We start from the raw sequence: 288358 nt of genomic DNA, 5'->3' as shown, positions 1-288358 counted from the left end.
GTGGCCATGAGAAACTGGAAATTAGAGGCCCTTCTCCCATTTTTCTGGAAACCTGCCTAAGCCTCCTTGGGAGGTGGCAATAATGTCTTACATAGGGGTGAGCAAGTAGGGTATTCCACATAGACCTGAATTTGTGCCTGAGAGTCATAACTAATGCAAATGCTTCCCCCATTCCAATGTCTCCTCCTTGTTTCACCACTTGACCTTTTGATTAGGATCTCTCCAACCTGCTTCTTGACATTTTCACCCTTGTGTCTCTACCCCTCCAGCCTTACATCTCAGTCAAGCTATTTCCCACTACCGTCTGAAAGAAGCAATACCATGTAGTGGTTAAGAGCTCCACTTCTGAAGTCCAACTGTTTGGGTACAAATAATGCCTCCCCTATTTCCTAGTTAAAGTAGCCTTGGGCAAGTCATTTAACCTTTATGTGCCTTAGTTTCCCATCTGTAAATAAGGTTACAATATTACCTACTTCATAGGGTTATTGTCTGGATTAAATGAGTTAATGTATAAAGTACCTGACACATAGTAGGTTCTCAATAAATGTTAGCTATTAAAATTCAGCCATGGGATTTTGATATGGTAGTCCCTCTGCTTGGGACACTCTTTCCTATTTCTGTCAGCAAACTCTCTTTTGTCCTTACAAAATTACTGAAAAATTATCTCCTTTGTGAAATGTTGCTTGAAACCCCTAAGCAAAATAAGGCATTCACATATATTTACTCAACACTTTGTACCTAACCCTGATCTGCCATGGATCACTGTATATTATAACATTGTCACACCTGCTCCTACTAATCTGGGGACTCCTGGAGGATAACGGTCTGTGCCTTATTTCTTTATCCCCAGCATCTCACACATAGCCTGACCCACAATAGACACTTGGTGACTGTTAAGGAATGAATGAATTATTGACAAGTGAATGAATAAAAAATGCAGCTATGGGAATCATATTCTCTGTGTGCCCTAGACTTTCCAATAACAGAGTTTATAAGTCCCTCTTTCACGTTGTCCTAAAATGTATTGCCAGGCCTCCTGTTTTATGAAGATATATGGTGCTAGAATGCACTAGGCTACCTGTCAGCAGAGGGAACTAGTGTTGAGGGTGGGTTCTGGAGAGAACAGGAGTTGGAATGGAAGAGGACTAAGTCATCAAGATTTCCAGAGTTGAAAGATTCCATTCCATTCTCTTCCTTCTATGGAACATGCTCTTAGAGGTGTTTCTTAGGGAGAGACGGAGATTTCAGGCCTACAGCAGCTCCTGTCTGTGGGAAGGATGGGGCAGCTGTCCTTGATTATGGATAAAGAGGCTGGGAACTCAGCCAGAACAGTCATTAAAAAAATACCAGGGGCTCGTAATAGGCTTATGCTGTCAGATAACCAAGGTCCCAAGCAGAATCAGATGTGGCTGGTAAATGCTTTGAGCCAGACTGTAGGAAGGTGTAGGTCCCACTCTCTGATAGTTTCCCTTGCATCCAAAAATTGGGTACTCACACAAAACCAAAAACTGACAAGGATGATTTAGACTAGAGCACTGGGTGATAAATGGGAAAGAATGAGGTAGGGAGAATTGCAAAAATCAAACTACTATGTGGTTGCTGCTCTTCCACAGGCTGAGAAGACTCTGGTTGGTTTTGCCACTGACTGATCCTGTGACCTTGGGCAAGTCCTTTTTTTTTCTCTCTAAGCCTCAGTCTCCCCAGAGACTGAGAGAACTGCCTCTCTTCAACAAGGCAGTTAGATCTGATGATCTTTAAGAATCCATATGGATCTTTAAATTGTGGCATGAATAGTAATGAGACATCCAAAGATCTTTACAAACAGGAGCGATCTCAACTGTCTGGCTTGGAAGAAAGGCTGCCCAGCTTGAGGGCAGGGAGCTGTCTAGGATGATACCCTTGAGGGCTCAATGGACCCTGAATGTCTGTGTCCCCCAGGAGGGCTGGGACTAGTTGTGAGCTCACTCCAGTCCAACAGCATTTGCATTTCTCTGAGTGTCACCCCCAGGGTGAGGTCTTTGCCTTGAAGAGTCTGGGAGAGGCCCTGGTTAATGAAAGCATTTCTTCCCTGGAGAGATTGGAGTGGTTTTCTCAGCCTAAGAGGGTGATAATTTTTTCACTTAAATCACATTTATTATAAACCTAAGTGGAGTTTATTTGGAGAATAATTTAGTTTCTCAAGACAACTGGAAAAAAAAAACCTATTAGCAGTGGGAGACAGCTCCAAGCAGCTGGCATTTTCATAGTTCTTTGGAGCTGAGAGTAGTGTGGCCAGAGGAGAACATGGCTCCCTAGATCTAGGGCAGGGCCTAGAAATATTCATGTTTCTTTCTGGGAGTTGCAAGAAGGGAAGCATCCTTGAGCTACAGAGAAAATGGATAGGAGGATAATAAAGATACGAAAAAAGAAAATCTGACTTAGAGGAAAGGGCTTGGACTGCAGAATTGTGGAATTATGGATACTTATAAACTTGAAGGACCTTAAGAGATCTGGATCAAATATACCCATTTTATAAGTTAACTGAAGCCCAAGGGGCAGAGGCATGTCCAAATTCATATACATACCTATACACTCACACTCACAAACACACCTTATAGTTATGGAATCATAGAGACATAGTATCCTTGAGTCAAATCCTTGTAAAACATTTTATCAACCCCCCACTCATGCTATAAGTGGGGACCCAGAAGCCTAAAGAGTAGAAAGGATCAACCCAAGGTCACACAGGGAGTCAGTGGCAAACTAGGGAATTGAGATACAGAGCAAGAAGTATTTGGAAACTCCTTGAAGCATAAAGTTGGGCATGGAAGCAAAGGCTGAGGATATTTGGCACCAGGGGCTTAGTAGGCAGACCACCCACAAAGTGTGTGTTTACGCTCTCCAACGCAGTTCTGTCCTGGATCATGGTCTTCATGTTCTAAGATTGCTGCAGAATAAAGGCTCACAGACTAGAGGCACATGGAAAAATTGCTATAGCCTCCAGACTTTCTTTTTTTATCACTTCTCTCGTTGTCTCATCTCTCTTCACTTATCCTCTCCTCTCTTGGCCTCCTCAGTACTCTCTGGTTACTCTCTCTCCTATTCCCTGTTTCAGAGTCACTATACTTAGCCCCCACTCCTCATCCCTACCCCGAACCTATCTGAATGGCACCATTTAGAGTTGGAATGTGCATCCTGTACAGCTCTACAGAGCATCCTTGTTCCGCTCCTGTATACAACAAAATGCTTATTACCTTATCTCAGGTAGACATATGAGAGGAAAGACCTAGGCTACACACTAATGAAGACTTTCCCCCTCCTTGGTGTTATATAACTTTCAAAGGGAGAGTTTGTTACCCCAATGACTTTCTTATTAATAGATAATTATGGTTGGAAATGTGAAGGCAGGGAAAGGAAGATAATTTGATGGGATATAACTGCCCCTAATATAACACCTTAAAGATATATCTAGATCTATCTATCTAAATCTAAGGGTTTAAAATTAGAGATTTCTTCCTTTGCAACACACGTTACTTACTTTGTTCCAGGTTCCATGTTAGATATGGGGAAGTTGTGGAAGCAAGGAAGGGGACTGGGATAAAAATAACAAAGGGAAGTTCACAGGGGGTGGGACAGGTGACTGCTTAAGGAACTAATTATAACTCAAGGCTAAAGGAAGTGTGAGCTAAACAGCTCCTCATGGAAGCACAAAGGAGAGGCATGATATTTTCCATCTGAGGGGAAGTGAAGGGAATCAGGGAAGGCTGCACAGAAGAGCTGGTATTTGAGTTCACCTAGAAAGCTGAAAATGAATTTTACGCAAATGAGGGGAGGGAAGGGAACAGAGGGAAGAGTAGAGGTCTACAGGCTTTAAAGTACAGAGCACATTTGAGCCTTGTGATTGGAGGATGCCAGGGAGGACAGAGCAGATGAGATTTTAAAGGTAAAAGTAACTTAGAAAGGAAGCCTGCAATGCAAGGCTTAGGGGTTTGGATCTTATCCTGAAGGCAATGGAGAGACATCAAAGAATTTTAAGCAGGAGAGTAACATGATAATTTTTTGTTTTGTTTTGTTTTGAATGATAATTATGGAAGCAGTGTGGAGGATTGGCTGGAGGAGGGAAGGCCTAGAAATAGGGAGACCAGTTAGAACATTTTAAAGGTCAGAACAGAGTCAGTGGGATGACAGGCAGTTGAATGAACAGAATTTGGTGATATTGGATTGAGGTGTTTATCAGTCAGCTTCTGCCACAGTAATGCTGCATAACAATCACAGAATCTCAATGCCATATAACAATAAGCATTTATTTCATACTCAAATATCTGCAGGTCATCTGAGGTTCTACTGATCTTGTCTGGGCTTGTCCTGGATTGACTACAGGGATGAGAAGGCACAAAATGTTTCTCAGTGCCTAGCTTCAGAATCAGCACCCTGTCACTTATGTCAACTTTCCACTGACTGAAGCAAATCACATAGGCAGGTCTAGTCAGAGTGGAAGGATACTACAATATTACACACCAGTGGGCATGGATAGAGGGAAGGGTGAATAATTGAGACCACTAATGCTATCAATCTACTGAAGTTGGATCTGAAAGATGAAGCAAAGGAGAGTTGGGAAAGACTATAACACATTTGAGAAACTGAAAGAAAAGGCCAGTATAGCTGGACCACAGAGAGCAAGGGGAGAGTGGTATGTTACAAAGCTGGTAGGGCCCAGATAATGTAGGTTCTCTCAGGTCATATTAAGTGTTTTGTCTTTATCCTGACAGCAATGAGAAGCCACTGTAGAGTTTTAAGCCAAGGAAGGACAATCCCCAGGATTTTAGCCTGGATAGCTGGATAGATTATTTACCATTCACTGACATACGGAAAGCTAGAGAAGCCTGGGCTTTTCTCCAGGTCAAGAGCCAAAGGTAAGTATGTGGTAGATCTTGATAAGTCTAAGCCAGAGTTTCTAAACTCCCAGCCTTATTCACATTTTAGGCTAAGTAATTCTTTGATGTGGGGGCCTGTCTTGCGCTTTGCAGGATGTTTAGCAGCTTCCTGGGCTTCTACCCACCAGGTACTAGTAGCAACACTTCCCCCAAGTTGTGATAACTAAAAATGTCTCCAGACATTGTCAAATGTTTCCTGGAGGACAAAATCACCCCTGACTGGGAGTCACTGGTGTGAACTAATAATGGAAATTTTATTTACTTTGCCAGTGATTAATTTAAAAGGATTATGTTCTTCAGAGTGCTGGTCAGCCCCAAGTATCCATTTTCCATTTCATTCTTAGCAATAGAGTGCCAATTTTTAGCCTGGCACATTACTGCCAGATTTTCTTGCAGCTGGGTGTGATGATGACACTAAGTTTTGGCCAGTGAGATTTAATGGGAAGACTTTTTAAAATGGAGAGGATACACCTTCTCATTTATTTGTACCATATTCCTTCCTGAACATGGATGTGATGACTGGATCTTCAACAGCCTTCTAGGATCATGTAGATATGGGCAATTCCCTGAGGATGACAAAATAGAAGACTGGAAGGATCCTGGGTTTCTGATGAGTTCATGAAGTTACCTTACCAACCCTGGACTGCATGCCTCTGTTCTCCTGTATAAAATTGTACCATATTTAGGTCATCTGTTTTGATTTGTTTGTTTGTTTTTCTGCCGTGTTGCTGCTGAGTCTAAGCCTAACTTGTAAAGCATAAGGCATGTGGTACAATTCTTACCAATGACAACTGAAGAGAAATCTGTTGCAGAGCTTCTAGGAAAGATTTTCTCTCTCTAAAAAGGGTCAAAAGGAAGGATCACCCTGTCTTTCAGTGTTTGGACATTACTGTATGAAAACAATGTCTGGAACTACTGTGGCCATTTTTTGACCATAAGAGGAGTAGTTGACATGCTGATGATAATACAGAAAACAGATGGAAAGGACCTGGATCCTTGATACTACTGAGCCACTGAATTGGCCAACATATGTGACCATCTCCAGTGTGTCTGTTAAAGACAACAAATTGTTATAATTTTATCATAATTTAATTTACTTAATTTCTGGTATTTGTACCTTAAAGCCTCCTAACTGAAACAACTAGGTTAGGAAAGGGAAGTGATGAGTTAAGTTGGGATATGGTGAGTTTAGAAAAATGTCTGTGGCACATCTAGGCTTGTGATGCCCAACAAGCAGTTGGCTATATAGGTGTGAGCCCAAAAGAATATATGAGCGAGGAGACCTTCAAGAAGGTGGAGGAGTAAGACATGGAGATCAACTTCCTCCCCCCCACAAATACATCAAAAATACATCTACATGTGGAACAACTCTTATAGAACACCTAATGAGTGCTGGCAGAAGACCTCAGACTTCCCAAAAGGCAAGAAACTCCCCACGTACCTGAGTAGGGCACAAGAAAAAAGAAAAAACAGAGACAAAAGAATAGGGATGAGACCTGCACCTCTGGGAGGGAGATGTAAAGGAGGAAAAGTTACCACACACTAGGGAGCCCCTTCACTGGCAGGAACAGGGGGTGGGCAGTGGAGAAGGCTTGGAGCCACAGAGGAGAGCACAGCAACAGGTGTGCAGAGGGCAAAGTGGAGAGATTCCTGCACAGTGGATCAGTGCCAACCAGAACTCACCAATCTGAGTTGCTTGTCTGCACACCTACCGGGATGGGTGGGGGCTGGGAGCTGAAGCTCAGGCTTTAGAGGTCAGATCCCAGGGAGAGGACTGGGGTTGGCTCAGTGAAGACAGCCTGAAGGAGGGTAGTGCGCCACAACTAGCCAGGAGGGAGTCAGGGAAAAAGACTGGACCTGCTGAAAAGGCAAGAGACCATAGTTTCGGGGTGCACGAAGAGAGGGGGTTGCTTCCCCATGTGCCAACAGAAGGCAGAGCACTGCCTAAGTGAGCTCCAGAGTCGGGCTTGAGCCACGGCTATCAGCTCAGACGCCAGAGACAGGCAGGAAACGCTAAGGCTGCTGCCACCAAGAATTCTGTGCGCAAACACAGGTCACTACCCACACCCCCCAGGGAGCCTGTGCAGCATCGCACTGCTAAGGTCATGATATCCAGGGACAACTTCCCTGGGAGAACACACGGCATGCTTCAAGTTGCTGCAATGTCATGCCGGCCTCTGCCACCACAGGCTCACCCCGCATTCCAATTATGACTATTGTACACCTCCCTCTCCCCGACTTGAGTGACCAAGAGAGCCCTAATCAGCTGCTGCTTTAACCCCCCCTCCTGTCTGGGTGGGGAACAGACACCTGAGGGTGACCTACACACAGAGGCGGGGCCAAAACCAAAGCTGAACCCAAGGAGCTGGGCGAACAAGGAAGAGAAAGGGAAATCTCTCTTTGCAGCCTCAGGAGCAACAGATTAAATCCCCACAATCAATTTGATGAACGCTGTATCCCTGAAATACCTGAATAGACAATGAATGTTCCCAAAATTGAGGTGGTGGAATTTGGGAGCAACTGCAGACTTAGGGTTTTCTTTCTGCGACTGATTTGTTTCTGATTGTTATGTTTATCTTAGTTTAGTGTTTAGTGCTTGCTATCATTGGTGGATTTGTTTATTGGTTTGGTTGCTCTCTTCTTTTTTTGTTTTCTAATTTTTTAAATTTCATTTAATTTTTTATTTTATTATTTTTATTCTTCCTTTTTTTTTCTTCCTTCTGAGCCTTGTGGCTGGCAGGGTCGTGGTGCTCTTGCTGGGTGTCAGGCCTGAGATGCAGAGGTGGGAGAGCTGAGTCCAGGATATTGGACCACCAGAGACCTCCTGGTCCCACATAATATCAATTGGTGAGAGGTCTCCCAGAGATCTCCGTCTGAACACTAAAACCCAGCTCCACCCAATGACCAGCAAGCTTCAGCGCTGGATGCCTCATGCCAAACAACTAGCAAGACAGGAACACAACCCCACCCATTAGCAGAGAGGCTGCGCAGTCATACTAAGTTCACAGACACACCAAAACACAACAGCAGACATGACAGTGCCCACCAGAAAGACAAGATCCAGCCCCACCCACCAGAACACAGACACCAGGAAGCCTACAAAAGGCACTGAATCAACCTCACCCACCAGGGGGCAGAAACCAAAAACAACAGGAACTATGAACCTGCAGCCTGCAAAAAGTAGACTCCAAACACAGTAAGTTAGAAAAAAAAGAGAAGACAGAAATATGCAACAGATGAAGGAGCAAGGTAAAAACCCATCAGACCTAACAAATGAAGATGAAGAAGGCTGTCTACCTGAAAAAGAATTCATAGTAATGATAGTAAAGATGATCCAAAATCTTGGAACTGGAATGGAGAAAATACAAGAAATGTTTAACAAGAACCTAGAAGAACTAAAGAGCAAACAAACAATGATAAACAACACAATAAATGAAATTAAAAATTCTCTAGAAGGAATCAATAGCAGAATAAATGAGGCAGAAGAACGGATAAGTGACCTGGAAAATAAAATAGTGGAAATAACTGCCGCAAAACAGAATAAAGAATGAAAAGATTTGAGGACAGTCTCAGAGACCACTGGGACAACATTAACTGCACCAACATTAGAATTATAGGGGTCCCAGAAGAAGAAGAGAAAAAGAAAGGGTCTGAGAAAATATTTGAAGAGATTACAGTTGAAAACTTCCCTAAAATGGGAAAGGAAACAGTCAATCAAATCCAGGAGTGCAGAGAGTCCCATGCAGTATAAATCCAAGGAGAAACATGCAAAGACACATGTTAATCAAACTATCAAAAGTTAAATACAAAGAAAAAATATTAAAAGCAGCAAGAGAATGCAACAATTAACATACAAGGGAAGCCCCATAATGTTAACAGCTGATCTTTCATCAGAAACTCTGCAAGCCAGAAGGGAGTGGCAGGACATACTTAAAGTGATGAAAGGGAAAACCCTACAACCAAGATTACTCTACCCAGCAAGGACCTCATTTGGGTTCAACAGAGAAATTAAAACCTTTAAAGACAAGCAAAAGCTAAGAGAATTCAGCACCACCAAACCAGCTTTACACAAATGTTAAAGGAACTTCTCTAGGCAGGAAACACAAGAAAAGAAAAAGACTGACAAAAACAAACCCAAAACAATTAAGAAAATGGTAATAGGAACAAACATAATTGATAATTACCTTAAATGTAAATGGATTAAACGCTCCAACAAAAAGACAGAGAATGGCCAAAAGGATACAAAAACAAGTACTGTATATATGCTGTCTACAAGAGACCCACTTCAGACCTAGGGACACATACAGGCTGAAAGTGAGGGGATGGAAAAAGATATTCCATGCAAATGGAGATCAAAAGAAAGCTGCAGGAGCAATTCTCATATCAGACAAAATAGGCTTTAAAATAAAGACTATTACAAGAGACAAAGAAGGACACGACATAATGATCAAGGGATCAAACCAAGAAGAAGATATAACAATTGTAAATATGTATGCACCCATCATAGGAGCACATCAATACATAAGGCAAATGCTAACAACCATAAAAGGGGAAATCGACAGTAACACAATCAGAGTAGGGGAATTTAACACCCTACTTTCACCAAAGGACAGATCATCCAAAATGAAAATAAATAAGGAAACACAAGCTTTAAATGACACATGAGTCCTGATGAATTTAATTGATATTTACAAGACATTCCATCCAAGAACAACAGAATACACTTTATTCTCAAGTGCTCATGGAATATTCTGCAGGATAGGTCATATCTTGGGTCACAAGTGAAGCCTTGGTAAATTTAAGGAAAGTGAAATCGTATCAAGTATATTTTCTGGCCACAATGCTGTGAGACTAGAATTCAATTATAGGAAAAATTTGTAAAAGATACAAACATATGGAGACTAAACAATATGCTACTAAATAACCAAGAGATCGCTGAAGAAATCAAAGAGGAAATCAAAAACTACCTAGAAACAAATGACAATGAAAACACCATGATCCAAAACCTACGGGATGCAGCAAATCAGTTCTAAGAGGAATGTTTATAACAAAACAAACCTACTTCAAGAAACAAGAAAAATTTCAAATAAAACACCTAACCTTACACCTAAAGCAATTAAAGAAAGAACCAAAAAAACCCAAAGTTAGCAGAAAAAAGAAATCATAAAGTTCAGATCAGAAATAAATTAAAAAGAAATGAAGGAAACAATAGCAAAGATCAATAAAACTAAAAGCTGGTTCTTTGAGAAGATAAACAAAATTGATAAACCATTATTCAGACTCATCAAGAAAAAAAGAGAGAAGATCAAATCAACAGAATCGGAAATGAAAAAGGAGAAGTAACAACTGACACTGCAGAAATACAAAGGATCATGAGAGATTACTACAAGCAACTGTAGACCAATAAAATGGATAACCTGGAAGAAATGGACAAATTCTTAGAAATGCACAACCTGCCGAGACTGAACCAGGAAGAAATAAAAAATATGAACAGACCAATCACAAGCACTGAAATTGAAACTGTGATTAAAAATCTTCCAACAAATAAAAGCCCAGGACCAGATGGCTTCACAGGCGAATTCTATCAAACATTTAGAGAAGAGCTAACACCTATCCTTCTCAAACTCTTCCAAAATATAGCAGAGAGAGGAACACTGCCAAACTCATTCTACGAGGCCAATATCACCCTGATACCTAAACCAGGCAAAGATGTCACAAAAAAAGAAAACTAGAGGCCAATATCACTGATGAACATAGATGCAAAAATCCTCAACAAAATACTAGCAAACAGAATCCAACAGCACATTAAAAGGATCATACACCATGATCAAGTGGGGTTTATTCCAGGAATGCAAGGATTCTTCACAATATGCAAATCAATCATCATGATATACCATATTAAAAAATCGAAGTATAAAAACCATGTGATAATCTCTATAGATAGAGTAAAAGGTTTCAACAAAATTCATCACCCATTTATGATAAAAACTCTCGAGAATGTAGGCAGAGGGAACCTACCTCAACACAATAAAGGCCATATATGACAAATCCACAGACAACATCATTCTCAAAGGTGAAAAACTAAAACGCTTCCCTCTAAGATCAGGAACAAGACAAGGTTACCCACTTACACCACTATCATCCAACATAGTTTTGGAAATTTTAGCCACTGCTATCAGAGAAGAAAAAGAAATAAAAGGAATCCAAATTGGAAAAGAAGAAGTAAAACTGTCACTGTTTGCAGATGGCATGATACTATACACAGAGTATCCTAACTATGCTACCAGAAAATTACTAGAGCTAATCAATGAATTTGGTAAAGTAGCAGGATACAAAAGTCATGCACAGAAATCTCTTGCATTCCTATACACTAACAATGAAAAATCTGAAAGAGGAATTAAGGAAACACTCCTATTTACACTGCAACAAAAAGAATAAAATACCTAGGAATAAACCTACCTAAGAAGACAAAGACCTGTATGCAGAAAACTGTAAGACTGATGAAAGAAATCAAAGATGATACAAATAGATGGAAAGATATACCATGTTTTTGGATTGGAGGAATCAACATTGTAAAAATGACTATAATACCCAAAGCAATCTACCAATTCAATGCAATCCCTATCAAACTACCACTGGCATTTTTCACAGAACTAGAACAAAAAATTTCACAATTTGTATGGAAACACAAAAGACACCGAATATCCAATCTTGAGAAAAAAAGGAGCTGGAGGAATCAGGCTTCCTGACTTCAGACTATACTACAAAGCTACAGTCATCAAGACAGTATGGTACTGGCAGTAAAACAGAAATATAGATCAATGGAACAGGATAGAAAGCCCATGGATAAACCCACACACATATGGTCCACTTATCTTTGAAAAAGGAGGCAAGAATATACAATGGAGAAAAGAGAGCCTCTTCAATAAGTGATGCTGGGAAAACTGTACAGCTACATGTAAAAGAATGAAATTAGAAAACTCCCTAACACCATACACAAAAATAAACTCAAAATGGATTAAAGACCTAAATGTAAGGCCAGACACTATCAACTCTTAGAGGAAAACATAGGTAGAACACTCTATGACATACATCACAGCAAGATCCGTTTTGACGCAGCTCCTAGAGAAATGGAAATAAAAACAAAAATAAACAAATGGGACCTAATGAAACTTAAACGCTTTTGCACAGCAATGGAAGCCATAAACAAGACGAAAAGACAGCCCTCAGAATGGGAGAAAATATTTGCAAATGAAGCAGCTGACAAAGGATTAATCTCCAAAATTTACAAGCAGCTCATGCAGCTCAATATCAAAAAACAAACAAGCCAATCCAAAAATGGGCAGAAGACCTAAATAGACATTTCTCCAAAGAAGATATACTGATTGCCAACAAACACATGAAAGGATGCTCAACATCATTAATCATGAGAGAAATGCAAATCAAAACTACAATGAGATATCACCTCACACCGGTCAGAATGGCCATCATCAAAAAATCTACAAACAATAAATGTTGGAGAGGGTGTGGAGAAAAGAGAACCCTCTTGAACTGTTGGTGGGAATGTAAATTGATACAGCCACTATGGAGAACAGTAGGGAGGTTCCTTAAAAAACTAAATGTAGAACTACCATACGATGCAGCAATCCCACTACAGGGTATATACCCTGAGAAACCATAATTCAAAAAGTGTCATGTACCACAATGTTCATTGCAGTTCTATTTACAATAGCCAGGACATGGAAGCAACCTAAGTGTCCATTGACAGATGAATAGATAAAGAAGATGTGGGACATGTATACAATGGAATATTAGCCATAAACAGAAACGAAATTGAGTTTTTTGTAGTGATGTGGAAAAACCTAGAGTGTGTCATACAGAGTGAAGTAAGTCAGAAAGAGAAAAACAAATACCGTATGCTAACACATATATATATAGAATCTAAAAAAATAATAAAAATGGTTCTGATGAACATAGCGGCAGGTCAGGAAAAAAGATGCAGAGGTAGAGAATGGACCTGAGGGTACAGGGAGGCAGAAGGGTGAGCTGGGATGAAGTTAGAGAGTAGCACTGACATATATACACTCCCAAATATAAAATAGATAACTAATGGGAAGCAGCTGCAACGCACAGGGTGATCAGATCTGTGCTTTGTGAACACCTAGAGGGGTAGTATAGGGAGGGTGGGAGGGAGACGCAAGAGGGAGGGGATATGGGGATATATGTTTAAATATAGCTGATTCACTTTCTTATACAGCAGAAACTAACACAACATTGTAAAACAATTATACTCCAATAAAGATGTTAAAATAAAAAGGAGAAGATATGAGATTTTCCTTGATCCCGGGGAAGGAGCACTGGTCCTCATTGTTGCTGGAGGCCTGGCTATCCATTGTGACCTCCCTCTCCTTACTCATGCGTAATATATTGGCAAAGTCATAATAAGGGAGCTCTACTTCAGGGTCCCAGGGTAAGAATGACAAGGAGCTTCAAAAGAGGAGGTTCCCTAGAATCAGTGATGATGCCTCCAGGGCTGAAAGTCAGTAGTTGCTCCGGCTAACCTCAGAATGTGCTGGTAGTACAGCCTCCATCTCTCATTCCCCACAGCCCAAATTCTGAGCTTGGTTTATAACAGTAGCTATGGACTAAATCCAGACACCTTGTGGAACTTCCCTTAGATTTGCTACCAGCTGGTTCCTATCCCTATACTGCTATTAATGCTTGTGTATTTTAGCTAAATTCCGTTACATGTTCACAGCCACCAGAGGACTCTACGGTCTGGAAAAGCCTTGCCACCAGGCAGTGCAAGCCAGTCTTCCTGGAGAGTCATTTATTGTCTACACCAGAGGCCCTCCTACTCTTGCCATTAGTTTTAGGCTGGGAACTAAGAGGCCCTAAGAAGGGACCTCAGAGGCATGGGGTTTTGAAGGGTACTCTAGCACCCTGGCTTTATCTTTGTTACTCAGTTTCAGGCCTTGTGGGAGAAGCAAGAAATCCCCGTAGCCCCAGAGTGTCATGCGTTAAAGCCAAAAGCAGCTGGAAACACAGGCCAAGAGATATATTTGGAAGGTGGATTCCTCCTCCTCTTCCTCCGGAAGGGGCAGGCAGACCTTGGCCTCATGCCCAGATCACAGAACCACAGACTTAGAGCTGAAAAAGCCCTTAGCTATCAGGCAGGAATTCTTAGCCTAGGGGTCCATGTGTCACCTAAAATTATATTCAAAATTGTGGCATCTGCATTCACAGATTTCATCAGATTCTCAGAAGTCTATGATCCCACAAAAAGTTAAGAAACATTCCAAACCCTTAAAGTTACAAATGAGTCCCTGAGAAGGACTCATTACTTTACACTATGTAATAATCTATTAAACCTTTCTCTTCAAACTGCAGTTTCCTGGGCACATAGAGCGACAAAAGGCGATGACAGTGCTAAGCTAGAGCTGGGCAGCAAGTTCAGCCCAGACTGTATTTGCAAGTGGTAGGACGGGCTGGAAAGGAGAGTGTGAGGAGAATATGGTCAGGAAATCTAGGAGTCTGCTGGGGAAGTTACCAGCATGCCTTATCCTTGTCTGTCTGAGGCCTCCCCTTCCTACTTTCCTCTGACTCCAGGATCTGCTTACTTCTCTCGACATTATGACTGACTTAGCTTCCTTGGGTTCTACCCCATATGCCCATTTGGACTTTACCTGTGAATTTGAACACAATCTCCTCATCTCCTTCCTTTTTGTTTGCCTTCCCTAAAAGTGAGCATCAAGGAACTTTGGGTGTTAGTGCTACTCACTTCTGGGTCGTGGGAGAACCATACTAACAAAAGAATCTTACAGAATTTTCTGAGTAACTGGCTCTCTTCTATTACTAAGTTTAGTGGCCCATGAAACATCAGAGGGGGAAGAGATCTTAGAAAATTCATCAAGTCTAACTCCTTGATGACACAAATGAGGTTCTATGACCCAGAAAGGAAGAGGGATAGACCTGTCATCACAAGAACAGCACCCCAAGTACATATGAATCCTAGTTCTCTCTAGCATGCTACGCTTCTCCTGACTGTCTTTTGGCCTCTCTGGGGTAATGCTGGAAGTCTCATTTTGAAGCTCTGGCCAGCAGGCAAAACTGTTAGACAAGTGGGTTTCTTAGGCCCCACCGGAGTCTTCTTCCTAATCTCTTGCCTAATATAGGACACTCTCACCCCTGGCACCAGGTCAACCCTCTAGCTTTCAACTACTTAGCTATGTGTCCTTGGAGGCAGTATGGCAAAAAAGGAAGAGTCCCACAAACTTGGTTTCAGTACCAGATGCAGCACTTGCCAGCGTGATGACTTTAGGCAAGTCACGTCTCAATGCTCAGATATTTTATATCTGGGCACTGGGCACTCTTAATTCCTTTTTTCAAGCTTTACATTTCTTTCATAGCATTTCTCACTCTTGCATATTTTATAATTCCTTTGCTTATTATTTTCCCAATTTTCTATTGGAATGTTGGCTCCATGAGGACAGGGATCTTTGGCTGCTTCATTCCTTTCTGTATGCCCAGCACCTAGAACAGTGTTTGATTTTTGTGTGTTTTCAGTGAAAAGCTATTGAATAAATGAATGAGGATTAAATACGAGAATAAATAGGAGTGCCCAATTTATAGGAAATTCTCACCTTGAGAATTCTCTTGGGCTTTTCATGTGCTGAGCCTGGCAAATAGGTGGGATAGCTGAATACCTGTCCGTCTCCTTGGCCTGCCTTCATAGCTACTACTCATTATCCCCACCCCATGCCAAGGTGAGGTTGTGGCATTCCTGGTTGCAAGGTTGGTGACCATGTACAAGGGCCAGGCTGGGAGCTGGTGAAGGAAGTCAGGAGGTTATGTCAGTCTAGACCTGTATCTGCCTCCCCTGGATGGTAAGATCCTTGCATGGGTGGAAGTGGGGGGTGCTGTGTTTTCTCCTCATGTAAAACAAAGATCTAACCCCAAGGAGCATACATGGCAGATTTATTGGCAATTGAGCCCCCTTTGGTAGAATGAATTCAGAAGTAATTGGTACTTGTGAAGCTCTGGGAAATTCAAAGGCTAACTGCTAAGCACGAGACTGAGAGCTTTGTCACTGTAATGAGAGTCAAATGAATGTTCAGTTTAAGCATCCTGGCCCCTTCTGTTCACTCCCCACTCCCCTCCTTATCTGCCTCACCCTCTGTGCAAGTTGTGCTTGTCTTACTTGTCTGTCTGCCTGTCTCCCAGCCCATCCCATGTGTCTCCTCTCAGTCTGCCCTTTCTGGGTGACCTAATCAAAACATTTCTCTATTTTTCTCTCTGTCTTTCTCTGGTTCCCAGCTCTCATCCCGAGAAACATTTTGTAGAAGATATTTTGGTAATTCCGAATAGCAAAGCAACTTCATCAGTATGTAAGTCAGCACATAAACTTCTGAACTCCCAGAGGAAAGCCTGTGGATCATTCCACAGAAACCTCTGAGACAGAAGTTGGTATCTCAGCCTCTATGAACTGCTAGACAGACTATGTCTGGGTCTGTACATGGGAAATTCGCAGCTGCACAGTACACAGAAAACTAGGCACACAGTTGGGGGAAGGCTAAGAAGCCACCTAGACTATGTCTATGCCCCTTAACTGATACGTGGTTCTCCTCTGCAACATCCTAAAGAAGCAATTGTCTAGACCTTTCCTGAAATCTCCCATGACAAGGAGCTCACTCCATATAATGACAAGTTGTTACATACATAGCCCACTCAGAAAGTTCTTCCTTCTGTTGAGCTGAAATTGGTCTCCTTATGGCTTCCACCCATGGGTCTTAACTCTGCCTTCTGGGGCTTCCTGAACCCATCTTCTCTCTCTGCCCTTGACAGCTCCTTAGAGGTATGAAGGCAGAGACCACTTCCCTTAAGTGTTCTCTTCTCCAGCATGAAAAGCCACAGCCCTATGTCTTTTGGCTCCCTCTCCTGACTGCTCAGTTTCTTCTGGACACATTTCACATATGACCCCTTAAATGTATGATATTCAGAGCTGGATACAGTCCTTTAGTAAGGGGCTAACCAGGGCAGAGTGGAAAGGGATTGTTACTTACCTTGATCCAACACTATATTTATATTAATACAGCCTGAGTTCCCATTAGAGATTTTTTGCATTGCACTGGTGATGCTTACTAGGCAAAGTCTCTAGTCCTTTTCCTGTGAACTGTGTACAGGGCAGTATCTTCCATCCTGTGTATAGCCGGTGGTTTTTTGCACCCAAGAGCAGGATTCTCCATTTGTAACTGTCAATCATATGGTTAGGTTCAACCTCTTATTGCAGCCTATAGACATCTTTTTGGAGCCTAACTCTGCAGCTTGAAAAATACCCCCTCTCCTTCTCAGTTTTCAAATTTTAGCAGTGATCTTCTTTCCTCTCTCTGTGTAAGCTTGTTTTGCTATTTGTTGAGACATCAAGTTCCTCATTCACTCCTTTAGGAGAGTGGGGGCTATATTCTCCAGTTATTCCAGGGGACAGTTCTCAAGGCCTGTGTTATGAAAATGACCTTGATCAGTGAGCATCTACACAACCTTAGCTGAGAAAGCAGCTCCAATGGCTACCTCTCCCCCAGCATAGTCTCTGTCAGGGAGAACCCCATGCATTAGCTGACTCATTCAGCAGTGGACAGAGTAAGATTTCCAGTTGGCTGCCAGGGATCAGGCTGTAGGATGTCAGGCCAAGCTAGGGCAGACCAGCGTACTAACATAACTCTTCCGATGGCTCAGGAGTTGTCAGGTTTAATGTGCCTCCAGTTGGCTAAGTCTAGTGCCCCTTTTCTACCACAGAAGGGCTGGCCTGAGCACTCAGCTTGTTTTTTTCCTCTTTAAAAACAGCCTCATCTATGACACACTTGGACAAAAGACTGATTGCAGTAAGGGATGTGTTATTCCTATCACTATCTTTTTATCAGCCCCCTAAACAGCTTATTTCCTTTTATGTTAATACCTTATTTTAACTTTTAAAAAATATATTTACTAGGAATAAACCTACCTAAGGAGACAAAAGACCTGTATGCAGAAAATTATAAGACACTGATGAAAGAAATTAAAGATGATACAAATAGATTGAGAGATATACCATGTTCCTGGATTGGAAGAATCAACATTGTGAAAATGACTCTACTACACAAAGCAATCTACAGATTCAATGCAATCCCTATCAAACTACCACTGGCATTTTTCACAGAACTAGAACAAAAAATTTCACAATTTGTATGGAAACACAAAAGACCCCGAATAGCCAAAGCAATCTTGAGAACGAAAAATGGAGCTGGGGGAATCAGGCTCCCTGACTTCAGACTATATTACAAAGCTACAGTAATCAAGACAGTTTGGTACTGGCACAAAAACAGAAATATAGATCAATGGAACAGGATAGAAAGCCCAGAGATAAACCCACACACATATGGTCACCGTATCTTTGATAAAGGAGGCAAGCATATACAGTGGAGAAAAGACAGCCTCTTCAATAAGTGGTGCTGGGAAAATCGGACAGATACATGTAAAAGTATGAAATTAGAACACTCTCTGACACCATGCACAAAAATAAACTCAAAATGGATTAAAGACCTAAGTGTAAGGCCAGACACTATCAAACTCTTAGAGGAAAACATAGGCAGAACACTCTATGACATACATCACAGCAAGATTCTTTTTGACCCAGCTCCCAGAGAAATGGAAATAAGAACACAAATAAACAAATGGGACGTAATGAAACTTAAAAGCTTTTGCACAGCAAAGGAAACCATAAACAAGACCAAAAGACAACCGTCAGAATGGGAGAAAATATTTGCAAATGAAGCAACTGACAAAGGATTAATCTCCAAGATTTACAAGCAGCTCATGCAGCTCAATAACAAAAAAACGAACAACCCAATCCAAAAATGGGCAGAAGACCTAAATAGACATTTCTCCAAAGAAGATATACAGATTGCCAACAGACACATGAAAGAATGCTCAACGTCATTAATCATTAGAGAAATGCAAATCAAAACTACAATGAGATATCATCTCACACCGGTCAGAATGGCCATCATCAAAAAATCTAGAAACAATAAATGCTGGAGAGGGTGTGAAGGAAAGGGAACACTCTTGCACTGTTGGTGGGAATGTAAATTGATACAGCCACTATGGAGAACAGTATGGAGGTTCCTTAAAAAACTACAAATAGAACTACCATACGACCCAGCAATCCCACTACTGGGCATATACCCTGAGAAAACCATAGTTCAAAAAGAGTCATGTACCAAAATGTTCATTGCAGCTCTATTTACAATAGCCAGGACATGGAAGCAACCTAAATGTCCATCGACAGATGAATGGATAAAGAAGATGTGGCACATATATACAATGGAATATTACTCAGCCATAAAAAGAAATGAAATGGAGGTATTTTTAATGAGGTGGATGGAGTTAGAGTCTGTCATACAGAGTGAAGTAAGTCAGAAAGAGAAAAACAAATACAGTATGCTAACACATATATATGGAATTTAAGGAACAACAAAAAAAAAGGTCATGAAGAACCTAGTGGCAAGATGGGAATAAAGACACAGACCTACTAGAGAATGGACTTGAGGATATGGGGAGGGGGAGGGGTGAGATGTGACAGGGTGAGAGAGTGTCATGGACATATATACACTACCAAATGTAAAATAGATAGCTAGTGGGAAGCAGCCGCATAGCACCGGGAGATCAGCTCGGTGCTTTGTGACCACCTAGAGGGGTGGGATGGGGAGGGTGGGAGGGAGGGAGATGCAAGAGGGAAGAGATATGGGAACATATGTATATGTATAACTGATTCACTTTGTTATAAAGCAGAAAGTAACACACCATTGTAAAGCAATTATACTTCAATAAAGATGTTTAAAAAAAAAAAAAGAAATAGTCCAAAAAACATTATCCTTTTAGCAAATGAAAGGAAATTAACTTATTGTTTTACGCAAGTACATTACTGATATTAAAGCTTAATTTATTATTATTTTTTTAAATTGAAGTGTAGTTAATTCACAATGTTGTGTTAGATTCTGAAGTATGGCAAAGTGATTCAGTTATACATATATATATTCTTTTTAAAAATATTTATTTATTTATTTATTTATTTATTTATCAGCTTCACTGGATCTTAGTTGTGGCATGCAGGATCTTTTGTTGTGGCGTGTGGGCTCTTCATTGCAGTGCATGGGCTTCTCTCTAGTTGTGGCATGCAGGCTCCAGAGCGCATGAGCTCAGTAGTTGTGGCACACATTCTTTAGTTGCCCCACGGCATGTGGGATCTTAGTTACCTGACCAGGGATTGAACCAGTATCCTCTGCATTGCTAGATGGATTCTTAACCACGGGACCACCAGGGAAGTTCCTATATATATTCTTTTGCCTTACAGGTTATTACAGGATATTGAATATAGGTCTCTGTGCTATACACTAGGACCTTGTTGTTCTATTTTATATATAGTAGTTTGTATGTGCTAATCCCAAACTCCTAATTTATCTCTCAACCACCCCCCTTCTCCTTTGGTAACCATAAGTTTGTTTTCTATGTCTGTGAGACTGTTTCTCTTTTGTAAATGAGAAAGCTTAATTTTTGTAACCCTTACAATAACAATTCAATTTAGACAGCTTTATTACACAAGTTAAAATTCTCTTTCTCTCTTTTTTTCTACATACATTTAGTTTGTCCTTCATTTTCTTGCTTTCCATTCTGAAATAACCAGAAGTTCTAGCTTAGACAAAATTACTCTCATTTTCCTTAACAAAAACACATCTTCATTTCTTGTACCTTTTGTAAATCCAAAAACACATCCTAATTTCCTTGTATATATTATTTTCCAGTAGCTTCTATTACATATGTTAGAATTTTTAACCCTTAGAAGCCTTAATTTCTAGTGAAAACCACATAACTATGAGCCATATGTCATACTAGTATTTAATTAATTAATTATTTTTGCAACAAAGATAAAATGAATTTATTTGACTAATAAACCCGTGTAGAATAAAAGTTGTTTATCTACATTTCAATCAATGTTGATAACTTTAAAGACATGTCTGTTTTAATCAAACCAACAAACTTAAACTAACTTTTATTTACTGAAGATTATTCCAGAACATGTGAACTTGAAAAGCATTTGGGTTAGTTTCTGTATATATATATATACAAACAGCATAAGGACAGATGCAACACAGAGATCTTACTAATGTTTGTAGAGAAAACACTTAAGATTTCTCATTTGCTCAATTTCAAAATATTTCTCTCTCTCTTTTTTCTTTCTAAGGAGAAGCTTCTGCCTAAAGTTTGCATTTTCAAAGAAAGGATCTTAGGTCCTAGGGAAGATGGGTGTAGAAAATCTACATTACAAAGGCACATATTAAGTGCAGGACCATTCTGTTTCCAGTATCTTGAATTTTTAAAGCATTTTGAGATGAAGAGGAGAGGTTTGGAGGATTGGCAAAAAGGGCAGGTGAACTTTAAATTTCTAGAGCCACACTTTGGCCCTGAAGACTTTTGCAAGACAAAGACAGTTTTCCCAATTCCCCCAAGGAACTTACAGTCTGAATGACAAAAAGGCTGATCTGCCCTTCCAACTTCATTTTCTCCAATTTTATTTTCTCTAGGTACATAGTTTTATTTTAGCCTAGGGAGAAGGCCTAAAAAATTCCTATCACGTTCTGAATATCAGCTTCCATTTTGCCCAAATTTCTGGTCATAAAGTTATTAAATCCTTTCAAATATCTTGTCAAGGTTCAGCTGGGACAAACAGTAATATTTCTGACAGTATCGAGTAACCCCATTAATTTTAATTTTAGTTTCCTCTTGTTTGTTTAAAGGAATAACATAGCAGTTTACCAAAAACATCAAAAATCCCTCAGAATTTCATCCACTTTGGAAGAGGCCCATATGGGGGCATTTAAACTGATGTTGAAGAATTTCCAAAGTGCCTTTGAGGACAATCTCTTTTCTAGTGTCCCAGCTGATTACTTTGGTAATCAACTTTTGCGCCAGTGTTTTGATAATGGACCCTTAGGAGGGTGAAATAGGGAGGCCTAGGTGTTGTTTTAAATCCTATTTGTATATTTAATTTTTCAGTAGCTTTTTGCAATGACTGTTTCAATGAGGTTATTTTAGAACTTTAAAAACTTTTGTAGGCTTCCATATACTAATTATAATAGGTATTCCATTTTGTTTGTTAGATTTCGGAGCCCTTGCTTTTAGGTGTACTTTTAAAATTATCTTTGGAACATAACTCATAATGGCCATTGTAATTCTAGGTTGTCTTTGGTAAAATCTTACCATCTTCTTAGATACTGCTGCTTTTAGGGCGGTAATTGTTAAACATAAAATAAGCAGGTGTGCTGAAAGGTGGTGAACTCAACACTTTGGATATCAATGATCCCATTTCTTTGACCTAGGGCTTTGGGTTTCTCAGAGCCAAACAAATACCTAAGAGAGATATGCCACAGGGTTGGGAACTGTGGGGTGTTTTACAGTGTGCCTCATTGCATGGAAATTTTCTTGAGGTTGGTGGGTGACGTGGTGTCAATCTAACTCATTTTGTGACCAACTTATCCAATCACAGGAGTCTTCTTGAGATGGCTAGCATTCTAATAACTTTTAAATGCTTGACTCATGCCCACCAATTTTTGCAGCTTTTTCACTTCTGAGATTCCCATTTAGCAATAGCTTTTACCTTATGTGCACATTAACAGAAAGCAGCAGGAACCAAAAAATCTAGAGATTGGGGAAAAGATTTAATCAGCAGACCTCAAAGAATGGATATTGATTCCACACAAATGGAGAAGTGCAGCGGCCACAGACAATTCCCCAACATGGAATCCGAGGAAAGATTCCAAACAAATGCAGAACTGCAGACTAAAGTGTCAGAAGTTCCCAATATGGAATTGAGGAACAAAACCAAGGACTGGGATTTAAATAATTACTGTGGCCTAAACTGGACCCAGTCCATCCAAGGCATATTCTGGTTTTTAGGTTGGACCCAGTCCAAACCAGGCCAGCAACCATCAACAGTTCCCTATGTGGAATCTGGGGATTGGGAAGAGGAATAAACCAGCTGGCTACAAAGAATAGGGGCTGCAAACTGATTCCAAGAAAATGGAGAACTGCAGCTGTCACCAGCAGTTCTCAACATCAAATCTGGGGAACGATTCCAAGCAAATGGGGAGCTGCAAACATGATACCAAAACCAGAAAAAGATGTCACAAAAAAAGAAAACTACAGGCCAATATCACTGAGGAACATAGATGCAAAAATCTTCAACAAAATATTAGCAAACAGAAAACAGAATCCAACAGCACACTAAAAGGATCATACACCATGATCAAGTGGGGTTTATCCCAGGAATGCAAGGATTCTTCAATACATACAAATCAATCAATGTGATACACCATATTAACAAACTGAAGGATAAAAACCATATGATAATCTCAGTAGATGCAGAAAAAACTTTCGACAATATTCAACACCCATTTATGATAAAAACTCTCCAGAAAGTGGGCATAGAGGGAACCTACCTCAACATAATAAAGGCCATATATGACAAACTCACAGCCAACATCATTCTCAATTGTGAAAAACAGAAAACCATTCCCTCTAAGATCAGGAACAAGACAAGGGTGCCCACTCTCACCACTATTATTCAACATAGTTTTGGAAGTTTTAGTCACAACAATCAGAGAAGAAAAAGAAATAAAAGGAATCCAAATCGGAAAAGAAGAAGTAAAACTGTCACTGTTTGCAGATGACATGATACTATACATAGAGTATCCTAAAGATGCTACCAGAAAACTACTAGAGCTAATCAATGAATTTGGTAAAGTAGCAGGATACAAAGTTAATGCACAGAAAGCTCTTGCATTCCTATACACTAACAATGAAAAATCTGAAAGAGGAATTAAGGAAACACTCCCATTTACCATTGCAACAAAAAGAATAAAATACCTAGGAATAAACCTACCTAACGAGACAAAAGACCTATATGCAGAAACTATAAGACACTGATGAAAGAAATTAAAGATCATACAAATAGATGGAGAGATATACCATGTTCTTGGACTGGAAGAATCAACGTTGTGAAAGTGACTATACTACCCAAAGCAATCTACAGATTCAGTGCAATCCCTATCAATCAAGCTGCCAATGACATTTTTCACAAAAGTGGAACAAAAAATTTTATAATTTGTATAAAAACACAAAAGACCCCAAATAGCCAAAGCAAGCTTGAGAAAGAAAAACGGAGCTGGAGGAATCAGGCTCCCTGACTTCAGACTATATTACAAAGCTACAGTAATCAAGACAGTATGGTACTGGCACAAAAGCAGAAATTTAGATCAAAAGAACAGGATAGAAAGCCCAGAGATAATCTCACGCACATATGGTCACCTTATGTTTGATAAAGGGGGCAAGCATATACAATGGAGAAAAGACAGACTCTTCAATTAGTGGTGCTGGGAAAACAGGACAGCTCCATGTAAAAGAATGAAATTGGAACACTCCCTAACACCATACACAAAAATAAACTCAAAATGGATTAAAGACCTAAATGTAAGGCCAGACACTATCAAACTCCTAGCAGAAAACATAGGCAGAACACTCTATGACATAAACCACAGCAAGATCCTTTTTGACCCACCTCCTAGAGAAATGGAAATAAAAACAAAAATAAACAAATGGGACCTAATGAAACTTAAAAGCTTTTGCACAGCAAAGGAAACCATAAACAAAACTAAAAGACATCCCTCAGAATGGGAGAAAATATTTGCAAATGAAGCAACTGACAAAGGATTAACCTCCAAAATATACAAGCAGCTCATGCAGCTCAATATCAAAAAAACAAACAACCCAATCCAAAAATGGGCAAAGATGTAGATAGATTTCTCCAGAGATGATGTACAGATTGCTAATGTATAAAAGGATGCTCAACATCACTAAACATTAGAGAAATGCAAATCAAAACCACAGTGAGGTATCACCTCACACTGGTCAGAATTGCCATAATTAAAATCTATAAACAATAAATGCTGGAGAGGGTGTGAAGAAAAGGGAACCCTCTTGCACTGTTGGTGGGAATGTATATTGATACAGCCACTATGGATAACAGTATGGGGGTTCCTTAAAAAACTAAAAATAAAACTACCATATGACCCAGCAATTGCATTATTGGGCATACACCCTGAGAAAACCATAATTCAAAACGAGTCATGTACTGCAATGTTCATTGAAGCACTATTTACAATAGCCAGGACATGGAAGCAACCTATGTGTCCATCGACAGATGAATGGATAAAGATGTGGCACATATATACAATGGAATATTACTCAGCCATAAAAATAAATGAAATTGAGTTATTTGTAGTGAGGTGGATGGACCTAGAGTCTGTCATACAGAGTGAAGCAAGTGAGAAAGAGGAAAACAAATACTGTATGCTAACACATATATATGGAATCTAAAAAAAATGTTCTGATAAACCTAGGGGCAGGACAGGAATAAAGGCGCAGACCTAGAGAATGGAGTTGAGGACAGAGGGAGGGAGAAGGGTAAGCTGGGAGGAAGTGAGAGAGTAGCATTGACATATATACACTACCAAATGTAAAATAGATAGCTAGTGGGTAGCAGCTGCATAGCACAGGGAGATCAGCTCCAGGCTTTGTGACCACCTAGGGGTGTGGGATCGGGAGGGTGGGAGGGAGATACAAGAGGGAGGAGATATGGGGGTATATGTATATGTATAGCTGATTCACTTTGTTATACAGCAGAAAGTAACACACCATTGTAAAGCAATTATATTCCAATAAAGATGTTAAAAACAAACAAACAAAAAAAGAAACAGCAGTTCCTAAAGTGGAATCCAGGGACAGATTCAAGGTACTGGGGTTTTCCACTGAAAATAGAGAACTGTAGAAGCCAATTAGATTGGGAATTCGACACAAAGAAAGCAGAACTCAAACTGATAGGAACTCACCCATGGCCATGGGAAACAGTGAGAAAGACAGTAAACTCAAAAGCGTTCACAGGGCACCACACCTGTGTTTTCTCCATCACTGCCACCAATTGGTTAAAAAACAAAAGTCAACCAGGTAAATGTAAAGATATAATTGGCTTTATTAGTCAATTCATGAATCAGGCAGCATCCCCTCTAGCAACTAGAAGCGCACCTTGAATAGTAGTACAAATGGAAGGCTATTATGAAAAGGAGGATAGGTCAAAGAAGTCATTAGCAAAAGAAAAGAAGGGGTTATTTTTGGCCAGGAAATCTTCTTTTGGGGGAAGGGAACAGTATGTGGGTTTTTTTGTGCAGATTGACTTTTCTTCTTCTGGAGGATAGAGAGGGCTCTTGTGATAGGTTACCTCCATTGGTGCTGACAACAAAATTCCAGACTGGTTGATTAAGATCACATTTCTAGGGAAGGTTGAAACTGCAATTAGGTAAGTATTAAATCTGGTTCGGTATCATAGGCTTTAGCACAATTGATGACATTCTGGGCCTGTGTTTTTTTTTTTTTTTTAACACTGGGAAGTTTCTATTGACATATTTTCAAGCTCACTGATTCTTTCCTTGACTGTGTCCATTCTATTGATTCTTAATTTCTGTTACAGTGTTTTTAATTCCTAGCATTTCCTTTTGATTCTTTCTTAGAGTTCCATCTCTCTACCTCCAACACATCTGTTTTTGACTGTTGACTACTTTTTCCATTAGAGTCTTTTACATATTAATCATAATTATTTTAAACTCATTGCCTAATAATTCTAAAATCTGTGTCAAGAGTCTGTCTGGTTCTGTTGTTTGCTTTGTCTCTTCAAAACATGTTTATATTTTTCCTGCCTTTTATTAGTACACCTTGGAATATTTTGTTGAAAGCTGGAAATTATGTGTCAGGTAGTAACACCTGAGGTAAATAGGTCTTTGGGGAAAGGTTTTTTTTTTGGTCTGGCTAGAAGTAGGGCTGTGTTTACTCTTTGCTATGGTACTAGGCTTCAGAGGCTGTACTAGAGATTTCAAATTCCTCTTTTCCCTGTTTATCCCTCCCCTGCTGTCTTTATATTTCCCTAAGACCTCCTCCTTAATTACATTCAGTGCCTTGCAGCTCTTTCTGTTTTAATCCATAGTCATTATACTGAGGCCCTGTTGGTGTAGGACTAAGGTATGGATAAGGGGAAGTGTTCTTCGGTTTTATGATTAAATTTCAGTCTTGTAGTGGGCTTGGGTTACTGAGTTATGACCATCTCAAATATATTTTTTACTTTTTTTCCCCAATCCTTAATGTGAAACTGGAAGGGTTGAGGGGACTGAAGTTAAGTAAATGCCCTTCCCTGCCTGAGGGATAAGGTAAATTCTTTTCCCAAAGAGAGTAGGCCTTTGTTATATAAAATAATCTAGGTGCATTTAAAAATCGTTACCTTTCCTCTACCTGCCAGAGCCACAAGGTATTTTTGTTAACTCTTCACCATGAGAAAGTGATGAGATTCTTGGTGATAAACTCCATAAATTTGTGGGCCCTCCAATTAAAACGGAGGACCCAGCTTACTTTAATCCACACTCAGTCTCCAGCTATTTGTCAAATTTACAATTTAAGTGTTATTACCAGTTTATGGTTCCAGTGACTTTTTTTTTTAACATCTTTATTGGAGTATAATTGCTTTACAATGGTGTGTTAGTTTCTGCTTTATAACAAAGTGAATCAGGTATACATATACATATATCCCCATATCTCCTCCCTCTTGCGTCTCCCTCCCACCCTCCCTATCCCACCCCTCTAGGTGGTCACAGAGCACCGAGCTGATCTCCCTGTGCTATGCGGCTGCTTCCCACTAGCTATCTATTTTACGTTTGGTAGTGTATATATGTCCATGCCACTGTCTCACTTTGTCACAGCTTACCCTTCCACCTCCCCATATCCTCAAGTCCATTCTCTAGTAGGTCTGTGTCTTTATTCCTGGCTTGCCCTTAGGTTCTTCATGACCTTTTTTTTTTTTCATAGATTCCATATATGTGTGTTAGCATACGGTATTTGTTTTTCTCTTTCTGACTTACTTCACTCTGTATGACACATTCTAGATCCAGCGACCTCACTACAAATAACTCAATTTCGTTTCTTTTTATGGCTGAGTAATATTCCATTGTATATATGTGCCACATCTTCTTTATTTATTCATCTGTTGATGGACACTTAGGTTGCTTCCATGTCCTGGCTATTGTAAACAGAGCTGCAATGAACATTTTGGTACATGACTCTCTTTGAATTACGGTTTGCTCAGGGTATATGCCCAGTGTGGGATTGCTGGGTCACATGGTAGTTCTATTTTTAATTTTTTAAGGAGCCTCCATGCTGTTCTCCATAGTGGCTGTATCAGTTTACATTCCCACCAAGAGCGCAAGAGAGTTCCCTTTTCTCCAAACCCTCTAAAGCATTTATTGTTTGTAGATTTTTTGATGATGGCCATTCTGACCGGAGTGAGAAGATATCTCATTGTAGTTTTGATTTGCATTTCTCTCATGATTAATGATGTTGAGCATGCTTACATGTGTTTGTTGGCAATCTGTATATCTTCTTTGGAGAAATGTCTATTTAGGTCTTCTGCCCATTTTTGGATTGGGTTGTTTGTTTTTTGATATTGAGCTGCATGAGCTGCTTGTAAATTTTGGAGATTAATTGTTTGTCAGTTGCTTCATTTGCAAATATTTTCTCCCATTCTGAGGGTTGTCTTTTGGTCTTGTTTATGGTTTCCTTTGCTGTGCAAAAGCGTTTAAGTTTCATTAGGTCCCATTTGTTTATTTCCGTTTTTATTTCCGTTTCTCTAGGAGGTAGGTCAAAAAGGATCTTGCTATGATTTATGTCAAAGAGTTTTCTGCCTATGTTTTCTCTAAGAGTTTGATAGAGTCTGGCCTTATATTTACGTCTTTAATCCATTTTGAGTTTATTTTTGTGTATGGTGTTAGGGAGTGTTCTAATTTCATACTTTTATATGTAGCTGCCCAGTTTTCCGAACACCACTTATTGAAGAGGCTGTCTTTTCTCCACTATATATTCTTGCCTCCTTTTTCAAACATAAGGTGACCATATGCGCGTGGGTTTATCTCTGGGCTTTCTATCCTGTTCCATTCATCTATATTTCTGTTTTTGTGCCAGTACCATACTGTCTTGATTACTGTAGCTTTGTAGTATAGTCTGAAATCATGGTGCCTATTCCTCCAGATCCATTTTTCTTTCTCAAGATTGCTTTGGCTATTTGGGGTCTTTTGCGTTTCCATACAAATTGTGAAATTTTTTATTCTAGTTCTGTGAAAAATGCCAGTGGTAGTTTGATAGGGATTGCATTTAATCTGTAGATTGCTTTGGGTAGTAGAGTCATTTTCACAATGTTGATTCTTCCAATCCAAGAACATGTTATATCTCTCCATCTGTTTGTATCATCTTTAAGTTCTTTCAACACTGTCCTATAATTTTCTGCATACAGGTCTTTTGTCTCCTTAGGTAGGTTTATTCCTAGATATTTTATTCTTTTTGTTGCAATGATAAATAGTGTTTTCTTAATTTCACTTTCAGATTTTTCATCATTCGTGTATAGGAATGCAAGAGATTTCTGTGCATTAATTTTGTATCCTGCTACTTTACCAAATTCATTGATTAGCTCTAGTAATTTTCTGGTAGCATCTTTAGGATTCTCTATGTATAGTATTATGTCATCTTCAAACAGTGGCAGCTTTACTTCTCCTTTTCCGATTTGGATTCCTTTTATTTCTTTTTCTTCTCTGATTGCTGTGGCTAAACCTTCCAGAACTATGTTGAATAATAGTGGTGAGAGTGGGCATCCTTGTCTTGTTCCTGATCTTAGTGGAAATGGTTTCAGTTTTTCACTACTGAGGACAATGTTGGCTGTGGGTTTGTCATATATGGCCTTTATTATGTTGAGGTAAGTTCCCTCTATGCCTGCTTTCTGTAGGGTTTTTATCATAAATCGGTGTTGAATTTTGTCAAAAGTTTTCTCTGCATCGACTGAGATGATCATATGGTTTTTCTCCTTCAGTTTGTTAATATCATGTATCACATTGATGGATTTGCGTATGTTGAAGATTCCTTGCATTCCTGGGATAAACCCCACTTGATCATGGTGTATGATCCTTTTAATGTGCTGTTGGATTCTGTTTGCTAGTATTTTGTTGAAGATTTTTGCATCTATGTTCATCAGTGATATTGGCCTGTAGTTTTCTTTCTTTGTGGCATCTTTGTCTGGTTTTGGTATCACGGTGATGGTGGCATTGTAGAATGAGTTTGGGAGTGTTCCTCCCTCTGCTATAGTTTGGAAGGGTTTGAGAAGGATAGGTGTTAGCTCTTCTCTAAATGTTTGATAGAATTCGCCTGTGCAGCCATCTGGTCCCTGGCTTTTGTTTGTTGGAAGATTTTTAATCACAGTTTCAATTTCAGTGCTTGTGATTGGTCTGTTCATATTTTCTATTTCTTCCTGGTTCAGTCTAGGAAGTTTGTGAATTTCTAAGAATTTGTCCATTTCTTCCAGGTTGTCCATTTTATTGGCATAGAGTTGCTTGTAGTAATCTCTCATGATCCTTTGTATTTCTGCATGTTAGTTGTTACTTCTTCTTTTTCATTTCTAATTCTATTGATTTGAGTCTTCTCCCTTTTTTTCTTGATGAGTCTGGCTAATGGTTTATCAATTTGTTTTTCTTATCAAAGAACCAACTTTTAGTTTTATTGATCTTTGCTATCGTTTCCTTCATTCCTTTTTCATTTATTTCTGATCTGATCTTTATGATTTCTTTCCTTCTGCTAACTTTGGGGGTTTTCTTGTTCTTCTTTCTCTAATTGCTTTAGGTTAGGTTGTTTATTTGAGATGTTTCTTAAGGTAGGATTGTATTGCTATAAACTTCCCTCTTAGAACTGCTTTTGCTGCATCCCATTATCTTTGGACGTTCGTGTTTTCATTTTCATTTTTTTCTAGGTATTTTTTGATTTCCTTTTTGATTTCTTCAGTGATCTCTTGGTTATTAAGTAGAGTATTGTTTAGCCTCCATGTGTTTGTATTTTTTACAGATATTTTCCTGTAATTGATATCTAGTCTCATAGTGTTCTGGTCAGAAAAGATACTTGATACGATTTCAATTTTCTTAAATTTACCAAGGCTTGATTTGTGACCCAAGATATGATCTATCCTGGATAATGTTCCATTAGTAGTTGAGAAGAATGTGTATTCTGTTGTTTTTGGATGGAATGTCCTATAAATATCAATTAAGTCCATCTTCTTTAATGTATCATTTAAAGCTTTTGCTTCCTTATTTATTTTCATTTCGGATGATCTGTCCATTGGTGAAAGTGGGGTGTTAAAGTCCCCTACGATGATTGTGTTATTGCCGATTTCCCCTTTTATGGCTGTGATCATTTGCCTTATGTATTGATGTCCTCCTATGTTGGGTGCATAAATATTTACAACTGTTATATCTTCTCCTTGGAAATATCTCCTGAGCATTATGTAGGCTGTGTTCACGCTGCCAACCCCAGTCCTCTCCCTGGGATCCGACCAAAGCCCGAGCCTCAGCTCCCAACCCCCACCCACCCCAGCGGGTGAGCAGATAAGACTCTCGGACTGGTGAGTGCTGGTCGGCACCTTTCCTCTGTGGGGGAATCTCTCCGCTTTGCCCTCTGCAACCCTGTGGCTGCACTCTCCTCCGTGGCTCCAAAGCTCCCCCCTCCGCCACCCACAGTCTCTGCCTGTGAAGGGGCTTCTTAGTATGTGGAATCCTTTCCTCCTTCACAGCTCCCTCCCACTGGTGCAGGTCCCGTCCCTATTCTTTTGTCTCTGTTTTTTCTTTTTTCTTTTGCCCTACCCAGGTACGTGGGGAGTTTCTTGCCTTTTGGGAGGTCTGAGGTCTTCTGCCAGTGTTTAGTAGGTGTTCTATAGGAGCTGTTCTATATGTAGATGTATTTCTGATGTATTTGTGGAGAGGAAGGTGATCTCCGCATCTTACTCTTTCACCATCTTGAAGTTCCTCCCTGGTTCCAGTAACTTCTGCTGTAGGTTTGGACTGTGATTCTGCGGATTTACCTGTTTCTCAAGATTTTGGTGTAGTGGTGTGCCTTGCAACATCAGTTCTCTGATGAATCCAAGAAAAGTCATTGATGTTAAGTTTGTTCAGCCTTTTTCTTGTTTTAGGATGGGAGTAATGTTGTATCTAAAACTGGAAGTCTGAGGAAGCATTTATATATGCCTTTTTGTTCCATACAACAGCCTTATGAGGTGGATATATTGCCCTGCTAATTTTCCAGATGAAGAAGTTGAAGCTCAGAGATGCTAAAGAATTTGCCCAAGATCATTCAGTAAGTAGTGGATCTTGGATTTGAACTCAGCTCTTTGTGACTTTGATGGCTAGGACATGTATGCATATAACTAATATATGAGCCAGAAATTGATGAGAATCATAAGAGGGTAGAAAAGTAGTATGGTGCTATGGTGAATGTTGATGTCACTTCAGGATGAGGAAAATTAATCAGAAGAGGTAGCAGCTAGGTGGGCCTTGAAGGATTTAAACCCAGGGGACACCAGGGAAGAAGCCTGGAAACTTGGGGGCAGGGAATAAAGATATCTGGATGTTAAGATTCCTTTATATGAATATCCCATGATTCCAAGCCCAGACATTGCTAATCCTTCTCTACTGTAATGAGAAACAAGTAAGGTCATTCAGAGCCTGACAGGAGTCAACACCTATTAGGGCATACTTTTTCTCTGGACTAACATTACAAGTCAGATATCTGGGATTTGATTAGTTTTATTCTCTTCATGGGCTCCACCTTGGGAAACTGTTAGGGAGAGTGGTAGTCTCAGTGCGAGAAGGGCCCTGTCTTCCAAACTGTAACCAATGTCCTATCCACATGGGGAGGCCAAGAAGGAGAAATGGCTGCCAGTGAATCAGGTCTTGAGAGAATTAGGAACTACAACAACTGGTTGGCACTTTTACCCACTCCCCTCAGGATAGACATGTATGTCAAAACATTCTTCATTCTGCTTTCTAACCATGACCTTGGCAACCCCTGACCTGTAAAGGAGCTAATGACAATCTCATTGCATATAATCCTGGGAACAGAGTTGATGCTTTATCCTCTCCTGGGACTGTAAGATCTCCTCTTCCTGTCCAAAAATGAATTAATCAAACACCTGTACACTGAAAACTATAAGGCATTGATGAAAGAAATTGAAGAAGACACAAATAAATGGAAAGAGCTTCTTGTGCTCATGGATGGAAGAATTCATATTGTTAAAATGTCCACATGACTGAAGCAATCTACAGATTCAATGTAATCCTTAACAAAATTTCAATGACATTTTTCACAGAAATAAAATAAACAATCCCAAAATTTGTATGGAACCACAAATGATTCCAGGTAGCCAAAGCAATCTTTAGAAAGAAGAACAAAGCCAGGAGCAACACACTCCAAATTTTAAAGTATATTCCAAAGCCATAGTTAAAAAAAGAGTATGATATTGGCAAACAAACAGACACAAAGGTCAATGGAACAGAGTAGAGATCCCAGAAATAAACACACACATATATGTCAATTAATTTATGACAAAGGAGGGGAAAATATACAATGGGGAAAGGACAGTCTCTTCAACAAGTGGTGTTGGGAAAACTGGACAGTCACATGCAAAAGTATGAAACTGGATCACTATCTTACACCATACACAAATATTAAATCAAAATGGGTTAAAGACTTGAATTTAAGAGTTGAAACCATGAAACTCCTAGAAGAAAACATAGGCAGTATGCTCCTTGACTTTGGTCTCGGTGATGATTTTAAAAGTCTGATTCCAAAAGCAAAGGCAACAAAAGCAAAAATAAACAAATGTGACTACATCAAACCAAAAAGCTTCTGCATAGCAAAGGAAATCATCAACAAAATGAAAAGGCAACCTACTGAATGGGAGAAAATTTTGCAAATCATATACCTGATAAGAGGTTAATATACAAAATATACAAAGAATCATACAACTCAATAGCAAACGAAAAGCAATCCAATTTAAAAGTAAGCAGATTTCATTCTTTTATGCTCTCTCCACCTGTTTGTGTCATCTTTGATTTCTTTCATCAGAGTCTTAGAGTTTTCTGAGTACAAGATGAAATTAGAACACTCCCTAACACCGTACAAAAAAATAAACTCAAGATGGATTAAATACCTAGATGTAAGACTGGACACTATAAAACTCTTAGTGGAAAACATAGGAAAAACACTCTTTGACATAAATCACAGCAAGATCTTTTATGACCCACCTCCTAGAGTAATGGAAATAAAAACAAAAATAAACAAATGGGACTAATGAAACTTAAAAGCTTTTGCACAGCAAAGGAAACTATAAACAAGACAAAATGACAACCCTCAGAATGGGAGAAAATATTTGCAAATGAAGCAACGGACAAAGGATTAATCTCCAAAATATATAAACAGCTCATGCAGCTCAATATTAAAAAAGCAAACAACCAAATCAAAAAATGGGCAGAAGACCTAAATAGATATTTCTCCAAAGAAGCATACAGATGGCCAAGATGCACATGAAAAGCTGCTCAACTTCACTACTTATTAGAGAAATGCAAACCAAAACTACAATGAGGTATCACCTCATGCCAGTTAGAATGGCCATCATCAGAAAATCTACAAACAGCAAATGCTGGAGAGGGTGTGGAGAAGAGGGAACTGTCTTGCACTGTTGGTGGGAATGTAAATTGATACAGCCACTATGGAGAACAGTATGGAGGTTCTTTAAAAAAACTAAAAATAGAATTACCATATGACCCAGCACTCCCACTACTGGGCATATACCCAGAGAAATCCATAATTCAAAAAGACACATGTATCCCAATGTTCATTGCAGCACTATTTACAACAGCCAGGTCATGGGAGCAACCTAAATGCCCATTGACAGACGAATGGATAAAGAAGATGTGGTACATATATACAAGGGAATATTAGCCATGAAAAGGAATGCAGTTGGGTCATTTGTAGAGACGTGGATGGGCCTAGAGACTGTCATACAGAGTGAAGTAATTCAGAAAAAGAAAAACAAATATCATATATTAACATACGCATATATGTGGAATCTAGAAAAATGGTACAGATGAACCGGTTTGCAAGGCAGAAATGGAGACACAGATGTAGAGAATAAACGTGTGGACACCAATGGGGGAAAGTAGGGGGGTGTGTGGCAGTGGGATGAATTGGGAGATTGGGATTGACATATATACACTAAAATGTATAAAATGGGTAACTAATAAAAACGTGCTGTATTAAAAAAAAAAGTAAGCAGAAGGTAGCCATTCTGACAGATGTGAGGTGATGTTTCATTGTGGTTTTGATTTGCATTTCCGTGGTGATTAGCGATGTTGAGCATCTTTCTATGTGCTTGTTGGCCATCTCCAGTTCATCTTTGGAAAAATGTCTGTACATTTCTTCTTTCCATTTTTTAATTGAGTTTTTGTGTTTTTTTATATTGAGTAGTATGAGCCATTTATACAGTTTGGATATTAACCTCTTATCAGTCACATTATTTGCAAATATTTTCTCGCATTCAGTAGGTTGTCTTTATGTTTTTCGATGGTTTCCTTCACTGTGAACAAGCTTTTTAGTTTTATTAGGTCCCACTTGTTTATTTTTTATTTTATTTGCTTTAGGAGACAGATCAAAAACATATTGCTATGATTTATGTCAAAGAGTGTTCCACTTATGTTCTCTTTTAGGAGTTTTATGGTTTCAGGTCTTACACTTAGGTCTTTAATCCATTTTTGTATATGGTGTTAGAGAATGTTCTAATTTCATTCTTTTACATGTAATTGTGCCCTTTTCCCAGCACTACTGATTGGGGAGACTGTCTTTTCTCCACAGTATCTTCTTGCCTCCTTTGTCATAGATTAATTGACCATAAATGCAAAGGTTTATTTCTGGGCTCTCTATTCTGTTCCATTGATCTATGTGTCTGTATTTGTATCAATACCATACTGTTTTGATTACTGTAGCTTTGCTGTATAGTCTGAAGTCTGGGAGGTTTATATATCTAGCTTTCTTCTCCAGTTTTGTTCTTCTTTCTCAAGATGGTTTTGGCTATTTGGGGTCTTTTGTGTTCCCATACAAATTTTAAAATTATTTGTTCTATTTCTGTGGAAAATGCCATTGGTATTTTGGTAGAGATTGCACTGAATCTGTAGATTGCCATGGGTAGTGTGGTCATTTTATCAATATTGTTTCTTCTAATCCAAGAACATGGTATATCTTTCCTTCTGTCTTGTCTTCAATTTCTTTCATCAGTATCTTAAGTTTTCTGAGTACAGGTCTTTTATATCCTTAGGTAGGTTTATTCCTAGATATTTTATTCTGTTTGATGTGACAGTGAATGGTACTGTTTCCTTAATTTCTCTTTCTGATAGTTCATTGTTAGTTTATGAAATGCAACAGATTTCTGTATATTAATTTTCAAAAAGACCACAAATAAAAGTTGGCAAGGAGGTGGAGAAAAGGAAACTCTCATACATTGTTGGTGGGAATATAAATTGGTGCAGCCACTGTGGAAAACAGTATGGAGGTTTTTCAAAAAACTGAAAATAGAATGAAATATACCAACTCTTGGGTAAATATCTGAAAAAAACAAAAATACTAATTTGAAAAGATACATGCACCCCAATGTTCATAGCAGCATTATTTATAATTGCCAAGATATGGAAGCAACCTAAGTATTCATCAACAGATGAATGGATAAAGAAGATGGGGTATATCTATACAATGGAATACTACTTGGCCATAAAAAAAAAGAATGAAATTTTGCCATTTGCAGCAACATGGATGCACTTGGAGAGTATTATGCTAAGTGAAATAAGTCAAACAGAGAAAGGCAAATATTGTATGATATCACTTATATGTGGAATCTAAAAAATACAACAAACTAGTGAATATAACAGAAAGAAGAAGATTCACAGATATAGAGAACATGTTACTGGTAACCAGTGGGGAGAGGGAAGGAGGTAAGGGCAATATAGGGGCATAAGATTAAGAGATACAAACTATTATGTATAAAATAAGCTACAAGGCTATACTGTACAACACGGGGAATATAGCTACTATTTTATAAGAACTATACCTGGAATATAAACTTTAAAAATTGTGAATCACTACATTGTACACATGTGACATATAACATTGTACATCAACTACACTTCAATTAAAATAAATAAATAAATAAATAACAAAAATAAAAACAAACAAAAACAAAGAAGACAAATGGGCAGAAGATCCGAATAGATATTTTTCCAAAGTAGACATACAGGTGGCCAACTGGCACATGAGAAGACACTCAACATCACTAATCATCATGGAAATACAAATCAAAACTGCAGTGAGATATCACCTCACACCTGTTAGAGTGCTTAGTATCAGAAAGAGAAGAAATAACAAATTTTGTCAAGGATGTGGAGAAAAGGGAACACTTGTGCATTGTTGGTGGGAATGTAAATTGGTGCAGCCACTATGGAAAACAATTTGGAGGTTCCTCAGAAAACTAAAAATAGAGCTAACATATGATCAAGCAATTCCACTTCTGGGTATTTAACCAAAGAAAACAAAAACATTCATTTAAAAAGGCATATGCACCCCCATGTTCATTGTAGCATTATTTACAATAGCCAAGATACAGAAACAACATAAGTGTCCATTGATGGATGAATGAATAATGAAAATGTAGCATATATATACAATAGAATATTATCAAGCCATAAAAAAGAATGAAATCTTGCCATTTCTGACAACATGGATGGACCTTGAAGGCATTATGCTAAGTGAAATAAGTCAGACATAGAAATACAACTACTGTATGATCTCACTTACATGTGGAATCTAAAAGTGAGCAAATTCATAGATACAGAGAACCAATTGGTGGTTGCTAGAGGAAGTGGGTGCAGCTTGGGCAAAATGGGTGAAGGTGGTCAAGAGGTACAAACTTCCATTTATAAAATAAGTCATGGGGATATAATGTACAGAATGCTGACTATAGTTAACAATACTGTATTGCATACTGGAAAGTTGTTTAGACAATACATCTTCAAATCCTCATCACAAGAAAAACAATTTTTGTAACTACATGGTGATGAATGTTAACTAGATTTATTGTGATCATTTTGCAATATACACAAATATCAAATCATTACGTTGTATATCTGAGAGTAATATAATTGTATATGTCAATTATACCTTACAAAATCAGAATCCATGCTTTGGGAACCAGGAAGACACAAGCAGTGCCGGAATGCCCTGTTTGTTATTCCCACTTGTAGGGAGCACACCAGGGTGAATGGGGCCTTGTGGCCCAGCAAATACTGAGGACCAAAGATAGAAGCCCCATTTCACCAATCCTGGAAGGCCTAGTTGCTCTTTTCCTTTCCAAGATATGATTCTACAGGAGAGGTCCCCTGAATACACTCCATTTTCTTGACAGGGAGGTTAGGACTACCTAAAATGTACCAGAAGTAGTGTATTGTATAAAGAGAATTGGAAAATTCTACAGATAACAGAGAAGGTTGCTGCCTTTATTTGAGAAATGCTGAATCCCAAAAGACCTATGCCCAAAATTGCTTCCCCAGTGATGTACTTATAGCTCACCTCTAGCCATCTCCTCTGTTTAAGGCTGTATCTTTAAACATTTTTAACTTTAACCCACAGTAAAGAATTCATTTTATACTGTGAACCAGTAATTGCTTTTACTTGTGTGTCTATGTGGGTGCATCTTCATATATATTTTCATGTACATGTAGATTGCAGTTTTTATATATCAAAAATTGCTGAATATTGGCAGTTTTATATTTTGTTTGACCAAATATAAAAACAAAAGTTTCACTAAACATTACTTACCTTTAGTATGTGCAATCACTGTGATATTTTCTATTTATTCTATTTCATTTTTAAGAAGTGCCAGTTGTTGACCACTAAGTTGATTTCATAATCATAATCATAATTACTAGTTTGTTGTGACCCACAGTTTGAAAAACACTGGGTTAAATTATTACCTCCTAAAGACTCTTCTTAAAATACAAGAATTTTGCCTGGGATAGATAATGCCACAAGTTAAGGCCAGAGGTTCCTCCAGAGAATGTGCAGATAAGAGGAATAAGGAGAGAGGGAGAAAAGAAAGGGAAAGGCCTGACATTAATAGAATGATAGGCCAAGTCAGAGTCTCTGGGAAGCCACAAAATAATAGAACTAGAAGGGTCCAAATCTGTCATGTTATTCATGGAGAAACTGAGATACAGATAAGGAAAGGACTTGCTAAAGGCCATTTTTATTTTAAATGGCCATATTTTAAATGTGTGGCAGAGCCAGAGCTAGAACCTGAGGCTCTGGACCTGTAGTCTGGGGTATCGTACTGCAAAGTGGAATTGTGGCAACACAGGGCTTATTCCCACATAGGAAGCCCCATAGACCACAGCTGGCACAAAGTACTCACCAGCATTTGGGGCCTAGCACATAAGCCAGTGGACAAGATTTAATCAGCCTCTGGCTGGATTCTGTACACAAGGATCAGCACTAGCATATTTGACATGCCTTGTCATCAGCAACATATTCTGCTGCTGACAGCTCCTGTTGGCAGAGCCAGTGTCCAGTTACATGCTCATCCTAGATAAGACAAAGGTGAGGAAGAGGAATGTGGCCCACATGCATAGCTGTTTCTTAAGCCAGCTCTCTGGTTTGGTCAGGGAAGAAGTGGCTCATGGCTCATAGACTGATGGGAGCAGCTATAGACAGCAAGGAACCCTAGACTTTTCTTGTTGGAATGCTTGTATTCTAGCCTCTGCCTCCCTTCTCTAAGAACAACTAGGACACATTGACCTGACCTGTAAGCCCAGCCTGACCTTGAACTGGGGCTTACCACTAGCCTCAAACAAGTGCTACTTGTCTCCTTTTTACTACTGTTGTGGTACTATCTTGGGTGCCCAACTCTGGCATTCAGTTTCTTGCCTGGGTCACCTACCTTGGGCCTCCAGTCCAGGGGGTGTCACTCAGTGATTATGAGCCTGACCAGGTAGCATGTGATTCAGTGATTATGAACCTGACCAGACAGCATTTTTATAAGGCCTGGATCCAGGGAATCTGAATTCATCTTTGAGTAGTTGGTCTCTTGGTATGCTATGAAGTCCTCTCACCCAGCCACAAGGTTGAGGGAGACAGATGAATATCTCTTGGGGGCTTGGTACTGGGACCTTCACAGAAGAACTACAGATCAATCAGGGTTCTTCTACTGAATGGTTCTTAGAACAATACTAAGAATCTAACATTTTTCATTGAACTATTCTACAGGTACCTCAGGAAAACTTTTCCCTGGTGAAGTACCTCAAATGCCAAAGCCTGTGGCCTTTGGATAAGAACCATGAAATTCTGAGGAAATCTTCAAATTTTTTTCCCAGCAGAAGCAAAGGACTTGAAGCCATGCTCCTTGTGTGACAGTCTAGGTAGCTGTCTCCCAGGGAAAGCCAGACTGGCACCTGATGACATTTTTCACCTACATCCACCTTCCTGGTGGTGGTATACTCAAAGATACATTGTAGGGTTGCACTATTTATGTATTAGACAACAAAGGTGCTCAGCTGAGAGGGCAAGGAGAGACTGCCTGGCTTGTCAAGTAGCTGTTCACTTATAGTGCTGCACCCACCCAAAAGGGACACCTTTGTATAATGTGTCTGCCCAAAGAGGATGTTTTTTTTCTAATTCATACTGTATAGGCTAGGGCAGCACTGATGAGACATAAAGAACTCCTCTTCAAAGAAATGTTCAAGAAGCTTCTCTGGGCTGATCAGAGTTCTGAAAAGAGAGACCTCTGAAAACTAGGCCTTTCCCTGCCCACTCATTTTAACCATCTGGCATTTTCTATTTCAAGGCTTCAAGTCTTATCTACATGTTGATCTGTCCTTAATCCAGCTCTTCAGCCTTACTTCACTCTTGAACTTCAGACAGATATTATCTAACTATCTACCTACCATCTCTATCTGGAGAGCACACAGGTACCTCATACTCAGGGTACTTTCCAAACCACTTCCCCTGCCAATATTCCCCAACTGTGCTGAACATTTTCTACTTGACCTGCAGATGCACTCTCCACTCTTCACACACTGCTCGGTTCCTTGCAACTCTGACCTGTACCTCCTTACCGCCTTCCCTGATTCTCTTTCTTTCTCACATGCAGGTCAGAATCCATGATCCCTCTCTCTCAGCTCCCATAGCATTCTAGGTATGGGATGAACAGGCTGTATATGTCAATGTCTCCTGTGCTGGCAAGTGATCCTTTTGATGGTAGAGACCATGCTGTGTTCATCTATGTAGCTCCAGTGCCTATCAGAGGGTTTGCCACATAGTAAGTACTCAAATAATTCTCAATTGAGGTTGAGTTTTTCCTATTCTTTTTCTTTAATTTTTGGTGTGTGTGTGTGTGTGTGTGCGCGCGCGCATACCTGTGCTAATAAAGGTAGGGGAGTCAGGAATCAGTGCACTGGAGATCATGACAAATGAAGAGAAGGAGTTTAAAACCAAGGGTCCAGAATGGAAAAGACCACTAAGGAAGGAAGTAAAAAGCAGAAAGGGATTGAGATCTAAGGAACACCATTTATATGTCAGGCTTCTTAGCCTCAGAGAAATTAAGTAACTTGCCCAAGGTCACAAGACTAACTAAGCATCTGGGAGAAAGTTTAAGGGAAAAGTAAAGGTTTGGTGAGCTATGGAAACACAGATAGGAAGGAGAAAAGTCAGTGGTTGGAATGGCAAAATGGTGCAGGTTCTGGGGTACAAATAAGCCCCTAAAGTGGGTAGGAGCTAGCCAAGGAATTTGGTAAACATTCAGATTCCTTGATACCATTCTCCAATGACTCAGATTCAGTAGGCATAGGGTGGGGCCTGGGAACAGGTGCTTCACATGATGCTGATGCAGAGGATCTATAAACCACACTTTGAGAAACACTGAGGTAGGCAGTGGGATCTACTGAAAGATTTTTTTAAGTTTTTAAAAAACGTATGAAATAATTGAATCTCACAGATGGAAGAGACAAGAATCCCCTCTCCAACATCCCTGCCAAAGGGGCTTCCAGCCTCTGTCCCCATACCACTAATTGAGCCCACCCCCACATTACAAGGCAATCTACCCAGTCTATTGCTATACTGATGACCCAAATTATTAGAAAATTCTTCTTTAAACTGAATCTAAATTGGCCTCTCCATAGCTGTCACTCATTTGTCCTAGCTCTGACTTCTGGAGTAGCACAGGTCAGGTTTCTCTGTCACATGCTACACAGGCAGGCAGCCCCAACAAACAGGAAGTGAGGGTGCACTGAGAATATCTTCAGAGTGAAACTGAAATTCTCTGTAGGACTGAGTTACCACAGCTAGGAAGCGGCAGAGCCGAGGCTTAAACTCATAATGTCTGGGTTTTCTCTAGCACAAAGAGCCCTTGTCTGAGGATCTAAAGGATTAAAATTTAGCCCTAGTTCTTCTCCTAAGTCATTGTGTAACCTTCCCCTTTCCAGATCCCAGGTTCCATATTTGTAATACAATGTGTAATAAAATATGGACCAAGGGCTTCAACTAGATGACCCTTAAAATTTCTTCCAGCTCATTCGTTCATTCAGTCCCAATATGGTCACTCAATAATCACCTCCTCAACCCGGGACTATGTGAGCAAGACACCATCTCTACCTCATAAAACTCCCACTTTAATGAGGGCAGGGAGACCGTACTAACTTGCCCTGAGTCTCAGGCAAGAGGGGAATAATCACTTGACATCTGCAAACCATAAGTGTTCTTGAATCAAGGCTCATAAGAAGACCCAGGGTGGGAAAGGTAGCTGAAGACACATCCTGATGGTACTAGAGGAGACACAGATAAGGATTTTGGAAGGAAGCAGCATAAAAAGAAGTCAGGGAGACAACTGGGGACAGCAGAGAAGAGGTGATAAAAGAGAGAAGAAAGGAAGGAGTGAGGTAAGGGGTAAGGGAGAGAGGGAGGGCAGTCTTCCTAGCCAGTATGTAGAAACTAGGTTGTCTATACATTCTTTTCTACAGTCTTTTGGTCTTTGAGGCCCACAGGCATCAGATGACTTGCCTTAGAACCTGACATGATTTAAAGGACCAAGGTGAGAGCATCAGCTCTATCACCTCTGTGTAGTGGCTTCTAAAGACTTTGGGTACACCAGGAGGTCAAGAGAAGCAATGAACATAGTCTGCAGATAAGAAACTTCATTTCTCTTCCATGCCATGAACTTTTAGCAGCCAGGTCTCAGCAGGCTGTCAATGAGTTGTTGCTCTGAGGCCTACTAATAAGCCTCAGGTTGTTCACTTGGCCCCTCCCAGAGGTATGAAACACCAATGATGGAATTTCAGGCTTTGGGTCAGGTGGTGGGGAGACATATTACAAGATCTGAAATGATAATCATGCAGTAAATATGCCACCATTACCCCATTCTGTGCCTGTGTACAAATCACTAATTGATCATACCACTTTTTTCTACAGAACTTAGATACTGTCTCAGAATCATCCTCTGTAAATGGATAAACATTGGAATGAAAAATTATATCCATTTGCAACCCTGCTTAGGCTTATCAGATCATACTAAGCAGGCAACTATCTGCTCCATGTTTGCAAAAGCCTGCGGTTGAAAGCTGCAGTAAGTCTACAGGGGCTCGTTCAGCAATACTCTTCTTTTATACTGAGCACTATCCTGAAAAGAACCAGAAAAGACAGCCCTGAAAGTGTCCTTAGAGATAATCTAGTGTAACTGAGGCACTTATCCTACTTGCACTGAGAGGTTGAGTACTTGAGCTTCCTAGAGGCTAGAGAAAAAAGAGATATATAGTGGGCTATGTAATTTCTATATTTGATAAAAGAAAATGAGTTGTTTAGGAATAACAAAGTTTCTCCTGGATTAAATAGAAAGGGAATTTATGCAGGAAAAGATTTTTTGCACGCATTGTTTCAACATTATGATAGGCATCCTGACATAAAATACTGCTTTTTGCCGCTCAACATCACTAATTATTAGAGAAATACAAATCAAAACCACCTCATGCCAGTTAGAATGGGCATCATCAGAAAATCTACAAACAACAAATGCTGGAGAGGGTGTGGAGAAAAGGGAACCCTCTTGCACTGTTGGTGGGAATGTAAATTGATACAGCCACTATGGAGAACAGTATGGAGGTTCCTTAAAAAACTAAAAATAGAATTACCATATGACTCAGCAATCTCACTACTAGGCATATGCCCAGAGGAAACCATAATTCAAAAAGGCACATGCACCCCAATATTCATTGCAGCACTATTTACAATAGCCAGGCCATGGAAGCAACCTAAATGCCCATCGACAGATGAATGGATAAAGAAGATATGGTACATATATACAATGGAATATTACTCAGCTATAAAAAGGAACGAAATTGGGTCATTTGTAGAGACGTGGATGAATCTAGAGACTGTCATACAGAGTGAAGTAAGTCAGAAAGAGAAAAACAAATATCGTATATTAACGCATATATGTGGAACTTAGTAAAATGGTACAGATGAACCAGTTTGCAGGGCAGAAATTGAGACACATGTAGAGAACAAATGTATGGACACCAAGGGGGAAAAGTGGCGGGGTGGGGAGTGTGATGAATTGGGAGATTTGGATTGACATATATACACTAATGTGTATAAAATGCATAACTAATAAGAACCTGCTGTATAAAAAAAAATAAATAAAATAAAATTCAAAAATAAAATAAAATACTGCTTTTCAATTTTGTAACAATCCTATTAGATAAGAATTATTAGTTTTATTTTGAAAATGATGAAATTAAGGATCAGAGAGGTAAATAATCCTGCCTTAGGTCAATAGCTAGTAAGTGATAGACTCAATATTTGACCAAGATTTGATAAATTTGATTCTAAAGAATCTTTCCAACATAGCATGTTACCTCCAAAAGTAACACAAAATGACATAATGAAATTTTATTCCGCTTATTCCACAAATATATATTGAGTATATCCTATGTGCCAGGCACTGTTCTAGGCACTGTAAGAAACAAGGTAAATTGGGTTCTTGTACTCGTGGAGTTTATGGCTTGGAGGCCAAGGGGTTAAGGAGGACACAGGCAGTACTCAAAATATTATTTAGAATAAATTATTATAAATTATGAAAGTGTTAATAAGGGGAAAAAGGCATATCACTGAGTTTGATATAGTCTGGGAGTTTGTGTTAAATCTGTAGATAAAGGATAGGGAGAGTGCTAAAACATTCTCCAAGCCGATGGAAAAGTTCGTGCAAAAATCCTGTGGTGGGAAGACCTGAAAAAACTCCAATATGTCAGGAGCCCAGAACATAAGGAGGAAAATGATTGGTGAAGAAGGCCCCATAGACCTTGTTGAGGAGTTTGGATTTTATCTTATGCACAAAGGAAACCATTGGAGAATTTTAAGCAAGTGAATGAAAATGATCCAATGTATATTTTAAGTAATTTTTTACCATTATAATATATAGCATGTATGTAGAAAGCTACATAAAAAGTATTTGTATAATAAGTGACAATTTATAAAATGAAATGCATATAACCATCACCGAAGTCAATAAATAACACATTGCCAAGACCACAGAAACACTTCCATGTGACCTTCCTTGATCATAATCCTCTCCTTTCCCTTAGAGGTAATTGCTATACTGACTTTTGTGATACCTATGTCTTTTTTTTTTTTTTTGTAAAATTAAACTTTTCATTTGATAGTAATTGTAGATTCAGATGCAGTTGAAGAAATGATATAGGAGAGATTCTTGTACCAAGTTTTCCTCAACAATAACAACTTGCAAAACTATAGTACTACATCACAACCAGGATATTGATATTGATACAGTCAAGATAGAGAACAGTTCTATCACTGCAAGCGTCCCTCTTGTTGCAGTTTTAAAGCCACACTCACCTCCTTGCCCCTCCGCCCTACCCATTCCTGAACCCTGGAAACCACTAATCTGTTCTATATGTTCCCCATTTCTATAACTGTTTCCATTTCAAGAATGTTATATAAATAGAATCCTACATGTGACCCTTTTGGAATGGCTATTTTCACTCAGCATAATTCCCTGAAGATTCTTCCAAATTGCTGAGTGTATCAATAGTTCAATCCATTTTATTGTATTCCATAGTATGGATGTAGTACAGTTTGCTTAATCATTCACCTGTTGAAGGACGTGGGTTGTATCCAGTTTGGGTTGGGCTATTGAGAATAAAGCTGCTATACACATCAGTGTACAAGTTTTAGTGTGAACATACATTTAATTTCTTTGGGATAAATGTCCATAAGTGCAATTTCTGGGCTTTCTGGTAATTATGTGTTTAATTTTGTAAGATATTGCCAAAATCTTTTCCAGGGTGGTTGTATCATTTCCATTCTCACCAGAAATGCACGAGTTATACAGTTTGTCCATATGCTCCCCAGCATCTGGTGTTGCCATTGTTTAGTTTAGCCATTCTGATAGATGTGCAGTGATGTTTCATTGTAGTTTCAGTTTGCATTTCCCAAATGTCTAATTATGTTAAACATCTTTTCATGTGCTTATTTGCCATCTGTATACCCTCTTCATTGAAATGCCACCTCATGTCTTTTACCCATTTTCTAATGGATTGTTTGTTTACTATTGAGGTTTGAGAGTTCTTTATAGATGCTTTTCTTTATCAGATATATATATATATATATATATATATATATATATATATATATATAAAATATAATATATATTTTAAATGTATATATAAAGTCATTTGGGTTGATTGTATTGTTCAGTTTTTCTGTCTAGTGGTTCTATAAATCTCTGAGAGAAGGGTACTAGGTCTACTACTACAGTTATGGATTTGTCTATTTCTCCTTTCAGCTCTATCGATTTTTTGCATCTTGTGTTTTGATGCACAGTTGTTTGATGCATACCAATTTAGGAGTATGTGTCTTCCTAGTGGACTAATCCTTTTATCATTGTGCAACGTGCTTTTTGGTCTCTAGTAATTTTTTGCTCTGAAATATACTTCATCTTATATTAATATTAGCTATTCTTGCTTTTTAAATTAATGTTTGAATGACATATCTTTTCCATCCTTTTACTTTCAACTTAGTGATGTCATTGTATTTAAAGAGAGTTTCTTATAGAAAATATTTTGTTGGATAAGTTATTTTTTCACTCTGTGAATATCTGTATTTTAATTATATTTGGACCATTTACATTTAAAGTAATTATTGATATGTTAGTCTGTCATTTTTTTTTTCCTGTTTGCTCTGTTTCCTATTCCCATTCTCTTTTTTTACATTGTTCTGGGTTATTTGAACATTTTTTTAGTATTCCATCTGGATTTATTTGTAGTATTTTTTAGTATACCACTTTGTATCATTTTCTTAGTGGTTGCTCTAGATAGTAAATATACCTACATAACTTAAAGTTTTCTGGTATTGCCATTTTATTATTTTGATTTAAATGCAGAAACTTCACTTTCTTTAGGTCCTTTTACCCTCCCCACATAAAAAAAAAATAATTTGTTAAGCATTTCTTCTGCCTACATTGGGCACTACATCAGATTTTAGAATTTTTGGTTCACTTATTAATTTGGATTTAAGAAATTCATGAGAAGTAAGATAGTCTACTGTATTCATCCCTAACTTTACCCATTTCAATGTTCTACTTTCCTTTACATGGTTCTAAGCTTTCTTATGTCATCATTTATATGTAGAGAACTTCTTTTAGCCATTCTTTTAGATAGGTCTACTGATGACAAATTCTCTCAATTTTTCTTCCTTTTAGAATGTCTTTATTTTCCCAGCATCATGTAGTATAATTTAACTGGATATAGAAAACTAGATTGACAGTTATTTCCTTTCAGTACTCGAAAAATATATCACTTTCTCTTGTTCTCCACTTCTCAGATTCCAATGATACAAATGTTGGATCTTTTGTTATTGTCCCACAGGTCTCCACAGATTCATTTTCCTTAGTCTATTTCCTCTCTGTTATACATATTGTGTGAGTTCTATTGTTTTGTCCTCAAGTTTACTGATTTGATCCTCTGTCTTCTCCACTCTACTGTTGAGCTCAACTAGTGAGGTTTTTTTTTTCCTGCTGCTATTGTATTTTTAAATTCTATAATTTCTAATTAGTGCTTTTTATGACTTCTTTTTCTTTGCTGATATTTTATAATTTTTTTCACTTGATTCAAGGGCAATTCTAATTGATTGTTGAAACATTTTTTGATGGCTGCTTTAAAATCCTTGTTAGATAATTCTAATATCAATATTAATGTAATCTGATTATTTTTTCTCAATCAAGTTGTGATTTTCTTGGGTTGGTATGGTGTATGATTTTTTTATTGGATTCTGGATGTTTGGGACATTATAAGATGATATTCTGAGACCTATTGATTTATTTTATTTTATTTTATTTTTATTGGAGTATAGTTGATTTACAATGTTGTGTTAATTTCAGGTGTACAGCAAAGTGAATCAGTTATACATATACATATATCCACTCTTTTTTAAGATTCTTTTCCCATACAGGCCATTACAGAGTATTGAGTTGAGTTCCCTGTGCTCTACAGTAGGTTCTTATTAGTTATCTGTTTTATATATAGTAGTGTGTATATGTCAATCCCAATCTCACAATTTATCCCTCCCGCCTCTGAGACCTATTTAAATATTTTATTTCATGTTATCTTCTTTTTCTTAAGCAGGCAGTCCCCTTATTGTGGTATAGTGCAAGGACCAGATGGGTGTGTATGTTCAGCTTCTTACTGGGCACTGCTGACACCACCTTTGCAAAAGCAATGCACTTACTCATACTGCTTCATTGCAGATGGATGGTGTAGAAGTTTAGCTTCCCCCTCTACCCCTTTGATATGTGAAAGCAGGGCACCCTTTTGCTGCCTCCAAGTGAGGTGTAAAATCAACACTTCTCTGGTTCCACTGCCCTCATGGAGGACTGATTCAAATTGCTCTGTTGCTGCAGGGTGGAGGTAGAAGCTCAGCTTCCACTGGAATCCACTAACTTAGTGGGGAGAGGGAGCAGGAGTGCCCTCTAGCTCTGTTTCACACTTCCTCTTACGGAGTCATTGCTGCTAGGTGTGTGTGGAGGCTGAGGTTCAGCCCCAGCCCCAGGCCCACTGAGGCTACTCTATTTTGGCAGAACCAGAGTAATGTCTTTTGTAAATGTAATTTTACCATCGGCACATAAATCCATTAAAATACAGCTAGATTTCCCTTTTGATAAACTATAATAATGGAATCATATAGTGTGTATTCTTCTTTGATTTCTTTTGTTCAACATTATGCTTATGAAATCCATACATGTTGTTGTATATAACTATGATTCCTTTGCTAATATTGCTGTATAGTATTCCATTGTACAAATGTACTACAATCTATCCATTCTACTCTACATCAACACTTAGGTTGTTTCAAAGGTGCTACAGTGAACAATATTATCATGACCATTCTGGTATTTGTATCATGGTACACAGGTACATTAACTTTCAGGTTATACCAGTTGTTGTGGTTATACCAGTTGTTGTGGAATATCTGGGCCATAGGATATGCATATGTCCATCTCTAGTAAATAATTCAAAATATCTTCACAAAGTGTTTATACCAATTTATATTGCCACCAGCAATATATGAGAGCTCCCATTACTCTATTTTCTCACCACCACTTCTTATTGTCAGGTTTTTAAATATTTTCCAATCTGATGGGCATGCCAGATGTGCAATTTTAAAAAGATCTCCCCAGCTCAATGTGATGCATGCAGTGGAAGGGGCAAGTAGAACACATCTTCAACAGCAATTTTATGGATGATGTAGACATACTTTTATTTTATTTCAGATTGTATTTACAACAAAGGACATGTTGTGGATATAGAACTAAGGAAAGACATTTCAGCCAGTGGAGGGAAAAAAGAATCAGTTACAACTAAGAATGTCCAAGAATGTATAACCATGTGGTTCCTAAATTATGAGTTGAGGTTCTTCAGGGTACCGCAGTGAACTCAGACGAGTATGTGACACATTTTAATTTTTGAGGGAAACACAGTAGTACTTGACATCTGTCAGACATCCTGCAAACTACTAGCTTGAGGTAGTTCAAAGTTTCAACACTTGATTGTGCTACATTCCTTTTGATGGCTGCTGTGATAAAAATCAAGTACTGTGTTAAAATCCATATGGAACAAGAAATGAGACTAGTGATGTCCAATATGATTCAAAGATCTGAGAAGTTTTACACTGCCTGAAATATGACTATTTAAGGTGACATAAAATAATATTTTACTGTATATTAATATACATATTAATATTTTTTCTTTCAATGTATATGTATTATTTTTAAGCAGCTACTAAGTTATTAGGGCATAAATACTTTTTGACTTGTTTGGACGTAACTGTCTAATAAATGGAACTATTGGATGTTTCTTTTGGCTTAGAGACACTATGAAAAAAAATAATGAGATGCTAAGGGCGTCAGTAACCAAGAAGAGTTTAGGAACTTCTGATATAACCTGATAAATGAAGAGAAATAGATGGGAAGGTGACCTAAATGCTTTCTCTCTTGCCTATCTCCCTGCTCTGTGTTAGAGGCCACAACACGACCTGGAGCTTCCTTCCACTTTCTCTTTTCCTGTCTCTAACTTCTCAATGCTGGGGGCGGGGAGAGAGGACTTGAACGAGAATTTCTATATTATCTGACTTCTCTGCAGAAGAAATATTACCTCTGACTGGCTCTACAAGCATCTATTATAGTTTCTGAATGGGGAGGGCTCATGGGCCCTAACATAATAATTTTATCTACTCTATATTAATAATACTTTCTCATCTGAAGGAGAGAGATGTTATTTATATATTCCCATTATCAATGGACAAAATGAACTGATTAACCTACATTTTGAGCTTATTTTATGAGAAAAAAGGCCCACAAAAAACAGATTACAATCCAAAGAGGAATTGTCATCCAGTTAATTGATAAGGAACCCATGTAGTAAATGCTGTTTAACAGAGATAGGTATATAGGTAGGTAGATCAGTAGATAGATAGGTGACAGATAGATAGATAGATAGACAGATAAAGATAGAAGTTCTATAAATATACAGATTCATAATTATCCACAGAGGAAAATATTAAACTATTAAATAGTCTCATCAAGGACAGGGAAAAAAAACTCAGAGGCTAGATAATAATAGAATGTTAAGGTAGTAAGGTATCTAGAGACCTTCTGTCCACATTATAGATGAGGACACCAAAGATTTAGCCAGAATCTAATGGGGTAGGGGGTCACAACAACAGGGCCAAAGCCCTTGTTTGCTGAGGGAGCAAGCACATAACAAAAGTTCTAGAATTGCCTTCCCTTTGTCACATGGTCTTGCTTTACATTGCTACCTCTAAAATTTCTTCATCAAAGTCTTAGCAAGCAAAATGTCAACATCTTATCTATTTTAAAAAGTTAGAAACATTCCACTTCAGGAGAATATGTTCAGAGGAAGTTGCTATGTTTCTGGGAGATTCTGAGACCAAGAGAGGAAAAGGACTTTTCAAAGATACACACTCAGGAGTAGAACCCATGGCTCTTGACTAAAAGGCCAAGGCTCTGTCCAGTCAGTCCTAGAGTCCTACCTTTAATCCCAGCACCAGGGGTCAGGAAAGCTATAATACGAACTGGTTTTCTGATTTTCTCTAGGCTGGGGAACTCCTTCAACACAGGCAGCTTGGATTCTGCATCTGATTTCAGGCCCAGTGCCGAGCTTGCTGTGCTGGGAAACTTCCCAGACCTGTCTGTGGCTCTTGGCTTCAATACCTAAGAACTCAAGGAAAGAGACTGGTGAATCCCTTGGGGTGGCTGGGATTTGCAGCCCATCTGGGAGGCCTGCTAGAATGCTTGTTCCTAGCTAGCCTGGAAAGAAATAAGAAAGGAAAGAGGAAGAAAAGCAAGGAAGGAGGCAGAGAGGCAGGAGGTTGATTTCTCCAACCGTCCCTCCTAGTAGGCACTGGCCAGGACCATTAAGCCCAGCACTCATGGCCTCAGGGAGGCTGATATCTGAGAATTACTTGCTGGCTGGGTTTTCTCCCCACCCCCTTTTCCCTCCTTCTGCTCTTTGGGTTATGGTGACCCGAAACTGTCTCTCACAGTGAGTTCTGAGGCAGCAGTGTCTGAGAATAGCTCGCAGAGCAGCGACACCCACCCTCTGAAAAGATAGGCAGGGGGAAAACTGTGGCACATTCTGCCCACCCTGCTTCAAAGTGACTTGGGGGGCTGAGCACTAGGGGTTGGGGGAATCATGAACTTGTGTTCCTTGAAGTTATTTGATGTTGGTTTTGGCTGCATTCAGGAAATTAAAAGGCATATTAAAAAAAATGAAGCTAATAAAACTGCAGGGCTAGAGAATGGGCCAGGCACAAGCTGTGGGCTCCCAGAGCAGCTGTGGCTGAGCTCTCAGGCATGACTGGCTCACTGTTCTTCCAAGGTGCAGGTTTGGGCCAGGCCAGAGCCAAATGGCAGAAATTAGTCAACTTTGGTGGCCTACCTTATTAGAAACACTGACTAACTTCATACACACAGGAGGTGGACCTTTAGGCTCCATTTCTGGCATCCATGGGTACAAGACCAAGGTTTCTTTCCTTCCAGGCAGCATTTCCTCCATCCAGGCTGGAACAATCAGGGTGCTTCTGCCAGTCTGACTACCTGGGGACTCTAGATGAAGAATAAGGGTGAGAGCTGGTCCTACCAAGGGTAGTGGCATCAGGATGGGAATAAGAAAGAGGGGAGTCTGCTACCTAGCATCTGGTCCAGACCAGGGAAGACAGCTTATTCAGGCAGATACTGAGAGGCTGAGATGTATGGAGTAACAGTGAAAACAGGAGTCATCAGTACCTGCTCCCTGATTACCTGGGGTGAGGCATGATAACTAAAAGAATGCCTAGTGTGAGTGTGAGTGAAACTTACCTGTAAATGTCTCCTCATCTCCACCATAAGTGGTGGTCTATGTATATATGAAACCAGAAGGGGACTTTTTGCTACATAGGCCTGACTGAAGTGGAGACAGAGGATTAGGCTTTCCCAGAGGTGCTCATAGTTTCAAGGGCATTGGATTTGGAGTCAGAACGCCAAAGTCCTGACTCTGTTGCTTCTTAACTATGCGACTTTTCATAAGTGTATCACCTTCTTATCAGCCTTAATTTTCTCATCTGTAAAGTGATTATAGGACACTTTAAATGAGATAACAAAATGTTATGTATTTGGCTGTGTTTAGAATATGCTCTGCATTCAACAAATTCTAGTGCTCCTCTTATTTACTAAAGTATAGGCTAAAAGGACAACTGGGGAGATCTGAAGTCATGCACCCTGCCTAACATAGCCACAAATGTTGGTAAAGAGAGTGTAAATCTGGAGGCCTGGCAGAGCCCCACAAAGGATGGTTCCCATAGCTATTCCAAAGAGTGGAGTAGAGGCAGGGAAGAGGAAGGGAGGGAGAAGGATTTGAGCCAGGTGTCAGAAAACTTAACTGACTTAGAGCAGGACAGCTCCCACATGATGGAGATCAAGGACACTTTCTATTTCACTGTAGGAAGTAGTAAAGATGCCGAGTGGGAGATAGGTGACCTCTCAGCTGCATTGGGCATTCTTATAGCTGCCATCTCCTCTCCGCTTCCACTTGAGAATAGCCTTAACTCTGGTAATTTTTCCATTACCCTGACATCCATCCTATCTTCAACCTGGCAGGGGTTATCAGACCCTTGCTCCAATTGTCCAGTAGAAGAACCAGTTGGCCCAAGGCCCAGACCATTCAGCAACAAAGGGCAAGTGGTGCTATAATCTTGGGATTTACTGTACTGCCCTCTCTTGGTCAGCAGGAGAGAGAGCTGCATTACATTCACTTAACACTAAGAAACCTCAATGAGAATATTGTGATATTATCTTCAGTTTGCATAAATGTCATCTAGTGATGGAACCAGGACTGGAACTTGGGTATGTATGACTATGATGAAGACTTCTGGGGGAGAAGAAAAGAAGGGGAGCCAAAGAGAAAGTTCCATATGGAATTAAAATGTAAGAAAGACCTCCCCAACCCATTTTTCTTCAACACCTGACTCCTTAAGCCATTATTCACAACCTCCCCTTTGGCCAGAATTTTGGCAGGCAAAGCCAGGGCCTCTTGCACTACAAGGACAAATTCTGTCCCTGTAGTGACCCACATGTATGCACTCTGATAGAAATTTCAAGCCAAACTTCTGGCTATAAAAACTAACCTCTAGTCCATTGTTGAGTTTGGCTCACTCTTTCCCTTTCATCTTCAAAGAAACATGGTTCCTTATGGTAGGTTTGGATGCCACCACCACAGTTTTGGCTACAACTGCCCCTCAGGCAGCTCTTCCAACTCTGATTTGTATTCTATCCTTTCCAGTCTGCAGGTCCAGTGTTTCTCCCAAATCATGTTTTACCCAGGCATCTTCTCCACTATTTCCCATTCCATTCTCATTTCATTCCTGCTTAAACCAGCATAGTCTTTGCCCCTAAGCTCACTTTTCAGCCTTTCTCACTGGAGCTTTTTGTCCAGTGGCCCTCTTGGGATTCCAAGTTCTGTCTCCTCAGCTTTCTTGGTACCAAACTCTGTGTGCCCCTCTGCTTGTTTGTTTCTCTTTCTTCTTTTCCTTCTAGGCAACATTTACTCCATCTAGGCTGGAATGATCAAGGTGCTTCTGCCAGCTAGCCTACCAGGGGACTCTAGCACTGGAAAAAGTTTCAATGGCTCCATTATATTTGGAAAGATAATCCAGTTAACACTTAATATACTGAAATATTAAACTTGCATCAGAAGGGATTTCCCCACCCCAATCTATGTGTACACAGGGAAGATGATATTCTGCAAACTATCATGGGGGAAGAGGAAGCCCACTTTTGTTGCTCTAAGACACCAACAAAAGACATAGATAGCAGGGAGTTGGGCCCTTTTGTAACTGACTATCAAATTATGATGCAGGTGAGTGGGTGGCAATTACTGCAGTAAGGGGTGTGTGTTGGAATCATTATGCTTCAAAATGAAATATTTGTATGACATTTTTTCTCCCATTTCCAATAAAATTAAGAGCTTTAGGGTCTAAATGCTATAACCTTCAAATGATACAGTCTGAGCGTGGCAGTGTTTGCCTATGCACTGGAATAAAGCTTATAAATTAGAATCTGTCAGTCAGAGTTCCCCATGGAAAGGTTATGCTGTACCTGAAAAACGTGTACTACCTAATTAATTCCAGTCTGGATTGTGGCCGTAGAAGCAAGATAATGTGGTGGGGGAGGAGATCAGGCTCAGACCTTCATTTAAGGCTAAACTCTGATTTCTTCATGACTCAGTCACAAGAGTTCCAGGGTCCCCAAGACCTTGGTAATGTGGGCCTGGTAGGAAGAAGATACCCCAGGAGAAGACTATCCTGACTGCAATTTTGGGGCCCAGTAGATACAGGTAGCCTGGTCTGGGCAAGAGCAAGCAGGGAAGAATTGCAGGCTACTACACATCCTTCATGATATGTGATGCAAGATCTGTCTGTGGGTAACAGATGGGAGGAATGGAAGGTACAGAAGTGGAACCTGCCCTAAGAGGAGGAAGGCTAAAGTGGGAGGTAGACATGAGCATGTGTTCAGAGCCCCAGGCCTAGAGATGCATGAAGCAGGATAACCAGGCAGGAGGCCAAGATTATGCACTGGACAAGCATGAGGTGAGGGGACAGAATACTGAAACTTAAGGGTTACACGGATGTTTATGTCTGACTCCTCACCCACCAAGTGTCAAATTCAATTAGCACCAAAAACAACTGGTGGAAGTGGTAGATACAATATAGCAAACCAATGTCAGGTCCCTGGTTTGAGGAGTGTAACTTGTTTCCAGGGTGCATTGACTGAAGGGAATAAAAATTCTAAGATTCTTTCTATCTTGATCAAGACTGGCTCAGGACCTGGGGCAGGAAGAGGTCTGAGAATGAAGTCAAGACTGTGGCAAATTTGGGTTGGAAAATTGGGCAGGGTGGGAGCTGGGACTTATACCACCTGGCCATTCCTCTCCCTTCCAACTTCTCCTTACACCTATTCTACACTTCTACTCTCAGTTTTAGCTCTAGGGGGTAGGTATTAATCATTCCCAGCCCAGTAGAGTGAAAATAGCATGGACCTGACACAAATCTTAATGCTTACATGCAGTTGTAGTCATGCCTCTTTTCCTCACTGAACTTTAACACTCAGTTCAGTTTCTTTGTCTGTAAAATGGGAATAATAGCTCCTTATTTCTTTGCAAAGTTGTTGTGAAGAGTCAATGAAATTATGCATAATGAAACTGAGCATAATGTCTGATATATGTGGTTTCTCTATAAATATTTGTTGAATTGAAATATTTGAAGCAACGTTTGAGATCCCTTTAATATAGAGATTGGCCCTAGTACAATTCAAAGCTAACTACATTCTTTGGATAGTTTTGCACAGGCACCTAGCAGGAATTGGCAAGATCTTAAAAGACAGGACCTGGGAGAGCTCACAGCTGAAGACTAGGGGAAGAGAGAGAGAGAGAGAGACTGAGATTGTAGAGAGAGTGAGACTGAACTGGGAGAGTGGAAAGGGGCAGTAAAAACGAAAAAGAACATAAAGAGAAGGGAAGACAATAGAGAGAGAAAGAAAAGATAGAAAGTATGAAAGGAAAAGGAAGAAAAAGAGAAGAAAGAGAAAGGTTGGGCAACTGAGAGGGAAGGGGACAGATAGGATAAAGAGACAAAAAAAGACAGATTGAGAGAAAAAACAAGAGAGAAGGAAAGATAGTGAAAATGAATGAGGGCTTAGAACTAACCAAATTAAGTTGCCACTTGGACATATCTTACCCTGAGACCTAGAGAAGAGTTGGGTGGAAAGAGAGTCATAAAGGGGATTTTGGCAGAAGGCATGTTGTAGGATTTCTGTCCGTATGGTGACATAATGGGATGGCAGTAATCAAGAGAAAGTAGTACTTGCATAAGGACAGACATATAGAGCAATGGAATAGAATTGAGAGTCAAGAAATAAACCTTTATATTTACTGTCAACTGATTTTTGACAAGGGTGCTAAGTAAATTCAGTGGGGAAGGAATAGCCTTTTCAGGAAATGGTGTTGGGTCAACCAGATATCCACATGAAAAATAATGAAGTTGGACTCCCACCTATCACTATATATAAAAATTAACTCAAAATGGATCAAAGACTTAAATGTAACTGCTCAAACTGTAAAATTCTTAGAAGAAAATATAATCATAAATCTTTGTGACGATGGATTAGGTAATGATTCCTTAGGTATGATGCCAAAGGCAAAAGCAACAAAAGAAGTAATAGATAAATTAGCCTTATCAAAATGAAGAACTTTTGCACTTCAAAGGACACTACCAAGAAAGTGAAAAGACATTCTACAGAATAAGGGGAAAATTTTGTAAATCATATTTTGATAAGGGCCTTATATCTAGAATATATAAAGGATGTTACAACTCAATAATAAAAAGACAAATAAGCCAATTTGAAGTGGGCAAATGATCTGAATGGATATTTCTCAAAAGAATATATACAAATGGCCAACAAGCACATGAAAAGATGGTCAATACCATTAGCTATCGAGGAAATGCAAATCAAAACCACAATGAGATACTACTCCATACCCACCAAAATGGCAATGATCCAAAAAAAAAAAAAAAAGGTAACAGGTGCTGGTGAGGATATGGAGAAATTGGAACCCTCATACACTGTTGGTGGTAATGCAAACTGTTGCAGCAACTATGGAAAATAGGCTGGCACTTCCTTAAAATGTTAAACACACAGTTGCCATTATACTTAGCAATTTCACATCTAGGTATATACCCAAGAGAAATGAAAACAAATGTCCACACAAAATCTTGTACATGAATGTTGTTAGCATTAATCATAGTAGCCAAAAAGTATAAACAACCCAATTGCCCATCAACTGATGAATGGATAAACCAAAAAAAAAACTTACCTGTAAATGTCTCCTCATCACCACCATAAGTGGTGGTCTATGTATATATGAAACCAGAAGGGGACTTTTTGCTACATAGGCCTGACTGAAGTGGAGACAGAGGATTAGGCTTTCCCAGAGGTGCTCATAGTTGCACAGGCATTGGATTTGGAGTCAGAAAGCCAAAGTCCTGACTCTGTTCCTTCTTAACTATGCGACTTTTTATAAGTGTATCACCTTCTTATCATTCATTGTGTTGTTCATCATTCTTTATTTGCTCTTTAGTTCTTCTAGGTGCTTGTTAAACGTTTCTTGTATTTTCTCTGTTCTATTTCCAAGGTTTTGGATCATCTTTACTATCATTACTCTGAATTCTTTTTCCTGTAGACTGCCTATTTCCTCTTCATTTGTATGGTCTGGTGGGTTTTTACCTTGCTCCTTCACCTGCTGTGTGTTTCTCTGTCTTCTCATTTTGCTTAGCTTACTGTGTTTGGAGTCTCCTTTTCGCAGGCTGCAGGTTCGTAGGTCCCGTTGTTTTTGGTGTCTGCCCCCAGTGGCTAATATTTGTTCAGTGGGTTGTGTAGGCTTCCTGGTGGAGGGAACTGGTGCCTGTGTTCTGGTGGATGAAGCTGGATCTTGTCTTTCTGGTGGGCAGGACTGCATCCGGTGGTGTGTATTGGGGTGTCTGTGACCTTATTATGATTTTAGGTAGCCTCTCTGCTAATGGGTGGGGTTGTGTTGCTGTCTTGCTAGTTGTCTGGTATAGGGTGTCCAGCACTGGAGTTTGGTGGTCATTGAGTGGAGCTGGGTCTTAGCATTGAGACGAAGATCTCTGGAAGAGCTCTCACCGATTGATATTATGTGGGGATGGGAGGTCTCTGGTGGTCCAGTGTCCTGAACTCGGCTCTCCCACCTCAGAGAGCCTGAGCACCCGGCCGGAGCACCAAGACCCTGTCAGCCACACAGCTTACATCCATGCCGGGCAGCTGGTCCGTGCTGTCCTGGACCCTGCCAGGAACTGGTCCTCCTTTTCATTTTTTAGTCTCCTTAATCTATCAGTTCCTGAGTGAAATATGCTAAAATCTCCCACTATAATATCAAGACTGTTAACTTTTTCATATGTTTTCACATTTTGCTTTATACATTTTCAGGCTTTTTTATGAGAGGCATATAAATTTTAAATGATGTTATCTTCCTGGTAAACTGGACTTTTTATCAATACAAGCATCTATTTGTAGTAATGCTTTTGTCATATAGTTTATTTTGTCTGCCAATAATATAAATTAATAAGATTTCTTTGGTTGGTATTTGCCTAGTATATATTTTCTATTCTTTGACATTCAAACTTTCTGATTATTTTTAACAATATTATGTAGACATTTAATTTAATAAAGTCTAAAGTTAATGAGTAAAGTTCAATATCCATTCATGATAAAAACTCTTAACAAATTAGGTGTACAAGAAACATACCTCAACATAATAAAGATCATATATGACAAGCCCACAGCTAAGATCATACTCAGTGGTGAAAGGTTGAAAAGTTTTCCTCTAAGATCAGGAACAAGACAAACGTACCCACTCTCACCACTCCTATTCAACATAGTACTGGAAGTTCTAGCCAGAGCTGTCAGGCAACCAAAAGAGAGAAGAGGCATCTGAATTGGAAATGAAGAAGTAAAATTGTCTCTATTTGTAGATAACATGATTTCATATATAGAAAAATCCTAAATACTGCACTAGAAAACCATTATATTTAAGCAACTTCAGTAAATTTGCAGGATATAAAATTAACTTATAAAAATCAAAGTTTCTATACATTAACAACAAATTATCTGAAAAGGAAATAAAGAAAACAATCCCATCTGCAAAGCATTAGAAACAATATAGGTTCCTCAAAAAATTAAAGGTAGAACTACCATAATATCCAGCAATTCCACTTGTGGGGATATATCCAAAATCACTATGTTGAAGAGATATCTGCACCCTTAGATTTATAGAAGCATTATTTATGATAGCTAAGAAATGGAGAAATGTAAGTGTTTATCGACAAATGAATGGATAAAGAAGTTGTAGTATATATATACAATGGAATATAATGCAGCTACAAAAAGTAAAAAAATCCTGCCTTTTGTGACAACTGGAATGGACCTTGAGGGCATTATACTAAGGGAAATAAGTCAGACAGAGAAAGACAAATACATCTCACTTATATGTGGAATGTAAACAAAACAAAGCAACAACAAAAAATCCCAATAAAACAAACAAAAAAACAACTCATAGAAACCTCATAGAAACTCACAGAAAAAGAAATCAGATTTGTGGTTACCAGAGGCAGGGAGTGAGGGGCAGGGAAATTGGATGGAGGTGTTCAAAATGTACAAACTTCCAGTTATAAAATAAGTACTGGGGATGTAATGTACAACATGATGACTATAGTAACATTGTTGTATGGTATATTTGAAAACTGTTAAGAGAGTAGACCTTAAGAGTTCTCACCACAAAGGAAAAAAAAAATCTTTTTAGTATCTATATGAGATGATGGATGTTAACTAAACTTACTGTGATAACCACTTCACAGTATATGAAAGTCAAGTCATTATGCTGTACACCTTAATCTTACACAGTGCTGTATGTCAATTATCAATATATCTCAATAAAACTGGAAAAATAAAAGAACTGGATAAAAAATAAAGTTAATGAGTATCTTTATCTTCTTTCTCAGCAAATTAAGGACTTCAGTTTTATAACTGTAATAATCCCCTCTCAAAATATAAGCAGTTTTCAGATTCTTTAATTCTATCTTGTAATTTTCCCACAAGATTAGACATCACTATATTTTTTGCATATAGTTAATGTATGTTTAGATTTATTCACATGTTTATGAATAGCTTTGCTCACTATTACCTCTTGCATCTCAGACCTTCCATCCAAGATCTTTTCCCAAATATCTGAAGTACATCACTTAGAATTTCCTTTACTGAGGATCTGGTTAAAAATATCTTTATTTTAACTTGAAAGATAGTTCTGCTGGGTAGAGAATTCTCTCAGTATATCAAAGTTCATTTTCCACTCTGTTCCGCTACCATTATTATTATTGATAAGTTAATCTTAAGTGTAGTGGCTATTTCTTTGTAAATAATGTTTTGTTCTAGTTTTCCCCTCCTCACTGACTGCTTTTGTAATATTCTTTTTCTTTAGCATTCTGTAAAATCACTGTGATGTGTCTAGTGTGGATTTCTTTTAATTGTCTAGCTTGGGATTTGTCAGGAATGTAGGTCTTAAAGATGAATGTCTTTCAACAATGTTGAAAAATTCTCAGTTATTATGTCTTTGAATATTGCCTTTTTCCTACTCCATGACTATGCTCTGGAAGTCTAGTTAGATATATATTAGATCTATCTGCACTACCTTCTTGTCTCTTAACCTTTCATGTTTTCCATTTTATTTCATTTCTGTTCTATATTATGGATAATTTGTTTGCATCCATCTTTCATTTCCCTAATTTTTTCTTTAGTTGCATATATTATGTGTTCTAATCAATCAATATAGATTTAATTCTACTATTCTACTTTTTTAGTTCGAGAGATTCTATTTTATACTTTTTCTAATATGTTTGGTTGTTCTTTATAGTCTCTTGTTCCTTGTATCTATTTCAAGCATTTTATAAATATACTTAATCACTTTAAGTAAAGTTAATTTTATATTCTAAATGTGATGGTTTTATATTCTATAGTCTGTGGGTCTGATTATGTTGTTTGTTATTTCTGAAGACTTTTACTCAGGGTGTCTTGTTTCTTTGTGTGTTTTGTAAATTTTGACTGTGAGATGCTCATTTTCTTTGGACCTTTATGTATAGAAATTTTTGAGGCCTAGATGAAAGTTACATTCTTCTACAGAGGATTTGCTTTTGCCAGTCTCCTGTGAGAACTGCCAATCTGGGATGTCATCTTTTAGTTTTTCAGACCTCATTAGTATCTTGAATTAGGACTAAAAACTATATGAAGGCCACTTATGGTTATAAATTCTCATGAGAGGTTTGTTTTTCTCCTCCACCCAGTGCCAAGGTGAAGCCAGGCAGGTTTCCTTGCTATCTCCTTCTGTGAAACAGATTTAATTCTTCTTCACTCTTACATTGACTTCACTCTAGTCTTTATCTCATATTCCTTCACCTCTTGCAGTCATCAATGTAGAAATTCAGTCTTCCAGGTCTGGTAAAACCCCTAGGACAAAATTTGGATTTGATACTCATTTACCTCAGAGTTCCTACTTTGACTTCCTTTTTGGCTGTGGATTTTTTTTTTACTATCATACTAATTCAGCAATGAAATTTAAAATATTATTTTTATATTTTACATTATATTTTAATTGTTTTCATTGGGAGGGTCGTTCAGGCTATCTAGTAAAACACACTGCTAAAAATAGAAGTTTCTAGCCAACTTCTAAAATAACAATGCTTCCTTCCTGTCACATATTTAACTGGGATATTAATAATTCCTGCTGTGCTTTCCTTATAGGGTTCATGTGAGTCTCCAATGAGATAGTTGATATCAAAGTGCTATATGGTATAAAGCACTATTTAAAAGACAATAAATTGCTATTATAACTAAGTGCAAGCCAAAGCAGTGGTGTGGGCTTAGGGGAAGGAGATTCAAAGTTTAAAGGAGAGAAAGCTGATTTCCAGCTGAGGAAATAGGGAAAACATACTGGAGTTGGCTTTTGAGCTGAGCCTTAATGTGTAGGAAGGATTTACCTAGGCAGAACTGGAGGTGGTCATTTCTAATGAAGGGCACCACATGAATGAAGGCTAATAGAATGTATTGCTCTATTCCCAAAGGGAGGTCTTTGGTCTGGTCTCTTGTCCACTAGTGCTTATCTACTGGCACTTCCTGTACTCTGGTTCCTGACCTAGACCATTTATAAAGTCCATACCACGTCCACTTCAGAGATTCCTCAAGCAGTCACAGTTGCCCATGTTTATTCTGTATAAGAGATATATCTAGCAGGGTCTTTGGTCCATATCAAAATTGTCCAGGTACAGAATGACCCAAGAAGCATTAGTAGAAATATACTCTCTCCAAGAATGATGGGTGTCTTAGGCAAGATGGCATGCTGTATGGGGTAGGCTGTTGTGGAACAACAAGCAATGAAATACTGGCTAGGTTGTCAAGGATGCTGGTGACTGGACATTTGCAAGTACAGCAAAAACTATCATTAGTCTTTTCCATGGTACAGATTCTAAAATAGAGGTATAAGATTACAGGCATGGGAGTGAGATAAAGTTGGAAATTCCCAGATTGACAAAATTCTGGTTTTAGGCAAAAGTTTCACAGAATCTAAGAAAGCATATAAGAGCTAGAAGAAACTAGCCTAGTTCTTATCTCCTTTGCTCTACAGTTGGGGAGACTGAGGTCCAGAAAGTGGAAAGAGCCTGCTAAACTTCACCTGATGGTTAGTGGCAGAAGCTGGTACTCTGATTTCTGATCCAATGCTCTTTCCCCTGCATGCCTTTATAGACAAATATGTTCATAGGTTTTTTGGACACCCAGTGAACTGCTGTACCCCAGGCACCTCTAGCCAGAGACAGGAAGGGAAAGCAAGAGGCTTGGAAAGACACTTGAGAGATGGTAGGGCTGGAACAGACAATTTTTCCTCCTAAAAGTACTCATCTGAAGTTTGGGGAGTAGATGGCTGCTCTGAGGAAATCATGGGCTCATGTACACCAGACATCACTTTCACTCCTGGAATGAGTAGTTGTAAAGACAATTCCATTGTGATATCATTCCTTCCTTATTTCTATTTGTAATGCTGCCTGTTTTGAGTTCCTTGGGCCTCTTTGCAAAAGACTGAGAAAATCAACCAGCCTTTCAAAAAAGAAACTATACCGCAGTGATCAAAATCGTAGGCTTTGACAACAGACGTACTTTAGTTTGAGTTCAGGCTTTATTACTTAGAAGTAACCTTGGGTCTGAGACAGAAATAATTTGGGTCAGGAACTCAGTTTCTTTCTATTATGGGAGTAATTGTGCTCAACTCATAGGGTTAATATAAGGATTATGTAAGATACAATATAAAGAGCTTTGCTTTAGCATATCTTGGCACATAGTAAGTGCTCAATACATTTAATACTATTATTATTATTACTATTATTACTTTGAGTCAACCTCTGTGTTACCCTCTACTGTATTCTTTCTTATACATGTTTTAATATAGCTTTCAACTCCCCAAACTAATTATGTTACAGCTTTGTTCAAAAATCCTTAGTTATCTCAACTGGTGTTCTGTAATTACTTGTTAGGTGTGGCAAATAATATGTTGATAGTATCTTAAACATTGAAATTGGTGGATAATTTTCTTAATATTATACTATAGGAGGTTCAAGTTTTTCCCTTCAATATTGTCAGTCTCACTTGTATTCATATTTTCTCTCTTAAGTGGGAGAGAAAGGGCCTAAGTGACAGTTGTGTGTCAGGAATTGCATATAACACTGGAGGCTCCCTTGAGGGCATGTCACATATGTGGCCATTAGCTTTCCCCTGTTGCAACTGAGAATGACTGGCCTACAGAAGAAATTTCATTTCTTTGTGGCACACGCAGGCTTTTCTCAATGGACCTTAGCCCAGATTCATCTCCAACTATTACTTCCTACTAGTTCCTATTTGCTTTGTCCCAAAGCAGTAGCCATATACTCTTTCCTGCCTGCTCAGCTACCTTTCCCTCCTGTGGAATTTCATCTCACTGTTCAAGGCCTGAGTCAGATATCATCACCTCTAGGAAGGTGGAATGTTGTATATTCTTCTCCAGCGTTTTTTCTGACTTCCTGTTTTGATGAATGAATGAGGCCCCACATCCATAGAGCACCAATTTGGCTGGCTTCCCATAGCCTCCACTACCCCTTATGGGGTATGAAGCTGCTGGTGATCCTCTCTGGGATGCCCTGTCTGTCATCCAGGAACATCATGCCAGTAAGTGTCACTGAGGAAGACCATAGCAGGTATAGGTGGCATAGTAAACAGTATATACTGTCATGACAGAGACCCTTGAACACATTCCAAGAATTATACCATGTCCAGGTTTTTGATAGATTGTTCTAATATGAGGAGCCTAAAACTGGAAATCAGGAGATTCAGGGCTTCCGGTTCAGACTTAGGTCCATTAATTATTCAGGAGCAGCCTTTGGGCCAATCACTTCACTGTGCTGAGCCTCAATTTCCCTATCTGCAAAATGGACTTGATCCCTGTTCTGCCTGATTTCAGGACGTTATGAGGTTCAGATGAGATCATGTGTCTGGGAACTGCAATGGTGGCAACGATTTCTATAGCTCCCTTTAACCTTGGAATAGAGGCTCAACTCTTTAGTGTGACACATGGGCACTCACTGGCTTTTGCTTGTGCTTCTTTCTTTACTCTTTTCTCTCACACCCATACCGTTTTTCAAACTTTTCACTCAGACTAAACTAAACAATTTGTCTTTTCCCTTACAAGGTTGCTGTCTCTTGCCTCAGAAAGAATGCCCCTTTCTCTACCTTCAACCCCATCTTCACTGAACTTCAGTCACAGCCTAGAATTCTTTAAGAAGTCTTCCTTGACCTTCCCACTAGACCAGGCTAGGCATCCTTCTTCTGCACCCCAGCAGAACCTTGCACTTCCCTCACCATAGCAACCATTACATTATAATTGTCTGTGTCTGTCTGTTTTTCCTACTAGACTAGAAGCTCCATAAGGACAGAGACCATGTCTGTCTTGTTCCTATGTGGGGTACATAGTGGTTACACAAATAAATAATTGTTGAATAAATGAAAGAACAAATGAATGAGGGGATGATTGGATACTGTGCCCCCGTGAAGAGTCCCTGCAGTCTCTTGAGGTGGTGGGATTCTCCCACAAGGTTAGTCCAATCCTGAAATTATCTACTCTTGGCACTGTGTATAAGCATCAAAAGGACTTGTTTTCTTTGGAGACAAGTGTCACTGCCTAGGTGGTAAGTGATGTGTCTCTCACAGCACCTTCCTACTCGGTTGGCCTATTTTCTGGTCTTAGATTTGAATTGCTTCAATGGGGATTCAGGGGACAGTTTGCATAGAGTCTGGCTTAAGTCAGCTTTTTTGGCACAGTCTTGCTGATTGGCAATCAAAGTTTTGCAAATAGTCTTCTCTTCGCTTGAAGTACTTTGGGAAAAAAGTTGAGGGAAGAGGGGGAAGTCGTGGCCTGAAAAAATGGTGGCAGAAGAATCTGAGAATTGGAATCATCTGCATCTGCCTATTAACTCAGAAAACTAGGATTTCGTACTTCAGTGTGTCTTTTAAATGTTTCTCATTGCTTCTACAGTCACTATTCCAGCTCCTCCAATAATTCTCTTCTTTCACTCTCCCCTGCAATGGCATGAAGGAAACCTCTGTGAGTGGCTGGTAGGTGAAGTAGGTACTGCAGTTGGAGTAGAGATCCTTGGGCTCTATACATGGGAACCACAGATGAGAAGTGCAGGCTCTCTCACCAAGGCTCTGAACCAGTATGCAAGGGGATATAAGAGGTTTTCAGGTACTCTGCCACACTGGCATGCTGCCTGCAAGCATATGAACGGGCTGTGAGCTGGGTGTGCTAGAGCTAGTCCCTTGACACAGGTCCTAATTCACAATAGCATTCAACAAGTTTTATGCCCTGACTTCCTCATGTAAAGAATGCAAAATTTGGGCTAGATGCTAAGATCTCTTCTAGCTCTAAAAGGCAGCAATTAGAAATCAGGGGTTAGACCAATCTTGTCTGAGGAATAGATGTGGGAGGGTCTGAGGAATAGATGTGATAGGTTGAAGTCCCAGACTGGCCTGGCCTAAGGCATTTAATAGACTGTAAACTCACTGAAAGCATGGACTGTGGCTTAACTCCTACTTATCTCTGCTATTTATGAGATCATCTAAATGGTAAATTATTTTACTTTTGAGCAGTATCCCCATCCATCAAGGGGTTGACAGCATCTATTACACAGGACTCAATTTTTGTTTTGACCCTCTGCCCCAGGTGTTTGGTAAATTTTTATTGAGTACAAGCATGGGGATTCTAGTTACAAAACTATGTGTTCTAGGGATAATAAAAGGCCCTTTCCTTTTCCTTTTATGTTACAATTTTTAAAAGTGTTGCTGTAGTTTGCAATAACCACGGTGTACACATTGAAAGGGGCTCTCCATCTCATCTAGTTCTATTTCGCATCTTCAGACACACTCATTTTATAGATGAGAAAACTAAGGTCTCCCCTTGGAGAGGGTTGTCCAGTATCATACAGTGAATCAGCAGGTCTGAATCCTAGCTATATACTATATGATTATGATTAAGTCACATATAAGACTCCTGCCTCCAGGCTCTTTTTAATCCACTAGGTGTCCTTTTCCCCCCGACCTCTGTGTTTTTCTACTCCTTGGAAAATCTATGGTGGATGATAACTACTGTGTCACTTTAGGCATGAGCTGAGTGGTCAATGAAACCAAATAGGGTGGCTGTTAGGTCACTCTCTGTAGGTCCAAGAGAAGAGAAGCTAAGCAATGGTGGTCAGAGGGGTTCTTTTGGAGGCAGGCTCTGACTTCCACACACAACCCACAAACATTCATATTCTCTTTCTCCTTACTTAGACACACACAAACAAACACACATCCTAAGAATCTCTTCGTCTCCTCTCCATCAAGCATTACTCTCAGGAAAAGTTTGAGAAATCCATCTACTCTGAGGTGGTCAATGATAAACATGGCTCAATGTGGGATCACTCTCAGGGGTTCTGGCATTTTAGCAGGGATCAAAGCCAGAGTAATAACCCCACCAGTTGGGTCATATACATTTTTACTGAATCCCCAATCTGGCCCAGTAAAGAGGCACTGTGACAACCCCTATTATAGGTGAGGACACTGAGACATAGAGAACTTTCCCATTATTCCTTAACACATCTGTCACACTTCATTGATGGCCTGTATCTCAAGCCCAGAATTCAATTTGGGATCTTGTTAAGTATTCACACTGAGAGGAGACAGGGGTGGGCTTTGCTTGAACTTTTGCAAACCCTAAAGAAGGCTGGCTCGGATTTTACCTTGAAGGTCAAGGACGATATAGGCCCTCAAAATCAGTGAGGGTGTGAACATGCCCATTCTTTACCAGAAGCTTGGCAAGAACAGGGCAGTGAAGCCCCCACCCATTTTATGCTCCCATGAGGATGAGAATGAGGGTGAACAGTTGGATTTTGTATAGCTTTCTCCTGGTTGACAAACTAGGCTTTTTGATGAGAAGTTGTAATGGGTGGCCAGTGTCCATCTGTGCTTTCTAGCCCAGACCTTTTGATATTTTGGTGGTCCCAGGTCAAAGTATGCTAAGGCCAACACAGGACAAATTTATAACCCCTGTACAAAGATTTTTTAAAATATATGGAAATCAAAGTAGCATTAAAAAGCCACTGGGCATGATACCAATTCGACTTCAATAAAGACAGCCAATAAAAGGAGCTAATTAAAAGAACTCTGATGACATGCATCTGAAATTTTAGATTGTTTTATGTTTTAACAAATTAACAGCGGTGATAAGAGGACATTAGCAGCTTTTCTTGGGTCTCTTTGTTAACAATAACTTGAGCCTGCAGCCACAACAGGGGCTGTGGCCAAGTTTTAGCTGGCAGACCAGCAAGGCAGTATTTTACACAATGGATGACATTTCTGAAAGCAGAGACAGAGACAAACCCAGAGTCACACATGTATTCCAACAAACAAGTTTCTGCCATTTTTAATTGTATTTAGAACAACAAAAGATTCCAAGATTACAAAAAGTGAATAGAACACTAGCGCTTGGGGCTGGTCCTGCTGCCCAGTGGAGGCCAAGTGCCGCTGTGAGAACTGAAGCCCCATTGAAAGAAGTTTCAAGCAAAATTAATGTTTCTTTAAAAAATAACTTTTATATGATGCTTCTTTTCTTTTTAACTTTTTTCCCTCAACATAAAAATTAATTCTTACATCTGGTTACATAGTCTGCTCCCTCTTGTTGCCAAATTAATCTCAAGGACAGCGCAAGAATGTCATGTCTGAGGCACTCCCTAATCAATGTTCCAGTCTAGGGGAAAGCAGAAAAGTGTCACTGAGTGGTGGGAGGGACTCTCTTTTTAGTTTGGGTCATCACAATGGTGGCTACTCTCAGCACCTGAGTGGCTTATGGGATAGGACAACCCCACAGGCACTTCATTGCAGGACACTTAGCACCAAGGGCTAAGGTTGGGAGAGACTGCAAGCCTGGTCTATCTAAATGTTCAGGGAAGAGAGTTCCAAAATGTGAAGCATCAGCCCAGGAGGGCACCACCAGAGAAGCAGCAGCATTCCAGAATTTCCTTTCCTTTCCTTTGGGAATATGTGTGGGCTCCAGTCTTTGGTGGCCAATGGAATCTGTAGCTATGTGACAGCCTTTTTAAGTAGTGCATGTGCAAACTGTTTTAGGCCACAAGGGCCACACAGATGATAGCTTCTCATTTAATTCTATAAAAAGCCGAGACAAGTGGGATAAGGAAAGGAATCAGCACTCCCGCTCTACTGAATTGGGGTTGGAAACAAATCCATGCATATTATCTATTTTCTGGCCAAATCTAATGGGGAGAAATCAAAGATGAGTCAAATGCTGCCTTTCCCTTTAAGACTCTGCCTGCTAAATTACAATATTTACCACTTATTTTTGGAGTGGGAACATTCCAAATGGTTTGCTACCTCAGCTGAAGTGTCTTTAGAGGAGTGACTAATTGTGGATTTTTCTGCCTTCACCTAGAAATGGTTAAGGGTTGGGAGGCTCTGGGCAACAGACCCCAGTGTCAGTCTCTTAATTGAAGAAAAACACCCCTACCTGTGGGCAGAGATGGACCTGTACCTACAGATAAACTACTTCTAGTACACTGATAAATTTTTAACAAAGAAAAACACATTTTCATTGTCAAAATCTTTACAGAACGTATCCAAAACCAGAATAGACACCCAGTAGCAAGAGCACCTCAGTTGCAGGTGAGTGAATTGTTTGAAATGGAGCACTTGCTCTAGGTTCCCAAGTGCAGGAAACTGCCCTTTTCTCACAGGGATGGTGAAGAACAAAAAATACCCTTCCTTCTTCCAACTGCACAGGTCCCTTTAGAGGGTCACTGGCTAATTGCTTGGGTGGGCCTTTGGCCCCAAGTCTGGGCCTTCCCTATGGTAAATCTCAGTCGGTTCCAATGAGACTTCACCACCCTTTACACATTCATCTGTCTTGGGCTAGTAAAGTGCAACACATCATGTACGTTATGCTTTTCCCCCCTCTGCTCCTTTGCAAGGCTTGTGGGTCAGGCCTCAATAGGAGCAGAGATCTCTTGGTTATCTGATCAACCCAGGTGTCTTTTCCATTCTGAGAGAGCTTCCAAAACGTAGCTGTGGCCTCTCTCACAAGTACATGGTATCAATTATGACCTGGAACCAAATATAAAGGTGCAGAGAAAGGTAAAGCTATCAGAACACATTATATCTATATATATAATTCAATTTTGAAACATGGATACAAATACTCATTTACAATATATTTCAACCTTCTGCCTTAAACCGCAGAGAAATTTTTTGTGCCATTCAAAGTGGGCAGAAATGAAGATTTCTGCCTGCTGTCCTTCTAGTGCAAAATCTAGTCCTTTAAATGCTCCTCTTATCAGCAAGGGCTTCACATCTTCAGATAAGCTAGGATTGGCACTAGCAAACACAATGGCCAAGACAGCTCCACTTCTAACCATGCAATGATGGAGCTTTAAGAATTTGCTCAGCAACTACAACAGAAAAGGAAAGCTAGTTCTGCTTATAAAAAATCACTTGCTGAAGGACTCATAATCCCTTTCTTTTCAAAATTATCTTCCACTCTTCTAAACGTGTATATTGTGGGGGGACCCCACAAAACTCTTATAAGTCAGTCACCAGCAAAGTCCTTTAGTCTGTCTTTGGATAGGTTACCAAAGAGGCACTAATGCTTGCTCCCTCCCTGTCCTTAAAAATTTTGGTATTTTAGCAGATACAGTGTAATCTTTGGTTATGTAATGCGATGCTCTCATCTCTTTGTTTTTTTAAACTGCTTTCACAGATTTTCAAAGAGATTAGTGGTGAGAACAGACCTGCCTATAAAAGGCAGCAAGGGTAGAAACTTCCTTTTATAAGAAATTGCACATGCTAAATGGCTTATTTTGACCTTAAGTTTGGGATTGGATCTTGTGTTTTAGCATTCCTGGTTCCCATGACCCCCTACATGTGGTTGAGCATTAAGGCCACCCCCTTGGCCCAGTGCCCTCTCACCTGGGCAACTGGCATAAGATAATTAGTAGTCAACCTCTTGTTTTCCCAGGGCCATGTAGGAACCATGCAGGGATACTTACTGGGCTGTCTGAAGAGAGTCTCATGAAGTGCAACCCTAGCACAAGACTGGGAAGGGGCAGAGGGAGTGGCTTGGGATTTTGAGCCATGCCGAATATCAAGGGAGGAAAAAATCCATGTCTGTGCTGTGCCTAATGAAACAAACAGTTAGAAGCTACTTGATGCTTAAAGTTAGGTCACTTGTGTAGTGTCAGTATCATGTGAATGGTGGACCTATTTTCTCTTAAAGTACAAATAGAATACTTCTTGCTATATATGCATATATGTATTTAGAAGTAGAGTATGAACAGAGAGGGACTCTAGCATCAGCACATTATTTCTCAACCTGGACAGTCACCTCAGCAACTACCCAAAGGACAGAGTGAAGCTTTTTTTCCCCCCTTTTTAGTGCCAGTGAACATATATAAAAATATATGTATTATTGATTTTCTTTTTCAAAGATATATGACAGGATCCTTCAAAAAACCCCTTTCTCATTAAAAAAATAATGAACTCTCCAAGAACAAAGACACTGTCTGTGGCATAGAAAAGCTATGGAGCAAAGAACCCAATCCCCGTTTCAACTCAGAGGCCAGGCCTGGGCAAGCTGCCCAATGAACAAGAGCTGAAACTGCCACACGACTCTTTTCTTTGACCACAGAGTTTGTGACCCTGGCCGCTGTCTGCTGCCAAACACAGATGGGGCCTTCTCCCTGGTGCTTCTTCTTTTTCTCTTCCTCACTCTCTATCCCCATTGAGCACTGCAAACCTTTTTGGAGATAGTGCCCGTCGCTTGTCTGGTGAGTGATCCTCATCTTTAAGCTCACCAGTTGAGTGGGTGTGAGTTGCCAATCCTTCAAGGGTGAGCACAGTGTACCAACTACATCAACTCTGTTTGCAGAGCAGAGTGCATGCAAAATGAGACTTCTGTCAATTACACTGGCTGGAGCAACAATGGCCAAAAGAAAAAAAATAATCCCCCTTTCATCTGTGGGAGACAAAGCCAAGATAAAATCTCCGTTGCTCACTGAAACCCCAGTGCAAAAACAGTAGACCTAAATTCTTGTTTAGGCCATTTTTCCCTAGTCTTGCCATTTGGAAATTCGGAGTAATCCAGTTGTTGCTGTTTTTAATTACACTGCCGTTTCACTGATTTTTGGCTTTCACAAATGAAAAACATATATTCATAATGACAAGAGTCACAATTGGGAAATCCATAAAGATGAAAAGCTTGATAGCCAGAGAAATGGAAAAGAGAGCATCTAATATTTACAAGGAGAGGTATTAGAATGATATAATTGAATCCATGTACCACAAAAGATGAGAATCATTTCAAAGCATATGTAAAGGAACTATTAAAAGGTAACCTAGTTTAAATGAAAAAGTAGTGGATTTTTTCTCTTTAAAACAGCTAAAAGTGATCCTGTGACCCTACATAAGCCAATTGGTGTCATAACAAAGAAAAACAGAATTTTTCTATCCTACCCCAGAAACAGAACCTGCCAGCTTTAGTTCTGTCCAGCAGTCTTGGATTGGTATAACACCCATCTTAGGTTCCCCTCTCCCTTGTTATTTAAAGAAGCTGTTTTGCAAGTTCATTTGGCTATTAATATCAACAGAAATCAGGGGAGGAAACCCATGTAGATCATATCATGTCACTCAGAAACTATCTTCTCAACGACAAGTAGAGTGAACCAACTGAAATGGGCAGCTGGGTGACTGGCCATTTCTTGTTTAGCAGATGAATTTAAGAGCTAAGTGAGGAGGCAGTGGCCAAGATGAGAAAGTAGGTGGACATTCCCCTGTACTCGCGACTGGGGGACAAACTCAACAGAACAGAGGTGTGCCAAAGGACTATATGAAACCAGTATCCCAGGAACACACCAAGTTCATGGGTGGCAGCCCATTGGAGCCACACCAACCAGATCTTTCCAACGAAGGCCATGGTTCTGTAGTCTCAATCTTTCAGCTTCCTCTGGCTGAAAGGCAGCAACAAAGGTGGGGAGTCTGAGTGAGTATGGCCAATGTCAGAGCTCAGAATCAGCAGCAGAGGAGGATAATGAGTAAACTCACCAGATGGTGCCCATCTGGCTTTAGACTTTACTTCTGAAGACTTTTACTTTAGTAGTCAGTCTTCTCTTGGTTTCTTCTCTCTTCTTCCCATGACTTCTGCAGGTGGATATGCTGGGTGGCAAGGAGAGCATTTACAGAGTTTCTGGTTCTAGTGCCTTCATTCTTCCCACCTTAGTAATTGAGTTTTCTCTTCAACCCTGATCTGGGTAGCCCCTTTAGCTGCTCTGAAGGCAGAAGTGGGCATTTCTCCACTTTGTGGGAAGGTGTCATCTCTGGGGGACAAGAGCAAGACGCTCAGCTTGTCCAATCCCGTTGATGCCTTCTTTCCAGTTTGTCTAAGGGCTCCAGAGATCTGATAGTTGATGAGAGACATTTGCTAAGAAGTCTTTGAGCCTACTGGCATCTAGAGCTAGACATCAAGACTGCTGGCTTGCTAGCCTTCTTAGTGGTGGGAGTTCTTAGCAGAGAGTCTGTGAACATGACCAAGGAAGTGGACAAGCTTCACCACTGTGGCTGTAATGCAGCCTGGTGAAGTTCAGACCCACAAAACACTGAAGGGAGGGTGGATGAGGCTTGCAGCTATATGGAGTCAGGCAGAAAACATTCAGGTCTTTTAAAGGTAGGGGCAAAGAGGGATCAAATCTTCAGTGTCCTAAGCAGGAAAACAGTCAAGCCACCACTTCCTTTTCCTCTGACTCCAGCCCCAAGCTCTTCCCTGGACCACAAATGGGAAAGCAGACCTGGATCGGAATGGTGACTTACAAAAGGTCAGATCTCCCTCTCCCTCTTGCTGGTCTGATTCTTCAGTGGAAGTGGCCAAGTTTTGGCTAAAGAGAACATTCAGTTCAAACCTCTTAGAAAAGCTATTGAAAGTCAATTTGAGGGTGGAGGCAGAGGATGAGAGAGAAAGGGACTGGTGGGGGGAGGCCATACAGACAAGTTTTCAAACAAGAAGTACACTTTTCAGTACCATGAATTGTGCTGCAGTTGAGCAGTCTAGCCCTCAGGGGCCAAGGCTCTGGGCAGGTACTGGTGATCCATCTGTCCTCTCTGTCCTCTCTTAAATCTGCCTCCCGTCCACCTCAGCTCTGGGGTCACCCTGCCCTCTAATGGCAATAGCCATTGGCAGAAAATAAAGTCTCCCAGGGAGAGAGGGTTTGGGGAAAAAAAGCAGTGACTCCCCATGGGCTTGCAATTTTCACTTTATTCTAGTTACTGTTGGTCTCTTCAGGGATTTCTGTTTGTTTTTATATTTTTTAAGAGGCAAAACCCTAGCAAATTTTTTTGTTTTTGTTTGTTTGTTTGTCTTTTGTTTTCCCAGATACTCTTACCTCTCTAAACTTCACGTGGCATTAGGTGAGTAAACGTTTGCATGGCTGGCATACAGTGCAGTGCTATAAACAAGCACAACTTGACACTGTGCCACAGGATCATCACAGATTTAAAGAAATACAACAGCATTCAAAACACAGATAAGGGCCACAGCAGGGAGCAGAGTTTGAAAGTGCCATGGAGGGTCAGATAGGGAGGCAAAGAAAAGAAAGGAGGAAAAGAGAAAAAAAGCCCAGCAAATAGAACTCAAGAACATCTTCATGACAGACTGTACATCAATAGAGGAAATTCCCCAAGGCACTGCAGAGAAGTAGTGCAGAGTTAAAACAGGCAGAAGATCTCTGAAAAAGGGAGTGGGGTGGGGTGAAAAAATGGGGGCTTCCAAAGCTTCACTGTGTGTGAAAATAGATGGGCTTGACTTTCCCGGAAAGGATCTTGGGCACTTGCACAGAGATGATCTCTGCCATCATTTCTGGAAAGTCCACGCTCACCATGTGGGACTTGATTAGCAGGTCAAAAGTGAATTGATGCAGCTCTCGTGCAATCTGCAGGGGGACAATAAGAGAGGGAGAAAACAGGGTTGACAAGGAGTTGGCTTCTTGTCAGGGTCTATCCCCACATTCTTTGATTTCCTCCTCTTTCCTTCCATGTCCTTGGGCCTCCCTGTGTGTGTGTGTGCGCACGCGCATGCGTGTGTGCACACGCCCGTGCGTGCATGCGTGCGTACACCCACATGTGCACTAATTTGTCTCCAGGGAGTCATTGAAGGCTCCCAAGAGATCTCTTACACCATTGCAAGCTCTCTGACTCAAGACTGGGTGTTCCTTTTCCCCAGCACAGACACACACACACACACTCACTCTCATACACACACACAAACGCACATGACTCGAGGAAGAGGGGGAAAACATCCAGGTCTGTTTTGTCTGCCTAGAGAACTTATCTACTCTAAGCCCCTTCTCTGAGTCCCAACTGCTCTGTTCTCAACTCCTCCACCTCTTTCACAACATCCAGCTGGGACACTGTGACCTGTGTCCTTTCTTCTTCATTGAATTTTCTTCCTGGACCACACTCAAAGCCAGAGGGGAATGGAAGCACCTCCCAACAGGTGGTGCCAGACCTTAGAAGAGCATATTATCACTTGGCTCTATCAGGCTGCTCTCCCTGACAAAGCACCCTCCATCGTTTGCTTACAGGCTGCACAGAGTCCAGGAGCTTGGTGAGCTGGTAGAAGCGCCTTGAGCAGGATGTGGGATTTTTTCTCTTGCATGCAATGATACGATCAAGTTCCTTGATGTAGTTCATTCGAAGTTCATCAAAGAATTTTTGATTTTTCAGCCCATCCACTGGAACTGATGTGGGATGAAGACAGAATGGGGAGGGGAAGCATGCCCACGAAGGAGCATTAGATAAAGCACCAAGTTTTCTGACCACAAACTTGACCCCCACCCCCACAGGGAGAGACCCATCTACTTGGTTTCCTGTCACTTGAGGCCTATATGCCTGGGACCTTCAGGAAGTCTGCCAGGAAGGTCTTAGGGAAAAGGCTAGCTGGACCCAGTGTGTAGGGTATCAAGTAAATAAAATTTACTGAGCTTTTCCATTCTCTAAACTTCTCATCTACACATTTCTTAGGACCTATGGTTTTACACTGTTCACAGTCTGGCTCTGAATTAGAAAATTAAAACACGTGGTCTTGAATATCAAATTTTGTCTCCTTTCTCCCTCATAGAGGCTAAGCACTCTGCTTAGAAGATACATTAAAGAAATATTCCTTGGCTGCCAAATAAGCCCTGTCTGAGTTGCTTACACAGACCTTCTCTTTTTGGCAGAAGAGGAAATTCCTTCCAGGAGGCAATCCCTTCTGCCCTACAAGACATATAAGGTGGTCCTTGCCTGCTTCTATGGTAGAAGCTATGGAAAAATTCAGAGACCTGCTAAAACCAGACAAAAAGGCCTTGTACCAGAGAGAGATTGGGGGTAGGTGGGGATCTAATGGAGGTTGAATTCTAGCAAAGAAATTGGTCTCTAGCCATGAAATTCATCCTTGTTAGGAAAAAGGATGCTAAGGGAGAGTGGAGGAGGGAGGGTGAAAGAGGAAGGGAAATGTTCAGGAGCTGGCTTCTTCCCAATAATCCTTTAATGAAAAAAGCAGCTCCCCTCTGATCCCCTATGCCCCTAGGGGCATTCCCTGCCCTTCCAGGCACTTACTAATGCTAAAGAGCAGCAGTGCCTTCATGCACAGAAATTCCTGGGGGGTGATTTGGAGCCATCCAAATTCTTGAGAGAGGTGCCTCATTCGGACACACTGGCTGTACATCCGGGACTTGTGCATGCGGTACCTGGGAAGGAAACACAGAGAAAAAAGAGAAGTAAGGAAAGGCTTACAATAAACCCAGAGAGAATGTCTGTGGTTGCCCTCCCCTTTCCAAGTTCTCCAAGAAGAGCTTGCTGTTTCTCTTGCTGGTGCTTCAGTGACAGGAACAAAGTTGTTCTTTTTTTTCCAAAATCATGATATCCTGATAACTACTCATCTTCCCTGTCCAGGATATGGGTTAGCACATGGAATTTCCAGGTACCCGTGCCCCTCCTGTTTCCTGACACAGGGACAGGAAAGCCTAACCAAATGAATACAATGGGCCTGGCACATGGTCTCCCTGACTACAGTCCTAATATCTCAGCTGCAGCCAGAGCCAGAACCTGCCTCCCAGACATTCAAACTTGGAGGATTTCTAGGAGACAGGCCTTAGAAATCAACTCTTAACATAAGGACATCAGGATTCCCAAGTGACCACACTTCCCATATTAGAAATTTAATCATTTCTTTAAAAACTCCCAGAAAAGGAGATTCCCCATTGTTCCTTTAAATGAGTTCCAATGCTTATCAAATCAGCCAGAAAATATTTCTGAATGTCAAATCTAAATGTCCCCTGCTGAAGCGGAGCCTACTCCCTCATATACTGGCTGTTCCTTACTACAGTTTGGGAGTTACAAACACGTGTGAGCTGCTTTTATTAGAGTGACTTGTGAACAGATCATCACATTATCACCTATAAATTATATAAGGAAGTGGCCAAGGCTTGGACAGATTCTCGGGGGGAGCAACCTCTCTGTTCCATGACTGGCCATGGCAAGCCCGTAAGAGAAGATACAGCATCCTCCTGATAGCAAACCTTCCTGGTTTTCAGCACTTTAGAAATTGTGTGTGTGTGTGTGTGTGTGTGTGTGTGTGTGTGAGAGAGAGAGAGAGAGAGAGAGAGAGAGAGAGAGAGAGAGAGAGAGGGAAAGAGGAGAGGGGGAGAGAGAAATTGATTTTATATTTTGTGGAGAAAGGAAAGGGAATTTGACACTCACTTAAGTGGTGAGGAAAAAGACCTCCCAGATTGGGTCTGAAGCCTGTGGTTTGACATTTTGGTCCCCAAACCACTAGCCTCGTTCACAGGTTGAGCAGGCCTGGTACTGGCTGGGTGGAAGCTCAGCACCCTATCTCAGAGAGATCTTGGCTGGCCTGGAGAAAGAGGGAAAGGAAGGGGCAGATAGTGTAGAAATATTCAATGCAGGCTGGAACCCAACTGGAAAAAGGAAGCATTTAGGTAGTATCACAAGTCAACTGACCAAAACAATGCTGCTCCAAGCTCTTTCGCCCTAAGGAATTTTTAAATAAGATTTGCTGAGCCTTAGGGCATGGCCTTGCTCTGGTCTGTCTGTGCTTCCAAGCCTCTGTTGATGACAACACTACAGCATTTTTACCATTGAAATTGTAATCCTGACGTGAAGGATTGCTGTAATACTGCTGCAGACCCCAGAAACAGAGAAGGTGGAGAAAGGAGGGGAGAAAGGCAAGGGAAGGAATTCAAAGGGGAAAGGAATAAGACCTGAGGAGAAAAGCAAATAGAATAGGGAACAGCTAGAGGAAAGAAAGGGATAGACACAGTGTGGAAGGTAGAAAGCAAGGGGCAGGAATGGAATTCAGGAGGTGAGCAGAAGTAGGTGGGATTAAAAGAGAGTGGAGAAGTGGGGAGACAAACATTGGAAAAAAATGATGGAGCACAGTGTCTGGCACATAGCAATTGCTGAAAAAATGATATGTTGGAAAGTGCCATTATGATTCTATTCACTATTCTACAGATGAGGAGAATAAGCCTCAGAGAAGTTCAGTAATTTACCCAAGGTCACACAGCTAGGGTTCAGGTCCATTACTCTCACAAACTGTGTTCTCCACAAAGAGGGGAGGAGAAAAGAAGAAAGCGGGGTTGATGACAGGGTTTGGTGTCAGAGAGATCAGCAAATGGGTTGGCCCAGAATCCCTGTCTTTTTCTTTGGGCCTCCGTTTCCCCATTGGTACCTTGAGGAGGCTAGCAGCAACTGGTGGCTTTCAACTGGAGAGGTACTGCCCCCTTAGTGGGTGCTAGAAATGTGTGGGGGCAGTTTGGGCTGTCACAGTGACTAGGATCCTATTTGGTATTTAGTGGGCAGGTACCAGGGTAGTTAAACACATTCCAATATGCAGGAATGTGCTAAATGATGAAAAACTATTCCTCGGAAAATGTCAACAGCATCCCTGTTGAGAAACATTGGTTTAGATGATTCTAGCGACTTTAAGAGCTCTAACATGGCAGGTTCCTATAAGAGGAAGGGGGTCTGCTGTTTCAGGAGCCCTGGGGCTTGATATAGAACCCTGACTCTGTGGGGAATCCTGTGGTACCTTTTGATGAGGTACATGGAAGTGGACCAGATAGCTGAGGTAGGGTGCCACATATTTACACAGAGGTGGAAAAGGAAATGAAGATTTAGAAAATAGCCAATTATCACCTTGCAAAGGTTCAAAGGTCTTCAGGCTCTGGATGGGGAGAGTAGTGCAGGTGCCCAGTAGTTGATTTAATCACTGGAGGGCAGCAAGAGGGTGGGTTGAGAGATGAACAGGAAGAGGGCTTTTTAAGGCCTGCTCCAGAAGATGGCATCATAGGTAACTCTTTGGAGATCTGGAAACCACAAAGCAGGTTGTGCCAAAAGCTCAATGGTTATTCTTAGCTTCTGGCTACCAGGGCTGGCTGAGTTGGAAGAGGGCAGCTGGGGACGCTTATTTTCCCCCATATGGCACTGCTGTACTGGAAGGAACCACTGGCCTGTAGATTTTATTTTAAGGCTCTTCTGGATTAGAGGGCTAGAGGGGAGGGAAGGTCAATTCCTTCCTGACCAAAGGGATTCTCTGTGGTGAGACTAGCTCAAAGTTCTTGGGAAGATTTTTCTGGCCAGCTCCATTCACAATGCCACAAGGGACCTCAAATAGCAGACACAGAACAGATTATCACTGTTAGGAAAAGAGAGTATCGGAAAGGTACTTCTTTTTTATTTCTTGCCCATTATGGGACAGACATTTCACATCCATTAGCTCCTATTTTAGTTGTCATAACAAAACCATTTAAGAAAGTTTTATTTTATTAACAGATTAGGAAACTGCGGATCAGGGAAGGTAAGGGTCTTACCCAAAGACAATGATATAGGAAATAACAGAATAGAGGTTTCAGTTGAGAAAAGTACAATTTTAAAACCTGAGCTCTTGGCCAAATTCATGAAAGGTAAATAGAGCTGGTGGCAGGGCAAGCTTTTATTAAAACTGTTTTTAAGAGAAGGGAAGTGGCTGGGCCAAGGTCACATGGCCAGAAAATGGTGGAGCTGCACTTTCTCATCACTTACCATCAGGAGGCAGTATAAGAGCTAAGAGTTACACAGCCATACTTTGAATTCTGTTGCCAACATGCACTAGCTGTTTGACGTTGTTGGGTAAGTCACTTTAATTTCTTGAGCCTAATTTTCCCCATCCATTAAATTTTTTTTTAAAGGGGAAATCAAGTTCTCATGAGTGCTCAATGAGAAAGGATTAGGAAAATATCTAGTATGGTCCTGGCACAAAGGAGTTTCTCAACAAATGGTGACTGGCAGTAGCTTTTGATGGTAGCATAAGGGACCAAAGGAACTTCAGCCCTTACAACTAGAGTCTCTCTGTTCACTCCTTATGTTGTTCAGAGTGAAGAAAAAGGACCCTGACATGAGGGTCTGAGATAAGGTAAAAGCAGGTCAGAAGCACTGCCAAATTGCCAGGATTCAGTCTTGATTGGGAAAAGCGATGGCCTTCCCCTGTTCCCTCCTGCCAATTGGCCTTTCAGCCAGGCAAAGCCACCTCAGATTGTGCAGGCTGGCTGGGCTTCTACTGCCTCACCTAAAGGTCAAATGAACCAACTCTCACCATTACTCCCATTACCATCATCACCACCAACGAGGTCTGTGTCTATGTGAGTTCTGGACACATAAGCACTTACTCATTGAAAACCAGGTCAGGGGCAAAGTAGAGCATCCTGGAGTTGACATTGGTGAAGGACCGCCAGCCCATGGCAAACACCATAAGCCCCATCCAGGAGTACTGAATGACTGCCATCTGGTCGTCCACGTGCAAGTTGCGGAAGCCTGGAGATAGGGCAGAGGCAGTGGTCAGACTGAGCACTGATGGGCTGAGTGAAGTCTGGGACTCTGCTGGGCTGAGAATTTCTGGCACTCGGGCTGCCCTTGAGGAGCCCTAGGGGCCATCAATGCTGGGGAGCAGGAGGAGAACAAACTATATGGTGGGGATAACACTCTTTGCACTCCCTACTTCATTGAGCTGCTCAAAAGAAACAGAGGCAAAAAGTGCACTGTCCATTGGAAGAGAATAATAATCTAACACTCACTGACTGCTTACAATGAATTAACTCTTTTCTAAGCATGTTACTTATATTAATTCATTTAATCCTCACAAGAATCCAATAAAGTGTATACTATTATTGTTCCCATTCTGTGAATCAATAAAAGTGAGTCACAGAAGGGTTGAAGAACTTGTTCAAGATCATAAGGCTAGTAATTGGCAGGTCAAGTTCCAAAGCCAGTCTGATTCCAAAGTCTTGATCTTCAGAAAGCCTCACTGCCTTTCCAAAGATGCAGTGTAATAATCATTTCTCTCACATGAACAGCACTTTTCACTTTACAAAGCTCTTTTCTAGCTATAATCTTGTTTGTACCTTCTAACAACCCTGGGAAAGGGATACTATTACATATCAGCATATGGTGGAATGCATCTGACAGCCATGCCTTCTTCACACCACCTTCAGGTTCCATCTCTTTTCTCTGACCCTTTTCCTGCCTCCCATTTCCTCTCTATTGTTTTCTATTCAACAAATACCTGGCCCTGCTAGTTTCCTACTCTACTGCCATTCCTGCTGACTGCCATTATTATACACAAACAGGCCCTTTATGACCTGCTTTCTTAGACTAATTTCTTACCATTTGCCTTCTCATAATTTAGGTTCTAGCTATTCTGAAAAAACCCACAGTTTGCTGAACACACACACACACACACACACACACACATCATGCCTCTAAATCTCTGCTATCTCTGCACAGGCAGTTGCCTTTCCCTAGAATGCATTCTTCCCTCCCCAGGCTTTCCATCTGATAAACACCTACTCATCTTTCAAGTCTTCACTGAAAGCCTACCTCCTCTGTGATGTCTCTTCCAACTCATCCAAACAGAAGACCTAGTGATTCTTCTTTTACCATCTTACTGAATCTTAAGTAGCTCCGTCCAATTATAGCACTCATTACACTGTACTGGAATTTATCTATGCACATATCTGTCTCCTCCGTAAGACTTAGAACTTCTTGAAGACAGGGACCATTCCCTTCTTATTCATCTTTTCCTCTCTAGTATATAACACAGTTCAGATATTTGAGTAGGCGTTTAAGAAATATTAATTAGACTTAGGACCCTCATTTTTTCATTTTATAAAATGAGAATTATAGATGATCTCCAAATTACCTCCCTTAAGCTCAGAGAACAGAGGCTCCCAGATGCTGCCTCCACATAGGTAGAACAGATATGGCTATGCTCTCCTGGAGGTTTCCAAATAGTTGTATACTTAAAGCATCACCTCAGAGCTCATCCCCTACCAGTGCCTCATTTATCTTCTCCTTAACAGATCCAGAATTATCTGAAATTTTGTCTTACTTACCTTATTAGGAATGCTTACATGAATTTGGATAATGCTTCTAACTTTCCTGATGATGACCTCATTTAACCCTCACAATTACCCTAGAGTGTGGGCAATACGACATTATTTTGCCAACAAGGAATCTGAGGGCCAGAGAAGTTAACTGACTTCCCCAAGCTCATACAGTCTGTATGTGGCTGAAATGGGACTAGAACCCACGTGTTCTAATTCTCTTCTTCAGTGCTTTTCCCATACTACTGCTGAACAACACAGCTCAAGAACTACCAAGGTCATGAGTTTTTTCTTAGCCATAGGCTCAGGTCTGAAGTCTACACTATCTAGACACATTGTTCTCTTTGTTTGGTTCTTGCCACACACACCCCCTATTTACCCTTTTTTCCTTTAGGTCCCAAGCCTACCAGATGTCAGGATGCTAGAGTTCCTCACATTACCACCCTTGACTGCAATCTTAGCTCCCAGGTGTGTGCCTCACATCTTCACAGGAGCTAGTCTGCTAACAGACTAGCTGGAGCCTCAGATCCCAGAGTATTTCCTGCCTGAAGCCCTTCTGTAGCACAGAATACCTGGGACTGATTCTTTCCAGTAGGAGATGAAAAGCCAGGGTCAAGTATGGAACATCAAAGAATCTCTTTGGGAGGGGCCCCAGGAGCTTGAACCCTGAACCCCTGGGGTGGGAGGCAATGGGAATCAAGGAAAGCCTTGGTTGGTGAGTGTGTGAATATGAGGGTGCATGGGGGGATGAGGATTAAACTGTACAAATACCAAGGAAGCCATCAATACTGATGATTTTCCCCTCCCTGAGATGCCAGAGAACTAACAAAGAGGAGCAAAAGGGAAAGCTTAGTTTGGCTGTAATACTAATTAACGGTCTTTAGTGAGAGCTGCTTAGAACGCAAGCCTAATTACTGTATATGCATCAACAACATAGCTGCTTCAAAGGCTGGGCATTAGAGAACAGAGTTAGGTATTGTAATCAGATTAGACCTATAGGAAAATTAGCCCGCTAATGCCCAGCCTTTGAAGCAGCCTGCTCAGATAGTACGGCTATCAAGGAATGACTTGAGGAAACAGTAGCTCCAGCCTACAGGTTTCCTTCAACATACATTCATTCACTCAACACCTATTTGGCGCTGCATTAGGCTGTTTTGGAGAAACAGAGAGAAGTCATGGTTTCAGGTTATGAAACACACCAAACAGGTTAGGGAGCAGAGGCTAACCTGAGATTCTGTTTTCTCACTAGAATCCAATCAACATCATTTCTTAGCAATCTTCAGTAGAAACCTATAGTCTCATGTCTACTCTGGAAGGACATACCCAAAGAAAGGTCAATTAGGAGATCTTTGCTGCTTTAGTGCACCTGGCAGCCAAGGTCTTCAAAGAAGACAATTCATCTTTGGGACCCATGAATGAGCTTTTAGGAAAAACTAGTGGCAGCTTAAAATGATTTTAGTGGTTTAGTACTCAAGCTTGATAATAATGACCCACCATTTACAGAGCATCTTCTATGTTTCAGCTATTATACTAGATGCTCTTTATACCTGATTTCTGTGTTGATAACAATCTGCAAGGTAGCAATTATTCTACCATCTCTACAAATGAGGAAACAAGTACTGCAGACATGTGATTTGCTCAAAGTCACACAACTAGTGTATAGCTAAGATTCCAAGCCAGATACATCTGATTATAAATATACTGTGTACATACAGTCTACTCGCCCTCCCTCAATAGTTATCATTTACTAAAGTACCAGGTGCTATAATAGGCAATTTACATATATCATCACTATCACAGAAAACTTCACAACAAAATTGATCTGAGTAGGTACTTAGCACAGTGCCTCTCAAAGGACAGGAACTCAATGTGTTCAATTAGCAAATAACTTGAATTAGTAGGTGATTATTGATAATATGAATAACAGTTCTAATGAATGTGGTACTTGGCTTTCTTTTGAAGCTATTCTTTTTTTTTAAACATCTTTATTGAAGTATAATTGCTTTACAATGGTGTGTTAGTTTCTGCTTTATCACAAAGTGAATCAGTTATACATATACATATGTTCCCATATCTCTTCCCTCTTGCATCTCCCTCCCTCCCACCCTCCCCATCCCACCCCTCTAGGTGGTCACAAAGCACCCAGCTGATCTCCCTGTGCTATGCAGCTGTGAAGCTATTCTTTAAATTACTCAGGGTCAGAGATCATTTCCTTAGACAAGCTAGATGGTGAACTGATATTAACTTGCAGACTTGTTAATGTAAGGAAAGGGCTTCCCACCCTGGAGGTTAGGCTGAGGAAATCCAGTGACTCCCAGTTATACAAATTGTGCCATAATGACTTGCACCAGGTTATTGTTAAGACCATCAAACTAGAACTCAGAGGGTGTGAGCCCAAGCTCTGGCTGCATTTGTTAAGTGACCAAATGGAACAAGTTAATTAACCTCTCTGAACCTTATCATTTGAAATGGGAGTGAAAGTCCTTATGATTCATAGGACTGCTATGAGGATTAAGTGGAATCATATATAAGAAAAGGTTCTATCTTATAAAATGAGACATTAAGGTGTCTGGCAACTGCTTGGAAAGATTAAATTGAATCTCTGTTAGACACATGACATCAAGACACCCAGCTGAATAAGTGATAAGAATTAAAGCAATTTTTTCTTTTCTTCCTTTTTTTTCTTTGTATTTTTTTTCTTCCCTGTGTGAACTCTCTGTTTTTGGCACAGTGTATATGCAGCCAGAGTCCTTGGGCCTTCTTCCCAGGGATCTAATTGGCTAGTCAACCTCAGCTTTCCAAGCTAGGAAGGTGTTAGGGACAATCTGGTGGCTGTAACTGGGCCTTGTGAGTTGGAAAGACAAAAACGGGGCTTGACAGTCAACATGCAATGTCTTCCAAGGCAGCAAGTCCACATTATGACCCAACTGGCCTTGGATAAAGCCTTGGTCCCTCACTGTAAAGTCCGAGGCTAGAGAACTACAGGGGTGCTACACAGACTATGGGTAGAGTTGGATGAGGAGGGGATTTGGAATTAGGAGAGGACCTGGGCTCAAGTTCTGGCCCTGATACCTTCTGAATGTGCAACTGTGGGCAAGCACATCACCTCTCAGAGCTTCAGTGTATTTATCTATAAAACAGGGAAAAGATCCCTACTTTACAGGATTCTTATGAGGATCAAATCAGGTAATACATATGAAACTGCTCTGTTCACCATAAATTCCCATCTGATTGACAGTTATTATTAAATGGCAGGTTAATCTTTGACTCCACAAGGAGAGGTTTGGTTTTTGATGTTTCAAAAGAATCTTTCAATCATGGAAGTTTAGGATTAAGAGAACCCTTAAAGAGTTTATGCTTCTCTTGCTTCCAAACTGTGTTCCCTGGAGCACTAAGATTCTGCAAGAGTGATCTGAGGCTTCTCTAGGGGTAGTGAGGGAGAGGCACTGGCTTTAAATCAACCAGCTCCACTTGTATCTGTGTATCATGTTTTTGAGAAATAAAGAGTTTGGGGCTTCCCTGGTGGCGCAGTGGTTGAGAATCTGCCTGCCAATGCAGGGGACACGGGTTCGAGCCCTGGTCTGGGAAGATCCCACATGCCACGGAGCAACTGGGCCCGTGAGCCACAATTACTGAGCCTGCGCGTCTGAAGCCTGTGCTCCGCAACAAGAGAGGCCGCGATGGTGAGAGGCCCGCGCACCGCGATGAAGAGTGGTCCCCACTTGCCGCAACTAGAGAAAGCCCTCGCACAGAAACGAAGACTCAACACAGTCATAAATAAATAAATAAATAAATAAATAAATACATAAATAAATAAATAAAAGAACGTGAATTTCTAAAAAAAAAAAAAGAGTTTGGCTGCTCAAGGAACGTTTGTGAATCGTTGGATAGAGGATCTCTGTGGCTTCTTTAAGCTCCAATATTTTAATAATCAGACCTTTCCAAGCAACAGATGGCCAAGAGAGGAAGTGAGTTACCCATCACTGGAGGTATCCATGCAGAAGTTAGAAAAACATTTCATATTTCTTTCACTATCACCTAATGTTTCCTTCCACTATGATGATGCTAAGGTAGTTTATTTTATTTATTTTTTATTTTTTTTCTTTTTTGGTCGCACAACGCGGCTTGTGGGATCTTAGCTCCCCGACCAGGGATCGAATCCACGCCCCCAGCAGTGAAAGCATGGAGTCCTAACCACTGGACTGCCAGGGAATTCCTTAAGGTGGTTTAAAGAGCACCAAGAGTTCCTTGAAGTAAAACTGGAAAACCATCAATTTAGTCCAAACCACTTTTCACACATTGTACAGATGGAAAAACTGAGACTCAGAAAGGGAAGGGATCACATAATGAGTTACCAGCAGAGCTAAGACTAGAACCTAACTGTTCTGACTCCCAACCCCATGTTCCTTCTATCATACCATATTATAAGAGTTCCCATGGTATGGGTTCCAAGTAATATTAAAGACAGAATATCAGTTAGGCTCAAGATTATCTTTGGGGTGAACCTGTGTGTGTACATATAGAAGAGCATCTTAAGGCATATAAGGGTATGTCTATGTGATCCATGATTATGGGAACATTTGCTGACTAAATCTGTGGGTTGAACATAGAAACATGGTTGCTGTGTGCTGATGTGAGGCATATAGGATACTCGATAATGTTGCTCTTCTCCTTGATTTCTGAGTTTTCTTATTTTTAATGTAGGGATTTCTACCAATCTCTTCCCTCACAAGGTTATGGTGAGGATTGCATGAGTTAATGGATGGGAAGCAAACAGACATGGTGCTTGGTCCAAAGGAGGCTTCACTAAATATGATCTCCCACATCCCATGCCCCCACTTTCCTTACCAGGCAAGGCCTTGGCCCACTTGACCACGTGTACAAGCTGTCTTTCACCCAGTTCATTGAGGCTAGAGAGTAAGGCTGCAAAGGAGTCAGGCTGGTTGTTGTCATGTCCAGCACACACCACACCTGGCTCAATGGCTTCCAGGACATTCAGAAAGATGGGCTGACACTCATAGCCTTCAATATGTGACACTGTCAGCTTCTGGGCTGGCTCCTCAGTGGGGCTGGTGGTGCTGGAAGCCTCCCCTTCCTCCTGTAGTTTCAGATTCCCAAGTTTCTTCAGCTTCCGGGCTATTGGGAAAGAAGGGAAACTTGGATTTATTATCAGTGGCCAAAAACACACAGCACAGTTACCCTGTTAGAAAAGCTGTTTGAGCTAAGAAAACAAGGGTGTTCATTCTCCCTAGTCACAGACTCTAAACTCCTTAAGGACAAGTGCTCAGTTTAAACACTGGTTAAGTGAATGATTCATCATTCTAAATTCCTACTAAACTCAAACTTTCATATCTTGCTTTCTCTGTGATCCTCTTGCCAGACAGACCTAGTATATCCTTGGATTGGGCTCTGCCTAAATGCAGTCTCCAGTATTCATACCTTGGACCTTCAATTAAATCATTTACTAATATATTCATGATTCACTCATTTGTTCATTCAACAGACATCCATTGTTAGGCCTTTGCTTTTGGGTGGCGAAAAGAACATAGGCCCTAACCCAGTTTGGTAGAGGAGAAATAAATGCCCGCTAACAATTCTAACAATTAGAAAATGTCAAACTGGTGAATGTTGCAACAGGAGTATTAACAAAAGAGGAAGAACAACAATCTCTCTGCATAGGTGGGGTCAGGAAATGTTTATGGTGATATATGACCGGGACCTCGAAGAACAGTGAGGATTTCACCAGGCAGAGAGGAATGGAAAGGGCATAAACAAAAGCACTGAGTGTTTAAGGGAAAAAGAGACCAGTGTGGCTGGAGTGTATATTGTATATGTGGGGAGACTGGCTATTTATGAGGTTGAAAACAAAGGTGGGGTTTGACGTTAAAGGAGCATGTATATCATATTAAGAAATTTGGGCTTTATCACACAGATGATAGGCAAATATAGAATGTTTTAAATCAAGGGAATGTTGTACTTGTGTCTATGTCTAGCATGTCTAGCAGATTGCTAGGGAAGGAGACTAGAAAGGCAGATCTGTTGGAGAAGGACTAGACTTATCATCCCACTTTGGGGTCAATGAATGGGAATTTTCTGGTGTTGCAGCATTTCTCACTTCAACTATAACAGCCCCAGGTATTGTCAGACATTTACACTCATAGTTGAACATACACTGTAACACATATATTGATTTTCATCTTTAGTAAAGGGGAGAGAGAGAAGCTGAAGTCTGAAATCCCCAATTGTATCAAAGAAATAACAGAATGTCCCTACCTTTATAATCTGCCTGTAAAACGGGAACCATCCATTAAAAAGGATGATAGAAATAACATTATTTTAAAAAAACAAGAATAATCTAAAACTCAAACCTTAAGAACCATCCTCCCACTGTGCTCTCATACACACAATTTACAGGTCCTTGAGCATCCTGATGTTTACATTGTGCTATTTTCCTTAGTATTTATATTGGCAGAAATATAAATAATTTAAAAGGCCATAACTCTGAGATCTAGCATAGGCAGTTGTACCGGGACAGATCATAAACCACTTTATCTCTAATCTCTTTAAAATAATAATAATAATAAAATTTAAATGGTATAAAACAAAGAGAGAAGCTGATTGCTCAATTTTAATGGATAAATACAACAAAACCTGTTGCTGATCTGTTTCTGGCTCCTGCAAAAAAAAATACTTATCTGGAACTGACTTTCAGCTCTAATTAGAAAAATAAGTCTTGCAATGCAAACTCCAATCGTAGTACAACTCAGTAAATCAATGAAAGAATGAATCACATGTTTGGATCAACAACTGGGGTAGAGGAGGAGAAAATAGAGGGTTTGGTGGTGCAAGAAGAGCCCAGAGAAGAACTCAGGGTAAAATAACAAGGAAGCCTGGAAAATCAACACAGAGTTCAAGATGACCTTGTCCAACAATCTTTTCTGCAAAGTTTGGGCACAGTCAGTAATAGGAGATATGCACACCCACTGTCAACTCCCACCTCCCATCAAGGGCACAAGCTGGAGGTATGGGCAGGGCTAAGCTCATCTTGTCCCAGAGCTACTGGCCTGGCCCCTAAAATTTTTTGTCATCTGGGGAACCCATTGCTGACATGGGCTCATGTAGGCAGCTCCACAGACTGAAAGTGCCTTCTGGATCTGCTCCCCTGGTATAGGTTCTAGAGGTAGACATTCTCTTCCCCATCACTGGTACTTTCTGACCTTGGGCTCAGAAGTTGCCAGGCCATGTAGTCCCCCTTTCAGCCTGGGAGAAGACAGAGATATAATTACCCTTATGCCTGAGGGAACTAAGAGATATAAGGTTAATTATTTTTTCTGAGCCTTCTATATACTTCACTTCATAAGCATATTATATCACTTAATTCCACAATGATCTTAGGAGGTGAGGAATATTTCCTATCTCTGTTTTGCAAGTGAGTAAACTGAGGTAACACAGCTATCAAGAAACAGAACCTAAATATCTTAACTTAGTCTGACTATAAAGCCAATGCTCTTTCTACTATATCATACTGCATCCACAAGGAGTCTGAAGCCCTAAACCCTACTTCTAGCCTAATAGAGTTGAGGAGTAGGGCTAGGGTTATATCCTCCCTGCCTTCCACCCTCACCCGTGACTCTAAACTTCAGTAACTAGTGTCAAATACGGAAAGGAAAAGGCAGAAGCTATGAGACTCCTCTAGTCATTTGCCCAAAGTAGAAATAGGTTTGGAGAACTATAGTGGCTTAGAGATTCATAGCATGACAAAATAGGAAGGGTCATTAGAACTCATCACATCCAGGGGGTTCACAGAATTAATATACCTTCATCGTCTACACAAGTAATACAGTGTGTGTGTATGTCTGTGTGTGTGTGTTTATAGGAGAATGGTGGGAACTCTGGTGAACTGAAGTGAATGCTTTACCACCTTCCTGCCCCTGCAATGCATGTGCACATAACACACACACATACACATACTCCTAGAAGGCGTTCATATAATATTTTAGATTTTTCCTAAAACTCATCTGTATCCCAAAGTTGAATTCAGGCCTTAGCCATTATTTCAGGACTTCTGTTGTTAATCCAACATTTCAAGTCAAGGATGGAGAGCCTGAGGCCAGAGTGAGTGTGGTCACCTACTGGCTGAGAAGAGACTAGAACCAGGCTCTTATTCCTAATCCAGAGTTCCCTGTACCATACCAGCTCTCTTTTTGAGTAAGTAAGTCATTTCTACTCTATCTCAGTACCTGCCTCTCTGAACTCCTTCTAGATTTGCACTGCCCAACACAAGAGCCACTAGACGCATGTGGCTACTTAAATTTAAATTAATTAAAATTAAATAAAATTAAAGATATAATTCTTTAGTCTCACTAGCCACAGTTCAAGTGCTCAAAAGGCACATGTGGCTTATGGCTGCTACAATGGACAGTACAGTTACAGAGCATATCCTTCATCTCACAAAGTTCTATGGAATACTATTGTGAATCTAGACTGTTCTCTGGGGCAGCTGTCCCATTTGTCATGCCCTACTCATGCTATTGATTAAAAAATGAATCCAAATGAGTTGTATATAGAAGAATCCATGGGTTTTTCAAAAAGGTGGAAGGACACAGAGAAGAATTGGTGCTGGTGCAATCAGCGAGGTATGCTCTGTCACCTTGACTCTCCCACCAATGACTCAGATCTCAGTGGGCTGATGACTCGTGGACCTAAGCAAACTCATTACAAGCAAGATCAATATGTGCAGAGACTGTGGGGAAAATCCATCAACCTAAAATAATTCCCCTTCTCTGCGTAGTGCTAATGAAAACTTGGCTGGTATTTTCATATCTTCCTCCTCTAGACCTATATGGCATCTGCTTGAGAAAGAGAATCTGCATTCCCACTTGCCTCCAGGACCTGGGTAACCTGCTGTCCCTGCGGCCACGGTGGACCAAGCTGCACCAGGTGTTCTGGCCTCTCTGCCTGAAGAGGGTGACTGTACTGAACATAATTGAAATCAGATTCCATTCATTCTGCCGGGGGATCCTCTGTTCTCTCTGTGCAGCAGAGGCCAGCATGTTGCTAGACGACTTGGAATGCTGGACAATGAGGCTTGCTAGTCTCAGCTGTTACTCAATGCCCAAGGCCTTGTTTTCATCCATGAAGGCCGCCCCCACACCCCTCCTGTCTCCTGCACCTGAGCCCCAGAGTCATATCTAACTCTTTCATGTGAGGTTCAGGCTTGTCAGGCTCCTGTGTTACCACAGAGACCCATTGGTTTGCTCAAATTGAGTGATGAAGCCAGGATAAAGGGGACAGTAAAGGTTGATAGTTCTAATGGTGTGTGAGTTACTTTGCATCTCATCACTGTCTTTCAATCGTAGGTCAAAGCAGTGACAAGAAAGGGACATTGTCAAGGCACATCCTTGTCTGTACCCAATCTTTAAGGGAATAGAGCCCTTGAAAACATGCCTGGATCCTGCTGCCTGGACCCTATGTGGGAACTGACTATTCAGCATAGTGGCATTAGACCCCTATGAGGGCTGTCTCTACAGCAACAGAGAAAGATTTTTCCAATCAGGTTCAATGGTACATCCCTCAGGAGAAGTAGATGTGATTAATCTGTAGCTTCTATAGCCACTATGACCACTAGGCACTATTCCAGCCTTATTCCTTGCTACCTCAAGACAGAGGTTTTCTCATCCTTGGGCAGGGGACAGGCAAGGTGCGGTAAAGTTTACAAAGTCTTAGAAAATTCAAGTTCCTCTCCCCAAGGTCAAGGATGTTTCTCCTCCTTGAATCTCACCATGGAATTTGAAGCATAAAAGAATGATTTCCTGTGGTAGGTATATTTGATGGCCACCAATATTCCCAACCCCTGGTGTACACATACCTTCTTCCAGTTATTTAGTCAAACACCAATATAGGTGCTGTTGTAAAAGGATTAGGTAGATGTAATTAAGGTCACAAGTCAGTTGAATTTTGAGGGTCGTTATACTTGATGGGCCTGACCTAATCAGATAAGACTTAAAAGGGACTGGACTCTTCTGGAAGGGTATTCATGAAATCAGGGGGATTCAATATAAGGAAGATTCTCTGTTGCAGGCTTTGAAAGTGGAGGGGGTACACATGGCAAGGAATGAGGGCAGGCTCTGGGAGCTAAGAGCAGCCTCTGTCAGACAGCCAGAAAGGAAACAGAAACCTTAATCCTACAACTGCAAGGAACTGAATCCTGCCATAATCACATGAGCTTGGAAGAGGACTGTGAGCTCCAGATTAGAACGAAGCCCCTGACCAATGGTTTTATTTCATCCTTGTGAGACACTGAGCTGAGAATCCAGTCATGCTGTGTCAGACTTCTGACTTACAGAACTGTGAGCTGATAAATGGGTACTAAATTTGAGGTAATTTGTTATGCAGCAGTGGAAAACTAATACACTTTCCTTACAAAATTGTGGTATAGACAAGATAATAGGCTTTGGAATCAGAAGATCTTGGATTCAAACCCAGCTCCGTCCATTACTAGCTTAGTAACTTTGAGCCCATTGCCTAGCTTCTCTGAGATTCTGTTTCTGCCTTTGTAAAATGGGGGAGCCGCTTCCTGCTTCCTAGGACACTTATGAGAACTAAATGAGAGAGAATGCCTGGCACATAGTGAGCCCTCCAAAATGATTTTCTTCACTCTCCATCCATTCCTAAAGAGTAGAGAGTGACTGGATTACGGGAGACCAAACTCGGACATGGGGAAGAAGGGACAGCAGGATTAACAGAGAACCAGATATGGCAGAGAAGGGAAGGGAAGAGTGACACATTATGAGATGAAAAAAAGTAACTGAGTTTCTTTAGCATATAACTGCCTATAAAACTGAATTCAGGTCTTAAGTGTAATTCTAAATGCTAAATAAACACAAAGGTACATTTGGTGCAGAGCTTCAGATTCTTTGTGAAACCAGACTAGGCTGTACTTATGTGAATGTCTGAAATTATGTGTGTGTGTGCAGGTGCTTATATATTATAATGCTTAAATGTATGGGTCATGAACTTGAATATCTTCACTAGTCAGGCAGATACGCAGATGATCTAAAACAGCCTAGTGAACATAAATGGGGTGGGCTGGGGACAGGGAAAGTGATTGATGCCCTGCCTAGGGGCAGTCTAAGTCTGTTTGTGCTGGACAAACAATTCTGCAAGTCAGTTTTGGCCTGCGGAAAACCAATTTGTAGCCTCTGGCTTAAATCATGCCAACCATCTTTCCATCCACTAGGATTAGAGTCAGGGGATCTCACTGTACAACTTTAGGTTTAGATATTAAGAGGAACACTGGATTAAGATCCAGGGGAGCTCACTGTATGATCTCCAGAACATCTTTTCCTTCTTTTGTTCTTAGTTTCTTGATATATGTACAAAGGGTAGTAGTTAACAGCAAATAGTCTGGAGTCAGACTGTCTCAGTGTTAAGCCTGGCTGTATTACTCACTAGTTGTGTGACTGTGGGCAAGACTTAGCCTCTCTGTACCTCAATTTCCTCATCTATAAATTGGGGATAACATTAGCACCTAACTAATAAGGTTGTTAAAGAGGGATATAGACACTGTGGTGGTGTCTGAGAGTAGAGGGAAGATTCTACACCACCAGAAGAACCCTCCAAGACCGTAGCAGGGTGAAAAATTTCGTTGTACTTAAGGAGGCAGAATGCAATGATGACATCAAAGTTCTAAAATGTTATTCACAAGAAAGGGCTTTTTATTGTTGGTGGTGGTATTCACTTTCTTATGGGATGTCTGACCTTGAACATATCCCTTGATTTCTCCTACACCTCAGTTTTCTCATCTGACCTGACTACTTCATAGGACTGTTATTTGGAGAAAGTGAGATGATATCAATGAAAGTACTCTGAATTCTGTAAAGGTGTATATCAATGGGCAGGCTATGACATTTTCCAATAATGAATCTCTAGCTAGAAAACATTCTGAAAAACTGCTTAGGGTGGCAACCTATAAGAAATATTGTCTTCCATCTTGGTCAACTGGTCTCAAGCCAAAGGTTGAGGGTCAAACTGACAGGTTTAAGAATCCTAAGATAATTATAGGATCTACCTCACAGAGTTGTTGTAACTTTACCTAAGATAATACATGTAAGGTGCTTAGCAAATTCTGTAAATTCTGTAAGTCAATACATGATGCCTTTTACTCTTTCTTGCTAGTTGCTAAACCCCACATTGCTCCACGTCATTCCCTTTATCTCAAGCAGCTGAATTTCTCTCTGAAAAAGCTAACTGATGAAACAGGGAGATCAGCTCGGTGCTTTGTGACCACCTAGAGGGCTAGGATAGGGAGGGTGAGAGAGAGACACAAGAGGGAGGGGATATGGGGATATATGTATACATAGAGCTGATTCACTTTGTTATACAGCAGAAACTAACACAACATTGTAAAGCAATTATACTCCAATGAAGATGTTGCAAAAGAAAAAAAAAAAGAAACATATAGAGTTTCCACAGGGATTTAAATCAATTAGGAGAGAGAATCAAATTAAAAGTTTCCCCAGACATCAATCTGGTACAGTAGTGGAGCCCCAAGGATTTTAAAGGGCCCTGAGAGGAGGCAAAGTAGGCCTGAGCACGTGGCTCCAATAAACCCTCCTTCTTTCAAAGCAGTGCTCTATTCCGTATCTTCATTTGGGACTCTGCATCAGATTTTGTTTGAAGAAAAGATTCTATTGCCAAGAAAATGTTTGAAAGCCCCAGATCTTGTCTATTTCTTCCTTTCCCATTGAAACAAATCCCTATTATAAAGATGAGCAGACTGAAGGCCAGAGCTAAGTCTTGCCCAAGGTCACACAGCTAGATAGTTGCAAAGCAGGAACTAGAACCAGGTATCCTGACTCCTATGGTAGTACTCTTTCAATTTTATCAGGTAGGGTAGCATGTTAGTGGGGGGAAGGGTCAGCTGGAAATGAGTGGGGAAGAATTAGGACAAGGATAAGAGACAGGGAACAGAGCCAGTTCTTGGCAGTCATGGAGTGAGAGATTAGTAGGGGTGCATCCAAGTGTAAGTGTACACAAATAAGTGTTGGCCAAATTCTCTCAGGCAAGAAGGTTTCTTGGTCCTTCCTCCCATGCCCCCATTCCCCTCCCAGTCCCAATTCTGAGTCAAAGGAATAGCCAGGGAAAAGAATATTGAATTTTATCTTTCAAGGTTTATGTTGGACTATTTAGTCTAATGGTTTTTAGTTCATGGAGGAGTAAACGTAATTAATAATAGAATGATATGCAATGCTGCATATGCTTGCCAAAGCACAGGACCTGGCAGAAACTATTTCCAAGTCTCCTCTCTCTGACTACTGAGCCAGAAGAAAGAGGTTCACTGTCCAGATGCCATCCTGGGTGAGGGGCACAAGGTCATTACCAAAAACCTGCTCATGTGAAATTGCAGAGCCTGGAAATTGTTTCGCATATGAGGCTTTTCCACTGGAAAAAGTAACTACATGAATTTAGAGCATACATGCTTTTACAATTACATTTAAACTGACATTAAAAACAAATGTGAAACAGTCCAAGCCGAACAGGTCAGCATGACCTGGAAAGCAAACGAGAGAAAAAAAAAAAAAAAAAAAGAAAGAAAAACGAAAAAGAAAGAAAGGCCCAATGTTAACAGCATTAGTCCTGTCAGTCTGTTGTAAATAAGAAAATACCATTGGTGTATTAACGGCTTTATTAAAGGAAAATTCACTAGCAGAAATATGCAACACTCAAACAAATAGAAAGCAGTTAAAAAATAAACCACATTAACCTTTCAATCCACATTAGGGAACCTCTTGTTGGCCTGGAGATTAAAATTCTGCCCCAAGGAGGGGGAAACTCCCTTCCCTCCTTGAAGTCCTTCCTTGGCTTTTCTCCAGAATGTTGCTGAGTCAGGGGAAGGAGAAAGAAGTGTCTGTGTGTGTGTGTGTGTGTGTGTGCGTGTAGGTGGAGAGAGGAGAAGGAAGAGGGTGGAAAATGCAGGTCCCAGGCAAGGCTGGAAGAGTGCTTCTGACCCTCATACCTGTCTGCCCCTGGCCTCAAAGACTGCACATCCACCAGAAGGAAACTAGTTTCAATATGGAGGCTCTGAGGCAGAGACAGAGCATAGCAAGATATTACAAACTCTAAGGACCTCTCCTCTTACATTAATGCAAATTTTGAGGCTGGCTTGGGAGAAAAACAAGGCTTCATATTTGCTGGAGAAGCAATTGTATGGTGTGAGTGAACAGTGTGGGGCACTAAAGCTAGAAGAGGTAAAGTCTTATCTACTTTCCTCCATCATCTTAACTTTAATAGAAAACAAGAGAGTAGGCACTGGTTCTTAGATTTTGCCTTCCTCCTGCTTTATGAAAAGTTCAAGTGTGTGTGTGTGTGTTCCTAAAAGCAGAGTCACATTAACTTTGGGAATAGGGAGAAAAGAAATGTCTGACTGTAGTCTCCTGGTCTGTTTGAAGAGAGAGGCAGGCTGGCTTCTTGGGGGTGTTTCTCCAGGAAAATCAGAAATCTGGCCTTTGTTTACTGAACTTCTGTGGATCAGCTACTACCTTCAGCTCAATGATGGAGCCTGAGGTTAAGATCTAGTTCCTTGGCAGTGGTCCAGCAAAATGGAGGTAAGAGGAAACTCATGAATTGCCTAATAACCAAGTGAAAATGCCACAGGAGCCTCAGATAGGTACAGTGGCTTCTTGTTCAAGGTAGCACTTTGAGTCCTATTAGCAAAGCTTCTTCCCAGCAGCAGCACACTGTGGAAAGCAAGTCACTTAGCCAGAGCTTCATTGCATCCACTTGAGTCAGTGCCTGATGCTATCATATACAATCAAAAACAATCAAAGGGCACTCTGTTAATGCCAAGTCATATTATAGAAAACAACAATCATGATGCTCATGACTACATGAATTTGTAACTCTATTATTTAGTCCTCACAATATCCCTGTGAGGTAGGGAAACACCATCAGTCCCACCGGGAGGAGTCATCAACTAAGAGAGTAGTCCCCAGTCCCAACATTAAAGTATCTATTGAGGAGCAAAGGCTTAAGCCCCTAAGCTTCAGATTCCAGGTGTTTCTGGCTATCCACTAGAGCTCTCTAGAACCCTCAGTTTGAATGAGGCAGGTCAGCCTTTCTTCAGTGTCTGGTCATTTTGAGATGCTTGCAGTATCCAACCTGGATTTTTTCTAATATGAAACAGCGACACTGGTGAACGTAGCAACTTAAAGATGGGCTAGCACCTAGCAGGCCCCATAATCAGATACTTGAGTCAGGTCCTCTGACATAGGAGGCAGCATGCAAAGTTGGGGAGAATGAGTGCCTGCCATTTTGGACTGGGGGTTTCCTTGTCTCATTTCCTACCTACCTGTAAGACAGAAGTGAGACTGGGAAATGGGAAATTCTTTACTTGGAGTTTTGTGGTTTTTTTCCCCTTTCTTTTCTGCTTTATTGACGAATATACTAAAGAGCTTATATATGTGTTTGTTATGTGCCTCTTGCTACGTAGCAGGCAAGAATTAAGTGGTGGTGGTGGTTGGGTAGAGAGGACGTGGAGGAAGGGAAGGGAGGTGAAATTTAAAGGTCTCATTATAGCCACTCACAGGCCAACAAAGACTCCTTATTCAGTTTTCTGAATTTCTTGCAGCTGCCAAACAATCCCATAATATTACAAACATTATTACTCAGCTTGGAGATGGGAATGCTTCGAAATTAATGTCTGTGTGCCTAACAGCTCACTAATCAAAGCTTCCATGCCTCATTTTCCACCCTGGTGAGAGTCCTCAGTCTCTTCCAGTTTCATTGTGGCCAGCATGATACACCACACTGTGCAGGCCCAGGCTGGTGACCTTTTGTCTTGGTCAAGATCCAGATTTTCTTTTTAGTTCCAAATGTCAGTCCAAGTTTTCTGCAGGTGATTTCTTCAGGATTGGTGCTTACATTGTTTTAAGTGCTGACTGCTAGAAGTCTGAAATGTCCCTCAACAATCAATTTTCACTTCAGCCACAGAACCACTGGTCCAATGGGGTATTAAACAGGAGAAAGAAATACATTTCTATGCCTGGGTTAAGAGACCTAAAAAGTGTAGCAAGAATTAAATGGACTGAAGAGAATGGAACTTGATTCCAAAAGAGGTGATCTAGAGTAGTGATGCCATTTGCAGTTTACTTCTTACATATCTGTTGTCATGGAAATATCATCAATAATAGATAATTTGAAGGCTCTACTGGTTTCTGGGTGGCTGTGTATTTCCCCCTTAGTTCTACTTCATACAAACGTGATCCCAAAGGATGTACAAAAGTCTCTAAAAAAGCATCTTTCTCAGGTAAGTTGTCTATGTATAAGTTCAGGATAATAAGAAAATATTCTAAACACTTTTGTTGATCTTAAGGAATACATTCTCCAATTTGTAACTACAAGTGGCACTCTTCTTAAATCAAAAGTAAAATGTTTTCATACAAACTGTTATGTTATCAGTTCATATGAAACTTTTTTTCTGAATTTTTATATTTGGAAAATACTTGCCTCTGTATATATGACCTATTGTGGGCTGTGTACTCTTAGCTTTCTGCATACTACCTTCAAAAAACATTGCCTGTGACATCATTTTACTCTCTCAAAAGCACCTGAGGGAATCTGGAGCACTCACAGTGAAAGTAAACAACAATAAAATCTTTCTGCTGCTATTACACTTTAAAAACTCAAGGATTTTAAGTGGAAATTTTATAAGTTAGATACTTATTCAAGAACCAGATATGTGGTATCATCAATTTTGATGATCAGAGAAAATTATTTACCCCTACCATAGTTCTCTAAAAACAAATATTCAGAGACAGACTACAGCATATATGTGCTGTACCAGATAATTTGGTTTGGAGGAATAAAGAGATATGGTCTCTCATCTCTCCATATACAAGTTCATTTGAGAACTACAATTAGAGAGAAGTATACCTTTTCCTCTCCAATATGTCACCAAATATGTATGTAACCAATTGGAGGATGGCAATATTGACCCTGGAGGACAGATTGCAAGGGTTAATTCAGGGGAAATTCAGAGACCAGAGAACCAAGGAACCAGTACCATAATCCACACTCCTATAGCACAGAGAACAGGCTCCATTAGTGACTGGGAGCACACAGACCAATTTTCATCCAAAAAAGGAGGTACAGTGATATTTATTGTGTGCCTACTATGTACCAGTTTCTTTACAAATTTACCACCATTCTGTAAGGAAAATTTTATTATTCCCATAGTGTAGTTGGAAAACTGAGTCGGGGAAACTGAGGCTCAGAGTGATCTAATGATTTATCCAAGGTCATCAAGATAGTAAGTGCCAGAGCCAGGACTAGAAACAAGGCCTGTATGTATACTAGTCCACCATGCTATTTCCACTATACACAGGACCTCTTAAAGCACAAAACCAAAAGAAAAAACAAAACAAAACAAAACCAGAAACTGTAAGTGCTGAGCCACATGTTGCACAGGTTGGTGTCAAAATTTATAGGGCAATTCTGCTCCTCTGTGCATGCCTCAGTTATGCTGATCTGTAGGAGTACTCAAGTATCTAAGAAATTTGTGTGGGGAGTAGCACTTCTTAGAATTCAGACTTACTGCTTACATCTCCAACCTAGAGACATTCTGGGCTCTAATCTACAGAGTCCAAATAGAAGGGAGGAAATTCCATTAACTGAGTTCCACATTGTTGATTCTTTATGATACTCTGCTGCTTGCTGAACAGGGTTTAGAGGGGATTCAATCATTGGTTGGGCAGTGGGACCCAAATTCTTCAAATCTGTGATTTCTAAGCCTCCTATATGAGCAATGAGGGTATGTGGTAGCACCATGATGAGGTTCTGGGTGGATGTTGGAATGTTAGTCAGAGAGTACACAAAAGGACTGTTAAACTTTAGGGTAGAATGTCTAGATAGCCAAAATATTTAGTGATCACTTTGCATGATGCTAGAGGTCATTATATTTCTCAGAAATTATGTATCTGGCATGCTCCTTGGGTCAGGAATATGTACCTGTGGCCATTAGATAACTTGGGCCTGAATTATATCCTATCCTTTGTGTATGACAATAATACTACAGACCCAACATGGTTTACTTTAGTGGTTTTAGTAGCCTCTGGCGATACACTTGAGATGTGGTGAAGAGGGTCTATTCTTGGTCGTGAAGTCCTTCTTAATTGATTCTCCTGGTGAGCAATATACATGCAGGTATACACATCTATAAAATGGATGACCTGGGCTAGGGGTATTGTCTGCTTATAGGATAGAGTATTTATCTATAACCAAGTTTTCCAAAGTACATTCCAGAAAACAGTGGTTTTATAGGATATTAACAGGTGTTATGTGAAAACAGGTTTCTGTGCTTGAGTTAAATTTGGGAATCCTGAATTACCAAGTTCCTCAGTTTACTTTATTGCAATACTTGACAAGGTCTGTGATATGCTAACATGCACTGTAAATCTTCCTGATCAAGACCATAATATGCAAGTTTTCCTAACTTATTTAACCATAAAAATAATTTTTCATGTATCATGTCACAGAACTATTTTTCTCAGAACCCATACTGAGAAGCACTGGCCTAGATCAAGGCAGCAGACTTGTATAAGGGAAGGACTTATGCACATGGTCAGTACTTACAGGTATCAATCCAAACAGAGGCAACTCACCCCGGGAACCAAGGCTATAATCCTAGGTGTTTAACGAAATTGATGCTAGGAATTTCTTTCTCTCTCTCTACCTAGCATACTATCTCTTTTTATAAAATTTAAGCCCTCATCTATACAACATTCGTGCCGTTGCTAATCCTCTTAAAAAACAAACACGCAAATAAACAAAATGGTATGTGAACATGTCTATTCCGTGTCATAGCTCTTCAACTGCCTGAAGTTCAAACCTTTTAGCATAATAACCAAGTACATTTTCAGTGTGGTTTCAGCTTGCCTTCCCCCTTTCTCCAGATCTAGCCATATTAAACTACTTGTGCTATTCCTCAAAACCTCAATAAATTTTTTAAATATCTTTCTGCCTTTATTCAAACTGTGCCCTTTGCCTTGAATGTCCTTTCCCTCTACCTCACTAAACTTCTTCGCAGCTTCTTCAATTCCTATTTAGCCTTTAAAGTTAAGGTGTATTAGTTATCACAGTCTGTCTCCCATTGTTTAACTTTCTGAAGGCAGGGATTGTATCTCATTCATCTATGTTCCCCCAAAATGCCTACCACAGAAACTGGCACATAGTTGGCACTCAACGAATATTTGTTAAATCAATAAATAGATGAGTGAATGGATGGAAAGATGAAAGGGCTAGCTAGTTGGCTGGTTGGAAAGATGAATGGATAGTTTGATGGATGAATAAATGTTGTGAAACTTGTCCGCTGAAGAACCAAGCCATGAAATAGTATTTCAGCATTAGAATCACTCTCTTGCATCCAGGGCATGTGATCCAGAAGTAACAATGGTGGGCTGCTCGTGAGCATGGGGAATGATGAAAGAGCTGACGTCAAGGCTCTCTTCAACACTGGAAATGACAAGGATGTTCATAGTGTCCATGGCAATATCAGACCAGGCCATCCTCTCAACTAGAGAATCATAGAGGTTGTTAAAACTTGCAGATCTGTTAACAGTTTTGAGTCTCAGATGTGGAGTTCAGCCTCCTAGTAAGAACGAGACTTCTCAAATGTGCTAGAGTAACCTCTGAAAAAAATGCTGCACACCTCAGATTCTCACATGCTCTTGGGCTCCATGTTTCTTCTCCTCTTCTGGGGTTTGGCTGTTACCTGAAATTCCTAAAAGGCCTACCATCTTCCATGGTTAAGGAGAGGAGGGAGTAGGCAGGGGCCAAAGCCATTTATTAAAGGTTGAGAACTCAAAAGTTGCATAACACAGAAAGAAATAATGTTTAGGGAGGAATAGGAGAGAAAATGAGAAGGAAGGAAGGGTCAGGGAAGAATATGGCTGGTAAAGGTAATTCTTTCTTTCTTATTCCATCTTGGAAACTGTGAGTATATCCTTGAGAAGTGCAGAGAAAAGTAAGAAATGGCTGTGTATTTATTCTAATTATGAACTGTGAAAAAGCAGCAGTTAATTCATCAGGGAGAAGGTGCTTCTTTGGACATTTATATTTTTTAAAATTTTCTTAAACAAAAAGTAGGCAAGGAGGTTAGATTATTGAAGCAATTAGCAACATGTGGTTTTTCAAAAGCAGCCAGAAATGAACCATGTTCAAAGAAAGGCCTATCCTTGTTGTAGATGGGCAGTTGAGAGCCTGGAGGTAGGCTTTAAGGAAACCACTCTGAGAATCCAAACACCTCCAGGATCCTTTCAGAAACACCAAGAGCTGCTAAGATAACAAGAATCAACAGGTAGATAGGCCTAGAAGCAAAAAGGAAAAGGGTATGTGTTTTAAGTATCTCTGAGCTGAGGAGATTCCATCACCAAACATAGAGGGAACACCAAAGAGAAAGCCAAATTAGAGACCTTGAGGCATCAAGACCAAGCAGCCATCAGCTGCAGAGTGCCAGCTTCTCTAAGATACAAAGACAGTCCTTCTGCCCTCTACTCCATCAAAAACCTATCCATACAGTCTAGACACATGATATATCTTATTTAGGTGTGACTTGAGGTAGCTAAAATTACTATGCAAGTCAATGCACTCAAGTCTAGACTAATCTATACCTCTGGAACAGTGAATAGACAATCCAAAAAAGGGCTGATACATCTACAATCCTTTCTCTGTGACTTTAGAAATGGAATCACAAAATGGTAGTGCCTAAAAAATCCTTGGTGAAGCCCACTACCTCATTTTTATGATGAGAAAAATGAGCCTCAGATGGGAGAAGGGACTTGACCAAAGCTACATTCTTAGTTGCCATTTTGGAAGATATTATACAATTTTGAATTGAGTAATGGGAAAAATAAAACAAAATTATCCAAAATCTCCTTCAAGGTGATCAAAATGTTGATGCTAAACCCATATCTTGTGAAAAAGGATGTCTATTACTAAAGTATTCAGAAGGATCACTGTACTGATGCTTGCTTTCTTTTTTCAATTGTTTGAGTAAAGGTATAGTATACACTGAATTTGCAAGTTAACAATAAACTTGGGAAAGGTTTGCAGCAGGGAAGCAAGGAATGTGAAGATAAGTTTAGCAAAATGGAAAGGTTTGTTTCTCAAACAATGGTGTCTAAGAGGGTAAACATTTGGGTTTTTACTGACGTAGTACTTGAACATAATATATGATACAATATATCATATATATCATAATATATGATTCTCTTAATTACTAGAATCGGCTTCCAAGTAGGATCTTGATGGTACTTTTGTTTTGAGATGATTTCTGGTGATGTTTTGCCTGTTGGAGCTATTACATATTATAGGGCATGCTAAGTAACTCAGGGTTAAAGCCAACTGGGAAGTGCTGTGTACAGCCTTACCAGCTAAATTACCAGTGACCTTACTATTATAATCGGTCCTCACATTTGTCTAGCACTTTGTCATTTACCAAGCATGTTCACATTCATCATGTCATCTGACCCCATCATAGCTCTGTAAGAATGGTATGTCTAAATTACAGATGAAGAAATTGAAGCTTAGAAGGGGCACAATGAATAATGGAGCTGGGCCTTTAACCTAGGTCTGCCTGACTCCAAAGGCAAGATCATTTACAGGACATCAAGAATCCTTGTATTTTGTGGACACTTCTTGAAGTTTGCCTGCCTGAAGTTCTATTGCCTAGCATGGTACCTTGTACATAGCAGACACCCAGTAAATGTAAAAAGGGAACTGAAACAAAAGCCAGCCACAGCACTTCTCAACTTCTTTTCATTGTATTGACCAAGCCCATTCAAATTTGAACACTTTAATAAATCAATCTGAAAACTTACTTTACCACTCTCTTCAAGAAATTAATTTACAGATTTATGTCAGACTGCTATATGGAATAGTGAAATTGTTATACACAAACTTCTTTTCAAAAGAGATTCACTGTAATCATGTCACAGTCTGCTTTATAACAGAGGATGTTAGCTGATACATGAAACTAATTTTACGATTTGGGCCCAAATGTTATGAGGAATTTTGTTACCATTAAACTTTACCTGTGTCAAAGCGGGCTTGCAATTCATATCAGCAGATGGAAAACTAAGGGGTTGTCTACCTGGGAGCCCCCATATCTTATATATAATTCACAGAGGGCTAAACAATTGAGAGTCGAAAGTATCAGAACCCTCACCATGGGGTGACCCCCCACCATGAATGTTGTGACAACATTTATATGGAGAACACTTCATCTTGTCAACCCCTTTGTCAACTTTCCTGGCTATCCTTCTGCACTCTCCTTCCACACCCAGTCCTGTTTCTTCCTCCCCACTGTAGACCACAATTACAGGATTTTTCTGTAGTAAGCCAAGCAAAGAAGAACAAAGTTGACTTTTCTCATATTATTTGAATCTCATTTGATGTGGTTGCCTGGAAAACCACTCGCAGAGCATCTGCCTGCGATGTCTAGGAGTACTAGACACTACTTGAGATGCTGTCTCAAGCTGAATCTGCGTCAATTCATTTTTAGTACTTTGGTCTGTTTAAAGAGTATCACTAGCCTGTGAGGAGGGGAGGACACAGTTACCCACATGAAGACCCACACATGGTTAGAAAACAACTATGTTGGTTTCTATAAATATGCACATAGGCAGACAAGGTATTAAGCACCTTGCAGAAAGCCAATGATAAACAAGTACTCGAAATCAGCCTTGAGAAAGGGAGGGGAGAGGGCAGAATTATAGGCACTTGGGTTTTCCAGGCTGATAATAAGTAATCAGGTATGAGGCTACAGTTTCAGGTGTTCAGAAACAGGTTTGCCTTTCTTCAAATTTCCAAATCAAAGTAGACTAATAAACTAGCTTTTCTCATGAAAGGTGAATGTTTTTGGAAGCAGCAGGCAGTAGAGAGGACCCTGGCACTGAGTAGATATAAACATGAAGAAATGAGGAATTTGAAGGGGAAAATGTAAGTGTTAGCCAAACCTTTCTGTAATGGTGACAACAATCATGGTAGACATAGAATAAAGGACAGAGAGCATTATGATGGGGGATTACCCTTGAAACAGCTGTATCTTCGTTCTGTCAAGTTACTCTGCTATTAAAAAAAAATGCTTTTGGAAACGGTCAATAGATTTGCAAACAAAAGGAAATGATTAAAAGGCCTGCTCATCCCTGGGAGATGTGAGATAGGAAATTGGCTCTGCTTGGCAGCCTAGTCATAGGCTCCAAAGAAAAGCAGCTTCTCATTCCAGGTGGCCAGCTCCACAACACAGGCAGCAGCTAACTGAGGGATATTCCTGGGTGTTCAGGGCCAGCCTGTGCCTGGGTCATCCTGCACCTGTGACTGTTCTGGATTCCTTAGTTCTCTCATCCTAGCCACCTTTTAACAGCATAAGGTCAATACCATTATGTCCCCTGGGGAATGCTTCATAGTCAAGTCCACACTCACTCACCCTCTGATGGGTCCTGATCCCTGCTTCACACCTCCTGCTCCTATGCTGAGCCCCACAGTGCGGTGTGGCATGGTTAAAGATAAAGAAAAGCACCAGCTGGCTGATGGCCACATTGGATATGAAGGGGTCAGCCTGTATCTAGAGCATGGCTGGCCTCCATGGAAGCATCAAAGAGGAAAATCTGGTTTAAAGAGAGAATAAGAGAATGAGGGAGGGAAAGGAAGAAGGAGAAAGAGGAAGAAAAATATTGTACCTCCCAGAGTCATCCCTGCTTCATAGCATTTCCGGAGGCGACAAGATGGACAATTTTTCCTTCGAAATTTATCGATGGTGCAATCATTTCTGCTGGCACACAGGTACTTCTGTTTTCCTGGGAGAACAAATATAAGAGTAGACAGTCCTGTTAATGTGTTGCCAGAGTCTCTTTGGAAAGTATTTCTAGGCAGAAAAGGTGTGAAGATATACCCTGCCCAATGAGAGAAGTGGATAGAGAATGGTCCCATACGATTTGATCACAAAGACTCTAACTATTAAACCAGGATGGTTTAATTCAATGCTATATTGTTTGGTTTACATAGGTGTTTTTCAAAGGGATGAACAATTCAGGTCCTGCTGATACCTCCTTTATTAGGATTACATACTGGCTTTTTAAATAAGATGCTCTTTACTAAAAGTCAATAATGTCCATGGGAAAATATGGTGGAAGTTGTCACTCCTTTAGCATGGCATAGCAGAGACTTGGGCTCAGGCAATGTTCCCTCCTCCTGACTTCTGTAATCATCATAGGATCATACTTGAGCTAATAACATGCTTATTTTTCATAATACAATTAAGCCTTCTATAAAAGAGCACTCCATGTGGTTTTTAATTGTTTTAAAAATATTAGTGATCATACCCTCAATCATGCAGGTTATAAAAATCAAACAGATAAAGCCCACTCTTTGCAAAGTGAACACAGCAAATGAAAGGAAGTCCTCTGAAGCTAGCAGAAGAAAAACAATCACTGCCATGCACATGTGAAGTTGTGAGAGATACACAGAAATATACACACACAAACACACCACACACATTCTCAGACTCAGAAATCCTTAGGATTATAGCTGCTCAAAGAAAAACGTGGAGGTCCACTCAGAAACACATATTTCACTCAATACTTTGTCTCCTTGCTCCTCGCACAGGCCTGGCACACAGTAGGCCTTCAATAAACACTGACTGAATGAATACTCAAGTGGAACAGAGAGATCCAGAGGTACATAGGGTCACCAGCAGAAATAGACAGCGGTACATACCCTGCTGCTCTGAAGCATGCAGAACTTACACTTGTGGCCCTGCCCCCCAGCCTGAGCCTGTGCATCCCTTCATCGCACCCCTTTCTTTCTCCAAGTCCTTGGTATTTTTTCTCTCATTTACTTCTGTGCTTTACTTTATGGGATAGACTGAGATTTTAAGGAGGCTTCTTTTGGCAGAGTAAGAATGTTTGTGGTAGGGAAAAGGAATAAAAATTGAAGAACAATTGCTATTTGATATCAGGGAAAAAGCCCACAAATTTAGCTATAGCTCAGCTTTCCTCTCTCTTCACTCAGTCTAAAATTTACATAACAGTCACATCTATTGTGGTAGGTTATTTTTTGTAGGAGATTCACTGTAACCAGGTTAGCAAAATTTTCTTTTCCTTCCTCTCCCCTTTTCTTTTTCCTTCCCTCCCTCCCTCTTTCTCTTCCCTTTATCAAAGGACTCTGAAATACTGGGCTTGAAGGAACTGTTAAAAATCACCCCAGGAAAACACTTTCATTCCAAAGATGAGTTCTGGGGAGGTGACTTGCCTGAAGAACACTGAATTGGAGTCACATTAAGGAAGAAAAACTGCCATTTAATAGACACTTACTATGAACAAAGTCTGTGTGAGGGGGTTTACATATGCTATTTAAATAAATCGCCTTGGCAATGCTTTGAGGTAGGTACTGTCATCACTTTCACTCAACAATGAAAAAACTAAGGCCTCTAGGCCAATACCCTTTCTACCATACTGCAGGATTTTATTTGTATAAATAGAACACATAATTTGCTAACAGCTTCTTTCTGCTGCAAACTGAGGACTGTAATATGTGCACAGAACGGATGGTGCTTTGATGATTGCCATATAGCATTTGGGTGTCAACTCCTAGAAGGCAGGCCCTGTACCCAATTCCAGTGGGTTCATTTCCAGTGCTGTGGGTATTCTAGACCTGGGACACCCCCACAGTATCAGTGCTGCTGCAATCCTCAAGACTACAGGCAGACCTCAGAGATATTGTGGGTGTGGTTCCAGACTACTGCAATAAAGTGAATATGCCATTAAAGGGAGTCACATGAATTTTTGGTTTCCCAGTGCATATAAAGGTTACATTTACACTCTACTATATAATACCTATTTATTTATGTATTATAAATAACATATAATAACATAAAGTAATAATAAACTAAAACCTAATATAAAACATAATAATGTAAAATAAAAATCCATCCCATTTGATTAGCTTACAAAAGTTAATAAGAATCTTGTACAAATTAAGTATAACAGGGATTACTATATACCCCATTATACAGCTGAAGAAACTGATGCTCATTAAAATGAAATTGACCTGCATGGCATCACACAGTTTATTTGTTCCATATCATAGTCCATAAGGCTATGCATCTTACATACTGGAAAGAATTTTAAACACTGGTCACACCACCCCTACTTCTCCATAAAAAGCTTGAATCCCCTCTATAGCATCCCTGCCCCACCTTTTCTTGAATTGCAGCCCACTTCATTTCTGGACTCTGTTATGAGGCTCTTACTTCCAGGAAACTCAGTGTCTGTCTCCTTGTAGCTTTGACCCATTGGTAATAATACATAATAATTATGTATTATTAAAAATAGATAATCTTTGATCTGTAAAGGACTTTAAAAGCCTTCTAATAAAATGTCCCAAAGTAGTGCTTGACTCCTCAGTTATGAAAATGGCCTCAAGGTATTGAAATGACATGCCCCAAATCACAGGAAACTGGTAGAGCCAGCACAAGATCTAGCAAATGCATCCAATGGAGACATGTTGTGGGTGGGTGTAGTCTCAAGACTGAGCACTCTGAGGATGTTAAGTATCTTTGTTGATTGTCTAGTAAGTGTATGGCCTTCTCAGTTGACAAAAGAACTGTGTAAATGGGATCTGGGCCTGCTCCAAGATGGTCCTAGAAGGTCCTCTGTTCCCATGCTGTAGCCAAGGTGACTGAATAATTAACATAGAGATCACAAACTACAATCCATCTTCTCCTCCTCAGATTCTACAAACATTACACCTGGCTCTTTGACACTGTTGACCTCCAACAGCAAAATTTTATCAACAACCTATAATCAGTGTCACAAAAAATGTCATTGTGAAAACTCTGGCAAAATATAAAAACCCCTCTCACATGCTGAAGGAGGTAAGTCCAAACTGTAGAACTACAAACAGATCGCACATTTAGTTGATAGCTCTCTTATTAGAACAGCTCAAACCCTTTATTCCTGTGAAAGGTCACATAATGAGCTGATATGAGGTCCTCTGCATGCCAGCTGGCTCTGAAATTCTTGACTGCCTGATAGTGTTCTGCATTTTTCTTCATGGGTCCTATTCTTCCATCATAAACCTTAAGTCTGATTCAAAGCTCCAGCAGAAACAAAGGTCACAGGACAGCCTTCAGATATTTTCTCCAGAGACTCCCCATTTCTATTGTTTTCTGTCAGCCCCGTTGGTGCTGCCATGCAGTATGAGCTGAGGTCAACGTCTTATTAGGCTTCTTTCAATTTGTTCATTGTGAAAAATCCTATTTGGAGCAGAGGGGGTAAAGTAGGGGAGTTACCCACCATCTGTGGCACCACATCATGCAAATGAGAAGAGGGTCAAGTCATCATCTTTATTATGCACCTATAGAGAAGATTAAAGAAGTAGGACTTCTCATACTTCATAAATAGAGTGTTAGTGCAGGGCCTATATAAACAAAACTAAAAACAAACAAAACAAAACAAAACACCTTTATTGAGGTATGTAAAAGAAGACCGGAATTAAATGGAAAGATGTACAGTGTTCCTGGATGGGAAGATGCAATACTGAAAGGATGCCAGGTTTTCCCCCAGTGAAATCTATAAATTTAAACCAACCCAAACAAAATTTTGGCAACATTATCCCAAAGTTTATCTAAAGGAATAAAATGTGTGATATTGCCAAGATATTTTTGAAAAAGAAGAGTAATGAGACTTTTCCTACTAGACATTTAAAGTATTATAACGCCATAATGATTACAACAGTTTGGTATTGACTCAGCATAGATCTATCAGTGCAAGAGACCAGAAAAGCCAAAAACAGACTCTGCACATGTAATATGTCATTCTAAATCAGTAAAGAAAGGATGATTTATTCATTAAATGGTGTCAGAACAACTTGTTATTCATTTGGAAAAGATAATAAAGTTAAATTACTAGTTGAAACCAAAATAAATTCCAGATGGATTAAATATGTCAATAAAAAAAAAACAAAAACAAAAAGGAATTATTGAAATATTGTTAGATATTGAAATATTGTAGGTGAACATTTTTTAATTTTTGAATGTCCAAAAGGGATTTTTAAAACATGGCAATAAAGAATACATAAGGGAAAATTCTGACAGACTCGACTGGAAAAAATTTAAACTTTCTTATGTGAAACAAACATAATAATACAATTTAAAGACAATCATGAACTAAAAAATACATATCAGTATCAAGTATGTAAAAGCAGTGATCAATTTCCTTGACATATAAAGATGAACAATACAACAGAAAGATGGGCAACAGACATGAACAGGCAATTAAAAGAAGAACCACAAAAGATCAGTAAGCATATGAAAATTGTGCAATTTCAATTTTATTAATAATTATAGAAATACAGTTTAAATAAGATATCATTTTCACAAGGAAGACTGGTAAAAATTTAATACTAATTACTGGTGAAAAGGTATTGTTAGTGGGTGTGTAAACTTTTTAGAGAGCAATTTTGCCATATACCTAAAAAAATTAAATTCACATAAATTTCAACCAGTAATTCCACTTTTGGAATGTTTTATAAGAAGATAATAAGTTAAGCACAAAAAAGTAGTTCAATGTAGCATTATTTAAACAGGGAATGCAGTCAGCCCTTCGTAGTCATGTGTTTCACATCCGTGGATTCAACCAACCATGGATCGAAATTTCAACTGTATTCATTCTATTATGCCAGTTTATTTTTATTATTTATTTATTTGTTTGTTATTCATAGTTATGTTCTCTTTTTCATTGCACTATAGTGACATACAGAATTATATTAGTTTCAGTTGTACAACATAGTGATTTGACGTTTATATACTTTAGGATTTAATCACCATGATAAGCCTAGTAACCATCTGTCATCATACAAAGTTATTACAATATTATTGATTATATTCCCTCTGCTGTGCATCAGAGCCCTGTGACTTATTTTATAATTGGAAGCTTTTATCTCTTAATCCCCTTCACCTATTTCTCCCAACCCCTCAACCTCCTCGCCTCTGGTGACTACCAGTTTGCTCTCTGAATTTATGAGTCTGTTTTGTTTTTTCATTTGTTTTTAAAAATCCACATATAAGTGAAATCATATGGTATTTACCTTTCTCTGTCTCACTTAATTCACTTAGTATAATACCCACAGTATATATACACCACATCTTCTTTATCCATTCTTCTATTGATGGACGCTTAGGTTGCTTCCATATCTTGGCTATTGTAAATGATGCTGCAATGAACATAGGGATACATATAATCTTTTTGAATTAGTGTTTTCATTTTCTTCAGATAAATACCCAGAAGTGGAACTGCTGGATCATATGGTAGTTCTATTTTTAATTTTTTGAGGACCACCCATACTGTTTTCCATAATGGCTGCACCAATTTACAATCCCACCAATAGTGCATGAGGGTTCCCTTTTCTCCACATCCTCTCCAACACTTGTTTTTTGTTTTTATTTTAGTAGATCTTTATTGGAGTATAGTTCCTTCACAGTACTGTGTTAGTTTCTGTTGTACAACAAAGTGTTTCAGGCATATGCATACATATATCCCCATATCCCCTCCCTCTTGATCCTCCCTCCCACCCTCCTTATTCCGCCCCTCTAGGTGGTCACAAAGCACAGAGCTGATCTCCCTGTGCTATGCTGCTGCTTCCCACTAGCTAACTATTTTACATTTGGTAGTGTATATATGTCAATGCTACTCTCACTTCGCGCCAGCTTCCCCCTCCCCTCCGTGTCCTCAAGTCCATTCTCTATGTCTATGTCTTTATTCCTGTGCTGCCACTAGGTTCATCAGTACCGTTTTTTTTTTACCTTCCATATACATGTGTTAGCATACGGTATTTGTTTTTCTCTTTCTGACTTACTTCACTCTGTATGACAGACTCTAGGTCCATCCACCTCACTACAAATAACTCAATTTCATTTCTATTTATGGTCGAGTAATATTCCATTGTTGTCTTTTTTTTTTCTCTTTTTGTTTTTGTTTTTTTGTTTTTTTTTTAAACATCTTTATTGAAGTATAATTGCCTTACAATGGTGTGTTAGCTTCTGCTTTATAACAAAGTGAATCAGTTATACATATACAATATATTCCCATTTCTCTTCCCTTTTGCATCTCCCTCCCTCCCACCCTCCCCATCCCACCCCTCTAGGTGGTCACAAAGCACCGAACTGATCTCCCTGTGCTATGCGGCTGCTTCCCACTAGTTATCTATTTTACATTTGGTAGTGTATATATGTCCATGACACTCTCTTACCCATTGTTGTCTTTTTGATGATAGTCATTCTAACAGGTGTGAGGTGATATCTCACTGTGGTTTTGATTTGCATTTCTCTGATAATTAGTGATCTGCATTTCTCTGATAATTAGTGATGTTGAGCACCTTTTCATGTGCCTGTTGGCCATCTGTATGTGTTCTTCGGAAAAATGTCTATTCAGGTCCTCTGCTCATTTTTTGGGTTGTTCGGGGTTTTTTTTTTCTGTGATGTTGGCTTGTGTGAGTTCTTTTTATATTTTGGACATCAACCCCTTATCTGAAATATCATTTGTAAATATCTTCTCCCATTCTGTAGGTTGCCTTTTTGTTTTGTCGATGGTTTCCTTCACTATGCATAAGTATTTTAGTTTGATGTAGTCCCATTTGTTTATTTTTGCTTTTGTTGCTTTTGCCTGAGGAGACAGATCCAAAAAAGGATTGCTAGGACTGATATCAAAGAGTGTACTGCCTTTGTTTTCTTCTAAGAGTTTTACAGTTTCAGGTGGACTACGCCATTTTATATAAGGGACTTGAGCATCCACATATTTTGGCATCCACCAGGGCTTCTGGAACCAATCCCCAGCAGATACCAAGGGACGACTGCATTGGAAAAATTTAAATGTCCAACATTAAGAGAATAATTAAATAAATTATTCTATATTCATGCAAAGGAACACTGTGCAGTCAGTGTCTTATTTTTTAACTTGGAAGGATATTCACAATATACTATTTTATTCAAAAAACAACAATGGTGTTATCAAACAACATATTTTATTGAATCCCACTTTTAAAACTTAAGGCTTTAGAGAATATCCATTCAAGTTATTTTATTCTTTTGTGGTGAACCTTTTTTACTAATGAAACATTACATAGAGGCCTCATGTAATGTAACAGATGAAAATTAAACTTAATGTGCCTGAAGCAGGCATATGAAACTTAGAACTTCTGCTAGACCTCTCTTTTTCTCCCCTTCTCTGCAGCTTTATCACTGTGGTACACCTTAGAGAAACTCTATAGGACTCCCCAGGGCTTTGTGGAAAAGTTTAGAGACCTACGTGACTTAGTCCAACCCTCAGTATCTCCTATTTCACAGATTAAGAAACTTAGACTCAGAGAATGGAAAAAACTTGCTTAAGGTCATACCATGAGTCAATGTCAAAGTAGCAACAAGAATCCATGTCTCCCTATCCCCAGCCTAGCAGTTCAGTGCTATTCTCACTTAAGATAATAGATGTAAAAATAACATAAAGAATAAAGCATTATGCAGATCTTATCTATTATTATTAAATAATAAACTCCTTGAATATCAGAAGAGGCAAGGACCTCTGCAGAGATCATCTAGTCCAACACTCTTATTTTACAGGTGAGGAAATCGAGATCCAGAAAGCAGAGTGGACTTGACCAAGGTTAAACAATGCGTCAATGACAGTGATGGAACTAAAACTCAGGTTTTCTGCCCACAATGTTCTTTGCACATTTGCTTTATTACTTCAAAATCATTTTCATATTCATTATCTTGCTGAGCCTTTCTTCAAAGTAGGGAGGGTACAGAAGGTTACCCTCAATTTATGAGGAAACATGAGATACAGAGTGCCTATTGAGACCAAAGAATATAGCCCAGTTTCAATCCAGGCTACCATATGCTTTCTACTGAACCACTATAAAACCAAGCAAATATTTTATTGAATATTTGCCTCTCTCCTGACTTATTTGCCCTGTATTTTCTACATATACCCATTGCCTCTTCCTAGTGTCAAGGAAGAGTAATCCTTGACTTTCCTAGAGAAAGCAATGGAGAGAGGAGGTAACCCACTGTGCTTTGGGTACAGTTCCAGGTGCCTTTAAAGATGCTGACTCACTTAATTCTTGTCAAAATTCTTCCAGGTAGCTACTATTCTTATTTTAGGGTTGAGGAAAATAAGGCTCAGAGATGCTGAATGACTCACCTACAGTTACCAGCTAATAAGTGGCAGAAGCAGAATCAGACGCCAGGTCTGTGTGACCTGTGATATAGATGCTTGTCTCTGTCAATGTGATATCTTTTCTCATATGGACCCTGACACTATATTTCAAAGAGGTAGCACAGAATAGTAAAAGATCATAGAGCAGGAAGGAGGAAGACCTGAGGACCAGCCCTGTGTTCTTACTGAATCACTATGTGACCCATATTTCTACTTCTCTTTTTCTTTTTTTCTTTTTTTTTGGCTGCGTTGGGTCATAGCTATGGCACGTGGGATCTTTCGTCGCAGTGCGGGCTCTTTGTTGTGGTGCACGGGCTTCTCTCTACTTGTGGCGTGCGGGTTTTCTCTCTCTAGTTGTGGTGCGTGGGCTCTGTAGTTGTGGTGTGTGGGCTCTGTACTTTGCGGCAGGTGGGCTCTCTCATTGAGGCATGCGAGCTCAGTAGTTGTGGCACGTGGGCTTAGTTGCCCTGTGGCATGTGGGATCTTAGTTCCCTGTCCAGGGATCAAACCCATGTCCCCTGCATTGGAAGGCGGATTCTTTACCACTGGACCACCAGGGAAGTTCCTCTACTTCTCTCTTCATCTTTTTCCCCCGATCTATAACTAGAAGGGAATATGTTAGGCATTAAGAGAATAGTAGCAGACTAAGGAAGGTAGGTTCAGAAGTCTTCTATTCACATTAGTATTTGTGATGGGAGTCTCAGAGTCCTTGAGTGTGACTCAAGGAGGGCTGAAGCCAGTCTGTATACCTATCTTGTTTTTCCAATCTCAAATCTCTTGACTTTAAGGGCTTTCTCTGAAAAACAAAGACAGTATCCTACAGAAAGAAGTAGCTAAGTGCCTCTTCCCTGAGTGACCTACATAGACTGGAAGGAGACCAAGGCCTGTTTAGGGCCATGTATCCCGTGGACATTACTTTCTCTGGGGCTGAGGCAGCCTAGAACCTCTGGCCTAATCACCCAAGGGCTCTCTTCTATGAAAAGCAATCCTAAGCATTATTGATTCCTAGTATTTTTTTTTCTCCTAGAATACTGCTCTTTGGCCTGTGGAACAGGCTAGACAACTCTAAACAACACAGTCTGTGCCCTGCCAAAGGGTACATCGTTTGTGAGAAGAACTTATAAGGTAGCTGAGTCCCTGTGATTCTAGGGCTGCAACCATTCCCCCACCTGTCCCACCTACCCAGAAACACAGATGGCCGTTAACCCAGTACCATGGATGGGCCCTCAGCTAATGCTCAACAGGAATGCTTCTTGGGAGTGGTTATAAACCCATGATCATTTTTGATTCTTCTGATGTTATAGTTAGCTCTACTGAGGGGGACAGGAATCAAGCCCACACTCCTCTTCTTGGCTTTCTGTACTTTCCACAATCTGGCCCAAGCTCCACAAAATAGAAATGTAAAGAGTACTAGACTGGCAGTCAGAACAGCAGGTGTCAAATCCCAGCTCCAAATGGCCTCAGGCAAGTATGAACCTTGATTACTCATCTAAAAAATGAGGATATAAATAATGGCATTACCTCCATCCTAGAGTTATACAAAACAAATAATATAGAATGCATGTGCAAGTGATTTGTAAAAGGGAAAATATTAGGTACATTAGATGAGTTATGTATAATGTTACTGAGTCTATCTTGTCTTCTATTTCCCTCCAAGAGCAACCTTCTTATGACTATGCTACTCTCTTCATTGGCCCCTGCCCTGGCCACAAACATTCCATCCTCTGCCTCCTGCCCCCAGTACACACACACATACACTTCTCTGTTAAAGAAAACCCTGCAGTGTTCAGTTCCAGATCACGTTCCCTAGTTACTGCAATTCATATAGACCTCCTGCTTCAAGAGGACAGCAAGTAGAAGGTGAGGCTGACAAGTTTGATGGTGGCTAGGTCATGAATAGCCTTGAATGCAATGCTATGCAGTTTAAACCTTAACACAATGAAATATTTGAATACATCATTGAATTCAACCATAGAAGATGTTTAATAACTATCCTCTGATGGTTAAAGGACAATCTTTGAGTGCATACCTACTATGTTCCAAGCACTATTCTAGGCAACCAGGGAAACAACAGTGAATAATACAATCAAAGACCTTGCCCTCAAGTTGGGTGATCTTGGTGGAAACAGACAAGTAATAAATGAGAGATAAATAATAATTTAGATATTTTCAGATGGTGGTACATATAATGAAAGAAATAACACAGAGTGCTGTGATAGAATAGGAGAGTTAATTTAGGTAGAGTGGGGAAAGATTATCTGAGGATGAGGTTTTGTGCTGAAACTTGAATAATAACACCAGACATGCAAAGAGCCAGGGGGAAAAATTCTCAAGAGAAGTAATAGCAAATACAAAGCCTTAAAGTCATGAGTGAATTTGGTGTGTTGTTGGAACAGCAAGGTGGCCAGTGTGACTGGCATATGATAAGGGAGGGGAGGTGGTAGGAAGAGGTGATTCGATGGTAGAACCAGGTAGTGCAGTGCAGTAATTCTCAACCTTGGCTGCAAGTCAGAATCACCTGGGGAGCTTTTACAAAATACTTATGCCTGGTTTCACTCCCCGTAGTTTTTATTCAATTGACTGGGGGTAAGGGTGGGCACTATGATTTTTTTTAACACTCCCCTATTGTTTCTAATGTGCAGCTAGGGGAGAGAACTGCCAATGTTGGACCTTGCCGGTGAGTTGACTGCTTATGTAGTTCTGCAGCTGACATCAGGTTAATAACAGGATGAATGTTTGACATTGAAATAGCACTTGACAATTCACAAAACTCCTTGCTTTTTTTGCTTCTCGAGAGACTAGTGAGGTTCAGTCCACTCAGATGAATAGTGTCGGGAGCACCAAACAGGTAATGTTCTTCAGATGGGATTTGGAAAGACTATCTTGGAGAAGTACAGGCTCCAACCTCACCAAGGAAAACACTATGAAGAATAGGCAGCTCACTTCTGCCAAGGTCATCTGACATTTGATCAGACACAAATTGTATGTTCTCCAGCTGTCTACCCTTAGGTTCTGTGCAGCATTGTGCTGGAATTGGTTTGTAGTGATTCATAAATACCAATTCTGAGCATCCTCACAATTTCGCATTCAGTGCTGTCATACTGGTAGCTTGAAATTGGTCCTGATAAGAGTATCTATATCATGGAAATTAGTGAACAGTACAAATATCAAGGCTTCCTGCTGACCCCTGCCCCCTTGTAGGCAGAAACCCAGTTTATTGGCACAACACCAGTCCTGCCCTTGTGGTAGCTTTACTTCCTTCTAGTTGAGTCTGACCCCCTTGTTCTTTTCTCCACACACTTTCACCTGAGCACACCTCTGGGGTTTGGTAATATGATTAGAAGCACAGTTTATGTAGCCTCAATTGCATTTTAGAAACATATTGCCATCTTCACATGCTTTACCCAATAGATGTGTTCCTGAACAGTAGTGTATAAGTCACATTTCTTTAAACTGAGCTCTCATTTGAGTGTACAGTGGGGATTGATCATTTAAAGAAACACTGTATTGAACAGTTCTGTAAGGTCAAGACAATCATTCTTTTGTAAAATTAACAGTAACTATTTCATTTATAAATTTTGTCAAATACAAATTTTGCATAGTCTTACAACCTTTGTGGAGGACAATTTGGCAAAAGCTTTCAAAATTGAAATGTACATATGCTTTGACCCAGCACATGTTTGCACATGTGTGACATGACACATATACAAGAACATTCTCTGCAACATTGTTTATAATAGCAGAACACTGGAAACAACATAAATGCTCATCAATAGATGGAGTCATACAATTCAGCCATTTAAAAATGAAGCAGTTCTGTATAAACCGAGTGGAACAATCTCTAAGATATATAGTAAAGTGGGAAAAATATGCAAAACAGCACAGAACACAAGTTGTCTGGGGAAAAATTGATATATTTTCTATATGTGTCTATAAATGAATATACTATGTATACAAGGGCACACAAGAAACTAATAAATATTGGATGCCTCTGAAGAAGAGAACTGCATGCCTGAAGGATGGGGGGCTGGAATTATTTTTCACTCTTTAACCTTTTGTGATTTAAAAATTTTGTACCATGTGCATGTATTGTCTGCTTTAAACATAGATTTAAAATAGTCACAGCTCTGTTAGGCTTCCCTGTTGCCTTGAGACAAATCATTTATACTTTCTAGGCTTCACTATCCCCATCTATACAACTAGGGGGTTAAACTCCATACTTCAGAGAGGAAACCAAAACAGGGTGTCCCCAAGCACATCCTAGTCTCCAATTTATTGATTCACCATTCACAACAGGTGTGTTTCCTGTTCACCATACTGTGCAATTAAGGAAGCTGCTTTTCTAATAGGGCCAGAGAAGGTACTTCTGTTATTGACAAAAAAAAGTTAGTTAACAAATACCTACTGAAAACCCAATGGTCCAGCCCTGTGCTGAAGTCTGTAGAGGAGAAAGAGAAATTATAGCTCTTACCCTTTAGGAGTTTGCATCTAATGGGAGATGAAATAGCAAGAATACAAAAGAGGATGAGAGAGTTATGGAATGAGGCAAGAAGGTGTAGGTCATGGCTTGACTACAGTGGCTCACTGTGAGGACATTTCTTTCTGTTGAGAAAATGATGGGGGAGCATGAGGAGGAGAATTCAGTAATCTCTCAATAAATTAATATTCATCCCAGAGATTAAGAGACTATAACATAGACTGTGAAATTTCTATTACCTGTTCTTAGCTAATTGTTAATTGGCAAAGAAATATGGTGTGGTGGCAGGAGCAAGAACTTAGGAGTCAGAGGGATTGGGTTATGAGTCCCAGCAATGTCACTTACTAGCTATGGTAAATAGCATAAACTTGGGCAAACAGCATAAACCTCTTTGAATCTGTGTCCTCCTTTGTAAAATGGGTATCATATCATCCACTTTTGCAGAGCCATGGACATTTAAAATAACTTATGTCAAGCATCTGGCAAATTTTAGCTACTTGGTAAGCAAGAGCTGTTTGAATGGTGTGCATTCTCCTGGAATCACGTGGAATGCGGGAAGAGCTGACCAAGGCTGAAGTTACTGTTGAAATCTTTATTGTGCAGCATTCAAGGACTGTACTTAATGTTATTTATTTATCAAGTGCTCCACAATAAAGAGTTTTAATAAAATTTCTCAGATTTTTCTTCCTATATAGTTCTAAAAATAAAGGTCACCTAAGATCAAATTTGAAAACTGAAATTTAATCTGCAGCTCAAACATACCCTCATTATGCTCCCTTTCTGAGGTCTATTCTGATTTGATTTACTAAAAATTCAAAAACTACTTATCAAGATGATTATAGTGTATACCTTATCAAAACACATATTTCTTGACAAGATTAATGACGCAGGTGGGGGGGGAGAAGGAGGGGCAGAGGAGGAACAGGAGGAAGAAGGGATGAAGAAGAAGGAGAAGGAGAAGAGGAAGAGGAAGAGGAGTAGAAGGGGGAAGGGAGGAGGCAGGACTAGGAGAAGAAAAAGGAAGAGACGAGAAGAAAAGAAAAAGAAAAGAAAAGGTTTATAGAACGAAAAACTCAATCCTGGGCCTCACTAAGGACCTACCGAGCTCTGTGACAGCTTCAAGAAAAGTTGAAGAAGCCATTACCACCCTCCACCAAGTGCTGCCTCACTGGGCTCAACATTACCTGTGGTGTCACCGCCACCCTTACTGAGGGTAGAAGCATTCCTGGTTGCAGGAGGGAAGATGTGAGCTTGTATCCCAATTATTTCATAGCCACCTTCTCCAAGTCTCTCTTCTCCAAGGATTATTTTGAGTTACTTCCTCTTAGGGAGTCACACTGTGATGGACCCTGAGACTAAGAAGCCAAAATTCCTTTCGGACTCTAGGAAAGCCCCCATAAAGGCACCAAAAGATTGATATGGGACACTCATAGAGGAATCAATTGAAACTATAGAGAAAGGAGCCAGTGTAATAGAGTAGGGAAAAAATAGGGCATTGTATTTCCACAAAAATCTCTGCTTACTAGCTGGAACTTTGGAGCAAGTAACTTGACTTCTCTAGACCTCAATTTAGTGCACTGTAAAATAGAGATAATAACTTATAGGTCTGCTGGGACATGTAAATGAAATAAATGAAATAATGTGTGCAAAACAACTAACACAATGTCTGGCCCTCGTAGGCATTCACTAAATATTGCAAGAGAAAGAGAAAAAGAGAGGAGTAAATGGGTAAATTTTTAAAAAATAGGACCTAGGAGAATATGTACAATTAATTGGGCAAAAGAGAGTGACAGTTGTTATATAACATCATCAGAAGACAAAATAATGGGATGCTAATAAGCTGTATAGTAAAAGAAATGCAAACAGCTTGCAAATGTTAAGTTAAACTCCTAAAATGAAAGAATTAAGAGTAGTTGCATTTCACAGCAGTAATCTTGATGGAAATGCAGAATTTTGCTATGTAAACAAAGCATAGGTAGAGCATTCCAGGCAGAGGAAATGATGTATTTGAAAAGGCATGGAGGTTGGAAAGAACCAAGATTGATGGACCAAACAAACTGTGAAATTAATGACTTGTTGCTCATCAAAAACTAAGATATTCAATTAGTCTTGACCAAACACATTGACTCCATACACTTTTTCTTTTCCTTTCTACTAAAAACAAAGTTTTTTCTTTTTACAACTACCTTAAGACAGCCAAATGGGTTTGACTGTTCCTTTCCCCAACCTGTACTTTGGCCTGCATTTTAGTGATTACTACCTGAAAGACCAGTTGCTAGAACTGACCAACAGGCATGGCCAGAAAAATGACATGTGGAGGCTAGTGGGGTATTAGAAGGAATACTGACTGCTTACTTAAAGCACTCCTGGGCTTTACTTTCCAGCCATCAGAGAATAAGAAGGCGGTGAGACTACACCCATCAAGAAAGGTCCACCCATACCATCTATTTGCCATAAAGATAATGTCTTTTCCTGCCATATATTGGGTTGGCCAAAAAGTGCCTTCGGTTTTTAAGTAAAAATAAAAGACACAGTTTTCATTTTTACCAAGAACTTTATTGAACAGCATATTCACCCTTTTGTTCCCCTACCTTCTGCTATTTTTCAGGTAACTTCATAATTCCATCTTCCCAAAACTTTTTATATTTTTGAGCAAAGAACTGTTCCAGGTACCTTTTATAGTCTTCCAGGGAATTGAAATTTTTTCCATTAAGAGAATTTTGTAAAACCAAAATAAATGGAAATCTGAAGGTGCAATGTCTGGTGAATACAGAGGATGGATCAGAATTTCCCAGGCAAGCTGTAACAGCTTTTACCTGGTCATCAAAGAAACATGCGGTCTTGCATTATCCTGATGGAAGATTATGCATTTTCTGTTGACTAATTCTGGACGCTTTTCGTCGAGTGCCGCTTTCAGTTGGTCTAATTGGGAGTAGTACTTGTTGGAATTAATAGTTTGGTTTTCCGAAAGGAACTCAAATAGAGGACTCCCTTCTAATCCCACCATATACACAACATCACCTTCTATGGATGAAGGCCAGCCTTTGGTGTGGTTGGTGGTGGTTCATTTCGCTTGACCCATGATCTCTTCTGTTCCACATTGTTGTACAGTGTCCACTTTTCACCACCCGTCACAATTTGTTTTAAAAATGGCATGTTTTCATTACGTTTCAGTAGACAATCACTTGTGGAAATACGGTCAATAAGGTTTTTTTCGCTTAACTTATGTGGAACCCAAACATCAAAGCAATGAACATAACCAAGCTGGTGCAAATGAGTTTCAATGCTTGATTTGGATATTTTGAGTATGTTGGCTATCTCCCACATGGTATAACATTGATTTTTCTTAATTAATGTTAATTAATTAATTCAATCGCTATCAACTTCAACTGGTCTACCCGATGATGGCACACCGTCCAGCAAGAAATCCCCAGCACGAAACTTCACAAACCACTTTTGACACGTTTGATCAGTCACAGTACCTTCTCCATACACTGCACAAATCTTGTTTTTTTTTTTTTTTTTTTTTTTGCGTTTCAGTTGCATTTTTACCTTTCTTGAAATAATAAAGCATAATGTGCTGAAAATATTGCTTTTTTCTTCCATCTTCAATATTAAAATGGCTGCACAAAAGTTCACCAATTTTGATAAGTCTTTTTTAAAATGCACATTGATATGACAGCTGTCACATACAATCTAACAAAATTGTTTCAAATGAAGTTAAAGACAACTAAGTGAAAAAAAAAAAAAAGACAACTAAGTGCTACTAGAGCCATCTTATGGGAAAAACTGAACGAACCTTTTTGTCAACCCAATACTTCAGTTCCCCAACAAAACTCTCACTGAAAATGTTGAAATCAACTGAATTACAAACAAAAATAATGGTCACTGACAAAATGAGAAGTCTCTCATTAATCTTAAAATTCCTCTATAATGCAGGACCCAAGAAAAATGAATACATTATTCCTTTCCATTTGTGATTTGGAAAGTCAGAAGAACTCAAAGGTACATGTTGCTAGGCTTTCCTTAAGGAAAAACAAACCAAAACCAAACAACAATTACAAAACAAACAAAAAAAACCCACCCTGGCCAACTTGAGGAACATGAGCTGACAAACAACTCTAACTTTCTGTTCTTTTTTCACTGTCCCAGGGTTCCCTAAGTATCTGAGCATCTTTGCATTTTGGAGTACATTTTCAGCACCAAGGGCACCAGAGATATTCCTGGGAAACACGGGAGTCATCTTTGGCTCCAAAACATGTAAAACGTTGATAATTCTTAATAATCTAGGGCAAGGAGACTTACAAAATTCCAGTGATGAAAGATGCTCACACTAAAACATCAGGAATCTAAAATTATTTTCAACTAATGACAGGTAGAGCTGATGTTATTCAGGTTTAGCTGTTCTCACATTGAGTGTAACCCTTCTCTGTTCCCTAAACACTCAACAGTAGGAATCAGTTCATATGTATTCAGCATCTTCCTAAATCATAAACATTTGTATCAACTCTACCTTGCATTTGTTGGTAGCTTTACAACTTACAGATAGTATTCCCATGCATTATCTTGTTTGAACCTCACAGCAATATATGAGCTATTCAGGGAAGTTATTATTATCATTTTACAAATGATGAAACTGAAGCTGAGAATGGTTAACAGAATTGCCCAAGCTCATACAGTTAAGTAAGAGATTAAATCTTTGCCACGCAGGGTATTCTCTTATTCCTATTATTTTTTCCATAGTTTTTCAAAATCCAACAAAAATGCTAAATTATAGTCACTCTGCTATGTTCCGGAAGGCATGAAAACCATTGTACCCATTCCATGAAGAGATATATAAAAATGTTAAAACCTAGACTTCTTGGAGATCAGTTATATGGGAAAGTTCATTTAGGTGGAACATTTCATTTACCTGACAATACTGGAAAAATAAAGGGTTAGAAATGGAGCATAGTATTCATTGTGCCATTCAGTGAAAAATGACTATACACCTACTAAATACCAGAATCCATACTAAACACATGCCCATGTAACAGATAAAATATTAAGATAAATCTAGGCATAATTAATTAATTGAATATCTATTAAATTCAATATTAATTAATTGAATGTCTATTAAATATTTACTCTATGCCAAGCAGTGTTCTAGATGCTAGGGATATATCAATGAACAAATAATCACAAGTTCCTATCTTGACTAACATCCATTTTAATGTGTGTGGGGAAGTGAAAGAGGTAAGGAAGCAGAAAATAAACAATACACATAATAAATTAGGAAATTAAATTGTATGTTAGAAAGCAACAAGTACTATGTACAAAAAGCATGGTAAGGGGAATGGGGAGTGCTGAGTGAAAATGAGTTTAACTTGAGTGGTGAAGGCAGGTTTCTTTGAGGTGACACTTGTCCAAAACTTGAAGGAAGTGAGAAAGTGTGCCACACAATTATCTCAGGGAAGAGCATTAATGGCCAAGGGAGCAGTTGATGTAGGTCCCTAATGTGGGAGAATACTTATCATGTTTGAGAATTGGCAAAGAAGGCAGTGCAGCCACAGTGGGGGAAATGTGGTAAACGGGGTCTGAGAGGCAACAGCAGAAGAGATCATTTGTGATCTTATAGGTCATTAACTTATAGGTCAAATACTCTTATAATAAGTGAGATGGGGATACACTGGAGAATTCTGAGTAGAGGGGAAACATGGTCTGGCTTATGTGTTTATATCACATGCAAAAAAACATCTTTCTTCTTGCTTGTCAAACAAAAAACAACATTGGGATAAGTGACCTCAGGAACAGCAGAAGGATCCTGAAAATCCAATTAATTTTCAGGGTCTTTTTTTTCCTGGACACTGTAGATATTCACTTTTTTAAAGGTTGAGGAGTGCTCGATCAAAACACTTTAGACTGGAGTAATGTCAGAGTAAATGATGAAGTGAGGAACTCCTAAAATTCTCTCCTCCATTAAATAAATTAGAAAACTGGCCAAAAGATGGTCAGAGTAAACATTTTCAGAACTCTAGAAATTAACCAAATGCTTGTAGCAATCTGAGGAGGATTTATTCAAAGGTTCATGACATTTAAACTTGCCCTATTGCCCATCATCCCCTCCCAGCTCCATAGTAACCATGAAAACCAACAGTCTGCAATGATGGTGAAAACTAGCAGCCTGGTAATCACTGGAGGAGGCAGAATGGGGCTGCGACTCCTTTAAAGCCCCCCTTTCAGAGAACTGTCACTATTTGACCGTCTGGGGGTTCCCTGAAAGACTCCATTTTCAAGGCTATGTTTATTTAACCTGACTCAGAGTTTGCCCAGTGTGAATAGCTTTTTCCCTGGGGGAGTTTGTAGAAAATAACGAGAGACAAATGTTGAACATCAAGGCTGGCTGAGTTGGTGGTAACAATTGTGGCAAACAATGAGCTAACCAAAAAGCTTAAAAAAGAGGTGGAGAAATGAGATGTCCAATGGAGGCTTTGAAAAGCTCCAACATATTGCCAGGCATCTAGAATTAGTTTGTTTGTTTTTTTAAGTCACTAAACAAGTAAACAACTAGAAGAAGAACAAACAGCAGCAACAGCAAACCATGAGGTTTGACAGGTGTAAATCCTGCCTAAGTAATTAAGTGTAATTGGATTAAACACTGCTATTAAAAGACAGAGATTTGAGGAATGAATTGGAAAAAACCCACGAGATACAACTATATTCTGTCTACAAGAGAGACCTTAGATTCAGAGACAAACTCTTTGAAAGTAAAAGAATGGAAAAAGATATTCCACGCAAAGAGCAGCCAAAGGAGAGCTGGAGTGGGTATATTATTATCAGACGAAATAGGCATCAGGACAAAAACTGTGACTAGAGACAAAGATGGACATGTTATAATGGTAAAAAGTTGAATCCATTAGGAAGACATACAATTATAAATATATGCATCTAATAACAGAGCCCAAAAAACATAAAGTAAAAACTGGTAGAATAGGTGATTAAACAATAATAGAAATTTAAAGACCCTAATTTCAATAAAGGATAAAACAAGTAAGCAGAAGATAAGAAAAGGGAAATCATGAACAACACTATAAAAATTAGACTTAACAAACATGTATAGAATGCTCCACCCCCAAAACACCACAATGCACATTCTTAAGTGCACATGGAACATCCTCCAGGAGAGAACCTACTTAAGGCCATGAAACAAGTCTCAATAAGTCTAAATGGACTGTACAAAGGATGTTCTCTTATCAAAATAGAATGAAATTAGCAACCAGAAAGTTTGAGAAATTCACAAATATGTGAAAGTTAAACAATGCAGCCTAAATAATCAATTGTTCAAAGAAGAAATCACAAGGGAAATAAGAAAATACCTTCAGATAAATTGAAATGAAAAGACAACATGCCAAAACTTTTGGAATTCAATAAAAGCAGTGCTTAGAAGGAAATTTATAGTTCTAACTGCTTACATTTACATTATTTACAGCTATTGAGAAAGATCTAAGTAACATAACCTTCTATCTTAAGACACTAGAAAAATGAGAGTAAACTAAAAAAAGAAGAAAGCAGAAGGAGAAATAATTTAAAAAATAGGACATAAATAAATGAAATAGACAATAGAAAATAAAAGAGAAAATGAACAAAACCAAATCTTGGTTCTTTGGAAAGATCAACAAACTGACAACCTGTTAACAGATTGACCAAGAGAAAAAAAAAAAAAAAAACAGGACCCAAATTATGAAAATCAGGAATGAAAGAAGAGATAATACTACTGAAATAAAGATTATTTATTGCATGAAATCTTACAGAAATAAAAAAGATTATTTAGGAATACTACAAACAATTATCTACCAACAAATTAACACAGATGAAATGAAAATTACTAGAAAGATACAAACTACCATAACTGACTCAAAAATAAATATAAATTCAGAATAGACCTATAACAAATAAAGATACTGAATTAGTAATAAGACTAATTATAGTAATAAGAATAATAAATTCCCACAAAGAAAAGCCCAGGGACTCATGGCTTTATTACTGAATTCTACCAAATGTTTAAAGAACTAATACCAATTCTTCACAAATACTTCTGAAAAAGAAAAAGATGAGGGACACTTTCCAATTGATTTTATGAAGGTATTATTACCCTGGTAACAAAACAAGACAAAGATAGTACAAGAAGAAAACTACAGATCCATTTTCTTATGAATATCGAGGTAATATCTGAACAAAATACTAGCAAACCAAAAAGCAATATATAAAAAGGATTGTTCCCCATAACCAAGTGAAATTCACCCCAGAATGTAAGGTTGGTTCAACAAACAAAAATCAATCAATGCAATATAACATTTTAACAGAATTAAAGACAAAAACCACATATGATCTGAATAGACACAGAAAAAGCATTTGATAAAAATACTTCAACAAACCAGGACTAGAAGGAAACTTTCTCAACTTGATAATGGGTATCTATGAAAAACCCACAGCTAACACCATACTTAATGGTGAAAGACTGAAAGCTTTCTGCCTAAGATTGGGAACAAGACAAGGATGTCTGCTCTCACCACTTCTATTCAACATTGTACTGGATGTTCTAGCCAGGGCAATAAGACAAGAAAAAGAAATAAAAGGCATACAGATTGGAAAAGAAGATGGAAAACTATCTCTATTCACAGATTGCATTATCTTATATGAAGAAAATTCTAAAAAATATGCAAACTAACTATTAGAGTTAATAAATGAATTCAGCAAGGATGCAGTATAATAGATCAATATACACATATTAATTGCATTTCTAGACTAGCAATGAGTAATCCAAAGTAAAATTAAGAAAAAAAAACTCCATTTACAAAAGTGTCAAAAAGAATAAAGTATTTAGGAATAAATTTAACAAAAGAACTGTGAATCTTGTACATTGAAGACAACAAAACATAACTGAAAGAAATTAAAGAACAACTAAATAAAGGGAAAGACATCTTGTGTTCATGAATTTGAAGACTTAATATTGTTAACATGACAAAACTCCCCACATTGATCTACAGATTCAGCGTAATCTCTATCAAAAACCCAGCTGTCATTTTTTTCTGAAATTGATGACGTTTTTCAAAAATTTATATGAAAATGCAAGTGTCCTAGAATAGCCAAAATCATCTTGAAAATGAAGGATAAATTTGGAGGACTCACAGTTCCCAATTTCAAACCTTATTAGGAAGCTACAGTCATCAAGATGGTGTGCTGGTTTCATAAGAAAAGATATATAGTTCAGGGGAATAGAACTGAGAGTTCAGATATAAGCTCATATATTTATGATTAATAGTTTTTCAACAAGGATACTAAGACGACTCTATTAAGAAAGAATACTCTTTTCAACAAATAATGCTGGGACAGCAAGATATTTACATGCAAAAGAATGAAGCTGGACTCTCACCTCACATCATATAAAATAAAAATCAACTCCAAATGGATCACAAACCCGAATGTAACAGTTAAAACTACAAAATTCTCTGAAGAAAGCATAGGTGTAAATGTTTGTGACCTTGGATTAGACATGAAGTTTTAGATACAACACCAAAACACAAGCAATAAGAGGAAAAAACAGATAAACTGGACTTCATCAAAATTAAAGATTTTGTTCTTTAATAGACACCATCAAAAATGAAAAGACGACTTTACAGAATGGGAGAAAATGTTTGCAAATTACATATCTGATAAGAGACTTGTATCTAGAACTCATAAAGAACACTTACAAGTCCGTAGTAAAAAAGAAATAATCCAGTCAAAACATGGGAAAGGATGTGAATAGTTATTTGTCTATAGAAGATACACAAATGCCCAACAACCACGTGAAAAGATGCATAACATAATTAGCCATTAGCTAAACACTAATCAAAACCACAACAAAATACCACTTCATACCCGCTAGGATGGGTATAAGAGTACTACTACTACTACTACTAATGTAACATAATTACACGTTGGCAAGGATGTAGAGAAATTCAAACCCTCATACACTGCTGATGGAAATGTAAAATGATGGAATCTCTATAAAAAACAAATAAACAAACAAATAAAAAAACCTTGGTCCCTCAAAAAGCTAAACATAGAGTTACCATATAACCCAGCAATTATTATTCAGTCAGAAAAAATAAAATACTAATACATATTAAAACATGGTTTAACCTTGAAAACATTATGCTAAGTGAAAGGATCCAGCTACAAACATCACATATTGTATTGTTCCATTTAGATAAAATGTCCGTTATTGACAAATCCACAGAGACAGAAAGTAAATTAGTAGTTGCCAGGGTCTGAGAGGAGAGGAAATTGGGAGTAAGTATCTTTTTGAGATGATGAAAATGTTCTGGAATTAGACAGTGGTGACGTTTGCATGATTTCTTGAACATATTAAAAACCATGAAATTGCACACTTAAAAAGGGTGAATATTGTGGCACGTGAATTATATCTTTAAAAAAATCCTAGCATGCCTTTTGGTGCCAATAATAGGAGTCAGAAAAGAAAATCAAGACTGCCTTGTAAGTTGTAGCCCAAATGATCTAATTTAAAAGCATGCAGAAGTCTTTAAAGACACTCCAAATCATTGATGAAGGCAGGTCTACTTTTATAAGGTCCTAAAATCAATTTCATACATTTGTAAGCTGTGGTAACATTAGCAAATCCCTTCCTATACATCATCTCACAACATACCCATGAAGTAGAAAGAGCAAATACCATTAACAGCTTTGCAGATGCAGAAGCACAAGTCCAGAGAGCTTCAGTGACTTGCCTAGGGTCACATGCTAGCTTTCTTTTTCCTAGTAGTGGTTTACTCTGCCATGATGCATGCATAAAGTATACTCTTCTCTAAAATAAAATGAACACTTTAACTATTCCCAATTTCTCATCTCATTCATGTCATTATCACCCATGTTCTTGCCTCCAGTGACAGCAAGATTCTATTACCTGCAGTGCCATGGGGTGAAATTTCAAAATAGTCCTTTGAAACTGCAACCCCAGTATTTCAAAATGGAGCCTTGAGAGTGGTTAGATACACACTCAGTCCTCCTGCCCCTGTCTCGGCTTTTCAGTCATTCCTTTGTGTCATTACCATGTAAAGATATCCAGCAGTGTATGAAAAGTGACAGATCATTATAAAATGAAAGAATAGCTGTCTTTATTAGATTGTGAAGGAGACAAGGAAAAAACTTACTCCTTTTTGTCATTCCCATGTCTGGCACATAAAAAAATTATCAATTTACATTAGTTGAATGCATGAGTGAATGAATGATTGGTCTCTTAATATTTTGCTGGCCAAGACATCTCCCTGTAATGTGCTTCTTAAGAAAGCAGTCCAGGTCCTAGAAGATCATTAGGGTTTGAAGGTTTCCTAAAAAGAGTAGTTATCTTTCTGGAGTGAAAAGAATCAACAAAGATCACTGTAGTTTTTTTATAAATGTTAAGTCTCATTCCTTCCTTCCATAATGGTTATTTGAAATCCTGGTTCCTCTTCAGTCTTAGTGAGTTTGGTGAGGCTGCTCTGTGGAATGCTGGCCTGGAGCCTCTTGGATGATGAATAGAAGGGGTCAAGGGAAGCCAGAGGACAAAGCTCAGTCTGTTGCCACCTCACTGCCAGTCCACCACAGTCACTACTGACACTGGTAGCTTGGGCATCAAGAGAAAACAAAGAAAAGGACCTTGGAAGCAATTTCTCAAGGTTCCTGTGTTAGCCAGGCAGCAATGCCCATGAGCTCAAAGCAAGCATATTAAAGGCTGAGAGACGGCTCCGTTGGGGAAAACAGATAAAGTTTTGAGGGTGATGAAATTGAAAAAGCCCATGTATTTATAACTTACAACAAATAAATTCATTCCAATAATATCACCGCTCCTCCCCAATTTGTATACAGCAGCTTAGGAACCTGTCCTGCTGCCAAATGCCAGATCAAAGTCATGTCTGATGGGGAATAAAACACTAAGCAATGAAATAAGGGCTTGCTCTTAGAGCAAGTTTTGCTTTTGCCATAAACACTGCAACTTATCTGCACAGGCTTTTAGTAACCATGCAGGTAAGACCCAAAGCTGAGCTGTAATAGGAAGGCACTCCTCATGCCTCTCTTGTCCATTTTCTGGCTACTGCTCACTTGCAGGAAGACAATAATTATCTCTATAAATAAAATTATCTGCCTAGCCCTATATCTTGCAAAAGTAGTTGGACATATTGTCAATCAATTTGGAGGTTATCTTTGCGATAGACTATTTTTGGAGGAATAAAATTCATTTTTGAGGATCTCTGAAAGGTATTTCAAAGAGGTAATCGTTCTAGTGTGACTGCAGATTGGAGAAGATGTACCTCATGTTAATAAGCTGTGTATATAGAAAACATGCAAATGAAGGAGTAATTTGCATATTAAACTGTTTCTCCTATAGACAACTCTTTGCAGAGGGTTTCCAAGGTGGCCAGAGGCAAGTATTTATATAACATAGGCATGATTGTCCTGAATGATGGTAAGGAGATCCTCTAGAAACTACTACTCATAGGATACTTTGTAATTTACACAGTGTATTCACAAGCATCGTTTCCTTTAGCTTTTCCAACCACTATATTATCTCCATTTTATAGGTGAAGAAACTGAGGCTTAGAGAGGTCAAGTGAATTTCCTAAAGGCTAAATCTACCACATCCTAGCTGCTTTAAACATGCCTGAAGCTAATCAGAAGATGGCTTACCTGCAGGCTCTATTCTCTGTACATATTCCCTGGTAATAGTCAGCAAACTTTGGAGTTATATTTCCCAGAACAGTGAGGGTCTCCTTGAAGCAATACACCAATCACATTCTGCTCCAAAGAAGGGTCAGGTTACTCACAGGTGTTCCTAGCAACATGGGTGTCAAATGCTTACAGCATCATAAAAGGGTTTGCTATTAACAAGTGACCTTCCTCTTACTGGATATGTGTGTAAATTTTTGTCATTTCCCTAGGACCCCATAGGAGCATAGAGGATAGGTTAACAAACAAGGAAGAAGGGTTAGCAAGTGAAGACTGGGCCACGTTGACATGACTAAAAAGGAGCCACAGGAAGGCATCTAATTCTTATTGTTTAAGAATTCCTTGGTATCCCAGATTAAAGAATAAAGAACTTAGCGTTCTTTATTGTTTAATCTGGGATACCAAGGAATAGAATCCTACTTTTATTTTCTATACTGGATTTCCCATTTGTTCTCCCTTAGTATTTACTAATGTGCATTTTGGTGAATGAGAAGTCATCCCTATTGTGTTCTGGGAACCTAAGGAATGCGCTCTATATTTACACTCAAGGTGAAGAGTGGAAGAACACTAGGAACCAAAGTAAGAGAAATTGAGTTCCAAGGGGGACAAGAAATTCTGGGGGACAGAACTGGAAAGTGCTGTCTGACTTCTTACAGAACACCTCTATCCTTAACCCTGCAGGGTTCTATGTTCTATTCTAACTCAGGAGACCTGTTTTTTTCCCCCACATAGAATATACAGTTCTGCAGTAGATCTTGCAGTCTCCACCTGAACAAGAAAGCCTGAGTATCTGAAAGCTACAACCCCCAAAACATGTCAGTGAATTCAACCAATAGGTAAAAACTTCCTTCCAATTCCTCGAATGTGCCTCCCACACCTAAAGATCTGCCCATCACAGAGGGCAGTGGCAGCTGGCCTCTATCCTGCATCAGTAGCCTTAATCCTGTGAGATGACTGGTGTGCACCTACTTGTATGTGCTGAGTCTGCCATGCTGCCCTGAGTTCTTCTGCCCCTGATAGGTTTCGGATATCCAAATGCCTCATGGTTTTCTGATGTCCACAGAAGCTGGCTTGGACTTGGGCATCCCCTTAGGCCTTGACCCCTACAATTCTATCTAAAGTCACCTATTGGTTGCCCAGAACTCAGTCATCTCTCCCTAGTATAAAGTGATCTCACAAACCCAACACAAACCCACAATTCCAAGTCCTGTTAAGTAGGTGAAACCTGTTCATCTCTCTCCACAACTCCTCCTCTGCTTCCCTCTTCCCCTTCTGTCCTTTCATCCTACTGAATGCTCAATGCCTTAATTTGACCCCTGGCTCCTGAGAGCTTGCCACTTTGATGCTCTATCTATAAAGTTTCCTATTCTAGATAAGCACCTTATGTTCAGAACTTGTCCTGAATCCCTTATCCCTTTCAAAATTTATGAGGCTGGTGTTCCTATCCTCCAGAATCCTGCCAAGAAACATACTGACAACCTATGTCCCAACAGCATTTCTTGATAATGGCTGAATGTGTCCCAGGAAGAAGTCTTCCAAAACAGTCCTACATATGGCGAGTTTCAGACCCTGTGACAGATCATGTGTGGCAAGATACTTTCAAACAGAGGCACTTTTTGTAAATTCTTAAATCATAACACTTTATTTTGGCTGTCTATTCAGTCATCTGTCTCCCTCCAATTCCTTGAATGCACCTACCATTCCTAAAGTTCTGCACATCACATGCTCTCATCCCCAACCTCTGCTTTTGATCCAGTATTTCCACTGGTGGAAATGGGTCCTAAGGAAATTTTTAAAAGAAAAAGAGTAAAAGTAATGTACATGAATGCAACCTAAGTACGTGTAAACAATCTAAACATCCAACAACAGAGGCCTGAGGGGAAATAATAAGACTATAATTATGTATGACCGAGGGCAAGACCTAAAAGAAATGAAGATACATTTTAGTCATTGTTATATTAAGGTAGTGGGCTTTATTAAAAGCTAATAGTAGAACGTGTAAATCTCCAGATAGGTTATGTAATTTCACATGCTTAAGATTGAAGGGTAAGGCCCACTAGGCACCAATACAATCCAGAAGAGAATTCCAATGAATTTAAAATAAAATCATGGTTTCAGCAAAGTGAATCTTCCACTAAGGAGCTCAGTCTAGTAGAGGAAAAAAGATGTGTAAGTACATCACTGAAAGATAAAGCAGGGAGTGGTAAGAACCACAAGAGAGGGACCCATGAAGTGCTGTGGGAGTACAGGAGAGGGTAGAATGACTTTTGATGGGGTGGAGGCTTCATGGAGGAGTGGGCACTTGAGTGAGGCCTTGAAGAAAGGTGGGACTTAAAAAGCATTTGAGGTAGAGGGATGTAGCCTGAGTAAAGGTGAGGAAGGGGAAAGTGTGGGCATGCGATGGGATAAAGGGATAGTTTAATAGTATAGTTTGATAGTATTTCATCATCCTTCCATGGGAAATAATACTGATCATCCATTTTAGGGATAGAATGAAAAATGGAAAATAACTGACCAAGCCTGAATAACATTAGATAACACTGTTTTTTATTTGGGGGGGGGTTGATTTAAATCAATCAGTTTTTCTATTATTCTTAGTAACATTGCTTCTTTTGGCCTTTGATTTAAACCAATCATTTGCTGCACAATCTCTGTCCCATTTTGCACTTATCTCTCTTATGACACTTCTCACAGCAGTATATAATTTTTGTTTCCACATTGATATCCCCCAATAAACTTCGAGATCTTTGCAAGAAGGACTGTGTATCATTCATCACTGAGTTCGCAGCATCAAGCAGAAGGCCTGGAATATTAGCCTCACTGTGCACTTATTGGTTTGCTCCCTCTGGACTGAGAGTGTGTTTTACTCATCTCTCTCTCCCTAGCACTTAGCACAGTCCTGGCATATAAGATGCTGAATGTTTGTTGAACTGAGATGAATTAGTTCCCTTCCTGTTCCCTTAGTCCTTGAGCCTCAGTTTCCCCATATGTAAAATAAGGGTAGTAACAGTTATCTACTATCTCATAACATTGTTGTGAAGATTAAGTAAGCACTTAGTGTAGCGTCTAACACAGAAAATGTTCAGTAAATATTAGCTGCTATAACTATCATCATCATTATTATCATTATTATTATTTTTTTAATTTATTTTTTTGGCTGTGTTGGGTCTTCGTTTCTGTGCGAGGGCTTTCTCCAGTTGCGGCAAGCGGGGGCCACTCTTCATCGCGGTGCGCGGAACTCTCACTATCGCGGCGTCTCTTGTTGCGGAGCACAGGCTCCAGACGCGCAGGCTCAGTCGTTGTGGATCACGGGCCTAGCTGCTCCGCGGCATGTGGGATCTTCCCAGCCCAGGGCTCGAACCCGTGTCCCCTGCATTGGCAGGCAGATTCTCAACCACTGCACCACCGGGAAAGCCCCATCATTATTTTTTTGTTGTTGTTGATAAAGCTTCCAGACCTGCTCATGGGAACAGTTCCCTCAAACTGTGCCAGCCTTGGTCAGGGTTGTCCTTGGGTATGAGAAACTATGCCTGTAGATTTTTCTCTCCCTTGTCTCATCACACTGCTTCTGCTGAACTTAAATACCCTGTGTAGTGTAAAACTGTAGCTGACCTTGGAGGGCACATCCACCAGACTAGAAGCTCCCTGAGGACAGGGCCATCTCATCTTCATCTCTGGGACCACATAGGGCCTCATACAATACATGTGTGTTAAAAAAATGAATGAGTGAAAGCTACTCACCTCCAGCTCTTCTTCCCTGACACTAGACTATATGAATACAAATGCCTATAATCCAGAGTTCCCTCTAACCAAGGGACAGGTCCCAGGGAGCCCTGTGTTGTCTACCTTTGTGCTACCCCTCATAGCTCTAGCTAATTCCTTTTAGGTCTTTGGTAATTGGGAATGAATACATCTGCAAAGCTGCAAAACTATTACAGTCTGAATTATGTGTGAAATATGTCACATGTCTAAAAATAATTACTATCAAACTATCCATGTAAATAGCAACAGGTGAGTTATTTAATTCATACTTGCATTTCTACAGTGAAATCATGGGACCCCTGGAAACATGCTGAAATTTGACGTGGAGCTGATTTCTCATTCACACGTTAAGAGGCATTGTCGAGAGTGCTTGGTTCACTTTTTTTGAAAGTCTGGCACTATGTAAGAAAACTTCTAGTTGCCTTATCTCACGTAATCCTTAGAATTTCTCTGGTGGTCATCATTATCCCAATTTTAAAAGTGAGAAAACTAAGGCTCACGGAGGACATGTCATTTTCCCAAGATCACAGAGTCAACAAATGTTGGACTCAAATCATATCTTTTACCCCTATATCAATAGGGTTTCTGAGTAGAGAACATTTCAATATTTTTGTAGGGCTCACTATATAGGTGAGAAATCATTCCACATCTTCAAACCCCTTTCTATTGTTTTCTCTATCTATCTCTCCTCCCATGGAAGCAAAATCTGAACCTAAACTTGCTAGCTAGTCTTCATGAAATTGCAAAAGAGACAAGAAAATCTCTTTCCGAGTGACATGGGTTACAGAGGAGTTTCTGGGGAGCCATGGAAGCTATAGAGGTAGGGTGGCAGAAGAGGTGCGGCAGGAAAGTGGAAAGTAGGAGGCCTTTAATCATAAGCAACACACATGAAGGATCCTGTCTCTATTCTGAAGCTGAGCAGAGCTAAGGGACCTCAGGGACTGGATACCCACTTACTGATGGGCCCAGGGGGCCTTAGGCAAGGTGCTAACCTCCTTTCCCCATTTAGGGTTTTGGACAAGATCTGAAGGTGATTCAGTTAGGACTTAGAGATAAGTAGTATCTTACATGCTGGTTTGGGTTGGCTGTATTTTTGGGTTTTTTTAAATTTCTTTTATTTTATTAAATTAATTAATTAATTTTATTTATTTATTTTTTTAACATCTTTATTGGAGTATAATTGCTTTACAATGGTGTGTTAGTTTCTGCTTTATAACATAGTGAATCAGCTATACATACACATATATCCCCATATCTCCTCCCTCTTGTGTCTCCCTCCCACCCTCCCTATCCCACCCCTCTAGGTGGACACAAAGCACCGAGCTGATCTCCCTGTGCTATGCAGCTGCTTCCCACTAGCTATCTATTTTACATTTGGTAGTATATATAAGTCCATGCCACTCTCTCACTTTGTCCCAGCTTACCCTTCCCCCTCCCTGTGTCCTCAAGTCTATTCTCTACGTCTGCGTCTTTATTCCTGTCCTGTCCCTAGGTTCTTCAGAACCTTTTTTTTTTTTTTTTTAGATTCCATATATATGTGTTAGCATACAGTATTTGTTTTTCTCCTTCAGACTTGCTTCACTCTGTATGACAGACTCTAGGTCCATCCACCTCACTACAAATAACTCAATTTCGTTTCTTTTTATGGCTGAGTAATATTCCACTGTATATATGTGCCACATCTTCTTTATCCATTCATCTGATGATGGACACTTAGGTTGCTTCCATGTCCTGGCTATTGTAAATAGAGCTGCAATGAACATTGTGGTACATGACTTTTTTTGAATTATGGTTTTCTCAGGGTATATGCCCAGTAGTGGGATTGCTGGGTCGTATGGTAGTTCTATTTTTAGTTTTTTAAGGAACCTTGTTGGCTGGTTTTTAAAAGGATCAAAATTGAAGAGCGGGCGTGGATGGAGGGATATAAAGCCAATCTATGGGAGGCAGAATGAATGACGGTACATCACCAGTTTCATTTTATACACAGTGAAGTCACAGGCCATACCAAGGCATTATCCGATTTTTGAAATAAATGCCCCTCCCTCACAAATAATAAACAAAACAATAACACTACAACCAGACTACATTCCTCCAAGGGGTCCAAAGCACTAAGAATATAGGAGACAGCACTCTAGATAAAATACAGTCCAGCTTGGTTTTAAAAAATATCCATCCGGCTTCAGGAAAAGAAGCCTTAAAATTTTATTTACACAGGTGCTGGCTCAGGTTTCTATTGAATCTGACCCCAACATACTTTTAAGACACGCCTCTGGCTGGATGAGGGAAACCAATGGCTGAAGAATGTGGAAGATAATTTATGACCTATCTTAGCTTTTCTCCTGACCTGTGGCTATGGATCTGAATTTACCAGGGAGGTCAGACAAATCTTGTTGCAGACAAAGATACACAGAGAGCTCTGACACTTTCGAGTCCAAAGCCCAAAACTCAAGAGAGGCGATGAACACATGCTTGCTGGGCTTTCTGGGGAATGTTACTCATAGTGCCCTGGGAGGCCAAGAGGAAAGAGGAAGAATTGACCTTTGCTATGTTCTTATACAAATGCTACTGGCCCTTCGGATCACCAATTAAGTAACACTGAAGATAAGTGGTTGTTTGAGAACCTTACACCAACCCAAAGCCTTCTTTACCAGAGAACTACCATAAATACTATCTGCCAACTCTCCTTTCTGCTACCCAGGGAACACCATAAGTGTATGTGTGCCAATGACCAAGGCTTCACTCCAGTAGAAGGAACCAAAACTTATTGGGCACTGGAGCTGTGTTACATATCATTTAGTTCTTACAATAACCTTGTGACCTATTACTATCTTCACAGAGGCACAAAGAAGTTAAGTGACTTGCTCAAGGCTGCATATCTATTAAGTCTTGGAGTTAAGGATTGGGTTCAGGTCTATTTTCCAAGGCTGATGCATATAAAGTGAACCACTGGCCAATAGAAACATCTGGAGTATCTATAAAATCTTAGAGATTTATTGTTAAAGATTTAGGTTGCTATAGATTTATTGCTAAAATATTCAAGATCATTTAGTTCAACGCTTTTATTATTTAGATGGAGATTTGAAGTGAAAAGAAGGAATGAGACATGCCTAAGGCCACATAGTAAGTCAATGGCAGAACCAGAGCCCCATTTGGTGCTCTTGCACTGCATCTTATTCCACTACCTAGATAGCAGTGTGCTTCCAAAAAGCCCAGAGAGTAGAGTAGGAGAGCGATGTACAGCTCAGCATCGGGGTGGGGGGTGCAGGCATAAAAGGCTAACTGAAGGCTGGTCAAGGGACCTGCTGCATCTGATGAGGTTCCCCTCAACCACTTCTGGACTCCAAAATGTTCCTAAAACAAGCATCCAACTTTCAGGCAGACCTGTCTTTGGTCAGTCTGTTCCTGAAGTCCTGCCTTCCTGAAGTTCACTTCCTACCTTTTGTACTTGGCAAACTATTACGCATCCCTTCAGACCTAAATCAACCCTTAACTCCTCTTTGAAGCTTTCTTAAACATTCCAGGTAAAATAACTCATTCTCTTATTCTGTCTGCTCAGTGGATTGTGTACTTACTTCTAGTACAGCACTTATTTTACTCTGTTATGTTGGAAACTCTGTGTCATATTCACTCCACAGCCACTAACAAGTTATATGGCTTTGGGCAAGTCACTTTAACTTTTCTGTGCCTCCGTTCCCTCATTTGCAAATAGGGCTAATGATAATACCTACATCATAGGGTTATTGTGCGGATCGAATGAGAAAATGTCTACAAAGCAACTAATACATACTGAGTGTTCAATGATTAGTTTTTGTTGTTATCTCTTATCCCAGTGCATGGTATAGGTCTAGTGTACACAATAAGTAAGCATTGACTGTTTGTTGAATAAATGGATGTTATCTGGGGAAAGTGCTAGTCATCAAATCGCAATTTTAGATATCCCTGCAGTCAAGTTAAAGGTTTATTATGCTGCCTCACACAATTCTTGGAGGTTCCAAGGCAACAATCTCTGAAGCTCTGCTGATCAGCTGTGAGGCTGGAGAACCCCTCAGCCAAGAAGCAAGAAATGGCTGGGAGACCCTCATTTCTGCCGTTTATATGTTCTATGAACCTGGAAAAGTCACTTCCTCTCTCTGGGCTTCAGTTTCCTCATCTATAAAATGGCTTGGTCAAATTTTTAGATTTCTGAGTTCTCTTCCTTCAAATTTTAACAGGTTAGCATTTAAAGATCCTGTGATTCCAAGTACTGCAAATCTTTTAAGTCTTTTCATTAAATAACTCATGGCTGAGTCAACTGCCCAGAAAGTGAAAGAACTTGTGAACATGGGACTATAGAAATGTGGTTATCTAACTTATGGACCTGTAAGAGGCTCACAGTCTCCAGGTCCCATATCCAAGTACCACAGTGAAATCATGGTCCGTCTACACTATGAGGTGAACCAGGAGAGGAAGGACAATTAAAAATGTAAAACCCTGATAAAAGAGAAGAAGATTTTGCCTCAATTTTTAGCTCTGTCCTGAAAGACAATATTTTCTGGTTTATGACATCAAAGAGGAGGGGAATGGAGTTCTCTTGCTCCTGGCCCCATGGAAAACATTCTGTGGCACACTTCTCTGAGAAGGCTCAAAGCAAAGAGTCCAGGAACCATGATTCTACCATTTGTATCCATACACCCTGTCTCTGAGTTCTTCCCTTAGCTTGGTAGTGAGGAGTAAAATTCTCATGTGCACAGGTGTTAAATCATGCTTCTTGTTCTGTGGTTGTGTGATGAGAGTGAATTAAGAGCTATCAAGCCTGGTTTCATCAGAATCAGAACTTTCCCTCTGAAGAGTAGGAGTTGGCAGAAGGACTATTACTCACATGTCCCTGGCCCTACCTAATGAAGAGTTTTAAGTATTTGGAGCTCTTTTAAGTATTTGGAGCTTTTTTAGGAAGAAAGCTCCCTGTGATATTGGTGCTACTCATTGGCTCCTTGGTTTCTCCCCACAGTACTTAAGTCTTTCATAAATTCTTTCATTTCTGACTCTATTGTTCCTCTTCACTGTTGTTTTTCTTGTTTGCCTAGGCATTGCGCTTTCTTTCTGCTTTAGGTTAGTATGCTTATATATTTGAGGGGTAGCTGTGCTGTAAGAGAGTGACTGCTAGCATTGGACCCAGAAGGCCTGGGTTTAAATCCAGATAGTCCACTTACTACCTGTTGATTAACTGACAAAACCTCAGTTTACTTACATGGAAAATAAGGAGGATGACCTCTTCCTCTGTTCTAGGTGGTTGGGAAGTTAAATGGAAATTGGATATGAGAGCTCTTCATCCACTGAAGAAATTTAAAGGTGTCCAGGGTTATGATCACTAAGTTCCTTCAGGCAGGCTCTGTATCTTGAGTATGTGAGCCTAGTATCTCATGTGTAGTAAGCACCCAGCAAATGTATACTGACTGAATGCATGAGTAGATTACCACCAGGCCTGTTCTTATGACGTACTCAGTAAAATATAGGCACCAGTCTAGCCAGAAGCTGTGGTGATTTCAGTGGGATGTATCAGGAGTCACAACATGGGCTGGAAGCAAACGGACTGAGAATTCTAATCTCTTTGCTCCCTTTATAAAGAATCATTCACCTCCAAATCCCAGTTTCCTTCTTTGGATAGGAGGAAGTTTTCTTTTCTGTGCTCTCTTCTGGCCGGTAAAAAGATTACCTGCCTCCTTGGAATGCTGAGGGCAGTTACCTAGCCATGAAGAGAAGGAGCGTGAACACCTGAAAAATAGGTTCCAGAAGTATGCACACATGACTATTATAACTGAAGAGATTGTTTTTTGAAATAACGGCTTCTCCCAGAATTCAGTTATTATGAGGGACAGTGTGTTTCTTGCCATGGGACTAGACTAGAGATCAGAGAAGTAAGAAATAACTCCTACCTCTGAAGAAAAAGGGGGTCTAACACCCTTGCAAGAGCAACCAACTGCTAAAATCTACCACCCAGAGTTTCACAATTATCAAGAGATTCTGTGAGGGATTAAAAAAGCTTCTGGCTGCAGTATATGGACGGGCTTTAAAAATATAACACACTGGGGAATAATAAGGCAAGGTGGAGTGAGATAATGGACTCAGAAGATCTTGCAAGTGACACAGAAATTTCATGTTAATCATTGTTTCATAAAATGCACATGCTATAAATAAGCAGCCACAGGGCACTATAGACCAGCAATGGCAAATTCTTGACATGGCTCCCAAATTGGTCTCTAATAAGAGACTTGGGTGGGCATCAACTGGAATGAGTTACAGAGCTAAATTACTTATTCTGCAGGCCTGTGGTCTAGTCTTGTGATGAGGAGGACCAGAATTAAGCCAGCAAATGTGTAAAGACAAAGAATCATGGGGAAATATATGGTAGATTCATAACTCAACTGGCCACCTGGGCCTTACTTTCTATGAGACAGAGAGTTTTTCCATAACGCTTAGTACCAGATAGTCCCCAAAGCTCTTCCTCTTTACCATCTGGGGTATATGTGGCATCCATCAAAACTCATTCATATATATTTTATAGTTATCCACATGGTTACAGTACAAAAGTCTAAAAAGAAAATGTGTAGAATATTTTCAACTTCTCCTCTGCGTATTGCAAGGGTGAGTGATCAGCAAGATCATCAGAACAAAAGTATCCTCTTGTAGCATTCCTATATTTGTTTATTTTTCTCCTGTTTAGTGAAAAAAGCTCAGGACCTAGATGCCACCAGACCAGGCATTCTAGGCAAGCAAGGGGAACAAACTTTGACTGGCCAACTCAGAAGAATGTTTAAAATTAGATAATCTAGAGAGTTGCTAAGACACCAGGAGACCAGAAAGAGCAAAATTTACTATGCAGGTTTGTAAGCACAGGAGCAAGAGTCAACAAACTACAATTCACCAGCCAAATCCAATGTGCTGCTTGTCTTTGTGTGGCTCAAGAACTGAGAATGATTTTTACATTTTAAATGGTTGGAAAAAATAAAAAAATAGTATTTAAAGGCATGTGAACATTAAATGAAATATAAATTTCAGTGCCCATAAAGTTTTACTGTAGTACAGCTAAACCCATTAGTTTTGTCTAGGTTTGCTTTCATGCTACAAAGGCAGAGTTGAATAGTACAGTCAGAGACCATATAGGCCACAAAGTCTAAAATATTTACTATCTGGCCCTTTATAGAAAAAAGTTTGCTGACCCCCTAATCTAAAGTCTGGCTATGATATTTAAGAACACCAGAGACAGATAAAAGATAATAGGAGCTTTGTGAAAAAACCTCTAGGACTCGTGCAATCAGGATCAGTCAACTTCTTGGCCAAAGATACCTGATTAAGGCTCTGTTGAAGTTGCAAGTAGATCCTCCTAGCAGAGTTAACTTGCCCTTGGGAAATGTTCCTCCGAAAGTCAGGGAGTGAAGGGGACACTGATATGCACCAAAAACTCTCTGCAAGACTCCAAACAAGAAGTAACATTCAATTCCACATGAGTTGAGGTGGGAAAGAGTAGATTTAAAGGACAGAAAGAGTTCAATAAAGGTTCACTTACATTTCTTCCCTCACAAAAACCTGGGGCAAGAGAAAGAATCAAAGCCATACTTATATAAAATTTGCCAAGGATACTAAATTGGGACATATTGTAAACATCAGTGAGGATGGTGTAATTCTCTGAGTTCAGAATGTAAACTACAGTTTCAATTTTATGATGTGTACCAAACAGTGCTCCATGTGTACAAAACAAATGGATGTACAATCTCCAATGTTTTACTAGAAAATGTCTGAAAAATAGTAAATTCTTGAGCACATAATGCACATGATGAATTAATTAACCCTCTTTGAAACATGATGAGGTAGAGATGAGGATTCATATCCTGATTTTCCAGATGAGAAAATGGAAAAGAAAGGAAGTTATCCAGCCATGGTCATAATGCTGGGAGAAGAGGGAATCTCAGAGTCCTGAATTTTAACCCAGCCCATCCACAGTGCACTCTCTCAGCTGGCTCTATCCCCATCTGAAGATTGGTTTTTTTAAGAGAATGGGAGCTAGGATTCACCATCTTCTAGGAAGGCAACACCAAACATGCATACAGGTATAAATGCATGTGTGTTTGCTGAAATTAACAGTGATGGTGTTTGGAACTTGTAGAATTGTCACAAAAAGTGTAAGCTGAAAAGGCACTTTAAAAGTATCTAGTTTAACTCCCTTATTTTACAGACAGGGAAAACTGAGGTCCAAAGGGGGAAATTTTCTTATCCAATGTCACACAACTAAACCCCCTCTGAGCCCCTACGCTGCTCATGGATATCACCTTCCTTTGACTTCCTGGTCTTTTTGATAGCATCTAACATGCCTTCCCCTTTCACCTCCCCACTCATCCCACCCACCCACCACTAACTGATTCTCTACATGCCCGTTTCAAACCCACAGATCATCCACTCAAATGTGCTTACACACACACACACATACACAAATACATTCTTTCACTAAGTTCCCATCAAGCAAGATTTTAGTGGTTTTTACCCCCTTGACCTATTACCATTATTTTTTAATCTCAAAATATTCAGATCCTTACCTGACTAGCCTCACCATCACCCCAAACTTCCAGCATTACTGACAACGAGAAAATGTGGGGCTCTCTTCTCTTCTTCCTCCTCAACAGGAAAACCTGGCTAGATTACAATCGACTCTGTGCTGAGCCTTGCACCAATGACAGCATTAAAGCTTCATGGTTTATGAACTACCAAAGCTAGAAATGGATTTCTGTCTGACGTGCCAGGCTTTTAAGTCTTGTACCTGTGCCCAGTCCAGAGATTTCTGAAACCATGAATAAAGTGGTAATCAACACTCTGAATACTCCATCTGAGCTTACTGACAACGACAGACAAATGAGGAAGAAAAGATTTGTGCTCCCACTCCCTCCAAGACAGGTGGAATTCCAAGTTTCAACAAGGCAGATTCACAATCACCTTCAGAAAGGCCATTTGGGCAATAAAGACACATTGTAAAAAAAAAATCAATAAATGTTCTCTGCAGGTAATAAGACAGCCCTTTGCCTTCAAACAGAGATAATAATGGCAGTAAACTCCAGCTACCAAGCTTTACAGATGGGAGGTGAAAGAAAACACCAATATTTTTTTTTTTTTTGCTTTGTTTCATGTTTTTTCTTAAACCACATTCTCCTGTCCCTCAAAGGGCTCAGGACTGGAACCTGGGGTTCACATTCCAAAGGAACCAATGGGCTCCATAGTTTTGCAATGAATCCACTGGAGATTTTAATATTTCAAGCAGTTAAGAGCATTTGGCTCCATGAGTTCATAGAGTCTCATTTTCTCAAATAAAATATCACCAAGTTTCCCTAACAAGTGATTCTAGGGACTGAAGAATTTTGAGACCTTGCTGGATTTCCAAGTGCTCAGTAATATGAGTGATTACCCCTCCCCCCCAGCTTCCTTGTTCTCAAATAGTCCAAGATCCACATAATAGCAGAGCTCCTCCCAGGCAGCCCTGCCAGCTGCCCTTCTGCCTGCCTCCCTCCTTCAGCCTTAACTTCCTCAGAAAGCTCCCATGTGGAATAGTTATGACAGCAAAATCTTCTCTTTCACAATATGGTTGATCATTCCCACTGTTTTCCAAAAGCAACAATATCATGACCCAGATTTGTAAAACCCAAAGGCAGCATCAAATACAATCTAATCTATCTGACTATTGAATTTGCTTTTTGCTTGTTTTCTTGAACTCTTTTCCCATCTAATATGGCTGCTATTACTGTGGTGCCTGGGCTTACTGACACATTAGCTCTAGATGGGTGCTGTGGTTCATTCTCTGCTCTATAGATAGGGCCTACCCGATGACAGGGTATGGGGAAGAGACAGGTTCTCACTGGAGAAGTTGGGGTGATCTGAAGTCTTTGGAGCTACTCCTCATTTCCTTTTCTGACAGCCATTCTTTTGTGAGTACTCTTAAGAAAGGAAGACACTGCTCTCTGTCTCTTTCCAAACTGCCTACGCCTAGGCACTGGTGCCCTGGACTTCATACTGTCCAGTGTAAGCAGTAGCAATGCGTCACTCAAGGCTATGGGTGGAACATGCAGCATATTTTCATTAATACTAAATGTTAGCTGTCTCCTTGTTGCCTGGGGGACTGGAAGAAAACAAAATAGCTTTCCATTTTATAGGTATTCCTGCCATCTGGCTAAAATGGTGAAAAGATAATCATCATTCCAATTGGCTATCAACAGGGAGGCCAGTTAAAGGGCACACACTTTCTACCTTTTCTCTAGATGCCAAGAACTCTGTGGTGCTTCTGCTGTCCTCTGGTGGGTGTCATCATATTCCTGCTGAAAGGTGTGGCCTATATACCTACCATTTTCAAGACTGTCCTCAGGGATTGTAGCCTTTATATAAGGAAAAGCTGTCTGTTTTGATTCTGACTTGGAACTCAAAACTTCTAGGCCAGTGAGAAGGAAGAAAAAGGTCTTGGCAGGAAGTACTTCCTTTGTGGAAAGTGGAGGCAGGAGTAAATAGTGGTGTTTAGCAACTGGGTCTGCTCCCAGAGCAGAGCATCTCTGTCTAGAAACTGTTCATCAGCATCCCTTTGAGAAGAAAGCCCTTAGTACAGGATGTGGAATGAAGTGGATGGGTAGGAGGCTTAAGCCCAGGGAGACTGGGAAGGAAGGAGGCACTAGTATATATAGGAGGTCTGGAAGTGTGAGTTCCTGCTGTAAGATGCAGCCTGAGCACTTCAGGGGGCTAAGCAGACATTAATTGTTTTAAGCTAAATAATACTAAGGAGCCAGGGTTTGAGCCCACTTAGCCAAATATAAGATGCAACTTAGCTTATGGTTTTGGACCAATGGACAGGGCCTGAGGGCAAGTCTCTGGAGAGAATAAAAATGTTTCATCACTTTGGGTCCTTATCTACCTAGGAGCTATTAATGCAAAGAGGCCCCAAGGATGCAGCAGCAGGAGGGAGCAGGTGCATAGACTGATGGTCTGCTGAACAGTGAGAACACTTCCTTTCTGGGGCCGAGGCCAGGAAGCCTTCACGAAGGAACAGTTTTGTATTCACCACAGAGAACAGGCTGGGGATTCGGTTGGGGTTTCTCCACTTCTAACCTCTCTAATAAGGACAATTTTTTCCCTCACTAGGCAGGAGAATGGAACACAAGCAAGGAGGAAATTAAATCTTTTCAAATCATTAATTTTTCTTTCATTCCTAGGACCCACCAAGCTCCAATCACCAGCTGGGACCACCTTCATTGCCTACATTGCCTATACTACCAAGGCTGCCAAAGCCAGGGGACCAGCAGGTATGAAAACTGACTTTTTTTTAAGGCTCTTAGGTTCTTTGAACCAGCCCTGCCAGTTACCTTGTCTCAGAGATGATAAAATCCTGGGTCCTGATAGACTGGTGTCTCTTTTTAGAAGATAAAGGAGAAAGGGAAACAGAAGTTAGTGTCCAAGACCCTTTACCTTCAGCGGCTCTTTTAAAGAAGACTTTGCAGCTTCCACAAGTGAGAGCTCCATAGTGACAGCCAGAAGCTTCATCCCCACAAATCAGGCAGGTCTTCTGGGGTGGAAAGTAATAGTCGATGGGCAGAACATGGTCCCTGGTAGTCTCCAAACTGAAAAGACCCAAAAGGAACAATGCAACACATGTCAGTACTTGACAGAAACAGGAGGGTAGAAGTCTGAAGTCTTCAGCAGTAAAGTGCACGTGTAAATTATTATTTATTGCTTAACTGAGTCAGGGTGAAGCTGAATTTTCCTTGGACTTCTCCTAGGGATTATGTTTGTAGGGTTTCCTGTCATATGGACAGAGCCCTTTTGGATCCTGTGAAAGCATGTGAGAAGTTCTCTGGAATCAGCCAGTCCCATGGGCTATGTCTACATGAGGGAAGGATGAAGGCAGAAACCTGAGGTTATGGTCTTTAACTTAAGTTGGTGGTCAGGAAACAATTTCAGAGTAACTAAATGGTATGAACTCAGCCCTAAGACCTTACCTTATCCAAAGGGAGACCTATGGCAAAACCAGACTAAGCATCAAAGCACTTTGATGTGCTTTGCTCTAGTTCTCTGAGCCTCACTCTCATCTGTAAGTAGGAATAATTATCACCCATCTTACTGAGCTACTTGTGTGAGTGGAGGTATGAATTAAACAAAAGTATAAAAAGCTCTTGAAATGAATACAGAAGTGAGGGATCATGATTAGTATTATCATACCAGTCTTCTTTGGTCTTTTTTCCATTCCCTCACTTTCTTTAGGAGTCTATCTAGATCACATGGAAATCCCCCACCCACATTCTATAACATAAAGTAGCAGAATCCCTATGCCAGATTTTATTGTGTAATGATGCACAATGATGCTGGAAATCTTTCAGGCAACCATCTCAACACTTAGCCATTTGAATACTCAGGTTCCTTGGGCTAGGATGGAGCTTCACAGGCCACCTAGTTTAACTGCCTATCTCCAAGAGGATCTGTGTCTGTGTCCTTCCAAGTGAACTGAAGGAGAGGGCCAGAAAGCCAATCCTAAAACCTTAATGGAAAGGTAGCTCTTAGTCTCCCATGGTAATTAACTCAAATTTAAACAAATGGAACATGGTTCGTATTACCCAAAGGTCAAATTTTTCTCTTCTATGTCCTATGTCTAATCATTAAACAAAACGTTAAGTGACTTCTTGGGTAAATCTGCCACAGATAGGTGACAACTGCATATTATCTCATCCACAGGAATGCAGCCACCATTTTTATGAATACTTCTTTCTTACTAAGCAAAGAAGGAAGGAAAATAAGCCTGTTCACTGTGTTGGGTGATTTCAACTCCTCAAAACAATTTTGTGAGACATTTTTTTCTCATTATTATATCAGATGAAGAAAGTCAGACTCAGAGAAGGAAAGCTCAAAACTATTTGACCCAAGCCCAGGACTCTCTAACTCCAAATCTAACACAATTTCCATTACCCTATTGTCTTCTCAGTACTCACCTTCACTTTCTACCCATGGCTCTTTGGTTATCATACTCAGCACAGTCATCAGAATCCCAAAAGAGTATGAAAGGTTATCCTCCTCTCAGTGCTCAGTGAGCAGCCCTGGCAGGGCAAGAGCAAAGAAGGCTTTCACTCAGGCTACACTTGACAAGCACTTTATCTCTAAGACACAAATATTAGCTTTTATTCACATCCCAAGTACAACAGAAAGCACTCAGAAAGTTCTGCTCATATGCAAACCCAGCAGCCGATTATGGTGGCCTATCTCTTCTCCCCATAATCCTTCCCCTTCCTACCTTAACCGGAAAGCCAGCAGGAGTCTGTCCACCAAACCAAGACTAAGAGGGCCACAAGTTCCACAGGAAAAGGGCTCACTTTCCATAAACAAATGGGCCAAAAGCTAAGAATGTCATTCCTTTGGCTAAAAATGTCATTTCCTTGGGTAAAAATTGTGCCCCCATCCTCATTCATGAAACAAGGAGAAGATGCAGAGGGTTTTTGTTGTTGTTTATTTGTTTGTTTTTAAGTGTCTTCATCTTCTTCTTACATTTTATGACTTCTGTAACTAATACAGTTAAAATCTAAAGGACATGTATTAAGGCACTTTATGTGCCAAGCTATTTCATATATATCATCTCATTTAATCTTTATAACAACCCTACCAGGTAGTTCTGTATCATCACTATATTGTAGGAGAGGAAGCTGATGCTCAGGAAAATTAAGTAAACTTGTTCAAGATCACTCCTCTAGTAAGTGGAAATGCCAGGTTACCATCCGAGGTAAGTCTGACTACAAAGTGTGGATTTGTAACCAATGGCTAACCATGTTATGAGAGTGAAGGTCTAGATTAGATAGGTTGATTCAACTCAACTAGTATCACCTGGCCCTATGGACCAGGTACAGGGCTAAGTGCTGGGGATATAGTGATGATCAAGATATTATCCTTGCCTCTAAGCAACTTGCTATTTAGTAGAGAAGAAAGACAGGAAGCAAAGAACTGTAAAATAACATAGTAGATGATATAATAAAGTAGAGTGCATATTGCTACAAATGAGAAAGTACCTCAAAGACAGAAATGCATTTTGACAGGTATAAAGGTATATATGTGTATATATGAATGAGATGATGATGGTAATGCCAGTAATTATTATTATATGATTGAAGAGTAAATATTAGATAAACAAAATGAGAACCTGCATAAAGTAAATAAGTGGTCTTTTTGGAAAGAGCCTTTAAAAATAGAAATTTTCATCCATACTAAAATTTAAAATACAACACAAATTATTTAAAAGAATCTAATTAATCAAATTTATAATCAATACTTAAAGACTGAAGAAAGTCATCATCTTATTTATTAGATATGAATTTAATAAAATACACTTCACACAAAAATAACTATAAAGGAGGTGGAAGAGTAGGAGAAGTAATGAAGGCAATTTTAGAATTTGAATTTTTCCTAATTACAACCCACTTTGTTTAGAGGCCTGAGATATTTCCTGACCTTACCAGGCCAGTCTCTCTCTACCTCCTCTCTCTGGCAAAATGATTTGGACAGGATTCCCACTGACCCTGGCCTAGTGTGAACAAAGGGCACATTGCAGTGACTCATGGACTGATTGATCTTCTAGCACTGGAAATGAGAATTACAACTGCAGTCCCTCTCCCAGGTTCGCATTCTAGAGAAACTTGTGCACATTTGTACCAGGAAGCATATGCAGAAATGGACATACCAGCTTTGTTTATAGAAGCAGAAATGATAAACATCCACTGAGAGGAGAAAGGATAAATTATATCATACTCATTCAATAAAGTACAATTCAGCAATGACAAGGAACGGAATATATCTACAAATAGGTGAATCTCACAAGCTAATGTTGCATAAAAGACAATTCATGATAGCATACATACAATATGATTCCATTACATAGAATTTGAAAAGAAAGAAAAGTAAACAATATGTAATTTGGGAATATATATGTGAAAAGACATAAAAATGCCAGGGAGTGATAAACCCCAAATATAGGACAGTGGTTATCCCTGACGGGAGGCTGTGGGGGTAATAATATAAGGAAGGGAGATACAAACTGATTTATGCATTCATTAAAAAAATATTTATTAAGCACCTGCTACATATCTGGCACCATTCTAGGTCCTGGGGTTAGTTAAACTAGTGAACAAAAAATAGTGTTAATGTTCTCGTTCCTTAATCAGGGCTCATGAGTGTTTGTTTTATTATTATGCTGTATAAGTAACTTGCATGTTACTTGTATTTTGTATGGTTATAACAGAACACAATAAAAAAATTAAAAGAAAAACCTCAGAAGTTTCTAACATCTCCCTACATAACATTCTAACTGCAAGCACAGCAAAGGTTTGCTTTGAGAATAAGTAAGTGCAGAATTTGCATGCAACATTGTGTTTTTTACCACCTCCCCTGTGTTATGTGCTCACTTATTATTCCAATGCTGGGCATTCAGTTTTATGAAGTCTGAAGCAAAAGCCCTGCCACACAGCATGGAAATTTTCCAAACAAGAACATGACTTGCTATTCTCCAATGGTTTCACAATTAATTAAATGAAAGTGGTTTACTAGAAGCTATAGGCTTACAAACGCCAGCTCAACTATGAGGAAGTTGGGTTTAGAAACCCTTGGCACCCAGCTGTAATCTCAGTCTCTCTCTCTCTCTCTCCCCTGATCTCTCTCTGTCTCCCTCTCTTTCTCTGTCTCTCAGACTTGAGGATACTTTAGATACCTTAAGGGGTCTGGCTAATTTAAGCAAGTCCCTCAGTGATTGTGGAACCAGGATGAAATATAAAAGTCACCGACCAGTTTTCCCTGTTTGGGAGAGAATGTAAACTCAGCAGGGCTTTTGAGCCAGCCAGACCTGGGTTAATATCTTGCCTCTACCACTGAACCTTGGGCCCAGTAATTAGGCTCTCTGAGGTCAAATTGCCTTGTCTGGAGAGTGGGGATATTTTCTACCCTTGAGGGCTTTTGTGAGAACTACATTGAATAACAAATGTTAAGCCCTTCCCTCTATGCCTGCCACATGGTAGCTGCATTATAAGTCTAGGATGCCATTACCTTTTGTCTTACCATAAAAAAGGGAAATGTCTTATAGTCTTAAAATAGAAAAGACCATCCTTCTTGGCTACATAGTATTCTTAGGGAAAGGTAAATATAGGTGGAGAGAGAAGGAAAAAAGGCTAGATGTGTAAAAGTATATCATTTTTATACATACCTCTGTACTTTTCAAACAAGAAGGGATTTAGGAAACCACCAAACATCTTTACAGAGCATCATATTTTTCCTGATGTTGAGTAATTTAAAAAATATTTTTATTAATCACATTGTGGAATATAATGAAGACTTTACATGAATTTTTAAGATAAAAATCAAAGAGTTCAAAGTTATTTTCTCCTCATAGATCACTTGTGCCTACTTCTTTGGGGGTATAAAGGATATTTCAGTAGAAAAATTGGCAAAGTAATGACATAAGACTTGTAGCTACTTTTCCCCTGACAGCCTGAGATTCTAAATTTGATAACTGTCTGTCCAAGAAGACAATCATGTTTTCTTTTAAAAGTATTACCCGAGCTTATGTAATATCTCTCCAATTCTCTTTAATGACGCCTTTTGTTGAAGTGGGAAGGTATACAGGTACAACATCTGGTTTTCATGGTCATCTCTGCCACTTTCTAACAGAATGACCTTGAACAAGTCATTTTACCTAAATTTCTTCACATGCAAAATGCATAAAGAAATATGGAACTCACAAGACTGCTATGAAGATTCAGTGAGATTCTGGAGGTAAAGCAGCTCACACCACTGCTGAGAAGTGAGTTGGGATTTTGAGAGAGATGGCCTTGAATCCATGGAAAGTATTACCATCTTAACAATACTAAATCTTCTCACATCAGGACCCAACTCCACACACCAGCTAGTCAGCACCAGCACCAGACTCTTGGGGTCACAGAGGCAGCTGCACGAGGGCCCAGCCCTCCCCATCCACAGACCAGCACCGGCCCTGGGACCCAACAGGATCTGAAGCCAGCTATACCAGGGCCAAGCCCCACCCACCAGGGGGCTGGCATCAGCCCCAGGAACCCTTGGGCCACACAGCCAGCTGACTCAGGACCCGGCCCCACCCACCATCAAGCCAGCAGCCACTGCACAAGGGAGGGCATGGCAGCCAAACAGGCTGCGAACCAACCCCACCTACCAGCATTCCCACAGTAGTCAGCCCTGCCACAAAAGAAGGGCACATGCATGTACAAGGGGGCACCATCAGAGCATATATCTCTGGTGAACAGAGGGCAGTGAGCTGCTGGGCCTCATAGAACATCCTCTATATAACGTCACTTCTCCAAGACTGTGAAACATAACTGATCTGCCTAATAAGTAGAAAGAAAAACAGAAAATTAGGCAAAATGAGGAGACAGAGGACTATATTCCAAACAAAGGAACAGGACAAAACCTCAGAAAATGAACTAAATGAAATGGAGATATGCAATATATCCAATAAAGAGTTCAAGTTAATGATCATAAGGGTGCTCAATGAACTTGGGAGAAGAATGGATGAACAGAATTTTAACAAGGAGATAGAAATTATAAGAAGCAAACAGAACTGAAGAATACAATAATTGAAATAAAAAATATACTAGAAGGAATCAACCATAGATAAGGTGATACAGAGGAATGGATCAGCAAACTGGAATACAGAGTAGTGGAAATCACCCAGGCTGAAGAGAAAAAATAATTTAAATGAGAACAGTTTAAGAGACATATGGGACAACATCAAGTGTACTACCATTCACATTATAGGGATCCCAGAAGGAGAAAAAAGAGGGAAAGGGGCACATAAATTATTTGAAGAAATAATACCTGAAAAGTTCCCTAACCAGGGAAAAGAAACAGACATCAAGGTCCAGAAAGCACAAAGAGTCCCAAACAAGATGAACCCCAAAAGGTCCACACCAAGACAGACAAATAAAAATGGCAATAGTTAAAGAGAATCTTAAAAGCAGCAAGAGAAATAAACAATTAGAAAGACTAACAAGACTATCAGCTCACTTTTCAGCAGGAAATTTGCAGGTCAGAAGGGAATGGCAAGATATATTAAAAGTGATGAAAGGGAAAAACATACAACAAAGAATATTCTCCCCAACAAGGTTATCATTCAGATTTAAAGGAGAGATAAAGAGTTTCACTAACAAAAAGAAGTGAAAAGAGTTTACTACCACTAAATCCACACTGCAAGAAAAGACCATAACTAGAAATATGAAAAGTATGTGATAAAAGATTTCATTGGTAAAGGCAAAGATACAGTGAAGGTAATAGATTAACCACATATAAAACTGGTACCAAGGTTAAAAGACAAAAGTAGTAAAATCATCTATATCTATCCACAATAAGTAGTTAAAGAATACACAAAACAAAAAGATGTAAAATATGATATAAAAAACATCAAATGTTTGGGGGGGTGATAAAAATGTAGGGTTGTTAGAATGCATTTAAACTTAAGAGATGATGAACATCAAATCGTTATCATTATATATATATAACATAAGGTACACATGCAAAAAAGAGAAATTCAAACATAACACTAAAGAAAGTCATCAAATCAAAAAGGAAGAGAGAGGAAGAAGAAGAAAAAAAAGTGCAAAAACCACCAGAAAACAATTAACCAAAGGGCAATGAGTAAATAATTACTTTAAATGTAAATGGACTACATGCTCCAGTCAAAAGACATAGAGAGAATGAATGAATTAAAAAAAAATAAGACCCATATATATGCTGCCTACAGTAGACTCACTTCAGATTGAAAGACACACACAGACTGGAAGTGAAGGGACAGAAAAATGTATTCCATGCAGATGAAATGGAAGGAAAGCTAAAGTACCAATACTTATATCAAACAAAATAGATATTAAAAAAATATAACAAGAGATGACTAAGAACATTAAATAATGATAAAGGGATTAATTGAACAATAAAATATAACAATAGTAAATACATATGTACCCAACATAAGAGCACTTAAATACATAAAGCAAATATTAACAAACATAAAGGGAAAAACTGATAGTAACACAATAATAGTAGAGGGCTTTGACACCCTATGTATATCAATGAAAATATCATCCAGACGGAAAATCAGTAAGGAAACACAGGCCTGAAAGTACACATTAGATCAGATGGACTTAATAGATCTATATAGAACATTTCATCCAAAAGCAGTAGAATACACTTTCTTTTTAAGGGCACATGGAATATTCTCCAGGATAGACCACATGCTAGGTCACAAAACAAGCTCAATAAATTACAAAGACTGAAATCATATCAAGAATATTTTCTGACCACAACAGAATGAGGCTAGAAATCAACAAGAAAAAAAAAACTGGAAAAAACACAAACACATGGAGGCTAAAATATGCTACTAAACAAACAAAGAGTCACTGAAGGAATCAAAGAGGAAATAAAAAATATCTGAAGAAAAATGAAAATGAAAACACAATGATCCAAGATCAACAGGATGCAGCAAAAGCATTTTGTAGAGGAATTTTTATAGTGATAGAGATAGAAGCCTACCTCACAAAAACAAGAAAAATATCAAATAAACAACCAAAACTTATACCTAAAAGTCCTAGAAAAGGAAGAACAAACAAAACCCAAAATTAATAGAAGGAAAGAAATAATAAAGGACAGAACAGAAACAAATAAAATAGAGATAAAAAGACAATAGAAAATATCAATGAAAGAAAGAAATGTCTCTTTGAAAAGATAAATAAATTTGATAAACTTTTAGCCAGACTCATCAAAAAAGAAGTAGAGAAGACTCACATAAATAAAATCAGAAGTGAAAGAAAAGTTACAACTGACACAACAAAAATACAAAGTATAATAAAAGATTACTATGTATACTTATACAAAAATAAAATGGACAACCTAGAAAAAAAATGGATAGGTTCCTAGAAACATATATTCTCCCAAGACTGAATAATGAAGAAATAGAAAATATGAAGAGACCAATTAACAATAATAAAGTTGAATCAGTAATACAAATATCCTAACAAAGAAAAGTCCAGGACCAGACGGCTTCACAGGTGAATTCTTCAAAACAGTTGAAGAAGATTTAACATCTATCCTTCTGAAACTATTCAAAAAAAAATGAGGAGCAAGGAATGCTTCCAAACTCATCATATGAGGCCAGCATCACCTGGATACCAAAACCAGACAAAGGTATCACAAAATAAGAAAATTACCTGCCAAGATCACTGATGAACATAAATGGAAGAATACTCGATAAAATATTAGCAAACAAAATTCAACAATACATCAAAAGGATCATACACAATAATTAAGTGAGGGAATTCCCTCCCTGGTGGTCCAGTGGTTAGGACTCCATGCTCTCACTGCTGAGGGCTCGGGTTCGATCCCTGGTCAAGGAACCAAAATCCCACAAGCTGTGTGGCATGGCCAAAAAAAGAAAAAAAAGAAAAAAAGATCTAGTGAGATTTATCCCAGGATACAGGATGGTTTGGTATCTGCAAATCAATCATTGTGATACACCACTTCAGAAACTGAAGGAAAAAAAATCATATGCTACACTCAATAGATGTAGAGAGAGCATTTGACCAAATTCAACAATGATTTATGATAAAAAAGTGGATCTAGAGGGAACATACCTCAACATAATAAAGGTCATATATGACAAACCTACAGCCAACATAATACTCAATGGTGAAAAGCTAAAATCTTTTCCTCTAAGATTAGGGACAAAACAAGGATGCCCACTCTTTCTTCTTTTATTCAACATAGTACTGGAATCCTAGCCACTGCAATCAGGTAAGAAAAATGGGTAAAAAATACTCCAAATTGGAAAAGCAAGAAATAAAGCAGTCAGTGTTTGCAGATAACATGACACTATATACAAAAAGTCCTAAAGATGCCACACACACACACAAAACACTTAGAACTAACAGTAAATTCGGTAAAGTGGCAGGATAAAAAATTAAAATACAGAAATCTGTTGTATTTCCATAAGCTAATTACAAACTATCTGAAAGAGAAATAATAAAAAACAATCCAATCTACAATTACATTAAAAAGAATAAAATATCTAGGAATAAATTTAACCAAGGTTGAAAGACCTCTTTACTGAAAACTAAAAGATACTGATGAAATAAGTTGAAGTCAACACAAACATATGGAAAGATATACCGTGATCAGGAATTGGAAGAATTAATATTGTTAAAATGACCATACTCCCAAGGCAATATACAATTTCAAAACAATCCCTGTCAAAATACCAATGGCATTTTACACAGAACTAGAAAATATAATTCTAAAATTTCTATGGAAACACAAAAGACCCTAAATAGCCTAAACAGTCTTGGGAAAGAAGAACAAAGCTGTAGATATCATGCTCTATAATTTCAAACTATACTACAAAGCTACAGTAATCAAAACAGTATTGTATTGGATCAGTGAAACAGAATAGAGAGCCCACAAATAAACCCACACTTGGTCAATTAGTGGAGACAAAGGAGGCAAGAATATACAATGGGGAAAAGATAGCCTCTTCAATAAACAGTGTTGGGGAAACTGGATAGCTATAGGCAAAAAAATCAAATTGGACTACATTCTCACACCATATAAAAAAGTAAACTCAAAATGGATTAAAGACTTAAATGTAAGATGTGAAATAACAAAGTCCTACATGAAAACAGGCAGTATGCTCTTTGACATCAGTCTTAGCATTATATTTTTTATATATCTCTTCAAGTATGAGAAACAAAAGCAAAAATAAACAAATGGGAACAAATGGTACTACATCAAACTAAAGAGCTTTTGCACATTGACTGAAACTATCAAAAAAATGAAAAGGTAGCTTATTGAGTGAAAGAAAATATTTGCAAATGATATGTCTGACAAGGTATTAATATCAAAAATATACAAAGAACTCACACAACTCAACATAAAAAAAAACACAACCCAATTAAAAATGGGCAGAAGACCTGAGTAGACAATTTTCCAGAGAAGACAAACAGATTGCCAACTGTCACAGGAAAAGATGCTCAGCATCACTAATCATCAGGGAAATGCAAATCAAAATCAGAATGAGATACCACCTCACACTTGTCAGAATGGCTACCATCAAAAAGACAACAAAAAACAACTGTTGGCAAGGATGTGGAGGAAAGAGACTCCTCGTGCACTGTTGGTGGGAATGTGTGTTGGTGCAGCCACTGGGCAAAACAATACGGAGGTTCGTCAAAAAATTAAAAATAGAACTGCCATCCAATCCAGCAATTCACTTCTGGATATTTACCCAAAGAAAACAAAAATACCAATTCAAAAAGATATATGTACCCTATGTTCATTGAAGCATTATTTACTATAGTCAAGATATGGAAGTAATCTAAGTACCCATCCATAGATGAATGGATAAAGAATATATGGTATACAACCACACACACCACAGTGAAATATTACTCAGCCATTAAAAAATGAAATCTTGCTATTCCTGACAGCATGAATGGATCTAGAGGGTATTATGCTATGTGAAATAAGTCAGATAGAGAAAGACAAATTCTGCTTGTTTTCACTTATACGTGGAATATAAAACACAAGAAAAGGAATTCCTTGGTGGTCCAGTGGGTACGACTCCATGTTCCCAAGGCAGGGGGCCCGGGTTCAATCCCTGGTCAGTGAAGTAGATCCCACATGCATGCTGCAACTAAGAGTTCACATGCCACAACTAAGAGTCCACATGCTGCAACTAAGAAGTCTGCATGCTGCAACTAAGAAGCCAGCATGCCACAACTAAAAATCCCATGTGCCGCAACTAAGACTCAGTGCAGTCAAAATAAATAAATAAATAAATATTAAAAAATAAATAAAAAAAACTTAGAAAAAGAGTGTAGTCCTTGGTTATAAAAATAAACAAATAAAAAACAAGAAAAACAAACAATAAAAACAAACCAAAAAATGACTTATAAAGAGAAGAAACGGGTGGTTCCCAGATGAACGGGTGTTGGGGGATGAGGGGAAAGGTGAAGGGGTTGAGATGATCCAAACCTCCAGTAATATGATAAATAAGTCACAACAATGCAATATGCAGTATAAATAATTTAACAATTTTGTATGGGACAGATGGTTACTAGACATCATGGGATCATTTCACAATATATACAAATGTCAAATCATTATGTAGTACACTTGAAACTATATTAACTATATTTTAAAAAAAATAAAACATATTAAATCTTCAGATCAACGAACACAGAATAATATTAAATTGATTTACACCTTAAGTTTATTTCCATAGTGTTTTATAGTTTTTTTTTTGTAATTGAAGTATAGTTGATTTACAATATCATATTACTTTCAGCTGCACAGCATAGTGATTCAGTATTTTTGAAAATTATTCTCTGTTATAGGTTATTACAAGGTAATGGCTATAATTTGCTGTGCTTTACAAATCCTTGTTGCTTATCTACTAAACTTAGTAGTTTGTATTAGTTAATCACATGCTACTCATTTGTCCCTCCCCTCTTTGGTAACCACACTTTTGTTTTCTATACCTGTGAGTCTGTTTCTGCTTTTTTTTAAAATTAATTAATTAATTAATTTATTTTTGGCTGTGTTGGGTCTTCGTTTCTGTGCGAGGGCTTTCTCTAGTTGCGGCAAGTGGGGGCCACTCTTCATCGCGGTGCACGGGCCTCTCACTGTCGAGGCCTTTCTTGTTGTGGAGCACAGGCTCCAGACGTGCAGGCTCAGTAGTTGTGGCTCACGGGCCCAGTTGCTCCGTGGCATGTGGGATCTTCCCAGACCAGGGTTCGAACCCGTGTCCCCTGCATTGGCAGGTACTGTGCCACCAGGGAAGCCCCATGTTTCTGTTTTGCATATACATTAATTTATATTATGTTTTAGATTCCATGTATAAGTGATATCATACAGTATTTGTCTTCCTTTGTCTGACTTATTTCACTGAGCATCATGTGTTCTAGGTCCATTCATGTTGCTGCAAATGGCAGAATTTCATTCTTTTTTATTGCTGAATAATATTCCATTGTGTGTGTGTGTGTGTGTGTGTGTGTGTGTGTGTGTGTGTGTGTATGTGTGTGTGTATGTGTATCACATCTCCTTAATCCAACCATCTATTGATGGGCACTTGGGTTGCTTCCATGCTTTGGCTATTGTAAATAGTGATGCTATGAACAGTGGGATGCATGCCCTTTTTCAAATAACTTTTTTCATTTTTTCTGGATATATACCCAGGAGCGGAATTTCTGGATCATGTGGTAGTTCTATTTTTAGTTTTTTGAGGAAATTGCACACTGTTTTCCATAGGGGCAGCATCAATTTACATTCCCACCAACAGTGTACAGGGTTCCTTTTTCTCCCCATCCTCTCCAACATTTGTTATTTGTAGGCTTTTAGATGAATGGCCATTCTGACAGGTCTGAGGTGATATCTCATTGTTGTTTTGATATGCATTCCTTTAATAATTAATGATTTTGAGCATCTTTTCATGTGTCTGTTAGCCACCTGTATTTCTTCTTTGGAAGAATGTCTATTCAGGTCTTTTTCACAATTTTATTGGGTTGTTTGTTTGATATTGAGTTGTATGAGCTGTTTATTTACCTTGGATATTAACCCCTTGCTGGTCACATCATTTGTAAATATTTTCTCCCAGTCCATAGGTTGCCTTATTGTTTTGTTGACGGTTTCCCTTGCTGGGCAAAATCTTTTAAGTTTAATTAGGTCCCATTTGTTTATTTTTGCTTTTGTTTCTTTTGCCTGAGGAGACCAATCCAAAAAAACATTGCTGTGATTTATGTCAAAGAGTGTTCTGCTTATGTTCATTTCTAGGACGTTTATGATTTTCATTTTTACATTTAGGTCTTTAGATTTTGATTTTATTTTTGCATATAATGTGAAGGAATGTTTGAATCTCATTATTTTACATGTGGCTGTCAGGTTTTCCCAGCACCACTTGCTGAAGAGATAATCTTTCCTCCGTTCTATATTCTTGCCTTCTTTGTCATAGATTAATTGACCATAGATGTTTGGGTCTATTTCTGGGTTCTCTATTCTGTTCCATTTATCTACATGTCTGTTTTTGTGCTGGTACCATGCTGTTCTGATTACTGTAGCTTTGTAATATAGTCTGAAGTCTGAGAGGGTAATACCTCCAGCCCTGCTCTTTTTTCTCAAGGTTGCTTTGGCGATTTGGGGACTTTGTGGTTCCATATGAATTTTAGAATGATTTATTCCAGTTCTGTGAAAAATGTCATGGGCATTTTGATAGGATTGCATTAAATCTGTAGATTGCTTAGGATAGTATGGACATTTTAACAATATTAATTCTTCCAATCAAAGAGCACAGGATAATTTTTTCATTTCTTTGTATAATCTTCAATTTCCTTCATCAATGTTTTATAGTTTTCACAGTATAGTTCCTTCACCTCCTTGGTTATGTTTATTCCTAGGTATATTTTTCTTTTGATGCAATTTTAAACGAGATTTTAAAAAATTCTGTTATTTCATTATTAGCATATAGAAATCCAACAGATTTCTGTATATTAATCTTGTATACTGGAAACTTACTGAGTTAATTTCTTGGTTCTAACAGTTTTGAGCTGGAGACTTTACAGTTCCATATATAAAGTATCATGTCATCTGCAAATGGTGACAATTTTACCCTTCCAATTTGGATAACTTCTATTTCTTTCTTTTTTTTTTTTTTGGTTCTGATTGCTGTGGCTAGGACTTCCAATATGATGTTAAATAGAAGGGACAAGACTGGGCATCCTTGTCTTGTTCCTGAATAAGCAGGAAGGCTTTCAGCTTTTCACCACTGAATATAATGTTGGTTGTGGGATTGTTGTAAATGGCATTTATTATGTTGAGATATTTTCCCTCTATACACACTTTGATTAGAGTTTTCATCATGAATGGATGTTGAATTTTTTCAAATGCTTTTCCTGCATCTATTGAGATGATCATGTGATTTTTATTCCTCTTTTTATTTTGCTAATATTAATGATTGATTCGTGAATGCTGAACTATCCTTGCATTCCTGGAATAAATCCAACTTGATCATGGCGTATGATCCTTTTTATATATTGTTGGATTCAGTTTGCTAATATTTTGTTGAGGATTTTTGCATCTATATGCATCAAAGAATTGACCAATAATATTATTTTTTGTAGTCTCTGTGTCTGGTTTTGGTATCAGTGTAAAGGTGTCCTCCTAGAGTGAATTTGGATGTCTTTCATCCTCTTCAATTTTTTGGAATAGTGTGAGAAGAACTGGCATTAATTCTTCCTTATATGTTTGTAAGAATTCACCTATGAAGACCTCCAGTCCTGATTTTGTTTGCTGGGAGTTTTTTTGCTTTTATTAACAAATTTAATTTCACTTCTAGTCATTGGTCTGTTCAAGCTGTTGTTTCTTCTTGATTCATTCTTGGCAGGTTGTATCTTTCTAGCAATTTGTCATCTTGAATAAAGATGCTTTTCTTTCTTCCTTTACAATCTGGATGATTTTTACTTTGTTTCTTGTCTAATTTCCCTGGCTAGAACCTCCAATACAATGGTGAATAGAAATGGTGACAGCGGATATCCTTGTCTCGTTTTTGATCTTACAGGGAAAGCTTTCATTCTTTCACTCTTAAGTATGATGTTAGCTGTGGGTTTTTCATAGATATCCATTATCCATTTGAGTAAGTTCTCTCCTTTTCCTGGTTTGTTGACTGTTTTAATCCTGAAAGAGTGTTAGAGATTTTGCCAATGCTTTTCTGCATATATTGAGATGACCATGATGCCTTTATTCTCTTAAATATGGTGCATTATATTTATTAGCCAATTTTCCAACCTTACCTTCCTGAGATAAATCCCAATTTTACATTCTTGATATAAATCCTACTTGGTCATTATAATCCTTTTTATTTGTTGCTGGTTTGCTATTATTTTGTTGAGGATTTTTTTTAAATCTATATTCAGAATTCATATTGGTCTCTAGTTTTTGTTTTTTGTTTGTTTTTGTGTATGTGTGTGTGTGTGTGTGTGTGTGTGTGTGTGATATCTTTGGTTTTGGAGAACCACAAAACTTGGGGGGAAGTGCTTTCACTTCTATTTTTTGGAAGAGTTTGTGAAAGACTGGTATTAATTCTTCTTAAAACATTTGATAGAGCTCACCAGTGAAAACATCTGGATCTGAGTTTCTCTTTATGGGAAGTTTCTTTATTAGTAATTCACTCTATTTACTTGTTATAGAACTATGCAGATTTTCTATTTCCTCCTGAGTCAGTTTGGATAGTTTGTGTCTTCCTGGGTATTTTCCATTTCATCTAGGTTATGTAATTTGTTGTCATACAGTTGTTCATAGCATTCCCCTTAAATTCTTTTTATTTTTTAAGGTAGGTAGTGATGTCCCCACTTTCATTGCCAATTTTGTAATGTGAGTTATCTTTTTTTCTCATAGTTAACCTAACAGTTTGTCAATTTTGTTGATCTTTCAAAGAACCAACTTTTTATTTCATTGATTCTATTGATTTTTTCTATCCTATATTTCATTTATTTCCACTTTAATCTTTATTAATCTTTCTTCCTACTTTCTTTGTTTTTATTTTGCTCTTCTTTTTCTAGTTTCCTAAAGTGGAAGGTTAAGCTATTAAGATTTTTATTCCTTGTTAATGTAGGTGTCTTAGTCTGTTCTAGCTACTATAACAAAATACCTCAGATTGGGTGGTTTATAAACAAAAGAAATTTATTCCTCACAGTTCGGGAGGTGGGAAATGTGAGATCAGGAGACCAGCATTGTCAGATGTATGCCCTCTTCCAGTTTGCAGACTTCTTGTTGTTTTCTTACATGGCAGAAGGGCAAGCAAGCTCTCTGGGGCCTCTTTTATAAGAGCACTAATTCCACTCATGAGGGTGCCATGCTCATATTCTCAGTACCTCCCAAAGGCCCCAACTTCTAATACCATCATATTGGGCATTAGGATTTCAACATATGAATTTAGGTGGGGATACAAATATTCAGACCATAGAAATAGGCATTTATCACTATAAATTTCCCTTTAAGTACTGCTTTAGCATATCTGTATCCCCTAAGCTTTGTTATGTTACAATTTTTTTATTCATCTCAAGTATTTTCTTATTTCTCATGTGATTTTTTTTGTTTGACCCACTGTTTATTAAGGAGTGTGTTTAATTCTACACATTTGCGAATTTCACAAATTTCCTTCTGTTATTGTTTTCTAGTTACTTCCATTGTGATCAGAGAACATACAACAGTTTTACTTGAATAAATTTTCCTCAGATTTGTTGCAAGCCTTTATTTCCTTTCTAGAGATCTGGAAAAGTTCATTTTCACAATTTTTGCTAGTGTGTTTGTTGATTTTAAGAAAGGGTAGATTTATGGCAGTATTCACTTTACCATTCTAGAAGCCTTGTTTTCCAAGTCAGGTTATATTTTGTATGATACAAGAATTAGCCCTCCCCCAATACACACACACTAATCCCCATCATACATCATGAAGGGGAGAAGAAAAGGTTGCTCATACTCTTCATTCATCCATTCAAGATTTCATACTATTCATACATTATGAAGAGACAGCTCTGCTATATGGTGGTTATGTAAAGATGAGGAAGACATAGCCCCTGTCCTCTAAGAGCTTTCATGGGCTCATTTTGGGCTGTGACAAGTGCCTGAATGGTTAATGCAAGGTATAGAAAGAGAAATACTGTAAAAGGGGCCAAGATGGTGATTACTATAGAAACAGAAAATTGTGTGTGTTGTCTGAGGGGTTTAGGGAGTAAAGCCCACCATGTACGAAATCCTATTGCTAACCAAACAAGGTGTTTTACATACTTGTCAAACATTTAGAATAGGTCAGATGCCCATGTCTCTAATGCATACTCAAGTCTAAAACCTGACATTAAGAGATTGCTTTGCACAATACACAATGATGAATAGAAAAATACATGTCACTATGCATCAGGCAGTTATAGGCCTACTGCTGATTTCCATTTTCCTGCAGTTTTTATCATTGACACACATGCTAAAAGAGCAAGACTTTTATCAGTGTGCCCCACCAAAATGACAGCTGTCCTTTTCCCCTGAAATCACTCTCAGAAATGGGTCTGAACAGTGAATCCTTACTACAGTCATGTCCTTGTATCTCCCAAGCTACATCTGCTGTATTCTGTGAGCCAAAATCTTTCCAATGGCTTCTGAGCCATCAGAGCCAATTGGTCACATAAGAATTAGCCAGATTCCTTTCTGCAGTGTCATCAAATCTGAGGACTGAGAGCCGTTTCCACATTCTTTGTTTCCGGAATCCATTGTCAAGAAAGCAGGAAATGAGAAAACAACTTGATTTTAATTTACTTGTTAAATATTATTGGACCAACATTTTCCTCATATCCTCCATTGGAAATCTGATACTAAAAAGACTATTTACTGAGAACATACTATCTGTTAAGCACTGTTGACAGTGCATAATCCTTACAACTACTACTGCAGGGTATGTAGAATATCTCTATTTTACAATGAAGAGCCAGAGGCATTGAACAATTTCTTCAAGATCACACAGCTAGTAAAGTAGGAGAGTCAGGACTTGAATGCATATCTGGCTAACTCCAAAACTTATGCTTTGTCCACCACGCTATCTATATAATGACGAACATTAAACAATCACTCAGCTATACTCCAGAACCCTTTGAAAAGATGGTAATAGTGTTAAACAGTATAGCAGCCCCCAAAATGGATTTCATCCATTATGGAACTACCTTGTTGCTAGAAAGAAATCAGCAAATATTTATTGAGTGCCCTACTAGGTAGTAGGCACTGTGAGAGGCACTTAGAATACATTAAAAACCCAAAGATACAAATATTGCTGTCTCCTATCCTAAGTCTGAGAAGATTTACTGTCATACAGAGCAAAGGTTACAGCATCCATTTTACAAATAAGGAATGAAGCTCAGAGTAAATGGTGTTTTCTAGTAAGTTGCATTGTCACAAGAAAAAAAAAGAAAGGCTTTGGGGGTAGAGAGACTTGGGTTTGAATCCCGCTATTACTGATCACTAGCCATGTGATGTTGGCCACAAGATGAACCTAATCTCCCTACCACCAGTTTCATTATCTACAAAGTGGGGAAAATAATATACCAGCCTCAAAGGAGTTTTGTGACAAATGCCTCAGATAATATACAGAAAAAGGCCTGGCACACTTAAAATAAATGATCATTTATCCCCGATTTCCTCATGCCATCCCAACTTCTCCTTGGGACTAGAGTCCAAGGCATCTGACTCCCAGTCCAGTGAGCTCTGAAATACACCATACTGCTTCCTCCTCTGTCAGACACTACTGGTTAAGGCAGAAAAGCAGCAGCCACTGCTATCCTTTTTGCAAAATTTGTGAAAGCACTGAAAAAACCAACTTTAAAGTCTTTTTGTGACTTTGTCTGAGGCAGGGAAAACACAATGTAGCTTAAGAAATGTGAAAATGTTCAGCAAAGTGTCTGAGGGCTTCAGAAACCCAAAGGAGGAAGATAGCACCATGAGACCAGACACAACATGGGTAGGAATGAAATGCTGATGAGATTCCAAGCTCAGTCCACAACCAGGAAATCCAAGGTTAGACATTTCATGTTGGCCTAAAGAACCTACAGGATCTAGGAAAACAGCCTCATTGAGACACTCAACCAGCAAAAGGGCTTACCTTGCTCTCTTAAACACACAAACAGAAAGGCCTGCCCCAAGGCAAAACAAGGCCAGGTATTAACTTGACACTTGGGAAAGTGCTTAGATCCCCAGCATAAAATACTGATTTTGATTGTTGGGAGAGTGGGTCATTGGCAGAGAATAAAAATCCCCTACCCCATCTCATTCCAGTATACATCCCAACATATGGCACAATAATAACAGCTAACATTTACTGGGTACTTATATGTCCCAGCTACCATACTGCACTCTATATACCTTAACCTCATTTAATCTTTACAACAAATGTAAGATTATCCCCATTTTATAGAAGAGAACACTGAAGTCCAGCAACCTTAAGCATTCTGCCCAATATCCATAGACAGTAAATGATGGCTGCAAGATTTGAACTTAGGTCCAGAGTCTTCTGAATCTGAAGCTACAGGTAAGACCTGAGGATCTGTAATTTTATTAAATGTCTAAGCAATCTCCTTGGGCAGGCACTGGAAACCACTTATCCTACAGGATACAAATTCAAAGCACTAGCTTGGTATTCAAGGCTTATTTCTAGCTCTTTCTTTCACCACTTCCACAACCTTTTCCAAATGACCTTCCAGCAGTACTACCCTATTTCAGTTCTCCAGTCTAACCCAGCTGTTTAACACCCCTGTGTCTTTGCTTACATTGCCATTCCCTCCAACTGGAATGACCTCATCCTGCCCCCATCCGTCTCCCTGGCTGCATCTCAGGTCTCAGCTCAAGAGGCCATCACCTACCCCATGAAGCCCTTCATGACTCTGCATCCCTTACATAGAACATGATCATGTCCCCAACTTGTACAGTTTTCTTTCAGAGCACCTATAATGTTTTATACCACAAATTATCCACTTATGTATGTTGTTCCCATCCATCATATGGCCTTCATTGATGAATTTCCAGTGTCTAGCCCAAACACTGCCAGAGAACTTTCTAATCAACTCTCCTCCCTCTTTCTTTTCTCCTCCACTTATTCTTAAGCCAAATAACTTGAAAACCGTCAATGTTGCCTTTCAAATAGCATGTTAATTTGAAGGCCAAGATGGACCCTGAACAACTTTTGAGTTCTAATTAAGACACTGTTAACCTATATCAGATGAATGAAAAGCTCTTTTAAAAAATACCAAAGATTTCACAATATCAATTTTTTTTCCGAGAAAAAAACAATTATCAGTTTTTTATTCTCAATGGAAAAACAACAAAATCACAAATTGGAGCCATGGAGGTAAAATACGGAAGAAATTGAAAACATTCTCTTGTCCCGATCTCCCCTTTCCGAATGCTGCTTTACCATGAGAGTTATTTTACTGGGGCAAACATAAGATCAAATACTGTCTCTTTGATCAATTTGGAGTCTCTTACTTCTGTAAAAAGGGGAATAAAAAATTGCCCTTGAATAAAAAGTTGATAAACAAAAAAATAGCAAAATCCTTTGACAAAACTGTAAATCTCTAAAGACATACTTATAAATTTATATTTTACCAATAAAAGATGGTAAGGGGTTTAAAAAAGAAAAAAAGATGGCTAGGAACTGGTGCCAAACCAAAGTAATGGATTAAGTTTTTGGTGCTTTTTCTAAACTCCTGTCCTAAAAGTAGTGTTTTTCAATATTTTTCAAAAGAAAGATTACTGTGAATTCACTCTATCATCCCAATTCATCTCTCCCTCTCCCTGTTTCTCTCCACTCCCCATAAACAAAAGGGAAGCAGAGTTCTGCCCAGCACCACTTGGTGGTCTTAGGAGGTGGCAAGGGCTCCTTGCTACACTCAGTTTTAACAAATATAAACAAGGAACAAGATCATTCTGCAGTTGTGTTTTAAGTCGCAGGTGTGCAACCTGACTTCATGAATTAAACCTCTTATGATAAATAACAGAATTAAGTCATAATTTTAAAAATAATATTTACTTAAAAGCAAAAAGGGAAAAAGAAAAGCTTCAAATCCAGAGTGTGATGTCCTGTTAAGTATGTCTAATGTGCATTCAAAGTATTGGAAAGCAGGCAATTTTACCGAAGGGCAATGCCACTAGGACACGTGAACTATATTTATAAAAGAAAGCTTTGAAACATAAAGGTGCTCGTAGAAAAGAGTAAAGAGAGGAAACAAAGGCAAGGACACAGAACAATGAGCAGGTGCTTTGAGAGTAAGGCTCTGAGAAATGACTTGGACACTGGCCCCAGGGCTGAGGCGGATGTCTGGCCAACAGTCTGGGGTCCGAGGGAGAAGAATACGATTGGCAGGGTTTGAGAAGAGGGCACCGCTGCAGCCTCCAAACAAGTCTCTAGTTCTCACTCCTAAGTGGATGTGCTTTCCAGACTTCAACAAGGTTTCCTGAGGAGGACTTGCTCTCCGCCGTGTAGTAACGATACAGAAAACCTAAGAGAATAGCACCTACAATGGGGAAGATCCAATATGACCAGTAGCTTTTGCACGTATTGTTTTTCAGAGGGTCCTTGCTACCACTTCCAGGTTTAAGGTCATTCGTATGCACATCACCAATATAGTACTGCTTGAGCATTTCTCTGGCATCAGAGGAGTGGCCTACATCTTCAAAACTTTCAGTTGCATCTCTACCAGCTTGTTCCGGCAGAACCTCTTCTCCACCAGGAGGCTCTTCTCCACCACTATCCCGGTTTCCGCTGCCAACTTCCTGCAGGTAGACCTCGCGCTCAGCCTTCCCACAATATCAATTTGATCACAATACTGCTCACATCCTGGCCACAAGTTCTTCCTCATATCTAATCCAAATCCCTCAGATCATTTTTTTCCTTTTTCCTCAATAGAAATAGAGAATAATTGTTACATACTCTTAGCTTGCCTTATTCTCTTTCTATATTACAGGTAAACACAAGTTGAACAAAATGTAATCTAGGATAAAACCTGAGGAAGAAAATGTGTCATTCTTGGCACCTTTTTGAACTAGGTAAAAGTGAAGTGGTAAAGAGTTGATGGAACTGTCATTGTTAGATAAACGTAGATAAATATTTCAACTTGATGAACAAGCTCTTTCCATTCTGCAGAGTGATCATGTGGTCCCGACACACTACCTTCCTAGTTCCCCTTTGTCATTATGATGAAAAGACAAGAGTCAGCCAGACAGAGCCTGCTTTCCCTTATCCCTGGCCACTATCTACTTACCTCCACTGCTTCTGCTCTGGAATCTGCCTCAGTATAATAGGATAGGAGTTAGGAGCCTGAGATTCCATTATAAATTCTGATACTAACTTGCTGCATGACCTTGGACCAGTTACCTTTTTTTCCTAATTCTCAGTTTTCTCATCTTATAAAACCTATATTTGCAGAGCATTTTAAGGTCATAAAGCAGGCATATGAATTTATCTCATGGTATCTGCATAGCCACTCTGTGAGGAAAACAGATGAGTTAAAGGAAGTTTGGGGAGGTTAAGTAACTTGTCTAAAGTGGAACAGCTAGAAAGTAGCAGGGTTGTAATTTGAACTCTGGTTTTAATTCCTAATCCAACACTCTTTCTAATATACCAAATTGTCTTCAGAGATCTATAAAACAAGGGGGTTGGATTAGAGATTTTTAACAACTATTATATGTATAGCGTTTAATAAATTTAAAAATACCTTCATATTCATTATCATCCATTTTGTCAATAAAAATGTATTCAGTACCTACCATAAACCAGTACCTACCAGGCACAATCTGAGTAGGGATATAGTGATGATCAATTCAGACAAAGTCACTGACTACCTTTAGAAGGCTTCCATTTTAGGAGAGGTGCATGAAATGAGTATATAAAGAATCAAAAAATAATTTCAGATATTGATAAGTACAGCAGGGTAGGTGGATACAGAGTGACTGAGAAGTATTTTATTTAATCTCCAATACCCCTGCATGTAGAGATTTTCATTAACTCCATTCTCCAGATGAGCAAAAGGAGGCAGAGAAGCTAACTGTCTTAGCCAGTGAACAGGAGAGCTGGGCCCAGGCACAATAACTTCTGACTATATGTTCCATGTTCATTCCTTTCTGCTGCCTCACTCCTGGCACTAGTTTTCTGAGTTTCCATGATTCAGTCTTCAAATTACTAACCCTTGAGTACTTGGTTTAATAATGTCCTCTCTCTGAAGGAGGATGAGACTTGGGCTAAATGTTTTGTGATCATAAGATTGAGAACACCAGACACTTAGCCTTCAAAACAGAACCAGGGTATGTGATGGTTCATTTGGTTATCTCTATCAGTTCCTTGAGAGTAGCAGAAACTCTGTTTTGTTCACTGTTCTATCCCCAGTGCATAGCACACGACTTGGCTCTTATATTGTTTGTCAAATATTTATTGAATCTGTGAATGAATGAATGAATGAATGCACAAACCAATGAAAAAACAAATTAACACAGCTTGCAGAAAGCTGGGTTGGTGTGTTCCTGGCAAAGGAGCTAAACTACCCTCAACTTCCTCCTGGAAGCAAGCTTCAGCTGCTTTCTCCCAGGAATAAACAGGCATAGCAAAGAGATAGGTAGGAACTGGCATCTGAGAGGAAGAAGGGAACATCATACTACAAGAAACATAACCAGGTCAGTTGAAAATTAACTGCACCCTCTAAGAAGTTGTTAGGAGAGGCCCGTGATATGATTTTCTTTCTCTCTCAGCCCTGGAAAATGAAACTTTGTTTGCTGTACTTCTTACGTGATGAGGAAATAGTAGCTCTGAAATGTGGTGGTTCTTGCTTTCTAGACATTTTGGGTGCTGAAAAGGACAATATTCCATCCAGGGAGGACTAGAGTGGTCTGGGGACCTTTCATGGGGCTAAGTAATACTGGGCTGCCTGGGACCCTGTGGTCCATTTTCATTAAATGGCCTAGTCACAATTTGCCTAGATGCTTGTGCTATACACACATAAAAACAGAGTGGTCTCTGAGCATATGCAACTGACTTAGATGGAGAGTGGAAAAAAACACCTATGGAAAAAGGAAGGTAATATTTACCTAGCACTCACCACACGCCAGCATTGTGATATCTATAGTCACGCTTATTGAGCAACTACAGTTTCCCATGTATGAAGTTGGGATATTCACAATATCTACCCCCCTGGTTGTTGTATGGATCAAGTAAGCTAGTCCATGTCAGGTGTTCTGCACGGTGCCTGGCATATAATATACATTGAGTAACAAAATGAGCCTCCACTGCCATCATCGTCACCGTCATCTATGTGCAGTGTATGTTTTCAGTGCTTTAATATCAATTACCATAATGCATCTTCTCCACGGCACTGCATAGTAGAGATAATAGATGAGGAAACTGAAGCACACTGAGACATAGTAACTTGCCTAAGGTCCTGAAACTAGGAAGAAACACAGCAAGAACTAGCAGCTAGATTCATTTGACTATTCCTTCATTGTATCACACAAGTCCAAAATAAAGCCTGGTATCAACTAGTCACTGATGTTCAGAAATCCTGATTGACTTACACTAATTCCATCTGCACACCAGTGTTGGAAGCAAATGTAATTATATCTTGAAACTCCATTTTTATTCCTTGATAAGCTAGGGGAGGTGGCTAAAACTGAAAAAAATAAAGTCAAAGATATTGCTTGGGATTTGGAAGGGAAAAAAAGCATACTTCTATAAAAGTGTAAATCAAAATGGACATTTTTAATATAAGATATGCTAAAGTTCATTTATGCTAATGGAAAAAGCACATTTTCTTCAATGAGCCCCTGTACCATGGAACTGATATCTTATAGATTTGCATATAGATAACTAAACTGCCATATTCTTTTCTTTTAATTTTAATTTATTTTTTATTGAAGTATAGTTCAATTACAATGTTGTGTTAATTACTGCTATACAGCAAGGTGACTCAGTTATACATATACATTCATTTTCATTTTCTTTTCCATTATGTTTTTTTTTTAATATCTCTATTGGAGTATAATTGCTTTACAATGGTGTGTTAGTTTCTGTTTTATAACAAAGTGAATCAGCTATACATATACATATATCCCCATATCTCCTCCCTCCTACGTCTCCCTCCCACCCTCCCTATCCCACCCCTCTAGGTGATCAAAAAGCACTGAGCTGATCTCATAGCTGTGCTATGTGGCTGCTTCCCACTAGCTATCTATTTTACATTTGGTAGTGTATATATGTCCATGCCACTCTCTCACTTTGTCCCAGCTTACCCTTCCCCCTCCTCGTGTCCTCAAGTCCATTCTCTATGTCTGAGTCTTTATTCCATTATGGTTTATCACAGGATATCGAATATAGTTCCCTGTGCTATACAGTAGGACCTTGTTGTTTATCTATTCTATATATCCTAAAAATTGCCATATTCTATATTTGCTACAACTCATTATCTTTATCAAAGTCTTCCCACCCATTCAAAAGGTGGCAACTGAATCCTATGAGCCAGTGAAACAGAAAGGAGCAAGCAGCAGACCTGGTCTTTTGAGGCTATCAGAAGCAAATAGTTATTAAAATGTAACTTGAAAAAATTCATAAGTGAGAACAATACAGAGTGATGCAAAAACATGGTGGGGGAGGAACACAGTCATTTTAACAGCTTTATTGATAAAATTTACAAACCATGAAGTTTACCCATTTAAAGTATACAGTTCAATGCTTTTTAGCGTATTTACCGAGTTGTGCAACTATCACCACTATCTAATTCCACAATGCTTTCATCACCCCAAAACAAAACGTATACCCATTAGCAGTCACTCCCTATCTTCTCCTCCTCAAAGCCCCTGTGAATCTTAACTACTTTCTGGCTGAATGGATTGGCATATTCTGGACATTTCATATAAATGAAATCATACAATATGTGGCCATTCATGACTGGCTTCCTTTACTTAACGTTAATATTTTCAAGGTTCATCCATGCTGTAGCAGATATCACTACTTTGTTTCCTTTTATGGATGAGCAATATTACATTATATGGATATACCACATTTTACCTATCTATTCGTCAGCTGATGGACATTTGGGTTGCCTCTACATTTTGTCTAATATTAATAAAGCTACTATGAACATGTACAAGTTTTTGTGTGGACATATATTTTCAATTCTCTTGATAAATACCTAGGAATGAAATTGCTATGTACCTGTACTTATATATCTAAGAGTGAATTTGCATGTTTAGCTTTTTGAGAAACTCCCAGAATGTTTTCCAAACCAGCTGCAACATTTTATATTCCCATCAGCAGTATATGAGGGTTCCAATTACCCAAATTTCTTGCCAACACTTGTTACTTTACATGATTTTATGATTATGATTATTACTGCCATCCTAGTGGGTATCAAGTGATATTTCACTATGGTCTTGATTTTCATTTCCCCAATGTCTAGTGATATAGAGCATTTTTTCATTTGTATATCTTCTCTGCAGAAATACGTATTCAAATCCTCAGCCCATTTTAAATTGGGTTGTCTTGTTATTATTAGTTTGTAAGAGTTCTTTATATATTCTACATATAGGTCCCTTATTAGATACATGATTTTCATACATGCTTTCCTATTCTATAGGTTGGATTTTCATTTTATTGATTGTAAAATTTGCAGCACAAAAGCTTTTCTTACACTGTATTATATAGTCTACTCTGGAAAATGTTTCATGTTCACTTGAGAAGGTTTTGCGTTCTGCTATTGTTGAGCGGAGTGCTTGATAAATGTCTGTTAGGTCCAGCTGCTTTATAGAGTTATTCAAGTCTTCTTTGCTGATCTTCTGTCTAATTGTTCTATATAATGGACAGAACTTTCCAATTATTATGTTGAACTATTTCTCTCTGCTTCATTTATTTTACGGCGCTGTTGTTAGGTGCATATGTTTATAATTTTTATATCTTCTTGACGGATTGATCCTTTATCATTACAAAATGTCTTTTATCTCTAGTAATAGTTTTGACTTAAAGTCTATTTTGTCTGACATTACTAGGAGCCACCCCAGTTCTCTTTTGATTATTATTTGTATGGAATATCTTTTCCTATCTTTTCACTTTTAACCTATTTGTGCACTAGAATCTAAAGTGAGTCTCCTACTGTAGGCAGCATATACTTGTATCTTGTTTTATTTATCCATGCTGACAATCTCTACTTTTTGATTTGATTGTTTGATTCATTCCCATTTAATATTATTACTGGCATAGTTAGAGTTACCTTTTCCATTTTGCATTTTGTTTTCTATTTTTCTCATTACTGTTTGTTCCTCTGCTCCTCTCTTACCACTGCCTCTTTTTCTAAAGCAGATATTTTCTAGTGAACAATTTTAACTATGTTAACTTCTGTAAACTATATTTTTGAATTATATTCTCACTGGTTGCTCTGAGGCTTCTAACATACATTTTAAATGATCAAAATCTATCTCAGATTTATACTAACTTCCAGGAGGTTATAGAAACTTTACTCCTCTACAGATCCATTCTCTCCCCTTATATAATAACTGTTTTGCCTAATTTGTCTATATATGTAATCAACCAAACAAATTATTGCTTTATATAATCCTATGTCTATTAAAGAAGCTAAGAAAGGGGAGAACAATTTATAGAGATTTTTATGTTAATCTTCATATTTACCATTTTTTATTATTTTTTTCATTTCTTTCTGTGGATTCATTAACTGATACCATTTCTTTAATTTAGCTTGGTTCCCACTCTCCTCCTTTGCATTTTATTGTCAAATATATTACATTTCTATATGTCATAGACCCAAGAGTAAAATTTTACTGATATTGTTTCATACTATTGATCTTTATTGAGTTAGGAGAAAAAATTTTTAAAAATATATAATTATACTTTTTATCATTACCTACATAATTCCCTTTACTATAGCTTTTTGTTTTTTCCTGAGGATTCAAATTATTGTCTGATGTCACTTCCTTTCAATATTTCTTTTTTTTTTTAATTTTTATTGGAGTATAGTTGCTTTACAATGTTGTGTTAGTTCCTGCTGTACAGCTTTCAATATTTCTTGCAAGATATGTCAGCTGGAAACAAATTCTCCCAGATTTTGTTTATTTGGGAATATCTTTATTTCTCCTTCACTTTTAAAAAAGTTTTGCTGAATACAGGACTATTAGTAGGCAGATTTTTCTTTTAGCACTTTGTGCCATAACCCTGTCTTCTGCCCTCTCTTATTTTCAATCAGAAGTTAGCTAATCTTATTTTGTTTTCATTATCATTTTCCTCTTGCTGATTTCAAGATTTTCTCTTTACATTTGTCCTCAACATGTTGACTGCGATACATCTGGGTGTCAATCTCTTTGCATTTTTCCTGCTTGGAGTTGACTTTCTTTGATGTACAGATTGTTTTTCATCAAATTTGGGAAGATGTTACCCATTATTTCTTCAAATATTCTTTCTGATCTTTTTCTTCTTTCCTTCTGATACTACCATTACATGTATATTGGTGCACTATTTAGGTGTCCCACATTTCTCTGAGGCTCTCTGTCCATTGTTCTTCATTATTTTTCTCTTTCTGTTCTTTAAAATGCATAATCTTATTAATATATATTCAAATTTGCTGATTCTTTCTTCCACCAGCTCAAATCTACTGTTAAGTCTCTCTAGTGAATTTTTCATTTAAATTACATATTTCAACTCCATATTTTCCATTTGGTTCTTCTTTATAATTTCTATCATTTTACTGATATTCTGTATTTGGTGAGAAATTGTTCTCATATTTTCCTTTAGTATTTTATAAATGATTTCCTTTGTTTCATTGAATACATTTAAAGTAGCTTTAAATATATTACTCTGTCTGGTAAGTCCAACATCTGGGTTTCCTCGTGGGTAGTGTTTGTTGACTGCTTTTTTTTTTCCTGTGTATGGGCCATACTTTCCTCTTTCTTTGCACATCTCAATTTTTTTTTTGCTGAAAACTGGATTATTTCAGATACTAGATTGTAACAACTCTGGATACTGACCTGCCCCATTCTAAAGCTTGTTGCTCTTATTTTCTGCTTGGTCATTTGTTTGTTTAGTGACTTGAATGAACTAATTCTATGAAGTCTATTTTCCCCCACATTGTGAAGCTTCTAATGTCTGTTCAGATTCATTTCCTTATTATCTTTTAGACTGGCCTCCCATAGGTTAACCCTGGATGTACATAAACCCCTTTTTGGTTAAAGGCTGCTCTTTAAGCCCCTTAGCCAGTTAGATTTGTGCCCTTTACCATTGAACATGCACGTAGTTTGGAGACTACATTCACAGTTCAGGGAGTTTAGGATTTTGCCCCACATCCAGCCAGTGACAAGTATCTCAGAAGTTTTTTTCTCTGTTCACTCTTCAGAAGGTACAGCTTTGGGCATTGTCTTACATTCCACTAAAGACAAGTATTTTATTATTAAGCCTTGCTTCCTAGGAGTTGCCCCAGGGTCAGAGTAGCATATTGTTCAGGCAATGTTTGCTCAGAGGTTGTACTTAAGCATCTTCAGCCTTAAGCCTTCTGCATTTTACTGATGCATTTTGCAGATCTGTGTGTGGCTTGAGGAATGTTTCAAAGTGTGCCCCACCTCTTGCTCTCATTTCTCCTTAGTGGGTACAGCCTACCACATGTACACAGCACTCTACAAACCTAGAAATGAGTATGATTCCACAGGGCCTCTTCTTGGCTGTCTTTTTTTCTTCTCTCTGGTAACCTTCTGGCTGGTGTGATGTTTTAATTGTTGCAACTACTGATGGAAATATCAATCCTCTTTTTTTTTTTTTTTTTTGCTACACCACATGGCTTGAGGGATCTCACTTTTCTGACCAGAGATTGAACCCGGGCCATGGCAGTGAAAGCCTGAATTCTAACCACTAGGCCACCAGGGAACTCCCTCAATCCCTTTCTAATTGCTTATCTCCAAGATCTCCATTACTTTTGGCAATGCTCTTAGGCACGAATTTGTCCAAGCTTTGTTCCAAATAAAGTCAGTTCCCTCGGGCAGACCTGTGGAGCTCTCCATACTAATGGCCTGCCTTCTCCACTTGGCAGAAACTCTGTGTCACTGCAGTAGAGTTGGGGAACAGAGACAGTGACCTGTTTCTCCCAAAGCGACTCCTCTTCTATAGGTGTGGACCCTGGGGAGTGAAAGTAGTCCCTAGTCCTCTTGGCTTGCCTTTCCCAACCTTCACCCTTTGTATGAACTGGGTCATCCTGACTTACCACCACTGGGGTAGAGTGCTCATGAGTGGAAACTAGGGGATGGGAGGGATCTCCAGTCATCTCAGCTGTGTCTGCCTAGAATAGTGCTTCTGTAATACAGGGCTAAAGGGACTAAGAGATGCTGTTTGGGTTAGCTATAGCTCTAGAATAGGAGTTGGGGGAGAGGGATCCCTCATCTTCTTGGCTGTACCTATCTGGAGAACAGTTTCCATCACATGGAGCTAGGGTGAGGATGAGAGTAGGTCATGGCTCAAATACCATAGACTCCTGCTGTTCTTACTGAGATTTAATTATTTCCTTGAATAAATGTTTCTCCCTTTGCTTTATGCCTTTAGGGCAATTTCCAGAGATTTTAAATGGTTGTTTTTATTAACTGTTACCAGTTAAATGGCTGCTTCGCTGGGTAAAGGATGCACCATGATGCTTGAATTGCCACTCCAGAAGTCCTGACTGTAGGAAAACTTAGTCTTGGAGTGAAAAGATTGGAAAAACCTTCACAAGAAGTAGCAGAAATAATGTTTACTTAAATTGGTTTTGTCAGGCAGGCAGGTGGGGAACAAAAATGTTGCCACAAACAGGGAAACACCATGTATAAACAGAAGTGTAAATAACGCTGGAAGACTATGCATAGGTGCTAGAGGTCAAATGGCTACAGTAAGCTTGGCTATGGCGCTTGGACCTTATCTTACAGGAAATGAGGAGCCATGAGGGGGCTTTAGAATAGGGAATGCTCTGAGTAGATCTGCATTCAACATAGGTCACAATGGCTAAGGTCCCAAATAATTTAAAAGGAATTAGATTTCATTCCAGGCTTTGTCAAAGCAGGGAAAGGAAGGTGAGAATGCAGTTAGCAGCCAAGCCAACATTTTTCAGTTCTCATCTCTATCAGACACAATACATTTCTGTGAAAATAAATCCACATTTCACACTTGATAATTGAGAAGGTAAAAAACAAAACAAAACCAGATATGCTCTTTTGGTTAGAATATTTGCACATTTGTTCAACTAAAAACCTAAAGCACATACATGATTTATTTTTAACTGAAAATATGCTGATGTTTCTCTAAGTAAAAATTAATTGAAAATTAAAATGAATCTTTGTTTTAAAATGTGCTGTGTACTTTCTTAAAAATGAACTCTATCTCTAAGTTGTTTAAATATGTGGGGTTTTTTTTAAGTAAGAAATCTCTTTTAATGAAACAATCTGGTTAAACTAAATTGATCACTGGAATAGGCATCAGGAGCCCAGCATTCCAGTCTACATTTTTACCATTAGCTTGCTATGAAATTTTTAAAGTCCATTCCCTTCATTGGGCTAAATTTCTTTTCCTCTGCAAAGAAAAATTTAAAAGACATGAGGACAGGAAAGTTGAATTATGCAACCTCTAAGATCCCTTCTAGTTTTTACATCCATGACTGAGTCTTTTTGGCAAAAATACTTACAGTATGTGATGTAAATCAAACCCGCCTAGAAAGACTTTCTAAGCATGACCTCCAAACTTAAAAGCCATAAAGGAAAAGAATGATTAATTTAATTATATAATTTAAAACTGCTGGACAGAAAAACATATAAACAAAGTTGAAAGATAAATTGGGAAACATATTTGTAACACATAGGACAAGGAACCAAATTCCTTTATATACAAAGAACTCTATAAATCAATAAGAAACAGACAAAAAGATCTGTAAAAAATACAAACAAATGGAGGCTAAACAGTACACTACTTAATAACGAAGTGATCACTGAAGAAATCAAAGGGGAAATAAAAAAATACCTAGAAACAAATGACAATGGAGACACGACCACCCAGAACCTATGGGATGAAGAAAAGGCAGTTCTAAGAGGGAAGTTTATAGCAATACAATCCTACCTTAAGAAACAGGAAACATCTCAAATAAACAACCTAACCTTGCACCTAAAGCAATTAGAGAAAGAAGAACAAAAAAACCCCAAAGTTAGCAGAAGGAAATAAATAATAAAGATCACATAAGAAATAAATGAAAAAGAAATGAAGGAAACAATAGCAAAGATCAATAAAACTAAAAGCTGGTTCTTTGAGAAGATAAACAAAATTGATAAACCATTAGCCAGGCTCATCAAGAAAAAAGGGGAGAAGACTCAAATCAATAGAATTAGAAATGAAAAAGGAGAAGTAACAACTGACACTGCAGAAATACAAAGGATCATGAGAGATTACTACAAGAAACTCTAGGCCAATAAAATGGACAACCTGGAAGAAATGCACAAATTCTTAGAAATACACAACCTGCCGAGACTGAACCAGGAAGAAATAGAAAACATAAAGGGACCAATCACAAGCACTGAAATTGAAACTGTGATTAAAAATCTTCCAACAAACAAAAGCCCAGGACCAGATGCCTTCACAGGTGAATTCTAGCAAACATTTAGAGAAGAACTAACACCTATCCTTCTCAAACTCTTCCAAAATGTTGCAGAGGGAGGAACACTCCCCAACTCATTCTACGAGGCCACCATCACCCTGATACCAAAACCAGACAAAGATGTCACAAAGAAAGAAAACTACAGGCCAATATCACTGATGAACATAGATGAAAAAATCCTCAACAAAATACTAGCAAAAAGAATCCAACAGCACATTAAAAGGATCACACACCATGATCAAGTGGGGTTTATTCCAGGAATGCAAGGATTCTTCAATATATGCAAATCAATCAACGTGATACACCATATTAACAAATTGAAGGAGAAAAACCATATGATCATCTCAATAGATGCAGAGAAAGCTTTCGACAAAATTCAATACCCATTTATAATCAAAGCCCTGCAGAAAGTAGGCATAGAGGGAACTTTCCTCAATATAATAAAGGCCATATATGACAAACCCACAGCCAACATTGTCCTCAATGGTGAAAAACTGAAACCATTTCCACTAAGATCAGGAACAAGACAAGGTTGCCCACTCTCACCACTATTATTCAATATAGTTTTGGAAGTTTTAGCCACAGCAATCAGAGAAGAAAAAGAAATAAAAGGAATTAAAATAGGAAAAGAAGAAGTAAAGCTGTCACTGTTTGCAGATGACATGATACTATACATAGAGAATCCTAAAGATGCTACCAGAAAACTACTAGAGCTAATCAATGAATTTGGTAAAGTAGCAGGATACAAAATTAACGCACAGAAATCTCTTGCATTCCTATACACTAATGATGAAAAATCTGAAAGTGAAATTAAGAAAACACTCCTTAAATGGTAAATCCATTGCAACAAAAAGAATAAAATATCTAGGAATAAACCTACCTAAGGAGACAAAAGACCTGTATGCAGAAAATTATAGGACAGTGTTGAAAGAAATTAAAGATGATACAAATAGATGGAGAGATATAACATGTTCTTGGATTGGAAGAATCAACAGTGTGAAAATGACTCTACTACCCAAAGCAATCTACAGATTCAATGCAATCCCTATCAAACTACTACTGGCATTTTCCAAAGAACTAGAACAAAAAATTTCACAATTTGTATGGATACACAAAAGACCCCGAATAGCCAAAGCAATCTTGAGAACGAAAAATGGAGCTGGAGGAATCAGGCTCCCTGACTTCAGACTATACTACAAAGCTACAGTAATCAAGACAGTATGGTACTGGCACAAAAACAGAAACATAGATCAATGGAACAGGATAGAAAGCCCAGAAATAAATGCATGCACATATGGTCACCTTATCTTTGATAAAGAAGGCAGGCATAGACAGTGGAGTAAAGATAGCCTCTTCAATAAGTGGTGCTGTGAAAACTGGACAGGTACATGTAAAAGTATGAAATTAGAATCCTCCCTAACACCATACACAAAAATAAACTCAACATGGATTAAAGACCTAAATGTAAGGCCAGACACTATCAAACTCTTAGAGGAAAACATAGGCAGAACGCTCTATGACATAAATCACAGCAAGATCCGTTTTGACCCACCTCCTAGAGAAATGGAAATAAAAACAAAAATAAACAAATGGGACCTAATGAAACTTAAAAGCTTTTGCACAGCAAAGGAAACCCTAAACAAGACCAAAAGACAACCCTCAGAATGGGAGAAAATATTTGCAAATGAAGCAACTGACAAAGGATTAATCTCCAAAATTTACAAGCAGCTCATGCAGCTCAATAACAAAAAAAACAAACAAACAACCCAATCCATAAATGGGCAGAAGACCTAAATAGACATTTCTCCAAACCCGATATACAGATTGCCAACAAACACATGAAAGAATGCTCAACATCATTAATCATTAGAGAAATGCAAATCAAAACTACAATGAGATATCATCTCACACCAGTCTGAATGGCCATCATCAAAAAATCTAGAAACAATAAATGTTGGAGAGAGTGTGGAGAAAAGGGAGCCCTCTTGCACTGTTGGTGGGAATGTAAATTGATACAGCCACTATGGAGAACAGTATGGAGGTTCCTTAAAAAACTAAAAATAGAACTACCATACGACCCAGCAATCCCACTACTGGGCATATACCCTGAGCAAACCATAATTCAAAAAGAGTCATGAACCAAAATGTTCATTGCAGCTCTACTTACAGTAGCCAGGACATGGAAGCAACCTAAGTGTCCATCATCGGATGAATGAATAAAGAAGATGTGGCACATAGATACAATGGAATATTACTCAGCCATAAAAAGAAACAAAATGGATTTATTTGTAGTGAGGTGGATGGTGTTAGAGTCTGTCATACAGAGTGAAGTAAGTCAGAAAGAGAAAAACAAATACAGTATGCTAACACATATATATGGAATCTAAGGGAAAAAAAAACGGTCATGAAGAACCTAGTGGCAAGACGGGAATAAAGACACAGACCTAGTAGAGAATGGACTTGAGGATATGGGGAGGGGGAAGGGTAAGCTGTGACAAAGTGAGAGAGTGGCATGGACATATATACACTACTAAACGTAAAATAGATAGCTAGTGGGAAGCAACCTCATAGCACAGGGAGATCAGCTCTGTGCTTTGTGACCACCTAGAGGGGTGGGATAGGGAGGGTGGGAGGTAGGGAGACGCAAGAGCGAAGAGATATGGAAACATAAGTATATGTATAAGTGATTCATTTTGTTATAAAGCAGAAACTAACACACCATTGTAAAGCAATTATACTCCAATAAAGGTGTTAAAAAATAAATAAATAAAATTAAATTAAATAAAATTAAATTGATATTGTCCAGTGCTGCTGACATTGCAGTGAAACTAGTACAATCATATGCTACTCAAAGCACTTTTAAGTTGCTATAAACCTTCTTGAAAAGACTATGGTAATACACTACAGGTTCTAAAAAAAACATGTTCATACTCTTTGACCCAATAACTCAGTTTTTGAAATTGATCCTAAGAAATAATTAAACCAAAGCAAATAGCTACATACACAGATATATTCACTGTCAAGTTATCCATAATATATAAAAATGAGAAATAATTAGATGCCCAATAATAGAAAAATGGTTTACTACATTATGGCACATTTACTCTATGGCTATCCTTCCCTATAGAACTTTCTCTGTTGATGGAAATGTTCTGTATCTTCACAGTCTAAAACAGTAGCTGCTAGACACATGTGGTTATTGAGCCCTTGACTTGTGGCTAATGAGATTGAGGAATTGAAATTTTAATTTACTTTAATTTTAATTAGCTTAAACTTAAATAAAAATAGCCACATGTATTGGACAGTGCAGCTCTATGGTATGTCAAGAAGCAATTAAAATAAAAAATACTATGTATAATATGTCCATGAAAAGACAAAATATAAAAGAAATACCCCATGACAAAAAAAACATGTTTTCTATACACCAGATAAAGAAACACAGGTTACATGGATAAATATAGAAAATTTAAATGTTTAAATGTTTGTATAAACATGAAAATGAATTTTGATAGGGTGATTAGTTAACTAGTGATACATTTTACTTGTCTTTAATTTTCTTTCATTATTTTTCCATGTTAAATCTTTTTAAAAGATTACGTTACAGATTGGAATTTCAACTCTTATGGTACAAAATTCTTGAATATGCATTAGATTCACTAATACTGACTCATGAATTCAGCCAATAGAGCATCTCTTTACACGATCTAATCTTCTTTGCCAAGAGTAAAGAGACAAGGAATCAGGCTCTTCCCAATGTCTTGTCCTCAAAAATAACAGTTTGAAAATATTACATGATCCATGAAAACCAAAAGCCAGAGCATCTTAAGCTCCACTGAAATTAAAATAAGAGAATGGAGAGAGAATTACTACATGGCTTCTGTTGACTGCTGATGAAATGAACAATGGGATAGAAGAGTTTGAAGTTCTCTTTATCTTAGAATTTCAAAGGTGAGGGTGGAAGCTGCTCTGATTTTTCACCTCTATCCGCCATCTCATAGACACCAAAGGCAGAATTTCCATGTGGCTGTTAACTCCATTGGAAACAACAAACCATGGTGGGGTCTGCTTGGTAAGGTATTTCCACTGATCACAAGCAATAGATTTCCAGATCATGCCTGGTTTCATGGTGTTTTCTGCCCAGTGAAAACCTGTGGCCCTGCTAGGCACAAAACTTGAAGATTGGTATCTGGTCAATTGAACGGAAGGAAACTTGGGGTTTCTGTTGGATCTGAGGGCCTGTGCCCAAATTCAGCATGCACATGGGTATAAAGTAACTGAATGTGGGCACAATGTTGGTGACAGCTCACGTAAAATGGGTGTTCTGTTAGTCCCAGAACCAAACTTTGACAGGAAAGAAGGCAATGCATAGAATCTTTTGGTCCCATTCGATTCTGTTACATGTGGGAATCCAGCCTGTGAAAATTAAGTGGAGATTCATCTGCACAGTTCTGAATGAGTACATGAGTCACAGTGGAGACAGAACATCTGGATGCAGAATGAATTGTTCTCTTTTATTATTATTATTTTTTAACCTCTTTATTGGAGTATAATTGCTTTACAATGGAGTGTTAGTTTCTGCTTTATAACAAAGTGAATCAGCTATACATATACATATATCCCCATATCTCCTCCCTCTTGCGTCTCCCTCCCACCCTCCCTATCCCACCCCTCTAGGTGGTCACAATCTTTTATTATTTTTACTAATTCTTAATACTTGAATCACACTTAAAAGTTAACAAAATGCTTTCAAATCCATTATTCCATTTGATGGTCATAACAACTCTGTGAGATAGGCACAATACTAAGTACATTAAATCACAGCTGCCTCAAGAACCAATATTTGTATAGCACACTCTCTTTCACGTGTATTATCTCAATTGTTCCCCATAACTCTAGGAAGTAGCTAGCAAGTTTCAAACTCCCATTTTATAGTTAAGGAAACTTTAAAGAAGAAGAGCAAGATTCTTATGGATTCACAACTAGCTATGCAGTAGTGTCAGGGCCTGAACTCTAATGTTCTAATAATTCCAAGCTCCAAGTTCTTTCAAAAACACTATGTGGTTTATTTGTATTCATATATGTTAATTATATGCCCAGACTGTTTATTCAAATTTAATGTATTTGAAATCTCTAGGACCATCCAATAAACATACTGTGCATCCTTTTCTGCCCATATACAGCCCAGTTTAGGCAGTGGTCTCCTGAATGATCTCACTACCTCTAGTTTCACCACTGCATATTGCTCCCAAAGCCCTCATTCTAAAATGCAAATTCTCAGGGTCACACTTCTAGTTAAAATCCTTCTAAGGACAGGCAAACTAAAAACTACCAAGCCTCAATGGGGAAAACTAATGTTAGAGAAGGCAATACTCACTTCATGCACAATGCCTGGTACATAAGAAGTGCTCAATACTATTTTTTGTATTAATTAACAAATTATTTTTAAATCCTTCTAAGACTGTGTCCACAGGACAAAGTTCAAAACCTTCACGATGACATCCAAGGCCTCTTGTAACCTAACCCAGAATATTAACAACTACCTGCACTCTGCTTAAGCAACACTGGACTATTTGCCATTCCCTCAAACTCAATGTACTAGCATGTTTCTTTGCTAGTCCCTCTGTCTGGAGTGCCTTTCTTCCCTCAACTTGACCTCCTCTGAGAACATTCCATTATCACTCTTTTCCCTCAGAATTAATCACCTTTTCAGTACTTTATATTCACATACACTATGACATTAAAAAAAAAATAGCAATTTGTTTATATTTGTTCCCTGCTAGACTGAAAACACCTAGAGGACAGAAATTTGTCTCATCTCAGTTAAGAGAATGCCTAGCATAGGTGCCTGGTAGATAGCAAGCATTATGGATTAATTCACCTCAATGAGGGGGTACCAATGATCTGTCAGTTATGTTACCTGAAAAAACAGAAAATCACATGTCCAGTTGGAGCAAATATACAAACCGATAAACTTCAGATTTGGTGTTCTTGTACCGTTCCTGAATGGTCTCAAAACAGACAGATTGAAGGAAATCATATGTCTTCCCTGAGTTACTCTGCTGCTGTTTGGCAGCCATGAAGATAAGAAGGGGAAAAACTGCTTTTCTCAGGCAAATAAAGAGGCCAGATGACCATTCCATAGCCTGCAGAGTGGCTGTAAAACAAAACAGCAAACCACTCCACGAATGCTTTCTTATAAAGAAGGCTCCAGGGTGGAATGAACACACATGTACAATGAACTGGCCCTCTGGAGAGTCTGTCTGACCACAATTAAAGAGAAACCATACAAGCAAAAAGGGTGAGTCATCCTACAACCAGGTACACATCTCCTCTCAAAATTAACAGGCAATTCCAATAGTGTCCTCTGTAATACAGGCCACTTGAAAAATCCTTTGGGAATGCCTGAGGCTGACACCTTGGTGCTTCCCAGTGCATTGAGATTCCTACCTAACTCAATCCGAAAGAAAGAGCTGCTGTCCTAATTATTTTTGGATTTCACTTAACTAGTTCCAACCCATAAAATTCCCTTTCCCACACTGGTCACTGAGGGACTAAAGTGAAAGAGACTGTTCTAAGGAGGCCAAGACAATCAACCTTGCAAAGAATGTTCAAAAAACATGCTACAGTTACCATCACCAGGTCAAGCCTCCTCCTCTGGAGGCAGACAATGGTGACTTGCAGTGACAGTTATTCTACTACCAGTATAAAAATTTCACAGAAGAGAAATGTAAAGAAGAACTTTTTTAGTTTCCTTTAAGGTTAGGACCAAATTTCTTCAGGCAGTGGGTGAATATGCTAACATTAATGTTAACTAGATGTATTCTTGTTAGAGTCACACACAAGTTGTTGAGAATCAGGAAAGAATTTTTAACAACAGTAGGGAACTCTACTCTCATTCTTTAGGTAAATGGTCTAAACTTTAATTATCAAACAGGATAGATGCAGGGAGATATATATCAGAATCTCTGGGAGAAGGTGTCACTCAGAGAAACATATTCAGTATCATAATTACTTTGATTATTCTGGCACAATGACTAATTTATTTGGAGATTTCAAACAACAAATAAAAATAAATAAAAGAAAGAATTTTTATGTTTACTGAAAACAGACCCAAGCTTGTTACAAATGTTGATTCCTGAGCCTCAATAAGACTGAAGGTGAGCCCTGGAATCTGCATTTGCAACGTGCACCACAGGGGCTCCATATAGGCAGTCCTGAGATAATATGTTACAAATCCTTCCATAGACTATTTGGGAAGCCTCCCAAGGCCTTATGCTATAAGTGCTACCTATTTTCCAATGAATCAGGCTGTGCATGCCAGGGGTCAAGCAGAGAGTTAGCAAATCTTTAGAACAGACTCAGAACAAATAAATGTGGATTCCAAAAGTAACCTTCAGGCATTGTGAAATGCAGTCATCCTATATAAGTGTTTATTATGTGGTGATGCCTGGTGAACTGATCCAAATTTCTACAGACTCTCCTTGGAGCAGGCAAGTGTGGGTAGCTCACAGATTTCACTGCAGTGGCCTTGCCTAATCTGCTCCCCACTTTCATTCCCAGAAGCAGTGCATGTACACACACATAAACACACTTATATTCCACCCCAACTCCTAGCCTTCAATCAAAGAGCAGCTGGAGGTTGGATGGGAGTGCTGCTCCTGTCACATTGCATATAAAAGGGTTCTTTTCTTTGACTATTGCTGTTCTCCACACTCTCAGGAGTCAACTACAGTGGTTAAGCAAGAGCTCCACAGCCAGGTTGTCTGGGTACTAATCCCGACTGATAACTTCCTAGCTGTGTGCCTTCTACTTATCTCAGCACCTTACAAACTTCTTGAGTTTTGCCTCCTTGCCATGCTATGTCCATTTTACTTCAGTGACTCCTCTAAAACATCATCCCTCTTCTCATTTCCTAAAACCACTCTCCTAAGTCATGATTTTATCATCTCTTACTTTATTTCTTTCCTAAATTGTCTCACTGTCTCCAGTCTCTGTCTCATCACCTTCCAAACCTCACCAGCAACCCTTATCTCCATAGCTGACATAATTTTCTTTCTAAATCACAAATCTGATCAGTTCACTTTTTTGTTCAAAAAACACATGATAATGTCCAAACTCCTTAACACAGAAATCAAGATATTCTATGATCTGGCCCCAATCTATTCTTCCAAACTCATTTCCTATTATACTTATGCATCTTACACTTCAGTTATACTGAACTACTTGTTACTCCCTCATGTAACCTTCTAGGTTATCAACGTCTTTGCTTATGTTCCTCCCTCTAGCTGGAATGCTTTTCCTTTTCTGTCTCCTGCTATTCAAATCCTCACTATTCTTCAAGGCCAAGTTAGTTCACAGGAAACCCTCTTTGAACTCTCACCAAACTTTATTTGCCCATTTCAAGGCATCAAGCACTTCCTATTTTGGAGTATATTAGTGTGACCCCATATCTTCTCTTCTACTACCTTACGTGTTACTTGAAGGCAAAGACCGTGTCTGATTCCTTCCCCTTTTATATCATCTACAGAGCTTACTACAGTGCAAGGTACAGCCTGAGTTCTCAATCAGTATGTGATATGAATGAACAGTTTTACAGGCTCAATATTTTCTCTGCTACAGTAGAGCTGCAGGTATATGGCCTGGTTATCCTAAGATTACATTGTGGGAAATTCTACCTAGGGTCAAATTATATTCCTTTACTTTTTTGTGTGTGTGCGAAAAGGATTTTTACAGGCCTGGGAGAATAAAAATTGTTATTAATAATACTACCCCAGTTAATAATACGTCTCCTATTACTGTGGAAGTCACATTTCACAACTACAATTTCAAAGCAGTATAGGTTATTTCCATTATGACAAGCAAAAGGAAACTGAGGCACGCGAGATTTGATAAACGGCTTACCTTAGACACATGGTACATGTTTTAGTTTTTTTATTGCTGCATAACAAATTATCACAAACTGAGAAGCATAAAATAACACCCATTTATTATCTCAAAGTTCTGTATGTCAGAAGTCTTGGTGGGTTCAGCTGGGTTCTCTGCTCAGGGTCTCACAAGGCCAAAATCAAGGTGTTAACCAGACTGATCTCTTATATGGAGGTTCTGGGAGAAGAATCCACTTCCAGTTTCACTGGTTGTTGACAGAATTCATTTCTCTGTAGTTCTAGATTTAAGGTCCCCATTTTCTTGCTGGTTGTCAGCTGGGGATCATTCCTAAAGGCCACTCTACTCTCCATGTGGCTCCCTCCATCTTCAAGCCAGTATTAGCACATCAAATCTCTTTCAAGTTTCATATCTCCTTCTATTCTGTTACCAGGTGAAGAAAAGTCTCTGCTTTTAAAGGGTTTGTGTGATTAGACCCCTCTTAAAGTCAATCATGCCATATAATATAACCTAGTCATGGGAATGATATCATATTCACATGGTCTACCCATACTTAACTTATTGCCATATTTTTCAGGAAAAATTGCTATGGTCAAGCTATAATGCAAAAGGGGATTTGACACTGGTATGAATATCAGCACAGGAAGCTCACTAAATGGAAGGCAAGAGACGTAATTAGGTCCTCCTCTGACTTGCTGTGTGACTTTGAGCAAGTCTCTGCCATTCTGTGGGCCTCAGTTCACCCATCTGTAAAACGAGGGGGTTGGATTGAGTTATCTACAAGCTCCCATTCATTTGAATCAGTCTATGGTTCTACTTCTCATTCATCTCTCTACATTATTCTTGTGAATTAAAGGTGAACCTTTCAAGAAACTACACTTGCTGATAAGAGCTGAAAAAATGAAACCAATGAAGGAGTCAATCGTGTAAACATTTGAATCTGAAAAAGAGACTTTTTAAAACAGTTTTCTGCAGGTCTGTAAAGAATAAAATAATAATCTAAATTATTATTATTATAAATAATCTAAAAGTACCTACTATACAGTAAGACTTAAAAAGTCTCCTCTCTGAGTAATTAAATAACTACAGTGTGGAGTGCCTTCTCTGTATTTAGTATTTCCTACTGCAGGGGGATTTCAAGTGTCACACAGGTTGGACTGAGTAGATGGCGTTTAAGATTTCTTTCAACCCTGATAACCTAAGATTTAAATTCTATATCTTAAATCCTAAATTATAAATTATAAGATATAAATAAATTGTTTCGTAAGATACAGGATACATAGCTTTTACTATCAATAAACTTACAACTGTACTGGAGAGACAGGGAATTATTTGGGAAGTAAAGGGGCCCAAAATGTATTTTTATTTCCTAAGTTATGAATAAAAACAAGGAAAAGGTACAGACTGTGAGCTGCTGCATAACCCCTTATTATCCCATGTATTTTCATGATTATCTGGCTGAAATATCCATTTAATTTACTTTAAAAGCACACACAATTTATACTTCAAACTTTAACTAAAAATACATAATACATCATTTTACAAAGAAAATGTGCCATTAGAAAATTTATCTTGAACTAAGCAGAATTTGTTGAAGAATCTTCTTTTCCAAGTGACCATTGCTGAACTAATAGACAAATATGTCCCCCAATATCCAATTTAATTGGAGATCAGTTTCCTCCTAATTATTTTTGTTTTGTTTAAAACTTGTATTGCCCTGCTCTACTTTTAGTACCAGAATTTTAAAATAATTTTCTAAAAAATTACAAAAGCAACTCATAATCATTGTTTTAAAAATCAAACAATACAGGGTGTATAACATAAACACTGAGACCCATGTCTCTTCCATCTTACTGCTCAAGAGGATCCACTTTAAATAACTTGAGATATATTCTACCACAGCTTTTCCTATACACATATAAACATATGCATATATGTTCATTCAAATGCAGTGATTTTATTTTACAAAAGTCAGATGATACTTAACATATTGATTTGAAATTTGCTTTTTCCACTCAACAATATAGTGTGTCAGTATATGCATATCTGCCTGATTTAATGGCTGCATAATATTCCATATTATGAGTATACCATAATTTATTTAACAATTTCTCTAGGCATTGACATGAAAAAATCATAAGCTTGGGACAAATAAAGTAAATAAAATCACTTCATCATTCAGACTTGTCATTTAGCTTCAAAATTATTTTGAAATAATTAATCAGTACTGTGAAATCTCTAAAATGAAAATCGACATGTAGTCTAAGTAGTAAAAATTGCCTTTACAATTATGTTCCTTTGTCAAATAGTAAACTTCATGGACTATTATTTGTGTTGTAAATAGGTATTTATTTATTTATTTATTTTTTCTATACATCTCCATTTATTGGTTTTTTTTTTCAAACATCTTTATTGAAGTATAATTGCCTTACAATAGTGTGTTAGCATCTGCTTTATAACAAAGTGAATCTGTTATACATATACAATATGTTCCCATTTCTCTTCCCTCTTGCATCTCCCTCCCTCCCACCCTCCCCATCCCACCCCTCTAGGTGGTCACAAAGCACCGAGCTGATCTCCCTGTGCTATGCGGCTGCTTCCCACTAGCTATCTATTTTACAGTAAATAGGTATTTATTAAGCACCTGTTTGGTGCTAGGCACAGGAGGAGAGAGACAGGTATAGGTTCAGAGATGAATAAAAATCTGTCTCCTTCCTCAAGGCTCTTACACTGTAGTAACTGGAAGACAAATATAGGCTCTTAACATTCAAACACAATATTGGTGATTTAGAAATTGCCCAAAATGAGCTTCCTGAATTAAGTGAACTGAATCCAGTTTCCTAACCAGCCATTTAAATCAAACCCGATCTCAGAGTCTAATTTCAGTGGTGAACTCACTATGACATGAATCTATCCACTGAGCATCTTGTATTTTCCATGTAGCAAAATAAGCAAATTATCCCCCACTGTCCTGTACTCTATGGATGAGTAGGTATTCAGTGTACATTGCTGAAATACGATATCTACATAGCAACTTTACCTATATAACATAGAGCTGAGACTACATCCATCAAAGCCACAAAAAGGTGAAAAGCAGAGTATATAGGAGCAAGTAATGTCACACATATTACTCACCTCCTTAACAATTTATAGCCCTCTTTTCTAATAAATACCCATTTCTGGTGTACTTGAGTACCTTCCTCTGGATAATTCCCTTCACCTCCTACTCCCACTCCCTCCCTCACATTTCTATTTGAACTAGTGACATTTCATGAGCTCTATAGTCACATGTCGCTAGTGGCTACATAGTGGACAGCATGGATCCAGACTGAGTTCTCTGAGACCAAGGATTCTACTCTGTTCTTTACACAGTTAGGCACTCAGGAAATTGCTCGTGGATAAGTTACCATCATGCTTGTCTTAAGATCACAAGAGGATTTTCTTTGCCTCAAACTTTGCCTTGGGTAGAAAAAAGTGGAAAGAGATGAGGTGAAGAAGAGAATGGCTAAGAACGTTGACTAAGAGGGTTGTGGCTCCAGTTGGAGCCAAACAATTCTGTATTATTAAAAAAATATTTGAACTAATGTTCTAAGGGTAAACTGGTACCCTTATTATAAGTAAACTCAGCAAAGAGCCAAAGATTACTTTTCTAATTAGAATAGAAACTAATTACTACAAAGTGTTGCAAAAAAAAAAAAAGCAATAAGAGATGATTATTTAAGCAGTAGACTTTCAGCACTTTTTGGGCTACTGACCCAATGGCCCACTCATCTCAGTTTTTCCCTCACCTTTACGTGTGGCAGTGCTGGGCACTTTCTCATTCATTATCTCCTTTAGTTCTCAGAAGAACTCTGAGGGATAATTATAATTATTATCCCCATCTCATGGATAATAACCTAAGGCTCACAGAGGGGAAGTGACTTGCCCAAGGCCATAAACACTGTGGTTAAGCTGGTAGTGAAGGCAGCTAGGACTTTGAAATCTTGTCCAAGTGTTCTGTGCCTGCAACAGGCTGCCTTTCACCAAAAGTGTATTTGGTCTGCTAAGATGATTTTTATCCAAAAGAATCCATGTCCAATTACAAAGTGGTAGTTGGATAATTCTATTTTCCCTCTTCTAGCCAGCCCTGATGGAACACATCTATTCCAAAAGCAAGGGATATCCACAATTTCTATACCATGACTATCAAAAAGCTCTGTGTAGGAAGGGCAGGGCACCTACTCACCTGGGAAATAGTTACCGGGGCAGAAAGCAGATATTCATAGGCCACTATAAGCCAATTGTTCTGCATTCTGCCTCAAATAGCTTTCTGGAAAGCCTGGGTGTCAGCTTTTGTGAAGGGGCCAAAGGTGTGGCTAGAAGAGAGCAAATCAGAGCAGTGCCTAGTCTGTGGTAAAAGAGTTCAGGAGGTTAACTTCTGGTGATGTGAGGAGCCCAGTGTTTTACGTGTGCTCTTACTAAAGTATCTAATGAAATATTTAACTTAGCTATACTCCCAAAGAGTGAAAAGGAGGGCAAATGGATATACCAAGCAGGGTCATGGAACCTTAAGGAATGTTCAAGAGCAGGGATGGGCAAACTATGGCCTACACGCCAAATTCAAGCTACTACCTTATTTTGTAAAGTTGTACTGATACACAGCCATACTCATTCATTTATGTGCTGTCTATAGCTACTTTTGTGATACAACAGCAAATTTGAGTGTTTTGACAGAGACCACATGGCCCACAAAGCCTAAAATATTTACTATCAGGGCCCCTGCAGAAAAAGTTTGCTGATTCCTGCTCAAGAGAGATACCAGAAGCTTTTCCTACATTTCGATGAAATGGCTTTTTTTAAAAAATGAGTTATAATTAACATACACTATTATATTAGTTTCAGGTGTACAAATACCAAATTGATGAAATGACATTGTGAAGAAGTTTCCACACTGAGCAAACTACTTCTTAGCTATGTAATTTGGGAAAAGTGACTTATCTCTCTGTTTCTCCCCCTGTAAAATGGGTGTGATGTGGCTGTAAGGCATAGCATAAAACCTAGCTATTGTTTTAGTGCATAGAACAATGGTTGGCATATGGTACCAAGAGAGACAGGGAGAACCAGAACAGCTGCTCTTAAAGGAATCATTACTTTTCAGTACAAATTAGGGACCACTTTAGTTTTTGAACTGCCTGAGAAAATATCCCCACATGTGGCTTTTTAAGTGAGATTTCTGCAGGAATGACACAACCAGTTTCTCTGGAGAAATGGCATGTAATGTGTGGTGCTCACTAATCTACATATGCCTAAAATGAGTGTGTGAAGATTGTGTGCCATGATAATCTAATTATCCATCTGACTAGCTTCTTACAGGGTTGTGTGGGAGAACTGAATACACACAGCCTGGACACAGGCAGAACCCTCAAAGCAATATGCTTAAAGTGTGTTGTTTGTTTAATTGCATATGGAGGACAAGGTAGATTTGTAAACCATTTTAAAAATCAGATATTCAAAATAATCTAAAATAGGACTTTATATTTCAACTGCTTTGTATAAAATAGATTTTAAAATGCTTTAAAGATATCTAGATAGATAGATATCTCTATATATATTGGTTTGATTAAAAGATAAAAATTAATTGAAAAACAAAGTAAATAAGTACATCATCTAGAAGGCTACCCAAACAAAGAAAAAATTGGAGTCACCAAGGAACCCTTCTTTCTGATAACAAGAGACCACCATGAGGTTTCATAGGTTTCTAAGCTTTGGATGCTGAAAAATTCTTTAAAGATCATGTAACTCAATCTATCATTTTGCAATGAGGAGACTGAGGCCCAGAGAAGAGTTAAATGACTCGGTGGTTAGTGGGAGAGTTGAGACTAGATTCCAAGTTTCCTGGATTCCATTATACCAGGTTTCTCAGTCTCCACACTGTTGACATATGGCACCAGATAGTTCTTTTCTGTGGGGGCCTGTTTTGTGCATTATAAGATGTTTAGCAGCATCTTTGATCTCTACACTAGATGCCAGGAGCACTGTTCCCACCCCAGTTGTAACAAAAATGTCTCCAGTCATTGCGAAATGTCCTGGGAACAGGGTGGGCAAAATTGGCTTCAATGAGAACCACTAAACTACATGATGAAAATAGTAATATTTTTTCTCCAGCTCTAATGAGATATAATTGACATATAACATTGTGTATGTTTAAAGTGTACAATACATTTACAATACAATATATATACATTTGATACATGTATATACTGTGAAATGATAACTACAGTAGGGTTAGTTAACACCTCCATCTCCTCACATAATTTTTTTTTTAGTGAGATCATTTAAGATCTACTGTCTTAGCAATTTACAAGTAAGTAATACAGTTTTGTTAACTATAGTCACCATGCTGTACACTAGATCCCTAGAACTTATTCATCTTATCACTGGAAGTAGTTTATACACTCTGACCAACATCTCCCAATTTTTCCCACCTTTCAGCCCCTGGCAACCAGCATGCTACTCTCTGTTTCTACGAGTTCAGCTTTAGATTCCACATATAAATGAGATCATACAGTATTTGTCTTTCTCTGTCTGACTTATTTCCCTTATGCTGGTAGTAACTTAATAGCATTTTATTCCCTTTCTTTACATTGTGAAGAAAAATAAGAATCATTAAAAAAAAAAAAAGAGTACCCAGGAGCAAAACAGGAAAAAGAGTGGAGCTTCCCCAAATCCACAGGATTAGTAAAGCACAAGAAAATATAAGATTTTATATACAGTAATTAAGATAAACAGACGAAGTCTTTCACTGTTTGAATTTAAGTGAATAGATGGAACAGTTGCCTCTCTGAAATCCATCACCAAATCAGAAATTTCATGACCTAATGAAGTCAAAAGTCCTTCTCATGAATTTTAAAATTCCATGGGAAACTTACAATAAAATAATAAACAAGGATAAAAAAGATCATTTAGATTAAAAAAAAAATCTTCATCTGAGTTAGACTGAAGTATAAAGACAGAATTATGAAACTAGGATTATACCTTCCATTGTACAGTATTTATAAATAATATGGTCCATAACCTTTATAAAAAGGTTAAAAAAAACTGGCTGTGGCAGTCCATGATTCTTTTCCTCAAACTCATGCTAAATTTTTCGATAATCAGTATGAGAGTTTTCTAAATCTTTAATTACCAGAAATAGCTGTGACACAGTATCCATCAACAATCCTCCCACAGTAATTTCTGAAGTATTCAAGCTAAGACCTTTCAAGTAATCTGTTTGCTCAGAACGTTTTAAGAAAGACAGGTTTAAGCACTGGTGCGGCTCATTTTAATTTAACAGATATTCTAAATCAAAGCCACAACTTGTGCAGATTTGAAATGGTAACTGTCTCCCTTTGGAATTTATCACATGCTACATTGGGAAATTATTTAAGAATTTAAAAAATAGGGAAGTTTTTCATTTCCTAATTATCAGTAGATAGGAAGAAGATGAAGACTGAATGGTCCCATGAGCCAATATTTTAAGTTTTTCACTACCAATTTATGTAGTGATTTTTTGTTGTTGTTGTTGAGGTTTAAAAAACAAACACAGGGGCTTCCCTGGTGGTTCAGTGGTTGAGAATCCGCCTGCCAATGCAGGGGACACGGGTTTGAGCCCTGGTCTGGGAGGATCCCACATGCCGCGGAGCAGCTGGGCCCGTGAGCCACAGCTATCGAGCCTGCGCGTCTGGAGCCTGTGCTCCGCAACAAGAGAGGCCGAGACGGTGAGAGGCCTGCGCACTGCGATGAAGAGTGGCCCCCACTCTTCGCAACTAGGGAAAGCCCTCGCACAGAGGCGGGGACCCAACACAGCCAAAAATAAATAAATAAATAAATTTATTTAAAAAACCCCACAACTGTAAGGTTTTTGTCTGGTTTGGTTTGGTAATGCTAAACCACAGATGCTTGCTTAGTTAAAACATTTATGTTTGTTGTTCAACATAAAATATTTTCTCCATTTCATTAAATAAAAATATTACAAAGACCAGCTTGTTGGGGGGAGCTGTTGTTTACTACATAAATTATGGCAAAAGCAGCTCCAATTATCCATAATTTGCCCATTACATTGGAAATTTTTCTCTTCCCAAAGCTTAACAAGATCTAAAATAACCAAATCATTCCTCAGTTCTCTCTGATTAATGGCTTTTGATGCCTGGAGTTAAGTAAATAGAATCAGTTACCTTTCTGAAAATTAATATGAAAAAAAAATAACTACTTCCTTAAATATATTATGTACCTTCTAAAATTAAAATCACTATCTATTAGTTGCAAAAATATGTTCAATGTTATAAAGACATTAGTTGACTTTTTGAGGAAAAAATCACGTGTATTTGCTTTATGAAATGGTTTAGCATTCTGTTGCGTAACAAAATAGTTTGGATCTTTAAAAAGAAATCAGACTACTAAGAAATCACTTAAAGAAAACTTATTACTGGGACCAATTATAGAAGACCCAAAGCCACCAGTCTAAGAAGTTCAGAAATTCAGGTAAGGAATATAATCCAGAGAAGAAACTAAAGATAAAGGTATTTCCAAAAAGATGATTTCAACTTCAATGAAAAAGTAAAAGTTTCAAAAATTATCAAATGTGAAAGAGGCTAAGGACATTTAAGATGCTGTGCCTTTTAAAAACTAAAGTTGCAATTAAAACAATTGTCTTAACAGTGATGAAACATTAGAACTCTAATTCCTAAGTCAGCTGGGAACAGCCTGAAGTAGAGTTAGAATAGCATTATCAAAGTAAATGAGTTATATTGTAGACTTTTGGGGTAGTTAGGTTATATTCTTTTTCCCTAGTACTACTTTTTTTTTAAAATAGAAATACTAGAGTGGCATTCCCTTGGGCTTTCTTAGTTTTCCACTTATTCACACTGCTAAGCTATCAAAACAAGAGGCACCAAAATCAGTTACTAGTAATGACTCAATGAAACACAGTTTGTAGAGGTAACTATTCCCTTTACTATATGCTCAAAGCTCTGCAGTGATAAGAATATCACAAAATCTTTATAAGTAGTTGATAATGGCTTAATTTAAACAGATTCATCTTCAGTCTTATCCATCATACCTAGTACATTAAAAAAAGTTTTCCCTAGGAATATTAAGACAAGAAATCAATAAGAAACATGATGTTATAGACAATAAATTAATTTTACAATCACTCAAGAATGCCAAATGTATAAATGGAAGCACATTTCCTCTATAAGTTGCAGAATTATGTGTTTTTAATACAATTCCTAGAAAGGTAAATGTATATACATCCAACCATATTTGAAATGTACTCAGGGAGCTTCCTATTTAAAAGGAATCATATTCAAAATCTTTTAAGGAAATGAAAATGAGGATAGTCATTCCCTAATTAATCCTTTGTGTAAATCTTGGTTTTCCTTTATTGCGTTTGCTTAATATGAGAAGTATCTGTAGTTTGCACTCTTACTTATTGTTTAGCCAGTGTCTCTGCCAGCTCCAACCTGCAATGGAGGCTGCAGTTGGTGGACACAGATCCACACATCTCCACATAAAGTGGCTGATTTCAATGAACACCGAAACTACAAGTTCTTTATTAATAAATCTATCGTCAGTCAAATAGAGCAATAGGGTTTCCAGAGGGCTCTACATTAGCAAAGTATCACTGTTGAATCTATCACCTTAGTTTCATACTTAGATATAATATTGCCTTTTAAATTCAGCATGTATCTCCTAGCTTGATTACACCTCTTCCCAAATCCTCTAATCTACTTCTGAAAAGAGAATCACCCCTTACACGAAGAAAATACTTCCACTGAGGGTTATTCTAGAGAGCCCTTCTTTGGTCATATGGAGGATTATACCTTCTGCTTATTTAAGAGAAGACATTATTTTACAAGTAGTGTCAACAGTAGGAACAAAGGAGAGGCGATGACAACTCAAAGGGAAGTTGGGGAGCTGGCACTGCCACGAAGATGCCCTTCTAGCCTGGGGTTTTCATCTCACAGCTCTTTCCGAAGCAAGCCCCTCTGAGGACTTTATGTTCAGTTAATCAATTCTAAGAGATGATTTTCCTTAACTACCTTCATGTAATATACATGTATCCTCAGGAGCTTGCCTCCTCAGAGAGCCCTGTTAAGCCTTACTGGGGATGTGGAGGGGTTACAGTGCTCACCAAGGGGTACAACCTATCCAGCAAGCCCACCTTAAGGATTTAACTTTCATCTGCCATAGAAGGGAACCAAGTCTGCTTCATTTAGAGTAAAAAAAGGACTACTTTATCAAAAAATATATTCAGGAGAACTCAAAATCTCCAGTGTATGTCTCACAATCTAGCCTGTGATGATCCTATTATCTGAAAACTCATTTCTTTTATTTCATATTCTTCTTTTCTCAGCTTTACAGAGAAATATATTCTGACCCTATTCTCTCTACTTTCTTCCACCCAGCTAGCCAACAAAATTTTCTACCAACCCATCCCACACTTACTGGTGTCAACGATGACAAGCTGACAGGTCACTTTTCCAGGCCCAGAGCTGTGGTCCCAATTTTTGTTTTTAATCGCATACTTGCTTCTTGCCCACAGCTTTGACTCCCTTCCCCAGGATAGTTTCTTTCAGGCCTATGGCCCATACAGATACACATGGCTGGCTTAAAGTTTAATCTGATACCTGGAAGAAACTCCAACATAAAATGCAGAAGCAGGAGAATTCTGGGATAAGTGTGAAGTTGCAGAAACAGCAAATCAAAGGTCACAGTGACCATTACAGGCTTATTGTTACCCCAAGCAAGAATAGGATTCAGAACCCGGCCAATTTCCTGTCATTTGCATTTTACTATTTATTTGCACAATGGTCAGACACCAGAACTTAATGGAGGAGCACTGCCTCTGATTACATTTTAAGAGACATTATCACGATTGATGAGTTCCAGATTTCTACTCTGTCTTAAAAGATGATTTTTCAACTTGGGTTAATCTGGAAGGGTGGGAAAAAGCATAGTTTACAAACTCTTAAACTAGGAGAGAGCCTTAGAAGTCACCTAGTCCAACCCTCTGTCCCCAGTCACATCTAAATCATCCATGCTGTACAAGAGGCAAGAAAATTGGAATGTTGGGAGAATAGAGTATGAAGTGAAAATAAGAATAGCTTTTTAGATCATAATATCAGTTTGCCATTTACAAAGTGTTTCCTCATTCTTTATCTGACTTAATTCTCTCCTTACTGAAGTAGTTATTTATCATCAACTCCTATGAGGTAATAGTTATTGTCATAATTTCCATTTCACAGATGAAGAAAACTCAAACTCAAAGAAGTTAAATCACATGCCTGAGATCGTTAAATGGTGCAGCAAGGCCTTGAACCAAGATCTTCAGATGAGAATATCTGAGCAATTGTTATTACAGCAAAGAATTATTGTTTGCCAGTGATATGTGTGGCAATTCAAGGCTTTCACTCTGAGTTCTTAGTTCTTTCTGCTTAACCCTGAAAGGAAAGAAGACTTTACCTCCCCCACTACAACCTAGTCCTTGAGTTTCCATATTGCTTTATAACCTAAACCAAACACCTGGCCAGGAGGAGCAACTATGAGACTCTTTTTGATCATCAAACACCTGGGAAGAGGAAGGAAAGAAAACAAGAAAAGAATAAGAGTTTTGATAGTGTGAAAGCTGTGGCTTTAAAAAAAACTCAAAAATCAACTTGAGGGGGAGAACAGTTTCCTTCAAGCCTCAAGTTTCTCTTTTAAAACCGTGAAACTTTAAATGAGGGTGCCAACCCCAATGTGTTCTAAGTTCTTCTATAGGAATAGCAAATAGTCACCCAGCCAGGGCGAGGAACGACTGGGCATGCTCCACAATCTAGCTCCTCCTCCAGAAGCTTGGCTCCACCTCTCAGCTATGTAAGCAAGGGAGGAAAAAGAGGAGAAACTGGCTGCCTGTATCCCACCCGCCTGCACACCAAAAACACAGCTGGCATGTCTAATTTTAGGCCTCTCTGCCTTGAGAGCAATCCTATAATTCTCTTATTAGCAAGGCACAAGCAGTGATCTCTGCTAGGCAGATGGGAAAGGCTCAACCAATTCAAGTTTAGTCAGCTCTCAAAAAGTTATCAATGACAAACTTTCCCCTCTGGGACTCAGAGGGACTACAACAGGAAAAGAAGACTATTGGTAGTCAGAACAAAAGCCAATGCAAGCCTAGTCTCAAACACAAACCAATTCGAAGGCCTAGGAGAGGGGAGTTGATTTCATTTTAACATACATACTCTTTGCAAGGCCTTGAGTGAAAGTTTACTCTGTGGGATATGGAAATGAACAAGGTAACCTACAAATGGTGGGGGGTAGTGGAGGGGGGGAGTCATGAGATAAGATACAAACAATGGAGTTCTTGAAAACTTATTAACTTATAGTTAACAAACATTTTTTGAGGGTTGACTTTATGTGCCTAGGAAGTACTAAAGATAAGAGAGGTGAACAAGATGACATAGCCCTTGCCTTCATGAACCTTAGTGTAGTAAGAAAATTTGCACAAGTGTGTTGAGTGCTACTAAAGGGAAAGAAGCTCAGGGCACTATTGCCATTTCACTTCCAAAACTTTCTTGTTGTAAAAGCAACGGTGTGATGATGAGGAAAGAGAAAGGTGGACAGAATAGAGATCACCCGAAAATGATACACTATCCACCACTTGCCTGACCTTTTCCTGAGAACATATTGGAAATGGGGAAGAGGGAAGAAAAAGAAAGATGGAAAAAGAACAGACAAGAGAAAAGGAGGTGAAGGACAAAAACCAATCGTGAGGCCATGCCTATTTGGTCAATGTCTTGAGGCATTACCCTGGCATCAGCTTGGCACCATCACATTCTGCTTTTTGATAGAGGCAAATTCGCCTGAGCTGGTTACTCAGGTGAAATTTGAAGAGCCAAGGGCACTTTCACAAAGGGTACATAGGGAAACTGCCAGCTAACATTCCCTCCCTCTCTGCTCTTCCAATAAAAACAGGCTTGATGATCCAGGCTGGGCATGACTAATTGTGAAGTGTTGGGTGGCGGCCATTGCACTGGGCTGTGTGGCTTTGGTGCTTGTCACATTGCCTTGCAAAGTGCTTTGGGATACTTTGAGAACAGAAGGCACCACCAATCACTCTGATTCTACTCTATATAAATAAAGCCCAATGAGTCTAATGGTGTGGGGACAAGGGCAGCTTGGGAAATCTACTCCCTGGACAAGTCTGAGCCTGGTCTTCTCACCCTTGAGATGGATTTGGGTACAAGAGGCAGTGCAATGCATGATGCATACGTGGGCTCCAAGACCTGGAGTGTGCCTTCATATGGAGCGTGCGAAGAGCAATTGGGAGTCCTGGCCAGGAGACTGAGTAACGGCCTCCGATACTCTTTAGAACATCCTGTACCTACCCACTTTGGGAGCCCCTAGAACTGGGAGGAGGACATAGGGGACCCTGGAAGAAAGAAAAATAGATAATCAGTCCTTGCAAGAACTGTGAATTTCAGCATGAAGCAGTAGGCCAACCTCTAAATGCATGCCTGTGGGTAACTAATGGCTGGGAGGATAGGGCTGGGGTGTGGAGAAGGAGCAAAATAGTATTTACCAAGTGGCTTCTATGTACTGAGTGCTGGACCTCATTTTCATTCCCACAACAGTCAGGCAAGATGGTTTTTTTTAATTCCACTCAAAGGATAAGAAAAGTGAACTTCACAGAAGTTAAATAATTTACATAGGGTCACACTGTGAGTGACTATAAACCAAATCTAACTAGTTTCAAAGTCCATTGTTTTTTCCATCGTACCAGGCAGCCTTCCCAGAAGCATTCTAGTAGAATTCCCTATACTGCTAAATGTGGTGATGATGCTCAAGAGTGTCTAAATCAGAAAATACTCTGGGACCCAAAAATATTTGCAGACTTTTTTGGAAAATGCCCATTCGTGTAGATTCAGTAATGAAATCAAATATATACTAGAGCCATATTCTATCACCAATAAGCATGTTTTTCAAATAGGCAGCCCGCTTTGAAGGAAAGCATCCAAATTTTATGGCTGTTTGTCTACACTTGCCCTAGCTTGCCTTCCCCCTGGGAAGCATATGGGTAGCCAAATAAATGAAATGAAAATTACTGAATACTCATTCAGCATAAATCATGACTGCCTTCCAGCAAGAATGTACACATTTAGGCAAACATCACACATGGCACTCCATTCCCCACCTGATTTTACAGTCTACTTGCTGATCCAGTGTGGTCCAGTAAAAAGAGCAATGGACTAGAAGGTAGGAAGATCTGGATTAAACTTCTGCCTCCTCCACTTCTTAGCTGCATTATCTTTAACAAGTAACTTCACCTAGCTGAGCCTCAGTTTCCCCATCTGAAAAATGAGAATGCCTATTTTATAGAGTTGTTCTAAGTGTTAAACAGGATAACAGGTATGGAAGGATCTTGTAAGTGACAGAGCTACAGAGAAGTGCAGGAGTGTTAATATTCTCACTAGGCAAGCCAAAGAAATCAACAAATGAACTGGAATTGATATTGGTGAATTCCTACCCTTTAACAAGGCATAAAATAGGGCAGTGTCATTTCTTATCTCAGCCTTAAAGAGAAGCAATACAGTGGGGATCAACTCTATAACAGCTGGGTCTAGTGTGGGCTTTACTATGTTTGAGACCAATCTAACATTGTATTCAATATACAAAAACTATGTAACTCCATAATGCCTGAATAACAGATGGTCTCTGCATGCACATATTAACAATCTAACTTCATCCTCCAAAATTAGTTTTTCATTTGGCTCTTCTTTTTTGGAGGGAAAACTGGGCACCTGAAAGGGTAAAGGTCATCCATTAACTAATTCACTCAACCTTCAACCATTTACAGAGTGCATTCTGTATGTCAGGGGCATTCCCAGAAGTGGAGAAGGCAATTTCTTCTCTTGTAGAAGTATAACTGCTGAGTGAATAGACTCAACAAAAAAGGAGGTGTGATAACGGAAGTATGAACAAAGATGGTATAGATAAGTAAAGTGACACTGAACTGGGATTTCGCCAGGTAAAAAAAGGGAAAGAACTGGCTAGGTAGAAGGAACAGAACATGCAAACCCACAGAGAAGTAAAAGGAAGTAGAAGTTTTGTGTGACTGAAGCAGAGAGTGTGTCTGGATGTCTGTGGGAAGGGAGGAGCAATGGGAAGGAAATGAAATGCTCTTATGTGGAGGTAGAAAAGGCTATCATCTCCAGCCATGATTTGAGTGGTACATGAAGATTCTCCTCTCTCAAACTATCTACCTTCACACACTTGCTAATTCCTAAAATTCCATCTTTAGTAATTTAGTCTTTGGGATCTTGAGTTTTCTCTCTCCTTTAAGAGTCCCCTATTAAAATATAAGTACCCTTGGGAGAATCCACCAGGAGCCACAACAGGAATAGTGGATGGTCGGCTGAGGGCAAGGGGGACTTGCAAGAAGGGAACAAAGGGAAGAGTTCAGAGATCTGGTAGGAATGTGTGTAGATACCAAAGACGAACTTCACTAACATTCTCAGTTTTTCACAGAAGACAAGCTCTGATGCAGAATTATAGAGTGTCTGTTGTCATCAATACAGTATAGGTGTTGATTCATATGTTTCTGGTACAACAGAGCTGTACAACAGGCTGTACTGTGGGCTAATCACTGCCCATGGGCTACCGTGACCCATTCACACCTTTTCCCCATATCTAAATACTTAGGGCCACTACTGTATGTGATTTCTAAAGCTGCTTATTGGTGGCAGGTGTAGGCTGTGGTCATGGAACAAAAAAGGAGTGAGGTATCCCAGGCAGGACTCAAAGCCTTGAATGACCCTGGCCTCAATAACCAAGGTACTGTTACCTCAGTGCTAAGAAAGCTCAGACTCAGACATTTCACTCCAGGGTTATGCCTTTATATGGACAATGAACTGACCAGGCCAGTCATTTGAGTCATACTAATGTTCACCATGGATTGCCAAGTGATTGTTAGAGTTGAGGTAATTGATAATGTTTATAAAAGAAGCCAAATGACTAGTTATATCACACCATGATCAATTTCACTGTTCCACCCCTCAGAAACTCAATTCATGTTGCTTATTGTTATTGCTAATAATGCTGATACTAGGTGATAAAGAATTTTGAGACCCGTGATATGGATAGACATTATATTTTGCTATCAACTCTTGTACTTTTTCACAGAGGAGATGATTTCTCAATGCTGAAGTGACCCCAGTGAGACTACTATGAGTTAATGTCCTCCAAAGTCATCTGAGAACTAGAAAATATTGCTGCTCACAGTCTAACACATAAGGCATAGGAAAAAGATCTACTCAACCCAAAAGGAATTACAAAAGCCAGTCTTCCCAACAAAGAAGCCTGGGAGAGTTGAAAGACAACATGAGAGAATATAGGAATATGCCTCTTTGTTTCTTACATTTTCCCCAACCTCTCTACCTCTTGATTCCTGAGAAAGGGTTATCAGTGGTTCCCAAGTTATTCAATGAAGGGGGACCATCTGACAATAGGAAAGCAGGACAGTTAATTTTCTTGGATTCAAGCATTTCTTTTTGAGTGTTTGTCCCATAAATGATCTGATTTCAAATCAATCCTTATCTAAGTTCTTTTAAGTGGCAAAGCCAGTAGTCAAATGCAGATCTGTCTGAATCCAAGTCAGGTACTCTTTCAATAAGAGTCCACAGGAGTTCCCTCTGGGGCAAGATTCCAAGCTATTTTTCTGCAATGTCATCTCCAGAACTCCTTACTCAAAATCTCCTCCTGAGCCTATCTGATTCACTTTCCTCTATGTAAACCATGGTCATGGCCTATGAAGACCTTGACCTTCTCTTATACCTCTTGCCTTGACATCTATCTCCAAACTTTAAGGTATAGCGCAAGTTCTCCCTCTTCCATGAACTGTCCCCTGGATCTATGAATGTGGAGAGTGATGGAGATAGGAGTTTGTGAGTGGGGAGGAGGTCTGGGTGAACAGTGAACATAGACACTATGTATTCTCCTCCAGAATCCCCAGTAACTAGCATCTGCTAGAGTTATTGAACAGCCAGCAAATATTCATGGAGTGACTGGACAAGAGAATTGGCCCATTTTCCATTTATTTTGTATCTGTTAATTCATTTCTCCTCGATCCTGGACACAAACTAATCCTATGCCTTGCAGGTGCTATACAAATAGGCAGAAATCAGCAGTAATCTGTGGGCATGTCCTAAACATTAAGAAAAATTTAACACCAGAAAACTCCACCAGGATTGCCTAGGGAACAGGCAATACTTCAACATGTATAGGTCGGATGTGCATTCCTAAATCCTACTTGCAAGATGTAGGATGCTGCTACTGAACAATATATTTTTCCCCACTCTTCCTTGGTATTGGGGAGTTATATACCACCAGCGCCTACACTCTTGACACACTTCTTGAGCTTTAATTGTTTTCACTGTGGTTGTTCAGTATATCTGGTGTGTACCATGATTAAGCCACAAATTATATAAAGACCTGAATTTGAATAGGTCTCTATCTAAAGGAGAACTGGAGTGGTTAGCCGAGTGACCACTGGCAAACAATATTCAAAACCAACCTCTTGATTCACAGTGGAGTCCTACCTCCCAGATGACTCCATTAATGTAAACACAGATTCATTCAACAACAGGCAAAAAGATCAAGCACCTGCATGGTCTTGTAGTCCCATGGCAATCTGATGGCTGTGCAAACACAAAAGAGCTGTTATAGCTCTTTGTTGTAGAAAACGTTGTATCATTTTCATTCTATGACTCCTGACTTTTGCAACAGAACTGGAGATTACTGCCTTGTAAAGGAACTCCACTTGAACAATTTGGCTATTTTTACATAAATCAAACTAAAATGAAACATTTAGGTGGAATGTTGTTCTTCTGGAGGTATCTGCAATAGAAAAAACTAATAAATGGCTCTACTGAAGAAAGAAGTAATTCTCTTACTCTTCAAGGCCTCAAGCTGGGACTTCCCTGGTGGCACAGTGGTTAAGAATCTGCCTGCCAATGCAGGGGACACGAGTTTGAACCCTGGTCCGGGAAGATCCCACATGCCATGGAGCAACTAAGCCCGTGTGCCACAACTACTGAGCCCGCGTGCCACAACTACTGAAGCCCACATGCCTAGAGCTCGGGCTCCACAACAAAAGAAGCCACTGCAATGAGAAGCCCGCACACCACACAAAGAGTAGCCCCCGCTCGCCACAACTAAAGAAAGCCCACACGCAGCAACAAAGACCCAGCACAGCCAAAAATAAATAAATAAATAAATAAATTTATTTTTAAAAAAGACCTCAAGCTGGGGAAAGAGATTCAACAGTAGTATATGGCTCAGAATTAAATCCCCTTTATAGCCAGAGATGTGTATCAAGGTTTCCATACAAAGGAATTCCAAGTTGGTGCACACCATCTCTTTTTCTTTACCCATACATTGGGCACTGCTATCTGCTTTGTCCAGAGATAAAGCTTCCACTTCTCTCATTGGGAAAAAAAAAATCCAAGTTCTGGCAGCTCTCATATTTTTGCGACTTTTTCTTCCAAATTCCCTCCACATGGAAAGTTTTCACTTTCTACTCATCTTTGCATATTAAATCTATACGTATTCTTCAAGACCAAGCTTAAATGCCACCTTAGGGAAATATTGCAGGGGGTGGGAGAGTGAACAACTTCAACCACAGGTTTTCAATTATAGCTGTGTATCAAAATCACTGAGTAAATTTTAAAAGTATAGATTCCTGGCCTTCACGCCAGACCAAATGAATCAGAACTTCTGGGGAAAGGAACCAGTATAATTATTTTTGATTTCCTAGGAGATTTTGAAGTGGTCATGACTGGGAATCATCATCTTCAGTTTTGTGTAACTAGCCACAAAATAGATGTACAAGCCTAAAGTGTCCATACCCTCAGGATGACCTGGGCATGAACAATAACAGACACAGATGAGGTGAAAGGTCACTCTGTCTACTTAGAGTTGAGTACACAAGCTTTCCTTTCCCAAAGCCAACACATAATCAAGCACTTTCTTCCTATGGAGAAAATATCAACTGCTCCTTCCTGATAACCAGGAAAAAGTCCTCATCCCAGGGCTCTGGAGATGCCAAATATCCTGATCAATGTGATGCAGAGATAATGTTAAAGACAAAAGCTCTGATTGTTAGCCAAAACAGTCAGGAACAAAAATGAGAAAATTTGCTTCTTGGATTGGTAATATATTGTACCTTTACTCCAAAGAGCCCATCGCATTTGCACAGCCAAGAAACATCAAAGAATAAGAAAAGAGAGCTCATATGAGCAAATGTGGATACATTTATTACTACAGCTTTGTAAAATAGATGTGATATTAAAAAGTTGTAAGGAAAGTAAATTTTAACTGAATCTGGTCTTGACTTAAATTACAAAATTGTGAGGACAGTCTTTCAAACAAATGAGATCAAGCACAAGGGTTAAGATGAGTAGTCTAAACTCCAAGGCAAGCCAGGTACTGCTACTCTGGAACTCACTTCAGTGGCTGGAAACTGTACCTTTCCAGGAGGCTTGTAAAATTGGACTATGTCTTTAACAAATCCATTCTATCACTTCTACTGCACAGGGTAGGAAAAGGGGAAACTTAATGAAGGCTGCTTTTTTTCCTCACACACCCTAACCTGTCTGAGATCAGTTTCTTCACTTATAAACTGGGGATAATATTAACTATCTTGAAGATTGACTAACTTATTGATTGTAAGGAGAGAAGAGGAGAGGAGGATTGACTTTGATTGACTGACTGATACTAATACTCAGTGAGTGCCTGCTATGTGCCAAACAACAACAACACTGTGAGCTATTATTTCCATTTTTACAGATGAGGAAACTGGAGGCAGAGATAAATAAAGTGACTTGTTGAAATTCATCCAGCCAGTAAGTTGATTTTACACTGTTAATAAGCGGTTCTTATCTCTGGAAATGCATTAGAGTCACTTATAGTCCTTTCAACAAATAGACATTCCCAAGTAGACCTGGAATAGATTGGGGTGGCCTTGACATTGTTTTAAAGTTCTATTAAAGATTCTCACGTGCAACCAAGGTGGAGAATTCTTGGCCTAGATTTATTCAACTAAGAGAATATCAACTCTTCCTTATGATTTATTCATTCAGTGAACATTTACTAAGCATTTTCTATGTGCCGAACACTCTGATAGTGCTGGGAATGTGTACAGCAGTCAAAAAAAAGGATCATGGTCTCTGCCTTCATAGAGCTGACAGTCTAGTGGGGAAGGTAGATAATAAGCAACTGAGTGAACAAACTAATTTATAATGAGAAATTGGAATAGGTGCTTCAAAGGAAACAAACAGGATACTATGACAGGGATTACTGAGAAAGTTAGCTTGAAATAGAGTGGACAGGGAAGGCCCATCTGAAGAGGAGGCTTTTAAGGCAAGACCTAGAGTCCGAAAGACCATGGAAAGTCAGGCAAAGATAGTATCTTTAGATTTGGCAAAAAAGTACAATGAACATTCAGGTTATAGATTAGTAATTAGGGACAAACCCTCCATGCTTTGGCCAGAATAATAGTAACATTTTAAAGTTGACTTTATAAGTTTCAAAATTATGGGGTAAAATTATTACAAAATTTTTATTCATAGTTGTTCTTAAACCATAGTTGAGTGGTTTATAATAAAGAAATCTAAAACTCTGTATATTTTTGACAAAAGATACTACTATTTGTTAAAGTCATTATTGTGTACAATATAATCATTATTATTAGGTTATACATCTCCCTAAACACAATAAAAGGCAAATGGAAGTAAAGGGTTTTGGTTAGCATTTGGGAACAAATTTCTGTCAGGACTGTGAGACACTAGATTTCCCCTGGAGATGCCTTTTTTTCCTTGGGGATCTTTAGGAAAAAGACAGACAGCTATCTGCTTAAGATGAATTAAGAACTCCTGTGGAGTTAGGGAAGTAGGCTATATGACAAATATGTGTGAGAACTGTTGAGTGGTGGCTGAGGAAAGGCCAAAAAATGGCCACCCTACCTTTACTGTCAGGGTTATGTGCCAACTTTAAGAAAAAGGAGCAAACTGACGACCTATGGCAACACTCACAGAAGGAACTAATCCAACTTTTCCAATCTTCTGTGTGCTGCCATTTTGTTTTGCAAGGGGATGAACTAACAGATGAAAATTAAAATGTTTGTGTTGATGACATCTGAAGGAAAACAAACTTATTTGTTGTTTTTAACCAAAAAGGAGAGTGAGAGCAAGAGTGAGAACAACAACACAAGCATGCAAGCAAGAGCCAGTGTGAGCTCTAACCAGATTAAATATGCTTTGTTTAATAGCTATGTAGAAACCTGAAGCTCATAAATTCTCCTTCATGTGCCCAAGACGACAGAGAATTGCAGATAATTGAAGATTTATGAGCTTCGTGTTAGAAATCTGTAACAGTATCTTCTACATTATACAAGGTTTGTTGAAATAGCATTCCAAGGACTGCTTGCTAGACATTAAAGAAAGTAATGCAAGGCAATCATCAACCACATTTTCACCCATGCTTACAGTCTTTTCTTCATTTAAAGTGTGTATTTTGATCTCACAACACCCTTCTGAAGTAGTGCTTTTAGGTAATACAAAGTAGCCTTGCAAATAGCTTCAGCAGGAAGTCTACCAGCCCTAAAAATGATGTCTGGGCACCTACTCTTCTGCAGTCCTTTCCAGTTTTCAGTGTCCTTCTGAGGGCAAAGCCGTTCACCAGGACCACCTGGAGTATTAAGATATTCAATTACAATTCTATAGGCACACTAACAGACGTGGAACCGTGAAAAATCTTGCCCAAGGAAGCCCGCTGAAAGGATCTTCAAGATAACAAGCTGGCAAAATAATGCATTCCCACTATGTATAACATAATGGGTAGAAAAAGAGCTACGTTGGGAAATAATACTTGTAACTCTGGTTCATATCCTGTCACTGAACTGCTGGGTGAATTTAAACACATCTCTAAATGTTTCTGGGCCTCAGTTATTTCATCTGAAAAATGTAATTGATACTGACTGCACACCTGCTTCAGAGGCTGTTTATGAGAAGACAGCGAAATAAGGAGCATTAAGTACTTCTAAAAACACAAAACAATCTATAAATGTAAGAGATTATTATTACAAGAAAGTTCTGCTGGCTAATAGTCTCCTCAAAAAGTCAGATAACCAGAAGAAACTGTCAGTAGATACCAAGCACTTATGCCTAGATAAAGGAGAAAATAAATGCTCAAAGTATTTTCATTTTTCCAGCTTATTCTGTTTTATGGGCTCTCTGCTACCATCCCAGATTGAACTATACCACCAATGTACAGTTTCCCATTAATAAACCCACTTGTCCCTATCCTCAAAAACAAAAATAGTTGCTAGCTTATTGGGCACATATGTGCCAGATACTTTATATACATTATCTTATTTAGTCCTCACAGTAATTTGAGAAGGTAGGTTTTCATATATCTCATCAATAAAGAAATGGAGATTCAGAGAAGCAAAGTAACTTGGGTAAGGACACAGCTAAGAAATAGAAAAACCAATATTTGAAACTCAGGTCTGTGGGGTTACAAAACTATTTCTTCTTACGTGGAGTTCTATGACTTTCCACTTTACATTATTTTATTTTTAAATCACCAGTATAAATTGCTAAAACAAAGGGGGGATATTCTTCATGTCCACTGTTTCATACACAAGTACATAGAAACCACACATAAAGCAAATACACGTTTGTGTATGTCTTATTGGTACTTCAAAGTATCCCAGAGCTTAAAATGAGCGATTCCTTCAGCCAACTAACCCGTCACACAAACCAACATAAATATGCTGATTTGAATAAAACCTAAACACTTTTCTATCACAATTTCTCGTGCCCTTCCTTCCCTGTTCAAGTCTGCACAAGGCAAAACAAAAAGAAAAGGTCCCAGACCCAACCAAGCTAAAATAAAAAATAAAACAACAACAAAAAATACAGACCTTTAAATGTAGATTCTCCTTGTCCCAGATAAGGGTGGGGGTGGGGGGCTTATGTGGCAAATTTCTGATACATTTCTGATAAATTTCTGTTCCTGGGCTGCATTCTCAGCGGGGAAGCCAAGGTCACTCAGATTTTACTGGCATTCATACCCAGGAAAGTGGCTAATGCAGCTAAAATATGTAACACCAATAAAACTACACAAATGACCACTAGAAAATATCATATAACTGTAAAGTACTATCCTTAAAAAGACAAACATACCAAAATATATTTTAAAATCTTACAACTCAATAATAAAAAGACAAGTAACCCAATTAAGGATCTGAATAGACATTTCTTCAAAGAAAATATATAAACAGCCAGTAAGGACATGAAAAGATGCTCAACATCATTAACTATCAAGGGAAATGCAAATCAAAAGCACAATGAGATATCATTTCACACCCACTAGGATAGCTATTAACAACAAAAATTAAAATGGACAGAAACAAGTGTCGTAAGTATGTGGAGAAACTGAAATTCTCATAAACTGCTGATGAGAATGTAAAACGGTTCAGTTGCTTTGGAAAAGTCTGGCAGTTCCTCAAAAGGTTGGACACATGATTACCATATGACACAGCAATTCCATTCCTAGGTATATACCCAAGAGAAATGAAAACAGATGTCCACACAAATATACACAAATATTCACGACAGCATTATTTATAATAGTAAACAAGTGGGAACAACCCAATGTCTATCAACTGATAAAAGGATAAATAAATGTGGTGCATTCATACAATAGAATAGTATTCAGCCATAAAAAACATGATACATTCTACAATGTGGATAAACCTTGAAAACATTATGCTAACTGAAAGAAGCCAGATGCAAACGGGCACATATTGCATGATTCAATTTATATGAAATGTCCAGAATAGACAAATCAATAGAGGACACCCAGAGCTGGAGAAGATAGGGAGAAATGGGAAGTTACCGCTAATGGGTACAGAGTTTTTGGGGGGTGATGAAAATATTCTAAAATTGACTTGATAATGGTTGCACAACTCTGTGAATATACCAAAAAACTGAATTGTACACTTTAAATAGGTGAACTTTATGGTATGTACATTTTATATCTACAAAGCTATAAAAAGGCAATATACCTCATATGAAAATCCACCATCAATTTTTTTCAGAGAGGAAAAGTAGAAAAGAAAACAAAGGTTACACAGTCAGATGTTACAATGAAGAGAGAACTACAGAAGGACGCTGTAATTTCCAACAGCAAACATTCCGCTTTAGTGTATTTGCCTGAGAAGAACCCTCTCTACTGGCTCTCAGCTCACTAGCTCCAAAACCAAACTCTGTAAAATAAAATCCTCCACTGCTGGGGGCCACTTTGCTGAAAACATGACCTATGAGACTGAGACCAGGGTATCCCAACTTGGGTAAGTATTGGGAGGAGGGTTCTTGCCAGATTGTTTTTCTACCTTTATGTGTTTTTTCTTTTCAAAGAGAAGTTTCACTAAGTAAGGGAAATAGTAAGTGTTTAAAGCATAGCTCCCAAGGCACCAGCTCATTATTTAATTTCTGAACACAATTCCCTGGCCTTATTGTCCATGTATATACTCAATACGGCAGCTCATCTGCAGGCACAGCAGAAGATGAGTATAATGCCAAGGAAGTTAGGGCTGGGTTAAATTAACAGTGAGCTCTATTTGTCAACTACACAATGCAACCAAACAGAGGTATGGTTGTCATCTCTTTTCACACCAACAATCAAAAAGGAAAAAGAAAATTTAGTGGAGTACCACTGAGGGACTGAACTAAAAACCTGCTCTAACCAGAGATTCCAAAATACCCATATTCCAGTTCTCCGTGAAGACTATGGTCTGCAGCCATATTGTTGACGTGGAAAGGCAATTATTTTTCTTTCTGAAGATAGAAACGTTTTTGGTATACATTCGAAGTCTCCTGGCCTCTGGTTTGGCAACCAGATGACAGAAAATCTTTCCTATGTAATATACATAAAACCCCACAAGTTTCTTGGACATTTGAAATAGGTTTCTTTGACTCTTTTTGTTCTTTCGTTCTGCTTTGACAAGGTGTTCTTCTCTTCCTTGCCTCTTCATGTGAAACTTAAACAAATAAAGCTTTAGTTGAAAAATGAGCTGATATTTACCAAAATAACACACACACACACACACACACACACACACACCAGTTTCCTATGCAAGCAAAAGCAAATCATATAAACAGAATGGTTAGTACTGCAGCGCATCCCAAATAGACACCCAAGTGTTAAGGGGTAAAGGAGATAACATGTGAAGTCGCTATCAAGCTAAGATGTTGGCAATTACATTTCTGAGATGCTAATGGGAATTTCCATATTCTTTTCAGTCTGACTTACAAGGAGAGGAGAGATGATGGCTCTTCCATATTAAGCCCTTCTCAGTATCTCAGTATAGCACTGAAATTTCTAAAAGTCCTTATTGCCTTCTTTTAGGTACCGGACCACAGGTATTCCATTTCTTCTTTTAAACAAAAGCACTATCATTTGCAATGCTATTCCATTTTGATAACTCATGGAGTATTTGGCAGAGCCACATATTGTATAAATTCAAACAGATCCTAAAGGCATAGTGTAAAAGTTCTGCTCTATGCCAGAGCTAAGCTACCTACAGTTATTTCTACATCCTCTCAACATTCTGCAACAGAAAAGAGAACTCTCTGACCTCTACGATTGTCAGAGGGAAAAAAACAAACAAACACTTATCATGTTTAAGAAGTCAAGGATTTCTAAGGATTTTTGGATCTCTTTCAAGGTTTCTTTTTAATGGATGGATGACCCAGTTTTTCCTTTTCTTGCTCCCTCTCCTTTTAAAACATAATCACAAATACTCTTACCATCCCCACCATGCCCCCTCCACTGTCCAGTAAATTACTTTTTGAGGCTTCAAAAATGTGTTAATTCTTGGCTCAATTCTCATAACCTCAGCAAATCTTTCTCCTCTACATACATCCAATGCACTTGAAAGTAGGCCCAGATTCCATAAGGACCCTGTGAGTGCAATTAGTAGATATCTCTGCTGTCCGCACTTTTTTTGGTTACAAAAAAGTCTTTCCCTTACCCTTTCCAATGTCACCAGTCAGACATCATCCCCAAAGAAGGAGAGAAAGAAAGAAAATTGGCTCTATTTTTTGGGTTTATCTTTATGGTTTCCTTACTTTGCTTAATATTGTTTGGCACTACCAGAAAGTCAGAAACTTCAGCTTGTAATCTTTACCTCATATTGAGAAGTAGAATATTCTGCTCTGAGTTTTGCTAGTAATCACAAGGCCTTAGGCTAACTGTTTCTATCCCAGCAGTTCCCACACCTGTATGAAGAAGGAAAGCTTTATTGACATCTTTTCCTTTACTTGGATTAATTGTAGCACTTCTGTAAGAGAGTTTATCTTCTAAAGGTTGAGAAGTAATTGGGAGATATCTAGAAGTACTACATTTTACTCAAGCTTTTGTAACTCAACACTACTGCCAAGGTTCTGGGGATGTGAGCCTCTGCTGCAAAGACAGTGAAGGAAAGCTGAGAGGCAATAATTGAGCTATGATGACAGCCATTTCCCAGCTGGGTGACACAGAAGTCCTCAGCAGATTAGGGAGTGGGCCTAAGCAAAAACTGAGAGCACCAAGCACACACACGTCTAAACTAGTCCAATGGGTCACTGAGGCACTTGAATATATTTCCATTTTGACAAAAGGTGTTTTTAGGAACATGGTCTTATGGGAAAGTATATAAATAGGTGCTGCCTCTGTTGTTTGACAAGATGGGTGGAGAAGGGGAATGAAAGCCAAATTCAACTCTGAGGAAAAGCTGGAACTCATTACCGTCTAGAAGACATGTCAGGAAGGAACACACTTAGTCACTAGTGTTTTTTTCCAAACTACCTTCTACAGGTGGTGTTCAATAGGCCTTCCAGAGCCGAAGTGAAGTAAATCACCACTTAGAAGAACATATGTCCTAATATGCTGGCAGGAGCCTTAGAGATTATCAACTCTTATCTTTTGTACATTTCCATCATGTTTTACAGATGAGGAAAATAGTACCCAGAGAATGGAAAGGAATTCTATCCACTTCAATATCTGTAAGACTCAGAGCAATGTTTCCTCAACTGTGAAACGTATACTGGTGGTGAGATGATGAGATGAGTTAAGGTGGCACCTCAGTAAACCTTTTTAGTACTTATGCATTCATTTTAATCAGCATGTTAAGAGCACAGGTTCTCACAAACTATTATATAATATTTGGAGATTATTATTATTTGTAGGTGTGGTGATAATTTTATGGTTATTTTAAAAAGAGAAAGTCCTTACCTGTTAGAGACACACACTGAAGTATTTACAGGTGAAATAAGTCTGAGATTGGCTTTAAAACACTGCAGCAAGAAAAAAAGTGAGTGGGGAATAGACAAGACAAAAACTGCCAAATGTTGATAATTGGTGAATCTAGGGATGGGTATATGGGGGAACATTATATGTTGTTCTAATTTTGTGTATTTTTGAAATTTTCTATAATCTTTTTTTTAAGTAAGGGAGGAAATCCTGGTTTCTCATGTACAATACTTATGTGAAAGTTTCTTTTTAAAATAAATTTATTAAGTGCAAAAGGCAAGTCAATAAAAAATGTTAAGTACAGAGCAGTAGAAGTGGTAGGCAGGGTCAAAACCTGTGAAGGTGAAGTTCACTGGGAATGAATGATGTTCAGGAACACTACACTAGATCAACAGTCCCAAGAGAACTATGAAACAGGAAAGTATTACTGACAAGTACTATGGAAAAGTTCTTCTCCTCAAAATGCTCCTAGATGACAATAACTTATTTTAACAGGATCTTCAGTCACTAATTGGAGCAATTATATTTTAAGTGCTACTTCTAATTTTCCTTTTTAAGACTTTCACAATAAACTAAAACACCAAGCATAAAACCACCTATTCTACAAATTCGAAATACAAATTTACTCTGGCAATAACTAGCTGTGTGACCCCGGGAAAGTCCCTTCACCACTCTGAGCCTCAATGTCTCTGAGTCTCAATGTCTCCTTATATACAATGAGAAGGTATTAAAAACATCTGTCAAAGGGTGGGGGCAGGAGCCTCAGTCCATATTCCCAGTGGGTCAGCTTGCAGCCCTGTGCTGTTAATCACAAAAGCAATGGAGATGGTATCACAAATGAAGGCTTGGTATCCGATGATCCTGAGAAAATGTCACAGATTTGAAGGGTTGGGAAGGACTTTTAAAAGTCAGTCAGTGCAGCCCTCTGTGCTACCCAGAAAACAAATCCATTTGTGCTAAATCTGCTGTCCTCAAATGGAGAAACATTATGGGGCTATTCAAAACAAATAGGACTGTTGGCCCAGACTTCAGAAGAGCATGATAAATAAACACTGATCCAGAGAAGAACTGGTTCCTCCACCTTACTCCACCTTTCTTACACAAAGCCAAATTATCTAAGGTTAATTGTTGCACAAGTACTTTCTGAAGGTGTCGATATTTCAGTTGTCTCTGTTTGCTTTTCCTTAACTTGGGCATTACTAATGGCCCTCTGAAAGTATAGACACTTTACCTGAATGGCCTTCCAGTCTCTGCTTTGTAGAATGGTTAACCTCAGAGAGCAGAGACCATGGTTGGTGAACAGACTTCCACATAATCATAAAACAAATATTTATAGGAAGATGAACATGTGCTAGGTTCAAATCCTTACTACATCACATTTTAGCAGTAGAACCCTAGCCCAGTTCACTTATGTCTTTGAGTCTTAATTTCTTCTTCTATAAAATGGACATTAAGATTACTACCCACTTCACTGGGTTACTGTGAGGATTAAAATGTCAGAGAGCTTTACACATATATAACTTTGCAATAAATAAGGTAGGATGGTCCTGGAAAGCATTTAAGCACAGCAGAACAAATTTCAGAATGCTGATTTGAGTATATAAACTATTTTTGACTACCCATGATACAGTGAACTAGCCAAATAAATGGCAGAGTTTCCTCCTTGAAAAGAGATTTGATAGACTGGTTTGATTGGTTTTGCTCCTCAAGGCTCAAGGCTTACCTTGCAGTCTAATGATCTACTTACAACTTGAAATCCAGCTTCTATCACACTAGTAAAATAGAAAAAGTAAATTTGGATTGATGTTTCATAGCAAATCACAAGAAGCTGTCCTTTTTCTTTTACATACTAGAATTTTTTAATCTAATATTCTATCAATAACTGGACCAACATCTAGGCCCTCCATTCTTTTAGAGGATATGAAAAGTATCTTTATAATAATATTCTTGTGAACGATATTTTACTTGATATTCTGATTTGGATTTTTTTTTTTTTACAAAAGATTAAAAAGAAAACAAGGAAGTCCCTACACACCTGAGGTTCTAACACCTGTCCCTTAAATATTTGTTGTTAACAAAATTGGACACTTTATGCCATAAGTATAAAACATTATTTTTACCATGGATGTATAATCTCAGAAAAGTCATGACTCCCCCTCAACCCAATACTCACCCTCCCTCCCTAGAAAAGGCAGAATTAAACCAAATCAGTATTTTCCCAAACAAAACAGAATGACCAGGGTTTGCCGCAAAAGACAATCTCAGAATATTACTTTAACTGAATAAATTTTGTTTTATGAAATATCTACCCATAGCCCTTACTTTTCTTATTTTTCCCTAAATAAGTGAAAAGTTTGTCATATGCAGTCATTTGGTACTTACTGAGATAATCTTTATTATGACCATATGCAAATGAGGAAATCAAGGTTTGATGTTATCAATGTTGGCTAGAATGTGGAGTCTACATACAAACCTCCATCTTCTGACTAGAATCCAGGACTCCTCTGTATTCAAATCAATGTAACAAAAAAAACCCTCAACTGTCTGAATTATAAAATATGATAGATTTTACCTCTTGGTTTTGTTATTTGCGTTATTTTACATTCAGTATTTCAAACTAAGTTAAGAGAGTATAAACAGATACAATTATTTAATCATCATATCAATTGTATATAAACAGTATGTCTAGGTGTTTGATAATTTTTAATTGTCTTAAAATATTTTAATTATCTTTCCTATAATCTTATAGGAGGATTAGATTAAAATACTTATGGAATCTCCTTATTAATCATAAAGCAGTTGACTTCTAGATAGATATTCCTTTAGCATAGTACCAAATTAATTTCCTGCACCTAGGTAACTTAGATGTTCCCACTGAGCCTAGTCCTCTACTGTGACCACTTCCTTGTCAAGGCTTACCATAATTGAGAAGGAACTGTACTCTTTAGAATTCTGTATACACACTAGATAAATGAATAAAGGGTGACGTCAGAAAAATCATGGCTGCCCCCATAAGGGACCACAGGTACCCTGGGAAGAGTGCAAAACTGCCATAAAGGGTCCCTGCCCACATCAATGGATCAATTTGTATGACAGCTGCAGTGACATTTAACAATCTCTCTTTAATATCTTGCAAATCAACAAGTATAATAAGCAGGTGAACCACATTTGGAAGTTTCCTTCTTGCAGTGGCAGAACAAACACCAAAAAGAGTATATCAAGCAAAGAAAGAGAAACCAAAAGAACTTAAATTTAAATACAGGAGGTCACCTTCTACCAGGAAAAAAAAAGGAGGACTGGCCTCCTCCTCATCCCTGCCCCTCCCTCACTGCCTTCCTTGGATGAACACAGCAGCCCAGGACAAGGAAAGATGGGATCCTGCTAAGCTTCTCTCTGTGGCCCTCATCGCTCCATTTCCTATGAATTCCATCTTGAGCCCCCAGCTGACTCCATACAGATGAAGAACATGTGCATCCCTCTGTCATTTTTCATTCTCCATTGTGTCTATACTCCTTGTGCTCTAAGTCCACCTCAGAGCCATCTGTAGTAACTCCTCAAAACAAAAAGCCAAACAAAACCAGAGAAGTAACATCTTCTAACCCAGGAATGAACATCACAAATAAGACTTCACAGTACAAATAGATGCCCTCTCTACCATCAGTATGCTGAGTTTCTCTAAAAGCATGTCATATCTTATACAGCCAGTCCTTTCAAATTTAATTCACTGACACAGTGAAATTAGCAGGAAAAGGTTTACAATTTAAATACCACTCATTTACCAACAATTCTCCCCACACACGTGTCCTGTCAATAAAGACACAACATGTACAATTCTTAAATGACTCTTTTGACATCATACATGAAGAATTATGTAGACCTAAGTATCGATGCACACCTAAGTACCATGGTGGCTAGAAAGCCCCAAAATAAACAGTAAGTTCAACACATCTGAGATATCTCACAAAATAATCCAGTGGATTCCTCAGAAAGCAGATGGGCATCTTGTGAGATCAATGGGTACACATGCACAAAGATATAGCCAACGACACAGAAACAGATGCCAACACAGAGAGACAGCTACATGGAAATATCTGGTCACAGAAAAACAGAAAGATACATGGACCATTACATATACAGTCAGATACACACACAGGGACACACACAGAGACAACCACACACAACAGATTACAAACATAGACAGTTCTTCCCAAAGCTGATGCACACAAGCTAAAATGAAAGCACATGTACAAAAAAGATGAACAGGCCAATTCCAACTGATGCATACAGAAACATAAAGAAGTCAAAAATTACAAGGGCCCAGAAAAGCAAGACACAAGTATACAAAGTCAGAGAAACATGAACTAAGTACACAGATGCATCAAAACGTACACATAAAAAGACACACGAAGACAGGGACACTAAGGGCAAAGAAAAAGACACACAGAGAAGGAGACACACAGGGAAGGGCTAATACATAAACATAAATGGTCATCTCAAAACTGGCTTGCATTGGCACTTGAAGACCCAGCCAGATGTAGAAATTCATACACTGACAGGAACAAAGAGTTATATACATAGATGCAGTGACACATGGGCTTGGAGTCAGAGATGTCCACAAAGATAGAAACATGTCCAAAACCAGAGGGAAAAAATACAGGAAAGCACAGAGACACAAGAACAGAAGAATGGAAGAAAAGACACAGGGGCACATTGACTCAGTAAGATGCATGATAACTTGGAGACACAGGTACAAAATAAGAGCCATGGTCCCACTAGGAGAGTACACAGTTAGATGCTGTTTCTAGGTCTCTGTTCCACAACTGTTCAGAAATGGATTCATATAAAGAGACACACAGAGTCTGGTACACAATTACATATAAGCATTAAGCCAGAATACATGTGCAGAAACTCACACCTATCCTGTGCACAAAGGCTGAAAACTGGAGGACACCAAGCATGCTGCTTCCTGCCCCTAAGGGTCCTGCAGGAAGGCCAATGTGCATGAGAAAAGCAGCCTTGGTTTAGGTGATAGTGTTTTTTTTCATGTTAATAATAATGAATTGCTCACCCCCCACCACAATCCCCCACCTACACTGTAGTCTTCCTCAAACCACTTAATACTAAAACAGCTTAATAAGCAAGCTAATCTATATGCCTAATAGATAATGGTGTGGCTGCATCCTACAGGTCACAGTCCAAACCTTACAACACTCACCACTGAGTTCCAAGTTTTCAACCAAAACCTCCCACCTGTGAGGCCAGAGTATCATGGGAAAAAGTGACAAGGAATGTTAGGAGCACTCTGCATTCATTTCCCTGGTATACTTGTACAAAGTCCTGTTCAAAGCAGGCCTCCAGCACCTTGGAGGCAGGCTTTTGCAAAGGCAGTAAGATGAAACAGATAACCTCTAAGGAATCCCTCTCTGCTCTTAACACCTACAGGAGAAGAGAGCAGCCTGGCAAACCACAGCTGAAAAATTTTATTGGTATGCACAAAGTGGGAGAGGGAAGGGGGCAGAAAAGCAATCATGCCCTCTCCATGCTAATCATTTCTTTGCTAATTCAGAATTCACAAATATGATCTAATGCGGACAGTGGTATTACACATGATAATCACACTTCCTCCATCTTCTAGGTCCCTGAAAAAAACAAAGGGGAGGGGAGGGAAATATTCCCACTTTAGCTAGAGCTGGTGTATCAGATCCCATTGTCCCCAATGTATTATAGAAAGGGTAGACAACTGGCTGCTGGACAATCATTGACAGGAAGACGCTGGACTTCACCAAGGAGGATACCCCACGTCCAAGGACAGAGGAGAAGCCACAGTGAGACGGTAGGAGGGGCACAATCAGAGTAAAATCAAATCCCATAACTGCTGGGTGGGTGACTCACAGACTGGCGAACACTTATACCACAGAAGTCCACCCACTGCAGTGAAGGTTCTGAGCCCCACGTCAGGCTTCCCAACCTGGGGGTCCGACAACAGGAGGAGGAATTCCTAGAGAATCAGACTTTGAAGTCTAGTGGGAATTGATTGCAGGACTGTGACAGGACTGGGGGAAACAGAGACCCCACTCTTGGAGGGCACACACAAAGTAATGTGTGCATCGGGACCCAGGGGAAGGAGCAGTGACCCTGGGGGAGACTGAACCAGACCTACCTGCTGGTGTTGGGGGGTCTCCTGCAGAGGCGGGTGGTGGCTCTGTTTTACCGTGGGGATAAGGACACCGGCAGCAGAGGTTCTGTGAAGTTCTCCTCGGCGTGAGCCCTCCTAGAGTCTGCCATTAACCCCACCAAAGAGCACGGGTAGGCTCCAGTGTTGGGTTGCCTCAGGCAAAACAACCAACAGGGAGGGAACCCAGCCCCAACCATCAACAGTCAAGTGGATTAAGGTTTTACTGAGCTCTGACCACCACAGCACCAGGGAGGGAACCCGGCCCCACCCATCAACAGTCAAGTGGATTAAGGTTTTACTGAGCTCTGACCGCCACAGCAACAGTCAGCTCTACCCACCACCAGAGCCTCCCATCAAGCCTCTTAGATAGCCTCAACCACCAGAGGGCAGACAGCAGAAGCAAGAAAAACTACAATCCTGCAGCCTGTGGACCAAAAACCACAGTTACAGAAAGATAGAGAAGATGAAAAGGCAGAGGGCTATGTACCAGATGAAGGAACAAGAAAAAACCCCAGAAAAACAACTAAATGAAGTGGAGATAGGCAACCTTCCAGAAAAAGAATTCAGAATAATGATAGTGAAGATGATCCAGGACCTCGGAATAAGAATGGAGGCAAAGATTGAGAAGATGCAAGAAATGATTAACAAAGACCCAGAAGAATTAAAGAACAAACAAACAGAGATGACCAATACAATAACTGAAATGAAAACTACACTAGAAGGAATCAATAGCAGAATAACTGAGGCAGAAGAACGGATAAGTGACCTGGAAGACAGAATGGTGGAATTCACTGCGGCGGAACAGACTAAAGAAAAAAGAATGAAAAGAAATGAAGACAGCCTAAGAGACCTCTGGGACAACATTAAATGCAACAACATTCGCATTATAGAGGTCCCAGAAGGAGAAGAGAGAGAGAAAGGACCAGAGAAAATATTTGAAGAGATTATAGTCGAAAACTTCCCAAACATGGGAAAGGAAATAGCCACCCAAGTCCAGGAAGCGCAGAGAGTCCCATACAGAATAAACCCAAGGAGAAACATGCCGAGACACATAGTAATCAAAGCGGCAAAAATTAAAGACAAAGAAAAATTATTGAAAGCAGCAAGGGAAAAACGACAAATAACATACAAGGGAACTCCCATAAGGTTAACAGCTGATTTCTCAGCAGAAACTCTGCAAGCCAGAAGGGAGTGGCATGATATACTTAAAGTAATGAAAGGGAAGAACCTACAACCAAGATTACTCTACCCGGCAAGGATCTCATTTAGATTTGATGGAGAAATCAAAAGCTTTACAGACAAGCAAAAGCTAAGAGAATTCAGCACCACCAAACCAGCTCTACAACAAATGCTAAAGGAACTTCTCTAAGTGGGAAACACAAGAGAAGAAAAGGACCTACAAAAACAAACCCAAAACAATTAAGAAAATGGTCATAGGAACATACATATCGATAATTACCTTAAATGTGAATGGATTAAATGCCCCAACCAAAAGACATAGACTGGCTGAATGGATACAAAAACAAGACCCATATATATGCTGTCTACAAGAGACCCACTTCAGACCTAGGGACACATACAGACTGAAAGTGAGGGGATGGAAAAAGATATTCCATGCCAATGGAAATCAAAAGAAAGCTGGAGTAGCTATACTCATATCAGATAAAATAGACTTTAAAATAAAGAATGTTACAAGAGACAAGGAAGGACACTACATAATGATCAAGGGATCAATCCAAGAAGAAGATATAACAATTATAAATATATATGCACCCAACATAGGAGCACCTCAATACATAAGGCAACTTCTAACAGCTATAAAAGAGGAAATCGACAATAACACAATAATAGTGGGGGACTTTAACACCTCACTTACACCAATGGACAGATCATCCAAAATGAAAATAAATAAGGAAACAGAAGCTTTAAATGACACAATAGACCAGACAGATTTAATTGATATATATAGGACATTCCATCCAAAAACAGCAGATTACACGTTCTTCTCAAGTGCGCACGGAACATTCTCCAGGATAGATCACATCTTGGGTCACAAATCAAGCCTCAGTAAATTTAAGAAAATTGAAATCATATCAAGCATCTTTTCTGACCACAATGCTATGAGATTAGAAATGAATTACAGGGAAAAAAACGTAAAAAAGACAAACACATGGAGGCTAAACAATACGTTACTAAATAACCAAGAGATTACTGAAGAAATCAAAGAGGAAATTAAAAAATACCTAGAGACAAATGACAATGAAAACACGACGACCCAAAACCTATGGGATGCAGCAAAAGCGGTTCTAAGAGGGAAGTTTATAGCTATACAAGCCTACCTAAAGAAACAAGAAAAATCTCAAGTAAACAATCTAACCTTACACCTAAAGAAACTAGAGAAAGAAGAACAAACAAAACCCAAAGTTAGCAGAAGGAAAGAAAGATCAGAGCAGAAATAAATGAAATAGAAACAAAGAAAACAATAGTAAAGATCAATAAAACTAAAAGTTGGTTCTTTGAGAAGATAAACAAAATTGATAAGCCATTAGCCAGACTCATCAAGAAAAAGAGGGAGAGGACTCAAATCAATAAAATCAGAAATGAAAAAGGAGAAGTTACAACAGACACCGCAGAAATACAAAGCATCCTAAGAGACTATTACAAGCAACTTTATGCCAATAAAATGGACAACCTGGAAGAAATGGACAAATTCTTAGAAAGGTATAACCTTCCAAGACTGAACCAGGAAGAAACAGAAAGTATGAACAGACCAATCACAAGTAATGAAATTGAAACTGTGATTAAAAATCTTCCAACAAACAAAAGTCCAGGACCAGATGGCTTCACAGGTGAATTCTATCGAACATTTAGAGAAGAGCTAACACCCATCCTTCTCAAACTCTTACAAAAAATTGCAGAGGAAGGAACACTCCCAAACTCATTCTATGAGGCCACCATCACCCTGATACCAAAACCAGACAAAGACACTACAAAAAAAGAAAATTACAGACCAATATCACTGATGAATATAGATGCAAAAATCCTCAACAAAATACTAGCAAACAGAATCCAACAACACATTAAAAGGATCATACACCACGATCAAGTGGAATTTATCCCAGGGATGCAAGGATTCTTCAATATACGCAAATCAATCAATGTGATACACCATATTAACAAATTGAAGAAGAAAAACCATATGATCATCTCAATAGATGCAGAAAAAGCTTTTGACAAAATTCAACACTCATTTCTGATAAAAACTCTCCAGAAAGTGGGCATAGAGGGAAACTACCTCAACATAATAAAGGCCATATATGACAAACCCACAGCAAACATCATTCTCAATGGTGAAAAACTGAAAGCATTTCCTCTAAGATCAGGAACGAGACAAGGATGTCCACTCTCACCACTATTATTCAACATAGTTCTGGAAGTCCTAGCCACGGCAATCAGAGAAGAAAAAGAAATAAAAGGAATACAAATTGGAAAAGAAGAAGTAAAACTGTCACTGTTTGCGGATGACATGATACTATACATAGAGAATCCTAAAACTGCCACCAGAAAACTGCTAGAGCTAATTAATGAATATGGTAAAGTTGCAGGATACAATATTAATGCGCAGAAATCTCTTGCATTCCTATACACTAATGATGAAAAATCTGAAAGTGAAATTAAGAAAACACTCCCATTTACCATTGCAACAAAAAGAATAAAATACCTAGGAATAAACCTACCTAGGGAGACAAAAGACCTGTATGCAGAAAACTATAAGACACTGATGAAAGAAATTAAAGATGATACCAACAGATGGAGAGATATACCATGTTCTTGGATTGGAAGAATCAACACTGTGAAAATGACTATACTACCCAAAGCAATCTACAGATTCAATGCAATCCCTATCAAATTACCAATGGCATTTTTTACGGAGCTAGAACAAATCATCTTAAAATTTGTCTTTAGACACAAAAGACCCCGAATAGCCAAAGCAGTCTTGAGGCAAAAAAATGGAGCTGGAGGAATCAGACTCCCTGACTTCAGACTATACTACAAAGCTACAGTAATCAAGACAATATGGTACTGGCACAAAAACAGAAACATAGATCAATGGAACAAGGTAGAAAGCCCAGAGATTAACCCACACACCTATGGTCAACTAATCTATGACAAAGGAGGCAAAGATATACAATGGAGAAAAAACAGTCTCTTCAATAATTGGTGCTGGGAAAACTGGACGGCTACATGTAAAAGAATGAAATTAGAATACTCCCTAACACCATACACAAAAATAAACTCAAAATGGATTAGAGACCTAAATATAAGACTGGACACTATAAAACTCTTAGAGGAAAACATAGGAAGAACACTCTTTGACATAAATCACAGCAAGATCTTTTTTGATCCACCTCCTAGAGTAATGGAAATAAAAACAAAAATAAACAAGTGGGACCTAATGAAACTTCAAAGCTTTTGCACAGCAAAGGAAACCATAAACAAGACGAAAAGACAACCCTCAGAATGGGAGAAAATATTTGCAAATGAATCAACGGACAAAGGATTAATCTCCAAAATATATAAACAGCTCATTCAGCTCAATATTAAAGAAACAAACACCCCAATCCCAAAATGGGCAGAAGACCTAAACAGACATTTCTCCAAAGAAGACATACAGACGGCCACGAAGCACATGAAAAGATGCTCAACATCACTCATTATTAGAGAAATGCAAATCAAACTACAATGAGGTATCACCTCACTCCTGTTAGAATGGGCATCATCAGAAAATCTACAAACAACAAATGCTGGAGACGATGTGGAGAAAAGGGAACCCTCTTGCACTGTTGGTGGGAATGTAAATTGATACAGCCACTATGGAGAACAATATGGAGGTTCCTTAAAAAACTAAAAATAGAATTACCATATGACCCAGCAATCCCACTACTGGACATATACCCAGAGAAAACCGTAATTCAAAAAGACACATGCACCCCAATGTTCATTGCAGCACTATTTACAATAGACAGGTCATGGAAGCAACCTAAATGCCCATCAACAGATGAATGGATAAAGAAGTAGTGGTACATATATACAATGGAATATTACTCAGCCATAAAATGGAACGAAATTGAGTCATTTGTTGAGACGTGGATGGATCTAGAGACTGTCATACAGAGTGAAGTAAGTCAGAAAGAGAAAAACAAATATCGTATATTAATGCATGTATGTGGAAACTAGAAAAATGGTACGGATGAGCCAGTTTGCAGGGCAGAAGTTGAGACACAGATGTAGAGAACGGACATATGGACACCAAGGGGGGAAAACTGCGGTGGGGTGGGGATGGTGGTGTGCTGAATTGGGCAATTGGGATTGAAATGTATACACTGATGTGTATAAAATTGATGCCTAATAAGAACCTGCAGTATAAAAAAACAAACAAAACAACTAATACTAAACTTTCATTGGGCTATTTGTATGGAAATATGTTAATATAAATGTTTCAGACATTACATGAAAAAAAAAAAAAAGAAAGGGTAAAAATCATGGAGATCACAGAATATCTGAGCTGAAAAAGGCCTTAAAGAGCATCTAGTACTGATGTGGGAGTAGAAGCCCTTGATTTCCAATCTGAATATGCTATGATGAGTTTTGTGAATTTGGTCTAATCCCTCTTCCTGCCCAATCCATACAAAAGGGTACTGATTTCCAGAGTCCCCTCTAAATTCTGATAATCTCTGATTCTTTGGTATAAGCTTGACCCCTTTCAACTCACTGTTTTGAATTGATGTCTAGAAGAGAAGCACAATTAATCCTTAGAAGTGGAAAGGAGAGTAATGTTTTTCACCAAGTCAACAAATGCCTGTTACATACAAATAAGGAAAAAAGCCCAGATAGACATGCCTACTTGAAACAAGCCTCAGATGTTAAGTCTGAATAAATAAGAGGGGCTTTGGAGAGTGAGAGAGGGACTTGGTCTTCTTTACCTGCCGTCTGCTGACCCCTGAATGTGTAACCCTCCTTTTACACTTTCTCAATGCTTAACCAGTCCACTGCCCTCAGCCCATAGTTACTACATCTGTAATGTGGCTGGTACAGGGGCAAAGACCCACCCCTTAAGCCACACATGTTCAGGCTTTTAGGAAAAACAGGACAAGGTTTCATCAGTGAAGAATAGCATTATTTTGTGACCATAAAAAAGCAACACTTTAAATCTATAAGCCCTTTCTGAGTTTACAAAACACTTTTAGACTTATCCTTTCATCTATAAAATTAGAATTTATGTTCTAATTTACAGATGAGGAAATTCTGACTCACAGCTGTTAACTTGTCCAAGGTTACACAGATAGTAACCAACAAAGTCTGGACACAAATCCTGGTATTTGAAGCATACCTTCACTGCTCTTTCATGTACCCCTGCCTTTTCCTTCACTCATGGTCCTCCTAGTAATCATTCAACTTCTCCTCCCACTTTGGTCCAGCGGGAGGAAAAGAAAACCCTGGCATCAACTCAGGGCTGAAAGGAACTCATGTCTAGCTCCCACCTCCATGTCTGCACAGAAAATAGGGAAGCAGGAGGGGGTGTGGCCTTGGCTGAAGGGCTCTTGGAAGGGAAGGGAAGGAAGTGTTTCCCCATCATTCTCATTACTACTAGTTCTCAGAGAACATTGTGGGTAAGTTTACGAAGCTAAGGAAGTAAAATAGAGATGACAAGTTGCCAAGGAAATTCACATCCCAAACTAATTTTTCCTGAAGTAGCTAAGACTTTGATTTTCCATTTTACAGTTAACCAAGACACTTAAAAGCCTGGATTAAGCTCTGGGCCACAGTACTCATGAAGGTTGTAAAAGCTTTTCTGAAGATTTCTTAAGAACATTCTAGAGAAGAATAATGTTGAAGGGAGGCAAGAAGCTTTGGCTAATGGAGAATAGATTTAATGGTCTCTATGAAAAATAAAGCTGAAGTCATGTGGAATAGTGAAAACAGCAGTGAGGCCAGAGGACAAAAAGCTGAAAACCGAAATTCAAATCCCAAATCCACTAAGTTACTCCCTGTATGACCTTGAACAAGTCATTAACCGTCTAGGATCAGATTAAAGATTAAACAAGAAAATACCTTGATATACACCTAGCACTGAGAGGGAGATGCTCAAAATGTGTAATATATGATCATAATTAGTTTACCCACACTAGGATAGAGCCTTAAGTGTCATGTTTTCAAAGCAAGTGAAATAGTGATGCTCTAGTTCTGCTGACTGGTTACTTGGAAAAAGTCTAAGATCAGCTCTTATACAACAATCCTTGTCACCCTGATCCTCTATATAATAGATACACACTGTGTTGGAACCCACTAGGACAACTTAACCTGCCCCCATAGCTCCTACTTGGCAATCCCCTAGCTCCCATCTATCATCACACACCCAACCCACAGCGCGCACACACACATACACACACACACACACACACACACACTGAAACTTTCACTTTTGTTCTTGGGAAGATAGGATTAGATTAAAAAGCAGTTAGTCATTAAAACTTCATATTCATATACCCAAAATAAAAGACATCCCCATTTTTAGGAGGACCATACTCACTATGCGAGAGGGATATGACTTAAATTTTTGGTAACGGTATTTCATAAGCATCTGTTCTTATGTTTACTATTGAGATGTCAGTCCCCAGTCTCTGAGATCTTTGAGATCTGAGATGATGTCTTATTTCTCTTTTCATCCTCAGAATCCAGCACAGGGTCAGTTACAAAGTTGGCACTCAGGAAATGTACTAATGAATAAAATAATGAATTAGTGAATTAATGAATTAAATGTTTATCATTTGACCAGACTGATATTGCTGATAATTAAAATGATGATCCACAAAGGATGGAGCAAATCTTTAACTCAAAGTTGAAAATAATGTTCCCAAATCAAATGTATACTCATTCATTCATTTATTCAAAAGCAAATCTGGGGCTTCCCTGGTGGTGCAGAGGTTCAGAGTCTGCCTGCCAATGCAGGGGACACGGGTTCAAGCCCTGGTCTGGGAAGATCCCACATGCCGCGGAGCAACTGGGCCCGTGAGCCACAACTACTGAGCCTGCGCGTCTGGAGCCTGTGCTCCGCAACAAGAGACGCCGCGATAGTGAGAGGCCCGCGCACCGCGATGAAGAGTGGCTCCTGCTTGCCGTGACTGGAGAAAGCCCTCGCACAGAAACGAAGACCCAACACAGCCCAAAATAAATAAATAAATAAATAAAAATTTAAAATAATAATAATAATAAGTTAAGGGTTAAAAATGTTTATTAAAAAAAGCAAATCTGTACAGTGAGCTTGAAAAAAAATAAGACTTACAACCAGAAATACATGGTCCGAGTCCTGGTTCTTCCACTTATTGTCTAAATTACCATGGAATGTCCCTCAGTTGCCTCCAGCCTCAGTTTCTTCATCTGTGAAAAGAGGATTTTGATCCATGTTGTGCCTACCTCCAAGTTGGTTTTGAGAAGGAAATAAGACAATGTGCCTGAAAGTACCTGGTGCACTTGCAAGCACTTTATACTTCCCAGGAATTTGAATCATTTAGTCTCAAACATGCCCAATGGCTCCACTCCCATTTTCCAGTCCTCTACCATTTCACATATCAATTGGCTATAACAAAGCCAGCCACCATATCCTCTGAAAACCATCTAAAACTGAATGCAAAAGGGAAAGGATATACAAATATAGAATCATTATGTTGTACACCTGAAATTGACATATATTATAAATAAATTATACCTCAATAAAAGAAGGTGGTGGGGAGGAAGGCAGAGGCCTAGGTCTCCTGCCAGTTTCAAGCAAATTTTGGCTTATCTGATTTCTTCTAGGTCCTGGATATGGCTGTCTGAACAAGTTATTGTTGCCACTGATAAAAAATCTTAATACCAACCTTTTAAAGTCATTCAAGAAGCATCCCTTTTGGATCCACTCTGGCTCCTATGCCCAGGAAAGTGAAGGGCTGTGAGGAAGATTCTGATGGGAGGGAGATGGCATGATAGAAAGAGGGGGGAGGCTATGTAAGTCATGGGATACAGACTGAATAAGTAGAAATGGCAAAAGTAGATGAAGGGAGACAGCAATGGACAAAGAGGAGAGCAGTTGCCTTGAAAGAGAAAGGGGCTTGGAGTCTGTGGAACAGGGTTCAAAGAGGCCAGGACCAAGGAGAAGCTCAGGGCTTTACAGGATGAAACCAGGTTTATAGGAGAAAAGCCCAATCTTTACCTACAATGAACCACTTGCTAAATGCCATTTTCTCCACTAATATATTCAGAACTGCAGTGGTGGAAAAAGTATAAAGAATTATACTACTTGTGATAGATATATATTACTTTCAGCTACCTATAGCAGAAAGAAGCAATACAATTTCACACAGCTGACCCACTGGTACAAGTGCTGCCTCCCTCTCATCTTTACTCTTTTATAAACTAAGAAGGAAACCAAAAGTGATAGAATAAGAAGTCTTAATAGATGCTCTCTAGAGTCATGGGGGCTAGAAGTGGGTCACCTTTCCTGTCCCCATTGGAGGAAGTCAGATAGATTTCACATCTCAATTTACTCCCCCATAGATTAGGGTATAGTCCTTGCCTCCTGTGATATGCCAGCCTGCTCTTCAGTGACTCAGCAGATCTTTAAATATACCCGGGCAAGGAGCTGCTCTGAGACACAGTAAAAAAAAAAAAACTGTTTTAATCTGTTTGGGGTGTTGAGAGGCAGTCAGGAAGGTCCTTTGTTAACATGAGGTTCCCAAGCAAATTCAGCATTGCTATGAAGCTCTATGCTAAGATTCTTGTTTTCGTTCTGCTGTCTGCTGTTTGCCAGCTGTGTAGAGCACAAGAATGAGAAGGGGGATGGTTCCAGGCCATGGAAGGAGTCAAGGAAATTCCTGCCCAGTGATTCTGTGGGGGAAGGGGACCAATGTATGCAATGGAGTGACTTGTTTAAATGTAGGGGCCCCAAACTCACCAAGGGCCCAGACTTTGCACTGGGTCATTCTGTTCCCTGTGGAGGACCATGACCTCTAGCTGAGAGGAGGGGTCTTCTCACTCTCCCTGTCTTCTCAGACCAGCTCAGTCTTGCACTTTGAAACAAGCATCAACTAGTAAAAGATTTCAGCTGGGCTGAGGGAAGTAACTGAATAACTTGCATTACCAAAGCAAATCACGCTCCCGTTATCTGCAATGACCTCACACTTACATTCCGGCCAAAGCATTTTGGAGACAGAGTTTTGTGGAGGGGAGGAAGGGACAGCAGTGGCCTGAGGAAAGGCTCATGTACTTCAGTCAGAGTCTAGCCATGCGTTTTCCCAAGTTCTGTTGGTCTGGTCTAATAATAATAATAATGAGGAGGAGGAAGAGGAGGAGAACCATTTATCAAGCTTTTATTCTAGGCCAGGCACTGGTCAAGATTTTTTACATTCATTATCTCACTTATCCTCACAAGAATCCAATGAGAGAAGTATTAATATCTTCATTATATAAATGAGGAAACTGAAAATAAGATTAAGTGGCCCAGAACACACAGTGGGTAATTGTCAAACTCAGGATTTAAACTAAAATCTGTCAGGTGCCAAAGCCTATTCCTGAATGTCAACACATTATATTTTAGCCCTGACTCCAACTTTTTCCCCAAGAGCCCTCATCCTATCTGTTGTTTATTAAAAGTCCCTAACTCTGCGATGTATGTCTAAAATCATCCAGATGGGCATTTTGGAGTTATTGATAGGCTTTTGAATTGTTAGAAAGTGACTGTGGACATCACCTACTATGAGTTGAAACCTCTTCCCTGTATACATGGTCTCCAACAAGTCCAGCTTCTTCTTGAATGCCTTCAATGAGGGTTATTTTACTACTTATGTGATACTCCCAATGGACATAAAGGGTGCCATGAATAAGAAGAAGGGAACTAGTATTTCATCATCTACTAAGTGGCATGCCCTTTATCTAGTTGTTTTATTTAGTTTTCACAGTAATGCTGTGAGGAGAGTGTTACACAGATGAAGGAGTTGATGTTCAGAGAGGTTAAGTTACTCACCCAAGGTCATACAGTTGGTAAATGGCTGTGCCAGAACTGAAAGCCAAGTCAGATCTGATTGCAGCATCCCTTGTACTTTTCTTTAGTCCCTCCTAGATGAGGAGGAAAAGCCCTTGGGGTAAGGAAGGCTGTCAAGATTTGCCCAGGTCCCTGATCTGACAGGGATGGCAAATTCAAATGCCTAGAACAGTCAAGCAAGTAACTTAAATGAATAAAGCAGGTTGTTCGTGTCTGGATAAACTGGAAAGTACATGCTACATCTAGAGGAGCACTTGCTTCTCACCTCCAGCTGGTTATTGTCACGCAGGAATGTAGTCCCAATAATTCCAGATCTTCATTTCCCAAACTGGAAATCTGAATTTTTACATGAAATGTTAGCAACTAATTTGATAAACACACACAAACACACATACACACACACACACACACATACACACACACACACCCCAAAACTCATTTGGTCCTTGTTGGAAACTTCCAATATAGGGTGAATCCACTATGAGAAAATGTCTTCCTTTTACTGAACTGCAATCTATCCTCATTGGTTTTGCCCTTTGGGGTACTGCAGAAAATATCTAACTCCTTTATTCCATGATAGCCCTTCAGATATATTGAGACAATATTTATGTCCATTGCTCCCTACCTCCCTTCCCATACCCAACTCAGCATCTCAGCTTCTCCATGCTTTACAAGAGGAGATGCCTCATGAAAAATGGGGTTGAACACCACATTGTAAATATGGTCTGACCAGAATTCACTTCCTTTATTCTGAATCCCATATTTCTATTAATTGAACTTATAATCCATTATTTGTTTTTGGCACTTAATACGATTGGCTCAGATTCACTGAATAAATAAATATTTATGGAATACCTACTATAAGCCAAACTCTAAGCTACGTGTTTTGTATAATTTACACAAATATATCCATGAAACAACCTTTGCCCTAAAAGAGAGTACAATTTAAAAAGATATATAAGATAAGCATATAAATAATTATAATTTAATAACTAAGTATATATCAATGGAGAAGGAAAAAAGGGCTGAATCTAAAAGATATTAAGCACTAACTCTTGACTTATACCTGACATCCATCAAGTATCACGTCATCTGATCATCTCCTTGCAAAAGTCTTATAATCTAGAGATTTCGAGCACTAGTATACAGATGAAGAAAACTGAAGCCTACATTCTTTCAACCATATCATGTCACAGAGATAACTTTCTCAATGGATTAGGGGATGAGAAATTTCATCTCATATGAGACTATATTTGAGCTAAGGTTAGAAAAATAGATAGTATTAAAATTGGGATAGCCTTCAAGGCCAAAGGAATAATAGGAAAAACAACAAGTTCAAAGAAAAAAGGAGTGACAACGGTTTAAGGTGACAGATCCATGTGGCTGGAGTTTCTGTAGGGGAATTATAGGACTTGAGGCTGGAAAAGTAATACAGATAATGAAAAGCTTTGAACACCAGACTTAAAGAATTTGTATTTTAACCTATAAGCAAATGGAGAGGAGCTGCAATTTCAAACATGCATTACACAACTGCTCAGCAAGACTTCTTCTGTGCTAAGCATTGAGAATACAGAGATAAATTAAACAGAGTTCTAACCCTCAAGGAGCTTATAGACTAATGGATGTTTAAAGGAAGACACTAACAATATTGTAACTGACCCTTGGGAAAGTTAATCTGGTAGGATGAATACAATATGAATCAGAGAGCAGCACAGAGGACTAGGGAGAGCAGGCATGAGGTCACTGCACTAATCCAGGCAAGAGGTGATGAAGACTGGAACTCAGGGAGAGGGAATGACGGAGAAGGCTTTGGTAAACAACAACACATCGTTTCACTACCTTAATTCCCAAAGCCTCCAGTGCAGCTTTTCCCACACACTGTGGGGTCATCTCTGATGATGGCACATTTTGAGTCAATCTAGCACCTCAGCAAGGCTTAGCAGGTGTCCAAAGAAAATGACATACAAAAATATGAGTATGGTTAAGGTTTTTGGTTTATTATTAGGTAGTTGGTGACTGAAATATCTCAGTATAATTTGGTCCTTTTTATTTAAACGCCTGATCAAACAGATTTTTCAAATGAACAACTGGAAACTCCAACAGACTACACACTTGCTAACCTTTGTATTTTTAAACAAAGATGAAAGGGAAGGAGGGGTAGGTAAAGTAAACAGACTCAAAACATGTTTTGGAATCCTTTCTGCACCCAAACATCAAAGGAGTTTCCATCTTACTCCCAACTCTCAGTTTATGCGACCTCATCATCTAGTCAGAGGTTGGACAATGCTTCAGAGAAGTGGACCAATATGACACTTTTGGAAAGATGCTTTCTCTTATGTACTGCCAATTTTCAAAAGAAATTCCTAAGTAGTTGTCACTTATATGAGTGGGAAGATTGCACCTTCCTTAAAAAATATCTGGAGAGAAGCAGACTTTCATAGTGGCCTTCTTCCATTTCCACAATAACAAAAAAGTCATCTGACAATCATATTCATGACTTCCTATGGAATCCTGCAGAACCAATTTGGGCTAGAAGAACAGAGGTAGCCTTTTCTCATATTGGGAAGTTCCCCTTCTTACTTAGGGCAAATCCCATATGCTGACATTTTTTCCTGACGTTTTTGTTCCTTTTGACAATGCCTGGTGGGACATGGATTCTGATCATTCTCCCCATTCTCTGTCCAATCTTGCTGATGCATAAAGTTAATTTTAAAAAAGTGAGAGTCAGGACGATACAGAAGGAGGAATAAAGGGAGACAAGTCAGTGTGAGAATGAAAACAGAGTGATAAAATGCAAAGAGGTTTGGCAGTCTGGAGTCTCGAGTTCAGACTCTGGTTCTACTAATTACTCACCATGTGCCCTTGGATAAGTACCTTTCCTCCTAAGAGTCCTTAAAAGAAGCTGGTGTATTTTAAGGACAAGAGTTGCTCAATGTTTGAAGCTCAGGCACGTTTTTGCATTAAAAAATATTCTATAATATGAATAGCACTCCTTTCCCTAAATGTAGTGGAAAATAATATAAGTTGAGGAGCAGAGCTACCTAGATTCTAATATAGTCTCTTTCACTTACTTGTTCTATAACCTTGGGCACGTTACTTAATTGTTCTGTTCCTATTCACTCACCGGTAACATGGGAATGATAATCATACTTACCTCAGGGAGTTATTTTGAGAATTAAATGAATTAACACATGTAAAACACATAAAAGAGTTCCTGACTTCAAGAAATCAGCTATTTTATTTTTCTTACCTTGGTTTCTCTCCTATTTAAGCAGGCACTGCATTGCCCAGGTTTGTAGTGGGCTTTGAGATTTTCAACCACCTTGGAATCTCCAGACCTTTTTCAACAATTTCTGTAGTTCTGCTTTCCAATCCCTATTGTAAATGATCAACTTCTTCCCACCACCCCCTTTATGTCCCTCCACCTCCACTTTACCAGGAACTCAGGTATTCTGTGAGGATCAGCGGACTATATAGGGTCAGTGCTTAATGAGGTCACCCTAGTCACCAGTCTTTTGGGATAGTAGAGGTGAATGACTAGCTAATCTGAGAAGCTGTTGGTACTAAGCAGTGGTTAGAACCTCGCAGTTACAAGCCAGACTTCTATTACTTCCTAGCTGTGTGACCTTTGGGCAAGTCACTTAACCTCTCTGGGACTATTTACCAAGGTTTTTGTGAGAATTAAATTAGTTAACCCATGTAAGGCACCAAAATTTGGCACATAGTAAGTGCTATCATTATTACTGCTATTATAATTCTTTGTTCTGAGTGGGGAATCACTTTTCCAACATAGAATTGTCCAAAGGAGCAACAGACAGCTAACCCTCAGAATAGGCTCTGACTAAAAGAAACTAGCTTTCTGTGTGACTTTGTTCAAATTCCTTTCCATCTCTCTGCCTCAGGCACCTCATTCATAAAATGGCCAAACTGGACAAGATGGTTTCCCACGTTCCATAGACTCTAATATCCTACAATCTCAGGCCATTTATGTTCCAGATCTCTGTAAGTTTCAGCTTGGATCAAAGCTCAGTGGTCTTTAAAAGTCTGCTTACTGTGTTTTTCATGGATAAATTATTTTGGTGTGTGGTTCAGTAAAAACATAACAATATTTTGGTTCGATTGAAGGCAGCAGCCACTTTGCGTGGTGTTCTAGGTTTTTATTCATTATTTAGTTTAATTACCTGGTTTAAGGTTTGGGCAAGAAGAAGAAACTCACACCACCTCCAAAATGAGGTCTCAGAATAACGCTAAGAAGCACCAAGCTGGAATCCAGGAGAACTGAGTTTGTGCTCTAGTTATGTTGCCAGCTTGTTGTTTCTCACTAGACAAGACTCCACTCCTCTCTAGGCCTCTATAAAGCAAAAGGGGAGAAGTGAGAGGGCACCAAAGATCTAGGTGGTCTCTAAGGTTTTAACCTCCTTGAAAAGCAGAAAGCTAAGGGCACTGCATGAAAACTGAGAAGAAGCCAACAGGATGTTCACCAAATAACTCAAACTTTATACATCAAAAATCAAACTCTTGATTCCTACCCACCCACACACACATACCGGCTTTACCTACAATATTCATCATCTCAGTAAATGGTAATCACATTTTTCAAATTGCTCAGATCAAAAATTTGGCAATCAGCCTTGACATCTCTCTTTTTCTCACAACGAGTATCTAATCTGTCAGTAAATGCTGTAGGATCTACCATGAAGACACATCAAGAATCCAGCTACTTCTCATCTCCTCTACCAATAACCCCGGTCTAAACCACCATCATCTCTTACCTGGATCACTGCAGTAGCCTCATTTCCTTGCTTTTCCCTTGCTCTTACAGTGTTTTCTCCACACAGACAATCAGTAAACAAACAAATGTATAAAATATCAAAGAGTGGTGGATGTTCTGCAGAAGAGAATCTGTTAAAATATCAGTCAGATCATGTTACTCCTCTATTCAAAATCTTCCAATGACTCCCCACATCGGAGTAAAAACCAAAGTCCTAAGGAAGACCTGAGATGTCCCTTATTAACTTTGATCTCATCTCTTATCACTCTCCATTTACTTAAACTGCCATACAGGGCTCTCTGCTATTGTCCATCACACAAAGTATGCTCCTGCCTCAGGTCCTTTCTACTTGCGGTTGTCTGTATCTGGAATATTCTAACTCCAGATATCCCTATGGCTCACTTCCTAGTTTCCTTCAGGTCTCTGCTCAAATATTACCTTCTCAGTAAGGGCTTCTCTGACCAATAGATATAAAATAGTCCTTCCCACTATCAATCCGTATTCCCCACACTCTGCTAAATTATTCTTCACGACATTTATCAGCATCAGATATATTCTACATGTCTCCTTTCACTAAAATGTAAACTCCATGAAGGGAGGAATTTTTGTCTGCCTTGTTCATTGCTGTGTCATAGGTACTTAGCACAGAATTTGATATATAAAAAGCTCAGTAAGTATTTGTCGAATAAATGCAGTCTATAAAGTAGGATGGCAAGACTGTTGGCAATTTGAATGCCCACACAAGCCAATCCATCAGTCCAGTAAGTGGATAAAAGACCCAGAAGCCTTAAGAGCTTCATGAATTTCTATTGATACTAGTTAAGGTTATTTTGCCTCTCTGACTCTCCTATTTCCTATTTATGAGGTGAGCGACCTGTGTGATAAAAAAGGAACACTTGATTTGAGGAACAAAGAGTGGGGCTGAAATCCCAACTCTGTCACCTTGAAGCTGTTTGACTTTAGACACGTCACTTAACTTCTCTGAACATAATATTTACAATGGGAATGATAGTATTATAATAGTATGGAGAGTATTAAAACACAGTAAACCTGGCTACTTGCATACAGTAGAAATGCAGATGAAATGCAATAATGGAATATGAAACAACTCTGTAAACTGTAAAGTGTTACTGGAATATGTCCAATGTCACTGTTCCCTGCGCTACATTCAGAAAAAGGTGTCAAGGAGTCAAATAGTGCTACTAAAAATGTTTTGCACTTTGGAAAAGAACATCCCAGATAAAATACTAAGTACCACTGTAGCTTATTTATTGTCTGGTACTAGGTGGTTCTGGCTCAAGTTATCCTGTGATATGTTGAATCCACCAAAGGAGGCCAACTATTTCCAGGGAAACCCTGTCACAGGACACTTGCAGTCCCCCTAGCGGCCAGATAGTAAGACTACACTTCCACAAGCAAGGAACACACTCAATGTGCACAAAACAGAACCCATAATTAAGGGGTTGGCCATTTTAAAGCTACATCATCTAATTCAGCAAAGGCCTTATAAAAAAAGTTTTCATGTTCCCCTTACTCCCAGAATTGTCTGACTTGTGCTCCTTGCTTCTCTCCCTTAACCAACACCCTGAAACCCCATTTATACAGAACCTTAAAGCAAGCCACCATGATCAATGGAAAACTTGAGAGCAGAATAATAATTCTTGATCTGACCACCACACTGGGCATCTTTATTGGCTCTCACGCCAAACTTAGACCCATTAATCACCCTCAATTTTAATTAATTCCTCATATATTGCAGACTTGTATAGTCAAAGACATGGAAACATGTTCCCAGCAAGTGCAACAATATAGACAAAAATGAGAAAGTAACTATTAACTAACTTGACTGGGGTGGCACTGTTGAAAAAGGAGAAATAGATTCCAACCCCTTACTTGAGTTCACTCTTCATTGTCTTTCCAGAATTACTACCTTCTGGTATCTGAAATATTCATCAAGACCTATAATCTATTGCTTGAGTTAAATCATGTCCCAACCTCATCCATAACGATAAAAAGCAGCCACAGGTAATATTGTTGACCACTTCCACCTATGTTGATCCATTTCTTTTTTGGATATCTGCATTTAAAAAATACATACCATACAATCCAGCATCTCATCATACTGGCATCATGGTGTTGCCGTTCTGTTTTGTTTTTATTTTTGTTTTAATAGCTATAAGCTCCTTGAAGGCAGTGATCTCCAGATTCTCCCTGAATTGTGTTCCCTTTACCCTGATCTCTCTCTAGTACACAGATGGGCATATAGCAGGTGTTTAATGAAAAGTGGTTGATTGATGAATACTTTTTAAAAATCACTTTATTAGGGTCATTTCTAAAGACAACTACGTCACAAGAGGACCTTTTGTTCAGTGGCCTGCCGTTCACTTACCATTTTCAGGACACAATAGCTATAGCTGATTAGATATGACCCTTAGCCTAGAGTGTTAATAAGACCAAAGTTCAATCCCTTTATAGGTAAATTTTATCTCTTTTTTATGGTTATAGAGTACATCCCTGAAAAGAAGCCCAAATTATATGAGAGTAAATGGACCACTTCTTCATCTACAAATACACACCAGAAGGAGTGGTGGCATTTACCTTATCTAAAGGACAACATATAAAAACATAAAATTATGACTCCAGCTGCTTACACAAACCTAAACATAAGCCAAATACAGCTAGCTAGTGATTTCTTTGGCTTAGTTTGCATCTGTTACCTCTTCATGTTAGTTTAGTACATAGAAATTATTATTCCTCATCCCCTTGCTAGTAGTTCCCAAATCCAAATACTAAAAAGAGGACTACTAACTGCATAAACCTTATTAATATGTTTCTTCTCTACTGTTCTCTGAAGACCTGAAAATTTTAGAGACACTCTTCTATTCATCCAGGAAGGGGCTGGCATTACCAATTCTAATTCACAGTTGAGAAAAATTGAGAACAGTGTCCTTATGCAGCCTTCATACAGGATGAAACAAAGTATGCTTTAACTTTCAACACAGCAGCAGAAACCTTTTGCCTCTTAAGTCCCAGAGGGGTTCAAAACTCAGGTACTTTCACCGAGGTTGCAGGATACAAAGTCAATATACAAAAATCAGTTATATTTCTATACACTGGCAATTAAAAATTTTAAAGGATATTAAGAAAATTCCATTCATAGTAGCATCAAAAATTAAAATATTGTGGAACTAATTTAACAAAAGAAGTGCAAAATTTATACTCTTAAAACTACAAAACGTTGAAAAAAGTGAAAATGACATAAATAAATGGAAAGACATTCCATGGCCATGGATCAGAACACTTAATGTGGAGATGACAACACTCCCCAAATTGATCTACAGATTCAATGCAGCCTCTATCAGAATCCCAGATGGCTTCTCTGTAGAAACTGACAAGCTGATCCTAAAATGCATACAGAAATTCAAAGGACCCACAATAGTCAAAAACAATCTTGAAAAAGAAGAAAAAAATTGCACACTTCCTCATTTCAAAACTTATTAAAAACCTACAGTAATTAAGACACCGTGGTATTGGTATAGGATCAATGTATTGTAATATAGCCCAGAGTCCAGAAAAAAACATTTACAGTCAACTGATTTTACACAAAGGGTGCTGAGACAGTTAAATAGGGAAAGAATCAACATATGGTGCTGTGGTGACTAGATATTTACATAAAAATTAATTCAAAATTGATCAAAAAACTAAATTTAACAGCTAAAACTATAAAACTCTTAGAAGGAAACCTAAGTGTAAATCTTTGTGACCTTGGATTAAGCAAAACCTTCTTAGATATGATACAAAGATCACAAGCTACATACAAAAAGTACATTGGACTTCAAAATTTTTAAAGCACGTTCTTCAATGAATACCATCAAGAAAGTGAAAAGACAACTCAGAGTATGTGATAAAATATTCACAAATTGTAATTTCTTATAGGATTTGTATCTAGAATATATTTTTTTAAAACTCTTACAACTCAATAAGACAAATAATCTAATTACAAATGAGCAAAGACCTTTTTTGCAAAGAAGATATACAAACAGTCAATAAGCACAAAAAAAGATGCTTAATATTATTAGTCATTAGAGAAATGCAAATCAAAACCACTTTGAGATACCACTTCACACCCACTGTGATGTCTATAATTAAAAAGACAATTAGAAGTATTGGCAGGATGTGGAGAAATCGGACCCTCATACATTGCTGGTGAGATTGTAAAATGGTGTAGCCACTTTTAAAAACAGTTTGGGAGTGCCTCAAAAGGTTAAACACAGAGTTACTACATGACCCAGAAACTCCACTTCTAGGTATGTACCCAAAAGAATTAAAAAACATGTTCATAAAAAAAAAAATCTTCTTGTACATAAATGTTCATAGCAGTATTATTCGTAATAACCAAAAGGTTGAAACAACTCTAATGTCCATCAACTGATGAATGGATAGATAAAGTGAGGTACATCCATAAAATGGAAAGTATTGAGATGTGCTTCAACATGGATGAACATTGAAAATATTATTCTGCATGAAAGAAGCTAGTCACAAAAGGTGACGTATTGCATGGCTCCATTTATATTGAACGTTAGAATAAGCAAATCCATAGAGACTGAAAGTAGACTGGTGGTTGATAGTTGCTCAGGGTTGGGGTGGGGTTTGACTGCTAAGTGGTTAAAATGTTCTAAAATTGATTGTGGTGATGGTTGCCCAACTCTGAATATAATAAAAACCATTGAATTGTACGTATACTTTAAATGGGTGAATTATATATTGTGAATTACGTCTCAATAAAGTTGTTGATTAAAAAAAATAAAACTCAGGTACTGCATGATCTAAATTGGCAGCATTCTCAAGTAACCAGCACTTTAGAGCTATAAGCTTATCTAGATGAGCCACTCTCAACACTGCTCTGCCCTGTAGGTTGGCAACAGGAATTGGTGTAAGAGAGAAGGGATGACAGCACTCATGAGTGTGCAAGGAAATGTGCATAAATCACAGCAGCAGTCACTAAAAGTAGCCCTTACTGAGCAAAAATCTAAAACATCATCTGTCAGGTGGGAAAGTTCAAGAAAAAAAGTTGGGAAGTGCCACTCTAGAGAGGTTTCCCTATGGTAAACAAATGTTATAGAAAATGCAACAACTTCTACTCCCTCAACTAGCAAAGGGATGTTCACTAAGCACCCTCCTGGCTTACTCAAACTTACATGAGTGCTAGTGAATAAACCGGAAGATGCTGGGTCTTTTCTTTGAAAAGAGTGCTATATAAATATGAGATTTCATAATTCTCTTCAATATGGCAAATGCCAACCAATACTGATAACTGTATGGAGCTTTACAAGCAACGAGGGAAAAAAGGTCAACTTTGTGCCTAAGATGAGGATAACTTACTCTGAGTTCAACATCTCAGAACCTGATGTAATGCTGGCAGGCAAATTCTGAGGTTGAATAATTTCTTCAATACCTTTCTTTTTTTTAAATGATGAATTCACATATAGCATCACCATATTAGCCCAGCCAGACAATTCTAGCAAGCACCGTCACATATAGATCAGATACTACTTGTGAAAGCACTGCAGAAGTTTGACCCAGACAGAGCTGTCTCAGAGGCGAGAGGGTCCAGTTATTCTCAGGTTTTGAGAAAACGTTGCCAAAATAGCCAGTAGACAGAGAGAGACAGAGAAAAAGAGACAGAGACAGCAGCCAGCAAAATACTTCATTAAATCACCAAGTCCTCAAGCCATCTAGTTCAGCTCCCTCAGCAACTGTTGAATCAGGCTCTAACCTTAAGGTAAAAAAAGCCCAGCTATTCATTTTGCAATCTCTTCAAGTCATCTAGTCTTAAAAGAAAGGTGCTGAGGTTGATCTGATCTGTTACTCTCCAGATTAAAAAAAAAATTCTTTAGGAGCATGCCACAGGTGTAATGAGAAAAAATATCCTGAAAAGTAGAAAAAAAGTCTATATTTCAATGTCAAAAGCATGAAAGGAGTAGAAAGAAAGAAAATCGGGGACAGGCAGCACTTAAGGAAGCTGCGGACAAAGAGAAAATGGTGGAGGTAGGGGGTGGGGAGAGGTTTCCTTTTCCCTCTCCAACCAACCTCACAAAACTTGATTTTTATTCGCTTTCTATTTTTCAGAATCATGATTTCAGGTTTGGTTATAAAATAAGCCCCTTGCTTACCACAACCAGCCGGCATTCTGCTTTCTGCTTAGCACAGTTCTGAATGAAGCTGGTAGTCTTGATATCACCGTAAATAACAATAATAATAAAATTGTCCATGTCCCTAACTCCAACTCACATAATCCCACCAAGAGCAGCCACAGTACAAGTAAGAGTCAGGAGACCAAATAATTTTTTGGTTTAAATACATATATGTATACCAGATGAGAAAATTACTACAGGGAGGTAAAACATTTAAAAAAGAAAATGAAATGTGCCAGCAAATTCAATATATTAATATCAAAGTTTACAGCCTAAAAGGAATGGAAGTCTGATGAGGCAAAATTAGCACTGGCAAGAAAGCACCCTTAAGTGACCCTGCAACAGGAAAGCTGCAAGCTTCTTCAAAAATGTCTCTCACTGATGTTAACCTTTGGCCAAGAGGAGAGAGATACTCTGTGGACAACCAAGAGAAGAATTCTATCATTACATCGTGCATATATTTTCAAATGGGGTACCACCCAGTGTGGCTATCTGGTCCTCAGGTTCTGATTACTGGTATCCAGACAGAACTCACCAGTTATTTGCTGACCGTGAAGAAAGGATGTTTCTTTCCAACATATTGACCCTGAAGGCCTATGGACAGAGAGCGTCATTCCCAAAGCAAAACTCAGATTTACAAAAAAGACAAACTGCTCCTTGCAAGATAGTCATAAAAAGTCACTTGATAACTGTGGAGAGGAGAGGAGATGGAAAGGGGAATTAATAAAGTGACTTCTTTTGAAATAACTAATGGAGAAAGGCAGGATTTGCCGATTTCAAAGCACTACTAAAATACTACCTATTATGAAGACCAGAACAAATTATCAAGAGAAAAATTAAAATGTTCTTTTTGCATCTGGATAATTTATTTAAACCCCAACTCTAGTTCCTGAACAGGCTCCCCTTGGTCTCATCTCCCAAGAATAAATATTTGTCATATTATTATGCTGTTTGCTGGGATATAAAAGGCCCTACTTCTGTCAAGTGAGACAGTGGTCAATTAACAAAGTTGTAGTCTTATTTGATCGCAGTAGAAGACAGCTCCATAAAATATTATCAGGGTTTCACACAAGCCCTATCACTTTTTATTATTCCTTCCGTTCATACCACATGCTAAAATAAGTAAAAAAAAAAAAATTAAAGGACCACCTTAGGCCTCTCTCCTCTCAGCAGAAATATTGTAGATGTATAAGAACACAGAGCTATTCCAGAAGTTATTAAGTTAAAAAAAACCCTACAATTAAATAACGTGTATGAACACACACACACAATTGGAAAAGGGAGCAATCCAACAGATTATTGAAAGTCTCTAGAATGTTGAGATTTTTAACTCAAAGTTGGCATATAATGCATGCAATACAGAGAGGGTGGAAGCTCTAGCTTTGGCTTAAAATAATTACTTGCCTTTCACCAAACTGTGCCCCTACAAAGTGAGGGAAAGAAAGAGAAAGTAAGAAAATACCAACTTTTAGATTGGGATTAGTTGAATTCCGATGAAATTGATAAATTTTAAAAAACCTGATTCAAGGATTTTCTTTGTCCTAGAAATGAAAACTCTTTGTCAACACACAAAACAGGAATGCCAGTTTTCCCTTTCACTAGATTCCTATAACCAGTGCAGCAATCACAAACCAGAAAAGATTAAATAATCTTGTACTTTCTTCGGGTACTGCTAATGTCTCACTAGTTGAGGTCATTAATTTATGCAGGTTTTAGAAATAGAGAAGTTTTTCCATGAAGACCTGGGATAAAATCCCCTAGCTTACTGCACACCTGATGGGAAGAACTATTTAAAAGCTCTCTGTAGCCACTTTCTGAAAATTTCAGGTTATGTCTTCGAACACACACACACATCTCTTAACAAATATGTGGAATCATTCATCTCCTCCCTGTTAACTGAGTTACTTGGGTGTTGGGGGAGGCATACAGAAGAGGGACAGGACGGTTCCAGTGACTGGGCAGGTCACTGAAGCACCTTATACATTCCCCCCAACCCCGCCAAAAAAAAAAAAATAGTTCACAGTAGAAGAGAGCTCCGCTGACTAGCAACCGCCATAGGAAAAAAAATATACTCTAGCAAGTAAATCTATTCTTATAAAATGAAGACCTTTTGTCCCACAGTATAACCACATTGAAAAAATTAAAAAAAAAACAAAAAAACTTCAAATTAACTAGAAAAGACTGACAATATAAATGAAGCCTTTGAAAATCCTGTAAGCCAAACCTTAAGAACCTAAAAAATATAAAGCCTGGTTAGAAACTGTTTCTTCAGTAGCCCAGAAAATATTTTATGAAATCCTATCCTCCTCTTTCTTTTCTAACACTGTGCTATCAACCTTCCAAGAACAGAAGCATCAGTGAAAGGAAGCAAATTGTTGGATTTAAGTCTCCCAACAAAGATGCTAAGTCTAACAAGTTTTGAAAAGTCACAGGTAAAGAAAATAGCTACAGAAACACGGAACAAGGCATCAGCATCCATGAGGACATCAGCACCCATCAGATCTGAAGAGTTAGTTCCCCAGTCAATATTCCCTCCCTCACGGAGATAAACTAATATCTTAGTTTGCTGGGAAAAAAATCTTTAAGGTGGTCTCCAAAGTGCTCAATTGTGGTAAGTAAGAATTTTTAACACGCAAGATGAAATTGACCGCCACTTTTCTCATGTCCTAATGAAAACTCTTGGGCAAGATTAAGGTTCATAAGTCCCTAACAGTTATTACTTAATTTGTTAGAGGTAACATATAATGTTTTAAAATGCAAGTATGTCCTTAAAATGAAGGAATATATTGAAAAGCCCTATTCCTTTTGTAAACCCTAATCTCACAAAAGCAGATTTCTATGCACACTGGAATAGCAGGAAATCCTTTAAATTTTTTTCCCAACACTTTTGTAAGTCAGACTCAAGTCTGGTTAAATTGTTCATTAAAAGAACATTCTCCTCTTTATAGAGCTAATGCAAACTCAAAGTAGGAACTGTGGATCTGTTGTAATCCATAGAGCAAATAAACACTTTACAAGAGAAAACCAACACTACCATGTAGTTCCAACATCGTCAACCTGTGAGGGCAAATCCTGCCCATTGTTTACGAGGAAAGGGGTCATTTGGCTTTCCCCTACCTTTGCCTGCTCTAATCTTGCCTGGTTGGAGTCTCTCTCCTGACCTCCAACCGTGGGGCAAGTCCTCTTTGTTGCCAGCAAAGGGACTTCACCCCTTCTTCACACAGCGGCCCTCAGAACCCAGAGATCACCTTCTCCCCATAATCCCATACTCCATTTCATCTCTTTGGAGGAGGCGGGTTGAGAAAAGCTTGGGTCAGTTATTTTGCCTCTAACCTGCCAAGACCAGCCACAGGCCAGAGGGCAATCCCTAACTGACCTTAAGAGGAGAAAGTGCCCATATTTCTTGTCCAGGTTCTCTGATTTGGGGGCAGGGAGAAGGAGAAGTAGTGGAGGGCTTAAGGGCTTTATTTCGGAAGATGGCCCTTGCAATTGGATTTAAATTTGGAACCCGCGGGACATGGAGTACCAAGTGGCAGGGAAGATTTTTGGAGGCTGGTGGGGGGAGGGGGTTGTCAAGGAATCTGGAAGGGCTTGCACCAGCACCCAGGGCTCACAGCGGTGGGGACTGGAGCACACAGTGGGGGTTCAGAGCGCAAAGGTCGAATCTTTGGTAGGCCAGGAGTCCAGGGAAAGGCTCCAGATTTAGGGCGGCCCTTTCTGTGGAAGCTTGTTCAGCTCGCCCAAGAACAGAGCATTCGCGCGGGGAGGAGAGGACTGCCTCTAGGCTTAAAGACATTTTTAGGAGAAGAAACTTACCGCATGTCCCCATAAGGTCCAGAATAGCTCTCCATCCAGGGGCCCATTTCGCTTTTGACACAACTGGGACTTGGATAGGGCACTCTGCTCACCACGCCGCCGGGATACCACACATCGGGTGGGGAAAAGTCACCTTCTTGGCCCGCCAGCCCCTGAGGTGGCCGAGTGTAGCCGTATGGGGCTACAGCCCCTGCCTCGCCTGCGCTGCCGCCCCCGCCTCCGCCACAGGGCCCATAGAGCTGGCCTTCTTCGGCTGTGAAGAGAGTGTGCCAGGAAGAGGAGGCGGCAGCTGAGGGTGAGCCTGAGCCCGGTCCTGCTGCACCCCCGCCTTGCAGGCTCGCCACATCCCCATAGCGGCATTGTGCCGCCGCGGCCTCCCAGGCGCTGCCATAGTCCAGGGGGTTCTCCAGCTTGATGCGGGCATGAGGATGGGGAGGCGGCGGAGGGGGCGGCGGCCCGGCCAGGGCTAGCGGAAAGTTGTAGTAGTCGCGACTCTGATAAGCTGCTACCTCGTCCAGTGCTCCAGACTTGTACAGAGACAGGGCGGATGGCAGCTCAAGTGTTCCGGAGCCCCCTGCTTCGCCGCTGCCAGAGCAGCCCAGGCTCTCACTGTCCAGCCCTTTGGTGTAACCTGCCTTGAAAGGGGAATACTCAGCAGTCTCTTCGGTGCCCTTGCTCGGGCCATCATCCAGCAGAGAACCTTTGCATTCAGCCAACGGGGCACAAGGAGTGGGACGCACAGCCGGTGGACCTCCCAGGAGCGGGGCGTACATGCAATCCCCCCGAAGCTGTTCCCCAGGACTCAGATGCTCCAATGCCTCCACACCCAAGCCCATGGAAACCGACACTGCCTTACACAATTCTTTGGCGCTGTCCGAGATGGTCGAACTGCCCCCTAGGTAACTGTCCTTGGAGGAGATGGGAGCCCCAGTGGCCTCCCTCGCTCTCCCGCTGCTGCTGCTGCCTTCAGATACCGCCTCCTGCTGCTGCTGTTGCTGCTGCTGCTGAAGAAGTTGCATGGTGCCGGCCTCGCTCAGGATGTCTTTAAGATCGGTGGAGCAGCTGCTTAAGCCGGGGAAAGTGGGGCCCAGCAGGGACAACGTGGATGGGGCAGCTGAGTCATCCTCGTCCGGAGGTGCTGGCGGTGGCTGCTGCAGCCCCTTGCCGGCTGCCGAGGCAGCTCCCGGCTCTGGGACGCAGCCGCTCTCCGGGGGGCCCTCGGGAGCTGACTGCTGTTGTAAAGACTGCTGTTCCTCCTCCAGGGCCAGGTAGCCTGTGGGGCCTCTGCTCTGGACTTGAGGAGAGCCATCCTCACTCTGCTGCTGCTGCTGTTGCTGCTGCTGCTGCTGGGGACTGGTCTCCTGCTGCTGCTGCTGCTGCAAACGGGCGCCGGGAGGTGCTGCGCTCGCGGCCTCAGGGTGCCGGGGACCCGGGTTCTGGATCACTTCGCGTACACTCTGGAACAGGTTCTGGAAAGCTCCTCGGTAGGTCTTGGACGGCGGCCGGGGGTAGACCCTCCCCAGACCTAACTGCACCTCCATCCTTAAGCTTGGGTGAATCTTCCACCCAATTCCTTTATCTTGCTCCCCTTCTCTTGCTGAGAAGAGTTCAACAGGCTGCTATGCGTAGTTGCTGCAGCTAGTTGCCCACCTGCGGGAAAAGGAAACTTGCGGGAGTAACAACTCCAAAGAATTCTGACAGCCTCAAAGTCTCGTGCAGAGGAAACACGCGCTGGACAGGATCTTCCCTGGTAGGCTCACAATCTGCTCTTGAATACTTGGAAGGTAGAGTCAAAAGATGCTCAAATCTTGAAGGGGGGTGGGGAGGAAAACCCTCTGCCTTCTGAATTTGGTGTCCACTGAAGCAGGTGCAAATAGGAACCAGGTTATTTTCTTTTTGTTTTGTTTTGGGTTTTGCTATTGGGTTTTGTTTGTTTGGGTTTGGTTGGGGTTTTGTTTGTTGTTGTTGTTTTCTTTTTTTTTCTTTCTTTTTTCTTTTTTTTTGGGGGGGGCTACTGAAGTCCTGACTGCCTTTTCATCCTTTGATCTCTGGCCCCACAAACTGGTGGGAGGGGGAAGCGGCGTGCAGGGGGAGGTGGAGAGGGAGTAAGAGGAATCTGGGGGTCTGCCCTGCTTACCGCCTAACCAGCCAGATTCTGGCTGCAGTGCTGAAGCGGCTCCCCGGTCTCCTGGCACCCCAGAACCGTCTTTGCAACGTGCAGCTAGCTCTCCCGCTCGCAGCCAAAGGGAGTTACCTCTCTGCAAACTCGGGCTGGCTGCACTGGGCTGACTGCAGAAGGGTTGAGGGGGTTGAGAGGAGCAGGCGGAGGCAGCAGCAGGACAGGAGACCCTGGAGGGGGGCGGGGTGGAGGGGAGGAGGACAAAGGCAGCCGTCAGTCCTACCCGGCACTTTCCTCGCTTCCTCCGAGTCTCCAGCAGCTTTTAAAAACTTCACTGAAGAGGAAAAGGCAGCTCCGGGGCGGCGGCTTCGAAGCCGCCGCGCCGCAAGAGGCGTTGGCTGTCGCCAGAGCCGGCTGGGGTTGACGCGGTGCGTCCCTTCGGCTCCTGTCCCACACTGAAGCAGCTAGCTCGATCTCTTTCCCTCCGTCGCCTCCTCTGCCTCCAGGCTTGCTCCGGACCCTCTGGCTCTCGCTGCACGCTGGCTCCCCGGGATCTCGGAGGGGGCGCTGGGAGGTGGAGAGCAAATGCAACAGTTTGCGAGTCGGGTCCCGCCCCGCCGGGCCGGCCTCCTTGCCTTCCCACCTCCTTTCTCCCTCCCCTCTCCTTTGCTTTTCTCCCCTCCCCTCACCGTCCACTAAAGCCGGGTGGCTTTGGAGAAACAAGTGCTGGCACAGCGTGGGTGAGAGCAGGAGAGGCTTGTTCTAGCCCAGGAGCACCCCAGCTCCCCGACTACCTCCTGCTTTCCTGGACCAGGTTTTAAGCGTCGGGGCTGAAGCTTTAACCCGGAGCTTTATTTTGACGACAGGGCTACCGAACTCTCAGAGGCCTGTACTTGCCAGATTTGGTTCTGAAGTCCAATTTCAAAACAGACTCTGTGCACTTGTGGGAGGGGGGAGGGAGTGGGAAAGGGCAATAGAAGTATAGAGGAAATAGATCTCCTTCAGCGAGGGACTATGTTCAGGGAAGGCAGACCGAAAAGCGCAGACGGGAGGGTCTCCTACAAACTGAGGAACAAGCTATGGCCAAGCCAGCCTATACTTGTTGAAACCTTTCAGATTTCTCCATAGGGTTAGATTGGGTCTCGTGGCACTGTATCAGTTGCTCTAGGAACCCTCTGCCTGGGAACCAAAGGTAATCTCTATCCTCTTCTCTTCCCTTTTTCCTGTCTGGAATGGCCTCTTACCACACACTTCTCACCTATCCCGATGTACAAAGGAAAATCACCCAGAAAACCAGGCAAACATGTAAACTCCAGAAACACTTGTCATGTACATAGAGACCTTGATTTTGTCCAGGGTTTTGCAGACATTTGCTTATATACGGGCACTTGCTTTTCCAAGTTGCTTTTGCATAGTTTAAGCTTGCAAACTGCAGTATTCAAGGAATGGAACCTATATAGGACTGCTTTTCTTCCTCTTAGTAGACAACCAGGAGTGGAAGGTCATGTGGGCTATTGCAACTGTTCTTTTGTGGAGGTCTCATCTTCCCTGTGTAAAGATGGAGAGGCAGTTGTGAATGGAAGAGTAGAGAAAATGAAAGGGTAGATCTATAGGGAAGGAGGTGTCCCTTGGTATCAGCAGGGTCCCTGGGCCTCCCTAGCTTTTAAATTCCTTAGACTTCTGGATCTGGGCAGGGACTGTCTGTCCCAGAGGACAAGTGGAGTTTTTCCACGTGGGCCTGTTCTGCTTTTTACAGGTTTCTACAGAATCTTATCTTGTTCACAGCCAAGCATAATGGGAATTTACTTACCATGACCAAAGGAAGTAACAATACTAAAGGCAGGGAAGAGTGGGCATGATATGCTCTATTTTCCAGATGAAGACATTGAAGCAAGGACATAATTTGTACTATGTTCCACTTTAGTAGAACCTAAACTAGTCTTCCATCTCATTGCTATCTTAGCTAGACTCATCAATGTCAAGAGAACTTAGAAAAGGGCTATAAATGAAACTTTCAGAAGCCTGAGGAGCTTTTCACCTGAGGAGGTGAAAACTTATCTTCTGGGATTTTAATGACTTCACCCCTGCCTGAACATATCTCAGATATACACCCTTTGTTGGTAAAGAATCTCACAAAATACTCCTTATGGTAAAGAAGCAGTCATTCATAGAGATGCCAAATTGTAACAGGGCTAATTCTCAATTCCTTATTGTCATGGAAAACAAGAATATGTAATTGAAATGCACAGATACTTTGAAAACGTTATTTAAATAGTCATCAAAACCTTTAGTTCCACCAAAGCTTTTAACAAGGGTTCCTCAAAGGGAATTAAGTAAGTTGGGCTGGCAGGAAAGTGAAATGGAAATAACATAGGTCTCAAAGCCAGAAGTTTGTCTACAGATTAACAATGAATCTCTTCCTCTACATAAGCTTCAGTTTCTTGCTCTGTGAAATGGGGAGGGGAGGAAATAGAAGCTGGACCTGACAGTCTTTCAAACACTGACAATTTAGAGTGCTGTGACTGACGTGAGTTTTCTTCTTATCTACACTCCGTAGAGGGTGGGTATGGAGGTGGATATGGAGGGTGGGTATCTACATTCCATAGAGGGTGGGTATGGAGGGATATCACTATTTTTCACTAGTGATAGTGAAAAATCAAATGGACAGAGGTGAGGAGGGTAGTTATAAGCAAAGAAGCCTGAAAAAAAATAAGGTGAGAAATAATTCCTCAGAGTTGCCTGTTGAATAAATGGCATCCCAACAGACATTCAAACCCAGGTCTGAAGAATTCCAAAATTCATGTTGCTTTCACAGCACCAAAATTGTCTTCAAAATTTTCTTATAAAATTCTGGCCAATAATATGTACCCTTAAAAGGCTGATGTGGTAATTAAAGGAGATCATGTGTATGGAACAACTTTATAAACAGGAAAGCATTGTACAAATCTGAAGGATCATCTTGTTATGTTTTATTTTTAAAGGTGGTGCTGTCTACATTTATGTTATTGTCAGGGAAGACTAACTACTGTGAACATAACAGGAGCTTATACTTTATTTTGAATTTTGAGTTCTGATCCCCAATCTCAAATCTTATTTTTCTCCCATTGCTTTAAAGAAGATCAAGAGACACTGTTGGAGACTATTACATAAATTATGTGCTTGTACCATCTTTCTTTCTCTTTTTCTTTTTCTTCTTTGCAATTTTTAGCAACCACGTAAGTAATCAGTAGTGTCTTCTCAGGACATTCAAGTTGAGGGTATGTTTTCGCCATGGGCTTCCTCTGCAATTTCAAGGGGGCTTTGTTAATAAAATTTTCCCTAGTTCCTTGCTCTGGGAAGCCAGGATGAGCTGACCTTTGGAAAATGATGGACATTCTCCAAGTCCTGTGGGCTTTATTTCCTAAATACCTCACAAATCTGCCTACTTCTCTTCATCTCTGCTACTGTCAACCTAGTTCAAAGCACTGTCCTTTCTCACCTGGACCACTGTAAATGGGCTTCCTCCTTCCACTCTTACTTTCCTGTAGTCAGTTCTGCATTGAGCAATTAAAGGGACTTTTTAAAATTAAAAAAAAAAAATTAGAACAGTTTAATGTCACAACAAAACTGAGGGTAAGGCACAGATATTTCCCATATAACCCCTGTCTCCACACTTGCATAGCCTCCCCCATTATCAACATTCCCACCAGAGAGGTACATTTGTAACAACTGATGAGCCTGCAGTGATACATCATAATCACCCAAAGCCCATAGTTTACATTAGGGTTCACTCTTGGTGTTGTATGTCTATGGGTTTGAACAAATGTATAATGACATGTATCTATCATTATGATATCATACAGAGATTTTTCTCTGCTCTAAAAGTCCTCTGTGCTCCAACTATTCATCTCCCCCATCCCCAGGCAACCACTGATGTTTTTACCGACTCCATAGTTTTACCTTTTCCAAAATGTCATATAGTTGGAATTATACAATATGTATTGTATTAATCATACAATATGTAGCCTTTCAGATTGGCTTCTTTCACTTAGTAATACACATTTAAGTTTTCTTCATGTCTTTTCATGACTTGATACCTCATTTCTTTTTAGTACTGAATAATGTTCCATTTTCTGGATGTACCACAGTTTATTTATCCATTCATCTACTGAAGGACATCTTAGTTGCTTCCAAGTTTTGGCAATTATGAATAAAGCTGCTATAAATATCATGTGCAGGTTTTTGTGTGGATATAAGTTTTCAACTTGTTTAGGTAAATACCAGGGAGCATGATTGCTGAATAGTATAATAAGAGTGTGTTTGGTTTTGTAAGAAACCATCAAACTGTCTTCCAAGGTGGCTGTACCATTTTGCATTCCCAACAACAAAGAATGAGAATTCCTGTTGCTCCACATCTTCACTAGCATTTGGTGTTGTCAGTGTTCCAATGTTGGCCATTCTGGTAGTGGTATCTCATTTCTGTTTAAATTTGCATTTCCTTCATGGCATATGATGTGGAACATCTTTTCTTATATTTATTTGCCATCTGAATATCTTCTTTGGTGAGGTGTCTGTCAAGATCTTTGGCCCATTTTCAATCCAGTTGTTTGTTTTCTTTTGTTGAGTTTTGAGAGTTATTTGTGTATTTTGGATAACAGTCCTTTATTGATGCATCTTTTACAAATATTTTCTCCCAGTCTGCGGCTTGTCTTCTCATTCTCTTGACATTGTCTTTCAAGAGTAAAACTTTTAATTTTAATGAAGTCCAGTTTATCAATTCCTTCTTTCATGGATTGTGCCTTTGGTGTTGTATCTAAAAAGGCATCACCACACCCACAGTCATCTAGACTTTCTCCTATCTTCTAGGGGTTTTATAATTTTGCATTTTACATTTAGGTGTGATCCATTTTGAGTTAATTTTTATGAAGAGTGTAAGGTCTGTGTCTAGATTCATTTTTTTACATGTGGATTGCCAGTTTTTCCAGCATCATTTATTGACAAGACTACCTTTGCTCCATTTTATTGCCTTTGCTCCCTTGTCAATGATCAGTTGACTACATTTATGTGGGTCTATTCCTGGGCTTTCTATTACAGAGGGATTTTCTAAAACAACCATATTAAGGTATTATTGACATACAATAATGTGCACATATTTAAAGTTGTATAAATTGATAACTTTGCCATATGCATACACTCATGAAACCATCACCCAGTCAAGATAGTGAAAATATTCATCACCCCCAAAAATTCTTTTGTGTACCTTTATACTTCCTCTCTCCACCCTTCCCCACACTCCCCTTCTGGCAATCAAAAGTTTGCATTTTTGTCACTATAGATTCGTTTTCATTTTCCAAAATGTTATATCAATAAAATTAACATCTTTTTTTGTCTGGCATATTTCACTCAGCATAATACCCTTGATATCCATCCAAGCTCTTATGTGTATCAGTAATTTGTTCTTCTGTATTGCTAAGTATTATCCCATTGTATGGATGTACCAAAATTTGTTTATCCATTAGCTTGTTGATGGAATTTGTTTTCTTCACAATTTTTGGCTATAACGAATAAAGCTTTTATGAACATACATACATACATCTTTGTATGGACATATGCTTTCAGTCCTCTTGATTGTATATTTAGTAGTGGAATGGGTGGGTCACAGAGTAGGTATATATTTGCCTTAATAAAAAAACTGCCAAGCTGTTTTCCAAAGTAGTTGTGCCATTTTATATTCCCACCAGCATTTCCTCCACATCCCCACCAACACTTGGTATGGTCAGTCTTTTTAAATTTAGCATTCTAATTTGATGTGTAAGCATTTCTCATTTAATTTGCATTTCTCCAATGAATAAGTATGTAGAGCATTTTTCATGTGTTTATTTGCCATTTGTATATTTTCTTTGGTAAAGACTCTGCTGAAAATTTTTGCCTATTTTTTTAAAAAATTGGGCTGCTTGTATTTTATGGAGTTCTTAGAGTTATTTATATATTCTAGATACAAGCTCATTATCAGAAATATGACTCAGTAGTATTTTCTCTCAATTTGTAGTTTGTCTTCATCATCTTATAGTTCTATTTTTAATTAATTATTTTATTTTATTTTTTGGCTGCGTTGGGTCTTTGTTGCTGCGTGCGGGCCTTCTCCAGTTGCAGCCAGCGGGGGCTACTCCTCCTTGCAGTGCACGGGCTTCTCAGTGTGGTGGCCTCTCTTGTTGCAGAGCATGGGCTCTAGGCACGCGAGCTTCAGTGGTTGCAGCCCCTGGGCTCAGTAATTGTGGCTCGCGGGCTCTAGAGCACAGGCTCAGTAGCTGTGGAGCACAGGCACAGTTGCTCCGCAGCATGTGGAATCTTCCCAGACCAGGGCTCAAACCCCTGTCCCCTACATTGGCAGGCAGATTCTTAACCACTGCACTACCAGGGAGGTCCTTATAGTTCTTTTTAAGAACAGAAGATTTTAATTCTGTGAAGTCCAGTTTATCAATTTATTTATTTATGGATTAAGCTTTTGGTTTCAGATTTAAGACATCTTTTTCTAACCCAACATCACAAACTATGTTTTTAAAAGCCTGTGTTTTTTTTTCTAGAAGTTGTATAGTTTTCAGTTTTATACTTAGAATGATCCATTTTGAATTGATTTTTGTATATGGGTATCCAGTGCCATTTGTTTAAAAGATTATTCTTTCTCCTCTTAATTGCCCTTAGACTTTTGTTAATAGTCAACTGTCAATATATGTTTGTGAAGAGAGTTTTTTTAAGTTGAATCTTATCATATCATTCACTCACATTCTATCTCTGGCTTCCCATTGCTCTTAGTATAAAAGTCCAAATCTTTAATGAGACACTGTATGATCTGGTGTCTCGCCACCTCTCTGATTTTATCTCATACCACTTTTTCTCCTGTTTTCTGAGCTCTGCTCACACTGGCCTTTGTTTAGAGCTCCTCAAATGCGCAATAATCCTTCGTGCCTTTTCATATGCTGTTCCTTGTTCCTGAAATGCTGGCTTATCCTTCTCCCTGCTCATTTAGTTAATGCCTATGCATAGAGCAGTTCCATAAAGACTTCCTTGACCTCCTAGGCTAGCTCAAGTTCCCCACTCACCCACCTTTTAACATGTTTTAACAGTACCCAGTATTTATCCATTGGAGGTCTTCTCACAAATACAATTATAATAATTGTGCATTTAGTTGTTTAATATCTATTTTCCTCATTAGACTGTAAGTTTGTTTCCTGATAGCAGGGACCATGTTGGTTTTGTTCATCATCTAATCCTTAGGACTCAGCCTGGTGTGGCACATGGTCAGTACTTAATAAATATCTGTTGAATAAATGGATGGATTCTATTTTCACAGATTTCACTCTATTTCCAAACTGAGAGCTTGGCTTTGGGGGTTTGCAGAAACCCTTGTGGTTTCAGCATGCTTAGGCATGCAGTAAACCTTCTCCGCCTAAAGTAGAGAATCTCTCCAATTCATGCATTGAATGGGTATCTATTAAGCACTTACTTCTTGCCAGGCTCTGTGCTAGGCACTTGGGATTCACTGATGAATAGGATACTGTGGACTGTGTCTTTGAGAGCTTATTCACAGTCTAAGAAAGAGAGTGAAAAATCATTTAAATACCTATATTTGAGTTGGGCTGGAAATGAGGAGTGGGGCTTATGAATAAACCCTTAGAGTTTTTCATTCTGCTGATTTGTAGATGTTTGCTATTTCCTCCACTTAGAGGGTTATAAAAGACTACTTTCTCGTCTCATATTTAATTCATTCCCCCTAGATATTGGAGCCTCTATCTTATCTTATCCTTCTCCACAGCTACAGCCCTAATTTCTCCCCTGACCACCTTCTTCCAGGCTATCTTCAATAGAATCAGAATCAGAGGGTTCTTTATAAAAAGATAACTCTGATAGCATTGCTTCTCTTCTCTATAAACTTCAATTGCCTATACTAGGGGTTTCAAACTTGAACGCCTCCTTAAACAAAAGTGAGTGAAGAGAACCTGGTATTAAAGAGAGAAAAGGTTGTGGTGGTAGAGGCTGTGGCCAACTAGAGAACAGATGCCCCATCTAAAGTGGGCAGCCTCCACTCAACTCCAACTGGTTGTTGCCAGGCAGGAATGAAGTCTCAGTATTCCAGATGTTCCATTATTTTTAAGAACAGAATTCCAGACTTTAATGTGAAATCTCCTGAATTTTTAAAAAAGTTGGCAACTAATTCAATTGGTTTAAAAACGTCATACAGGCCAACCATTTTCGGCCAAAAAAACATGTCTGTGGACAAAAATTAGTTCGTGGGCTGCCAATCTGCAACCTGTGGCCTGCAGGTTCAAGTCCAAGTTTCATAGCCTAGACTTTAAAGTTTATCACAGTTATGTCCTAATATCTCTCTGCAGCTCCTTCTCCCATCTCATTCTCCTGCCAATCACCCACCTCCTCAACCATATCAGACTTCCTGGGCTCCCTCTTAAAATATCCTACACTCTATGGCCAGCCTACCTTTGGGCCATGCTATTGTCTTTTACAGAAATGTTATTCCTTCGCTTCCCTCATGACCAAATTCAACTTAACTTTCAAAACACAGCTCAAATCTTGAGTTTTCTGGGAAGTACTTTTGGATTTATTAATCATAATTTATATAGCTCTTTATTCTTATCACTTTTAAAACACTTATCACAGCCTGCTATTTATATAAATATATCTGATATAAAAAATTCCTCCTCCACCAGGCGGTATCCCACACCTTGTGCATTCCCATTCATTAATTTTTCATTTTTTCAACAAATGTGTGGAACTCCTACTGTGTGTCAGGCACTCTACCAGGCACTATGACTAAGAGCTCTAGATGTTCCGCTTAACCAAAATATAGGTATAAAATTTTAAATGCAAGCAAATATTACAAAAGTATTATGAGAAAGAGAGAGGTTTGTCCACACTTCTGCTATTTGACTGCTAATAATGATAATTCAGTAAGAATCCACTGACATTACAGGACATTGATAATCAGTTTTGTATAATAAACCAGATGAGTAGGGGTTACCTCTATTTTGTAGAGGGGGAAACTGAGGCTCAGAAATATTAGGTAATTTGCCCAAGGTCAGACAGCTGATAGCAGGCAGGGCTAGCACAACTATGAATTTAGATGTTCTATCACAAAGCAACTGACCTATTACCACTATGCCCCAGCTGCCTCTCTAATGCTCTGGTGAGGTGCCCTATCCATCCATAATATGCATGCCAAACATTAGATGAGCAGGGGCAGTATTGAATCTATGGTAGAGCAAGGTATTTCATAATAGGTTTTATAGTGACATTTGATGAAGAATGAAAATACTTTCCCCTACAATTTATGTGCTATGTGACCTCTGGTAATCTCCCAGTTTGGGCCTCCCTTTACTTTTTTCTAAAATAGAGATAATAATTTTCTTCTTCACAGTTTGTTGTGAAAACCAAAAAAAAAAAAAAAAAAGAGGAAGAACTCAAAGAGAATATTCAATAAGGATTATTATAATAATCTGCCCATTAAGTGCTTACGACAGCTCTCCAAGAGAAGCATTATTGTTATTATTCCCATTATAAAGATGACAATATTGAGGCAGAGCTAGAATTTGAAGCTTGCTCTCTTTGACACAAAACAGAATGTCATCTTTCTTTTCATGCATTAGGCAACAGTTAATTACTGGTATCATCTGTATACTGCTATTTACTTTTCAAAATGCCTAAGGATATTTGACCTCAAGTTCAGGTGCCAGGGATAACATTTGTGATTCAAAGTTTAAACTCCACATTTAAAAGGTTTCAAAACATGTGAAGCAGAGGTCGACAGTTGGAAATCTTTTCAGCAAGACCTTTCTTTCTTCCTACCCACATCTCACCCTTCCCCAGCAAAAAGACCCTATCTCATTCTACTCTAGAAATGTCCTTGGCAGCATTTGTTGTGAAAAACCCATTTGGATATGGCAATATGCAGAGAATCTTGGCTCATATTTGTTTCTGCTTTACCAGGTAAGGAGGAGGGAATCAATAGCTGCCAAAAGGAAAAAATGACAATCAATCAGAGAACATATATCACCTATAGGCCTTTAAGAATAGAAAGGCCCGTAGGTGATATGTGAATACTCTGGGAAAACCAGAGTAAGGCTAAAAGATGCACTTGAGATCATTTCTATCTTTTATAGTAGCAGAGCCTCCATATAGAGTTTAAAGCTAGGAGAGATGCTATTTCCTTGGTGCTCCAGTGGTTAAGACTCCGTGCTCCCAATGCAGGGGGCCAGGGAACTAGATCCCTCATGCCGCAACTAAAAGATCCCACATGCCTCATGCTGCAATGAAGATCCCACGTGCTACAACTAAGACCCAGTGCAGCCAAATAAATATATAAATATTAAAAAATAAATAAAGCTAGGAGAGGTGAACCACTGAACAACAGCTATGGCATCCATGTTATTTCTCTAGATTAACAAAAAGGGGGGTGTCTTCACCCTATCCCATGGTGTCTCTGCAGCTTTGGGCCCTGACAGCAGTGAGTTTTGCATAGGAAAATATGATTCACAAAAATATTTGCATATAATACCTCAGTTTTCGTAGCAACTTTTGGAGTTAAGTAGAGCATGCACAATTAACTCTGTTATACAGAAAAGGAGCCTGCCCTCTGAATCTGAAGTGACCTGTCTAAGGTCATTCAGCTATTCAGTTGCAGAGAAATATGGGGTCAGCATTCTCCTTTGTCAGAGTTCTTTCTTCCACACCAGAATTTTAAGTGATTAGTTCCCCTCAACAAGTGATCCCCTGTTCCCAGAGACACACATTATTTGAAGCTAACTGAAAACTTTGTTTAGGGTTGGACTAGCTCTATCTTGAAATTGGAACAAACTATCTGGAGTCCACATTCCTGGCAGCTGCTTTCAGGCCTGACTGACAGTGAAGACACAAGGGGGTAGAGCTGAGGATGGGTTATAGATAGAGTTCTATAATCCCTTCCTCAGTACACATCCCTCTCAGAGAAGTATGATTTATCTCACAAGTCCCTAAGAATATGCCCCAACCACTTAAGTTTTACCCTGACCAGGGAAGCTAACTCCTTAGACTATCATGAATCAATCTGTGAACATCAAAATTTTCTTTAATTTCTGGCTGAGTTGAAATGTAAATCGATGAAAAATGAAAGGAAGGGGCATCTTTCTCTCATACCTTGGAAAGTAGAGAGTTATTAGTAGGAATTCTTATACTTTACCGAATGAATCACAAATAGTGCTGTGATATTTGTCAGTTGAAAATCTGTTACTTTATTTAGATAGATGATTCAGGTTTGTGTATACTGGAATTGTGAGTTATTATGATCAAAGCCATAGAGAAAAGCAAACAGTATTTTCCAACAGACCAAAACTGATTACATTTTTGTAGAATTGCAAACGATACCAATTCTGGTTGTTTTCATTCTTGAATCAACTTAAACCTGGGACTAAAGCAAATTCAAAACTGAAGATCAAATACTAGCTTATCAGCAATAACTCCTTTGTCTCCTAGACAACATTATCATTCCTTAGTCAACTGCTTTCCAATGCTGGCCAAAATGCAATTGAATGTACTATGGCAGTGCCTGGAAAACTTGTCTGCAAAGCTGTTAAAAGCATCCCCTGTTACAGATAGCAAACCAGGACAGGAATATGGATACAAAAGTAATATAGTATTGCAAGAGCATTTGGATTGTGTGATCAGATTGAAACAAAAGGGCCTCATCTAGTAATAACCAGGTTGTAGTTCCCTTATCACCAGAGTCTATGCAATGGACTATAATAACAGTTAATATTTATTACACACTTATTGTGTGCTAACCATCCTTTTAAAAGAGCCCCACATGAACTAACTCATTTAGTACTAAAAGCACTTACTCTGTGTTCAGCCATTCGTCTAACAGCTTTATGTGAATTAAATCATTTAATCCTCACAACAATCTTGTGAGAAAACTATTATTATTACTCTTATTTTACAGATGAGGAAAGAAAAGCTTGGAGAAATACAGCAACTTATCTGAGATCAAACAGCTAGCAAGTGATAGAGTCAGGTTTAGAACCCCTGAAACCTGGCACTATTGCTTATGCTATCCTGACTACTAAATGATATTTGCATATCATCTGCCTGGTCCTTTTCTTATTGACAAAATGCCAGAAAGTCTCAACAAGTAACTGACCTTTTCTCAGCACCTACTATGTACTAGGCATACCCTCAAGAAATTTGCAACAGAAAAACAACCAAGTCCATTATTTTCAACATTAGTAGAATGAACTTTTATTTTGTTAAAAAATCAGAACAATTAGGACATGTTCAGCATTTTAGAATTTTCAAAGCCTTTTCCCCCACCTAATCCTAACAACTCTGCGAGTTCAGCTAGGAACGTATTTCTCTTCTCATTTCACAAATGGGAGAACTGAAGCTCAGAGAGTCTAAGTTATTTGCTTAGGACCACACAGTTTGAAAGTTACACAGATAAGATTCAAACATCTTCTGACTCTACAGATTGTGCTCTTTTAACTACTGTATGCTATAGTGCTTTAAATGAACGTGTCAAACACCTTGGACTCAGAATGACTATACTCACATGCTATAACAGCTTCAAGCACATAGATTCTGTCACTCAAGTGGTTAGAGGAAGCCTTTTGGCTTTTTACCCTGCCATTTTTATGGCATTCTCACTGGTATAAAGCCAAGGCAACCCAACTTGGGCTGAGACAATGAAATTCATGAATAATCCAAAATCATAATGCTTTTATATGTGTTATAGCTCTGATATTGACCCTAGATAAGTCTTTGCCTTGCTTTGTGCCCCAGTTTCTCTAGGTCTCTTAACCATGCAAATAGCACCTGGCCTACAAGTTAATTCAAAATGTCATATGTGGGGGATGGAAAAAGGTATTCCATGCAAATGGAAATCAAAAGAAAGCTGAAGTAACAATGCTCATATCAGACAAAATAGACTTTAAAATAAAGACTGTTATAAGAGACAAAGAAGGACACTGCATAATGATCAAGGGATCAATCAAAGAAGAAGATATAACAAATATAAATATATATGCACCCTACATAGGAGCACCTAAATATATAAGGTGAATACGAACAGTCATAAAGGGAGAAATCAACAGTAACACAATAATAATAGGGGATATTAACACCCCAGTTTCATCAATGGACAGATCATCCAGACAGAATATCAATAAGGAAACAAAGGCCTTAAAAGACACAATAGAGCAGATGGACTTAATTGATATTTATAGAGCATTCCATCCAAAAGCAGCAGAATACATATTCTTCTCATGTGCACATGGAACATTCTCCAGTATTGACCACATGCTTGGCCACAAAGCAAGCCTTGGTAAATTTAAGAAAATTGAAATCATATCAAACTTTGTTTCCGACCACAACACTATAACACTAGAAATAAACTACAAGAAAAAAACTGTACAAATCACAAACACGTGGAGGCTAAACAATATGCTACTAAAAAACAGAAGGATCACTGAAGAAATCAAAGAGGAAATTAAAAAAACCCTAGAGACAAATGAAAATAAAAGCACAATGATCCAAAACCTATGGGATACAGCAAAAGCAGTTCTAGGAGGGAAGTTTATAGCAATACAGTCTTACCTCAGGAAAAAAGAAAAACCTCAAATAAACAACATAACCTTACACCTAAAGCAACTAGAGAAAGAAGAACAAGCAAAACCTAAAGTTAGTAGAAGGAAAGAAATCATAAAGATCAGAGCAGAAATAAATGAAATAGAGACAAAACAATACCAAGGATCAATGAAACCAAAAGCTGGTTCTTTGAAAAAATAAACAAAATTGATAAACCTTTAGCCACACTCGTCAAAAAAAAAAAAAAAAAGGAGAGAACTCAAATCAATAAAATTAGAAATGAAAAATAAGTTACAACTGATACCACAGAAATACAAAGGCTCATAAGAGACTACTACAAGAAACTGTATGCCAATAAAATGGACAACCTGGAAGTAATGGACAAATTCTTAAAAAAGGTACAATCTCCCAGACTCAACAAGGAAGAAATAGAGAATATGAATAGACCAATCACAAGTACTGAAATTGAAACTGTGATTAAAAAACTCCCAACAAACAAAAGTCCAGGACCAGAAGGCTTCACAGGCGAATTCTTTTTTTTTGGCTCTTATTTACTTTTATTTATTTATTTATTTGCAGCAGGTTTTTCTTAGTTATCTATTTCATACATATTAGTGTATGTATGTCAATCACAATCTCCCAATTCATCCCACCACCACCACCCCCCCGCTTTTCCCCTTTGGTTTCCATACGTTTGTTCTCTACATCTGTGTTTCTATTTCTGCTTTGCAAACGATTCTTCTGTACCATTTTTCTAGATTCCACATATATACATTAATATATGATATTTGTTTTTCTCTTTCTGAATTACTTCACTATGTATGACAGTCTCTAGTTACATCCACGTCTCTACAAATGACATAAATTCGTTCCTTTTTATGGCCGAGTAATATTCCACTGTATATATGTACCACATCTTGTATATCCATTCATCTGTTTATGGGCATTTAGGTTGTTTCCATGACCTGGCTATTGTAAATAGTGCTGCAATGAAAATTGGGGAGCATGTGTCTTTTTGAATTATGCTTTTCTCTGGGTATATGTGTAGTAGTGGGATTGCTGGGTCATATGGGAATTCTTTTTTAATTTTTTTATGGAACCTCCATATTGTTCTCCATAGTGACTGTATCAATTTACATTCCCACCAACAGTGCAAGAGGGTTCCCTTTTCTCCACACCCTCTCCAGCATTTGTTGTTTGTAGATTTTCTGATGATGCCCATTCTAACTGGTGTGAGGTGATACCTCATTGTAGTTTTCATTTGCATTTCTCTAATAATTAGTGATGTTGAGCAGCTTTTCATGTACTTCTTGGCCATCTGTAGGTCTTCTTTGGAGAAATGTCTACTTAGGTCTTCTGCCCATCTTTTAATTGGGTTGTTTGTTTTTTTACTATTGAGCTGCATGAGCTGTTTATGTATTTTGGAGATTAATCCTTTGTCTGTTGATTCGTTTGCAAATATTTTCTGCCATTCTGAGGGTTGTCTTCATCTTATTTATGGTTTCCTTTGCTGTGCAAAAGCTTTTATGTTTCATTAGGTCCCATTTGTTTATTTTTGTTTTTATTTTCATTACTCTAGGAGGTCGGTCAAAAAGGATCTTGTGATTTATGTCAAAGAGTGTTCTTCCTATGATTTCCTCTAAGAGTTTTATAGTATCCAGTCTAACATGTAGGTCTTTAATCCATTTTGAGTTTATTTTTGTGTATAGTGTTAGAAAGTGGTCTACTTTCATTCTTTTCCATGGAGCTGTCCAGTTTTCCCAGCATCACTTACTGAAGAGACTGTCTTTTCTCCATTGTATATCCTTGCCTCCTTTGTCATAGATTAGTTGACCAAAGATAGGTGCATGAGCTTATCTCTGGGCTTCCTATCCTGTTGCATTGATCTATATTTCTGCTTTTGTGACAGTACCATACTGTCTTAATTACTGTAGCTTTGTAGTATAATCTTAAGTCAGGGAGCCTGATTCCTCCAGCTCCATTTTTTTCCCCTCAAGATTGCTTTGGCTATTAGGGGTCTTTTGTGTCTCCATACAAATTTTAAGATTTTTTGGTATAGTTCTGTAAAAAATGCCATTGGTAATTTGATAGGGATTGCATTGAATCTGTAGATTGGTTTGGGTAGTATAGTCATTTTCACAATATTGATTCTTCCAATCCAAGAACATGGTATATCTCTCCATCTCTTTGTGTTATCTTTTATTTCTTTCATCAATGTCTTATGGTTTTCTGAGTACAGGTCTTTTACCTCCTTAGGTAGGTTTATTCCTAGGTATTTTATTCTTTTTGTTGCAATGGTGAATGGGATTGTTTCCTTAATTTTTCTTTCTGATCTTTCATTGTTAGTGTACAGGAATGGAAGAGATTTCTGTGCATTAATTTTGTATCCTGCATCTTAACCAAATTCACTGATTAGTTGTAGTAGTTTTCTGGTGGCATCTTTAGGATAATCTATGTATAGTATCATGTCATCTGCAAGCAGTGACAGTTTTGCTTCTTCTTTTTCAATCTGTATTCGTTTTATTTCTTTTTCTTCTCTGATTGCCATGGCAAGGACTTCCAAAACTATGTTGAATAATAGTGGTGAGAGTGGACATCCTTGTCTTGTTCCGGATCTTAGAGGAAATGCTTTCAGTTTTTCACCACTGAGAATAATGTTTACTGTGGGTTTGTCATATATGGCCTTTATTATGTTGAGGTAGGTTCCCTCTATGCCCAATTTCTGGAGAGTTTTTGTCATAAGTCTTTGTTGAATTTTGTCAAAAGCTTTTTCTGCATCTATTGAGATGATCATATGGTTTTTATTCTTCAATTTGTTAATATGGTGTATTACATTGATTGATTTGCAGATATTGAAGAATCCTTGCATTCCTGGGATCAATCCCACTTGATCATGGTGTATGATCCTTTTAATGTGTTCTTGAATTCTGTTTGCTAGTATTTTATTGAGGATTTTTGCATCTCTATTCATCAGTGATATTGGTCTGTAATTTTTTGTAGTATCTTTGTCTGGTTTTGGTATCAGGGTGATGGTGGCCTCATAGAATGAGTTTATGAGTATTCCTTACTCTACAATTTTTTGGAAGAGTTTGAGAAGGATGGGTGTTAGCTCTTCTCTAAACGTTTGGTAGAATTCACCTGTGAAGCCATCTGGTCCTGGACTTTTGTTTGTTGGAAGATTTTTAATCACAGTTTCAATTTCATTACTTGTGGCTAATCTGTTCATATTTTCTATTTTTTCCTGGTTCAGCCTTGGAAGGTTATACCTTTTTAAGAATTTTTCCATTTCGTCCAGTTTGTCCATTTTATTGGCATAGAGTTGCTTGTAGTAGTCTCTAATGATGCTTTGTATTTCTGTGGTGTCAGTTGTAACTTCTCCTTTTTCGTTTCTATTTTAATTGAATTGAGTCCTCTGCCTCTTTTTCTTGATGAGTCTGGCTAAAGGTTTATCAATTTTGTTTATCTTCTCAAAGAACCAGCTTTTAGTTTTATTGATCTTTGCTATTGTTTTCTTTCTATTTCATTTATTTCTGCTCTGATCTTTATGGTTTCTTTCCTTCTAATAACTTTGGGTTTTGTTTGTTCTTCTTTCTCTAATTCCTTTAGGTGTAAGGTTAGATTGTTTATTTGAGATTTTTCTTGTTTCTTGAGGGAGGATTGTATTGCTATAAACTTCCCTCTTAGAACTGCTTTTGCTGCATGCCATAGGTTTTGGATCATCATATAACCATTGTCATTTGTCTCTAGGTATTTTTTGATTTCCACTTTGATTTCATCAGTGATATCTTTGTTATTTAGTAACGTATTGTTTAGCCTCCATGAGTTTGTGTTTTTTATGTTTTTTCCCTGTAATTTATTTCTAATCTCATAGCATTGTGGTCAGAAAAGATGCTTGATATGATTCTAATTTTCTTGAATTTACTGAGGCTTGATTTGTGACCCAAGATGTGATCTATCCTGGAGAATGTTCCATGTGCACTTGAGAAGAAAGTGTAATCTGCTGTTTTTGGATGGAATGTCCTATAAATATCAATTAAATCTATGTGATCTATTGTTTCATTTAAAGCTTGTGTTTCCTTATTAATTTTTGGTGTGGATAATCTGTCCATTGGTGTAAGGGGGGTGTTAAAATCCCCTGCTATGATTGTGCTACTGTCAATTTCCCCTTTAATGGCTGTTAGCATTTGCCTTATGTATTGAGGCACTCCTATGTTGGGTGCATAAATATTTACTTTTGCTATATCTTCTTCTTTGATCGATCCCTTGATCATTATGTAGTGTCCTTCCTTGTCTCTTGTAACATTCTTTATTTTAAAGCTTATTTTATATGATATGAGTATAGTTACTCCAGGTTTCTTTTGATTTCCATTTGCATGGAATATCTTTTTCCATCCCCTCACTTGCAGTCTGTATGTGTCCCTAGGTCTGAAGTGGGTCTCTTGTATACAGCATATATATGGGTCTTGTTTTGGTATCCATTTAGTGAGCCTTTGACTTTTGGTTGGAGCATTTAATCCATTCACATTTAAGGTAGTTATTGATATGTATGTTCCTATTACCATTTTCTTAATTGTTTTGGGTTTGTTTTTGTAGGTCCTTTCTTCTCTTGTGCTTCCCACATAGAGAAGTTCCTTGAGTATTTGTTGTAGAGCTGGTTTGGTGGTGCTGAATTCTCGTAGCTTTTGCTTGTCTGTAAAGCTTTTGATTTCTCCATCAAATCTAAATGAGATCCTTGCCGGGTAGAGTAATCTTGGTTGTAGGTTCTTCCCTTTCATCACTTTAAATATATCGTGCCACCCTCTTCTGGCTTGTAGATTTTATGCTGAGAAATCAGCTGTTAATCTTATGGGAGTTCCCTTGTATGTTATTTGTCATTTGTCCCTTGTTGCTTTTAATAATTTTTCTTTTTCTTCAATTTTTGTTAATTTTATTACTCTGTGTTGGCGTGTTTCTCCTTGGGTTTCCTGCCTGGGACTCTCTGTGCTTCCTGGACTTGGGTGACTATTTCCTTTCCCATCGTAGGGAAGTTTTTGACCAAAATGTCTTCAAATATTTTATCGGGTCCTTTTTCTCTCTCTTCTCCTTCTGGGATCCCTATAATGCAAATGCTGGTGCATTTAATGTTGTCCCAGAGGTCTCTTAGGCTATCTTCATTCCTTTTCATTTATTTTCTTTATTCTGTTCTGCGGCAGTGAATTCCACCCTTCTGTCTTCCAGGTCTCTTATCAGTTTTCTGCCTCTGTTATTCTGCTATTGATTCCTTCTAGTGTATTTTTCATTTCAGTAGTTGTATTTTTCATCTCTGTTTGTTTGTTCTTTAATTCTTCTAGTTGTTTGTTCTTTAGTTCTTCTAGGTCTTCGTTAAACATTTCTTGCATCTTCTCAATCTTCGTCTCCATTCTTTTCTGAGGTCCTGGAACATCTTCACTATCATTTTTCTGAATTATTTTTCTGGAGGGTTGCCGTTCTCCACCTCATTTAGTTGTTTTTCTGGGGTTTTATCTTGTTCCTTCATCTGGTACATAGTCCTCTACCTTTTCATTTTGTCTATCTTTCTGTGAATGTGGTTTTCATTCCACAGGCTGCGGGATTGTAGTTCTTCTTGCTTCTGCTGTCTGCCCTCTGGTGCATGAGGCTATCTAAGAGGCTTGTGCAAGCTTCCTGATGGGAGGGACTGGTGGTGGGTAGAGCTGGGTGTTTCTCTGGTGGGTAGAGCTCAGTGAAACTGTAATCCACTTGTCTGCTGTTGGGCAGGGCTGAGTTCCCTCCCTGCTGGTTGTTTGGCCTGAGGGAACCCAGCACTGTCGCCTACAGGCTCTTTGGTGGTACTAATGGTGGACTCCAGGGGGGCTCATGCCAAGGAGTATTTTCCAGAACTTCTGCTGCCAGTGTCCTTGTCCCCTTGGTGAGTCACAGCCACCCCCCCACCTCTGCAGGAAACCCTCCAACACTAGCACGTAGGTCTGGTTCAATCTCCTATGGGGTCTCTGCTCCTTCCCCCTGGATCCTGATGTGCACACTACTTTGTGTGTGCCCTCCAAGAGTGGAGTCTCTGTTTCCCCCTGTCCTGTCAAAATCCTGCAATCAAATCCTGCTAGCCTTCAAAGTCTGATTCTCTGGGAATTCCTCCTCCTGTTGCCAGACCCCGAGGTTAGGAAGCCTGACATGGGGCTCAGAACCTTCACTCCAGTGGGTGGACTTCTGTGGTATAATTGTTCTCCAGTTTGTGAGTCACCTACCCAGCCGTTATGGGATTTGACTTTATTGTGATTGAGCCCCTCCTACCATCTCATTGTGGCTTCTCCTTTGTCTTTGGATATGGGGTATCTTTTTTGGTGAGTTCCAGTGTCTTCCTGGCAATGATTGTTCAACAGTTATTTGTGATTTAGGTGCTCTTGCAAGAGGGAGTGAGCACACGTCCTTCTACTCTACCCTCTTGAACCAAAATCCACAGGCGAATTCTATCAAACATTTAGAGAAGGGCTAACACCTGTTCTTCTAAAACTTTTCCAAAAAGTTGCAGAGGAAGGAAAACTCCCAAACTCATTCTATGAGGCCACCATCACCCTGATGCCAAAACCAGACAAAGGCACCACAAAAAAAGAAAATTACAGGCCAATATTATTGATGAACATAGACGCAAAATCCTCAACAAAATACTAGTAGTCCGAATCCAACAATACATTAAAAGGATCATGGGATCAAGTGGGATTTATCCCAGGGATGCAAGGATTTTTCAATATCCACAAATCAATCAATGTGGTACACCATAGTAACAAACTGAAGAATAAAAATCATAAAAAAATCATATGTGATTAAGTCATAATAAAAATCAAAACAAAAAAATACTTGTACAGTGGTAGGATTGTATGAATATAAAAGCTCACTAATGACTAGCTTTTGGTTTTGTTAAGTAGGAGGCTTTACTAGTTCAGATGTATGTTTGCAAGTAATAGAAACCCAGTTAAGCTCACTAAGGAAAGAGAGAAATTGAATAGCTTAGCATAAAGAACTGTTTGTAATTAAGCGTATAGGGATGTCTTACAGATCAGAATTCTGCTAGGCCTCGGAAACAATTAGAACAAGGGACCCAGTGCTGTCAGGTCTCTTTCCCTCTTATTGTCTCTGCTTCTTTTGGCATGTCTCCTCTTCCTCTCTCTACAGACCACTTTCTCCATTCTAAGTCCACACTGGAGAAAATGGCTACTGATAACATCTGTACAATTAAAGTTAGGAGCCAAACTGGACTTGAATCTCCAGGTCCAAAAACCAAGATAAAGACTCATTGTAAAAACTTGGGTTACATGCCCATCCTTTGGCCAGTTAATTGTTACCAGGGAGAGGGATCACAGTGTAAGGGCACAGTAGCGCTCAGTAACATGTGAATGGGGGTATTCCTTCTGGAAAAAGTGACAGTTTCCTTCAAAGGGGTTTTCTGGGAAGACAATCAAATGAGTAGGTTTTTCTACAGAAGCAAATAATATATATTTTTGCCAACTAATGCAGCCTGAGTACCTTACTAGTGAGATTTAGAGATGGGTTTCTCTGCATGTGCCAACAGATCTCCCTCAATCCTAACAATGGTTCCTAAAAGATCTATGCTTTGAGAATTTCCAGGGCTATTGGCCATCAATTCTCCATTCTCTTCTTTTCTAGAAGAATAGATGAATGACTAGTGTTCCAGTGAACATACTTTGAGAAATCTTTTAGTGCTTACATTTTCTGGTTCCATTATTGTTAAGTCTCCTATCCACCTGGTTTCAGAGGAACCTGAGCTTTATTGATACTCCCCAGAATTCTACCAATTAGTGTTCTATTTCTTTACCTTAAGGCTTAGCCCCCAATTCAATGTCCCTTTCCTTGGGAGTGGTCATCCATGAGGTCTTTTCAGTCAATGACACATTGATATGAATGCATTGACCAGATCATTTCCCTAGAGCATATTCACTTACAGGAGGGAGAAGGGGAAAATTTGGGAAGCCAATGGGAATATGGACTTCCTGACAGGGAAGGTAGGAATTTGAGCCTAAGAAGAATGGCTAGAGGCCCAAGACAAAGGCTTTCTCCTTCACTATTATAGACAGCCAGATCTCCCTGGCTGTACAAATTGCCTGGGTACCTCCAGCAGCTGGCCCTTAATATTGATGACATTCTCATATTCACTCCATCTGGTCAGGCTCTTGATCAGGATTCTATGATAATATGTGCTATGGTACCCATAAGTAGCACCTCATTCTATTCTGGCCTGACTGCTGGTCAGGATTCTGTGATAATGTGTTCTCTGATACCTACAGCTACCAACTTATGTTTTTAGCCCCTCTTGCTATAAAATAGGAACACAGCTACTAATAATTTCATTAGTACAATAATTTACAGTTCACAAGAATGTTTCCGTATGGATTATATAATCTGATTCTCACAACTTCCGAATAAAGTATGTTGGGCAATGACTATCATTCTTTGAGCAAACTGAGGCTAGTGGAATTAAATATTACAGGTACACAGTTACTATATGTCAAAAAGGCTTGGCCTGTACACTCTATAAAAATAAACGTCTTGCTTGCTTTGTTCACTGTTCTTTCTCTAGCCCCTAGCACTGAGCCTGACACTTAAGAGGACCTCAATTACAATATGTTGAATGAATTTCCCTTCACTTGGGTCTATATATTCTCTGACTCTCAAAAGTATGCTGTATAATGCCAGAGAACCAAAGAAGAACTGATATTTGAGGAACATTCCAGACTTTATAGAAACATATTTTATTTAATCCTCATGAGAATTCTGAAAAGTAGGGATTATTCTTTCTCTCTGAGCCTCAGAGAGGTATAAGTTCTCATGGCTAGGAAGTGACAGAGCCAGGATTTAAACCTACAAGTCTTAGGTCCACAGCCTTCAAGACTGCCTCTATAGAACTGTAATATTAGTCCTCATCATCTCTCAGAGTCAGAGTGAGATGAAGATGAGTCCACAGATATCACTGAAAAGATCAAAGTGCTAGGCAAAGTGAAAGATGATAATTAGTGTTGCTGGCTCATTTTGCTAAACTTTATTTTTCCTTAATAAAGAGACATGTACCACAATGTTCATTACAACACTATTTACAATAGCCAGGACATGGAACCAACCTAAATGTCCATTGACAGATGAATGGATAAAGAAGATGTGGAAATATATACAATGGAATATTACTCAGCCATAAAAAGAAACAAAATGGAGTTATTTGTAGTGAGGTGGATGGACCTAGAGTCTGTAATACAGAGTGAAGTAAGTCAGAAAGAGAAAAACAAATACTGTGTGCTAACGCATATATATGGAATCTAAAAAAAAAATGGTACTGATGAACCTAGTTGCAGGGCAGGAATAAAGATGTAGACATAGAGAACGGACTTGAGGACATGAGGTGGGAGGGGGAAGCTGGGGCAAAGTGAGAGTAGCATCGACATATATACGCTACCGAATGTAAAACAGTTAGCTAGTGGGAAGCAGCAGCATAGCACAGGGAGATCAGGTTGGTGTTTTGTGATGACCTAGAGGGGTGGGTTAGGGAGGATGGGAGGGAGGCTCCAGAGGGAGGGGATATGGGGATATATGTATGCATATGGCTGATTCACTTTGTTGTACAACAGAAACTAACACAGTATTGTGAAGAAATTATACTCCAATAAAGATCTTAAAAAAAAAATCACTTTCCCCATAACTCACTTCCTCCAAGAAGTTCACTTTAAGTGTGAAGGACTAACAGTGCCTGAAGTCATCCATCTGCTGATTCAGGTCCTCCTGAACTTCTAATAAGTTCAAAACAATGTGAGAGAAAAGAAAGTTTCCAATTTGTATATTTTCTTTACTTGCCTTTCCTGGGAAAGGGTTATGCCTTTTATTGCTTTGTAGAAATGGCCACAACTCAATGATGAAAGTCAGTGATGATTAAATCAAACCACTTACTGTGCAGTCGGTCGAATAGCAATAACAATAACAACAATAATACTTTAAATCATTTCCATGTGCATTGTAATTTAGTTTGTAAAGTTCTGCCACTTTCAGTAACTCATTTCACGACTTTGGCCTCCCACTCTAATACTTCTTTATCACCTTCTTTCAATCCTCGAAACCAGCTAGGTTTTTACTTATCACATATTGCTCAAAAGTTTGTTTCTTTTTTTTTTTTTAAACATCTTTATTGGAGTATAATTGCTTTACAATGGTGTGTTAGTTTCTGCTTTACAACAAAGTGAATCAGTTATACATATACATATGTTACCATATCTCCTCCCTCTTGCATCTCCCTCCCTCCCACCCTCCCTATGCCACCCCTCCAGGTGGTCACAAAGCACCGAGCTGATCTCCCTGTGCTATGCGGCTGCTTCCCACTATCTATCTATTTTACGTTTGGTAGTGTATATATGTCTATGCCACTATCTCACCCTGTCACATCTTACCCCTCCCCCTCCCCATATCCTCAAGTCCATTCTCTATTAGGTCTGTGTCTTTATTCCCGTCTTGTCACTAGGTTCTTCATGACCTTTTTTTCCCCTTAGATTCCATATATATATGTGTTAGCATACTGTATTTGTTTTTCTCTTTCTGACTTACTTCACTCTGTATGACAGACTCTATCTCCATCCAACTCACTACAAATACCTCCATTTCATTTCTTTTTATGGCTGAGTAATATTCCATTGTATATATGTGCCACATCTTCTTTATCCATTCATCCGATGATGGACACTTAGGTTGATTCCATGTCCTGGTTATTGTAAATAGAGCTGCAATGAACATTGTGGTACATGACTTTTTTTTGAATTATGGTTTTCTCAGGGTATATGTCCAGTAGTGGGATTGCTGGGTCATATGGCAGTTCTATTTTTAGTTTGTTAAGGAACCTCCATACTGTTCTCCATAGTGGCTGTATCAATTTACATTCCCACCAACAGTGCAAGAGGGTTCCCTTTTCTCCACACCCTCTCCAGCATTTATTGTTTCTAGATTTTTTGATGATGGCCATTCTGACCGGTGTGAGATGATATCTCATTGTAGTTTTGATTTACATTTCTCTAATGATTAATGATGTTGAGCATTCTTTCATGTGTCTGTAGGATATCTGTATATCTTCTTTGGAGAAATGTCTATTTAGGTCTTCTGCCCATTTTTGGATTGGGTTGTTTGTTTTTTTGTTATTGAGCTGCATGAGCTGCTTGTAAATCTTGGAGATGAATCCTTTGTCAGTTGCTTCATTTGCAAATATTTTCTCCCATTCTGAGGGTTGTCTTTTGGTCTTGTTTATGGTTTCCTTTGCTGTGCAAAAGCTTTTAAGTTTCATTAGGTCACATTTGTTTATTTGTGTTTTTATTTCCATTTCTCTAGGAGCCGGGTCAAAAGGATCTTGCTGTGATTTATATCATACAGTGTTCTGCCTATGTTTTCCTCTAAGGGTTTGATAGTGTCTGGCCTTACACTTAGGTCTTTAATCCATTTTAAGTTTATTTTTGTGTATGGTGTTAGGGAGTGTTCTAATTTCATACTTTTACATGTACCTGTCCAATTTTCCCAGCACCACTTATTGAAGAGGCTGTCTTTTCTCCACTGTATATGCTTGCCTCCTTTATCAAAGATAAGGTGACCATATGTGCATGGGTTTATCTCTGGGCTTTCTATCCTGTTCCATTGATCTATATTTCTGTTTTTGTGCCAGTACCAAACTGTCTTGATTACTCTAGCTTTGTAATACAGTCTGAAGTCAGGGAGCCTGATTCCTCCAGCTCCATTTTTCTTTCTCAAGATTGCTTTGGTTATTCAGGGTCTTTTGTGTTTCCATACAAATTGTGAAATTTTTTGTTCTAGTTCTGTGGAAAATGCCAGTGGTAGTTTGATAGGGATTGCATTGAATCTGTAGATTGGTTTGGGTATTAGAGTCATTTTCACAATGTTGATTCTTTCAATCCAAGAACATGGTATATCTCTCCATCTATTTGTATCATCTTTATTTTCTTTCATCAGTGTCTTATACTTTTCTGCATACAGGTCTTTTGTCTCCTTAGGTAGGTTTATTCCTAGATATTTTATTCTTTTTGTTGCAATGGTAAACGGGAGTGTTTTATTTTGTTTTCTTTTTTGCTAGTAAAGTTTTTTTAAAAATTAATTAATTAATTTATGGCTGTGTTGGGTCTTCATTTCTGTGCGAGGGCTTTCTCTAGTTGCGGCAAGTGGGGGCCACTCTTCATCATGGTGCACGGGCCTCTCACAATCGTGGCCTCTTGTTGCGGAGCACAGGCTCCAGACGCGCAGGCTCAGTAATTGTGGCTCACGGGCCCAGTTGCTCCGCGGCATGTGGGATCTTCCCAGGTCAGGGCTCGAACCCATGTCCCCTGTACTGGCAGGCAGATTCTCAACCACTGCACCACCATGGAAGTCCCGGCAGTGTTTTCTTAATTTCACTTTCAGATTTTTCGTCATTAGTGTATAGGAATGCAAGAGATTTCTGTGCATTAATTTTGTATCCTGCTACTTTACCAAATTCATTGAGTAGCTCTAGTAGCTTTCTGGTAGCATCTTTAGGATTCTCTATGTATAGTATCATGTCATCTGCAAACAGTGACAGCTTTACTTCTTCTTTTCCGATTTGGATTCCTTTTATTTCTTTTTCTTCTTTGATTGCTGTGGCTAACACTTCCAAAACTATGTTGAATAATAGAGGTGGGAGTGGGCAACCTTGTCTTGTTCCAGATCTTAGTGGAAATGGTTTCAGTTTTTCACCATTGAGGACAATGTTGGATGTGGGTTTGTCATATATGGCCTTTATTATGTTGAGAAAAGTTCCCTCTATGCCTACTTTCTGCAGGGCTTCTATCATAAATGGGTGTTGAATTTTGTCAAAAGCTTTCTCTGCATCGATTAAGATGATCATATGGTTTTTCTCCTTCAATTTGTTAATATGATGTATAACATTGATTGATTTGCATATATTGAAGAATCCTTGCATTCCTGGAATAAACCCCATTTGATCATGGTGTATAATCCTTTTAATGTGCTGTTGGATTCTGTTTGCTTGTATTTTGTTGAGGATTTTTGCATCTATGTTCATCAGTGATATTGGCCTGTAGTTTTCTTTCTTGGTGACATCTTTGTCTGGTCTTGGTATCAGACTGATGGTGGCCTTGTAGAATGAGTTGGGGAGTGTTCCTCCCTCTGCAATATTTTGGAAGAGTTTGAGAAGGATAGGTGTTAACTCTTCTCTAAATGTTTGATAGAATTTGCCTGTGAAGCCATCTGGTCCTGGGCTTTTGTTTGTTGGAAGATTTTTAATCACAGTTTCAATTTCAGTGCTTGTGATTGGTCCGTTCATATTTTCTATTTCTTCCTGGTTCAATCTCGGCCGGTTGTGCATTTCTAAGAATCTGTCCATTTCTTCCAGGTTGTCCATTTTATTGGCATAGAGTTGCTTGTAGTAATCTCTCATGCTCGTTTGTATTTCTGCAGTGTCAGTGGTTACTTCTCCTTTTTCATTTCTAATTCTATTGATTTGAGTCTTCTCCCTTTTTCTCTTGATGAGTCTGGCTAATGGTTTATCAATTGTGTTTATCTTCTCGAAGAACCAGCTTTTAGTTTCATTGATTTTTGCTATTGTTTCCTTCATTTCCTTTTTCCTTTGTTTCTGATCTGATCTTTATGATTTCTTTCCTTCTGCTAGCTTTGGTGTTTTTTTGTTCTTCTTTCTCTAATTGCTTTAGGTGCAAGGTTAGGTTGTTTATTCAAGATGTTTTCTGTTTCTTGAGGTAGGCTTGTATTGCTATACACTTCCCTCTTAGAACTGTTTTGCTGCATCCCATAGGCTTTGGGTCGTCGTGTCTCCATTGTCATTTGTTTCTAGGTGTTTTTTGATTTTTTCAGTGATCACTTCGCTACTAAGTAGTGTATTGTGTAGCCTCCATGTGTTTGTATTTTTTACAAATCTTTTCCTGTAATTGATATCTAGTCTCATAGTGTTGTGGTCAGAAAAGATACTTGATACGATTTCAATTTTCCTAAATTTACCAAGGCTTGATTTGTGACCCAAGATATGATCTATCCTAGAGAATGTTCCATGAGCACTTGAGAAAAATGTGTATTCTGTTGTTTTTGGGTGGAATGTCCTATAAATTTTAATTAAGTCCATCTTGTTTAATATATCATTTAAAGCTTGTGTTTCCTTATTTATTTTCATTTTGGATGATCTGTCCATTGGTGAAAGTGGGGTGTTAAAGTCCCCTACTATGATTGTGTTGCTGTCAATTTCCCCTTTTATGGCTGTTAGTATTTGTCTTATGTATTGAGGTGCTCCTATGTTGGGTGCATAAATATTTACAATTGTTATGTCTTCTTCTTGGATCGATCCCTTGATCATTATAGAGTGTTCTTCCTTGTCTCTTGTAATAGTCTTTATTTTAAAGGCTATTTTGTCTGATATGAGAATTGCTACTCCAGCTTTCTTTTGATTTCCATTTGCATGGAATATCTTTTTCCATCCCCTCACTTTCAGTCTGTATGTGTCTCTAGGTCTAAAGTGGGTCTCTTGTAGACAGCATATATATATGGGTCTTGTTTTGTATCCATTCAGCCAGTCTGTGTCTTTTGGTGGGAGTATTTAAACCATTTACATTAAAGGTAATTATCAATATGTATGTCCCTATTCCCATTTTCTTAATTGTTTTGGGTTTGTTATTGTAGGTGTTTTCCTTCTCTTGTGTTTCTTGCCTAGAGAAGTTCCTTTAGCATTTGTTGTAAAGCTGGTTTGCTGGTGCTGAACTCTCTCAGCTTTTGCTTGTCTGTAAAGGTTTTAATTTCTCCATCAAATCTGAAAGAGATCCTTGCTGGGTAGAATAATCTTGGCTGTAGATTTTTCTCCTTCATCACTTTAAGTATATCCTGCCACTCCCTTCTGGCTTGCAGAGTTTTTGCTGAAAGATCAGCTGTTAACCTTATGGGGATTCCCTTGTGTGTTATTTGTTGTTTTTCCCTTGCTGCTTTTAATATGTTTTCTTTATATTTAATTGTTGATAGTTTGATTAATATGGGTCTTGGCGTGTTTCTCCTTGGATTTAACCTCTATGGGACTGTCTGTGCTTCCAGGACTTGATTAACTATTTCCTTTCCCATATTAGGGAAGTTTTCAACTATAATCTCTTCAAATATTTTCTCAGTCCCTTTCTTTTTCTCTTCTTCTTCTGGGACCCCTATCATTCGAATGTTGTTGTGTTTAATGTTGTCCCAGAGGTCTCTGAGACTGTCCTCAGTTCTTTCATTCTTTTTGCTTTATTCTGCTCTGCAGTAGTTATTTCCACCTTTTTATCTTCCAGGTCACTTATCCGTTCTTCTGCCTCAGTTATTCTGCTATTGATCCCGTCTAGAGTATTTTTAATTTCATTTATTGTGTTTTTCATCGTTACTTAGTTCCTCTTTAGTTTTTCTACGTCCTTGTTAAATGTTTCTTGCATTTTGTCTATTCTATTTCCAAGATTTTGGATCATCTTTACTATCATTATTCTGAATTCTTTTTTATGTAGACTACATATTTCCTCTTCATTTGTTAGGTCTGGTGTGTTTTGACCCTGCTCCTTCATCTGCTGTGTGTTTTTCTGTCTTCTCATTTTGCTTATCTTACTGTGTTTGGGGTCTTCTTTACACAGGCTGCAGGTTTGTAGTTCCTGTTGTTTTTGGTATCTGTCCCCATTGCCTAAGGTTGGTTCAGTGGGTTGTGTAGGCTTCCTGGTGGAAGGGACTAGTGCCTGTGTTCTGGTGGATGAGGCTGGATCTTGTCTTTCTGGTGGGCACGTCCACATCTGGTGGTGTGTTTTGGGGTGTCTGTGGCCTTATTATGATTTTAGGCAGCCTCTCTGCTAATGGATGGGGCTCTGTTCCTTTCTTGCTAGTTGTTTGGCATAGGGTGTCCAGCAGTGTAGCTTGCTGTTCATTGAGTGAAGCTGGGTCTTGATGTTGAGATGGAGATCTCTGAGAGATTTTCGCCATTTGGTATTACGTGGAGCTGAGAGGTCTCTTGTGGACCAGTGTCCTGAAGTTGGCTCTCCCACCTCAGAGGCACAGCCCTGATGCCTGGCTGGAGCACCATGAGCCTCTCATCCACACCGCTCTATAACTCTGTCCAGTGCAGTTTTTGCTTTGATAATTCCTATCCACATGGAAAATGAATTACGTCCAACAGGATTCCACTCATGCAAGTCACAGGTAGAGAAAGCTGCAGAAGTTTGTTTCTTACTGTTGGTACAAACCAGCCATGCCCGACCTGGTTTTGCAACACCTTGGGAAGCTTTTGCTCAAATTTTTTCCTCTCCTTGAAATTCCCTGATACTCTCACCTTTCTCTATCAAAGTCTTACTTATCTTCCAAGGCTCAGCTCAAAGCTCACATTTCCTTTGAAGCCTTCCAGGGGCACTAACTCACAGTGTTCTTGTCCTTTTCATAAGGTCTGGGAAACTTCTGCCATTCAGTTGGAACTTAACAGAGCATAACCAGTGCTATTAATCTTTATGTATACATCCTTCGTACCCAGCAAACAATTGGTGCCCAATAAATATTTCTTGATCAAATTACTAACGCTCACAATAATATATAATGAATTCTCCCAAATGTATAAAAATAAAATTTACTTTATTTCAGTTAAGATATATTGAATGCTTACTCTATGGGAGATCTAACATGTAATAGAGAAAACCTTGGATGTAGAATGATAAACATGAGTTAGCACTCTAGATCTGTCATTTTTCAGCTGTGTGAATTTATCTAAGTCTCTTTACCAAAATTTTCAGTTTCCTCATCTATAAAAATAGGCTAGAAATAACTTCCCTGCACAGTGCCTGGCAGGTAGCAGATTCTCAATAAATATTTTGTTAAATAGGGAATCAATATGTATTTCACAGGGTGAGTGTGACTGTCAGATGGGATCGTGTATTCAAGAGTGCCTTGTCAACTACCTTTGTAAAGAAAATAATCAGTGATCACAATTACATAAATGAAGAAGGCTTGGTATGGGGTCCTGCCAACCAAGTTGCTGACAAACTCCTTCAGGGAGATGAAACCAATACACAAAATATAGCAACTAGGTAAATACTAGATGGTTCAGAGTAGTATAAAATGACTTCATGGAGTTGTGGGACATGAGCAGAGTGGGGTGGAGAGCAGGCTTCAACATAAAGAAAGGTTTGAAGGAATGCTGAAGTTGGTATGGATGTGGTACCAAGTGTGAAGAGGGCACTCTGGCTAAAGAAAAAGAGGTGTAGAGGAGGGCTGAGAGAGAAAGTTGGCTGGATATGACAGGGACAGGCTATGGAGGGTCTTGGGTCTTTAGTGATTTGGGCAGAATGATGTAGAATTGACATGGGAAAGGACAGGAAGCCATTACATATTTTTGAGCTGTAGGGTGATATGATGCAGGTGGTCTTTAGAAAGATACGGTAGGCAAAGTTGCAAGATACAGGAAAAATGGAGTCAATGAGACCATTTAATCAGATCTTAATTTGGCCCAGGGCCAAGGTCTTTCTTTTTCTACCACAAAATACTATATTCTAATCATTGTTTTTTTGGTCTCATGAAAAAGGGTCTTAGTTGTCAAAAGTTTGAGGTTTCAGGCTTGATCTTGAAACAGGCAACCTAAGATCCAGATAAGGGTCTTAACACCTACCAATTTCTACCAACTCCCATCAGTGTCTTTCTGTTCCTTTATTTACCACTAATTAGGTGCTAATAGCCCCAACATTAGCTGCCAGAATCCTGAGGCCATCACACCCCACTAATTGTCACCTATAAAGGATATTAAAGTTAGTGCCTCTGTTTCTGAAAACTTATGGCTTCCTCATCTGCAAAATGGAACATTATAATATAGTAGGAAGAATACCTATTTTGTAATCAAGGAGACCTGGGCTAAAATTCAAACTTCTGCTTTCTAGCCGTACAAACTTGGGTAAGTTATTTAACCACATTGAGCTTCATTTATAAAGGTGAGAAAGATAATACCATTCTTCAATAAATAGTAACTATGCACCTAATATGTACCTGGCTCTGTTCTAGGCACTAGAGATAAAATGGGGAGTATGTTAGTTATGGTAAAATATCTGATATGACAAACCAACCCCCCAAATTTCTGTGGCTTAACGTAAGCTTATTTCTTGCTCACACGACAGCCCAATACAGATATTCCTGCTCAACAGACAACATTTCTCCACACAGTGTTTTAGGGATCCAGAAGCCATGCCTAGGCAGTTTTTCTCAACTTTGACTACCCATTAGAATATCCTAGGGAGCTTAAAACTTACTAATGCCTGGGTGTCCACATACAGAGATTTAATTGGCTTGACATGCAGTAGAGGTATCAGAATTTTTTAAAGTTTCTGGGTGATTCTAACATCGCAGTCAAGTTTGAAAACCACTGCTCTAGGGCCTCAGAAGCCTCTGTATCTAGGCAGGAGAAGTACAAAGAGAAGATAAAGAAGGCACACCTGCTTTTTAAATACTGTGGCCCAGAAATGACATACTTCTGTTTGTATTGCATTAGTAAGAACTGGTTGTATGCACCTTTTCCTTCCCCAAGATGTTAGGAGGGCTGAATAAATATAGTCTCTGGCTAGGCAGCCACTTCTCAACAACAACTTTATATTATAGAGCTGTCATAATTAAATGCTCATGCCCACTCATGTAAAATTGCAATTATGATAAGACAAACAAAGAAAGGTACCAGTGCCATGAGTGTGTAACAGAGAGACTTGACATAGACAGTGAAGTCAAGGAAGGTTACCTTGATAAAGTAATCATTGAGTTGAGACCTGAAGCATTCGTAGAACTAGGAAAGATAGGTGGGAAGGACTGTCCAAAGAGAAGCACATGTGCAAAAGCCCTAAGGCTCAATAGAGCATAGTTATTATAAGAATCAAGATGATTTATGCAAAAAAGTATTATAACAGTAAAGCACTATGCAAATGCTATCATTTTAAATTGTCATTATTATTTATCTTCACACTGTGTCCTGGAACCCTGACACTCACTTCTCTGGGGCCCGCCAAACCAACATTGTTCAACGTTGGGAAGACAAATGGGCCAGGGTTATAGAAGTTTGGAAGTAGTGATAAAGGAGTCAGAAAAGCGCCTGGGCTTTGTTTTCACATTAAATGAAAACTATGCAAATTAAATACTGACACATCCTATTAGCCATCATTTTGTAGATGTTGTTAAGCTTTTCCCCTTTACTGCCAGGCAGCTAGGAAAGGTCCTGTTAATATGTTTAATTCCTTTTTTTCTCCTTACCTGGCTTGTGTTACTGTGGCTTTGGTTTCACAACCAAATCCAGGAAAACACTATCTTTTTTAGATTGGAGAATATCAGACAGCAGATTTCTTGATGTAAAAAAGCTGCAAATGAATGAGTATGTACCCTATGGAATTTAACTTACAAGGCTCACTTTGTGGAATCTTTTGTATGGGCTTTCATGGGCTACTGCAACTAGGCAAAGTCAACTCAACACAACTCTAAATGCCACTGTGCCCCATTCTTTAGATATGAGAGAAAGGAAAGGAGAGAAAGCTGTTTCCATTATGAGATGTTCTAAAGTATCTCTTAGATACTTTTCCCAGTATTCCTCTATCATAGGACTTAACATTTTTTTCTTCTCAACCCAAGTGCTTTATATATCCCATTGCCGTAGCCTCTGCAGGCCTCTAAGATATAGGAATGTGGATAATATGAATAATCTTATCCTAGAGAATTAGATCTGGATTGAGAGAGAGATTGGTAACATTTTAGGAGATCAGTTGGACTAATACATAGCTTGGGACTACTGCAGTATAGACATAGGAAAAGATGACTACAGTAAGTCAACATCAGGACATGGAGTGAAATCTCAAGTCCTGTCTCACACCCTACACCTCGGTGATTGGTGCTTTTTCTGCTACACTCCACAATTAACCTCCTACAGTGCCAGAATGATTAGAATGTTCTGTTTCTGACCTTCTGTTTTAACCTGTTGATCTTTAGATTCTTTCAACCAACATTTATTGAGTACTGACTACGTAAAGTGCTGAGAAAGTAGAAATAAATAAGGCATCTTCTTTGTTTTCAAGCAGCTCATGCCAAGTGGGGAATACTCAGGGAAACAGAGATGTTACAACACTTTGTGATAAAAGCTATAAAGCATGAGCAGGGTCCTATGGGAAGACAGAGGAGGAATAGAGTAAACAGAGGTCAGGGAAGACTTCTTAGAGAAAATAATTGCCCTTATTTTCAAATAATTATTATGAATTCACCAGAGAAGGGAAGCATAAAGGAACAAATTAGCAATAAGGAATAGCATGAGCTCTAAATGAGTAAGAAGTGTAAATTTTATGTGGCTAGAAAAGAGTGAGTTGAGAATAGAAATTTAGGTTAGAGAAGCCTGAGGAGAACCAAGCAAATGAATTCTGGCTTTATTCTGTAGGCTCCTTGGAAATCATTGCACATTTTCAGGTAAAGTTGTGACATAGACATGTTTCTTCATTCATACATTCACTGCACTCCAAGTGATATTTTAATTGACAGATCTTCCCTGCTTAAAACTCCTTACTGACTCCCCATTGCCTTTAGATAAGCTAAGCTCCTTAAAGTGATATCCAAGACTCCCATGACTTCTTCTCCATCCATCTCTCTCTCTCTCTACTCTCGTTTTTTACCACTCCAAACCTTGTACTTTAAATTTTAATTTTCTTGACTTTTCATAGTTCCCTGAGCATAGAGTGTTGTTAGACACTCCTTTGCCATTGCTATTGTTGTTCATTTTTTGATGTTTATTTCTCACTTTTTTCTCACTAACTCCTTTGAACCATACCTGTTGAACTCTCTTACAGGAAGAAGTCTTCCCTGATGCCTCTAGCCTGGGTTGGGTGCTTCTCCTCAGTGCCTTCAAGACATCAAGTTCTCATCTCTTGCCTGTCATTAATCACATTATATTGAAATCATCTGTTTACTCCTCTGGCTTTGTAAACAAGCTATGAACTCCTGAAGGGCAAGGACTAGGCCTCAGTCCACTTTGTACCCTTAGTTCTTGGTACTGGCCTGGCACAGAGCAATTGGCTCCATAAGTACATGTTGAACTGGACTGAGAGTTAGCCAGTTAGAAGCATTTAGTAGCCTATCTAGGTTCCCATGACTCTGAAATCAATTCAGCTTTCCAATGCCCCAGAGCCAAGGGCCAAAGGCAATACAGGACATTAAGCCATGCCCGAGGAGCTTCTGAAATCAGATTATTTTAAGAGCATCAACTGGTTTTGGTTAAGGTAAGGTTAGCAGCTGATTTTCAACAGTATGTAGGTAGCCAGACATAGCTAAAAAGCCAGGAGCTGAAGAGGCAAACCTTCCTCACCTTTGCCCCATGACACAAGTATTGAGGTGGCCTGGTTTAACCTGGCCTATAGTTCACCCAGGAGGCAGGTCAGGGAGGTGAGACAAGCCATAGGATTGAGTGGAGATATTTCCAGTCCAAGGCTTGGGCTGAGGCTGGAGCCCCAAGCAGAGCCCAATCTGGCTTACACTGCTTCAGCTCCCTGCTGTCAGGGTACTATTACAAAGAGGGACATTCTGAGTAGTCCACAGTTATACCTTACATGGAATTAAAAGCATAGACTCCTTTCTCCTTCCTTTCAGGGGAGAGGGTGAAGTCCCCTCAGAAGCTTTGGGGGCAATAAGCTCAGAATCAACTTCTTTATTTCCCCACAACTCCCACTTCTAGCTAGGGCCTTCACAGCACCAGAATAACAGGATAGAAAATGCTAACAAAATCAGTTAAATCAGTTATCTAGCCATAGAAACCAAAGGTATGTGTAAAACTACTGTGATTATTATTTTTGACCTGTGTCTGTTTTTTTCAGGTTTCAGTCAAACCAGTTTCTGTGTGTAGACAAAGATTAAATGCCAGCCCACAGACAAGGTATTGCTGAGCATACTTCGCTTAATAATATGAATTACTTCCCTGCTAAGAACCATCTTCAAAGTATGGTGTGTGCGTGGGGAAGGGGGGGAGGAGGTACTAAAGGCCAGAGAGGCAAAACAGCCAACACTTCTCTTCTAAAGCAACTCAGGCATTCAGTATTGGAGCTGGGAAAATCCCCATCAGATGTTATAGTCTCTTTATTTGGCTTTTGCTATTTCACCCAAAGGAAAGTACAGCCACTCAGCTACAACAAATCTGTCAAAGATCACATTGTGCGGTAGTGGCAGTTCTGAGAGGAGGCCCAGACCCCAAAACTCTCTGTTCTATCCAACTCCAGGGTTTCCTCTATTCACCAAGGATTTCATCTTCAAAGTATTTTTTATAAATATTAACCAGTGAAGGCTCTGACCCAACTGTGTGGGATGAGAAGAGCAGTCATGCACTGGTCCAGTGAATAAATGTGAAGTGGCAAGAAGCCAACATGGGTTGTTAATTATGCTCAGAAGAGATTCTGGTCTTTGTCAGGGAAAGTCAATGAGGGTTACAGAAATAGTATCATTTTAAAAGATTGATAAAAGGTCATTTAATCAATTCCTCTGTGTCTAGGAAGTCACCATCTCAATTAGTAAAGTCTTCAAATGGTTCTTTAGCATCATTAGGAGACTTTTATTTTGTCTTCCTGCAGCATTCCACAATGTAATCATCACATAGGGGATGATAGTTTAATAACCATTATACCTATCAGGTTTTCTGTCAAGGGACAGCTTGAATTCAAGCATCATGTTCTGGTCTCTGTGTAAACAGGGAGCAAGGATGGCTTCATGAGTGTGCGACCTGTGCAGTCACAAAGAGCCCCATATTTAGAAGGACCTAGGATTGGCTTAATGATCTGTAGACCCCATCATGAAAATTTAATAATTTTAGAAAACGGTCCCACATTTTTTATGGTACTGGACTTCTGCCAGTCCTGGCAGCTTCACATCCTCCCTGACCCATTTGCATGTCTGTGCTTCTGAAAACATACACTGCCAGTTCTGAGCCCATCTAGCATGGGAAATATAGGAACTGGTATTATGAAACTTTAAAAGACATGTCTAAGAACACTGCAAATCTCTCCCAAATTGCATGCTGCCTAGAGAACAGGTGTTGGTAATTTCAATTTAGATACAATTTAGGGAAGTTATGGCCAGAAATGAGGATCTGTAAAAAAAATCTACCCCAGTGCCTCATATTTAACCTCTAGCCATTCCTATTTTGAATCTACTCAGGGTACATGTTGAAACAAGGAGAAGTACCTAAGTGCCAAGCTTCTAGGCTCTGCCAGGCCTGTGAAAAGCACATATGACTCTTTACACTTTGTAGTTTCATTTGTGGGAATGGTTCTAGAAACTGGTGTTGGCAGAGCTTTGGAGTGGTAGAGGAGGCAGAACCCAATCCAACTCACTCTTTTCACAGCTGTCCTGGCTTCTGACAGCTGCAAAAATTAGTTTTTGTCAAGTATGCAGCTCAGACTCTAAACAGGCCTCAGGCAAAACAGGACCCTGGGAAGCCAATTGCATAGCTTTTAGTTCCTGACCACAAGGCTTCTCAATGGTTGATAGTTCTTCATCAGAGAATGTTCATTCTAAACTTGACAATTAAACTAGTGTTGCTTGGCTTATTTCCTAGGGCAACAAAGCAGCAGCATGAGAGTCTTGGGGTGAGACGCAATTAATTCCTGTGGAAGTTTGAAGGTATTTTTCTCTTGAAGTATAGTATATAGGCTTTAGTCCACTTATAGGGAAAGGGGAGGAGAGTCAGCCAGCATTTTCACAACTTTCAGTTTTTATCAGTCTTAATTTATGGTTTTTCTATTTACAAATGTGTACTAGATAACCTTGAGAGTCTTTTCAGGCCATGCAACCCTGATACTGGCTGTAGAAAATAATCCAGAGAAAACACAACCTGGCTTGAAAAATCCCTGAGTCCACACCCAGGCTTTTCTGTTTGGGTTCCAAGCCATATTTCCAACATTTTAAGAGATCTAGTGTGTGTTCAGTGTTCTGGGATAATCTTGACAAAGGTTATGCTGAAGAGAAAAACCTTATTTCTGTTCATCTTCCAGATAGAGCAATAAGGAAAAATAGAAGACTAGGCTTGTGTCTGGTCTCTGCCCCATAGTAACCATGTGG

At 39.1% G+C, this 288358-nt stretch overlaps 1 protein-coding gene across 3 annotated transcripts; it reads right to left on the bottom strand.

The window, feature by feature from the left end:
• Window positions 1-68571: 68571 nt before the first annotated feature.
• On the bottom strand, window positions 68572-250067 carry AR (androgen receptor). Of its 3 annotated transcripts, XM_057539092.1 has the most exons (8): window positions 248527-250067; window positions 147468-147619; window positions 106490-106606; window positions 87603-87890; window positions 81042-81186; window positions 76933-77063; window positions 75916-76073; window positions 68572-75266 (listed from the first exon to the last, which is right to left on the bottom strand). In XM_057539092.1, the coding sequence occupies exons 1-8, from the start codon at window positions 250065-250067 to the stop codon at window positions 75111-75113; spliced, it is 2688 nt and encodes an 895-aa protein (XP_057395075.1). In that variant the 3' UTR covers window positions 68572-75110. The 3 variants fall into 3 exon arrangements, with proteins under 3 accessions (XP_057395075.1, XP_057395076.1, XP_057395077.1); XM_057539093.1 differs by lacking the exons at window positions 68572-75266; window positions 75916-76073; window positions 76933-77063; window positions 81042-81186; window positions 87603-87890 and adding an exon at window positions 103024-103085; XM_057539094.1 differs by lacking the exons at window positions 68572-75266; window positions 75916-76073; window positions 76933-77063; ... (1 more) ...; window positions 87603-87890; window positions 147468-147619 and adding an exon at window positions 122390-122405 and having other exon boundaries at window positions 106498-106659.
• Between the last annotated feature and the right edge of the window lie 38291 nt (window positions 250068-288358).

The sequence above is a fragment of the Balaenoptera acutorostrata genome, chromosome X, assembly GCF_949987535.1.
Source record: "Balaenoptera acutorostrata chromosome X, mBalAcu1.1, whole genome shotgun sequence".
NCBI lineage: Eukaryota > Metazoa > Chordata > Mammalia > Artiodactyla > Balaenopteridae > Balaenoptera > Balaenoptera acutorostrata.
Note: the sequence above shows the minus strand (reverse complement) of the source record. Positions and strands in the feature narration are given on the sequence as shown.

Excerpts from the sequence above, each read along its gene's own strand:
- AR (XM_057539092.1), bottom strand. The coding sequence starts at position 250,067 with ATGGAGGTGCAGTTAGGTCTGGGGAGGGTCTACCCCCGGCCGCCGTCC. Across the intron at positions 106,607-147,467 it reads CTTTAAAAGAGCCGCTGAAG|GAAAACAGAAGTACCTGTGT; the intron begins GTAAAGGGTCTT and ends TTGTTCTCCCAG. Across the intron at positions 76,074-76,932 it reads ACTGCTGCTCTTTAGCATTA|TTCCAGTGGATGGGCTGAAA; the intron begins GTAAGTGCCTGG and ends ATCCCACATCAG.